A 277,326-nucleotide genomic window follows, 5' to 3' on the forward strand; every position below is an offset into this window, starting at 1 on the left:
CTTTCAGCAAAGGCGGATTTTTAGGTGATATTTCCATTTTTTAAATGTAGGCAATTAATTTTTATAAGTATTCAAAACGCTGCAGGCTAGTGACGTCAGGAGTAACAGCAGCCCGGCCACATCAGGTTCACGTTCTGGTCTCATCCAACCCCTTCGACTGACAGATGAAGAAACTGAGGCTGTGTGGGCCAGGCAGTGTGCCTGCGGTCAGAGACCCAGGTCGTGTGTGTTCCTCTCCACATCTTCCCGATGACACCGGTCACTTACGGATTCTAGGAGACAAGACTGAGAGAGCCCTGTCATGTGTTTGTTCAGAATTTTAATTTTTCCCCTAAGAAAAGTAAAGGAAATAGGTTTTCCTCCCATTGTGCTGGCAGTTGGTGTTCCTCCGAGCTTGGCTCCGCCAAGAGGAAAGCAGCCTCAGAGTTTTCCCATGGACGCCACGTCCTCGCCACCCATCCCGAGAACATGGCCGCTGGTCAGGGAAGGAGCGGGCGCAGCTCAGCCAGACCTGCCACCCACCCTCCTTGAGCAGCAGAACTGTCCTCTGGTGACGTCCCCCTGGGCCACGGCCACACCGGAACCTCTTCCTTTGCAGACTCACCTGGCCCCCCCTCCCCACCTCCCTGCAAATGAGCATCAGATGTGCCGCCTGACGCTTCCTGTAGCTCTTTCAGCATCTCGCTGTCTGTTTCCTCCTCCCACTGAAGAGTGGTACTTAGCCCTGTGGGTTGTGTGTTTCCAAGTTAAACCCCAGGGTCTGCTTCTCACCGCTGTCTGGAGCTCAGCTTCTGAATCCCCATCACTACCCCCAACATCTGTTTAGTGTCCACGATGACAAGAACACCCTCCATGCTCCCACAGATCAGCTGGCTAGAGCAAGACACTCACAGGCCGGTCCCGTGTGAACTCACCAGGGCTGCTCGTTCAGAGCTGACGCCTGCACCAGGTGGCCAACCAGACGTGCCCCAGCGGGGTAGGGGACAGGCAGGTACACCCTGGCAGGAGTAGGGACATCTTGGGGCAGTCGGGGGCATCGACATTGGCCTATGTGATGGCTAATTTTATGTGTCAGCTTGACTGGGCCACAGGACGCCCAGATAGCTGGTTAAACGTTATTTCTGGGTGTGTCTGGGAGGGTGTTTATGGAGAGGTCAGCGTTTGAAATGGTGGATTGAGGAAAGCCGAGGACCCTGCCCAGGTGAGTGGGCCTCAGTCAATCCGCTACAGCCTGAATTGAACCAAAAGGCAGCAGAAGGATGAACTTGTCCCCTGCCTGACCGCATGAGCTGGGACATTGGTCTCCTCCTGTCCTCACTGCTCCTGGCTTTCAGGCCTTCGGACTCAAAACAGAGTCGGCACCACCAGCTCTCAGGCCTTCACACTCCACCCGTCTTTTCCTGGGTCTCCAGCTTCCAGATGGCAGATTGTGGCACTTCTCGGCCTCCGTGATCACGTGAGCTAATATCTTATTATAAATCTCTTTCGGCACGTCTCCTCCTGGCTATTTCTCTGGAGAACCCTGACTGATACAGCCTGGGTTCAGAACCCTGTGAACCCCACGACTGCATACGAGAGGTGTGAGGATGTGCAGTTTCTAGGGGACACAGCCTCTGTCTTGCATCAGATTCTCAGAGAGATGTGTGACTCGAACAAGCTCAGGGCTCGCTGGCCAGCGGGCTGGGCCCTGCAGTGGGACTCAGGCCCTTGCTGGTTCTGCCATAAGAATTTGCACCATCCGATGCTCGTGTTTCCTCCTGAATAAGAAGAAAAGAGCAGCGGGCCCTTCTGGTACCCTGAGGTGTGGAGGAAAAGGACCTCGTTAAGTGGGAAGTGTTATTCAGGCCCCCAGCATTATAAATATTTCCCAGAAATTCCTTGATATCAGCCTTCTTAGTCTGGGTACAGGCTCCCAGGGGTTCGTGGCAACGGGCCAGGCGGTGCGCAAAGCCGTGTAGACATGATCCATCTTCCCGGAGCTCCTGTTGTCTGGGAAGACTCGGGCAGGAATGGAGGAGGGCTAAGTGATGACTTAACCACTGTGGGATTTGTATCAAAACATACACAAACCTAGCAGAGGCAGGTCACAGGGATGGCCACCAGGTTCTGCCGCAGCACTGCCCCCCAGATTGAGGGCAAACCATGGGCTTGGCCAGACCCTACAGCCATCCCACAGTGGGGATGAAACCCACAGGGAGAGGTCAGCGGCAAGATGCCTGCAGGCCCTGAGCCCCCGGCCCATGAGAGGTGTGCAGGACTGGATGGCTGCACGTGTTTGCCCTCCAGGAGCAGCGCCTGCCACCCCTCGGTTCTCCATACTCCACGGCACCAGGGGGGAGGGGCAGAGAAACCCCACAGAGAAACCCCACAGACGGGGCCACCATGGTTCCTGCCATCACCGGGGCTGTTTGCAACTGGGGTCAAACTCCTTGAAGCTGGAGCCCCGTCCACGGAGTTGCCTCACAGCCGGTTGTGGGGAGTTGAGCCATGGCAGCCCCCTCCCACAGCTATTTCCAGGCAACCCAGAAACACCAGAGTCACCCACTGCCCACCCTCTCTATCGCTGTTCCTCAGTGAGACAGGGGAAGGGAAAATCTGAAAAGTAATGATTTAAGATAGGAATAGCATAGTTTTCCCAGATTTGACCAAGATTATATTTCTTGCCATCAGGAGGAATGGAGGGTTTCAAATATAGGTTAAACTGATTTTCTGAAGAATACAATTAGAATTTTTACACCACTGAATTTAGTGGCCCGAAAATATGGTACCAGCTACACCAGTCAAAATGACTGTGTACATTGAAGTGTGGGCTTCCGGTTCTGGCAAAGAAGGAGTCAGCCCTTACATCTCACTGCCTCACAACAGTGGAGGCTCGGGCAGCTCAACGCGGACAGGGAACCTGAGCAGGAGAGAGTGGCAGTATATGGGATCTCTCTGTACTTTCCACTCAATTTTTCTGTGAACCTAAATCTACTCTAAAAAAGTGTATTAATTAAAAAGAAATCAGGTGCAAAGTAAATGAGGGAAAACATTTTAAAAACAAATAAAACATTTTTTAAAACAACACAGAGGCAGAAGACAGCTGGACAAGATCTTTAGAGAAGAGAGGAGAGAAAGGGGTCTATGTGGTTATATGCCTTCTATGTTTTCCTGGCAATTGTGAAATATGAACTCTCAGTAGACTGTGAAAGGTTAGGGTTAGTATATTATAACCGAGAAGCAACCACTTAAAAAATACGAAGAGATAGAGCCAAAAAGTCAATAGATAAGTTAAAATGGACTACAACAAAATATTGAAATATGAAAGCAGGAAAAAGGAACAGGGAGCCAAACCAGAGGGGACAGACAGAGCAAAGAGCAAAGTGTCGTATCAATGACATGTGAGTGGTCCAAACACACCTATCCAAGGTTCAAGATAACAGCACGCGCTTGTCAGAAAACCCCTCCACAGCGAGTCAGCGGGCATGCTCTCAAGAGAGGAAGAGGTTTAAGGCAGGTAGGTTCTGGAACAGGGACCAGAGCACCAGGAGATGAGCAGTGAGCAGCTTCAACCCTGAACTTCCATCAGGGGACCACGCATGACATCCGAGTCACCATCCCAGGACTAGGATCATGGGGGGCTCTCAGGACCCCGGAGGCCGGTGGAGGTGCTATTTAGAGGCCAGTGGGTCTGCTGTCCGCACTGTCTTGGGGGCTCCCCCATCACCCAGGTGGGTTACCCCTCACTCCCCTGCTGGGGGAGCAGCACCTCAGGGTCCCCCATCCCTCCACTGTGGGAGACAGAAGGGGGTTCCCACCCACAGAGCTAGAAATCACAAGTGGTCCAGTCTGCTCAGCCAGCCCCAGAGCTCCTGTGAGCACCCCTACTTTCCATTGTGAGTCACTTTGGGGTCCCCTGAGAACATTCCTTGTCTGGCCACTTGCTTGGGATAAAATCTTCCAGACTCCCTTCCGGCCATGGAAGGAAGAGGTTGCTGAGAGGCTGCTGTCCGTGGGAGGGGGTCCCCACCCATGGGCGGGTCGGTGCACACACGATGCCAGGCCTGGGCACTCTCCAGCCCTGAGGCTGCTACTCCAGGGCGTCTTCGTGAGCAGGGCTGGATGACCCGTGGTCACCTCCCTGGATAAAAATACTGCTCTGAAAGGGGACAGCATGAGGCCATGGAGCATGTGCTGCACGCCCCACCGGATCCCCAGAGAGACAACAGGAGGGGAAACGGCCTCCCAGGGACACGCAGCAGCTGAGGCTGGGGTGTGGCCAGCTCGGACAGCTGGGCCAGGGTGGACAAGCCCCGATCTCCATGTGTCTGGAGGCTGTGTCCCAGGAAGCCGGAAGGTGGGGCCCGGCTTCCCAAAAAAGAGGCCTGTGGCTTAGGAAGATGGAGCTATTTTTAAGCATCTGCCTTCCCAGGACAGCCACAGAGGCGAGGGCCTGAGGGCCCAGGGAGCACCCAGCTACCCCCCCCCCTCCGCCCCCCCAGGGAGCACAGTTCAGGTGAAGACAGGAGGAGCAAAGGCCGGGCAGCCCCCATCGGAGGAACAGAGAATAAAACAGAACACCCACCTTGGGCCGCAGTTTCCCACACTAAACGTGGGGCTGGTCTTGCTCTTTGGGTCCCTGTAAGGGGCGAGGGGAAGAGAAAGGCTGGAAGGCTCTTCTGTCAGGGTCCTGCGTGGGAGTGGGCGGTAGGCAGCTGGAAAGGGCCTGGGGATGTTGGGAGAGGCTGATGCTGGGGGTGGGAACGGTACAGCCTGGATTAAGGCCCTAGGGTCTCCGAGGGCCTCTTGGGCCCCCTCTCATCTCCCGTAACCCCCTCCCTCCGTTCCTTCCCATCCTCACTGCCTCTGCGACTCAGAGCGGCCTCGGTACCCCTGCATGCCCACCCGAGCCACCAGGGCCAGGGGACATGGGCTCAGCTTCCCTCCAGAGAAGGTGGGGGACAAGGCGGGGGTCTGGGTAAGGCTCTGTACCCCAGGGAGGGAAACGCTACCGAGGCCCTCCTGAGAGTAGCAGTCAAGGTGGCCTCCGGGTGGGGCGGGAGGGAGAGATGGGTAGAGATGATCTAACCAGGTGAGCCGGCTCGGGAAGGAGCCCACAGGGATGGGGTGGGTGTGTATTTGGGACGTGGTTGCGAGCTGGCAGCCCAGCTCGGGGAGGCCAGCTCTGTCCCAACCGTGCTCGTCCCAACAAGCCTGGACGCCTCCAGGAGCCTCCCCGTGCTCACAATAGAGCCAGGAGGTCCAGGGGGCGCCTCCCTGTGCCAACTGGAGTGGGATGAATGGTGGACCCTAAAAATATGTCCACGTCTTGACTCCCAGAACCTGTGAACGTGACCTTATTTGGAAAAAGGGTCTTTGCAGGTGCGGTCAAGTTAAGGCTCTCAGGATGAGATCATCCTAGTTCTCCCAGGGTGGGGCCTAAATCCAGGTGTGAAGGGAGGGGCCAGCATAGACCAGGGGAACTCCGGACCCGTTTCCAAGGCAGGTAGAAGGCCTCCTGCAAGTCACCCGGGGTCACGCGCGGCGTCAGCCAGGACAGCAGCTGGGAGGCCCGGGCTGCCGGGTGAGAGGAGCAGGGGCTGGGCCGGTGTCCTGGAGGCTCCGTCCGCAGGCCAACTGCGCTGGGAGCTGCGGTGGCCTGCGTGTCTGTCTGTCCCACCACTTTCTCTCCAGGGCCGCCCCACCCAGAGTCCCTTTCCTGCCAGGCCAGGGCTTTCCGCCCATTGCTCACGGCTTCCCCAGTGTTTGTCCGTGGAGCTCCCGCCCATCCCTGGTTGTTTTGACCCGCCTGCCTGGGGCTTTTCGTGTATCTTCACGCTGGTTATGTAGGGAGCACTTTCTGTAACCAGCAGGCTCCGTTGTCCCGGGGAGCTGGCGAAGGGGGTGCCTGTGTCCAGGCCTGGGGGCTGCACCAGCTGTCTCCGGGGCTGGCCCAGGTCCCCACCACTCGGACGGGTCAGCGCAGTGAGCGCCCAGTCTGCTCGCACCTCCAGACGCACCCCCTTTCCAGCTCTTCTTCCTCCCCCACCCACAATCCCAGGATCAGAGAGCAAGCAATGGTTTGGCCAAAAGGCAGGCCCACCTTCTGCACTGGACAACGATGCTTCGGGGGCCCAGAAAGAGAGACAGGGGAGAAGGGACCGCTGAGAGGCCAACCAGGGGACGGTGAAGCATGAGTGGGAGGCTTGCTCAGGTGGGTCTCCCAGAAGCAGATGGTGAGACAGGATTCTGGACAGTTTATGTGGGACGGGACCCCTGACACACCAGGAGGGGAGTCAGGGAGGGCAGGAGCCCGTACACCCCTGGGGAACAGGGCCCACCCACTGGGGCCTCAGGTGACTGTAGACATACCTCAGGGTTGCCTGGCCTGGAGGAGGGGCAGCTGGGCTGCTTCCCCTCCAACTGCCATCAGTCACTGCCAAGGGGCTCCCAGGGCACTAACCAGCCCACATGTCTGGCTCCTGTAGCCAGAGACAGCGTGTACCGGATGCTGAGTGCCCAGGGACCTGGGCAGGCTCCCAGCTCTGCCGACAATGGGTCACTTCTGCCCCAGGCCAGCAGGACAGAAGGAGGAGAAGGTGCTACCAGCCCAAGGCCCAGGGTCATGCTGCAGAAGCCCCAGCTACAGAAATTTGCAGCAGCAACTGGGAGGGTGTTGGAGGTGGGGATGCAACTGGAGGCTTCTTCCTGGCTCTGCCTCCAGGATCCCGTCAGAGCATGACGTCGGCCCAACCATGCGGTAAGGCAGCGGATGGAGCCCGGGACACGCAGCCCCGGTGTTGGGTCTTCCCCAAGAGCCAGCTTCAGATCGGGGCCGGGGGTTCAAGGGCCCAGCACCCCAGGTGCCTCTGAGAGGCTGAGAAGTGAGGTGTCAGACAGGAGGTTGTGGCCAAGGCCGGCCGCAGAGGAGCCTCCAGCAGCCTTGCAGAGCCAGGACCCCTGGACACATCTGGGGTGGTCGGGGTCGGGGGGCGGGGTCCCTTTGCCACGGCCAGGCTTCCCCACCGTCCCCCAGAAAAGCATCAGCCCCAGACACTCCCATTTCCTATTGACAGGGTCTGCGGGGCCAGGATGTCTACACTTGGGGGGCCCTGGCTGACCACCTCCATCCGGGGAGGCTGTGCTCTGACGTGCACCCTCAGCTGCGTCTGGGGCCGTGTGCCCTGTTTGTCCCCTGGCGGCTGCACCGGAAGCCAGGGCTTTCCACTTCCTGAAGCCTCCAGAGGCCGCCTCCTCTTTTATTCCCCAAATAGGAAGTCTTCTGCAACCCTCTGGCCAAATATGTGGGGATCTGGCTTCATTTCAACCAGGAAGTGTCATCACCTAAATGGACCGATGAGCTGATAGGAAGCTGGAGGAGAAAGCCATCCGCAGGCCTCGCCCCAGAGAACCGGCAGGAAAATGCCCACCAGCAGGGAGGACCCATCCTGGGCTCGGGGCCCCCAACGCTCCCCGGCACCCGCACCTCCTCCATCCCCTGTGTCACTTCTTGGGCCTCCCCTGGCCTCCTCACCATGCTTATGAGTCTACAAGGACAGAAAAGTCCCCGAACATCACAACAAGGGCCCCTCCCCAAAATGGTCCCGCTTAAAAACATCGTGGTTCAACCTAACATTCCCACAAAGGGGAATGGTTCTAAAAAGAAAAGCTTTGAGCGCATAGACGGTGGAGTTTTAATCATTCGAAACCTCGTATGTGGAATTCCCAGGCGTGCCTGACAACGTGGGATCTGATCGCCCCACGTGCTGTGGTTGAGTCTGGGAGCATATCCTTCACACCTGCGTCTTGAGGGATTGCGCGTGTCACGCCCCGAGGGGAGGGCAAAACCGCCTGTCCCTTAAGAAAAAGGCTGCCATCCTACACCCTGAACCACCAGCTCCCTTACCCAGGAATGTCTGGAGTGTCCCCACGGGGGGTCTGATGGGGGCAAGAAGGAGTCCCCGCCCTCAGAGGGAGCAGGCAGCCTTGTCCACACAGGACCACGCAGTCTATTGTGGTTGTATTGTCTATTATTATTACTGTTCTTGTTGTTATTATTATTATGACTACTATTTCTGCAGCCCCACCTCCTCCAGTCCTGCTGTTTAACCTGGAACCTACAAACCAGCAGGCACAAGGATTCCCAGGACATCGGCCACATTGCACCCTCTCCTCTCGGCATCTAAGGACATCCCTCGGCCCTTGGGAGGGCGGCAGTGGACACAGCCAGAGCTCTAGGGCCAGTGCGCCACAGAGCCACGTGGCTGCTCTGGAAGTGCGCGTGGGCTGGGTGTGCATCTGTGACACACGCGGGTCCTCCCACCGCCGGGCCACACCCCCGTGGTGTGCTCAACTGTGGGAACGTCCTTCTCCTCTGCCCGGCCCCCTCATCTCTGGAAGGACTGATGGATGCAAATGCTGCCTGTGCCACCAGCAGCCTCTGACAACAAGATGAACCCTCCCCCGACACACACACAGCCCCGCAGGGCCCAATACCCTGCACTGTTTCCAGGCAGCCTTGTCCTGCAGGTGGCAGGTGCGTCAGGGACCGGTCCCAAGCGTGGGGGCAAAGCAGACTGACAGCCCCCAGGGAGACAAGGCCCCCAGTCCCAGCGAGGGAGCAGCGAGGTGTGGATGGGGCCATGCAGGGCCTAGAGAGCTTGTGGGTCCTCTGTCCAGAGCCAGAGGGGCAGGGAAGGCCGTCTGGGCAGCGACATCCTTAAACCGGGCCCCGCCCAGGGCCAGCGGGTTGTAGACACTGCAGAGAATCTTCTGCAACCTTCCCTCTGGAGTCGGCATCTTTCACGAAGAAGGACGCCTTCATGAAGGGCAGGACTGGTCAGCGTCAGCCCCAGACCAGAGAAGGCAGAGGGCACTGGCGGAGGGGCCTGCTGGGACACAGCCCAGTGTCAGCACCGACGGGAGAGGCTCAGCTCTCGGCTCCCAGGGCTTCACGGAGGATGGGCAGCTAGGAGACTGGGGGGCGGGGGTCTGGATGGCGGGAATGGGCGATGCTGCCGAGGGCAGTGGGGCCAGGTGGGAGCATGACACCTTCGCAAGTGGCTCTGGAGTCCCTGAGCAGCTTCTCGTGGCCTGCAGGCTCCAGGCTGGGGATCTGTGCGCGCGGCTCCATGGCCCAGCACAGCCTGCGAGGCGGGTGGGCAGGTGCTGCCAGCCCCACTTCCCAGCTGGGACACTTGATTCTGGGGCTGCAAGCATTTGACCAAGACTGCGCCACAGAAAGGACTAAACCAGGGCCCCCTCTCGCCCGGGGGCTCCAGCACCAACAGCCTTCCCCTGTGGGGCCACCGCCTGCCTCTCGAGGAGTCAGGGTGAAAGGGGCCTGAACATGCTCGGCCGACTCTCCCGAGATGGTGCTGCAGGGGGCGGGCAGGGGCTGAGCGGGTGAGGGGAGAGGAGAGGCTGGCGCCACACAGATGGGCAGGGGCACACGCCGTGGTCCAGGGATAGTCCACAGGGAGCAAGTGAAGGTGGGCAGGGGGAGGAGGTGCACAAGAAGAAGGACAAACCCTCCGGGGTTTCGGGAGGTGACTATGGTGTCCTGGCGAGGGGTCAGAGAGGCTCCTGGATTGGGCGGGAGTGGGTTGTGGGTTGTGGGTTGAGTCCTCGGGACAGGGCAGGCCAGTGACGTTGAGCGGGGAGACAGCCCGTCCACTGCTCCAGGCCGTCATGGTCACCACTCACACCTGGTGATGCCTCTGCGGCCAGGCGGAGCCGAGCACGTGGGCTGTGACCCACGCCAGTTCTGATGTCACTCTCATTTCCCGAGCGAGGAATCCTACTGACCCGGGGTCGGTGGTCAGGGCCTTTCTCTCCAGCCAGAGGGACATCAGCCACAGGTTTAGCCCCCCAGGCCCGGAGCCCTGGCTGAGTCCAAGGCCCCCCCTGGGTTCTGAGTCACTCTCCACCTCTACCGAGCCCCACAGGTCCCTCCCTCGCCCTCGGCCACAAGGGAGGACAGGGGAGATGGCTCCTGGCCCGGGTCAGCCACCAGCCGTCTGTTGAGCTCTGGTGGCCCATCACCTGCAGAGCCCAGGGCCCTGAGCGGAGGATGAGGGCCAGAGGCAGACTGTGGGGGGCAGCCCACGCGTGAACATGCAGGGCCAGCAGTGTGACCTCAGACGTGGGTGAACGTCTCTGGGGTCAGGCCTGCCGCTGTCCCAGCCCAGATTAGGGGAGGGTGACACAGCCTCCACGGAGTGGAGAAGCCTAGCCTCGGGCTGGGGAGGCCCCGCTCAGGACACTCCGTGCTCGCTCTGCACCGCGGACAGGCCCCGGCCTGCGGAGGGAGCGCCCCTGCCCCAGGCCTGGGCCGCTGTGGCACTGCAGGATCCCGTGACAAGACCCCCGACCGGCCAGCTGCCAGCTCCACACCGAGGGAGCAGAGGTGGGGCTTCTGGAGGAATCCCACACATCACTCTGCTTCCCGGGCCCCCTCACCCTGCCCCCAGGGAACGCAGCCACACACCCGTCCTGGCCCGTACTGGCACGTCGGCACCACCCACCATCCGCACGCCAGGGACCCACAGCCTGGTGGATAGGCGAGTGCCAGTGTCACCCACGGGCACGCCCAGCCTTCCCGTCCCAGCCCAGTCACACCTCCCTGAAGCCACAGGATCTGCCAACCCGCCAGCCTCCTGAGTGTCCACGTGGGGTCCCAGCCTTGAGGTCGTTCCTCACAGCAGGCGTGACCCTGGACTGACCAAGCCTCGGGCTCCGCAGGCAGTGCTCAGGCAGCCTCCTGTCGAACATCTTCACAGCTCTGCCATACCTTCCCCAGAGTGCAGACACAGGACAAAGTGTTGACGGGCATCTGCGTCCTCGAGAGAGCCCAGTCAAGAGCAGAGGGAGGCTGAGGCCACGGCCCGAGGAGTGGGGCGGGAGGCAGGTGGGGGCACAGCTGCTCCACATCTCCTACATTGTCAACATCTTCATGTTGTGGCCTAGAAATTTCATTTTACCTTTTTTTGGTTTTTGGTGAGGAAGATTGGCCCTGAGCTAACATCCATTGCCAATCTTCGTCTTTTTGCTTGAGGAAGATTGTCCCTGAGAGGAAGATCTGCAGTCTTCCTCTATTTTGTGTGTGGGACACCACCACAGCATGGCTTGGTGGGCGGTGTGTAGGTCCACACCCGGGATCCAAACCTGCAAACTCTGGGCCACTGAAGCAGAGTGAGCAAACCTAACTACTACGCAACTGGGCTGGCCCCTCATTTTACCACCCAGCCCAGCCCTTTTCTAGGCAATGAGAAGTTTAATCGGCCGCCTCGCCTCACCCTGATTTCTCTACCCCACATCGTCGCTCACTTTTCTCCATCATCGGTTCTGAGGTCTCGCCTCTGTCACCCCCTGTAAGCCAGGAAACTTCTCATCACACCCCCCTCCCAGGCTCCTTGTGGGAGCGACAGACGCCTTCCAATATCGCGGCTGCCTTCTCCCGCCTCTGCTCCTGCTGGGCGCTGCTTCCGTCTGTCAGTCCACTGAGAATAACTCGCCTCTTCTGTCTGGCGGCTTCCAAGAGTTCCTCTTCATCCTTGATGTTCGCTAGCCGTGTCTAGAACCCAGGCCCTACTCTCAGCAGCCCAGTCCACGGTGGGAGCCCAGGACTCAGCTGATTCTGTCTCTCGGGCCCTCCGGTGATCCTGAGTGCTGTCTACACTCCTTAACTAGTCCCCTTCTGCCAAACCAGCAAGAAAGGATTCTCCTAGCTGCCTCTGAGAATCTTGACAAGTTCGTGTGCATTCCTCTATGCTCTGTGCTGGGACTGCATTTTCAATCCCAATGTCGTGTGCCTAAATTCTGGAAGCTTCTATGCCATCATCCCTTCACATCTTGCTTCTCTGCCCCTCTCTGCAGTCTCTTATTTTGGGGTTCCTCCACATCTGCTCCCGTGTGTGTGGGTGTGTGTACAATGTGTGTACACACTTAAACCTTTATCTCTTTTCTCTCTCTTCTGCATTCTGGGAAAATTTCTTAGTTCTGTCTTCCACTTCAGTAATCCTCTTTTCAGTGTGTACTCAATCGTAACCCCTCTTCTTAGTTTTTGAGTTTTCTGTCTTAGTGACTATATTTTCATTTCCAAGATCTGCCATTTTCACACCCAGCTGCTCTTGTTCTGTATCTGCCGATTTGATTTCATAATTTATTTGAATGGATGTAACTGCTTCATTTATTTCTTTGAGAGCATCACAGATTATTTTAGAGTTTTTATTAGACACATCCGTAAACTTAACTCCATCGGAAATGAATTTATGTCCTGAGTATGGATTTTGTTGGCTCTTTCGTGTTCTCTTTTTTTTTTTAAATTGAGGTGAAATCCATATAACAAAAATTAACCACTTAAACATGTACATTTAGGGGCTGGCCTGGTGGTATAGTGGTTAAGTTGGCACACTCTGCTTCGGCGGCCCGGGGTTTGCAGGTTTGGATCCCGGGCGTGGACCTACACACTGCTCATCAAGCCATGCTGTGACGGCATCCCACATGCAAAATAGAGGAAGATTGTCAACAGATGTTAGCTCAAGGCCAATCATCCTCACCAAAAAAAAGTTACATTTAAAACATACAGTGAAATTTAATACACTCTCAGAGTTGTGCAACCATGACTGTTTCTCCACATACCTCTTGTGTTTTTAGATTAGAGTTGGCAGACCTATTTTGAGTCGTTTGTTGTTTTGTTATTGGGGTTTCTGCTTTTGCTTTTTTCTGTCTCTCTCTCCCTGTCCAGAAGTTGTGCAGCTGCCTCTGCCAGCCCCGCTGTCCAGCCCCAGGGCTCGTTCAGGGCGCTGACCCACAGCAATGTGGGCACCGTCACGGGCCTGCTCCTGGGCCTGGCGCTTGTTTCTGCTCTGTCTCCTGCAGCTTCGTGCGAGGCTGGAGCCGCAGCAAGAGCCCAGCCCACCCCTTGCCTTTGTCTGTGGGCCTGGGTCCGGTAGCGGGGTTGCCTCAGAGATCCGAATGCAGACCCATGGAGCTTCCCCCAGAGCCCGTGGGCCTTGGCCCCAGCCCTGCTCACGGCCCTCTGAGATGACCCCCTTCCGGTCTGCAGAGACACTGACAGTGCTGCTGAGGCCCGGGCCGTCCACCATCACCCTGCGCTGGGCAGAGGGTGTGGGGCGTGGGCTCCCAGGCCATCTCGGCCCCAAGTCCACACCTTGTCTCACTTGGGGCCTGACTTCTTTTCTTTCCAGCTTTGGCATTTGGCAGTGGGGCTGTGCTGAAGGAGGAAGGGCCCTCAGAGTCTGTTTCGGAGCCTTCGACCAGCAGCGCAGCCTTTTGCAGACATCGGAGGCGGGACACACATGCAAACATCCTGGGGGAAGAGACTCGGTGGACAAGGGGTAAGGATGGCGGTGGTTGCTTACAAGCAGGTGTGCAGGGGGAGGGCCGGGAGAGAGGGTGGAATGGGGGGGGGAGGCAGGCGAGAGAAACTGAGCTGAAAGCAAGCACACTGAGCAAGGCCCACGGGCCCCAGGGAAAGAGCTGGGCAGTGAACCGCTGGGTCCCTACCACCTTCCTGGCCTCACTTCCATGCCAGGTGGCGGCCGTGCCCATGACCCTTGTCCCCTGGTTCAGGGATCGCTCCGTCCCTGACCGAGCCCAGGAGGCCCCACGGGGTCTCTGCGGGCACTTCTTGGGATGACTGATGGGACCCTCCGCAGACATCACTTCTCTCTGGCATCCTCACAGACCCACTCAAGCACTTTGGGGCATCCTGGGAAATAATTTGGACCAAGATATAGGAAATCAATTCTCTGAAAGCCAATTAACAAAATGACCTTGACTGACCAGTGTGCTGAAAATCAATTCTCTAAGAGATCCATTTACCCAAGACTTCAGACAAGCCTTTTAAACCTGGTCTGGGCAGTTGGCTGCAGCCCTCTGCCAGAAGGAGCAGGAGCAGGGGCTGAAAATTCCAGCCAAATACCATAGCCAGGGTCAAGGGCACATCCAGAAGAAAAGACAGCCAGTCAAGCTGGACCAGTGCATGCTGGCAAAAATGGCAGCCAGAAAGAGAAACTTCTGGGGACATTCTCAGTTATTCATCACTTGCCTCATACCCCAGCCCTCTGCCCACGGCCTCAGCCTCCCCTTATGCACTTGGCTGGGGTCTCTTGAGGCTCCACCTCCCTGCCTCGCACACACCTGCAGGGGTTCCTGCCCTCCGCCAACCGCCCTTCTGCCCATCCTCGGGGTGCCCAGCTCCACCGGCCCTTCTCTTGCTGAAACTAACGTCACAACAGGTGATGCAAACCCTGCCCCAGGTGAACTCCAAGTCCCCGCACCACCCCATCTTCCACCTTCTCTCTCTTCGCCCTGCTCCGGGCCATTCAGCCTGAAGACCCACCCCCACCTTGCAGAGTCGGCCTGCCCCAAGCCAGACCAGGAGGCTGTCGCAAATGTACACATTTCCAGGAGCTGGGAGACACCAAGGGAGTCACACAGCGATGCGCTCGGCAGACATGAGGTGCGAGAGCGTGGTGGGCAGGACCCGCTTGTCTCGCCAGCCTCCCGGGGATGCGACACCCTCGCTGGACCCCACAGGTCCGCTGGGAGCAGAAGCTAGCTCCTACGTGGATGAGCAGTGCCTGGCTCGCAGCAAGGGGTCCCTGCGTGGTCCTGTTAGAGTGGACACCAGCGTTCGGGACCTCACAGTCCAGCAGGAAACAGGTGGGGCACAAGGTGGGGGCCGGGAGCCTCTGGGAGGGGCCGCCCTGCAAGCCCTGCGCTCAGACATCGCGATCTGTCGCACTATGCACTCGGGCTCTGTGACCCCCGGGCACCTGCTGGTCTACACCCGGGGAGGGTCTCTTCCTTGTCAGGCAGCATCTGCCACTTCTCCATGCTTCTTCCGGGCAAGCTGGTCCTGCACACGGCCACCTCCCCTGTGAGGCCTTTTCCCCATTCAAGGGCCTCGTCTGTCCAGGAAGCGAGTGGATGGACCCACACCCCAAAATCTGGAGGCGTCACCATGTCCCCATCTTGGGGCTTTTGCAGGTAGAGAGGCCACGACTTGTCTCCTCACCGTGGGCCTGAGTGTGACTCAGGACCTCTCCGCGGAGGGCGCCCCAGCAGTGTCTCTCAAAACCAGGCCAGAGAGAGCCCTCGCCCGCCTGGAGCCGGCGCTCCTGGGACCCCGTGCCGAGGGGCTCCACCACGGCTCTTTACTGCCCCAACAGTGTCCTTTCAAACAGACAGCAAAGTTTCAACGGTTGCACAGTGAGTTCTCGAGGAGTGTATCCCTCACGGTTTCTGTACTTGCTGTCACACAGCTGTCCATCCGCCCTCCATCCATACATCTTACTCTTGACGCGTTTCACAGCAAATCATTGCAGCACATTTTGAGAGGAAAAAAAAACAATCTAAATGTCCGTCAGTGGGGGCGGCTGGTGAGCTTATGGGGACCAGGCAATGCTGTGCGCCGCTTGAAAGAACGAGGGATATGCCAAAGAGGGAGCAGTGAGCGAGTGAAGTCAGAACACGCACTATGTAGGCACACGTTCCAAATACATCTCCCACCCGTGCACAGGGGTGTTGGCACTTCCCAGGCCAGCCCTCGGCTCAGGGTTGGAATTCTCAGATAAATGTCCCAGCCTCCTGTTCTTCGTCCTCTGGAGGCCGATCCTGGGCAGGACCAGCCCAGACGCCCAGTGGGAACCCCACCTCGCCCTCCCTCTCATCCTCTCCTGGGGTCACCTCCTGGGGTCCCCTCCAAGTTATCCCCCTGCATCAAAGTCCCTGTCTCCAGCTCTGCTTCTGGGGGACCCCAAACTAAGACACGTCTCTTTTATATAAAATCGAGTGACAGGTGTGGAAATCCCCTCGGGGGGGGAGCACAGGAATCGGGGACAATGACGGCCTCGGGGTTGACCAGGGAGGAGATTCACTTCTCACTCTGCCTCCTGTTCCTTCTGCCCCTTTTGAATTCTGCCTCCTGGACGTATCTAATCTCCTCCAGAAATATAGTTTAATAACAGTCCTAGACTCAGGAGCAATGAAAACTCACGTCCACCTAGAGACCTGCACACAGATGTTCATAAATGTTCGCAGCTTGATTCCTAATGGACAGAAAGTAGAAACGACCCACCTGTCCGTCAACAGGTGAGAGGATGCACGAATTCCATACAACGGAATATCGCTCAACCAGAAAACGGAGCAAATGCTAATCCCCCACAACATGGGTGGATGTCAGGAACATTGTGCTGAGTGAAAGAAGCCAGACACAAACGACCATGAGTCATGTGGTTCCACTTACATGAAATTTCCAGAATAGGCAAATCCATAGAGACAGAAGGCAGATTCTCGGCTGCCAGGGGTTGGGGTGGTAACGGGGACTAACAGTAAAGAGCCACAAGGGATCTTTTTGAGGTGATGAGACTGTTCCAGAAGTGGGTGATGGTGATGGTTGCACGACTTGGTAAATTTACTAAAAACTACCAATTATACACTTAAAACAAGTAAGGTTTATGGTATATAAATTCTACCTCAATAAAGTTGTTTTTCAAATAAAAGTCAGTGATACACCAAAAGGAATTCAGATGGCAGGGCAGCCGGTGGGCGACCGCCGCTCGCTGGGGCAGCTGGCAGTCCTGGGCCCGCTCCCTCCTCGATGCTCAAAAGTCGCTGCCCAGCTTGTCCGCCCCCCGTGGTTTCCTAGGTTGCAGCCACACAGCCACAGCGCACGCCTTCCTCAATTTCCTTTCTGTAGCTCAAACAAGAAGAACTTAAACAAATAAACAACACAAAAGGCAGTGGGGCGAGAAGCCACACCCGGTGTTCCCGGCTGCTGTGGGAACATTCTGGGTCGGAGCCCCCAGGGTTCTTTGTTTGTGCAGGGAGGCGGCGAGACACTGGCACCTGTAGCTGGCATCTGCTTCCCAGGCATATCTGCGGGAGGAGCGGTCACCCGGTGGGCAGCATCCTGCACGCTCCTTAAGACGCCCATGGCCCCCAAGTGCCCTCTGCCTCTCTCCTGCCCACTTCCCAGGTGGTGGGAGCCCCCAGGACAAGTCTGTCCTCATCCTTTCCCCTTCTCAAGTCCTGGCCGCTGCCTCCCAGCCCACCGCCCCCTCACCCATCCCTCTCTCCAACAGAGAACAAGACAAGCGCCCATCTGGTGCACCCACCCAAGGGGCAGATGACCCTGAACACCCAGGAGGATGAATAAGGTGATGACCGGTCCCGAGAGTGCCACGTAGACATGGAAAGCAGGGACTCTAAACGGCATCCTTTCATCTTCTTAATGTTTACGTATCAAACTTAACATAAGAACACAGGGAACTTAGAAACGCAGTGTCTTGGCCGTTGAAGGCTTGATTAAAAGCTGCAGTCAATTCCCTCAAACCATAGAGCCTGCAGTTACTGCCGCAGCGTGAACGATTCCTCCGAACACTTTAAACGTCTTCCCTGGCAGACGAAACACACACAAGTGTAATTATCCCCCAAACTACGGCTACAGTTGCACTAAAACGGGTTCTAAACATCGGTGTCCATTTTTGTTTTCTATTTATTTCTATGCTTGTCTTTAAACCCTCCTACCTTATAGCTCTGACTGTTTGGAAGTCCTCCTGGAGTTTAGGTGACATTGGCTGGTACTTTCCTGGGGTTGCCAAAGTCCTACGTGACCCCAAAGGAGGAGACTGTACCTTCTCAGCCAATGGGATTAGGGGATGAATAACCCACCTGTTGACTAGTCCATCCGCCAAAAAACCCCAGGTTTCTGTCCCCGGCCAAGCCCCCCCGGTCTGCGGTCCATGATGCCCGTCCCCTACTCAGGAGTCTAAGGGGCGTCCCACACGTCGCAGGCCCAGCTGGCTCTTGACCTCTCCTTCTCCCTCTACGCCTGTGCCCCCCCGGCCTCCCCTCTTCACCTCGACCCTTTGCTTCGAGCCTGCATGCGTCCGAACACACACCTCCCCTGCTTCCACCCCAGCCCCCAAGCGGCCAAAGCTACCTCTTGTTTTTAACAAACTTTTAAATTTAGAACAATTTTCGATTTACGGGAAAACCGTGAAGACGCACAGAGAGTTCCCATCTTCCAGCCCCCAGTTTGCCCCGTTATTTACACTTTCATTACCGTGGGTCATTTGTAACGGCTAATGAGCCGATAGCGATACATTGATGGAAGTGGGGGTTTTAGCTCTTTCCTGCTTTCTGGCACCACCAATGCCCCAAGCTCTCCTTTATTTCCTGCCCTCGTCCACGGATCGGCTGTTTCTCCAGGCGTCTGGCTCCTTTCATTGGAGATGGTGTGAGAGGCCACGATCCAGTGCTGGCTGCGCTCAGGGAGACTGGGTGTCGTTGCGTCTAGACCCGCTCAGCTGATAGAGAAAATACGTGTGTGCATACGACCATGTATATACGCATATCTATAAACATATCTCTGTGTCACATCTGTATCTTTTTAAGTCAAACATGAGTTCATGCTCCTATCTCTGATCTCATCCATCACCACATGGTCCTTCTGGCCTCCTCCCCTGGCTCACCTGGAAGCTCTGAGTTATCTTTTGATGATGAAAGGCAGAGCAGGGCCTGCTCAGAACATTCCAGTGGTTTTGCCACACACCCAAAGCACAATGTCAGGGTGTTGTCTAATTGAACTCACTCTGGCCTGCGAGGGTATGAGCTCTGCAGAAGCACCTGGGGCTGCTGACTCAAAGCATCTTCTCTCCAGCCACCTTCCTTTATTGCTGAGCCGGGAGCACACTGCCTCAGGACCTTTGCATGAGACACTTCCTTGTCTGAGAGGCATTCCCCAGATTCCCATGGGGTTCACGTCCTAACTTGATCCAGGCGCATTCTGACATCTCTTCCTTGGGAAGGTTTCCGTCTTGCATCCCTTCACTCTGACGTCTCTTCCTTGGGGAGGTTCCTGTCCTGGGTCCCTTCACTCTGATGTCCCTTCCTTGGGGAGGTTCCTGTCCTGGGTCCCTTCAGCAGCTCACGGGCCCTGCACATTCCCCTCCTTCAGTTTCCTTTTCTGCCTCACTGCCCGGGTCATTGCTCGTTAACCTGTCTATTTACCTTCTAGTTAATTAATTAACTCTTCACCTTTGGAGGAAGCTGGGGAAGAATTCAGTATTCTAAAACTGAGAAATCAAGAGACAGAATCAACTATTTACCCTTGAATGGAATGTCTGGGGAGCCAGAGGTCCTGGTGGGCGAATGTAGACAGAAGGTGGCCAGCGGAGAACACCCAGGGTGCCCGCACGTGGGGACAGTCCAGCAGGGACGTGCAAGGTCGGCGCCCAGGGAGAGGCCAAGTGAGCTCTGTGAGCTGCTCTAGCAAATTATCGTACTGCAGGAGGGGGACGCAGGGACCTCTGATCTGTAGCCAAGTCGGGCAGAAGTGTGGGTGAGCGGGGCACCCGCGCCTTGTGGCTGGCGTCTGAAGCGGGGCAGTCTTGTGGGGCCGAGCCCTTTGCCTGCAGGCTCTGCGCTGACTCTGGGAGTCAGTGTCAGACCTGAACTGACTTGTAGGACACCCAACCATGTCTGCAGAGAAGTGGAGAAATGCTCCGTGTGGGAAAACCCCCATGTCTGGTGTCTGCGGCGTAGAGAGCTGAGTCCAGGAAGCACCTCACACTTGTGAGGAGGCCCCAGTCCCTGCCCACCCCCTGGGGTGGAGGCTTGAGGGGTTCCATGGGGACAAAACTGGCCCCAGGGAGCCACTTCACCTTGGCAGACGGAGCTTCTGGGCACGAAAAGCTCACATTTAGTCTCCCAGTGGTCCAGGCAATGAGGGTAGTTACCGGCCCCGCTGATGCTGACGCAGAAGGCTGGGACCCACCGGCAGCTCAGGGGACAGCCCACAGCCACACGTCCTGCCGGCCGCCAGCCACTTTGCACGCCCTCCACGCCCACCTCTGGTGACGGCTGCCTTCATGGTCCACGTGTGCTTCTCGGGGACCTCAGCGACGGGGTACCAAGGAGGGGGGAAGGTCAGGAATGTGGATTTGCTCCTGGTTCACAGCTTCTTGTGTTAAGCCCTGGGGTAACGTCAGCATTTCCGTCCTGGGCTCTCCCAGGCCCCCTGCCGGGACAGAGAGTGGGGCCCCCCGGAAAGGCTGATCTGGGCCCAGCAGCAGGGCAGGGCAGCCCCGGGATGGTCGGAGACCAGCATTCTCTCTGCAGGACGTGCAGACCCCCATCCTGAGCGGCCTTCCACAGCACTGACATTCTAGAACACTCCACAGCTGCCGCCCAGGTCTTCGGTTGGGATTCGGCTATGGAAATCCAGAAACATCTTTGACAACACCATTTATTGCTGCAACTCCAGCCCTCACCTGCCTCCTGGACTGGGGACCTGCCGGGAGTGGTGTCAGCCGGGGTAGCAGGGCCCTCCTCGCCGCCCCCCGCAGGAAGCCCTGCGCCAGCCAGTCCCACGCACGTGTGCACATGTGTGAGTGCACGCTCACCCCTCACATGTGTAAATGCTTACACCACACTGACATCCACACACAGGGACACATGTGTGAACACCATCACACACATATGCACACACTCGAACTCACACACACAACAGGTAGCCCCCCAGCTGTTACCCGCCATCCCCACCCCAGCGGGAGCCACGGGCCCTTGCACGCTGCCTATCAGGACAGTCCGGCCTGGGGTGGCCCCAGGCGCTGAGGCAGCTCCAGCCGCACTGGGGGTCCGGGGCTGTGGGGAGCGGGGCGGTAACAGCTGGGGACTCAGCGTGTCTCCCACCCCCGGATGACAGGTGCTTGGTGCTGACGTGGGGTTTGGGGTTTGAGAGCAGCTGCCCCGCCAGGCTGCCAACCCCGTGGGCAGGGCCGGCCAGAGCCCCTCCGTGCCTGGCCAGGGCTTCCAGGGGGGCGTTCTCACCCAGAGGGTCAGGGAGCCATGTGTGTGCGGGAAGATGGGGCCCCAGGGCCAGGCCGCGGGGACCCCCTCCTGCATGCTCCCTTTCCAAGGCCACCATCCCCTACATGACACTGACCTCCTGGGCCAATCAGAGGGTGACAGGGTGACCCCGACATGACACTGTTCTCCTGGGCCAGTCAGAGGGTGACGGGGGACCTGAGGGAGGCCAGGCGCCTCAGAAGTGCTCACAGAGAAGGGCCAGCACTCGGGTGCTGCCCTCGTTCTGACCCCAGCCCAAGCCCTGGCAGTGTCCTACTGGCTCCCCTGACAGGCGCCCCAACTCCACGAAGGTTGAATGTGGGTGAAGAAATACTGACACAGTAGTTTCCCCAATAGTCCCCACGGTGCTTCTGGTCCCCTTGTCCCTGCGCCCCAACCCTGCTGTCGCCCCCACCCAGGGCCTGAGGCTCCTCCTCCCATCCTGTGGGGCCGCGGCTGAGCAGTGGGCAGGTCTGTGTGTGGCCGCCGCCTGGCGCTGGCCTGGCGCCCCCACTGCTAGGAGCGTTGCCTGAGGGTCGTTCTAGGGCTGCAGGGGGATAGCAGGTAGGCCGTGAGGCGGGGGAAAGCTTCCTGGCTGTGCCCTGTCCACCCTACGCTGGCCTTTCTGACTTGGAATCACAGAATTTTCATTTAAAATATACCTTCAGGGGCCAGCCCAGTAGCATAGTGGTTAGGTTCACGTCCTCTGCTTCAGTGGCCCAGGTTCGTGGGTTCAGATCCCGGGCACAGACCTACACACGGCTCATCAAGCCATGTTGTGGCCACATCCCACATACAAAACAGAAGAAGACTGGCACAGATGTTAGCTTGGCAACAATCTTCCTCAAGCAAAAAGAGGAAGACTGTCAACAATGTTAGTTCAGGGCCAATCTTCCTCACGAAAAAGATAAAAATATATATGTATAACTTCAGCTGTACAGCACAAAACAGAGGCATACTGGGGCATTTCCAGCTAATCAGACTAACGGGTATCAGAGCGAAGCCCAGCTTATGTTCTCACCACCACTATGAAAGGGTGGGAAGCAGCCGTGGTCGAGGCAGGGGCTGCTGGTCCGCCAGGGCCCCGCTGTGGGCAGGCAGCACGGTCCCACCACCCCCGAAGATGCGGCCGTAGCTGGCAGTGCTCCCAGTGGAAGGAACTGTGGCCCTAGGCCGTTGCAGAGACTCGTCTGGGAAGAAAGCACCTGGAAGACGGGCAACGCAGGTGGACGCAGGGCCACTCCCACCTGCCTGGCTCAGGCGCTGCTCTGAGGAGCTTGGGGAACATCAGAGACCATCCTGCTCCAGCTGCCCAGGGACGAGGCCCTCGGCCTGAGCCGTTGACCAGACCTCTGGCGGGAGCATCTGGTCTCAGTCAGGAGGACTCACTGTGCACAGACAATGGAGGAAGACCGCGAGCTGCTCGGGCCTCCCGCCCAGGTCCCGTGAACTGAGCCATCCTTCAACATCAGGCAGCAGTAATGTTGCCAACAGAACTTTGATGGCCAAAAGGTCAAGTCCACACCAAACATCATGTTCATCAGTGAGAGACGAGCGCTTTGCCTCAAAGACCAGGAACCAGACGAGGATGCCCACCCTCCCCACTGCTATTCAGCGTAGTGCTGGACATCCCAGCCAGAGCAATCAGGCAAGAAAGAGAAACGGAAGACATTCGGGTCGGAAAAGCAGCAGCCAGATGACCCTGTTCACAGAGGATGCGATCTTACACGGAGGAGACCCGAATATTCCACACACACACACATACACACACGCCAAAAAAAAAAAGCAGCTGTTAGAAGTAACAAATGAATTCAACAATGTCGCAGGATACAAAATCAACACGCAGAAATCAGTTGTGTTTCTGTACACTAACAACGATCCATCTGGAAAGAAAATTAAGAACACAATTCCATGTACGATAGCATCAAAAATTAAATAAAACACTTAGGAATAAACTTAATCAATGAGGCAAAACCCTTGTGCATTGAAAACTACTGATGGTTAATTCTGTGTTCACTTGGCCAGGCCACAGAGCCCAGATATTTGATCAAATGTTATTCTGGAAGATTCCATGAATGAATGGATAAACAAAATGTAGTGTATACACATGTCTCAGTCAGTTCAGGCTGCTGTAGCAAAAATACCACAGACTGGGTGGTTCACAAACAACAGAAATTTACTTCTCACAGTTCTGGAGGCTGGAAGTCCAAGATCAAGATGCCAGCAGTTTCGGTGTCTGGCGAGAGTCCTCTTCCTGGGTCACAGATGACCTCTTCTTGCTGTGTCCCCACGTGGGGGAAGGGGCAAGGGAGCTCCCTGGGGTCCCTTTTACAAGGGCACTAATCCCACCATGGGGGCTCCACCCTCATGACCTAATCACCCCCAAATACTATCACACTGAGGGGTAGGATTTCAACATAGAATTTTGGGGGAGACACAAATATTCAGTCTATAGTAACATACAATGGAATATTATTCAGCCTTAAAAAGAAAGGAAACTCTGACCCCTGCTACAACATGGATGACCCTGGGGGACATTATGCTGAGTGAGATAAGCCAGTCACGAAAGGACAAACACTGTATGATCCCACTTGTATGAGGGCCCCAGAGGAGTCAGACTCACAGAGACAGGAAGTAGAACGGTGGCTGCCAGGGGCTGTAGGAGGGGATGGGGGGGTTAGTGTTTAATGGGGACAGAGGACGGAGTTTCAGTTTGGGAAGATGGAAAAATTCCGGAGATGGACAATGGTGACGGTCACAACAATGTGAATGGACTTCATGCCACTGAACTGTACACTCAGAAAAGGTTAAAACGATAAATTTTATGTTATGTGTGTGTATTTTACCGCAATAAAAACAAAGACACCAAAGGAGGAAAAAAGGCCAAGTGGCCTGAGGAGTCAGGGTCCATCCTGGAATCCAGGGCAGGCTGCAGGTGTGTGAAGACAACCCACCTGGCACCATCGTAAGAAAGTGCTGGGCACAGGGGACGGTCACAGCTCCGGGGTCTGGCCCGCAGGCCATCCTCCGTGTGGCTGGGAAGGCCCAGTCACGCCTCAGCAGTGTCCCCCTGCTGCTCGCCCCTGGCCTGGTGCCTGCCGTCAAATGGCTCGCTGGTGTGGAGAGGTGGCCTCGGCCACCTCAGCAGGGCCATCTCTGGTCGCGGAGATGCTGAGCCTGAGGGAGACACTTCCCAAGTCCCAGAGTTCTCCTTCAGCTGCTGGAACAGCCCCCAGCCTCAGATCAGCCCCTGGCAGTGTGAGAAGTGTGAAAAATCGCCTGGGACAGGGGCAGCCTGGAACAGGGGATAGAAAGGCAGCGTGGCCTTCCCAGGAGTCTCTGAGCAGCCCCAGCTCCCTCTCCTGACACCCTTGGCTCCTGGGGCTGGGACCAGAGGCCAGAAGAGAGCCAGCTGGGGCCCCAGTTCCAACGCCTCTGTGCTCCCAGGCTGGGCGGAGCACGGACCTCACAGGAGGGGATGACGCCCATCATCACTCAGACTCAGACTAGAATCCGAGAGCCATTACTGGCAGTCAGCTTTGAGGTTATTGGGTTCAGTGTTTTATGGGGTGGATTTACGTCTGCTGTCACAACAATGAACATCACCGTCAGCGTACACTGCGCCTTGAGATACTCGTTAACGAGAATACAACATATACATTATTTAAAGAAAAAACATAAATTGCTGGGGTGTGCCAACATTTTGTACTGATAGAGTACACGATCAAAAGAATTCAGTGGCTTCTGGGCTGGAAGACAAGGGCCTCTGAGAGGGGAGGGTGGGCCCCTGGATGACCCTCATATTTTTAGCTCCAGCCGGAGGAGTGGGCAGGACAGAAGGCCCTTCCTTGAAAAGGACCCAGAAAGGGACTTGGGACAAACGGCCAGCTGCCTGCCAAGAAGGGCAGGCGTGACTTCACAGGAGGCTGCCGTACACATAAGGCGCTCTGCGGGGCGGCCACGTGCTCGCCCCGTCCTCACAACGCCACAGAGGCTCCCAGGGCAGCTCTGGACACGGCCAGGCTCAGGGAGGGCGAGACGAGGCCGGTATTGTTGGAGAGGGTAGACAGATGCCACCAGCCAGGACTGACGCAGGGCGAGCCCGTGGAGACAGGTGGCCCAGCCTCCGCAGCAGACAGTGACCTGCCCGTTCCCGCCCACCGAACCACAGGAATGCGCTGGGGGCTGAGCACGCCAGCCGCCTTCCTTCCGGAGCCCGGGACGCCTCCTCTCCCCTCCCCGGTGGCCGGGGCTCTGCCTGTCTGGGGTCCAGGAGACCCCGCCCTCCCGGAGTCTGCGCCACCACAGGGCATTTGTCACCACCAGGGGAGGAGGCTTCCAAAGTGTGCCTCCCTGCCTTTCTGAGCTTGCGAGGCATTTGGCGTGATTTCACTCAAAATACGTTACTTTTCCCAAAACTGGCTCTGCTCGGGACCTCTCAGCCTGGGCCAGCTGCAGGGACGTCAGAGGGGGACGGGGATGCGTCTGAAATCGACTGTGGAAATCAGCTTTCTCACACCGACCCACAGCTCTGCCCCACTGTGCCAGCCACAGAGCTCTAGCCACTCCCTGCCAGCCCCCTGCCACCCTCACACACACACGCTGCATGCCATGTACCACACACACCACACTCACACACTCTGACCACCACGCACCGCACACACCACACACAACATGCACACACACACTGCAAGCCATGCACTGCACACACCATGCACCATACACACACACACACTGCAAGCCATGCACTGCACACACCATGCACCATACACACACACACACTGCAAGCCATGCACTGCACACACCATGCACCATACACACACACACATGCAAGCCATGCACTGCACACACCATGCACCATACACACACACACACATGCAAGCCATGCACTGCACACACCATGCACCATACACACACACACACTGCAAGCCATGCACTGCACACACCATGCACCATACACACACACACACACTGCAAGCCATGCACTGCACACACCATGCACCATACACACACACACACACACACTGCAAGCCATGCACTGCACACACCATGCACCATACACACACACACACATGCAAGCCATGCACTGCACACACCATGCACCATACACACACACACACTGCAAGCCATGCACTGCACACACCATGCACCATACACACACACACATGCAAGCCATGCACTGCACACACCATGTACCACACCCACCACACACGCACTCTCTGCACACCACACACACTACATACACATCACACACACACTCACACTCTGCATGCCATGTACCACACCCCACGCACCATACACACCACACACACACACTCTGAATGCCACATATACCACCCACCATACACACCACCCACCACACACACCACTCACCATACACATCACACACTCACACTCATACGCACTCACTGTGCCCCACGCAGGCCCTGCCCAGGACCCCACCCCAACCCCTGGTTTCACCAGTGGTGGCTGCACTGCAGGTAGCAGCCCCGAACCCTGAGTTTGGTGACGGGTGGGGTCGGGGGCAGTGCTTGTCCAATGACGTGACTCCTGCTGCAACAGGAAGGTGTCACTGCCTTCGCCCAACACCTTAGGGGTTTTGCTTGCTGCACTCCTGCAGCCAGGGTCCTGCCAGCCCTGTCACAGCCGGCGAGGCACAAAGGAGAGGCTGTGGCCCGGGGGGAGGACCCTTCCCCACGTCTCCTGCTGTCGGCAGTGGGGACCAGGACAGCCGGGGCGGGCTGCGTGGGGAGGAGCAGTGTGAACCCTGTGGAGCAGCAGGATGAGTGGAGTGGGTTGTGCGCTGGAGGGGGACAGGCTGGGAGCTCTCAGGCTGCTCCTGTGCCCCCACCCCAAGTATCTCACCTGGCCCCATGGCCTTGGACATCTGTATCCCGCAGCCCACAGTGCCCTGGTGCCCACAGCGGCCATGTGGCCCGCATCCCAGGGCACACAGAGCCAGGCTGGCCCGGCCCTGCCCAAGGAGGAAACAACAGTCTTCAAGGCTGCCCCAGAGTGTCAGCCGGAGCGTCCTTCCCCACTCCTCGACCAGGGGTACAACCTGGGCCAGCTCCTGGAGGGCCATGTGGCTGTACCTATAAAACTGAGAACACACACGCCCGACAGCCGGCCATTCCAGCTCCGGGTGGGACAACCACAGCGGCTCATCTGCAGTTTAAACGCCCGTCAACAGCGGACGAGTCCAGTAACTGGAAGCAATAGGATGTTGGCAGCAGGTGAAAAGGGTGAACTAGATCCTGATCCTGATATTGCAGGCGTCAGCATCGTGAACCCACCGTAGGCTGAGAAAGCAAGTGGTGAGTCAGGGTACGAAAGCAGGTGCCACGTGTGCATCCGTGCCACCGCGAACACACGTCCTGCTGTGAGCATGTGCCGGTGATCCAACATCCAACATCGCACAGCAGGCGGGAGAGAAGCTGAGGGACAGAGAGGAGAGCCTGGAGGCAAGCAGGAGGGATCTGGGTGCCATCTGCAGGTTTTTTTAAGAGAGAGTGAAGGAATGTTTAGTTTAAATAAAAGGACAAGCAGAGAAGAGGATGGTGAGCAAATGTGACAGAACGCAGACGGCTGTGCGTCCCTGGTGGTGAAAATACAGGGAATTGCTATTTCCTTCACTGTACACTTCCAACTTTTCAAACTTCTCAAAATAAATAAAAATAAGAAAAGATGAGAAGAAGGAGGAGCAGGTTGGGAGGAAAGAGCAGGTGCAGGGAGCCCAGGAGAGGGGAGGAGCTGTGGCACCAGGGGCAGGCCGCCCAGGGGCTGGGCAGGCGCTGTGTGTGCCTCAGAAGTGGGGGGACGTGGTGACCTGAGTGAGGATTTGGGTGAGATTCACAAAGGCCCCCAGAAGTTGGGAGGGGCTGAGCGCATCCAGACAGGGGCATGGGAGGACCACTGGGCACTCCAGGGCTGGAGGCAGGGCCTCCCTGGACCCAGGCATCTGGCCCACCCGTGAGTCACCCGCAGACACGCAGCTTTGCGGCCTGGGGCAGGCGGGCTCGGATGGCACCAGCATGCTGGGAAGCTGCTGGGACATGGTCCCCTGCACGTTCCATGTGAGATGTCCACGAATGTGGGAATGAAGTGCAGCAGACCAGAGGCCTCAGCAGGAAGCGAAGCCCTGCAGGAGGCCAGGTGGGCAGAAGGGTGAGGGGCTGGCCTGGGGTGTCTGCAGTCCCATGGGCCGAGCTCAGACCACCAGAGCAGATAATTGTACCAGGGGCTGGGCACCGTGCGGGAGCCCCAGAAGCACGTGCTCACTTCAGCTTTGCCTCTATCCTCTCCATGTACAAACGAGAAAAGCAGGACCCAGACGGCTCCAATGTGGACAAGCATGAATGCCCTTGCAGGGTGCTCCTGGGCCCCTGGAGTGGCCTGGGCACAGACACCATGGGCGCAGGAGGGCTCCATACAGGTGGCCAGGGCAGGACTCTCAGTGTCCCCACTGCCCCCACTCACGGGTGGGATCCGAGTCCCAGCCTCTCTCCACCGGGCGTCTGGCCCATTTTTCTGTTGGGTCCTAAACCCAGTTCTGGTGGGAGTTCAGAGGAGGGCTCAGCAGGGCAGCTGTCCTGCTGCCCAGAGGTCGAGCACCTCCACTCACTGTTCTGGAATGTTCTGAGTCCCATGGTGCTAGACCATCAGAGTTTTCCAGGGCAAACAAACCACCCACCCTGCTCGCTCGCGTTGCCCACCTTTCCCTTGGGTACTCCCAGGGCAAAGGAGGGACAAGCTGATTCCGGAACCTTCCAAGGGTGGGACCCTGGAACCAAGATCCTTTCAAAGAGCAGGAAAACCTTGAGGGTGGGGCTTTCCTTCTGGTTCCAAAGCCCCAATGGCCAGGCCAGGGGCCAGGATCCATTTGGATCTTCAAAGGGACAGGAGCTGCACGAGTGGTCAGCACCCGGCCTGTCTGCTTGTCATCTCCCAGCCCGTGGGATGAGAGTCGGATCTCTGCTCAAGGATGAACACAACCAGACAGCCACTCCTGACCCCAAAGCCTGTGGGGGACACATCGGAGGGGTCAGAACAACTCTGGGTGCTGACTGGTAGAGACCCTCAGACAGCCCCGGCCTGGGGCCAGTCCACCTAGATCCCCGTGCTGGGGCTCCAGACCCGCACACTGGCCCTCGGCAGATGGCAGACTGGCTTAAATCCCTCACTGGCAGAAGCTTCCAGACTTTTCCATGTGCCCTTAGCACCCCCAGAGCACCGTCTGCTGCATGCAGAGCTCCAATCCCATTTCACAGTCAGGCCTTCCCCTAAATGGCCATTTTGCAACAATCTGGCTAAACTTCAGGAGGGAGAAGCAGCCCCCATCGCGGCAGCTCCTACGCTGGGGGAGGCGGGCCTCATTAAGGACTTAGTGGATTACTGGATGCTTAGGGACTCACTGACTCCTTGCAGATGTTGGTTAGTGACCCATTAACGTTTCCCCATCTTTGGGAAATGGTTAGCCCTGTCTTCACTGGAGCGGTTTTCAATGAATGGCGCACTTCCTGAGGCAGAGGCAGCCAGACATGGTGAACCAGGGTCCTTGCAGACAGGCCATTCCGCCCAGCCTCGGCTGAGGGCAGGAAGTGGGGGTGGAGGAATGTGGGCGGGGGAAGGCCAGGGAAGGAGGGCATGGATCTGTTCTGTCTTGTGGACATCGCCTGGGTGGTGGGGAGCCTCCCCTGCACCCCAAAGACCTTCTGGGGCCTCTGAAGCCCCGCCTCCCGCCCTGCCAGGGTGAGCCTTCCAGCTCAGCAGTACGGTGCCTCCAAGGGGATGACAAGGAACTCCCGGGATGGAAATGGTCCTCACCGCTTTGGAAAATAAACTCACAGAAACCCAACAGCACCGGGGTGGAAGGAGCCCAGGCCCACGGCCCTGCCAGCCTGGAGACAAGAGGTGCCAGAGAAATAACCGCCCCACCCCCTCACACCCCAGCACATGTGCACACACAAAGGGCAGGCCTCAAAGGGCCCTGAAGGTGATGCTCAAGCTGGCTCACAGACCCCACCTTGAAGGACAGGAGTGGAGTCAGGGGGCCTCCCTCTAATGACTGGTGTAATTAATTAACATAAAATGAGGTCATACTGCAGTGGGGGGATCCTAAATCCAATACGACTGTGTCCTCATACAAAAGGGTCATTTGGACGCAGACACGCACCTGGGGAGAAGGCCATGTGGGGATGGAGGCAGAGATGGGGTGATGCTTCTACAAGCCAAGGAGCACCGACGATTGCCAGCAAACCACCGGGAGCTGGGAGAGAGGACGAACAGATTCTCCCTCACAGCACACAAGAGGACCCGGCCCTGCCCACACCTTGATCCAGGACTTCCAGCCTCCACACCATGAGACAATAAGCTTTTGTTGCTGAAGCTGCCCAGTCAGTGGTCCTTTGTCACAGCAGCTCTAGCAAACTCGTCAGGGGACAAGCACCCAGGCTCTCACCATGAAGTATGCCGTCAGCTGTGGGCGTTTCATAGATGCCTTTATCAGGTGGAAACCCTCATACCTGCAAACACCGTACAATAAAATGGTGCCTGGCAGTGTCCAGGGGTGTGGCTTGCTACCAGCGTTCATTCCAATAGACCCTGGGCCCGACCACCCTGCGGCTGCACTTCCAGATGCTGCTGGCCCAGCCCGCCTGTCAGACACACCGTGCAGGCACCGTTCTCCCGGCCTGGCCTGGCCATGTGGACGCCACAGTGCAAGCCCGCTTTGCCCCACACCCTCTGGCCTCTGCCTCCCTGGCTATGAGAGGCAGGGGAGGGGTTCTGGGTTGTAAGAACTTTGTGGCATGAACGCAGCTTACCTTCCTGGCATCTGGACGAGCAACCTGAGAACAGGCACTGGCGTGGTGTCCATTCCACCGGGCTAAGTGTAGACCAGAGAGCACAGACTCAGCAAGCAGCAAGCTCGTCATTCCACACACACTTGTTGAGGACCCACTGAGGGCTGGGCAGAGAACTGAGCCCCAGGCCTGCTTTCAGGGAGCTGCCACGCCAGGGAAGCAGACCTACAAGGAAAACAGTGACCGTGCTGCAGAGGCTGCAGGGGGCAGGGGAGTGAGCCTGGGAGAGGCAGGGACCCCAAGCTGCCAGCTGGCTCCAGGGTGGAGAGCATGCATTACCTGGTGCACAAGGTGTCCGAGGAACCTCTCATAGGACACACCTGCCTGCCCAGGTGACTCAGCAGCTGGCCTGGAGAGTGTCCCCTTGTGCCCTATGTGCCAGTGCCCAGGTGTGGCCCCCTCTGCTATGGGCCTGGTGGGACCTGGCTGAGGGGCACATGAGGGAGCCTTAGAACATGGAGGGGCTGCTTTTCCAAGGCCTCCTAAGACCTCGCCTCAGCTCTCCCCACCCAGCCCCCACCCACACAAACCTGAATAGGGGACATGAGACCCTGGGTGGTCCTGGCATGGGGACCATCCCTCCTGCCTTAGGGCCTCCTACAGGGATAAGTGCTACTGGCTTTGAAAGGAGCCCAAATCCAGGTGAGGACAGGAGCTGGGGCATCCTGAACCTAAGGAGGGGCTGCAGAGAGACACCCCCACCCCTGCCAGAAGCACAGGCTGCTCCCTAGGTGTTTCCACCAATGTGGCCTACAGGGGCACCCCCAAGCCCCTGGCTGGTGGAGCAGCTCCGGGGGCGTATCTTCTGTGTCTCCTCCGGGATCCAAATTGAGGTGGCACGTGGGGGCGCCTGCCAGCTGCCTGCCCAGCCAGGAAGAGCTTCCTGCCACGTTGAGAGCTAGTCTCCGGGAGATCACATTTCAGCCGGTGCAACCAGCCGGTAATGGAAATGCTGGCCCAGAAATGACCTTAAAAGGCCAAGGCCTGTCCAGTCTCCCTGTTCCCAGGAGGGTGGGAGGGGGCCCTGGGGGCTTCTCGGCGCCGGCCAGGGCTGCCCCAGGAGCAGTCGCTGTGTGTCACTGGCGACAGCCGCTCTTGTCCATTTATAACTCCCGCCCTTGATGGCAGAGAGTGGACTGCCCTGCCCCGTCCCTTGCATTCCTGGGGGCCGGGGATGGGGGAAGGTGGGTCTGCGTGTTACTGGACCGCTTTCCCAATTGCCGAGCCACCTTCACCTGCCACTGATCACACTCCCGGGTCACCAACACCAATCGTTTGCCTGGGGAGGCCACTGCCCTTCCCTGTTACTGACTGTCACTCAGAGATGCAGGCGGGGGCAAGCTCCAGGCTCATCTCAGTGAGCTCCAATCCTGCACTGTGCCAGGTCCCCTCCAGCCCTGTTGGCCTCTCTGCTGTGTCCCCAGACTCCTGCCTCCCGCCTTTGCGCTTGCTGTGCCACCTGTCCCGGCTGGCGCCTCCCTCTCGCTAGCTGTCCTAGCCCTCTTCAGTTTCACACAGTGCTGGCATCTTATGTAGCGACTCCTTCACTTGTTATCTCCATCCTCATCCCGTTCTGCCGAGTTCTGCCTGCCCCAGGTCCACCCCGGGCCTAGCAGTGAAAGGGCCAGAGAGGGGAAGGGAGAATGGCTGAGGCGGCGGGAGCTCCTCTGGAAACTGCGATTCCTGGCTTGTCCACAGAGGCACACTCCCAAGGGCAGGGTTGGACTGCTCCCATGTCAGCAGAGCTGGGCGGGGAAGGCCCTGTGGTCCTGGGGCTCCCTCACCTGCCTCCCTTCCCAGGTAACCTGCGCTGTGTCTTCAGCTCCCCACAACCTTTGCTCATGTCCAGTTCTCTCCTGTCCAGGCCTCCAACAGGTGGAAACCTGCAGCTGCCAGATACCCCTTGCTCTGCCCTAGGGTCCCCCAGTAACCAAAGGGCAGCATACACTGGGGGACAACACGTGCCACAGCAAGGACCAGGCTCAGGGTAAGTACCTTGAAGCCACACCCTATGCACAGCCCCACTTGGTCTCAATGCCCCCACCCAGCCCCACTGGAGACCCGGTAGCAACCAAGGCAGGAAGCCTTGGGGGTGCGGGACCTTTCCCCACCCACGGCATTGCTGCCCCTGGGGCCCGAGAGCCACAGACTCAGGATGCCCCTTGGCCTCATCTCACCAACGGCAACTGGCCTGGGGAGGGTCCGACGGGGAGAGGGGCCAGGCCGAGTCCCATTCTGACCCCACCCAGCTTTTCCTGAGGGGCCACTGATCTGTCATCAGAGGCGGCTGGAGACTGAATTCGATCCTTCCTTCGGAAATCAACAGATCAGCACACCATCGTGAGCTGGTGTTCTCAAAGAAGGCTGAAGCATCTCTCCGGGCGACAGACTCAGGCTGAAGGCGCATCGCCCACAGCTTTGGCATGGCCCCAGGCCCCAGCCGGAGCCCCCACCCTGGGACAGATCCAGGAAGCTCCATCCTGGCCTGGCCTGTGGACAGAAGCTGCCCAGGCTGTGGCTCCCAGGACGGTGGAGGCTGCGGGCTCCACTGGCCAGCTCTGCACCCCGCCTGGCCCTGCTCCCCTCTTCTGCTGCACAAGGCCACAGCCCAGGCGCCCCCAGGCTTGCTTCTAGCATCGGGTCTGGGCTCCCCAGGCAAGCACATTTCCTGAAGAAACTTCCTCGGGAAGCGCAGGGAGCTTCCCCCACTTCCTGTGTTTCCAGGGAGGGCAGCCAAGGAATGGGCCTTCAACAGCCTGGGCCTCGGGGCTGGCTCACAACTGACTGTGACCCTGGGTAAGCCCTGGCCCCGCCACGCCTCAGTTTCCCCAACCACACCCCAGGACAAGTCTCCCCTCCCCTTCTGGACACTGCAAAGGCCCCAAGACCAGCTCTGCCCAGCGTCCTTCCCTCGGTGCTGGAACCTTCCAGAGAGAACAGCCAAGAGCTTGCAGAACCTGTGTGGCCCATGACTCAGTGCTGGCTGCACGTCTGCACTCTCTTGTCACAGAAGTTGAAGCTGGTGCCGAGGCTCGACGGGGCCAAGGGGCACCTGAGAGAGCAGCCTTCGGGCGGGACTGGGGTGAGTGCTAACACTCCCACGCTGGCTGTGTGCCCTGGGGAGACCCCAGACCCTCCCTCGCCCAGGCTCCCCATCTGTAAGGGGGGTGCAGAGACAGCCTGCACACCCAGGGCTGTGAGGATGGAGGAGAATCCGTCTAAAGCCTCCCATCGCGCCTGGCACCGTGGGGACACTCAGGACACACAGGCATGGCTGCCTTGTCAAGGCCACTGGCCTGAGGGTAGGCTCGCACCAGAGCTGGGTGTCCACTGGCATCACGAAACCCCAGGGGCGGAGGGCAAAAGGCAGATGGAGGACTTGACAGCGCCCAGACCGCTCCTGGGTGAGAAGTGGAGGCCATGGCTACCAGCATTAAGCAGGGCTGTGTCCCTCGTGCCCCGTGACAGCAGGAAAGAGGGGAGTCGTGAAGGAGGACAGGGAGCATGTGGCAGGTGCGGTCTGCAGGCGGACTGTCCTCCCTTCCCCCCCCTTTCTCACCAAACAGGGGGCACAGATCCTGGCCTCGTGGCACACATTCGCCGACGTCCATGTAATGCACTCTTCTTCTGATTATGTCTTGATGGCGCAGTGAGCACCGCGGCCCTCCCGCATGTGGGGACTGGGGCAGCTCAGTGATGGCTCTCCTCTCCCACCCACCTGGCAGGGCCACCTCTCCCTGAATCGTGTTCTTCGTTCCTTCTTTCTTCTTACATGTCATATCACGTGTACATTATCTATGGAGCTTTGCTTGTTTCTGCGTTGTGTGGGAAAGGATCCCGGTGCGTTGTCTCCGGGCGTGTTCTTCTCCCTGGACCTGGCCTTCCTAAGCGGCCTCGGCACAGGGGCATGGCCTCGGCGCGGAGGCGTGGCTGCGGCTCCACCACGTTTGGAGGTGTGGATCGCTGCTCCCCGCAATCTGGATGAGAGAGGTCCACCGTCCCCCACTCTCAGGATTGTCGGCTTTCGCATACCTGCCCAGCTGGTGGACGTCCAATGATCTCCCAGCACCTGCATGAGGCTGACCATCCCCTCCCATGCTGACTGGACAAAGGACACTGAAGTGGCTGCTCGCCACCCGTGCCCATTTTTGCATGGGGCTGTGGCTCTTTCTCTCGCTGATTCAGAGTTCTCTATATTTTATGTACTGATCCTGTCAGTTGCAAGTGCTACGAAGCCTCTCCCCAGCGTGTGGCTGCCTTTTCCATTTCTTTAAGGTGGTTTTGATAAACAGATGTTCTGACTGATAAACTTCGAGAACGTGTCTGTCTTTTTCCCTGTGGTTAGAGCCCTTGCTCTTGTTTAGGAGTCCCCTGCTCCGGGTCTGACATACTCACTGAGATAGTCTCTACAACCCTTGAGAGCAGAGGGCAGCCCCCATTCTCCTCTGCTGCTGCCAGCGTTGGCACTTTTCCTTCATGGGAAGAACTTGCCTCTGGGGCAGAGTGCCATGAGGAGAGTCCCCGGCTCCCACTGCTGGCTTCAGGACAGACCACGAGCTCTGAGGGACTCTCCCCCATGGTGCCAACTAGACCTTGGAAAGGACACTTCTTTGGGGTGTCTCACAAGGGGAGAGGGGCCTCGAGGAGCAGCCCAAAACAAATCAAACAAATTTGAGCTAGGCCGCAAATGGCCAGGGTTCCCTTGGTGGCCCAAGTTGGACAGGAGTACCCAGGAGTAGGGGGCCAGTGTGCACCAAAGTCCAAGGGTCTGCAGGACAGAGGAAGTGATGGGCCAGGGGCAGAGCTGACCAGACTATGGTGCCCTCAAGGCCAGGCTAGCCAAGGTGGTCCCTAGTCATGTCGTCAGCAAGACACGTGTGTGGCCCATGAGGATGCAGGCCCTGGACTGGCCTCAGAGGTCAGAGCTGTCTGGAGGTAGAATGGCCTCACCCTGGCCTCACAGGCCAACAGAAGGCAAAGCCCCAAGGAGCAGGTGAATCGACCTCTGACCTTCGGGGGGGGGGGCGGGGCGGGGGGGGCGGGACCTGTGAGCCCAGCCCCAGGCACAACCAGAGGCAGCACAAAGCGCAGGTAACAAACCCAGGCTTGAGGACTCCCTCCCGCTCAGCAGTGACTCAGTGCAGCCGCCTCGGCTCGCAGACAGACGCGCATCACCACGAAAGCTAAAGCAGAAGGACCACAGGGCAGCCGGCACACAAAGTCACATACTCGAGATGACACCTGGGGTCACAGGGGAGGGTTTCTTAGAGGTGCTGCTACCAACAGCAGACTGTGGCTGGTCCCAACTGGACACACCCGGAACATGGATAGAAGGTGCCAGAAGCTGAGGACCAGCATGCAGACAGCCAGCTTCACCTGTGGTCTGGAGACCGTGACCATATGATGCTAGGACTGTGCCCATTCTCACCAATACTAGCTTGGTGGTGTTCAGGATTAGCGGGGTCCCTGGCCCCACAGAGAAGACCATCTGGGGGTGTCAACAGGCCACGAGGGACGTGTGGCCAGGGCACACCGGGCCCCTTCCCTGTCCCCAGTGCCCCCCATACATGCCATTTTTAGAGCACTCCTCTGTCACTGTGCTGTGACTTGGCGTCCACACTCTCTCTCCTCTGCTGGACTGTCACGGTCTCTGGACACATCTCTTCGTGTCTCCGAGCCTCAGTCTCCCGACCCGGGGAAGCTGGGCTGACAATAGCTGCAGCTCTAAGACATGTGAGGAAGACAAACAGGAGGACAGAAACAAAAACACGTGTGCTACAGGTCTGGCAGGGCCCGGCCCTGAGCTCCCACGAAATGTCAGTGATGTGGGCCCTGCTCTGCCCCAAATTTACACAGAGTCCCAGCCCCAGCACCTCAGAATGGGACTGTACGGAGACGGGGCCTTCACAGAGGTGGTTAAGTAAAATGAGGTCACTGGGGTGGGCCCGAACCCAATCTGTCAGTGTGCTTATGGGAAGAGATCAGGACACACACACAGAGGGACGGCCATGTGAGCACACGGGGAGCAGACGGTCTCTACATGCCAAGGAGCCAGCCCTCAGAGGAACCAGCCCTGAGACACCCGGATCTCCAGCATTGAGACAATAAGTGTCTGTTGTTTGAGCTGCCCCATCTGTGTTGTTTGAGCTGCCCCATTTGTCACAGCAGTCCAAGCTGACTGAGACACTGAGTGAGCTGGCTCCATGAACGCACACCCAGGTGGGCACATGCCTGCTTGTGGGGCTCCTCGTACCAACACAACAGGCTCTCCCTCAGCAGGCGTCCTGGTCCCATCACTTCAGTGAGGAGGGGTCTTCTGTGGAGGCCACAGCCTCTCTCTCCCCAGGTACCGTCTGCTTCTCAGCACAGCCACTTTGCTCCCAGCCACAATGTCACACTCACAGCCTGGGGCCGCTGGTCCCCTCTTGACAAGACAGCATGCTTCACTGTGAAAGGGGAGAGAGGGCAGCAGGGGCTTCCTGGGTGTGAGGCTGACTGAAGAGGACAGACTGAAACCCGGGCTCCGAGGCCAGCGCACAGCCACGGAGGTGGTTCACATTCACGCGTCCGGGTGACCCGCTAGAGAGCAGCTCAGGGCCTTTTCTTTGTCTTCAGCAAAGACCCTCCGTCTCCCTGAGGACAGCCTCTCTCAGAAGAGGGAGAGTGGAGGGTGCAGCAGCCAGTCTCGCTGGGAAGGAGCGAAGCCAAAGGCCGTCCTCAGACAGGGAGGAGACCTGGCCTCACCGTGCTCTCCGTCCAGAACATGCCCAGGTCCACAGGGTCCTGGAGCCAGGCCGAGCAAGGAGAATCCCACGGACCCCGCAGGGGGAATCCCACAGGTGAGAGCAGCACACACTACAGTGCCAGCTCATGCGTGCACACACTCATATGTGCATGTAAACACTGCACACTCACTGTTCCACAGGATTCACAGGAAGCTTTCGAAACATATGATGTCAAGCCCAAGTGACAGTGACTGGGGACTGATGGCTGCTCTCGGGGTGCTGTGACATTGGCAGGCGGCCCAACTCCTCAGAGTCAAGGGGAGGGGCTCTGCTTGTCCTCACTTGGGCTCAAGGACCCTCCCCAGCCCACAGCTGACCCCAAACTGAAGTGCTCGAGTTGATAAAGGGAAGAAGCGAGTCTGAGGAATCCATCCCACCATCCCAGGACCCCACAGACGGGGCAGCGCCAGGCCTTGAGCCACAAAGCTAATACAGCTGTTGAAGCTGTCCCCGCTCCCGTGATAACCATGTCTGCTTGTGCTCTTCCACATGGAGCTGCAGGGCCTGGCCCACGAGGGACCGTCCCCAGCTGCGCATGCTCGCCATGAGCCCCCTCCACCCTCGGGCTCGGGGTCTGTGCACAGTCACCTTTCATGAAGACCAGACATCATCCTCTCACTGCTGAGTTACCAAAACACGAAGTGTGTCCATGCCCAGGACAAAAGGGTAGACGGTTTCAAGGCCTGTGGTTCTGCAGTCTGGCCCTGGATGGACAGCACTGAAAACCTGGGGGCTCTGAGCTCCCCCACTCCTGTCGCTCGCTGCTCTGGCTTCCCAGCCACTCGTTCAGTGCTCAGATGCAGCGTTGAGCCCGAGAGCCAAGAGGCACCGTTAAGAAATGCAATTTAACCTGGGTTCTCCCGCCTGGTTGCTAATGATCACTTGGGACCATGCCATGATTTTCTCCGTTGAAGTTTCTCGCATTGCCGCACTGGGCGAGCAGATGCAGGCACAGATGTGGGAGGAGGAAGCAGCATCTTCTGGGTTTTCTACACTGAGTTATTGCTGTGGCAACTGTTCCCACTGACTCATTTCCTTTCCCCAGCCCCTCTGACAAGGGATAGTGGACTCACTGATTCCACATGCCAACCCACTCCCCAGGGCTAAAGTGCGGCCAGCGTTTGAACCGGCCACCCTGTCATGCTCCCTGAGCTTAGGAAATGTGGGTAGCTGCCGGGAACCCTGAAGGGTGCCGGGAAGCCTAGTCATGCCTTCTTTCTCTCCTTTCCCACCCCCACGCCCTCTCATGGGAGCAGTGCCCCGCAGAAGGGCCCTCCCTCCACCCCACCCGGCCTGCCACTGGCCTCACTGGGGTGGAGCTATAGAGCGCGGCTTTCCAAGTTCCAGGTGGGGCCCCAGCGCTGGCCATGTTGTCTGGCACTAACCTCTCGGGGGAAGTGTCCCATCTCCTTTCCTAGCAAAGCCGGGAACACCCCCTCGTCACCCTGACTACCGCCCATCTGTGTGCTCCAGAGGAGACCCCGGGGAGGAGAGTCCAGCTGGGGTTTGGACAGGAAACCCAGGCTAGGTAAGGAGGCTGGCGGCGACAGCAGTCCTTGAAGGAGACGGGAGGGGGACAGAGCCCCTACGTCCCACTTGACGGTGCACCTATACATGCATGCGCGCACACAGAGCGAAAGTGTGGCCTGCGCCAGCCCGTGGGACCAAGCGCCTGGAACAACTGTAAAGCTCCCACCGCGAGCTCCTCCTGTACGCCCGGCACAGAGACTTGGGGACGGCACGGCCTACCTGCGAGCAACTGTTATTTAAAAAGTCATCCTTCTCAAGCCTTCGTCCTTCGTGTCTTCTAGGAAACTCATTGTCATTGCTCATGGGGGGCAGGAGAGGGAGAGACAGCAGCTCTCTTCAAATAGCAGGAAATCTGCCCGTATGGAGGCAGGGAAACTGGTCTCTGCGGCTCCAGGAGACCCAGCCAGGATGGGCACGTGGCAGCTGGACAGAAGGCGATTTCCAGCTCCACGCAGAGGACTTCTTAGTAGTGGGAAGTCTCCAACCTCCCATTGGCCCGGACGTCCCTTCCACCAGCGAGCCTCAGACCCTCAGAGGTGACGTCACACGGAACCCTTCCAGCCTCACATGGTCCCCCCAGCACAGGAGCTTGTCACCTGTCCTGCCTCCCACAGGCTGCTCGCACAGCCACACACCCTCGCTCTAACCGTCCTGGCACACAGCGTCCTGGCCAGCGTGCGTGAGGCACCGAGCTCCTGGCCCCAGGTCAGCAGACCGGATCTGGTTCGTCCCCCATCACTCATGACTTTTGTACGAGCTTCTGCAAGTCCCTGCGCCATCTGAGCCTCAGTTTCCTTTTCTGCAAATTGAAGGTCTGGCCTGGATTAGCGATTCCAAGTCACACTCCACAGAGCAGAGGGCTGGGCTGGGCTGGGCCGGGCTGGGGGCCCTGGGGTTGGGCAGGCCAGGGCAACACTGGGCTAAGCCCAGGGAAACAGGCGTCTTACTGTGGGTTTCTCAGGCCCTTACGTGGCCCGCTGAGAATCTCTGAGAGACACAGGGCTTCTAGGCTCTCTGGGCTGGGCCCGGCCGGTCTGCATCACCAGCTGACACCTGGAGGAAGCTCTTGTTCACAGATCACAGTCTGGGTGGAGACGTGGCCGATGTAGGAGGCACCAAACACAACTTGCTCTGTAGTTCTGAGTTAAGCCCCATGCAGCATCCTGGACACCTCAGGAGGTATCTTTATGAGTGACCGGAGAACAAATCGAGGCCACAGGAACGAGGCAGGAAAAGCCACTTGAAAAGAAAAGCTTCAGTCTTCCACGGGCCTTTTTATCAGCCTCCTGCCACTGGCTGTCCATGGCGGATGCTGTGCTACCCTCTTCTAGAAGTTGCAGCGGGGTGGCTGCAAAACACAGGCACAGCAAATGCATGGGGCCCGGGTGAGGTCCCACAGCAGAGAGAGGAACTGGATAGGGAAGCTCACTCTGGGCAACTCGGACTGTCAGCAGCTTGGAATCTTCCTCCCTAAGCTCCCAACTCTGTCCCTGCGATGGCACAAGAAGAGACAGACCCAGACGGGGGAGACTAGAGAGCTGACAGGCAGTGTCCCTAGATGGCAGGAGCCCTGTGATTGAGTGACCTGCCCCACCGGCAGCATTCATTCCTTAGCATCCACTGCGTGTCGCCGTGTGCCGGGCACTGTTCTAGGTGCTGGGAGACAGAGGCAAGGAAGACAGGCATGGCCCCACTCTCACTAGGGAAAAGCGAAACTCCAGTACGCAAGGAGAGCCCTGTGGGTGGGTGCAGGAGGCTGCGGGGCTCAGGAGGGAGGGAGCTGGGACATGGGACACAACAGGTAGCATTTGCAAGCCCGATCCAAGTGCCACAGGAAGTCACTGAAGAAGTCTAAGGAGGGGAATGACACGATCTGATTCTGTTTGTAAAGGACCCAGCCGGCTGCCAGGCGGCCAATGCGCTGGGCATGGAGAGGGGACTCTGGTGAGACGGGAGAGACTGAAGGAGACTGAGAAGCCTGCTTTGCCCATGGCGGTGGGCACATTCCTGTGTCCACTGGGCCAGGCTGCAGCACCTGGTACTCAGCTAAACGCCACCCTCAACGGTCCGTGGGGGCAGCAGTTCTTCCCGGTGCGGCCCAGCTGCCCGGGTGTGGCACAGAAGCCCCGGAGCCATTTCATTCCCTAAGGTCCTGCTTTGCCAGGCGAGTGTGACAGTGGGCGAGCTGGCAAGAATTGGGGGTATCTGTAAGGGAGTGATGGTAACGCTGGCCGCAGAGAGGAGTTCTCTAAGAAAGAAAGTCGGGGGGGGCTGGCCCCGTGGCCGAGTGGTTGAGTTCGCGCGCTCCGCTGCAGACGGCCCAGTGTTTCGTTGGTTCGAATCCTGGGCGCGGACATGGCACTGCTCATCGGGCCACGCTGAGGCGGCGTCCCGCATGCCGCAACTAGAAGGACCCACAACGAGGAATATGAAACTATGTACCGGGGGGCTTTGGGGAGAGAAAGGAAAAATAAAATCTTTAAAAAAAAAAAAAAAAGAAAGAAAGAAAGTGGGGCAAGCTGGGGCAACTGCAGGGATGGTTGCCACCGATGGACAGGAGGTCTGGGTGGGGTACCAGCTGGCTGGGGTGGGGATTCTGGAGCCGCTGAGCTGGAGCGTGAGAAAGGGCAAGCAGCAGGCACCTGAGGGGAGCAACCCCTCATAGGGATGGCACAGCCAAGGGTCTGGGTGACCTGGACGGCAACCAGGACTAGCGCAGGCTGCCCAGAAACCAGCGCTGGATGGCTAAGGCCACAAAAAGAAAGTGGTGAGAAGGGGTGGGGCGCACTCAGAGAGGGCTCCCCAGAGATGGGCTCTATCAAGCCCCATCGTTACCTCCGTGTGGGGTCAGTTCACACGCACGTGCGTACACTCGTGCACACGCACCCACATACATGCACACATGCACATAAGTGCACACAGACACACATGCACACACCCCCACCCAGCACCAGATGCCTCCGCCAGAACCAGACTCCTGGGCGCGGGGCCCTCTGGCCTGTTCAGGGCTCAGCTCTCCACCATGCTCCCCTGAGTCACTCCAGTCTGTGCTGGGCCATGACCTCAACTCGGGACCCCCAGCAGCCTCCCTCAGCCGCCTCCAGCTCAGAGGCCCTTCCCTGGTCTGCAGGGCCGGGCAGGGCTGAACAAGGGAACATGAGGAGTAGGGGTCGGGGCGCAGGCCCTGAAAGGTTGCAATAACCCTCCCTCGCCAAGTCGGAATGGGTGTGTAATCCCAGATGTGAAACCAGATGCCAGGCCTAAGTAAATGTTTATGCAGACACACACTCAGCCCTCCAAACAGTTTCCCTAGAAGGGATCTAGCCTGCAGGAAAATTCTAGCAACCAGCTTTCTAGGAAGAGCAGGCCTTGGTGATGTTTGTCTCCGGGAGTGGGGGAGGGAGCCAATCTGCAGGAAGGGCAGAGCTCGTGGACAGGCTGGTCAAAGGCAGCTTGACGCTGGAACATCTCACGGCCAGGCGGCAGGCCTGCCCTTGGCGCCCACACTCAGACAGTGTCCCTCTCCTGCCAGAACACTGACCTTCACGCCCGCCCTCTCTGCCCACTGGCCCTAAAAGGCTTGAGGGCCCAACGCCTGTGTCCACCTCAGCCAGGCTCCCACACAGGGCCAGGGCCAAGCCTTGGGTCCCTAATCACCCAGCCTTATCAGCAGAAAAAATGTTGTGCCAAGGAGACTTTTATCAAGAGGGAATGCCTCCGTGGGCCTGCCCTTGTCGCCTCTGCCACGCTAACCCTGTCAGTATGCCGACCACAGAAGCAGTCAGAGGCTGCCATAGCAGGGCTGGGGAGCTGGTCCCGGGCAGCCTTTAATTTCTGCAGAGAGAACTCTGTGGAAGGTGACCTCCCTTTCTGGCCTGACCCCCCCAGAAACAACCCCATCCTTCTTTGCAGAGAGTCATCTCATGGCATGGTGACCCACTTCGGCCTGATAATTATCCCCCAAAGTAAGCCTCACGGGAGCAGTCGTCAGCCATCATTATAGACGTGTCTCAGACATTCTAAAAGGCAGGAGGGGAATCGGACCCCAGCAGAAGACCACATATGGAGCCCAGGCCACACACTGAGTCCCCTCGTCTCCTCGACTTCCCTCGGGACATCCTCCCTGCAGAACCTTCTGTCCGCGGGGTAAGCGGCCTCCACTTAAATTCAGCAACATTTACTGGACGTGGTCTCATTTGGTCCAGACACTGGGACCCAAAGGTGGCAGCCTGGTCAGGGAGACAAGATACATACACCACAAGGCCATGCCAGGCCTGCCGAGGCCACAGGGACACCCTGCGGCTCCTGCTTCCCCTCCAAGAAATATCCTGGGTCCACATCCTCTCCCTCTGCTCCGAATCCGCTCTTCCCACCTGACCCCATTCTCGGACTCCTTGGCAGAGCCCTGTGCGTCCCTCAGAGTCCAGCTCAAGTATCACCTCGTCTGTGCACCTTTCGAACCCCCAATCCCTTCTATCATGGCCAGGATCTACCGTCCAACTGCCCGATTCAAGCCCCGGCCCGCTCTGCCTAGAAATGTAACCCTGGAAAAAGCACTTCACCTCTCAAAACCTCAGTTTCCTCACCTGTCAAAGAATAGAACATCTGCCTGGGCGCTTCAGTGACGGACTTACGGGTCTGACCCTGACTTTCAGATCCGAGTCTGCAGGGTCTAGCCCAGGCCCAGAGCGGAGGCCTGATGTCGACTCATCGCATGCAATGACGCCCAGCATTTTGGGGAGCCCCACAGGGGAGGAGGGGATGCAGAGGCAGGCGGCCAAGACACTGGCTTACTCGTCTGTGTGCACGCCTCCGTGCCTCACTCACTCACACTGCGTCCTCTAAGTGTGAGTTACCACACCAAGCTTGGACAACACACACACATGCTTTAGCCTGCACTGGGCTCTTCTGTGTGGTCCTGCCCCTTTCTGTTACACATTCCGACAGCCGAGCGGTGTTCTAAGAATGAAAACCTGTCAAATCATGGAAGGGGGAGGGCCCATGGAAGTCAGTTACTGTGGGAATGCGCTCTCCTCTTCTGGGATAGGGCACCAACCCCGAACCCTACTCTCCCTGCTTTTCATGGGTTTGCTCCAGATGGGGTTTGGGGTCATCCACCAGTGTGGCAAGAGCTTGCTGGTTCTCGCCCTGAGAAGGCTAAGCTGCCCATTGTGAGCTGTGGGACGGTCGGCCCGGCCAGCCAGCAGCAGGTCTGGGACCACGAGAAATGCCTGATGCTTCATACGGTATCTTGTTCAGCCCCTGGAAGGAGGCCGAGCCCTCCTGGCACAGGAACAGAGGTTCCTTCTGTGACGAAGGCTGCCTCCCCGAACAGGGCAAAGTGGAGCCCAGACCAAGATGTTCCAGAAGGACTTGGAAAAGAGGAAGTGTGTGCTGAGTAGGGCAGGGGTGCAGATTACAGGGAAGAGAAGCCGTCCAGCTGTCTGAAGTGCCGATTGTGCAAGCCCCTCGGTGCCGCCGGCCTGTCGTCTTTGGGCCCGGGGATTCACGTCGGCGCAGAGGCGAGTCCTGGCACAGAGTCAGTGTGACTAATCGCGGGACAAACAGGAAGGCTTTTCACCTGCCCAGCACGGTCAGGGTTTCCTACGAGACGATAGCATCAAGAGCCCCAGAGAGTACAGGCAGTTTTGTTCCCTGCTTTGAGTCTCTCGTGCTGATGACGTCAACTGGCATAAGGCAGTGCCCCATCTGGATGGGCGGGGGTTGGGGGGGGCTGGTCAGCAGGCATCTGGCCTCTAAGACAGGGACCCCGCATCCAGAGCCTGGGCCTCCGGCTGAGGACCTGCTCTGTTCATTTCCCTCAAGACTCCTGCTCCTCTGACCTTAAGACAGGGCTTTTCTCCTGGTAACTTCCAGGAATGGGATTTTTTTCCAGCACAGCAGGGGAAACAAGATTAAGAAAGGGGCTTGAGGTCATAAGACAGCCGGGAGCAAAGCTGGCAGCAGAGGGGTTCTGCCTCAGGCCGGCCTTCAGCCCAGCATCCCAGTCACTTGGTTGCTGGTTTTTAAGGGGAAATGCAAACCTGACTGACTTAAGCTGGCCTCAGACGACCAAGGAGGTTCAGGTTTGTCTGGCAGGGCTCAGAGACAGCCTGTCCTCTGTCATGGCCTCCTTAGGCCTGACCAATTGTCTGAGCACAGGTATACTTGGTCTACAGCCAAAAACGGATAAACATTCCCAGAAATGTGGGATGTAAACATCTTCAGTGTCAACACTTCAACAGGGTGAACGCACCTCCTGGGCCCATCGGGAGTCCTGAGGCCACAGGCCTTTCTGCGAGCACACAACCCCAGTCCCCATCAAACACGTGGACACAGAGAGGAGGACACAGGAGGAGAAACGTCCACTCTCAACCCTAGTCCGTCCTCCCGGGCAGAGGGCCACATCTGATAGAAAACACTAACCCCGCGGTGACTGGTTCATCAGTCAAGACACGGACTGCAGGGCAGCCCCCTGCCAGGTGCTCGGTGCTTGGCATAAGGCAGTACCCCATCTGGACGGGCGGGGGTTGGGAGGGGTTGGTCAGCAGGCATCTGGGCCTCTAAGACAGTGGCTCTTAGCTATTGCCGAGTCATGGAGCACTTTGACAAGCCGATGAACATCTCCACACAAAACCGCATGTAAGCACATATGTGCTGTTTCCTGTACAATTTCTGGGAGTTTGTGGGGACCTCTCTTCCCCCACCATGAGTAACTGGTAAGGACCCCTTGCCGTGGATGTGAGAGTCACACTTGTTGAATTCATGTGGCCTGGTGCAGTGCCAGGCATGGGAAGCATTAAGTGTCATGATTTCCGTGAGACAGTAGGGCCTCCCACATTAACGTCAGCCCTGTAGCTGGACACAAAGCATTTGGTTTCTTGGTGGCAGACAGGGCCTGTGTCCAGTTTGCCCCAGCTCGGTCCTCACAGCCACTTTCTGCGGGTGAGGGGATGAGCCCAGAGACGTTCAGCTGCTGCCCTGTGTCGACGAAAATAATCCATAACCAATCTATAAATGAAAATTTGGGTGAGTTTATTCTGAGCTGTAATCTGAGGACCATGGCCCAGGGCCTTTCTTCCCGAACCCTCCCCCAGGCCCTGCCCCAGGGCAGAGGAGCAGAAGGCAGGTCCTCTCCAATCCCCGCTGTGCTGGAGCTGGCTTTCTGGCCTGGAGCAGGTGGAGAATGAGTCTGCTCCTGGCCTCATGGGTCTCAGCTCTACGGGACTGCAAATTTGAAAGGCTGAAAGGGAAACACGCAATTGCTGTAGGCAAAGGTGAGACAGGTCACAGTGAGCCCGTGAACGACCAGCCCCAAGGCAGGAGTTGATATTAATTATGTAAACTGACCTGCAGATACTGAGCAGAGGCTTTTAAAAATCAACGTTTGTGGGGTTGGCCCTGTGGCCAAGTGGTTAAGTTCACGCACCCCACTTTGGCGGCCCAGGGTTTCGCCAGTTTGGGTCCTGGGCGCTGACATGGCACTGCTCGTCAAGCCACGCTAAGGTGGCGTCCCACATGGCACAACCAGAAGGATCTATAACTAGAATATACAACTATGTACTCTGGAGCTTTGGGGAGAAGAAGAAGAAGAAGAAAAAAGGAAGACTGGCAACAGATGTGAGCACAGGTGCCAATCTTAAAAAAGAAAACATTTGTGATGCTGATGATTAAGCTAAACCTCTCCCTATCTTTCTGAATGTTAGCGTGTGAGCAGGCAGCCACGGGAGGCTGTCATGTATCAAGGCGTGCTGTCCGCACACCACCTGGAGGGCGGGCACAAGTCTGGCCCTGTCCTCCGCTTCCGTGCCCTCCCTCCATCTCCCACGGGCCTGCTGGTGCCACCCAGAGTGTGCAGGCCAAAGAAGGTGCCAGAGGGATTGAAACCGCTGGTCACCAGAGCTGTGACAGCCCAAGAGCAGGGCCAGACCCTGGTCTGGAGAACAAGTGACCAATTAGGCTGGACGCACCCCCAGGGAGGCAGAGGTGACATCACATTGTGATTAGGGGCTACTTAAGAGGGATGCGGCTTGAACGCAGCTCTGCGACTCAGGTGACAAATAAAAATGGCAAGTAATAGGACATATTGGAGTATATGAGGAAGCCATTTTGTGTAAACCTAATTCGGCCTGACCTTGTCTTTCCAAAAGGGCCTGACCGAGGTGGTTGAGCATGCATTGTATATCTGCTTTAGATATTCCCCATGGCAAGAACAAAGGCCCTTGAGATAAAGGTGCAACTTCCCTCCCCCTCCCAATGTTGGCATTCCCTTAAGGATTAAACATCTTTCCTTAGGCGAGGAACTGACTGCTGCGCTCACCTGTGACCACCCAGCTCAAGACAATAGACTTGCCTCCTTCTGCGCCCGCCAAGATAGCAGACCACTACCTGCTGTGTCCATCAAGCGCTGTGCCGACAGGGCAATCTTGTGACTATTGTGGGAGGGACATTTCAATCCTATGTGAAACGTCCTGTATGGGGGTATATAACCACTCTGTATACCTCACTTCCTTGGTGCCCTTTCTTCCTTCGGGAAGAAAGGCCCTGGGCCATGGTCCTCAGATTACAGCTCAGAATAAACTCACCCAAATTTTCATTTATAGATTGGTTATGGATTATTTTCGTCGACACAGGGCAGCAGCTGAACGTCTCTGGGCTCATCCCCTCACCCGCAGAAAGTGGCTGTGAGGACCGAGCTGGGGCAAACTGGACACAGGCCCTGTCTGCCACCAAGAAACCAAATGCTTTGTGTCCAGCTACAGGGCTGACGTTAATGTGGGAGGCCCTACTGTCTCACGGAAATCATGACACTTAATGCTTCCCATGCCTGGCACTGCACCAGGCCACATGAATTCAACAAGTGTGACTCTCACATCCACGGCAAGGGGTCCTTACCAGTTACTCATGGTGGGGGAAGAGAGGTCCCCACAAACTCCCAGAAATTGTACAGGAAACAGCACATATGTGCTTACATGCGGTTTTGTGTGGAGATGTTCATCGGCTTGTCAAAGTGCTCCATGACTCGGCAATAGCTAAGAGCCACTGTTCTAAGGGTCTGCAGTCAAGCAGACACAGGGACAACTGAAAGAGAGCTGATGGTGCAAGTGACTGACAGCAGGGCACAGACCACGTGGGGCTGGCAGTGAGCAGGCGCTCTCCTCCATCCTGGCAGGGCCGTGTCACCTCTGCATCACCCGGGCCCTGCGCGACAACACGTGCATGGCAGGTAAGCAGGCACTGGCTCCCACGAGAACAGGGACTTCGGACTTCAGTGTGACGAGTCCGAGGACTGCTTGCTGGGAGCCACAGAAGCTGGCCTGGGACGCCCAGAGAGAGCGAAGGCTTCACCCTGGGGAAGTGCATTTGGACACAAACTCCTTGGTCACCGGTTTTGGTATCTCAGACTCCTGCCACTTAAGTGGTGGGGGCTGGCAGAGGATCACTCAGCTAAAGACAGAGGGCATGGTCAGCTAACGATCTTAAAAACAGAATTGGTTTTTTTACATTTTAGAATGCAAATCAGATGTTGCTCCTGCCCATTGCTCTCCAACGATCTGCCATCGTGACACAGCAAGCCACAAAGTCTTCCTGTGGCCTGCACACTCCCTGCTGTCTTCAAATGTGCCCCAAACAGGTGCTTTGGGCCCTTTGCACCCACTCTTCCTGCTTCCTGAACTCTCTCCCAGAGATTCAAGAGTAAGAGTTTGCATAAAACCATTTATTCTGAAAAGTTGAGCTACATATATGCCTTCAATTAAAAAATGCAATAAACTATACGACCCGGAGTCATCTTTTCTGACAGTCATTTTGTGGTAGGTAAGTTCTAAGAACATTAAATACACATTCATAGTGGGAAAGCAGCAGCCGAGGGAGCTCCATTGGGAACAACTTAAAACCCTTACGGTAAAGGCTCTTCATGAAACAAACCAAATATTTTAAAAGTATGATGAGCATAAGCCAAATGACAATCACAAAATTCAACAAATGGTGCTGGGAAAACTGGATATCCACATGCAAAAAACATGAGGTTGGACTCTTACCACATACAAAAATTAACTCAAAATAGACCAAAGACCTAAACTGAAGAGATAAAACTATAAACTCTTAGTTCTGAGAAAACATGGGGGAAAATCTTCATGACCCCAAATTTGGCAATGATTTCTTGGATATGACATTAAAAGCACAGGCAACAAAAGAAAAAACAGATCAAGTTGGACTACATCAAAATTAAAAACTCTCGTACGTCAAAGAACACTATCAACAGAATGAAAAGACGACACACAGAACAGGAGCAAATATTTGCAAATCATATATCTGACAAGGGATTAATATCCAGAATGTATAAAGAACACCTGGAACTCAACAACAAAAAGCAAATAACCAGGGCTGGCCCGGTGGTGTGGTGGTTAAGTTTGCATGCTCCGCTTCGGCAGCTGGGGGTGTGCAGGTTCAAATTCTGGGCACGGACCTACACACCACTTACCAAGCCATGCTGTGGTGGTGTCCCACATACAAAATGGAGGAAGACTGGCACAAATGTTAGCTCAGGGGCAATTTTCTTCACCAAAAAAAAAGAAGAAGAAGAGCAAACAAGCCAGTGCAAAAATGGGCAAAGGACTTGAATAGACATTTCTCCAAAGAAGATACACAAATGGCCAATAAGTACATGAAAAAACGCTCAGGGGCCGGCCCAGTGGCACAGCGGTTAAGTGTGCACATTCCGCTTTGGCAGCCTGGGGTTCACCGGTTCGGATCCCGGTGCACACACGGCACTGCTTGGCAAGCCATGCTGTGGTGGGCGTCCCACACATAAAGTAGAGGAAGATGGGCACGGATGTTAGCTCAGGGTCAGTCTTCCTCAAAAGTACCCAAATAAATAAAAATAAAAATAAATTTTTAAAAAAATGCTCAATATCATTGTCATTAGGGTTTTGATTAGGGAATCAAAATCACAATAAGATACCACTCCACATCCATTAGGATGGCTATAATAAAAAAAAAGACAATAACAAGTGTTGGCAAGGATGTGGAGAAACTGGCATCCTCGTGCACTGCTACCAGTGGGAATGTAAAATGGTGCAGCTGTTGGAAAATAGGAGGAAGTTCCTCTAATAGTTAAACACAGAGTTACCATATGATACAGCAATTTCACGTTTACATATACACCCAAAAGACTTGAAAGCAGTGACTCAACCAGATACTTGTACATCAATATTCACTGCAGCATTATCCCTGATGGCCAAAAGCTGGAAACAACCCGTGTCCATCAACAGAGGAACCGATAAACAAAGTGTGGGTTCACAGATACAATGGAGTATCATACAGCCATATGAGGACTAAAGTTCTGACACCTGCAACAACGTGGATGAACCTTGAAGGCATTATGTTGAGTGAAATAAGCCAGACCCAAAAGCACAAATATTTTGATTCTACTTACGTGAGGTACGTGGAGTAGTCAAATTCAGAGACGGAAGTAGAACAGAGGATAGCAGCAACTAGGGGGAGGGCAGTGGGAATGAGGAGTTACTGTTTAATGGCTACGCATTTTCTGTTTGGTGCGATAAAACCTCCTGGAAATGGATAGTGGTGACGGTTACACAGCACTGTGAATGTACAATGCCTCTGAATTCTACACTTAAAAATGGTTGTAAATTTTACCACAATTTAAAAAAAACTTGAAGAATTACAAACAACAGACACTAAGAGTCTTCATTTTATAACACGACTAACACATTCAAAGGACTCCGTATTCCACATCTTACTCTACATTTGGAGACAAATTTAAATGCGCACACTCTCAGAGCAGAGAGACAGCCGTGGTCCTTAAGACGAGTCCCTGTGAAGATGGAGGCGTACCAGTTGTCTTTTGCCACCCCCACCTGAGCCTGGACTGAAAATGTACCCCAAGACCTTTGAACGGGCTCATTCGCTCCACCGTCTGAGCTGGCACACCCTCTCTAGAATGCTGAATCCTGGACTGTGTCCCACACTCTATCAGGGTCTATGCGCGAGATCATACACTGGTTAGAGAAGTCCTTAAAAGGCAGTCTAAACTTCTACATCACAGAAGGAAATAGAGCAAACTTCAACGTCAGGACTTCTCAGAAATCAGTAAGTCTACAAAACTATTTATCAACCTTTTCCATTCTTATTAATGTCATGGCAATGTAGCAAATGGCAGGTTTGGTAGAATCCGTGTAATGGGCACATTCACAACTTTTATTAAAACCCCTCCTTGCCCATGGTCTGACTTCCAGCCTTGGGCTGATTTTCTTCAAGTCTCAGACTTGTACGGCTATGCTTGGAACTCTAATTAAATTTAAAATCTTCTGGAATAAGTGAAAGCCAAGGGGCTATATAAACATCTGGGATGAGAAGAAGCCCTTACAGCATGAAGCTCATCCCAATTCACGCCATGAGCAACACAGGGCATCCAAAGCCGGCCACAAAGTTCTGCTTGACCTGCATCTTAACGAGGATCTGCTTCCTTGGGACTTCACAGAAAAGAGATGGGACCTGGCCTGGCAGGTTTCCTGCCTTTCCACATAAACTGACGGCACTACGGAGAGAAAGCGTTCCTTAACTTAATGAATGTAAGAGGAACTCTTTACAAATTAAATCTAAACAAATATGTACCATTTTACTGCTCGTGCTTCTCATTCTAAAATTCATAAGTGACCTCAAATGCTGCCAAGTACATGCTTTTACATATACTTTTTAAACTGAGTTTCCTTTGGATCTCTCAATGCAAAAAAATTAAAGAACCCATGTTTTCCTCTTGACCTTCATATGAAGAGGAGAAACATTAGAAAGACTGGTCACTCCTTAGAATTGGCCTTCAGCACTTTTCCTGTGATACACTTTCAAAACACGCATTGGTCATGTTTCTTCCTGAAGGAGTTTTCATAAGAACTCTTGTTATCCTTAGCATTTCAAAATTAGGAGAAAACAACTTATCCTTCTTAATCACATCCATCTACTAATTAGCTAAACTAGGCAACATTCACAGGCTTGGCCCAGTCTCATATCTCTCTACATATCACTGATCCCATCTTTGGCAGGAAAAACCCCTGCATTTCTAGAGGCAGCACAAACTAATTACAGTAGCTATTTCCCGTTACCTTATCAAACAAATAACCAAAAAGAAAACATCAGGCTAGAAAAAGTACAAAAACACATCCTCAATTTTATTAGCGAATAATCAGGACCTATGGAACCACACAGCACAGATGGACCAACTTCTGCCTCCCTGAATTTTAAAGTGCCTTTTACAACACTGCTCTGCTCTGGTAACTGGTGTTGCACAATGTGTTGGCTCATGAAATCCAAGCAACTGTGCATTCCCCTAAGCTCCTTCATTCGGCCTCAGCCATAAACTGCACATAAAAACCTACTTAACAGAAACATGAAGTCACTCGAAAATGTCAAACACAGCAGAAACAGTTCATAAGTCCCCTGGAAGGGCAGGCCTGCATTTGTTCCCGCTCTTACAGGACGCCCGGAGTCCAAGGACCCGCAGCATCTCACGGGGGGAAGCAGCATAGAAGAAAGGAGGGAACACGTTCCCTCACGTGACTTTAAGGAGTGACTGAGGCGGAACTCCCGCCCTCACACGTCGTGCTATCTGTGAGAAGTGAAGTGTCTCCTCCTTTGTTCTCTGCAGCAGGCTGGGTGAAGATGAGAAGGAGATATGTGGTGAGGGGACCCTGGACACACCGTGTACATCATGTAAGGAAGTTCAACCAAATGCATGCGCTCCAATCCAGGAGCATCTTTCCATGTTATCTGTGATACAAAATCTGAACTTCTGAGTTTACAGCCAAAGGACCCAGAAGAACGGAACGAGTTTTTCTACAAACCAAGCATATGCACTGTAATAGCCAACTTCCTAGTATCAAGTTTACGATATGTCTAAAACAATAGTTGTTGCACATCAATGACTCTTCTGACTTCCTTTATTCAAAAATAAAAGAGCCACAAAAATAAAGAACTAAAATGTCCAATGTCATCTGAAATAGCAGGTTCACCAAAAGGTTTAAAGGTACATCTGCATTTGGGGGCACTCATTATAATTACTAGAGAGAGAATGAATCACTTGTCAAAGAAGCGCGTCTCAGGAAAATGCTGACCAACAGAGGAGATGGTTATTTAATCTCCCATTCTTACGGGGGAAGTCTCCGGAGCAGCAGGAGCCGCTCTCAGAAGGTCCTCTTCCAGGTACAGCTGACACGGGCCTTTCTGGAAGGAAGGAGTCTCTCTCAGGCTCCCCTTTGGCAAGATTAACCAACCACCCAAAGTACGTTCACTTCCAGGACGAAGTGAGGGAGGTACATATCAATTCAGGCCCATCTCTAGGCAATCACATTTTGCCATCTATAACATATGGCACACGGTGACGGTTTCAGAATACACAGTGGGGACCTGGGGAAGGGGAAGGGACACGCCAAGTGCCCCTACACATCATGCTGCAGAGCACGGAGGTCTTCCAGGAGCTCCTGGGCCACAGTCTGCAGGTGGGGGTTGCGGCTCTTGGACATGGCCACGATGCGCTGCAGGGGCAGGGAGCTCCGGAACTCGGAGGCGGACTTCGAGAAGACTTCTGGTTCCAGAACCACAGACTGGACAAGTCGCAATACATGGAGACACACCTCTGCGTCTGGATCTGGGGGAAGAGGCAATGCTTCTGGTTAGAACAGCCTTCCACACGAATCCTGGGGCAGAATCTGGCCCTCGGGGGTGCTTGCCCTCTCTGAACGACAGGTTTGACAGTTTAGAACACTATGAGCTGACGCAGAAACAGCATCACTTCGCGATGTAAAAGCTGAGCTCATAAGAACAGCATGACAAAACTCAACTGTCAACTATTTAGTAACATCCTGTCTTCAAAACTTACTCATAATCATGTAATTTTAAAATGCTGAACTAAAATATGAGGGCTTTTCATGCTGTTTGTTCTAATTCTGTCCACTTATCAGATTGTTTTAAAAGGTATTACTTCATTTTCACTCCAAGTGCAGCAAACCCCTCAGAGCCTACATACAGATAGGGCCTCTATTCAGGGGAACTGAGTCCCACAAAGTCACAGGCTGCAATGTTCACAGGGTATTCCATTTTGTTCCATGCGAATGCTCCTTGCAGCTCCAGCACCTGGTAGCCCTGCCTATACTGTAGCAGCCACTAAAAACAGCTAGGCTGAAACGAGAGCCCAACACAGTTATGACCCTTAACCAGGATGGACCCAACTCCCCTTACCAGTTCTTCCTCCTGGGAGTCTTTAACATGCCATTAATTCACTTCTTAATTGCATATTGTCATTGGAACCAGACTCCAAATCAGTACCTCTTTCTTAGCACTACACTTAAAAAACCCTTTAGGAAGTAAGTGGATTGAAAGAGTGGACTGAACAAACCCTCCGTGGGAACCGCCGCCCAGAGCCTACCCGGGGGAGGCAGGGCCTTCCTGGGCCCAGACCATCAGCCTCTTCCTGCTTTAGGGGAGGGGAAGGAAACTGCCTCTAGCACAACACCTGCCAAAGACACAGGGCAGAGTGTGGCTGCCACAGGAGCGGGACAGCATCACTGGGAAGGCCCACCACCCAGACACAGGAGACAGGAGCTAAACCAAAACAACAGAGAACTCCCCTCTGTCCTCCACTAGCAGCCCAGCAAACGGCCAGAAGAGCAGTCCACAGCTGGGGGAGGAACACAGGACAGAAGGAGACTCCTCTGAGGCACAGAGCCAAAGGGAAAGCCAACAGTGGAGGGTGGAGCAGGACCTGAGGAAGACACTCTGGCAGCTCAGCCCCCACCCTCAGCACAAGGAAAGGGGAGAAATTCGAAGTCAGCGGTGCATGAAGGTAACCACAGCAACAACAAAACCCTAACCCAGCTCAGCCCCTGACACTAACAGCTCAGCAGAACAAGAGGTATGGCTGTTTCTAGGAGTAAACACTACCTACCTCGTTTTCGAGTACACAGGTTGGTCGACCATGGCCCAGGGGCCAAATGCAACCCATGCCCTGTTTCTGCACAGGCTATGAATTAAGAGCGGTTTTATATTTTAAAGGGCTGTTTAAAAAGAAAAAAATAGAAAAATAATATGCAACAGAAACCATGATGTGGCCCTCAAAGTCCAAAGTATTTACTATCTGGCCCATTACAGGGAAAGTTTGCTGACCTCTGCTCCACTGCCTCCAACACAATGTCCAACATTCAATCAGAAATTACAATGACACAGCAAGGAAAATGAAAGGCCCATAGTGAAGTGATCCAGCACAACCAGAAGGACTTACAGCTAGAATATTCAACCCTGTACTGGGGGGCTTTGGCAAGGGAGGAGAAGAAGAAGGGGGAAAAAAGAGACTGGAAACAGATGTTAGCTCAGGTGCCAATCTTCAAAAAAAAATCGAGGAACAAATCAATAAAATAAAAAGCTGACCCCTTTTAAAAAATCTATAAAGTTGATAAAACTCTAGCCAGATTAAACAAAGAGAATAGAGAGAGAGAAGACAGACACAAATTACGAATATCAAGAATGAAAGAGGAAACATCACTATAGATCCTACAGATATTAAAGGAATAATAAGACAATATTGCCAACAACTTTGTGCCCATAAATTTTACAAGTTGAATGGAATGGATCAAATTCCTTGGAAGACATAATCACAAAAATTCACTAAAAAAAAAATATATATATATACACATACATATATATATACATACAAATACATGACAAACATACATATATACAAACATGGCAAATCCTATCAAACATTTAAAGAAGAAATAATGGTAATTCTACACAAGTCTTCCAAAAACAGAAAAGGAGGGAATAAGTCTCAACTTTTTTTTATGAGTCCAGGATTACCCTAACACCAAACTAGGCAAGATATTAAAAGAAAAGGCCAATATCTCTTATAAATATAGACAGAAAAATCCTAAACAAATTGTTAGCAAGTTGAATCCAGTAATATACAGAAAGGATAATACTTCATAAACAACAGATATCTACTGTAGAACGCAGGGTTGGGTCAACATTTGTAAATCAATTAATGTTGCTTACCATGACAATGGACTAAAGAAGAAAAACTAAATGATCACCTTAATATATGCAGAAAAAGCCTTTGACAAAATTCAACACTCATTCATAATAAAAACTATCAGCAAACTGGAAAAAGGAACATCTTGAACTTGATAAAGGGCATCTACAAAAAACATGCAGCTAATGTTGTTCTTAATGGTACAAGACTGAATGCCTCTCCCCTAAGATCAGGTACAAGGCAAGGCTGTCCATTTTCACCACTCCTACTCAAAATCATACTGGAGATCCTAACCCAAGGCAAGAAAAAGAAATGGAAGGTTTATAGTTTGGAAAGGAAGAGATTAAACTGTTCCTATTTGCAGAAGATATGCTGTCTACAGAGAAAATCCCAAAGAATCTACAACAAAGCTACTAGAAGTAACTGAGTTGAGCAAGGTCACAGGATACAAGGTGAACATACAAAGATCAACTGTATCCTTATATTATTGATAAATTGGAAATGAAATTTTTCAAAGACTATCATTTATAATAGCACCAAAACCATGAAACATTTAGATATAAATCTTTACAAAATACGTGCAAGATTTCTAAGCTGAAAAGCCACAAAACACTGACATAAGAAATCAAAGACAACTTAAATGGAGAGACACAGTATGTTTATGGATGAGAGGACCCAATATTGTTAAGATGGCAAATCTCCCCAAATTTATCTATATATTCAATGCAATCTGAATCAAAATCCCAGTAGGATTTTTTGTAAAAATCAACAAGCTGATTCTCAAATTTATTTAAAAAAGCAAAGGAATTAGGACAGCCAAAATAATTTACAAAAAGAAAAACACTGGAGGACTCAGAGTACTAGATTTCAAGATTTACAGTTATCAAGACAACGTGGTAGTAGTGAAGGGACAGACACAGCAATAAATGAAACAGAATGAGAGAACCCAGAAACAGACCACAGCATGGTTAAGTCTCAAAAGAAGTATAAATGCAATTCAATCAAGGAAGAACAGCCTTTTCAACAAACAGTGCTAGAAAAATTGAACACCCACATGGAAAGCAAAGAACTTCAATCCATACAAAAATTACAGAAAAGTTGATAATAGATCTAAATGTAAAAAACAAAACTATAAAACTTCTAGAAGAAAACAAGCGAAAATCTTTGCAACCTTGAGTTAGGTAAAGATTTCTTAGGTATAAGGCCAAAAGCACAATCCACGTGAGAAAAAAATTGATAAACTATATCAAAATTAAAAGAATCTCCTCTTCAAAAGATACAGTTAGGAAATGAAAAGACAACCCACTGGACTGGGAGAAAATATTTGCAAAACACCTATCTGATTAAAAGAAACCCTGAATCCAGAATGTAAACAGATCTCTGAAAACTCAATAATAACAAAACAAACAACCCAATAAAAACAGGCAAAATATTTGAAAAGACACATCTTTTTGTGTGCTTTCTTGCCGTTTGTATATCTGCTTTGGTTAAGTGTTTTTCAAACAAAATATTATCCAATTTAATGAGAAACTTATTTCTGTGACCATAATTCTTCACATTATATTTTATGTTTCAAATGACTTCACACAATTCCTAATTGAGAACAGGTAATAATGACCTCTTCAAATTCTTCACAACCAAAATGATGCTATCTGTTCACATATGCAGGTGATAAACCATTGTACTAACTGTTTATCACTGTACAACCATCCAAAATGTATAAGAGTTGAAATTATATTTAAAGGATCCAACAGATCTTCCTTTTCATTTGCTGATAAAATTTTTGATAATACCAATGGACTTCAAATGTAATCAAGGTTTCCTGTCAGGCACTTCCCGATTGTGGTGAAAGTCTCAGGACACACGCTCACATGCACTCCTCCCTCCTACAGGCTCGCCAGCCACCTCGGAGCACCCACCTCTGTGGATTCTGGACCATAGCCCAGGCCACGTCAGCCATGTCTTAGGCTGTGCACAATGCTCCTTGGGCACCCAGGAACATGGATTTGTCCAGCAGCTCCATGAGCCTTGAGCTTACACACTTCAAAGAAGAGGGAAGAAGGCAAGGAAATCATACTCCTTGACCCCAAATTGGCCTCCAGTTACTGCCCAGTTTTTGCTTCCCTTCCCAGAGACTCTGCCTGAAGGATGTGGCTGTCGTTGCGGCCACTGCTTCACCTCACATAGCTTCCTTCAGCCTGACTCATGCTGCGATCACCTCCCCCTCCCTGAGACTGCTTCTCTCAAGGTCACCAATGACCTCCATGTTGTCACTGTTCCACTCTGATCTCAACTGACCTCTCTGGCCACAGCTGACCATGCCCTCCTCCTCGACATACTTTCTTTTCTTGGTTTCCCAAAGCAGTCCCCCTCCACCAGATCCTCTTCCTTATAACTGGCCTCTAGACGTTTGAGTCCTCCAGGGCTCCGTCCTGGGCTTCCCTCTGCACTTACTCTCCCTAGGTGACCCCTCACCCACTCCCATGGCTTCAAATTCCACATATCTGCTGATGACTCTCCAATCCACTTCCAACACACCCTAAATCCATAACTACCACCCAAGCTAAGCTATCTTGTCTCACCTAGACTACAGTAATCACCTTCTCAGTGGCTTTCTTATTTAGTACTTCCATTCTCTCCTCTTCCCATCCCTATCCATCTTCCACACAGCAGTCAGAATGAAACCTTGTAAATGGAAATCAGATTATGTCACCTCCCTGCTCTCCAGCAGATCCTCACTGCATCCAGGATGAAATCCCAGGTCCTTGACCAAGCCCCATCTGACCTCGCCCAGCCTGCGTCCCCAGGCTCATGGGACATCACTCGCCCCTCCTCACCATGAACCAGTAACATCGGCCTGCTCTGTTTCCCAAATATGCTTAGTCCTTTTGTCCTAGATGTCTACTCTGCCCAGAATGCTCTTCCTCTAATCACCAAACACTTTGATCCTTCCAAATCTCAGCTTAGCAGTCTTAACATGTAAAGAGCTTGGAAATTGTCAGTCCCATCCTTACAACAAGAAAAGGAGAACAAACTAAAAATCAAATATTTTCTTGGACCTATCATTGAACTGAGGTTTCAGGTAATGGCCACACTAAATTCTAGAGAAAGAGGTAAATCCAGAGAGTCACAGCCAAGATCAGCTTCCCTGGAACAGAAGTCACTAGAGCCATAAACTAATAGAACACATAAATGATCATTTTGACAAATTGTTGAAAGCTGGGCGTGGCCTACTATGAACGTAAGAAACTCCTGGGGGTTCAGTCTAGGGGGGCCCCACAGTTGAGTTTGACTTCCCAGAGCCCCATCAGGTTCTCACACAGCTCCGGCAGGGGATAGAAAGATCATGCAATACAGCCAGGGTGCTTCCAACAACAAAGGGAATTTCTCCAGGAGAAAAGACTTTACCAAAGCCTTATCCCACCCAAGGAGAAGGGTATTCTCCCACTTTGGCCCTTCTTCTGTTCCTGACTCACCTAAGGAGGGGAGAGGGCTAAGAAACACTTGTGAGGGTTAGAGCCCAGAGACACAGGCCACCACAAGACCGAGATTTAATCATAAGATGACAGAACACTTGCCCTCCTCTCACACACCTTAACTCATACTAACAGGGATCACCAGACATGGCACACACAGCAGGAACTATAAACACAGAGGATTACAGCTGGGAGACTGCAAGATGCAGGCTCCATCTAAGGTGGGTTGTCAGGGAAACTCAGAGGCAACAGGTGAGAAAGCGCAAGGACGACAGAGGAATATGAAGCCTCTGGAACCTATATTCAACACTGCCCAACCCCTGCCAGACTAACATAACACCTCACACTGACGCCTGTTTATCTCAGTTCCTGTTACCCAATAAATAATACCTAGCCTTCAACCAAAAATTACAACGCATGCTAAAAGGAAAGAAATGAAGTCTGAAGAGACCAATCAAGCATCAGAACTAGACTCAGATAAGACAGAGATGTTGGAATTATCAGACAGGGAATTTAACATACCTGTGGTCAGCATGCTAAGGGCTCTGCCTTAGCTCGGCTGCCGTAACAAATGCCACAGACCGCGGAGTTTGCACAACAGGCAGTTATTTTCTCATAGTGCTGGAGGCTGGAGGTTCAAGATCACGGGGTCAGCAGGGTTGGCTCCCCTGAGGCCTCTCTCCTCGCGTGCAGATGGCCTGCTCTCTGTGTTCACACATCCCTAGCATCTGTGTGTCCTAATCTCTTCTTGCAAGGACACCTGTCAGACTGGATTAGGATCCAACCTAACGGCCTCATTTTTACTTAATTATCTCATTAAAGGCCCCATTTCCAAATACAGTCACATTCGGAGACACTCAGGGTTAGGGCTTTAACATATGAATTTGCAACAATTCAGCCCATAACAGGCTCTAATGGAAGAAGTGTACAACATGCAAGAACAGAAGGGTAATGAAAACAGAGAGGTGGAAAGTCTACAAAATAATCAAATTTCAGCTTAAATATCATCTCCTCAGAGAGCTCGTCCCTTCCCACCCAGTGTAAAGTTACTACCCACTCACTCTGTCACCCATCACCCTATTTAAATTCTCTGCATACCATTTATTCTATGAAGTTATCTTCGCTCCTCCCCAACTAGACTCAAAGTGGTACCAAACCTTAATCTCAAGTTTGTGTGTCTGATAAGCAGTGAGCCCATCACTGAGACATCAGTGCTTGGAGAAGGAGAAAGGTTTATTCTAATGGCCAAGACAAGAAGGCAGGAGGATGGGTTTTCTGAAATCCGCCTTAACAGAGAAGAAAGCAGGGGCTTTTACAGAGCTAGGGGCTTGGCAGGAGGAGTTTGGAGAAACAAAGGAGTAATCTTCGTTTCTTTCACTCCAGATCAGCCCTTGGGCAATCTGACTTCTGGTGTCAACAGAAGCTGGGCACTGCTTATTTGGTGACGTTAACTTCCTTGAAGGTATTCTTTTTCTTCTGTAAAACAAGCTCACAAATCCTTGTGACCCTTGAGTCACCTCTCAGGTTAAACAAGAAAACAGCAAGTTGACAAGATTAATTTCTTTCCATCTATGTCTGTCTTGGGAACAAGGTCAAAAGGTAATCATGTTCTTATTGAGCATTTACAGTAATCCTCAGGTACTAGGCTTCAAAAGCTTCAGGAAAGCAATGACCTTGTCTGTCTTGCTCATCATTCCATCCCCAATACAATAAGTATTTGCTGAACGACTTAAAAGATTGTATTTTATGTGGCTAAGGTTGACGTAATACAAATTATAAGGACATTTCAGAACAAACAAAATAATTAGGCAAGCTGAAGAGACAGCTATGAAGCCCTCAAAAGAGGGTAAAATAAAACGAGCCACTGGAAGTCATAAATGAGACAAATGTAGTTAAGGATGCAGCCACCGGGAATAACTTCATGATGATGTCACCAGAAGGAAACACGGTCAGCTCAGTGACAGCATTTGAAGAGAATACAGACGAAGGGAAGGCAAATGGCTGATGCACCCAAACTGCACAAGCAGGAGATAACACAGAACTCGGGTCTGTTTGGGCCACAGATTAGCAAATTCTGAGTGATAACTATACAATTTCTCTTTTAAATTAATCATGGAAAAACTTATTATTTGAGACTGAAAAGATTCCAATAGATGGCTCAATTATGGGTTTGGAAATGGGTGTAGCAACTTGAATGAGAAAAGGCATTCACCTGCCCCAACACAGGGATGACACAGGTGTTACAATTATCTGGGGAGGGTTTTTCAGCAGTCATAAAAAAGGTTCTTCAATGAGCAACCATAACCTCCTGGAAACAAATGAAAAAACTTCAAGTCTCAGCAAAGAGAAGATACAAAGAAGAACAAAATGAAATGTTAGAACTGAAAAATATAGTAACTGAAATGAAAAACTTGGTGGAGAAGAATGGAGGGGCCAGAGCAAACAATCAGTGAACTGGACAATGGGACAAGAGAAATTACCCAATCTGAATGACAGAAAATAGACTGAAAAAGAAAATGAACAGAGCTTCTGGGTCCAGTGGAACTATAACAAAGATCTAACATTCATGTCATTGCAGTTCTGGAAAGAGACAGAAAGTTGGCAGGGCTGGAAAATACTCTAAGAAATAATGGCTGAAATTTTACGCTCTTTGGCAAGACAGAAACATACAGATCCAACAAGCTGAGCAAAAGCCAAGTGGGATAGACCTCAAGAAATCTACACCAAGACACATTACAGCCAAACTTCTGAAAACTAAATACAAAGAAAAAAATCTTAAAAGCAGCAAGAGAGAAATGACACCTCACTTATGGGAGAAAAATAATTCAACAATACTGGATTTCTCATCAGAAACCATGGAGGCCAGAAGGAAGTGGCACAACATTTTCCATGTGTTCAAAGAAAAGAACTGGCAACCCAGAATCCTACACCCAGGGAAAATGTCCTTCAGAAATGAAGGGGAGTTCAAAACATTGACAGATGAAGAAAAACTAAGAGAATCTGTTGCCAGCAGATCTACACTAAAAGAATGGCTAGACTACACAAAAACCTGCACAGAAATGTTCAAAGCAGCATTATTCAGTAACAGCCTATCGAGAGTTTAGCTCACCTACTCCATGGCATTGCTGCCTTGACATCCATTTTGTTTGGCCAAATGGTCTGCAGGGACCTTCAACTGACACTTGGCCCCTGACACAAGCACATGCCCTAAATAACAGCCACAGAGTCCAAAGCAAATATAAGTCCCTGAAGTGATTTCTCCAATAGCCCTTGTGATCAACAATCTCCCCTGCCTCCCAGAGCCTTTCCCTTATGTGCCCCTTAGATAAGACCCCCATGGGGCTTACCAAAACTGCAGTCTTTTGGTTTGAATTGACCAATTCAGCTGTAGCCTGGGAACCCCAAAGCACTTCACCAACAGACCCTCAAAAACGCATGTGCCCTGGGGCCTGTCTCTGTCTGCACTCTGCCTTGACCTCCCTGTGTGGTCCCTCAAGGCACGCTGTGTACTTCCTCCAGGACCTGTGAGTAATGAACTTCTCTTTTTCAATTCTTCTTGTGGGCTATTATTGAACTGCAGCTCTCCATCCGGCAACCTGTGCTTCAGTTAAGAAGTGTTAATTTGACAATTCATAACACAGCCCAAAAGTCCATCAAGTGACAAATGGATAAACAAAATGTGGTGCTTCTACATGATGGAATATTTATTTGGCAATGAGAAGGAATGAAGTAGTGACACATGCTACAACATGGATGATCCTTGAAAACACGCTAAATGAAAGAAGCCAGACACAAAAGCCTAAAATAAAAATTCCAATTTTATGAATTGCCCAGAATAGGTAAATCAGTAGAGACAGAAAGCAGATGAGCGGTTTCCAGGGGCTGAGTGGAAAGGAGAATGGGGACTGCTACGGGGTATGGGGGGTTCCTATTGGTAGTGATAAACATATTCTAAAATTAGATGGTGGTCATGGTTGCACAACTCTATGAATATACTAAAAACGACTGAATTATACACTGTAAATGGTTGAATCTCATGGTACGTGAATTACATCTCAAAGCTGTTTTCAGGAAAAGGAGATTAGTGGGAAAACTGGCAAAACTTGAATTAGGGCTGAAGATTAGGTAATAAAGGTGTACCAATGTTAATTTCCTGTTTCAAAAACTATTCTACGGTTATGTAGGATGTTAACATTAGGGGAAGCTTGGTGAGGGGTATTCCATACAATTTCCGTAACTTTTCTGCAAATCTAAAAGAAGAAACAGAAGAGAGAATAGCTAAAGGAAGTTCTCTAAACAGAAAGGAAATGATAAAAGAAAGAACCTTGGAACATCAAGAAGGAGGAAAGAATGAAAATAAGGGTACGTACACACTCCAATTCTTCTCTTGATTTCTCTAAATTATGTTTGTTGGTTGAAGTAAAAATTATTCTAGTGTCTCATATGGTTCCCAACGTATTTAGAGGGAATATTTAAGACAATTTTAGATGAAATGGGATTATATGAAGGAAGGTAAAGCTTCTATCCTTCACTTGAACTGTAAAAAAGTTGACACCAGTAGATAGGGATTAGTTACATTTAATGTAAAATTACGTAAATAAAAGTATGTTTCTTGGATGGTCTTGTCAAAATGAGGTTAAAATTTACTCAGGGTAAACTGCACAAATCTTCTATGTACAATTCAAAAGTTTTGACAAATGTATACACCCATAGAAAACATAATCCTAACAAGATACAGAACATTTCCGTCACCATGAAGCTCCCTCATGCCCCCTCCCTTCTAGTCAATTCTACTCATAAGCAACTGATGTCCTGATTTCTATCACTATAGATTAGTTTTGCATGTTTTTGAAAATCATACACATGGGACCAAACATTTTAAAAAAGCATTATTTCATTATTAAAGCCCAGGCAAATCAAAACAAATGAAATCATATTCTGCTTGGGTTTTTCCCACATTTTCATCAATTTAGTCCCCTCTTGACATTTTGGAGCCATTTTCTCCTCACCAAGTCCTACCAAGAGCTTGGATGGACGCAGAATCACTGCACATACAATGTTCCTCCCAGACAGTAGACAGATTTCTTGTGAATGTCCATAATATTTAAATCACTTGGGAGTGGGGAGGGGGAGTGTAGGGGAGGAGAAGCTGTGCTAACAGAGCCACTAACAGCTATAAACTGGGAACGCAGTTTTAACCAGGTAACCACAGAGCTTCCCTGAGTGACATCCTCCACAGCTCTGAGCTCTCAAGTCACAGGCATCGTCACAGACAAACGTCTCTAATAAGCACGCAGCTCACTCAGTCACACCCGTCAGCAGCAGCAGCAGCACTGGAACAGGGCCTGCAGCTAGGCTTAAATAACCACATTACCCCCACGCTGAACAGCTGAGAAATAAGTGGCTCCACAAGGTGTGCAACTCAACACACGTGTGCCCACACCAGGCCCAGGCACCAGCATGGAGGATTTACTGCTGGCCAAAGACGGATCATCATTAGCGGCAGGCAACGCTCTTCCCTGTTACTATCTGCATGGATTTGTGGAAAAATCCAGACTGAAAGGTTAGGATGTCACCATATTTCAATAGGATGATTAGGAATTTGTAAGTTGCATTTCTTTGAACACAAGGAGACCTGAAATGTTTTACCCTAAAGCTGGTGTGTGCTGGCCTAGGCTCCCTAGACAGAAGCCCCTGACACACACAACCCTCCTCTGACAGGAAGGAAGGTCCAAGGACTCCCCCCTTGCTCACCTCCTCTCCCCTCCCTATTCTCCATATACACACCCATCATCCCCATCCAGTTAGCTCTACGGGTTAAGGGACGCTGGGTCCCTAGATGGTGACAGGTGTTTCCATCTACCCACATCTACCTCAACTGGGGAGGGGAAGGAAGGACAGAACAAAACAGTACTCTGAGAACTAAGCTGTGGTAATTAAGGACCAGAGGACAAGGACATGGCACTGAGACATCCCTAACTCCACACCCTACGACAGCTGTTGTCACAGGCAATGACTCCCAATGCCACATCTCTCCAACACAGGCGCTCACAGTGACACAAAGAAAACACCAAACTCATATTTCCTGACAGCTACCTGGCTCCTTAAAGCACAGCTCAGACACACGCTCACACACATGCTGACACATGCTCACACTTAATTATCTGGTTAATTACCTTTGTTTAAAAAAATGCATATATTAAATGCATAAGCTAAAGCATGAGCTAAGACTTTATCTCCATGCCAGAGCACAGCAGCAGCATACAGAGGTGAGACAAGCAATTTGGAGTCACTCACCACTGCCATCCTAGAAAAGTTACTTAAAGGCTTGCTGGGCCTTCATTTTCTCATCTATAAACTGAAGATTTAAATCATCTACATTGTTACTGTAAAGACTAAATGAGGAGCCACGTGAAAGTGTCTATCAAAATGCTTGGTACACAGTTAGCACTCCATAAACAGCAATTTCCAAACTACACAGACAAAACTTCACCCTACTGTCCCCACCAGGAGCCCATTCTGGCCACATGGGCCCTTGGTGAACTTGTAGTGGTGAATCCCACCAGAAGGGAGGAAGGGGAGGGAAGACCTCACACCGCCCCCCCGCACTTCCATCGCCCTTGTGCATCCCCGTGGTCTCCTGAGGCCCGGGGGTAGAAGGGCTTAGAGCAGGATGCGAGAGCTCTGTGTCTGCTGGCTTGTCTTGCTGGCTCTCCTCTGCCACCCCCAGCAGGAAAGAGGGCGAAGCAGCTCTCACTTGGCCATGCTCCCGCAGTCCCGAGGGGCTGAGGAGAGGGGGCCTCTCCCAGCAGGGAACCAGGATCTGTCCAGCAGATTGCCGACTTCCTCCAAGAGGCACAGCCTTGTAATTGGGATCTTGGGGGGGGGGGGGGGGGTAGTTATGTTGGGTTAGCAGAGGATTTATCAGAATTTTTGAGGGTTTTTTAACTCAGAAAAAGGTGTTGAGAACTGTTACTCTCAAGGTAAACATGCAACTCTAGATGTGCTCGGTGTCTTCAGAGGAGTCAGCCAGTGTGTGGCAACAGACTGATAAAAGGATGGAGGATTGTTTTCGTCACATTTAGGTGCTAAACAGAATCGCAGGTTGAAAGGGCACAGTGAAGTGACTGTGATGTTGTCCAGGCGAAGGTTTGGGGATGGCAGTCTGCTACGAGACCTGCTGGGCCCATAGTCTGGGCCTCCGCCCTCCTTTACGGCCCCAGAATGATCTGGACAAGGAAAGGCTGCCTCGGGTCATGCTCACTCACAGAAACTGAGGTTTACGGAGTAAGAGGCTAGCACAGAACTTGACCTTGGGGCAGTCACTGCTGGTGACTGGGATGCTCTCGTCCCCATCAAGGGCACCTTCTTCCAAGTTTCTGTCTCCCTAGCAACCCAAACTACCCATCACAAAGTTGCCTCCAAAGCTCAGGAATCAGAGCAGAGGGAAGGATGTACGGAGTGTAGAGGGAGATAAGCCCAGATGCCTGGGGAGTCGCCCCGTCCCTCAGCATGGCACTCGGCTCCAGTGAGGGGCTCACGTCCTGGACAGTCCTCAGCACCCTCCCCAACGCTGTCTCTCTGTGACCTCATGCCACGGTCGAGCGGAGGGGGTCCCACCGGGGTGCCCACCACCACAGCCACACTGTCTGTGCCCTGTGAGGGCAGACACCGAGTCCCGTTCCCTGCTTGCTGCTCAGCAGAGACCCGGAGTCTGAGGCACATCCGTGTTCCATCAGGTGAAGGAAAGAACTTTGCTCTGGTCTCTGGAGGAGGCAACAAGGTCCACAACTCTCTACCTATCTGTTTTCAGTTAGGTCCCTAATTTGTACATTCTAAGTATCTGGGCTTTCCTCATTGCACTTTGAGAAGGCAGCGTTACTTACAAGTTCTTGGGAGAACCTGTGTCCCCTGGACCGCACATTGCACAGCCAGTTTACAGAGCACTTGCGTGTGCAGGAGCCCCAGGCCCGGTGCACGCAGGACTCACCCTCACAGCTGCGTGCCGAGTGGGCCTCGTTCACCCCGTCACAGTGGACAGTGGCGTTCAGAAAGTGGTTTTTCTGGAGTCACTGTGCTAGCAAGTGGAGGGAACCAGAATCAAACCCTGCTTTGCTCACCCACGCAGGGAAGTGGCAGGCGACTTTTGGGGGAACAAGTCATTCTTGTGTTCACTCATTGATTCATTCATTAACTACCTAAACATTAGTGAGCACCTACTAATTACAGGCACAGCTGGTGCCCAGAACTGAGGTGGGGAAGGCTGAGCCTTGACGTGTCCTCTCCGTTAGGCTACAGCAAGGGAAAGCAGAGCCTGTGATGGCTTCACAGCTGCTCCAGCAAAGGAGCTGAGCTGAGCCAGGGCGGCATTCAAGAGCCTGGGGAGAGAAAACAAGATCAAGAGGCTGAGGACTGAGTAAGGCCATTAGATCTCACGTCTACATGTCCCTGGGTTCCTGGGGAAAAGCAGAATCAGCGGAGCTGCGGGGAGAGGGGCTGTGTGCAGGGCGAGGGGTAGAAAGAGCAGAGGGAGCATCCCGGGAGTTGTGAACGGCGGAAGATGGGGGAGGAGTGAGCAAGCCTGAGGGAGGCAGCAATTAAGGAGAGGAGTTCTGGAAGGGTGTTGTAAGGCCAGGAGCCTTCACAGAGCATGGTGGGGCGCGAAGCCTGCTGCACAGAGACTTCGCAAGTCTTCCAGGGTCTGCAGTCGTATCTGGTGACGGCGTGAGGATCCCTGGTTAATTTGCAATGAAGAGAATGCTTATGCATCTTTACGTTTTGCATATATAGGGATAATCTATTATGCATGACTAATATAGTATACAACATCATGTAGTACATAAAGCGTTTCTAACTCTTAGAGAATGGTGAGACCAGTCATTTATTTGACTTTGTGACACCACCTTAGTCTTCAATACGCTGTATGGCACATGTTCTAACTTAAATTGACTTACCTAATTTCCAAATATTTGGAGATTTTCCAGATATCTTTCTAATTTTGATTTCTAATTTAATTAGATTTCTAGTATTGACTTCCAATTTAATTCCACTATGGTCAGGAAACATATCATGTATGATTCCAATCCTTTTAAATTTATTGAGACTTGTTTTACAGCCCAAAATGCGGTGCGTCTTGTCAATGCCCCAGGCGCTCCTGGAAAGAACGTGTATTCCACTGTTCTGGGTGGTGCCTTCTACAGACGCCGCTGCTCTCAAGTGGGCTGGCGATGTTCAGTCTTCTCCATCCTGACGGATTTTCTGTCTGCCTGTTCTATCTCCTATCGAGAGAGATGTCAAAATCTTGACCGTCATTGTGATTTGTTCATTTTTCCGTTCAGCTCTGTCAGTTTTCACTCCACGTGTTTTGAAGCTCTGTCACTAAGTGCATACACATTTGAGAATGTCACGCTCTCTTAATGAATTGACTCCTTTACCATTACAAAATGTCCTCACTCACCCCTGCCAATAATCCCTCCACTGAATTCTACTTTGCCTGATGTCAGGAGAGCCACTGCAGCTTTCCTTGAACTAGTTTTCGTGTATGTTTTTTATATACATATATATATGTATACATTTTATATATGTAATATTGATATATATATATAAAATATTTTAAAATACATTTCCATCCTTTAACCTACACGTCTTTTTTTTTTTTTTTTTTTTTGAGGAAGATTAGCCCTGAGCTAACTACTGCCAGTCCTCTTTTTGCTGAGGAAGACTGGCCCTGAGCTAACATCCATGCCTATCTTCCTCTACTTTATACATGGGACACCTGCCACAGCATGGCTTTTGCCAAGCAGTGCCATGTCCGCAGCCGGGGTCCAAACCGGTGAACCCCAGGCCGCTGAGAAGCAGAACATGCGAACTTAACTGCTGTGCCAGCAGGTCGGCCCCTAACCTACACATCTTTATATTTAATGTGGCTTTCTCGTAAACAGCATACAGTTAGGCCCTGTATTTTTCTTTCTTTTTTACGTTTCTTTATTTTTTTTGTGAGGGAGATTGGTCCTGAGCTAACATCTGTGACAATCTTCCTCTATTTTATTGGCATGCTGCTACTATATGGCTTGATGAGCAGTGCTAGATCTGTACTTGGGATCTGAAGCTGCAAACCCTGGACCACAGAAGCGGAGCACACGAACTTAACCACTATGCCACCAGGTAAGTCTTGTACTTTTATGTTGTTTTTTTTTTTTTTTGAGGAAGATTAGCCCTAAGCTAACGTCTGCTGCCAATCCTCCTCTTTTTGCTGAGGAAGACTGGCCCTGAGCTAACATCCGTGCCCATCTTCCTCTACTTTATATGTGGGATGCTTACCACAGCATGGTGTGCCAAGCGGTGCCATGTCCACGCCTGGGATCCGAACCGGCGAACCCCAGGCCGCCAAAGTGGAACGTGCGCACTTAACCGCTACGCGACTGGGCCAGCCCAAGTCTTGTACTTTTAATTTGACAATCTCTACCTTTTTTTTTTTCTGGTGAGGAAGATTGGCCTTGAGCTAACATCTGTTGCCAGTATTCCTCTTTTTGCCTGAGGAAGTCTGTCCCTGAGCTGACATCTGTGCCAGTCTTCCTCTATTTTGTGTGTGGGACGCCACCACAACATGGCTTGATGAGTGGTGTGTAGGTCCACGTCCGGGATCCAAACCTGTGAACCCCGGGCCATTTACAGATCATTTACATTTAATGTGATCATTAACTTACGTGGATTTAAATCTGTCCTCCTGCTATTTGTTTTCTACTTGTCTTATCTGTTCCTTGTTCTTTTTTCCCTTCAATGTCTGCTTTCTTTTGGATTAACTTAGCATTATTTTGTGATTCCATTTTATCTCCATTATTGGCTGTACCTCTTTGATTTTTAAATTTTTCTTTTAGTGTTACCCCAGGGTATAAAATACATACGTTTAACTTTCCACAGTCTACCTTCAAAACACATCACACTGCTTACATGCCGTGCGAGCAGCCTACACACACGCCATTTTCCCCTTCCATCCTTTGGCAATTGTTGTCGTACATATGTTGAATACCTCAAAATACATTTTTATTATTTTCACTTTAAACAGCTACCTTTTAAAGTCTTTGAAAAGATACGAAGAAAAATACCCACATATCTGACGTTGCTGGCGCTCCCCTTTCCTCCGTGTAGATCCCGAGACCCACCTGGTCTCATTTTCCTTCTGCCGGGAGAACACTTCCTGAGGGCAGGTGTGCTGACAGAGCGTTCCCTCGGCTTCGGGCTGTCTGACAGGTGTCCCGTCCTCATTATTTCTGGAAGGCCTTCCTGCTGGGTGCAGGGTTTTCTGTCACGACTTGCACGGTGCTGCCCTGGGGTCCTCGCCCGCGTGGTCTCTGACAAGGAGCCCGCTGCCCTTCTCACCTCTGTTCCTCTCTACCCAGCGTGCTTTCCCCTTGTTGCGTTTAGCAGTTTCTCTTTGCCGCTGGTTTTCTGCCATTTGATTATGAGGTGCTTTGGTGTAGTTTTCTCTCCTTGGATCTGTAGGTTTATAGTTTACCTCAAATTTGGACATTTTGGGCCATGATTTCTTCAAATTTTTTAGTGTCTTCCCCCTACTCTCCTTCTAAGACTCTACTGACAAGCTTGATGTTGTCCCACAGGTCCCACTGGTACTTTCGTGTTTTTCTTCCAATCTTTTTCCTCGTCGTGTGAGGGTGAAAGTCCAATAACGACAGTGACGACATGAGGAAATCTGGTAGCTTCGTGTTTCCCTTGGGGTCATGGCCATCCTCCTCCTCCAAAGGCACGTAGGAGCAGGCAGTGTGCGCCCACCGCCTCCTCTTCACAGTCCCACCTCTGCTCCTCCCCACACTGTGTTATCGCAGTACACAAAAACATATTTGATGGCACAAACTCTCATCTTTAAAATTTACTACCTATAAACTGAATTTTCCCCGGAAACTAAACCAGAAGGTAACTCTCGAAAAGATCTTTCGGAGAAGATGCCTAAATCCCATGGGGCCATAGGTGTGTGAGAATCCGCAAGGCAGAAGGAAGCGCAACAGCCAGCGAGCGTCCTCACGGCTTCAGTCACGGAGTATTACTGCGCCCAGCACGCATTTCCACGCGCCAGCTAACGTGCTCTGTAAAACTCTCGGAAACGGGTATACGTTCCAGTTTATCGAGGAGGAAACGGTGGCCCAGAAGCATGTGAATACCTTCCCTGAGAAGGCCAGTCAGTTAGGAAGTACCGTATTTGGTGCTTACATCCCAGCCCTCTGATTACAAACCCTGTGCCTGAGCTTGTGTGTTTTCTCCCGGGCTACGCCAAATTTATCAGTTAAACCTACACTGAATCTGAAATTTGAAAATTATGTGTTGTCTCCATGTAAGAGATGATGCACCATTCTGAGAATTCTGTCTTTGCCAGTGGTATTTCTTTTATGGCTACTGACACCTGCTTATTTCAATGGATTTTTTTTAATTTTTTTTTTTTTTGAGGAAGATTAGCCCTGAGCTGTTGCCAATCCTCCTCTCTTTGCTGAGGAAGACTGGCCCTGAACTAAGATCCGTGCCCCCTTCCTCCTCAGTGCACTCTGGCACGTGTTGAGCAGGACTAATCCGGTTGTGATTCAGGCTCTACATGTACATGAGAGCTGACCCATCTGCTACACGAGTGCATTTTACAGAAGAAGCAAATTCCCAGCTGGGCTAAGTAACACCTTTTCCACTTCTCTCTGTGTGCGATCTGTTGTCTAAAGTATCGTGTTGAAAAAGTCGACAAGTGATTTTGGAAAGAGGGAAGTGAGGAATCTGCTGCTAGAGTGTAATTCAGAAACAGATGAGCTGATGGAAGAAGCCAAGATGTGCACATCCATTATGAGGGAGTTTTAATTTGGAAAGGCTGAAGTTATACCATTTCTTTGAGTTATGGAAAGAAAAACTGAGAAATACGAAGTAGCCTACTACATAAAGTTTCACCAGTTCATCTCATCGTGATCTAAATGGTTGATGTGTTACATTCAGACCCTCAACATGCAGCCTGAAACCCCTCTCTAGGGAGCCCTTCCAGACATCCCGTCCCCAAGTCAGACCACTCCTGCTTCAGCGTCCCGTGGTGAGTGCTACAAACGGACTCACATTTGTACTTTCTGATCTGCTGCTTGTTAATGGCCTGGAACTTTTTTTTTTTTAACCTCTAACTAGGTAAGAGAGTAGAGACTAGAGACTGTATTTCTTTTGTCTCACAAATTACACTGCTGGGGCTCAGCAGCCCCTCTCGCAGAGCCTGCTGGTGAGAAGGGGCTTTCCCTGCGTCCGTGGCAGCAGAGGGCCTTACCCGTCCCCACGGTGTAGGGGCCTCACCCATCCCATGGTGGCTCATGCCACGGGCAGGGGTGCTGCAGCTTGGAGCACTGGGGCAGCTCATTTACGACAGGTGTTCACCGAGCTCCTGGCCCCCTCCTAGGAACTGGAGGCTCAGAAGTGAACGAGATGAATTCTTCCCTCATGGAGCTTATATGCAGGTGGAGACACTGACAACAAACAGACAGAATGGCCTATGTCACATAATACAAATAAAGATGGAATGGCGTGAAGGGTTGGAGAGACGAGGTGGGGCCACTCTTCAGGTATTTGAGTGGAGACCTGAGTGAAGCGAAGGACGAGCCACGCAGAGATCTGCAAGTGGAGCATCACAGGCCACAGAAAGCAGTGGAAGGCCCTCTGGCAGCCCTGGGCAATGAGCATGTGGAGCGACAAGGGCCGCAGTGCGTGTGTGGAGTGCAGCTGAGGATGTCGAAGTGTCAGGAGAGGAGGTCAGGGAGACACCGAGGCCTCAAGACGGCTGTGAGGACTCAGGACAGTACTCTGAGCAGGGGCAGGCCCTGGCCTGATGGACGGCTCACCACGCTCGTGCTGGCTGCTGAGGGCGGGCCGAGAGGACGGGAGGCAGCTGCAGCAGAGGTGAGAAGATGGCGGCAGCCTGACCAGAGGGGCAGCAGTGACGATGACCGAGGTGACCAGATTCAAGGTACATGCCGAAGGGAGAGGGATGTGAGAGAGGGAGGTCCAGGGTGATGCTGTTTGGGGGCTGAGCCGGGACAGTGGGGATGCCAGGGGAGGACTGGGGAAGGAGCAAGCAGAGGAATCAAGAGTTTGGCTGGGCACACGTTAGGCACGAGAGGCCTGTGCGACCTCCAGAGGGAGGCGCAAGTGCACAGCTAGACTGATGAGCTGAAGCTCCAGAGGAGGCTGGGGCTGGAGGCAGCACTGTGAATCACCCGCTGTGGAAAGCACTCCCAGCCCGCGGCAGCGACGCACCTTCCAGGGAGTGAGAGGGTCTGAAGACTGGGCCTTGGGGCGCTCCAGCCTTTTCAGCGAGGGGGCGGGGGAGCAAAGGCTTCTCTGAGGGAGCCCGAAGAGGGGAGCCTGCAGGCTGAGGAGGTGAGAGGACCAGCTGTGTGAGTGCTGGGAGGCCCAAGCTCAGCTGCCCAGTCCCCTCCCCGTCGTGAGCGGCTCACGCACAAAGCTCATCATAACCCGCCAGTCCAGTGTGGCGGGACTAATGTCAGCACTAGGCTCCTGATGAGGACACGGGGTCCGAATCTCAGGCAGCGACACTGGTATTTGGGTATGGCTCACAGACTGGCTCTGAAGGCAATTCCAGGAGGAGTTCCAAAAACGTCCTGACGAGTGAGGGTATTCTGAGTGAGGATGTAGCCCTCATGGCCGACTGCTTTGGTGGAAAGCAGGCTCTGGGTTGTGTGAGTTCTAGAACTCTCCTTACTCTGAAGTACCCTGGAGACCCTGGGCTCTTTCCATTTCCGACACTGGCCATTTGGCCGGGACTCTCCAGGAGGAAGAGCCAGCTCTCGGAGCAGAGGAGTGGACAGCTGCTGACCCCACCCTCTTCTGCCATATTGAACTGCTGACGAAGAGACCAGTTTTCTTCTCTTTGGTTTTGTTCTGTTTAGCAGATTTTGGTCTTGGTGGAGACGAGTTAACAAGCAAATTGTTCTAAGTGTTCTTGTAATGTAACAGGATTCTACAGTGAAACCTCTTGTGGTCACCCTGAGATTCATGTTTCATCGATCTCTCTTTCCATAGTTTACTCCAAGCAAGTCAAGGCACGCTTGCCCTCCTCTTTCCCAGGCGCGCAGGTCAAGATTACTACTGATTTCCCAGGCGTGGTGCCTTTCCGTGTTGGGTTTCATCTTTCATCAGCTTTTTAGAGAAGACAGGGCAAGGAGTTGGGCCCTCCAGAATTCATCCCAAGTGGCACCTGGCAGCACCAGAGCACTGGGCCAGAATTAAACACCATCCACGAAAGGATGTGCTCACCGTTTTCATATTATAGTGCTAAACTGACTCAAATTGCTGTTTTAATATGAGGGCTCCTATGGCAATAATAAACATTGTGAATCTGATCTGTCTTAATGCTTAAGGCTCAATAACTATCTCCTGGTTAGAGAATTAGATAATCCATTTTGGTTGATTTGTGGAAATGGATTTTGTTTTTATTGTTTATTTATTTATTTTGAGGAAGATCAGCCCTGAGCTAACATCTGCCACAAATCCTCCTCTTTTTGCTGAGGAAGACTGGCCCTGAGCTAACATCCATGCCCATCTTCTTCTACTTTATATGTGGGACGCCTGCCACAGCATGGCTTGACAAGTAGTGCATAGGTCCACACCCAGGATCCGAACCAGTGAACCCCGGACCGCTGAAGCAGAATATGCAAACTTAACTTCTGTGCCACCAGACTGGCCCCAACTGTTTTTATTTTAATGGAAGTTTTTTCCTTGATCCAATGAATTTTTCCTCCTTCATCACAGAGAAGTAATTGTAGACAAATTCTTTGTATTGTTTCTCTCAGGAGCCCTCTCAGGACGGCTGGTGGGTGTTGTAATAATCTGAGAGAAATACTCAGATGTCATTGTAGGGGCAAGAACAATTGCCACCTGAGGAAACAATGCAGAGAATGGCTAAAAAGAATCATAAAAGAACATAACAAAAATAAGATATGTTCTAAAATGCTCGCTTGTTACTTGGAACAAATAGTGTACAGGGCACAATTTGAATTTCTAATTCTTAGATTTTAATTGAGGACATCTGGTGGTTTTAGAGATATTTGTACACTAAGGTTTAATGTTCAAGGCACCTTTTTTTTTTTTTTTTGGTGAGGAAGATTAGCCCTGAGCTAACATCTGTGCCAATCTTCCTCTATTCTGTATGTGGGATGCTGCCACAGTATGGTTTGACGAGCAATATATGGGTCTGTGCCCAGGATCCAAACCCGTGAACCGTGGGCCGCCGAAGCAGAGTGCACAAACTTAACCACTATGCCACTGGGCTGGCTCCTAGGCACCTACTTCTTTAACCCTAAAGAAAAAACGACTTGCAGGCAACAAAGGAAAACCAAGTAACTATTCTTGGCTGAGTGAGAGCTGCAGTGACGTGCAGCTTATTTTGAAGGCATGTTTTGTGTTATTTCTTTTCGGAATCTGTCCGAGGTTGGACCCGAGTCTAACAGATAGTCAGCCTGGGCCCGCTCACCCAGGAGCAGAGCTCCTTGCTGCAGGACAGGAACAGTGGCTCTCCTGCCCGCCTGGGAAACCAGGTACACTCTGTACACAGTGGGACTCCTCAGGATGCAGGTGCCTCGCTGCAGATGCAGCAAGCTCTGCACGCCACACGGTGCTGTGTACTCAGGCACAGCATCTGCCAGCCTAGAAAGACGGCAGCATCCAGGAGTGTGCACAGCACTGGGTCTGGTCTGTGAGGGCTACTGCCCTGTATCCTGTGTTAAAGAACTTGAAATTTGCAGAGAAAGTGTATTAGTCAGGGTTCTCCAGAGAAACAGAACCAGTAGGATATTTATATCCATATAAATATGAGGAGATTTAGTATAGGAACTGGCTCACGTGGCTATGGAGGCTGAGAAGTCCCACGAGCTTCCGTCTGCAAGCTGGGCCCCCCAGGAAAGCGAGCAGTGTCACTCAGTTCAAGTCTGAAAGCCCGAGAATCAGGAGCTCCGATGCCCGAGGGCAGGAGAGATGGATGTCCCGCTCAGGTAGACAGAGTGAATTCAACCTGCCTCGGCCTTTTTGTTCTATCCAGGCCCCAACAGACTAGACGACGCCCACCACACTGGTGAGGGCAGTCTTCTTTACTCAGTCTATGGATTCAAATGCTGACCTCTTCCAGAGAAACGCTCACAAACACACCCAGAAATCAGGTTTTACCAGCTCTGGAATCTCTTAGCCCAGTCAAGGTGACACATAAAATTGCCCATCACAGAAGGCGGGACTTGAACTAGATTGAGACAGTACAAAGCACTCGACGTGATGACAACGATGACTAACACTGAGAGCTCGCTCTATGCTGGGCCTTATCCTGAGCACACTATGTGTACTGAATGCACACAATCCCGTCACCAGCCCTGTGAGGTCACTACTAACGCACCTGAGCCAGAGGGCAGGGCTCTCGATAGAGCAAGGGGTCCAAGGAGGAGAGACGTCACTATGGACTGGAGTGGAGGGGGCAGGCCGGGAGGAGTGACCCAGGTGCCAGGCTTTTGGGTCTGGGGGACAGCAAGAGTGAGGTTGGCCCAGAGGTGTGGGAAGGGCTCCTCTGGAATGGCTTTGGCAAATCGTGGTTTCTCTTTCTCTCACCCCCTCCCTGCCTTCTCTCCTTTCTTCCTCTTTCTGTTACCAAAATAAGGTTAATAAGTGCAACATACTTAGAGAAAAGTACCCAAAACATAAAAGTGAAGCTGAGAGAATTATCGCAGAGGAAGACTTGTTAACACACTCAAGTTGAGAAATGGGAAGTTGCCGTTACCTGGAAACCCTCTGCTCCCTCCTAACCACACCGTGCTTCCTCCTTCTTTCCATTTTCGAACATTATGCGAATGGAATCATGCTTTTCTGTCGGCTTTTCACTCCCATTTGGTTTGTGAGCTTCTCATGCTGTTGTCCGTCGCTGTGGACACGTCCATCGCTGCACTGCAGGGATCCTCAGCACTGCTGACCTTGGGGCAGGATAATTCTTTGTTGTGGGGCCGTCATGTGCACTGTAGGATACTGAGCAGCATCCCTGGCCTCCATCCACTAGATGCCAGTAGCACCTCCCAGTTGTGACAATCAAAAATGTCTCTAGACATTCAAAATGTTCCCTGGCGGGCAAAACGCCCCACCCCAAGTTGAGAATCACTGCTGTATAGTGTCCCGTTCTAAGAAGTTACCCATTTACTATCTGGATTGCACATCTGGATTGTTTCTGGGTTTTGGCTTTTACAAATAATGCTGCTCCACAAATTCTCATGCCTGTCTTTTGGTAAATGTCCGTATTTTCCTGTGAGTGTACCTTTTAGAAACACAATTTTGGATCTATGGAAGTGCATGTCTTTAGTGGCTTATGCTGGGCTGTTTTCCAAAGTGCTTGTACCAACAGCGTGGGAGCGTTCTGATTCTCCCCATTCTCACGAACACCTGCTGTTGCTGGCCTTCTTCGCCTCAGCCAGTCTGATGGGGAGGAGTGTTTCCTCACTGTGGCTGTAGTGTGCATTTCTCTGATGAGTCCTGAGGTTGGACACCTTTTCCTGTGTTTACTTGGCCTTCTGGACACTCTCTTTTGTCAGGTCCTATTCCAATCTCCCATCTGTTTTTCTGTTAAATTGTCCGTCATCTTACTAATTTTTACATTCTGGATACAGGATCACTGTTGGTTTTGTAAAAGTTACAGATATACTTTATCACTCCGTGTCTTGCTTTATTTCTCTTAATGGTGTCTTTTGATGAACCGGAAATATCACTGGAATGTAATCTGAGTGCTTTATGTCTCCTGTTCAGGAAATATTTGCCTATGTCAAGGTCATGAATACCTAACTCCTGTTATCTCTTAGACGCCTTCTCTTTTTGCCTTTCATTTCAGTCTTACAGTCTCCCTGATCTGGATGTATGGTGTGTGGAAGGGATCAAGTTTAATCTTTTTCCATTATGGATATCCACTGACCCAGCATCATTTATTGAAAGGATTGTCCTTTCCCCATGGCTCTTCAGAGCAGCCTTTGTCCCTTAACAGCACTCCACATGTGTTTCTGGGCCCTCCACTCCATTCCATTGGTCTGTTGTTTTGTAATACCACACTGTCTCTTGTCAAGAGTGATAGCTAGTACAGACATTTCCTCCTACCTTATTTTTCTTCAAGAACACCTTTGCTTTCATTGGCTCTTTTCCACATAAATTTTAGAATCTGCCTACCAAATTCCCCATTAGCTCATCAGCTCCAGCCGGAAAATTCCTAGAGGAAGACTTTGGTCCAGCTCCGATGACACACGCATCACCAAGATCATCACTGTGGCACGGCCGGGTCAGGGCAGAAGTCCTGCTCCAGGAGAAGAGGGCAGGAGCTTACCAAGCCGACCAGAACAACAGCCATACAGACACTAAGTCAAGGGCTACCTTTCCCAGCCCAGAGTCCAATCATGCCACCAAAGACTCACCTGGGAGGGCAAGCCCCTTCACTGAATGGTTAAAGTTCCACACTCCCCACTTCAGTGGCCCAGGTTCGTGGGTTTGGAGCCCAGGCACGGACCTACTCCCCTCATCAGCCACACTGTGGAGGCATCCCCCATGCAGGGTAGAGGAAGATTAGCACAGATGTTAGCCCAGGGCGAATCTTTCTCACCAAACAAAAAGATTAACCTGGGGACTCCATCCCAGGCTAGGCTGGGTAATCAACCTGAGACTGCAACTTGGGGAGTGTGCAGAACAGGAGGAATCTTCAGGAGATGCTGGGCCAGAGGTGGGGAGCCACTAACTGCTTGTAGGCTGGGACAAAAAGACCCAGAGGCTTGGGAAGACCCTGAGAGATCTAGTCAGGGCTCAGTTCATGAAGAACTGGAAAGCAAATCCAGAACTGAGGCAGGAGACCAGATGGAAAGCTGGATGAATGCTGCAGTCAGGGTAGCTGCGGCCTGAGGGAAAGCAGACACTCCCCTAGGGACACTAAGCTGCACAGGGCTGGGCTACGGTGGGGGGAACCAAGATGACAGCTGAGGGGCACTGGGAGAGGCAGGCTTTTGATAGCAAGAAGTTCAAAGAAATCTAAGATCTAGTTCCTACCAAAAAGAATGTACAGTCTAGTTGGAGATAACTGGCATTTATAAAACATGATAACAAGAAAACATTAAATTATATTGTCTCTAAGTAAAGTGGGAAACCAAATGAGAGAACTCAACATGGGCTAGAGCAGCAGGTACAGCCTGAGCCGAGCCTTCCAGACAGGCAGGAGTGGGAAAGAGAAACAGAACGAGGGAGTATGCAAAGCTGTTGGGGCACGAGAGGGCAAAGATCTGGGAAGCTGTGCAGAGCATCTGAGGAGAAGACCAGCAGAGGGCATGCCCCATTAATCCAGTGGGTCCTATACGCCTGGCCAGTGCAGGGCACCTGACACAATGACCTCCACAATCCCCACTGAACAGATGAGGAAAGAGAGCTTGAGGGAGGGTCAGAATCTTGCTGAAAGTCCTACGGTATTAACGAGCGGAATTGAGGTGTAACCCCAGGGCTGTCAGTGTGCAAACCCAAGCTCCCTCTCTGTGTTGGTTTCGGAGTGAGTAGAAGCATGGTGAGAGAGAAGGGGAGGGAAGCCTGAGGGTGGGTGCTGAGAGTCAGACAAGAGCACCTAGACTGAAACTTCTGGAGAGCTCAATGCTCTTAAGCAGAGGGACTGTGGGGCCAAAAGGGATACTTGGAGCATATGGGTAGACAGGAGTGAGAGCAGATAGTGGGGAGAGCATCAGCCAAAAAGCTGTTGGTAATCTAGGCACAAGGTGTCAAGGGAGGAAAGAGCCACACAAGAGTTTTCATTCTTTTTTTTTAATTGTGGTAAAAAAACACACATAAATTTACCCTCTTGACAATTTTTAAGTGTACAGTAAGTAGTACTAACTATACACGTTACTGTACAACAGATCTCCAGAACTTTTTCCATCTTTCATGACTGAAACTTTGTACCCATTGAACCAATGTCCGTTCCCTCTCCCCCGAGCTCCTGGCAACCACCATTCTACTTTGTTTCTCAGTTTGTTTACTTTAGATAGCTCATATAAGTGAATCACGCAGTATTTGTCTTTTTGTGACTGGCTTATTTCACTCAGCATAATGTCCTCAAGGTTCAACCGTGTTGTAGCATGTATCAGAATTTCCTTCTTTTCTAAGGCTAAAAAATATTCTATCGTATGCATGCACCATATTTTCTTTATCCATTCATCCATCAATGGACACTTAGGCTGCTTCCTTATCTTGGCTATGGTGAGTAATGCTGCAATGAACATGGGTATGCAAACATCTCTTCAAGATCCTGTTTTCAGTCCTTTTGGATCAATACCCAGAAGTGGGATAAGATCTTTCATTCTTACTAGAAGTCTTTCACACAACAGTTTCAAAAGAGTGTGCCTCTGAAATGCCAGCCCTATCCGTGTATCACACACAGCACATGGCAAGGTGGCCTGAACAGTATCTCCGGATTGGAGTCATGCTCTGGTGTCGTTTTCCTCCAGCTTTAAGAACTTCCTTTTGTATAAAGAAGGTCTGCTGGCAATAAAATCTCTCAGTCTGTATTTAGCCACGAATGTATTTTGCCTTCATTCTTGAAGAATAGCTTAGCTGGACACAGAATTCTTGGCAGAATTCTTTGTCTTTTCTTTCAGAATTTTAAAAACGTCATCCGTGGGGCCGGCCCCGTGGCCAAGTGGTTGAGTTCGCGCGCTCCGCTTCAGTGGCCCAGGGTTTCGCCGGTTCGGATTCTGGGCGCGGACATGGCACCGCTCATCGGGCCATGTTGGGGCGGCATCCCACATGCCACAACTGGACAGACCCACAACTAAAACTACACAACTATGTACCGGGGGGCTTTGGGGAAAAAAAGCAAAAATAAAAAAAATCTTTAAAAACGTCATCCGTCTGCTTTATGACCATTGTTTCTGAGGTGCAGTGAGCTCCTAGTCTTCTTGTGGTCCCCTTGCACATGCTCTTCTCTTGCTGATTTCGAGACGTTCTCTCTGTGTTAAGCTTTAACAGCTGGACTATGATGCGTCTCAATGGACACCTCTTCGTGTTTAGCCTACCTGGAGTGCACTATACTTCCGGGATGCATACACTGTTTGTCATCAAAGTTAGGAAGTTTGCAGACATTATTTCTTCAAATATATTTTCTGCTCCGTTCTCCCTCATATTTCCTTCAGGAACTCTTACTGTGCATATATGGGTCTGCCTGATGATGCCCCACAGGGCTCTGAGCTTTGGTTGTTTTTCTTCCTTCTTCCCTGTGTCTGTCCTGCAGAGCAGACGATCTCTTTTCTCTGGCTTCAAGTTTGCTCATTCTTGCTACCACCAGCTCAAACCTGCTGCTGAACCTGCCCAGTAAAATTCATCAATTTCTACTTTTTTCTTTATTTTCCTCCTTGTATTTTATTTGGGTTGTTTCAATTTCTTTTTTTAATTTCTTATGGTAGATGTTTAGTTCATTAATTTTCTGCTTTGATCTTTAATAAACTTTCTACTAAATACTGATTTAGATGTATTTCACCATTTTTGATATGTAATATTTTTATTATTCAGTACAAAATATCTGATTTCTTCTTTTATTCTCGGGTAAAGAAGATGTGGTGTATATATATATATATATATATATATACACAACGGAACACTACTCAGCCATAAAAAAAGCTAAAATCTTCCCATTTTTGATAACGTGGATGGACTCTGAAGGTATTATGCTAAGTGAAATAAGTCAGCCAGAGAAAGACAAATACCAAATGATTTCACTCATATGAGGAAGATAAAAAAAACAACAACAAATACAGATACAGAGAATAGATTCGTGGTTACCAGAGGGAAAGGGGGTGGGGGAGGGCAAAAGGGGTAAAGGGGCACATGTATATGGTGATGGATGGCAATTAGACTTTTGGTAGTGAACACGACGTAGTCTATACAGAAGTTGAAATATAATGATGTACATCTGAAATTTATTTTATAAACCAATGTTACTTCAATAAAAAAATTAATTAAAAAAATATTTCCCGCCTCACTCGTATTGTAGTCAAAGAAGATACTCCATATGATTCTGATCATCTGAAATTTGTTGAGACTTGCTTTATAACCCAGAAAATAGTCACTTTTGTAAATATTCCATGTGTGCTTGAAATAAATACACAGCTGGAGCGTTGTATGCATCCAATAGGGTAAACTGGTTAAGTGTGTTTTTCAAATCATTCTTACCTTTATTGAGACTTTGGTCTTTTTTTTTAAAAAAAATATATTTTTGAGGAAGATCAGCCCTGAGCTAACATCTGTTGCCAATCCTCCTCCTTTTGCTGAGGAAGACTGGCCCTGAGCTAACATCCGTGCCCATCTTTCTCTACTTTATACATGGGACGCCCACCACAGCATGGCTTTTGCCCAGCGGTGCCATGTCCGCACCCGGGATCCGAACTGGTGAACCCTGGGCTGCCTGAAGCAGAAGGTGCACACTTAACTGCTGTGCCACTGGGCCGGCCCCAAGAGACTTTGGTCTTTTCTTAATCTATGAAGTATTGAGCGAAGTGTGTTAAAATCTCCATGATCATGGGGGATTTGTGAATTTCTTCTTATGTTCTTTTCAGTTTTTATTTTATCTTTAGACTATATTAGGATGTGCATATATAAGTTCAGAAATTGTTATATCCTTCTGGTGAATTGATGAAAATCTGCCTGGTATGTTTTTCCTTTTACTCTCAATCTTTATGTATTCATAAGTTTTAGATAGCTCTCTTATAAACAACATATAATTGGACGATTGTTTTAAATCCAGACTGACATTACTATCTTTTAACTGAGTCATTTGGTCCATTTACAGTTATTATAATTGTACATATATGTGGACTTACTGCTTCCATCTTATCTTTGTTTTCTTTTTTCCTCTTTCTTGCCATCTTTATTTTTCACATTCCATTTTATCCTGTATTGACGTTATAAGTGTCTGTTTTATTTCTATTATCTCCATGTTACCCTAGAAATTTTAACCTGCATACTAACTATCAAAGTCTGAAATTAACCAGTATTTTTGCTCTCCCCCTGAACGTAACAGTGTAACTCTGCCTATCCTCCTCCCAGCACATGTGCTATTATTCTGCTCTTGATGTTCAAATTCTATCATTTTGGTTTTCTGTTTGTCTTATTTTATATAGTCACTATTTGTTTAGACTTATCCCTACATTTGCTCCTCTCTCTGATCATCATTCTGACTTGCATCTCATACTTTCCATCTGAGACCACGCTCCTCCTCAAGTGTAACCTTTAGAATCTCCTATTGGGAGGGTCTACTGGTGACAGACTCTTAGTTTTTGTTTGTCTAAAACATCTTTATTCCATCCTTGTTCTGAAACATATTTGTTAGGCGAGAAGGAGGCATACAAATTCAAGTTGACAGTTATTTTCTCTCAGCATTATGATACCGCCCTGTCGCTGCTAAGGGATCAACTATGAGTCTAAGCGTTCTTCCTTAGAAGGTAGACATCTTTTCTGTCCGTCTGCTTCTAAGGGCTTCTCCATCTGTAATATTCTGCAGTTTTCACTACAATTTGTCTAGGTGTAGACTAATTTTCATTTATCCTGCTTATAACTAGGTAGACTTCTCAAATTAAGCAAACAAGGTTGGCAAACTTCTCAGCTACTCTCTTCACAGCTTGCCTGTCCTGTTCCCTCTCCTCTCTCTCCAGAACTCTGACTAGCCATATGTTAAATTCTTAGTCTCTCCTCTGTATCTCTTACCTGCTCTTATTTTCCACCTCTGTCTCTCTGGGCTTCGTTCTGGATAATTTCTTCAGATCTGCCTATATCAATTTAATTATCTCTTCAACTATGTATAATCTACTATCAAGTTAATAAAATTACAATTGTAATCATTATATTTTCATTTCCAGAAATACTATTTGATCCTTTTTGAGATCTGCCTGGTCATTTCTACAATCTCTTACTCTTCACTCGTATATTAATCCCTTCTTTTATTTCTTTAAACACATTTATTTTATATTGATATAGTAATTCTTATATCTAAAATCTTCTGCAGGTTATGTTATTTATTTCACTAATGATGTTTCCCAGGCTTTTTGTGATTTTTAATATGCGAGCTCAAGTTCTTGGAACCTTATCTCTAAGAATTCCTTGAGGACTTGGCTGAAGTCAAAGAATCTTCCAGAAATGATCTGCATTGTTCTCTAAATGGGGACCACCCAGTAGTTTGAATTAAGGCTTCAAGCTGCACGAAACCCAGCCTACGGTAATTAATTCTCTGAGGAGATTTTTCCTCCACTACAGCCTATGGTCATCCTCAGAAGAGACTTTCCCCCACTACGCTCAGTGCCAAAGGTCAAAACAGGCAATCTTCCTGCAGTCCCCAGGGGTAGGAGGAGTATCGTCAGTTTACCCTTACCATGTTGGTAAATACCTTTGGGAGTTCCCTACTAGGCTACTCATTTAGGGTGGGACCTGGGCTTGCTTTCCTGTCCCCATACCCTGTGAGCTCAGGAAACTGAAGGTCATTTTGACAAATGCCCTCAAAGCAGGAGTTAGCTCCATTTCTGTCAACCTCTCTGGCGTCCCACTTTCACTTGGCTTTTGTGCCTGGGTATAATTACTTTTTTTCTAGCTCAGAGGAGCATTTTTAAAAATGTTTTTTACATCTCATGTGGCATTTTGACTCTTTTCAGTAAGGAGAGTTGGTCCAGGATCTATTCCATCATAGCCTTGGCTCCCAATTCATGGCCTTCAAGGATGGACTGTAGGGAGATGTGCAGGAGGCTACCGACGTTCCCGAAATGCAAACTGATGGAGGCTCAAAACCACATGGTAACGGTAGATGGTGGTCAGACTCTGCATGTATTTGAAAGCAGAGCCATCAGGACTTCCTAACAGACTGGATGTGGGTGTGAGAGGAAAAGGAGACAAGAATCACTCCAAGGTTTTTAGAGGCCTGAGAAATTGGAAAAATACAGTTGTCATCAACTGAGATTGGGAAGGCTGTAGGTAGAGTTTAATGTGGGGGAAGATTAGGAATTTAGTCTGAACACATTGAGCTTGAATGTCTATTAGGTGCCCATGTGGAGACGTCTGAATGTCTATTAGATATCCACATGGAGACGTCTGAATGTCTATTAGATATCCACATGGAGACGTCTGAATGTCTATTAGATATCCACATGGAGACGTCTGAATGTCCATTAGATATCCACTGGAGACGTCTGAATGTCTATTAGATATCCACGTGGAGACCTCTGAATTTCTATCAGATATCCACATGGAGACGTCTGAATGTCTATTAGATATCCACGTGGAGGGGCTGGCCCCAAGGCTGAGTGGTTAGGTTCACGCACTCCGCTTCAGCAGCCCAAGGTTTCACCAGTTTGCATCCTGGGTGCAGACATGGCACTGCCCATCAAGCCGTGCTGAGGTGGCGTCCCACATGCCACAACTAAAAAGACCCACAACTGAAAAAAAAATATACAACTATGCACCAGGGGACTTTGGGGAGAAAAAGGACAAATAAAATCTTTTAAAAAAAAAAAGATATCCACGTGGCGACATCTGAATGTCTATTAGATATCCATGTGGAGACATCTGAATATCTATTAGATAGCTATGTAGAGATGTCTGAGTGTTTATAAGCTATCTATGGGGAGATGTCTGTATGTCTATTAGATCCACGGGGAGATGTCAAATAGATAGCTGGACATATGACTCTGGAGTGCGGGAGAGAGGTCTAGGCTGAAGATAAAAATTTGGTAGAACTATCAATGTGTCATATTATGCAGGCAAACCAAATAAATGTAAAGTGGGAGGCAATTTCCAAATGCCTATTCAACATTGTACACATGGGTAGGAAAGCCAGCACTAAGTTAAAAGTTAAAAGAGTGATCATTATACTAGTTTGCATTAACAGTAATGTAACATGTGGTCATCATCCCAATACGCTCTGTCCTCATCAGCTATTTGCTACAGTTCTGTGCCAGTTCTGCCACTTAAGAGGAATGTGAAGAATTTGGAGAAAGCCTGGGGAAAAGCCAGATACAAGTTGAATAAAGAGAAGGAAAACGAAATCCAGCAAAGGTTAAAGGAAATAAGATTATTCAGTCAGGGATGATTAATAGCAACTGGTCCTGTACTCTGGATCAGAGAAGTCCGGAAACTTGAAAGCAACTTGCCAACTTTAGATCAAACAAAATAAAAGGAAATGAGCTTTCACTGTGGTATGAATTATATTAGAAATAAAAAGGGAAACTTAACACCTACTACATTAGGTGTTGGCCTGGGCACTATTGCATTTTAATACACATTAAGATCCTTGAGGCAGAAATCTCCATTTTGCAGATCAGAAAAGAGGGATCCTAAAAGGTTAGTTAAGTTCTCAAGTAGAAGAGCTGCAATTTCCATCTGGGTCTAATGAGTCCAAAGTCTATATTCTTTAAATATATTAAATTTCCTAATGGAAAAATTGATAAAAGTAGGAACCAATTATTGAGAGAAGTCATGCAATCTGTTTTTCCTAGATCTTTTAAAAATTAGAAGAGACTCTTTTTGTCTAGTGTATTTTCATAAAGCAGATCTACCTAAAAGCAAAGGGGTAGAACAAGCCAGTTTTCAAATTCTCTCCTAGTCCTAAGCAGCTGTGAAGGTCCAGAATTCTGAAACCATCACACCACACTACCAAGCACCAAGAAGTACATGTTATTTTTCAGGGAACTACTTTTGTTCCTATTTTTCTAATCTAGAATAAAATATGTACTCACCTTACTAAAAGACACATAAAATTCCATAACAAATTTTGATTTTTTAATTAATTTGTATGTGCGTGTGAGGAAGACTGGCTCTGAGCTACCACCTGTGCCAATCTTCCTCTATTTTACGTGGGAAGCCAGCACAGCATGGCTTGATGAGCGGGTGCTAGGTCCACCACCAGGATCTGAACCTGCGAACCTCGGGCTACTGAAGTAGAACATACGAACTTAACCACTACACCACCGGGCTGGCTCCCAAATTTTGATTTTTAAGTTAAAGTAACTCCATACATAACTCAGGGGTCAAATATCCTGGTCTTGATAGACCTTGTTTTTGTTTGACTGTGATAACAAATAACTCTACAGATATCAAGTAGGATGACCTTGGAGAAGATTTATTAGGGTTTGGCCTGTGATCGTTGTGTCAAAAGAACTTGTCTTTATGGACCAGAAAGCCTGATGCCCCAGTGGCAAAAAGTGGCATTCAGGCAACTTCACCACCACCCTTCACTGCATGCGACCCGACGTTTAAGCAGAAACCATCCGCCCTGGTCAAAGAGCACCATCTCCGCTGAGTGTCAGGAACAGACACTCCTGGTTGCCTGCTGCCTAGAGAGCTGCATAAAATGAAATGAAACTCAATGATTTTCACTCAGCCCTGGAAAATGTCTGGAGTACCAGAGCTAGAAAGGGGCATAGAGAACATTTAGCCTAATGCCTTCTTTTTATGAGAAGGTAAACAACCAGCAGAAGTGCCAAAGGATCACTGGCTGCAAGCTAGCTCACACAGAGAGGGGGGCATCTAGTTTCAGGCCCTCTATCTCAGAGGCAAGTGAAGGAGAGAAGTCACCCAGAACCAAGGCTTCCATCTCAGAGACACTTCTTGAGGAAGAACACCCCAGTAGAGTGGCTAAGAGACAGGAGCTGAAGCCCGGCTGTCAGGATTTCCACCTAGCGGCTGTATAACCTTGAACAAGTTACTTCACGTCTATGTGCCTCAGTTTCCGCGTCTATAAAACAGAAATTGTAATATTTACCTTATAAAGGTATTTAGAGAAATGAATCTGAGTATACAATAAAGCACCTAAAACAGTGACTGGCATTTAAAAAGCACTAGGTATTCTTATTTAATTATTCTCTCCCTCTCCCTACCCCCTGCTCCCTCCAACTGGCAGCATCTGCTTGCACACAGCCCATGACAACCAGCCTGGATAGTTACCTTACAGGTCAAGTCCACCTCTGATTCTATGGCTCCCTTAGTTCACATTTTCAGGGGAAAAAAAAATGGCTGTTTGGTCAAGTATCCAACCCTGGTGGATAAGATTATCACGCACTACAAACACAGCCTCCCCTCAGCCTGCCTTTAAAACTGTGGGAGGTCTGGGTTTTATCCTACTTGCAAGCTAACAAGTTAGCATGCTATAGTTTCATGGATGCTGGCAGAAGACATGAGACTTCTGAGCTTGAGACAAAAAACTTTACTACTCCACAGCAACAGCCATATCCAGAGCATCCGCTCTTGTGTCAGCTCAGCGAGACCCAATTCTACCAGGCCATGCACATGCCGCAGGCTGCATTACAGAAGAGGAATCCTAAGCTCAGGGAACCCAAGTCTTTCATAATGGGTAGTAAGCCTGCCTGACCTTTGCCCTAGAAGGAAGCATTACCCATACTGTATGGGTGTAAACAAACCCACCCTTTGCTCTGGAGAGGGACAGTATCTCTATCTCCCAAGGCCCTTCAGTATACAAGCATCCTTGAAAAGAGAGCCGGGAACAAAGGAGGTCAGCTCCTCTGCTCTTAAGACATAAACATGGGAGATCTATGTGCCCCAACGATATCCAAATAAATGGACATTTATACTGTGTTCATGGATTGGAAGATTCGATGCTGCTAAAATGTGAATTCTCCCCAAAACAAACTGTCAATTCAACATAATCCCAATAAAAATCCCAACAGGATTTTTTGGGTAAAAAGTGACAAGCTGATTCTCAAATTTATACGGAAATACAAACGACTTCGAAACACCCAAACAACTTTGAAAAATAAGAACAAAGTTGAAGGATTTACACTACCCAACTTTATGATACTGGCATAATGACACAAAATTGAATCCATGGAACAGAACAGAATCTAAAACTACACCCTCACATATATTGTCATTGGATTTTCAACAAAGGTGCCAAGGCATTTCAGTGGAGAAAGGAAAGTCTTCAAAACAAATGGCACCAGATCAACTAGGTAGCCTTATGCCAAAAAAAAGAACTTTGATTCATACTTCTCACTGTATACAAATATTAACTCAAAATGGATCATAGACCTAAATGTAAAATGCAAAATTATAAAACTATTAGGAGCAAATACATTAAAAAATCTTTGTGACCTTGAGTTAGGCAAAGATTTCTATACCAAAAGCATGATTCATAATCGAAAAAGAATGATAAATTTCATCAAAATTAAGAACTTCTGTACTTTAAGGATGCTCTTAAGAGAATGAAAAGATAACTAACGGACTAGGAGAAAATATTTGCAAACTTCATATCTGAGAAAGGATTTCTATGTAGAATATACAAAGAACTCTGAATACTCAATTGAAACAAGCCAACTTTTTAAAAATGAGCAAAAGATATGAACAGACACTTAATCAGAGAAGATATATGGATGGCAAATAAGCACATGAAAAGATGCCCAACATCATTAGTCATAAAACAAATGCAAATTAAGACCACAGTGAGGTAACACTACATCCTTACCAGAATGTCTAAAATTAAACAGAACGACCATACTGAGTACTGACGAGGACGCGCAGCAACTGGAACACTAACACACTGCTGGGGGGAGTGCAAAATGCTTACTCACTTCGGAAAACAGTTTGACAGTTTCATAAAAACTAACACACATCTAACACATGATGTAGACATTCTACTTCCAGGTATTTACCCAAGAGAAATGAAAGCATATGTCCATGCAAAGACACAGAAGAATGTTCATAGGAGCTTTATTTATCATAGCCAAACACATCTGAGACAACCCAAATGTCCATAAACAGCTGAATAAATAAAGCAATCATGGTATATCCATATAATACTATTTAGCAATAAAAAGAAATCAACTATTAACACACACAACACGAATGGATCTCAAAATAATTATGCTGAGTAAAAGGCAAAAAAGAACACAAAATATACGATTCCATTTATATAAACTTGCAGAAAACAAAAACCAATCTATAGTGCAGAAAGGAGAGGAGTGGTTGTCTGGAAAGAGAGTAATGGGAGGGAGGGGTCACCAAGGAGCACAAGGCATTTTTGGGAATGACAGGTATGTTCATTATCTTGACTATGGTGATGAATTTACAGGTGTAGATTTATGTCAAAACTTATCAATTGTTTGTCTTAAATGTGTGCAGTTTATCACATGTCAATTATACCTCAAAAAAACTGTTTAAAAAACAGCATTTACCACCAAGTAGAGCTGAAGCTCAAAAACAGAGATTGACCTGAATTATGAAAAAATAAGGAAAGTCCATTTTTTTGCACGCTTGAGTGAAATACACAACACTAAACACACAGTGTTATAAATTATGATGAACAGACTGGGACAAAATTTTAGGTTACATTGGTGGTAAGGGAGAAGAGGAACAGTAAAGACAGCCTTTTATTTCAAAGAAAATTTTAAAAGCACATATACATAATATATATATATATGTTCATATATATGTAACTTCAGAGCTGGGATCTCTCTCAGATTTCCTTTTCCCCACATTCCTTAACAATGGGACTTCTCCTTTACCTGATATTCAGACCCGCAGACAACACATATAGTACTGTATTGTTCTCAGAGAAGGCAATAGGTTACTGTCATTTACCAACTACTTTATCATTTTTCTTTATATCACAGAATCATAACTAAATTGAAAACAATACTTCAGAAACAGAACTAGAATAACTCAGCACACCATTGAGTTTTCCATAATTTGAAATCCTTTTTTTAAAGAAATAGTAACACCTTGAGACAACCAATCCTAATTTCTAATACTTTACAACTTCCTTCAGCCACAGAGGAGTAGGCACATAGCCATCCGAGAGATATATGTAAACCTCTCCTTACCACTCAAAAGCCACCACAGCAAAGGGATGAATCCTGGACTCTCACTGATGTACTTCAAGCCTTTCAAATTGATGCTCACATTGTACAAGGACATCAGCATTAACCTGAAATGTGAAAGAAAATGGTGTTGAAATGTTGGCTCCTCCACTCTATATTTCACCCTAAATACATCTCTTGGTTAACAGGACTTTAACAACTTAGAGGTTTCCTTGCATTTCAGGCATCCAATTCTACAATCTGTATGACAGGTATAGCAAGCAGAAGGTATGTGAAATAATAATTGTCTCTGAAGCTACAGGAAAATGGGAAACTTGAGCAACAGTGCCACACAATACCACCTTTAGGCTCACATAATCAAGAGACATGAATGTAGAGCTGGTACCACAGGAAACCTCAAAACTATATCTATTGAATCTTCTCTTTTATTACCAATCCTGCATTTATATACAGGTAACCCTCAATTCACAAGTATACTATACTCTAAACAAACATTTTCTTAAAGGAAAGGACCCTCAACCTGGTCTTCAAAGAATTCCCACAAATACAGTACTAACAAATGTGAGTTCATAATAAAGATCAGAAAATACACACAAAAAACACCCTTATAAGTAACAGCACAAAGAACCAATGAGAGCCGCATACTAGAAGTATCAGAGTCAGATACTAGACATATCAACTGCAGAGTAGAAAATGTGTATGTTTAATAGGTATAAATAATTCAATAAGAAATTAAAAACATGATCAAGGAGCTACCAAGTATTATAAATGACCAGGAACTCAAGAGAACCTAGGAGAGCTCACAAAAATGAAAACTATAATAATCAAACTGTAAAACTCAAGGGTAATTGACCCCTGGGAAAGGAGAAATACTAAATAGGAAATAGAGCTAAAGAAATTGTAGCAGAGAGAGCAAAGCCAGGAAGGAGGAAGCCCATAAAGGCGGGTGCCAGAACGGGGGGAGCACTAAGACGTGCACACGAAATGGCCCCGGCTGGGGCTGCCTCTGAACTATGTCACCACGAGGCAGACACTAAGGAGCCCAGTGGAGACAGAAGGAAAACCCAGGAACAGGCACAGTTTGTGGCTGCTGACCACCTCCGGGGAGCCAGGGTTTAGGAGTCAGGTAAAGCTAACCACCTGCTAGGACAAACATCAATTCTCTTCAGGAAAAGATAAGAGTCCAGAGTCCACAACACACCTTCTACAACGTCCAGTATACAATCGAATGTTTAACTCGCAGGGCTGGCTAGGCGGAGGAGAGTAGGGCAGTTGCTTTGGGCGCAAATTTAAGAGATGCCAAAAGACTCAGTAACCAAGATTTTTAAAATATATTATAATGCAAATTTTAAAAAGATCAAAACTACTGTAAAAGTTCCATAATAAGCAATATGTCAAAATATTAAATAAAGATGAGATCAGTAACAGTTCCATACCAAGACACATTAGAGCCCGAGGCAAAAGGAAAATCAGTAATAGCGACTCTCCATTAACAAGGGACTACGTAAATAAATTAAGGTGGGCCAGGCACACACGCATGCCATGGAAAATGTTTATTACAGCCCTCTCTTAAAACAGCTGGTTTCCTCACTAACCCTACTTTGTCAAAAGCAAGCTCCGTGGCTGATTCGTCTTTATCACCCACAGCCTGGTACAGTACCTGGGACACTAAGCACTCCGTTTAAATACGGAAAATGACTCAATCCCCAGTGACCGAGAGCCTCAGCAGGGCAAAGCAAGCAGGGACAGGTCTTTCTCTCCTCGTATTTTAGGGGCATCTTCAAGGTCAAGACAAGCTACGGAGTCCAAGAAGGCAACACTAGACGAGCGCCCTCGACAGCAGTGAGGCCCAGCTTTCCAGTTACGATCCTCAGCCCCCCATGGGCCAAAGATGAGCCGCAAGTGCAAATCCTCTCAAGGTTTCCTGAGATATCCAAATATCTATTCGCTAGTAACCTATTATGAGTTATTAAGGGCTATTCAAATGTCATATTCATGAGAAAAATTCAGCACCTTGACTAGAATTTTCAGCGGTCTCTGATCCAGTGTTCCAGGAAGAGAAAAGTTCCTACTTCACATTACCAGCACAGATAGCTGGAATTCCTTAAAATTAAATGTACTGTCTATGCTGCTCTCACGCACAACAGCAGGGCTGAGTCATTGCAAGAGAGATCATATGGCCTACAGAGCCTAAAATATTCTCTATCTGGCCCCTTACAGAAGAAGTTTGCTAACTCCTGCTCTAGAGCATGAAAATAAGATAAACCAATCTTCTCTAGATCTTAAAAGGCAAAGTTAACCTCTAGATGGTAACTGTAATACGTGTGCAAATATGCGGCAGAAGATACGTCCAGCTGAAATTCTTCATTGACTGCCACTTAACTTTAAGGTGTCAAAAACGACTCACAAATTGACAGATACCTTTAAAATTTCCTATTTGGTCAAAATCAGCCATCCTTGTGAAGCAAACATGGAACAAAGGTGATTGCAATGACCATGGTGCCACCTGAGACCTCAAATCATGGTCAGGCTACATCTCACAGAAGACCAGCGACTTCTCCAAGATCACTCAAGGACCTAGCAAACACCAAACTCAGAATGACTCTCCGTTTCTTATCCAAATGTTTTCTATTCCAACCAAAAGCAATTTGTAAATAATGTATGACGTTTCCAACTGTCAAGTCAAAGAAACTGCCCACTCGACTCACTGTTATAGGACTTCACAGGAGATACTAAAAGTAAATGTCATTTCTCAAACGACTGTAGTACCAGGAGTCAGACTTTTTCCTCCAATGACAAAAAAGCCAGCAAAGCTGGCTTCCAACCACAAACCTAGGCAGAAGATTCGTTACAGATGGACTAATGGGCTCCAGAAGAACAACTTCCCGGTCTCTGCAGTCTTGAGAACTTGAGATACATCTGACTCTGATAACAAAAGGACTGAAAGCAAGGCTAAAATAAAGGTAGTGGCGAACGTGGATGCCACAAAAGCAACAACGGGAACTCGCCTTCAATGAAAGGAAGCTCTCTTGGGCTGGCCCAGTGGCACAGCGGTTAAGTTCCCACGTTCCGTTCTTGGCTGCCCAGGGTTCACCGGTTTGGATCCCGGGTGCGGACATGGCACTGCTTGGCAAAAGCCATGCTGTGGAAAGCGTCCCGTGTGTAAAGTAGAGGAAGACAGGCACGGATGTTAGCTCAGGGCCAGTCTTCCTCAGCAAAAAAGAGAAGGATTGGCAGTAGTTAGCTCAGGGCTAATCTTTCTCAAAAAAAAAAAAAAAAAAGAAAGGCAGCTCTCTTCACCTGGGTCACCGGCCTGGACAGGCTCTCCCGGTGGGGAGCTGGGAAGCCCTCCTGACGGTCTGGTGCGCAGGGCTGACTCACTGCAAGTAAAGGTGACGCAACTGAACTGCCTTATCCTTCATCTAAAAGAAACGCCAACTGTCACCTACAAGTAACAGAGAACAAACACACCCAGCGCTTCCAAACAAACCAGCAATAAAGACAAACCAAAAGGCATGATTGTGATGGCCAGAAACAAAAACTACAAATCAGTCTTCCAAAACTGACTAAAATCTAAAGTAGCCAAACTAGCACCATCAAGTAATTCTCAGGAACAATGAGCAATAAAAGTCTTAGAAAAGTTTGCTTATGTTATTTGAGAGAGAAGCAACTGGCAGAGCAATACAATTAGACATTTCAGACCAAATGACAGACGGCAGCTTGCAGTTAGAGGCCTATCAATTTTTAAAGAGGAATGCAGTAATTAACTACTTAGCATGCTTGTTTTAGAGTCTGCAACCCCTCCCCAATCGAGTCAGAACCTAAAAATCTGTGGTCCATGCCATATGTAATCCTAATCAAATACCTATAGATTAATTGTTATCTACTACGTAACACTGAAGAGACACAAAAGAATATAAAGAACAACAGAACACACACCTCCCTGGTTAAGAAAGAAAACCTCACCACCACAGTCAAACCCCCGTGGAACTCTGAACGCGTACTTCAGGGCGGTGGGAACCACTGTCTACACCTGATGTGAGAATAGCCTTGCATGTCTGTATACTTGTACAACAGGGACAGAACCTGGCGATTTTGTTCTCCATGTTTGCAGCAGCAGCAGGAGGCCGTACGTAACCCCCACACCACGCTGAGGTGTCTGTTGATTTGCACAGTTCTAACGTCTTTGCACGATAGGTTCCCACACACTAACTGCCCTCCCTCTGTCTGTTCTCCAGCTGACGGCGGTTCAGGTAGCTTCCTGGGGCACACCGTTACAAACATGGCTGCCAGGACGTTTCTGCACAAGTATCCTGGTGTTTACAGGTAAAACTTCCTCCGGAGTATGTAGGCAGAAGAGGACTGCCTGTCCCAGGCATGCATGTGGTCAACCTCAACAGAGGCCGCCCAACAGCCTCCATCTCCCTCCCCACAGCAAGAGGACAGGTGTCAGCTCTCCCGGCCTCACCTCCTCTCCAAAGCTCAAACTGCCTGACTCTGGTTTTTTTCAACGAGATGGAATGGAAAGGTATCTCATTAGGGTTATAATCTGCATTACAATTGAGGTCGAGAATCTTATCCATATTTATGAAGCTTGTCAGTATCTTTTGGGAACTGCCTGATTATCTCTTTGGTTATATGTATATTGGGTTATTCGCCTTTTTCTTATTGAAAAAGCTGAATACAGATTTTTGAGATTTTTAAAAATATAGATAGAATGATCAAACTAGACAGGTTGAAATCCTAAAAATGCCTCTCAGACAACCTGAGGTTATATTATTCATGGCACCAAATACCAATTTATAACTCAGTACTAGACCAATTCAGTGAATGATAAATGTTTTGGCATTAAGAGCCCTACCGCGTGAAAAATAATATACATTCATTTCCAGACCCCAAATGATAATTAACATCCTAGAAATATGTTATAATGTCCTTAATGATAACTTTCCTACTACCTAGCATTACTAAAGTTTTGACTGGAAACAATTTAGAAACCCAATCATGTTTGAATATTTCCTTTCAATTGGCATTAAGCTGCTCCTTCTGTGAAGAAGTCATCAGGCCACCACTGCAGTGACACTTTGTATGACTTTTAACAACAAACAAGGTATGACCGTAACCCAGAAGGTGAGTATCTGCATCTCACTTGCTCGTTTAGCAGGACTTCCTGAGCATCTCCTGTGTGCCAGGCCCTGGGACACAGAGCTGAAGAGGCGGTATGTGCCCCCGGAAGTTCACCGTGAGAGGGAGAGACAAGCAGAGCAGATGCTGAGCAGGCTGCCTGTGCTCTGAGGTCCCTTCCAAGCTCAGTGCCCTGAGCTGAGTTCTAAAGTGCTGCCATTATTTTAAGACATTTTGTAGAAATGCTGCTAGAATCATCTTCACAAATACAGTCTGAGCTCTGACTATCCCGAAGAAGTTCTCTCTTCTTTGGAAGCTGGGATTCTGCGGAGAAGCCAGCCCACTGCTCCTGACGATGATGAATCATTGCTCACGGAGGCACAGAGCTGCACACACAGCCACAGTCACTCAGAGCCACATCTCTTCAGAAATGTCATAATGCCAGTTTGGTCGCAAAGTATGAACTGGATTTCCTGCAGAGCTCACAAATTGGTTCTGCCCAGAGGACCTGGGAAATTTCATGAGCAGGACTTCTGCTGACGACAACTGGAAGTCATCGAGTGGGGGGTAACCAACAGTAACCTCAAGGAGCGGGATAAAGTACATTCCAGACTCCAGAGGCATTTCTACACTCCCCCACCCCACGTGTCTGACAAGAAACAGCTCTGCTGAGCTGCTCTCCTCCCTCCTGGTCCTTCCTGACCATGCATGCCGCATACTCCCCGGCCCCTGCACAGTGAAACGTGCTTTGTCAGTAACCTGCGATTGGTACAGAGCAGACATATTCCCTTCACAGAGCCTGCAGCCCAACCCCAAACCTGGGAGAGCAGTATGCTGAGAGCCAAGCCATGGCTCAGGAATGTGGAAACCCCTCCCTGCCGCCCTCCAACGGCTCAGCCTGCCAGCAGACTCTTCTCTCTAGCTGAGGAGCCACCTCAAACTCTGGGCCTTCAGCCAACCCATTCAACGACATCTCCAGCAGTTCTGTCCCTAACACTGACCCTGAGAAGCAGCCAGAATAAGTTGTTAAAAGGCCGCCTGTGGCCTGTTCAATAAGGACCAATAAAATCATAACGAAGGATGGGCAACGAGAATAAGTTAATGCGAAAGTTAAGTACAAAAGAAATAGGGGTACTTAACAAGGCTAGAAGTCATCCTAAGCCCTAAAATCCACATCTCCAATGTGAAACAAAAGTTTTGTTTGTCCAGCTCTTACTGTCAAGGAGAATAGCAACAACAGCATCACCTGACAGGAGTGGGGAAAGACAAGACACAGCCAGGACAGTCTCAGGGTCCAGTGCACCAGGCTCAGTGCCAGCATGATGCTCAATGGCCTCTGCAATCCTAAGGTCAGGGTGCAATCCTAGACACAGCACAGACCCTGCCTGTGCCAGACGTGCATGTGCAAGCCTGGATAACCCATGGTTACAGGTGGAAGAAACCGGACTGATGCTGACAATGACAGATGAAGCTCTTGACACTTCACACCCCAACTGGTGAACGACTAATGCATGGAGGAGAGCTGGCCAAGATCCTCTGCCAGGGGCTTGCCACTGGCTTGCAGCATGGAATTCCCCAGCCCAGGCTGAGGGAGCCTGGTCTAGGGCTGGCCTGGGTGGCAAGCAGGCACTTGAGAGGCTGATGCAAATGTGAAAATTATCAACAGAGAACACAGTCCCGGTTGGTGTAGCAAGCAGGTGATCCTCTTGGAGGTATGGATGCCAAGGCTTAAGAGATCTACCACTACAGTAAACAGCAATCCACTCATCCTGCTGGAAGCACAAAGCACCTCGTGAGACCCCCAGGATCAGCTGGTATGTCTAGCCACCAGATGTTGGAAGTTTCTATATTTGAAGTTAAAAAAGTGTCTTCCCCAAAAAGGCAGATAAACTAGGGCTAGTGAGAAATTACAGTCTGAGAGGATATGATAATGAAAGAACTCACAGAGGCCAAGTTACAACAATGTCCCACTTGTTACCCCAGGAGAATGTGCCACCAAAGAGATGGCCCTGGTGCCCCATGGTAGAACTAAGTCTGTTATAAGGTCACTGACCCACAGGGCCCATGGGGACTCCAAAGGGAAGCAAAAGGAACAGGGCACCATGAGCCAGCCCTTCATTCTGGAAAAATGGAAACTTTTTTCCACATTCTGGAAAACACGTCACATCATGGTAAACCCAAAGTCACTCAAATTCTAGCAGAGCTGGCAAATGGACTGATGTGGACCCTAGGGCCCTGCTGAAGGTTGTCACAGCACAACTGGGAGAAAAAAGGCTGCCTAGGAGCCAGCAGAGTGGGAGAACTTGAAAATGCTAAAGCAAGAGATGACAACCAACTCAGCAAAATCCAAGAGGGCAGCTAATCAAAAGGACAGCTAATTGAAATCAGAGGTAGGAGGACTACTCACCCAAAAACCCCAAAAGCCAGATGTCCCTCTGACACATGAGAGAAGAGTGTGAGAGTGAGGGGCTATTAATAAGTGAGGCAGCTGAGATGAGTAAGCTCACAACCCACACCCTCAGTTCTCTCCATGGAGCAGGAAGTAGAGCCACCTGCAGAGGACTGAGTAACAGCAAAGCGGTCAGGTCACAAACAGCCTACAGTCCAACCTAGCCACTGTGGACAGCAAAGTGGGCACCGGTAAGGACACAGAGGAGGGTTCCCAGGGATGCTCACGTGCATGAAGTGGAAGAGAAATGGATTTTTTTAAATGGATTTAAAAAATGAGAACAAGGGGCGGGGCGGGACCAAGATGGCGGAGTGCGAGGTCTTCTTTGTCTCTCCCTCATTGAATCTACAACTAATTGGACATTCACCGATTAACAAAGGATATCCAGATAGCATCTCAAGACGCCTAAAAGTCTCGTGCTACTACACATCGGAACGCGGACAGACTTCCCCCCGGGAGGAGGTGGAAATAGGTGAAAACTCTCTGACCCCCGACCCCCGGACAGCCTAGTTCCTGAAGGAGGCTCTCTTCCAGCAGACTCCACCATAGCATCGCCAAGCACCTAGGGCAGGAGTGTGCACTCACCAGCGGAAAGACAGTGGAAACAGGTGACAACACCGCTACCCAAGCCCCCCGTGATCACACCTAAGCCCAAGGGCAAATCCCCAGGGCCCCACACCCACTGGCAGGGAAGGCCTCCGCTCACCATTAGCAGGGAGGCCACGCCCAGAATCCAGGAAAAAGGAAAGCTCCCGGTGGGCAGATCCCCCGGGGCGGCTCCAGGCCACAAGCTGCTGCTGGGCTCACGGTCTCCTGCACACGGGTCGGTACAGGGGGTGCCTGGACTTCCCATGGACATGCCTGGGGACTGGGTGGAGCTCCAACACCCGGCTCTGTGGCCCGGGGGGTTGCTCCAGGGTCCCACACCCCCCCAGCAGGGAGGGCCTCTGTTCACCATTGGCAGGGAGGCCCCACACAGCATTCGGAACACAAGGAAGCTCCCTAGAGCAGAATTCCCCACAAGGCAGCAGCTTACAAGCCACCGCAGGCCTATGGACTCTGGCCGTGTCCCAGACGAGGCAAGGGGCTCCCAGAGATCCCGTGAGAGTAAAGTGGGGCAGAGTAGAGCTCCGGTGAAACGACTATGTAGCCCAGGGGGGAACTCCAGGGTCCTACAGCAGCCTCAGTGAAAGCCTCTGCACAGCACTAGTGGAGAGGTCCCGACTGGCAATCGCAAGGCGGGAAGGCCCTGGGGCAAAAGCAGCACAGCTAAGTGAGCTAATGACAAACTGCAGAAGATACCCATAGCTCTGCTGGGACCTATAGTGGACAAGTGTGATCTGGTGGGCTCTGCTAGGGACAAATCAGAGATTATACGTGATCCTGCTCCTGGCTGATGGGAAAGCCCACAACACCACTGCAGACCACAAGGAGGGAGCGCGTCTAGGTGGGCTGCAGCAGTAGGCACCAGCAGCCTGAGGCCCCCTTGCGATAGCCCCCACAACCGACGAGGGACCCCACATGACCACTGTGACTACAAGGAGGGGTCCAGACCCAGTCAGTAACAGCTGACAGGGTTCCTGGTGGGGCAGTCTAAACAGCTGCCCCCTAACACACACCAGTCACAACAAGTGGAAGCAGTGACTAAACTCTATCTCTATGCAGAGTCACAAACCCACGCCATCAAGCAGTATGAAAAAATATATTAAATCTCCAGAACAGAAGGAAAATGATAAGCATCCAGAAAACAATCCCAAAGACAATGAAATCTACAACCTAAATGACGATGATTTCAAAACTGCCAATATTAAAAAATTCAACGACCTAAAAGAGAATTCAGATAGACAATTCAATGAGTTCAGGAGCTATGTCACAAAAGAGCTTGACACCATAAAGAAGAACCAATTAGAAATACTGGAGATGAAGAACACAATGGAGGAGATTAAGAAAAATCTGGACTCTCTGAACAGTATGGTCGATAATACGGAGGACAGAATTAGCAATTTGGAGGATAGGAATATAGAAATGATGCAGGCAGAGGAGGAGAGAGAATTAAGACTAAAAAGAAATGAAGAAACTCTCCAAGAATTATCTGACTCAATTAGGAGATGCAACATAAGGTATACCAGAGGGAGAAGAGAAGGTGAAGGGGGCAGAAGGCCTGTTCAAAGAAATAATAGCTGAGAACTTTCCAAACTTGGGAAGATAGATGGAACTTCATGTCACAGAAGCCAACAGATCTCCAAACTTTATTAATGCAAGAAGACCAACCCCAAGACATATAGTAGTGAAACTAGCAAAAGTCAACGACAAAGAGAAAATACTAAGGGAAGCCAGGCAGAATAAAATAACTTACAAAGGAAACCCCATAAGGTTATCAGCAGATTTCTCAGGAGAGACCTTACAGGCTAGAAGAGATTGGAATGAAATATTCAAAACTCTGAAGGATAAAAACTTGCAGCCAATAATACTCTACCCAGCAAAAATATCCTTCAAATATGATGGAGAAATAAAAACTTTCCCAGATAAACAAAAGTTAAGGGAGTTCATCACCACAAAACCTCCTCTTCAAGAATTGCTCAGGAAGAAACTCATTCCTGAAAAATCAAAAAAAGGAAAGGGGTTACAAAATCCAGAACAAAGGAGATAAGCAGAAGGACAATAACACAAAGTAACAGCTCTCCATCAGGACAAAATGCAAAAGAACTGGAAAGCAAGTGATAAAATTGCAACAGTAGGCCCCCACGTTTCAATAATCACACTAAACATGAATGGATTGAACTCTCCAATCAAAAGGCACAGAGTGGCAGGATGGATCAAACAACAAGATCCAACAATATGCTGCCTCCTGGAAACACACCTCAGCCCCAAAGACAATCACAGACTCAGAGTGAAGGGGTGGAAGACAATACTCCAAGCCAATAATGAACAAAAGAAAGCAGGTGTTGCCATACTTATATCAGACAAAGTAGACTTCAAAGCAAAACAGGTAACGAAAGACAAAGAGGGGCAGTATATAATGATAAAAGGGATGCTCCACCAAGATGACATAACAGTCATAAATACATACGCACCTAACACAGGAGCACCAAAATTCGTGAAGAAACTCTTAACAAAACTAAAAGGAGACATCAACAGCAATACAATAATAGTAGGGGACCTCAACACACCATTAACACCAATGGACAGATCATCCAGACAGAAAATCAACAAGGAAATTATAGAATTAAATGAAAAATTAGATCAGATGGACCTAACAGATATATATGGAACACTTCATCCAAAAACAGCAGGTTACACATTCTTCTCAAGCGCGCATGGAACATTCTCAAGGATAGACCATATCTTGGGAAACAAAGCAAGCATCAATAAGTTCAAGAGGGTTGAAATAATACCAAGCATCTTTTCTGATCACAATGCTATAAAACTAAAAATCAACTACAAGAATAAAGCTGGGAAAGGGGCAAAAATGTGGAGACTAAACAACATGCTACTGAACAAACAATGGATTATTGAAGAAATTAAAGAAGAAATCAAATATTATTGGGAGACAAATAAAAACACACTGTACCAAATTATTTGGGACGCAGCAAAGGCAGTCCTAAGAGGAAAATTCATTGCAATACAGGCTCACCTCAATAAGCAAGAAAAATCTTACATAAACAACCTCAAACAACACCTAATGGAATTAGAAAAAGAAGAACAAACAAAGCCCAAAGTCAGTAGAAGGAGGGAAATAATAAGAATTAGAGCAGAAATAAATGATATTGAAACAAAAAAGACAGTAGAAAGGATCAATGAAACAAAGAGTTGGTTCTTCGAAAAAATTAACAAAATCAACAAACCCTTAGCCAGACTCACTAAAAAAAAAAAGAAGTCTCAAATAAATAAAATTAGAAATGAGAGAGGAGAAATCAGAACAGACACCGAAGAAATACAAAGGATCATAAGAGAATACTATGAAAAACTATATGCCAACAAATTGAACAACCTAGAAGAAATGCATAAATTCCTAGACTCATACAACCTACCCAAACTGAATCAGGAAGAAATAGAGAATCTGAATAGACCAATCACAAGTAAAGAAATAGAAACAGTAATCAAAAACCTCCCCAAAAATAAGAGTCCAGGACCAGACGGCTTCTCTGGAGAATTCTACCAAACATTCAAAGAAGATTTAATACCTATCCTTCTCAAACTGTTCCAGAAAATAGAGGAAGATGGAGCACTCCCTAATACATTCTATGAAGCCAACATCACCCTGATCCCCAAACCTGACAAGGACAACACAAAGAAGGAAAACTACAGGCCAGTATCACTGATGAATATAGATGCAAAAATCCTCAACAAAATTTTGACAAACCGAATACAGCAATATATCAAAAAGATTATACACCATGATCAAGTGGGATTTATACCAGGGACACAGGGATGGTTCAACATCCACAAGTCAATCAACGTGATTCACTACATTAACAATATGAGAAACAAAAACCACATGATCATCTCAATAGATGCAGAGAAAGCATTCGACAAGATCCAACATCCATTTATGATAAAAACCCTCAATAAAATAGGTATAGAAGGAAAGTACCTCAACATAATAAAGGCCATATATGACAAACCCACAGCCAACATCATACTCAACGGACAAAAACTGAAACCCATCCCTCTCAGAACAAGAACAAGACAAGGGTGCCCACTTTCACCACTCCTATTCAACATAGTACTGAAGGTGTTGGCCAGAGCTGTTCAGCAGGAAAAAGAAATAAAAGGAATCCAGATAGGCAACAAAGAAGTAAAACTCGCTGTCTGCAGACAACATGATCTTATATATAGAAAACCCCAAAGAATCCATAGAAAAACTATTAGAAACAATCAACAACTACAGCAAAGTTGCAGGGTATAAAATCAACATACATAAATCAGTAGCATTTCTATACGCTAACAATGAACTAACAGAAAAAGATCTCAAGAACTCAATCCCATTCACGATCGCAACAAAAAGAATAAAATACCTTGGGATAAATTTAACCAAGGAAGTGAAAGATCTATACAACGAAAACTACAAGACCTTCTTGAAAGAAATCGACGACAACATAAAGAGATGGAAAGACATTCCATGCACATGGATTGGAAGAATAAACATAGTTAAAATGTCCATACTACCTAAAGCAATCTACAGATTCAACGCTATCCCAATCAGAATTCCAATGTCATTCTTTACAGAAATCGGACAAAGAATCCAAAAATTCATATGGGGCAGCAAAAGACCCCGAATTACTAAAGCAATCCTGAGAAAGAAGAACAAAGCTGGAGGCATCATAATCCCTGACTTCAAAACAGACTACAAAGCCACAGTAATCAAAACAGCATGGTACCGGTACAAAAACAGGTGCACAGATCAATGGAACAGAATTGAAAGACCAGAAATAAAACCACATATCTATGGACAGCTAATCTTTGACAAAGGAGCTGAGGGCCTACAATGGAGGAAAGAAAGTCTCTTCAACAAATGGTGCTGGGAAAACTGGACAGCCACATGTAAAAGAATGAAAATCAACCATTCTTTTTCACCATTTACTAAAATAAACTCAAAATGGATCAAAGACTGAAAGATTAGGCCTGAAACAATAAGTCTTCTAGAAGAGAATATCGGCAGCACACTCTTTGACATCAGCTTCAAAAGAATCTTTTCGGACACCATAACCCCCCACATGAGGGAAACAATAGAAAGAATAAACAAATGGGACTTCATCAGGCTAAAGAGCTTCTTCAAGGCAAGGGAAAACAAGATTGAAACAAAAAAACAGCCCACTAAGTGGGAAAAAATATTCACAAGTTATTTATCCGACAAAGGGTTAATCTCCATAATATACAAAGAACTCACACAACTCAACAATAAAAAATCAAATAACCCAATTACAAAATGGGCAGAGGACATGAACAGACATTTCTCCAAAGAAGATATGCAGATGGCCAATAGACACATGAAAAGGTGCTCATCATCACTAATCATCAGGGAAATGCAAATCAAAACTACACTAAGATATCACCTTACACCCGTTAGAATGGCAAAAATATCCAAAACCAAGAGTGACAAATGTTGGAGAGGTTGTGGAGAAAAGGGAACCCTCATACACTGTTGGTGGGAATGCAAACTGGTGCAACCACTATGGAAAACAGTATGGAGATTCCTCAAAAAGTCAAGAATAGAAATACCTTATGACCCAGCCATCCCACTACTGGGTATATATCCTAAGAACCTGAAATCAGCGATTTCAGAAGCTCCATGCACCCCTATCTTCATTGCAGCATTATTCACAATAGCCAAGTCATGGAACCAACCTAAGTGCCCAGCAACTGATGATTGGATAAAGAAGTTGTGGTATATTTATACAATGGAATACTACTCAGCCATAAAAAAGGAAAAAGTTGTCCCATTCACAACAACATGGATAGACCTTGACAGTATTATGTTGAGTGAAATAAGCCAGACAGAGAAAGACGAACTCTGTATGACTCCACTCATAGGTGGTAGTTAACATACGCACAAAGAGAACTGATTGGTGGTTGCCAGGGGAAAGGGGGGTGGGGGGAGGGCACTAGGGGTCAAGTGGTGTACCTACAACATGACTAATAATAATGTACAACTGTAATTTCACAAGGATGTTAACTTTTATAACCTTAATAAAAAAAAAATGAGAACAAGGGCTTCTAGTTTCCAGTTCACATATGAGGAGCGTGGAAGTCGCCACTCTCTCCCAACAAATAAAAATCACAACAGACTGAAAAACCAACAACTCTTCTTGGATTCATAAGAGAAAGCGGACACAGGGCCAACCACTGCCCCCAGGATTGGAGAGACAGACAGGTGAACACAGGGAGCCAGCTTCCCAGAGCAGAGACTCACGAGAGGAAACCACCGCAGGAACCAGCGGTGGGAGAAGAAAACCTGAACTGCAACTGAGGAATTAGCCAAGGCTCAGTGTAGACAATGCTGACAGTTAAAAACTCCAGGGGGACCCAGTCAAAGGGAGGTCCCTACAATACTGTGAGATTTACCTCTAGGAGCTCAAGCAGGTTTCCACAGCAAGGGGAGGGGAAGAGGAACCATTCTGAAATACACCAGAGTGCTTTGTTCTTCCTAACAAGGCTGGCCCTCAGGGAAGCTAGTCAACCAGAGCCTAACTGACTCAGGGAAGGGAAATACCCAACTCCAGTGAGCTCTAGCCTTCGGAAGGGAAATACCCAACTCCAGCCCACTCCAGCCAAGCTGTCCAGGATATGAAATGCAGTCCAGAGGCACAGGCTCACTACAAGACTGAGACGAAATCACAGGAAGAGTACAGTTAAGTGTCACCTAACAACACGGACACATTCTGAGAAATGTATTGTTAGGTGATTCTGTAGTTGTATGAACATCATACAGTGCACTTATGCAAACCTAGATGGTACAGCCTACAACACACCTACCTCTATGGTCCTAATGTTATCAGACCACTGTCATGTATACGTGGTACATCATTGACCAAAATGTTGTTCTAGGCCTATTTACAGCAGTTCCTTTTAGTACATCATGCTGGCTATCACGAAAAAATTACAAGGCATATCATACCAAAAGGCAAAAAACACATCTGAAGAGACAGACCAAGCATCAGACCCAGACATGGCAGGGTCACTGGAATTATCAGACCAGAAATTTAGAACAATTATGATTAATATACTAAGGGCTCTAATATATCAAGTAGATAGCATGAAAGAACAGATGGATAATGTAAACAGAGAGACAGAAATCCTAAGAAAGAACCAATAAAAAAAAAATGCTAGAGATAAAAAGCCCTGTAACAAAAATGAAGAAAAGTCTTTGACGGGCTTACCAGCAGACTAGACATGGCTGAGGAAAGAATCTCTGAACTAGAAGACATATTGATAGAAACCTCCAAAATTGAAAAGCAAAGAGAACAAAGACTGAAAAAACAGAACAGAATATCCAAGGACCGTGTGGCAACTACAAAGGGGGTAACATAAATGTAATGAGAATACCAGAAGGGAAAGAGAGAGAAAAGAACAGAAGAAATATTTGAAACAGTAATGACTGAGAATTCCCCAAACTAATGTCAGACACCAAACCACAGATCCAGGAAGCTCAGGGATCACCAAGTAGTGTAAATGCAAAAATAAACTACACCTGGGCATACCATTTTCAAACTGCAGAAAATCAAAGATAAAGAAAATATCCTGAAAGAAGCCAGAGAAAAAAACACCTCACTTACAGAGGAACAAAGATAAGAATTACATCCAACTTCTCAGAAAACATGCAAGCAAGAACAGAGTAGAGTAAAATATTTAAAATGTTGAGAGGTAAAAAACCCACCAACTTACAATTCTATACAATTCAATTCTTCTTACAATTCTGTAAGCAAAATTACTCTTGAAAAGTGAAGGAGAAATAAGACTTTCTCAGACAAGCAAAAATTAGAATTTGTTGCCAGCAGACCTGCCTTATAAGAAATGTTAAAAGAAGTTCTTTAGAGAGAAGGAACATACCACAGACCGGAAACTTGAATTACTTAAAGAAAGGAAGAACACTAAAGGAGGAATAAGTGAAGGAAAAATAAAAACTTTCATTTTTCTTATTCTTAGTTGATCTAATAGATAAAAGTTTGCTCAAAATAATAATGGCAGCAATATATTTGACTATGCATGCTTATGTAGACAGCTGTATGTGTGTGTGTATATGCTTGTGTATAAGTGAAATGAATGATAGCAATGATACAAGGAATGGCAGGAAGTAATTAGGATTATTCTTTATCATAAGATACTCACACTACCCAGGAAGTGATATGATATTATTTAAAAGCAGACTAGACTCTGAGTGTATATTGGAAACTACAGGCAACCACTAAAAAAAGTAAAAAGAGAAGCACAACCAACATGCTAAGAAAGGAAAGAAAATGAAATCACATAAAATGATCAGTTAAAATCACAAAATGCAGAAAAAGAATGGGAGACAAAAATAGGAATAAAAACCAAGGGCAACAAATAGAAAACAGTAATGAATATGGTAGACATTAACCCAACTATATCAATTATCACTTTGAATGTCAGTGGTCTAAATGCACCAACTAAAAGACCAATTTGTCAGAGTGGATCAAAAAACAAGACCCAAGTATGTATTGTGTACCAAATACCCACTTTAGGGGCTGGCCCTGTGGCTGAGTGGTTAAGTTCGCACGCTCTGCGTTTGCGGCCCAGGGTTTGCCGGTTCAGATCCTGGGTGTGGACCTACACACCACTCATCCAGCCATGTTGTGGTGGGGTCCCACACGGAAGAACTAGAATGACCTATAACTAGGTCATCTACAACTATGCACTGGGGCTTTGGGGAGAACAAAAAAAATAGGAAGATTGGCAACAGACGCTAGCTCAAGACCAATCTTTCTCACTGAAAACAAAGCATAAAAAGATACCCACTTTAAATACAAAGATAGATACAGATTAAAAGTAAAGGGTGGAGAAAGATACAGCATGCTAACACGAATGAAAAGGAAGCAGGAGTAGCTATATTAGTTTCAGACAGAGCACATTTCAAAACAAGGAAAGTATCAGGGATAAAGAAGGGTACTAGACAATGACAAAGGGGTCAATTCTCCAAGAAGATGTAATTCTTAACATGTATGTGCCTAACAACAGAGCGTCAAACTACGTGAGGCAAAAACTGATAAAACTGCAAGGAGAAACAGACGAATGCACTATTACAGACAGAGACTGTGACACCCTGTCTCAGAAACGGACAGATCCCGTAGACAGAAACTCAGCCAAGGACATAACGGAACTGAGCAACGACATCAATCAACTGGCTAGAACTGACAGCTATAGACTACTTCATGCAGCAACAGCAGAACACACACTCATCACAAGCTCACACGGAACACTCACCAAGACAGACCACATTCAGACAAGAACACACCTCAACAAATTTAAAAGAACACAAATCATACAATATCCACTCTTAGCCCATAACAGAATTAAACTAGAAATCAGTAACAAAAAGATAATGGAAAATCCAAAATAGTGCCAATTAAACAACATATAAATAAGATATGGATCAAATAAGAACTTTCAAGAGAAATTTTAAAATATTTTGAACTGAATGAAAATGAAAATACAACTTACCAAAATTTGTGGGATGCAGCAAAAGCAGTGCTTAGAAGGAAACTTATAGCCCTGGTTGCAGATATTAGAAAAGAAGACAGATCTAAAATCAATAATTTGTTTCCACCTCAGAAGACTAGAAAAAGAAAAGCAAGTTAAATCCAAAGTAAGCAGAAGAAAACAGGAAATCAATAGAGAAAAATCAATGAAACCAAAAGCTGATTCTTTGAAAAGATCAATAAAATCAACAAGCTTCCAGCCAGGCTAACTGAATAAAAAAGACAGAGGACACAAACTACTAATATCAGAAATTAAAGAAGGGACATCATTAAAGATCCCACGAAAATGGTAAGGATTACAGCCAAATACTACACAAATTTGATAACCTAGATGAAATGGACCAATTCCTTGAAGGATAATTTCTGCCAAAATGCACACAAGAAGGAACAGACAATCTGTACAGGCCTTTATCTATGAAAGAAATTGAATTAATAATTAAAAAAACCTTCCAAAACAGAAAGCATCAAGTTCAGATGAGTTTACTGGGAAATCCTACCAAACACTTAAGGAAGAAATTTTACCAATTCTCTACAATCTCTTTCAGAGGATGGAAGCAGAGCGAATACTTCCTAACTCATTCTATTACTCTGATACCAAAACCAGACAAAGACATACAAGAAAATAAAACTATAGACCAAACTCTCTCATGAACTTAGATGCAAAAATCCTCAACAAAATATTAGCAAATTGAATCCAAAAAAGTATAAATAGAATTATACACCATGACCAAGTGGGATTTATCCCAGGTATGCAAAGCTGATTCAAAATTCGAAAATGAATTAATGTAATCCATCACATGAAGAGACTATAAAAGAAAAATCACATAATCATATCAATAGCTGAAGGAAAAGGATTTGACAAAGTGCAACATCCGTTCATGATAAAAACTCTCAGTAAACTAGAAATAGAGGGGAACTTCCTCAACTTGAAAAAGACTATCTACGAAAAACCTAAACATCATATTTAATAGTGAGAACCTCAAAGTTTTCCCATTAAGACAGGAAAGCAAGGATGTCCCCTCTCACCACTCATTTTCAACATCATATTGGAAATCCTTGCCTAATGCAATAAGACAAGAAAAGGAAATAAAATGTATACAGATTGGAAAGGAAGACATAAAATTGTCTTTGTTCACAGATGACATAATCATCTACATAGAAAACCTAAAAGAATCAATAACAACAACAAAACCTCCTGGAACTAATAAAATTATAGCAAGGTTGCAGGATATAAGGTTAATATACAAAAGTCAATTGAAATCAAAAACACAATACCATTAGCATCCCCAAAAAATGAAACACTTAGGTATAAACCTAACAAAATATATACAATATCTGTATGAGGAAAACTACAAAACCCAAATGAACAAAATCAAAGAACTAAATAAGCGGAGAGCTATTCCATGTTCATGGGTAGGAAGACTCAGTATTGTCAAGATGTCAGTTCTTCCCAACTTGATCTATAGATTCAATGCAATCCTAATCAAAATCCCAGCAAGTTATTTTATGGATATTGACAAATTGATTCTAAAACTTACATGGAGAAGCAAAGAACCAGAAGTGCCAACACAATATTGAAGGAGAAGAACAAAGTTGGAGGACTGATGCTACCTGACTTCAAGACTTACTATGAAGCTACAGTAGTCAAGACAGTGTGGTACTTGGAAAAGAATTGACAAATACATCAGTGGAATCAAACAGAGAGCCCAGAAATAGACCCACATAAACACAATTAACTGACTTTTGACAAAGGAACAAAGACAATACAATGGAGCAAAGATGATCTCTTCAAAAAATGGTACAGGAACAACTGGACATTCATATGCAAAAAATTAATCTAGTCACAGGCTTTACATCCTTCACAAAAATTAACTCAAAATGGATCACAGACATAATGTATAATGCAAAACTGTAAAATTCCTAGCAGATAACACAGGAGAACACCTAAGTGACCTTGGATATCGTGATGACTTTTTAGATACAACACCAAAGACATGATCCATGAAAAAAATAATCGATAAGCTAGACTTCATTAAAATTAAAAATTCTGCTCTGTGAAGGACAATATCAAGACAATGAGAAGACAAGTCACAGACTAAGAGAAAATACTTGCAAATGAAATATCTAATAAAGGACTATTATCCAAAATACACAAAGAACTCTAAAACTCAACAATAACAACAACAACAAAAACAAGTAAAAAAGTGAGCCAAAAGACCTTAACAGGCACCTCACCAGAGAATATATACAGATGGGAAATAAGCAAATGAAAAGATGCTCCACATCATATGTCATCAGAGAAATGCAAACTAAAACAATGACATACCACTATACACCTTTTAGAATGACCCAAATTCTGAACACTGACAACACCAAAGGCTGACAAGGCTGTGGAGCAACAGGAACTCTCATCATCGCCGGTGGGAACGTAAAATGGTGCCGCCACTCTGGAAGACAGTTTGATAGTATCTTACAAAACTAAACATACTCTTTCCGTGTGATCCAGTAAATGTGCTCCTTGGTAACTTACCCAAAGGAGCTGAAACTTACGTCCACACAAAAACTTACACACAATGTTTAGAGCAACTTTATTCATAATTGCCCTAACCTGGAAGCAATTAAGATGTCAGTAAATGGAGAAATAAACTGTGGTATATAGACAATGGAATATTACTCGATGCTAAAAAGAGATGATCTATCAAGCCAGGAAAAGACAGGGAAGAACCTTAAATGCATATTACTAAGTGAAAGAAGCCAATCTGAGAAGGCTTCCAACTGTATGACATATTGGAAAAGGCAAAACTATGGAGACAATAAACATATCAGTGTTTGCCAGGGGTAGGGATGGGGAAGAGATGAATAGGTACAACACAAAGGATTTTTAGGGCAGTGAAAATACACTATGTGATATTATAATTATGAATATATGTCATAAGACATTTATCCAAACCCACAGAATATACGACACCAAGAGTGAACTCTAATATAAACTACGGACTTTGGGTGATTGTGATGTGTCAACGTAGGCTCATCCTTGGTAAAAAAGTGTACCATTCTGGTGAGTGATGTTGATAACAGGGAAGGCTATGTGTGTGTGGGAGCAGGGAGTATATGAGAAATCTCTGTATCTTCCTCTCAATTTTGCTGTTAAACTAAAACTGCTCTAAAAAAATTGTCTTTAAAAAAATTCCCCATCTCTGGTCTGAGGCACCCAAGCTGCTTAAAATGAGTAGCCTTTGATCGTGGAGGTGGCAAGAAAAGCAAAATCCCCAGGAAAGAAGCAAGTTACAGTCAAGGCATGGAGAGGCCAAAAAGAAAAGGAAGCTTACTTAGAATACAAGAAAGGTCCTGGTTCCAGAGGACTCAAGGTTGGGAGTGAGCAGTGAAGAAGAAAGTGGACCGATGTCATGCACATTAGAAGGCAGCCAAAGATCACATGATGGAGAAGACCCACTTCAGGCTGCTGCGTGCTGAGATCCCAAGTGGAGTCAGAGGCCAGCAGTCTGTACATGAGCTCTGCTCAGTGGTCAGATGAAGACTGCCAAGTAAGCTAGCAAATGTCTCTGAAGGCAATTCTCCCTATCTCCCACTGCAATGGACAAGAGCTCATGAGGATGCAAAGGCACAGAGCTCCACCTACTGGAACCAGAGAGGCTAAAAGTGACTCAGCCCTCACACACAGCCTCGCCTTCGAAACTGGAGTAGGAGGTTAGCTGGCCCCAGGAACAATGACCTTGTACAGACCACAGAAGCAAAAGAGACAATGGTTTAGTATCCAGAACACATAAAAAATGACAGCAAACCATTAAGAAAAACATAACCCAATAGAAATGAGCAACAGTCACGAACAGGTAATTCACAGAAAAAAACAAGTATTACAAACATGTGAAAAGAGTCTCAACTTCACTGGTAATCTAAATCTAAAAACAGACAGGCAGACAGACAGATATAGACAGAAAACATAAGTATTCTTTATAAGAATACAATAAACAATGAAGTGGTGATGAGGGCATGGGAGCATCCAGTGGTGAGCATGCTGACGTATCTCTGATGACACTGACGATGCAGAGCACTGACGTAGTACAGGTGGAGGAGTACACTTTGGTGACAATTTGGCACTATCCTATAATGCTGAAAATACGCATGTCCTACTTATCCAATACTCCACTTCTGAGAAAACTCACAGAGGAACTGGCACGCAGCTTAGCAAGGAGAGGTTTGCAGCACTATATCTGAGGAATAAAACCTGAAAAGAACCTATATGTCCACTAGTCAGTGAAAAGATAATCCAAATGTTACATCTTCTTTGATATAAGATACTTAAAAGGAATTAACTAGATCCATGGACAAGTTATAAAAATATACACAAAACTATATAAGTTATATCTTATATTATATGCATTTCTCATGTACATATATTTGCTAGCACAAAATACTAAAATTGACTGGAGAGTCTAGTCCAGATAAGATGGACTAAACACCCCACCCTCTTGCTTCCACAGAATGCAGCTATAAATGCTGAACAGAATACAAGGAGCAGCTGTGGGAGGCCCCAGAGAAGTAAACAGGAACAGGCAGACTGGGAAGAAAACCAGGAGTGTAAGAACCACCAAACCGGCAGTGAGTTTACCACGCAGCCCGCAGCCCGGAAGTGGCAGTGACCCACAGCGAGCGAGCACCAGGAGAAGACTTCTACTGCAGGCTCAGGCAGTAGGGGAGGAACCTCCTGGCAGTGACTATGCTAGCAGTGGGAGCCCCAGGTAACTCACTCTGTGCAAAAGAAATCCTCCTCACCACTGGAAGGAACTGTGGTTCTGTAAACTCCTGCTGTCTGGCCCTGGATGTGGGCAAAGTGGCAAAAACATAGGGCACAGCAGGGCACATAAAACCCTAGCATTCCAGGGGAAGGACTGAAAAAGGGAGCCCTGGGGAACTAAGAAGTACCAAGGACATTGTGGAGCGTTCAGAGCTCAAGAAAGTGACCCACAAGGTTGTTATAAACCCCGACCCTCACTCCAGGCTATGCACATGTGGATCTGATCATAAACAGCATATCCGAGACTCTGAGAACTAACCTCTCAACTACCATGAAGGTCTCAGGCTGGCCACAGGTGGCACACGTGAGGGGCAGACCCAATAGCACTGCAAAGGCTTTCTGAAAATAGAACTCACATTGAAACCACAACACAGAGGGGGCTGATCAGAACTTGCGACTAGAACCCAACCAGGTTGACTGCCTGCTAATACAAAAACATCAGCATTTCCTGCAGGATTTAAACAAGACCCAAGGTCTCAAAACAACATTCAAATGTCTACAGTACAATCCAAAATTACTCAGCATACAAAGAAGCAGGAAAAATCCCAACTCACATGGGAAAAGACAACCAAGAGACACCAAGGCCAAGATGACACAGATGCTGGAAGTGTATGACAAAGACTTTAAAGAAACTTCTATAAAAAACACTCCAGGAAGTAAAAGCAAATACTCGAAATGAATGGTGTGACAGGCAGAGTCCTAGAACAGCCCAAGATTTCCCACCCTCATCCCTGGGGTGCACCTATAATACGACATGCTGGTCATGTTCAGTTACATGGGAGAGAGACTCTGCAGATATAATTAAGGTTACTGATCAGTCTACTCAGTTAATCAAAAGGGAGTTTATCCATTTACGCCTAATCTAAACACATGAGCCCAACAAAAGCAGAGTTTCTCGGGCTGATAGCAGAGGAGGAAGTCCGAGAGGTTCCAAGTGTAAGCAGGGTCCAGCAAGCTGCTGTGGCGTGAAGATGGTGTGGGGTCATGGGATAAGGAACTCAGTCGGCCCTGGAAGGAGTGAGTGGCCCGCACCTGACAGCCATCAAAGAAACAGGCAGCTCAGTCCTACAAATGCAAGGCAGTGGGCTCTGCCAGCAACGAACACACCTGGAAGGAGATTCTCGCCAGGGCCGCCAGAAAACAGCGCAGCCTCAACAATGCCATGACTTGGCCCTCTGAGACGCTAGTCAGAGAACTCAGTTAAGCCCACTCAGACTTCTGACCTAAACGACACACTGTCAAGTATGTGTTGTTTTAGCCACTAAGTCTGCAGTAACTTGTTACACAACAAGAGAAAAGGAACACAGATTTTGGCACCTTGAAGTCGGGTTCTGCTGTAACAAATACCTATTTAAGTTCATTTTGAGGTAATTAATACAACCCTGAAGTGTCACACCAGCATTTGGGACTCACTGATCGCTCTAAGGTGAGAACATTCCTTTTGTTTATGCTATTTTTCTAAAATAGTATTGAATAGAGAGTGTGTCCCTTAATTCTCCAGGCAATTTGTTTCTTCTAGTTTTTAGAACTATTGCCAAATTAACTGTGTTTATTTGAAAAAGAGGCCCAATCAGCAAATTCTAACTGGTATGTAAATAAACATGAACTTTCGAATAGTATCCTCCGTACACTTTGAGTTTGGTACACTGTCCTGGCTTCAGGTCTCCCAGAAGCTGCAGCATGGTGTCCAAGAGCACTCGACTGGAGTTAACCAAGAATTCACGACCGCATGCTATGGCAGCAACATCTGCAACAGAAAGAGAAAACAAAGCATCAAAATCACTGTTACTTCAGAATCTAGAAAAGTTTGCCCAAGATGGAGTATTTATTGCTGTTTTTCTCCTAACAGATGAAATGAAAACACAGAATAACAAACAAGGCACTAAAAAGCAGTATTATCCACAGGGCTGACAGCCCAGAGAGAGTAACTGACAACCACAACAGTTACTAAGCCTGTGAGTAAGGTCCTCTGTGATTAGCGAATGCCTCGGTAGAGGAACAGAGCACTAGGATCTAAATACGTCAGCAGCCCGACTGCAGGACAGCGAGGGGACACCAGAGTCTGGAATACTGGATTAAACAGCTGTGAGCGGGCAGGGTCCAAACAGAAGATGGGGGCTGATTACTTTATCTGGGACAAAAGATGCTAAAATCCACTTTCAATCCTGGGAGTGAAATCCTAATGACTTTGAACTACGATACCAAACTGAAATCATGAGGTCAAAAGACAGTATGAAAACTGATTCTGAAAAACACTTTTTTTCTGAATTTTACATCCTACTATGGGTTGGCAGGTATCACCATGCCTGAGGCATCGCAAGACCAGCATGAAGGCCAGGTGGGATTACTCGATCCCACCAGCTCCCAGTGGACACCCTGCAGCTAACACGGGCCCTGTCAACACTCCCAGACACCTGTGAGGATACATCAATGATCCAAGTATATCCATGTACTTGTTGGTAAGATTTCTCTTTAGCTAGGTCTAACAATAAAGCATGATTCAAAGTGATTAAAATTCCTAACTTGAATGAGCTGACCGACAGCCTGGTGGTGCAGCAGTTAAGTTTGCACCTTCTGCTTCAGCGGCCTGGGGTTCACGGGTTTGGATCCCAGGGGCGGACCTACGCACTGCTTGTCAAGCCATGCTGTGGCAGGCATCCCAATATAAAGCAGAGGAAGATGGGCTCGGATGTTAGCTCAGTGTCACTCTTCCTCAGGAAAAAGAAAAAAAAAAGGATTGGCAGATGTTATCTCAGGGCTAATCTTCCTCAAAAAGAAAAAAAAAAAAGAGCAGGCCAAGGTGGAAAAGTAGAGCAGCAGCGTCCTTCTCCCTCTGACTTAACGGAAATGCTTCTAGTAATTCACAATTAAGTGTGACGCCTAATGGATGATTCTGGTAGGATCTTTTATGAGTTTAAGGAAGTTTTCTTCTATTTTTAGTTTGCTAATAATTATCAAGAATGGAGGATGACTTTTATCACTAACTTGTTCTGCCTTTGATTAACTGTAATCTAACGGCAGAACATAAAATTTCATCTATGCTACCAGATCAACTTTATGGAATCAGATCCTGGACATTCCTATTTATTTTTGTTTCTCTGTGCTGAGAAGGATCAAGAGAGGTACATTAAAGTCTCCTAAACCTAACAGATTTTTTCCCCCATTTTTGCTTGTCTTTCCAGCGATTTTTGCCCCATAAATTGGTGCTGTGTTACCTGGTACATAATTTCATGATAGTTATAACTTTACTGAGGACTGGACCTTCACTGACACAAACTTACTTTCTTTGTTCAATCAATTTAAACCTGATGACTATATTTTCTAGCATATGACACACTCTGGTTTTACTAAAGAAATGTCTAGTGGAAAGATGAAGCTTCAAGCATTTGGCATCACAAACTGATAGAAAGTCATTTTAAGGTAGTTTTTCAGGGGAAAACCTCCTTCATGTAACTAGAGTAGACCACATACTGGACCCTGCAGGAAAACATACATTCTAGCTAGGTTCTTTGGTAGCTAGTTTCCAGAGATGACTTCCCAATGAACCAAGCCTCCAGCATGCAGACCCTTGGGCTGGCCCTGGCCTATGACTCACATGTAACTAGCAGAGTGCAGCGGAACTGACACAGCGTGACTGTCAAGGCAAGGCAGGAAGGGGCCTGACAGCTTCCACGCTGGTCTCTCGCCACTTGCCCTAGGAGCCCTGAGTTGCTAGGCAAGAGGCTGCCATGATGCAGAGACCATAGAAAGAGCACACGGTGGAGAAGCCCTGGGACTACATGAGGAGAGAAAGAGAGAGGCACCCCACTAGCCCCCAGCAGTTTCATCCCCAGCAATCTGAATCACCCCCATTGAGGCCCCAGATGTTGCAGAACAGCAGCAAATCACCCCTGTGAAGCCCTGAGCAAACTGCAGATTCATCAGCAAAATAAATGGATGTTGTTGTTTAAAGATTTGACATTTTGGGGTGGTGTGTTACACAGCAACAGATAACAGGAACATCAGCGAAGAAAACATTAGAGCAAAAACTACATTGTATCATAGCAGGCAACAACACCAAACAAAACACAACAAATTTACTAGTAAATGAAGTCCCATATCATGTATCCAGCATTACAGTAGCAAATGCCAATCTTGCATTTCATTGAACATCACTATCTAAAGAGCAAACTACAAAGTAAGATAAATGTGAATAAATTCCTACACAGACAGCTCCAGTATTTGTCAGTCTGTCTGGGATGTGAGTCAACTCTAGGACTATAAAGCATTGCTGGTTTAATTTTTTGTTAAAATGTACTTATTTTTTCTAGGTTCATTTTTCTTTAAAATTATTTATATAGGTATTTCTAGAATTTATCATAGAAATTATATAACTTAAGAAATAAATGTGGTGTCAATTAAGTATGCTGATAAAAATATAAAGAGTTGAGCTGTATTATGTCTGACATTTTTGATTTAGGTTGTAATAATTTTGTCTTTTTCCAGCTTTAGAAATAACGATGGGGTACCAGCATAGTGATGGACATAGATCAATGGTAGAATTTAGAGTCCACAAATAAACCCTCACATTTATGATCAACTGATTTTCAAGAAGGGTATCAAGACAACTGAATGGAGAAAGGATAAAAGAATAATCTTTCCAGCAAAAGGTGCTGGGACAATAGGATAGTCACATACAAAGAAAGAAAGTTGGACCCCTACCTCACACCATATATAAAAATTAACTCAAAATGGATCAAAGACCCAAATGTTAAGAGGTACAATCATAAAACTCTTAGAAGAAAACATAGGAGTAAATCTTCATGACCTTGGATTAGACAACAGTTTCTTAGCTATGACATCAAAAACACAAGCCATTAAAGGAAAAAATATACTGGTTATCATCAAAATGTAAAACTTTTGCGCTTCAAAGGACACTATCAAGAAAGTGAAAAGACAACTCACAAAATAAGAGAAAATTTTTTACAAATCATATATCTGATAAGCGACTGGTATCTAGAATATACAAAGAACTCTTACAACTCAATAATAAAAAGACAAATAACTCAATTTAAAAATGGCAAAGGACTTGAATAGAAACTTCTCCAAAGAAGATATACAAATGCTCAAAAAGCACATGAAAAGATGCTCAACATCATTAGCCATCAGGGTTATGCAAATCAAAATGACAATGAGACACCACTTCACACCTACCAGGAAGGCTATTATCAAAAATATAATCAAGTGTTGGCGAGTATGTGGAGAAACTGCAACCCTCATGCCCTGCTGGTGGGAATGTAAAATGGTGCAGTCACTGTGGAAAATAGTCTTGACAGTTCCTCAAATGATTAAAGCCATACCATATGACCCAGCAATTCCACTCCTAGCTATATATTCAAGAGAAATGAAAGCTTATGTCTACACAAAAACTTGTACACAAATGTTTGTAGCGTCATTAGTCACAATAACCAACAAGCAGAAACAACCAAAATGTTCATCCATAGATTGATGAATGGAGAGGTATGGTATAGCCATTCAATGAAACAGTGTCAGCCATAAAAGGAATGAAGTACTGACACATGTTCTTATATGGAAAAATCTTGAAAACACCATGCTAAGTGAAAGAAGCCAGTCACAACAGACCATATATGGTATTATATGAATTGTCCAAAATAGGCAAATCTAGAGAGATAGAAAGTATTATCAGAGATTGCCTAGGGTTGGGGGGAATGGCCAGATTCAAAAGAAATCCATTTGGGGTGATGAGAATGTTTTAAAATTGATTGTGGAGATGGACGCACAGCTACATGAATATACTAAAACCACGGAATTATATACTTTAAATTGGCAAATTGCAATGGTATATTACTATATCTCAATAAAGCTGTTAAAGAGTAATTAATAATAACAACAACAGGGATACAGTTTTCACGTTCAATGGAGCCCTTAGTCTCTACTGCTCATCCTGAACTTGTTTTCTATAAACCTCTTATCTGCAGCACAAGCGCTGCACCATAATTTTTGAAAAAAACATAAGCAGGTTTCCTCTGATATTAATATTGTGACCCTGTTTCATCGTTTGGTTTTTGTTTCTTTGTATTTGCTGTGGTAGTTTCTTATCAAGTCAATTATTCAGCTGTCACAGGGAGGGGGGAGGGCCAAGGGCCGTGAGTGATCTCAGTCTTGGAACTCTGCCTCTGTACACTCTTTCTGGAAATCCCCCGCAGGGTTGGAGGGGATGCCCAGTCCTGCTGGGCGGTGGCTCCTAGAAGTCAGTTTCTCTCCTCCTTTGGGTGCTCCGGTTTCTGTGGCGAGAAGTCAGATTAGAGAGATCAGCCCTATAATCTGAGGGCTAGCTGAGAGAGATGAGCCTACCGTCCTTCTCTGTTCGCTGCTGTTAGTCTACAGCGTCAAAGTGACTCCTGGGAGATGTCCAATATCGCTTACAACCTGCTCATGCCTTTGCCTGCAAAACCTGTCTCTGCCAGATTAGGTAAATTTCCACTGTGGAGTGAGCACACCCCACTGTTAGGAAGCCCAGTCACAGAAAAATCAATGGCAAGGCATATGGTGACACAGTTTTACTTCCAGCCAATGCTATCACCTGTTGATCCACCATGAAGAAACCAGCTCCAAGCGGAAGTCTCCATCTTTCCTACGGCTCATCTACAAGCATAGTTCCTGTTTTTTCAATTTGGTCAGAATTTTTCCCTTAAGACTTTATTGCACTCTCAGGAAAGGAAGATTCTCAGCATCTTTCATTTCTCCCAACCTGTAACGGTTACTCCGGAATCATTATCAGAAAGATATTTTTTCCTTCTCTGGACACAACCCCTGCAAGTTTAACAGATAGAGATTTATTTTGCAAAAGAACCTGACAAATAAAAGGTACCACAGAAGGACGATTTTTAGGAGTCCCAGAAAATTCTCTGATATGCAAATGACAGCCAATCTGAACACTAATTTGGCCATATTATGTATGACTCAAGAAATAACCAAAGAATTAACTATGGTCCCAGAATCCCTATGGGGGAAAGATTCTACAGACAGAGTCAAATAACTGGAACAAAGCCAAAAGAGTCCAGATGATTCTTCTCCATCTTTACCTAAACTTCCTCAATACTCTCTAGAGCTGAGCCACAAAAGGCTGTAGGCCAACTGTGACCAGTTAAATAGAAAAAGGACTAGTAATTCCTTGTACAGTCCCTGCAATCACCTAATGTTGACTGTTTTAAAAAAGCCTAATGGTAGAGAATATGGATTTGTGTAAGATCTGTGAACAAGTAACAAAACAATTCTGTGTTGCTGTACTGACTACCCCAAATACTATCCTCTCATTGTCCCACCTGAAACCAAATTCTTTACAAGAACAGATTAACGCTTAGTCTCTTTAGTATCCCATTCTATAAAGTTGGCCAATTTACTTGCTTCACCTAGTAAAATCAACAATTCACCCAGAAAGTTACATATGGAATTCAGTGGAATTCCATCCTACTTCTCTTGGGTCTTAATGCCAGATGTCAAGGATACAGGAGCCATTGTGAGGTCCTTCTGATCCAATAGGTACATAATCTCCTCACGTTCCATTGATCTGGAAAACTCTGAAGCTGACTATGTTTTCTCCTTGCTGAGCTAGCTAAAAAGGGACATGAACTTCTAAAGAAACATTTCAATTCCACAAAACAACAGCTCATTATCTAGGCCAGACTCAGTCAACTGAAGGAAGGGAATTATCTAAGGAAGATTACAACATATCCAAAGTCACCCAAGACCAACCACTAAGAGACAATTAAGAGAACTTCTGTGATCAACTGCATATTGCAGATAACAGATACCAAATTTTTCTGAATTAGCAAGACTTCTGTAAGACTAGACTAAATCAAACATGTCAGAACTGTGCCCATGGAACACAGAAACCAAAACAGCCTTCAGTGACCTCAAAATATCTCTCAACAATTACCTCTAATATCCCAGATTATCATAAATCTTTCTAAATGCTAAACTGAAAATCAGCTCTCTACAAGCTAACCTTGCCTTTGATGAGGTCCAACAACAGTGATGGAGACCCAGACAGTCCCTGATGATCTCGCCTAGAGCTCAAAGAACGAACCACCTCCAACAACGACAAAGATACAGACACACACAGAGAAAGACGGACTGTTCTGAAGACACAGGAAAAAGCAGCCACCAGAATGGAAAGTGATACAGCTGCTATGAAAAACAGTCTGGCAGTTCCTCAAATAGTTAAACATCACATGACCCAGCAATTCCACTCCTAGGTATATGCCCAAGAGAACCGAAAACACATGTTCACATAGAAACTTGCACACAAATGTTCACAGCAACATTATCCGTAATAGCCAAAGAGTGGAAACCATCCAAATGCCTGGCCACTGACTCTTCACTCCAGACTCGGACTAGGTGACATGAGACCACCTATAGGTCAAGGTACAGAACTGGCACCTATTCTTCCACATGAAGAGCCACACCAGTCGAGGGCCAGGGCAGACCTTAATCATCATGCGGGGTCTAAGACTCTTTTCTCAAAAGATGAAACTGAGGGCCACAGACACAAGAAGACAGGGCTAGTTGGTGGTGGAAGCAGAGCTGGACACTGGGCCTCAATTCCCACCCTGTCTTCTTTCCCACACACCACACTGCTTCCCTGTGTTGGTGTGAGTATGTGGAAGAGGGGAACAGGAAACAGAATAATTGGGGGGCAAGAGAAGTGATTGTCACCAACACAAGAGTGTTCTGCCATCAACTTTGTGCAACTATTACATCCATGAAAGATAAGCTGCTCCAGTCCTGCCCATAAATTATCAATAATCAAAAAGTAATCTTGATTCTATAATCACTATCTAACATTGTTCGAATGAATAAACTCAGAATTAAGAGTCAAGGAGTACAATTATGACTTCCAAATAATCAAAAAGCAGAAAAAGTAGTTAGAAAAGTAAGTTCTCCACGTGCAAGCTAAGCAAGTTAATCTCCACAGGACTGTGATATAATCTGCCCTCTACGTTCTAGGTTTGTAGGACTGTGATGACACTCCGCCCTCTTCTCTACGTTCTAGATACGCAGGACCATGATGACAACCTGCCCTCCTCTCCACGTTCTAGATACACAGGATGGTGATGACAACCTGCCCTCCTCTCCACGTTCTAGATACGCAGGATGGTGATGACAACCTGCCCTCCTCTCCAAGTTCTAGATACTCAGGATGGTGATGACAACCTGCCCTCCTCTCCACATTCTAGATACGCAGGATGGTGATGACAACCTGCCCTCCTCTCTACGTTCTAAATTTTTCCTGTCATAGAAGTCACTGAAAACGATCACATCGGCCTGTTGAACAGCACCTGGGGTTACAATGTGCTGTCACCTACCGTAGTCCAGTAGAATATTCACAACAATGTGTAAGGTAATTAGAGCAGGTATTACTATTCCCCTTCTCAGGTAAGGAAAATAAAGTCCAGAGAATTACATTCTGGGGAGTGGACTAGCTGGGCCTAAAAAGTCCAGACCCTTTTACTATACTAATCTATTATTAAGAACAGTGACTATGGATGAGTAAGAAATTTAACAATTTCAGGGGCGGCCCTGTGGCCGAGTGGTTAAATTTACGCATTACGCTTTGGTGGTCCAGGGTTTCGTCGGTTCAGATCCTGGGTGCAGACATGGCACCACTCATCAAGCCATGCTGAGGCGGCATCCCACATGCCACAACTCGAAGGACTCACAACTAAAAATATGCAACTAGGTACCGGGGGTGAGGGGAGGTGCTTTGGGGAGAAAAAGGAAAAATTTAAAAATCTCAAAAAAAAAAAAAGAAATTTAACAATTTCAATGTTTAAACAAATCCTTGACTTCTAGTTTTTGCCTGAGATACAGTAAACTGAAAAGAGCTACACCTCCAGGGGCTGGTTGGGTTGCACAGAGTTCATGCACTCCACTTCAGCAGCCCAGGGTTCATGGGTTTGGACCCTGGGTGCAGACCTATGCATAGCTCATCAAGTCATGCTGTGGCAGTGTCCCACATACAAAATAGAGGAAGACTGGCACAGACATTATCTCAGGACCAATCTTCCTCACCAAAAAAAAAAAAAAGTGGGGGAGATAATTCACATAATCACAGCTTATCTTGAACACATCACAGAATTGAATGCAAAGATCAACCAACTAATAGGAAAAATAAGAAAAGGCAGATGTTCCAAGGCGAGATGTGAAGCAAGCACTTGCTCACCTGGAGCAGACACTGGATGCCACACAAGCTAGCATGAAAAACTCAGCTAAAAGTTTTAACAAACTGCCAGATCAGCAGTTGCCTGGGGCTGACGGTGGGCCGAGGGGTTGACTACAAAAGAAGGGGATGGTGAGGAAGTGACGTCAGCAACATGGCGGAGTGAGCTTTCCTGGCAATCCCTCCCCTCCACGACACAACAAAAAAGACATTCACACTCCAGCAGAGGACATCCAAACACAACACAAAAAACGTCTGAGAGACCCATGCAGCCACATGACAGAGGGCAGAGAGGCTGGAGTCCCCCTCGGAGGAGGTGGAATGGGGTAGGAGAAAACTTTGGTCCCTCCCCAAAAGACTGTGATCTGGGACCCCGGGCAGCCACCGAGAGGGAAGGAAGGTGGGAGGGGATGTTTGTTCACAGGAATGTCAAAGATCCCTGAGGGCCCTCGCAGCATAGAGGGAAGCCCTCTACCAGGGAGAAAGCTATCATGGGGGGTGACCTCAGCAAGCCAACACCCCAGGAGAGCAGATAGTGAGAGCAGAGCAAGAAAACCCTGAGAGCACACAAGAGAAAGCGTACCTCCACCCACCCTGCCCAGCACTGGCTCCAGTGCCTGGGATCCCAGCAGAATGCAGAGGACTCAGAATATTTGCTCTAGACCCCCACACAGTGGCAATAGGCGGTAACTGCAACCAAATACCATCACAATGCACAAAAACAGAGCCACCCCCTCTAGCAATATCAAAAATTATATTAAATCTCCAGACCAGAGAGAAAATGACAAGGATACAGAAATCAGTCCTGAGGACACAGAAATATGTAATCTAAATGACAGTGAATTCAAAACAGCTATCATCAGAAAACTCAATGAGTTAAAAGAGAATGTAGAGAAACAATTCAACAAGTTCAGGAGCTACTTCACAAAAGAGATTGAAACCATAAATAAAAATCAATCAGAAATACTGGAGATAAAAGACACAGTGGAAGAGATAAAACAGAATATGGATTCCCTGAACACTCAAGCGGACATCATAGAGGAGCATATCGGCATAATCGAAGACAGACATGTTGAAATACTCCAGACAGAGGAGGAAAGAGAACTAAGACTAAAAAGAAATGAAGAAAGTCTCCAAGAAATATCCAATTCAATTAGGAAACGCACCTTAAGAATTATAGGTATTCCAGAAAGAAAAGAGGAGAATGGAGCAGAAAGTCTGTTCACAGAAATAATAGTGGAGAACTTCCCAAACCTAGGGAAAGAGATGGAAATCGACATGGAAGAGGCTACCAGATCTCCTAAATATGTCGATGTAAAAAGACCTACTGCAAAGCATACAGTAGTGAAACTGGCAAAAGTAAATGACAAAGAAAAAGTACTAAGGGCAGCAAGGAAGAAGAAAATAACCTACAAAGGAACCCCTATCAGGCTTTCATGGGATTCCTCTGCAGAAACCAAGACTGGAATGACATACTAAAATCTTTGAAGGATAAAAACTTTCAGCCAAAAATACTCTATCCAGCAAAAATATCCTTCAGAAATGATGGAGAAATAAAAACTTTCTCAGATAAACAAAAGTTAAGGGAGTTTGTATCCACAAGACCCCCCTACAATAAATCCTCACGAAGGCCCCCATACCTGGAAAAAAAAATGGAGAAAGGGGTTAGAAAGCACGGAGTAAGGAGATAAATAAGTAGACAAAATCAGAAAATTGTAGCTATACATCAGAACATGTTAGCAAATACTGAAGTACAGCATCAAAGACAAAGGGAAGGAAAACACCACAAACAAAGATAATCTTGTCATTTTAACCACAAACTCAGAACACAAGATGGAATAAGATGTGAGAAAAACAACTTAGGAGGGGAAGAGAAAAGGAATCAGTTTAGACTAAGGAAATAAGAGGCCATCAGAAAACAGACTATCTTCTCTATGAGATTCTGAATATAAACCTCATGGTAACCACTAAACAAAAAAGGAGAACAGAGACACAAATAATAAATAAGGAGAAAACAAACACAACATAAAAAAACTACATAACTCAATGGGTAGACCAAACTACACAGAACGAAAAACAAAGGAAATGCAGTAGAACAAGGAAGAGAGTGATAAAATGGCAGCATTAAGCCCCTCACAAATTGATAATCACCCTAAATGTAAATGGATTGAATTCTCCAATAAAAAGACACAGAGTGGTGAGATGGATTAAAGAACAAGATCCAACAATATGCTGCCTCCAGGAAACACATCTCAGCTCCAAAGACAAACACAGCCTCAGAGTGAAAGGATGGAAGACCAAACTCCAAGCTAACGGCAAACAAAACAAAGCAGGTGTCACAATACTTAGACAAAGTGGACTTTAAGACAAGACACGTAAAGAGAGACAAAGAGGGGCAGTACACAGGATTAAAGGGACATGCCATCAGGAAGAAATAACACATACATATCTGTACACCCAACACAGGAGCCCCAAAGTACATAAAGCAACTATTAACAAACCTAAAATAAGATATTAATAATAACATAATAATAGTAGGGGACCTCAACACTCCACTCACATCAATGGATAGATCATCCAGACAGAAAGTCAACGAGGAAACAGTAGGATTAAGTGAAAAGCTTGACCAGTTGGACTTAATAGACATATATCGAACACTCCATCCAAAAACAGCAGAATACATATTCCTCTCAAGTGCACACGGAACATTCTCAAGGACAGATCATATGTTGCGAAACGAGGCAAGCCTCAATAAATTTAAGAATACTGAAATAATAACAAGCATCTTTTCCAATCACAATGCTATGAAGGCTAGAAATTAGTTAGAAGAAGAAAGCTGAGAAAGGGACAAAGGTGTGGAGACTAAACAACATGCTAGTGAACCACCAATGGATAATTGAAGAAATGAAAGGAGAAATCAAAAAATATCTGGAGACAAATTAAAATGAATACATACCATACCAACTCATATGGGATGCAGCAAAAGCCGTATTAAGAGGGAAATTCGGGGTCAGCCCTGTGGCCAAGAGGTTAAGTTCACGTGCTCCGCTTCAGTGGCCCAGGGTTTCGCCAGTTCGGATGCCAGGTGCAGATGTGGCACCACTCATCAGGCCACACCATAGGAGCGTCCCATATAGCACCACCAGAGGCACTCACAACTAAAATATACAACTATGTACTGGGGGCTTTGGGGAGAAGAAAAGAAAAAGAATAAGATTGGCAACAGTTGTTACCTCAAGTGCCAATCCTTAAAAAAAAAAAGAGGGGAATTCATTGCAATACAGGCTCACTTTAACAAACAAGAAAAATCCCAAATAAGCAATCTCAAACTATACCTGACTAAATTAGAAAAAGAAGAACAAAGCCCAAAGTCAACAGAAGGAGAGAAATAATAAAAATCAGAGCAGAAATAAATGCTATTGAAACAAAAAAAGGCAGTAGAAAGGATCAATGAAACAAAGAGCTGGTTCTCTGAGAAAATAAACAAAATTAACAAACCCGTAGCCACACTTACAAAGAAAAGAAGAGAGAAAAGCTCAGATAAATAAAATTAGAGGGTCCGGCCCCATGGCCGAGTGGTTAAGTTCACATGCTCAGCTGAGGTGGCACAAGGTTTCACTGGTTCGGATCCTGGGCACGGACATGGTACCGCTCGTCAGGCCATGCTGAGGCAGTGTCCCACATGCCACAACTAGAGGGACCTGCAACTAAGATATACAACTATGTACCAGGGGGATTTGGGGAGATAAAAAAAAAATTAGAAATGAAAGAGGAGAAACAACAATGGATACCAGAGAAAGACAACGGATTCTAAGAGAATACTATGAAACACTATATGTCAACAAAATGGACAATGTACAGGAAATGGATAAATTCTTAGACTCTTACAACCTCCCAAAGCTGAATCAAGAAGAGATAGACAATCTGAAAAAACCAATCACAAGTGAAGAGCCTGAAACAGTAATGAAAAGCATTCTAAAAAATAAAAGCCCAGAACCAGATGGCTTCCCTGGAGAATTCTACCAAACTTTCAGAGAGGATTTAATATCTATCCTTCTCAAGATACTCCAGAAACTTTGGGAAGATGGAACACTTCGTAACACATTCTATGAGGTCAACATCATTCTGATACCAAAGCCTGATGAGGATAACACAAAAAGGAAAACCACAGGCCGCTACCGCTGATGAACATAGATGGAAAAATCCTCAACAAAATACTGGCAACTTGAATTTGGCAATACATCAAAACAATCATATATCATGATCAAGTGGGATTTATACTAGGGACACAGGGATGGTTCAACATCCGCAAATCAATCAGTGATACACCACATCAACAAAATGAGGAATAAAAACCACATGATCATCTCAATAGATGCAGACAAAGCATTTGACAAGATCCAACAACGATTTATGAGAAAAACTCTTAACAAAATGGGGACAGAAGGAAGTTACCTCAACATAATAAAGGCCATATAGGACAAACCCACAGCCAACATCATACTCAATGGGCAAAAACTGAGCGCCATCCCCCTGAGAACAGGAACGAGACAAGGGTGCCCACTATCACCACTCTTATTCAACATAGTACTGGAAGTTTTGACCACAGCAATTAGGCAAGAGAAAGGAATAAAAGGAATCCAAATAGGGAGTGAAGAAGTGAAACTCACGCTGTTTGCAGATGACACAATCTTGTTTACAGAAAACCCTAAAGAATCCATCAGAAAACTATCAGAAATAATTAACAACTACAGTAAAGTTGCAGGGTACAAAATCAACTTACAAAAGTCAGTTGCATTTCTATACTCTAATAACGAACTTACAGAAAGAGAACTCAAGAATACAATTCCATTTGCAATCACAACAAAAAGAATAAAATATATAGGAATAAATTTAACCAAGGAGGTGAAGGACTTATACAATGAGAACTATAAGACCTTACTGAAAGAAACTGATGATGACAAAAAGAGATGGAAAGAGATTCCATGCACATGGATTGGAAGAATAAACATAAAATGTCCATACTACTCAAAGCAATCTACAGATTCAATGCAATCCCAATCAGAACCCCAACAACATTCTTCACAGAAATAGAACAAAGTATCCTAAAATTCATATGGAGCAACCAAAAACCCCAAATTGCTAAAGCAATCCTGAGAAAAAAGAACAAAGCTAGAGGCATCATAATCCCTGACTTCAAAACGTACTACAAATCCATAGTGATCAAAACAGCATGGCACTGGTACAAAAACAGGCACACAGATCAATGGAACAGAAGTGAAAGCCCAGAAATAAAACCGCACATCTATGGACAGCTAATCTTCGACAAAGGAGCTGAGAACATACAATGGAGAAAAGACAGTCTCTTCAATAAATGGTGTTGGGAAAACTGGACAGCCACCTGCAAAAGAATGAAAGTAGACCATTATCTCACATCATACACAAAAATAAACTCAAAATAGATCAAAGACCTGAAGATAAGTCCTGAAACCCTAAAACTCCTGGAAGATAATATAGGTAGAATACTCTTTGACATGGAAGTTAAAAGGATCTTTTCAAATACCATGTCTTCTCAGCTTTTCATTTCACAAGAGAAATAAAAGAAAAAATAAACAAGTGGGACTTCATTAGACTAAAGAGCTTCTGGAAGGCAAAAGAAACTAGGATCAAAACAAAGAGACAACCCATCAACTGGGAGAAAATATTTGCAAATCATATATCCGACAAGGAGTTAATCTCCATAATATATAAAGAACTCACACAACTCAACAACAAAAAAACAAACAGCTCGATCAAAACATGGGCAGAGGATGTGAGCAGACATTTTTCCAAACAAGATACACAGATGGCCAATAAACACATGAAAAGATGTTCAACATCACTAATCCTCAGGGAAATGCAAATCAAAACTACACTAAGATACCACCTTACATCTGTTAAAATGGCTATAATCACTCAGACTAAAAATAACAAATGTTGGAGAGGATGTGGAGAAAAGGGAACTCTCATACACTGCTGGTGGGAATGCAAACTGGTGCAGCCACTACAGAAAACAGCAGGGAGATTCCTCAAAAAACTAAAAATAGGACTACCATATGACCCAACTATCCCACTACTGGGTATCTACCCAAACAACTTGAAATCAACAATCCAAAGTAACATATGTAGCCCTACGTTCATTGCAGCACCATTCACAACAGCCAAGACATGGAAACAATCCAAGTGCCCGTCAACTGATGACTGGATAAAGAAGATGTGGTGGATATATACAATGGAATACTACTCAGCCACAAAAAAGACAAAATCATCCCATTTGCAACAATGTGGATGGACCTGGAGGGAATTATGCCAAGCGAAAAAGCCAGACTGAGAAAGACAAACACCAGATGATGTCACTCATATGTGGAATATGAACAAACACATGGACAAAGAAAACATTTTGGTGGTTACCAGGGGAAGGGGGTGGGGGATGGGCACAGGGGGTGAAGGGGAGCACTTACGCGGTGACAGTCAAGGAATAATGTACAAACAAAATTTCACAATGATGTAAACTATTATGAACTCAATAAAAAATTTAAAAAAAAAGAAAGAGGTGATGAGGACGATGGGGGGAGTCTTGGGGGAAGTAATGGAACTGTTCTTAATCCGAGTGGTTACATGACTATACGCATTTGTCAAAACTCATAGAACTGTAAAAAGGTGAGAAAAAAAACCGTAATGGGTGAGTTTACTGTATGTAAATTTAAAATAAGAATCCTTGTTTCAGAAGGCAGAAGATCTGTTTGACAGCTAGCCCAAGGTCTCTGCTATACTGCCTACTCCTCATAAAACAGAGTCTTGGTATGTGAGATGCATAAGCCCCGAGATGTCTGCAAAGCAGCACTTTAATAAAACACCACCATAGTATGTAATCTTTCCAGTAAAGTTCATCAGCGTGTAAGTGAAAAACGTAAGTGCCACTTTCCAAGTCTTGGTGAGAGTTCCTATGTGAGCTACTCCAAGCAGGGAAACACAAAGGTAAGCTGAGCCTGTATGCTGAGCAACAGGCCGGTTCACCCACTGGCCAACTGCCTCCCCGCTACACACCAGCCAGCAACTCAGGCAGTTCAAATTCACAACCCAGCAGAACGACAAATCACATATGTCACAGACCTTTGGGGTCACCTGCAAATAGCAGAAAATCTAATCATCAAATTTGCAGACTTCTGTTAAAAAAAAAAAGACCTTAAAACACTTGTAAACGGTAGAGCAAAGCAAGCCTCCTCTCGCTGCAGGCGCTATGATGGAAGCACATAATGCCGTGCTGGGGTTGATTAAAGCGCTGGCTAAATGAGGGCCGCTGTAGAGACCCTCTGAGTCTCAACACCTACCCCAGAAGTATCATCAACTTTTAAGGGATTATGAAGAAACTGTCTACACAGGATCTATTTCATTAGGATTGCAGTAGAGGAAGGATAATGCCATGATAAAATTTCCTTTCTCTTTAATAGCAGAGCCTTGCCCTAAGGGTGGCATAGGACACAGCAGAGATGAAAGAGCAATGTAAAAAATAAGCCATAGCGATATACTGAACTATTTCACTGACTTCAGAACAAAGAGACTTAACACTCACTAGTACAGACCACCCCCTACTACGCTAGGCTATCAGTTATCATTTAACCATTTGGCTTTATCCTCGACAGTAGTTTTGCCATAGAATTCTATCATAACTCTATCTATAATCTTTGGGAGAAATTTACTAAAGAGACAATTGAGGTTTTTGGAATTCTTTAACTGTTGTACCAAAACAACAGCAAGGGCTTAGCTTAAGCTCAACTTAGGGCCTTTACTCAAGCTAGACATTAGTAAAACGATGACGATTCCAAATAACAAGGAGCTAAACTTACAGTTGTGTTTTGACTTCTGTTGGGGTACAGAACTGAAGAGAACATGCACCTCACCCTGGTTCCTAAGATCAATCGTTCTTACGGATGGTTACCAGAGTCGCCTGCGGTGATGGTCCACAATACACCCCTGGTACCTATCCCTGCGCTACTGAGTCAGATTTCCAGGGTAAGAATCACACAAGATTTGAAAACGTTCCTGACAGATTTATGCACACACACCCCTGACTGGAGTCACCGCTCTAGAACACCCTTCCAAAAGTCACTACGTTTGAAAAGAATTACTCACTTGTTACGATTCCGGCCAGAGCAAAAACAAACTGGTTTTCGTCAGAATCAAGCTCCTTGACATCCCCGTCCAGTGACTTCACAAAACTCTCCATTGTTTGACCAGTGATGCTGAAAAACTTCAAAGCTTTATCCTGAAAGTTTGGAAAGGAAAATACCAGACTCTTTCACAGACACCAGCATGAAAATGTTTTAAAAGTGCACAACACAGAAGACACACTCTGGTTTTAACTACAGTAACAATATTTTCAAGTCTATTCTTTCTTTAAAAGATTCAATCGAAAAGATCAGAAAAAAGAAGTTTGAGGTATGCAGAAGACTGAAGACTGATGATGGAAAGAGTAAAATAAATAAATATATATATATATAGGAAACAGCTCAGATTTACACAATGATGGAAGTACTGGGATGAATTCATCCAAAAATATACTAGAAATATACTAGGAAAATATGTTCTCTGTTCTAGGCATGAAACCAGAGGTTTTCAAACCTTTGACAGAACTGCTTTTCAAATAAGATCTGAACTGAAATCTCAACATGTAGAAGAGATAAAGACAGTGAACAGGTTCATCTGGCAGTTTAAATCTTCATTATGTGGCAAACAGTACTTCCGAGTTTGCAGAACCTTTGAAGCCCTTCCTTGGGGGTGCTAGGATTCTAAGGAGTAATTTTAAAACCAATGCATTTACAAATGGCACAAGGGAACTTCGTGGGGTGATATAAATGTTCTAAGACTGGATTGTGGTGACGATTACACAACTCTGGAAATTAGCTAAAAACCACTAAATTGTACACTTGCAAAAGGATGGATTTTCTGGTATATAAATTATACCTCAATAAGTTCAATGAATTTTAAAATGTATTTAATCTCTCCACCTAAAGTCACACAGTTTTTATTTCTGTAAGTGATAAGTGATTTATTATTGGCCTCTCACAAAACATCCTCCTCTTGACTTCTACTCCCATTCACAACCACAGCATTCTCCCAGAGTCAACCCACCATCCTCCTCCTCAGCTCCTCTCGCTCTCAGCTGTTGAGTCTGCCCTGTCACGACACTTGCCTCAATCACCATGGCTCTCCTCCCTTCCCATCCCCCCTATCATATCAGGGGCCTGCTGAACTCACTCCAGCCTGAACCACTGGGATGGCCTTCCAATGAGTCTTCCTGTCTAGTCTCCATACCCACAACCCCACCTTCCACCTATCCTCTCTGTCAGGTTCATCTCTGCACAATTGTTCTCTTGTCCTATCACTCTTTTACTCAAAAATCCTTCAGGAATCCATCATCAACCTGACATTTAAGGTCATCCAAAATCACATTCCATCCTACCTTTTATGCCTTATTTCCCCGACTTTCCCACTTGACCCTTCACACTGTGTCAGCTGACCCACACGCTGTGCCTAAAACCAACCTGGGACTTCGCGCTCTCTGCCTTTGATTACACTGTTTCCCTCCTCTTGAGCCACCTTCCTCCTTTTCTGCCACTGCCACCCATACAAGTTAATCAAGGCTCATTTCAGATCTCTCTTCCTCAGTGAAATTCCATCATGTGCACGTGTGTGCACTATTAACGTACGTATGTTAAATAACATAACATTCAATAAATTAAATATTACATTACCCACGGAATTAACATAGGCAAAGCACTCTAAACTTTGTTAAATACATGTAAATGTCAAGTAATAAGACTGAAGTGGTATCATCTCCACAAACACCACACAGACTCCAGGAGAGAAGGGATCTTATTTCATTCACTTCACATACTCCCAGAGTACCGGGTTACAATGGACCCTACACAGTTGGTGTTCCAAAACCAGTGACGAATGAACAAAAGAAATGGACTTAGCCTGTAAGCACCCTCATAGCTGCGCTGGACTCTCTCAGTCACATAGCACTAATCAACAATACCCAGACAGCCCACTGGTCGTACTCACCCCTCCTAGAATGGCTTTGACGACCTCCTCGCTACTGGAGACACCCCACAAAAGAGTACAGGCTGCTGCTCCCATCTCCGTACAATACTCTGCCTGCTGCAGGAGCTGCTGCTTCGCTTCATTCAGCTGCTGTCGAAGAACCAGTTTCTCCTGAAATCAAAACAAAATAAAATCAGAAAAATGAATAGCATTCAACCTTGAAATATCTCTATTGTGTTTCCTCTTTCAAAGATATTTCTTAAAGAAATGCATGCAGAATTATAGAAAACAGTTGGTAAATGAAAACCAGTCCCTAGAAAGCCATAATCCATATTTTTTAAAAAACTTCAGAGGCAAAAATAACACTCTTAGAAAAGAACACACTACTGCATTAGAGTTTACAAATGCCACCAAAGACTTGAATTCGTCTTCTTTAAGTAAAATGAAAACATGAGGCATCTCAGGTCCCAAGTGGCTCTACCCAGGACCGGCACCAACTGGGACACCTGAACAGAGTACCAACCTGACAGTAGTCCACACAGAGCAACATCTCTAACAAAGGAGCTGCCCCCTCCACTGTAAAAACACCACATGACACAGCTAAGACCAGGTAGGAAAGATGGGAGCAGAGGCAGGAGAGCAGTATGAAGGCAGGGCCTCCCAGGCGTGCCCTGGCACAGCAAGCTAAGCGCCCGTGTCAGGAGAAGAGGAAGGCCAGGAAAGACTTCTCACCCGCCCCCCACCAGCGGCTTCTGAAGAAACGTAGCAGGCAAGTGTCAGCCAGGGCTCTTAACAAGTGAACTGTCCTCCCGATGTCCCCTCTGAGCACACAAGCACTCCTACAGGCACACCTTCAGGTGAGTCTTGGGTGATGTGCAGCTTCCTGCCCTCCCCAACCACCACCTCCAGTTTCACTATTCCTTACTACCTGACATTCCCTTAAAAGATGACAGCATTTCCTCACTTCATGAAACTCAAAAATATAAACACCAAGCTAAATGCATTTATACCAAAGTCTAATTGGCTCAACAGTCCACAAAGTTGAGTATATTAGACGTTTTAGGCTTTTCTTTTAGAGAGGTGAGTGCAGGACAATTAGAGTAGAGGGGCTTTTTGCCTAGAGGAAGAAAGGGAGCAGTGGGCCACAAGTCAAAGTCTGTTCACTTCATAACTTGGCCTAAGGTGGCCAGTCACATCTACCTGGGGATGACGCATTTGAGATTTAAAGCTTCATACATGTTCACATATATTCACACAATTTACGAGAAAAAATGGTCACTGAGCCTACGACACATGCTAACACTGCTTTATGTGACTTATAAACTCTGGGTTTTTAACATCTGACTTCATCATAACAATAGTCTAGATTCCTAGATTCGATCTTCAGGCGTCTGTAGCTGAACCCACTCAAGTTGGGGTGACATATGCAAAAGCTCTATCACAGCATGTCCTTTCAGAATTCCAGCTTTTCTCACAGTTGAAGCAGCCTGCATTCCAATTAGTCTGGTTACGTTGGTTCTTCTGCAAGATCACACAAGAACTGCTGAGAAGGACAGTGTTCACTAGGGTCACATTTGGTGGTTGTAAGCAGATATGCCCAACAAGGGCTGCACAGATAGTACAATAACACCAAGAGAAACTCAAAGAAAATAATTCCACTCAGAAAAACATCAAAATAAGAAAATACTTAAGAAAAAATTTAAGAAAGTAGTTCAAGACCTGTACAGTAAAAACTATAACACATTATGAGAAAAATTAAAAGAAGAGCTAAACAAATGGAAAGATATACCACGTTCACGGACTGGAAGACTCGATATTGGTAAGATGGTAATTCTCCCCAAACTGATATACAGATTGAACACAATCACTATCAAAATTTTAGCAGGCTTTTTTGTACAAATTCATAATCTGATTCTAAAGTTCACATGGAAATGCCAAAGAAATGTTTGAAAAAGAAATACAATGTGAGAGGACTGACATTACCTGATTTCAAAAACAGAGAGTTAGGTCAAGATGGCAGCATAGGTGGACTCTGAACTCACCTCCTCCAAGGGACACAAAAAATTTACAAGTACTCTTGGAACAATTACCCCTGAGAGAGAACTGAAAACTAGATAAAAAGAACCCCCCACAAGAAGGGACACTGTTGACAGAGGTGGAAAAGGCAGAAACTCCTTTCTGGGGAGAAAAAAAGCTACCTTCTAGCCCGCCAGGAGCAATCTTAAGGAACAAATCTTTCCCTGAAGGAAATACAACACTGGAAATAAAAACTTCACTAGAGGGACTCAAAAGCAGAGTAGATGATACAGAAGAATGGATCAGCGAGTTGGAAGAAAGACTAGAGGAAATCACCCAAGCTGAACAGACAGAAGAAAAAAGAATTAAAAAGAACGAGGACAGTCAAAGAGACTTCTGGGACAACATCGAGCGCACTAACACCCATATTATAGGTGTCCAAGAAGGAGAAGAGAAAGAGAAAGGGACAGAGAAATAAAGCTGAAAACTTTCCTAAGGAATGAAACAGACATCCAGGTATAGAAAACACAGAGAGCACCAAACAAGATAAACCCAAAGAGGCCTACACCAAAACACATCATAATTAAAATGTCAAGAATTAAAGATAAAGAGAGAATCCTAAAAGCCACAAGAGAAAGGCAACAAATGACATACAAAGGAAACCCCATAAGGCTACCAGCTGACTTCTCAGCAGAAACCTTACAGGCTAGAATGGAGCGGCATGATATATTTAAAGTGCTGAAAGGAAAAAACTTACAGCCAAGAATACTTTACCTAGCAAGGTTATCATTCAGGATGGAAAGAGAGATAAAGAGTTTCCCAGGCAAGCAAAAACTAAAGGAGTTTATCACCAAGAAACTAGCCTTACAAGAAATGCTAAAGGGAGTTATTTAAGTGGAAAAGAGAAGACCACAAATAGGAATAAGAAAACTATCAAAAAAAATACAATCACTGGTAAAGGTAAATATACAGTAAAGGTAGCAGATCAACCACCTATGAAGCTAATATGAAGGTCAAAAGACAAAAGTACTAAAATTACCTATTTCCATCATAAAAGGGTAACAGATACACACACACACAAAGAAGAGGTTAGAGGGGACGGCCCTATGCTGTAGTGGTTGAGTCCAGCGTGCTCCACTTCGGCAGCCCAGGTTTGCGGGTTCAGATCCCGGGTGCAGACCTACACCACCTGGCAAGCCATGCTGTGGCAGCATCCCACACACAAAACGGAGGAAGAGTGGCATAGATGTTAGCTCAGGGCTAATCTCCCTCAAGCAGAAAAAAAAAAGAGAGGAAGACTGGCAACAGATGTTAGCTTAAAACAAATCTTACTCACCAAAAAAAGAAAAAAAAGAGGTTAAATATGATATCAAAAACACAAAATGTAGGAGAAGCGGAGTAAAAGAGTAGAGCTTTTAGCAAGAGGTCAAACTAAAGAGACCAACTTAATACAGATCATGATATACGTAGGTTATTATATATGGACCTCACAGTAATCACAAACCAGAAACCTATAATAAATACACAAAAAATTAAGAGAAAGGAACCCAAACATAACACTAAAGAAAGCCATCAAACCACAAGGGAAGAGAGCAAGAGAAGAAGAAAGGAATAGGGGAAACTACTAAAACACCCAGAAAAAAAGTAACAAAATGGCAATAAGTACATACTTATCAACAGCTACTTTAAATGTCAATGGACTAAATGCTCCAATCAAAAGGCAGAGAGTGGTTAATTGGATAAAAAAACAAGACCCATATATATATGCTGCATACAAGAGACACACTTCAGACCTAAAGTCACTCACAAACTGAAAGTGAAAGATGGAAAAAGATATTCCATGCAAATGGCAAAGAAAAGAAAGCAGGGGTAGCAATACTTATATCAGACAAAATAGACTTTAAAACAAAAACTGTAACAAGAGACAAAGACGGGCACTACATAATGACAAAGGGAACCATCCAACAAGAGGCTACAACCCTTGTAATTATCTACGCACCCAACATAGGAACTCCTAAATATAAAAAGCAATTATTAACAGACAAAAAAAGGAGAAACAGAAACACAATAAGAGTAGGGGAGTTTTACACTCCACTTACACCAATAGATAGATCATCCAAACAGAAGATCAATAAGGAAACACTGGCCTTAAATGACACCGATGGACTTAGCTGATATATACAGAACGTTCCATCCAAAAACCGCAGAATACACATTCTTTTCAAATGCACACTGAACATTCTCCAGGATAGATCACATGTTAGGCCACAAAACAATAAATTTAAGAAGATCGAAATAATACGAAGCATCTTTTTGGACCACAATGATATGAAACTAGAGATCAACTACAGCAAGAAAATCAGAAGAGCCACAAATACGTGGAGATTAAACAAAATTCTACTGAACAACGACTGGGTCAACGAAAAAATCAAAGGAGAAATCAAAAAATACCTGGGACAAATAAAAATGAAAATATGACATGCCAAAATCTATGGGATACAGCAAAAGCAGTTCTAAGAGGGAAGTTTACAACAATACAGGCCTACCTCAACAAACAAGAAAAATCTCAAATAATCTAACAGTGCACCTAAAGGAACTGGGAAAAGAAGAACAAATAAAGCCCAAAATCAGTAGAAGGAAGGAAATAATAAAAATCAGAGCAGAAATAAATGAAATAGAGACTAAAAAAACAACAGAAAAAATCAATGAAACTAAGAAATAGTTCTTTAAAAAGATAAACAAAATTGACAAACCGTTAACCAGGCTCACTAAGAAAAAAAGAGAGAAGGCTCAAATAAATGAAATCAGAAAGGAAAGAGGAGAAATTACAGTGGACACTTCAGAAATACAAAAGATTATATGTTATATTGGAAATAATCTAAATGTCCATCAAGTGATGACCATCCAATGGAATATTATTCAACAATAAAAAGAACAAACAATTGACGTATGCTAATATTAATGAACTTCCAAAACACTACACCAGGCACAAAAGACTACATATTATATGATTCCACTTCTACAAAAGATTCAGAGAAGGCAAATCTATAGAGACAGAAAGGAGATGAGGGGTTGCCTGGGTCGGGCAGGAAAGCAAGGACTAACGACAAACTGATGTGATAGAAATATTCTAAAAATTGGGCAAAATCCAGCACTTACTCATGCTAAAAATTCTCAGCAAACTAGGAATAGGGGAAACTTCCTCAACTTGATAAAAACCATCTACAAAAAACCTACAGCTAAAATCATATTTATGTTTATAATAGGGGAGGCTATGCATGAGTGGGGGCAAGGAGTATAGGGGAAATCTCTGTACTTTCCACTCAATTTTTCTGTGAACCTAAAACTTCTCTTAAAAAAAAAGCCTATTTTTTAAAAATCATACTTAACGGTGGAGGACTCAGTGCTTTCCCCCAAGATGAGCAGCAAGGTAATAATGTCCACTCTCACCACTCTCCTTCGTCCATAATGCTGCAAGTTCCAGACAGTGCAATAAGGCAAGACAAAGAAATAAAAGGCATACCAAGCAGAAGGAAGAAACAGAACTGTCCCTATTTACAAATGATACAATTGTCTATATAAAAATATCTCAAGGAATCTACAAAAAAGTCCTAGAACTCATAAATGAGTTCAGCCAGGTCACAAGATACAAGATCAACACACAAAAAGCAATTGCATTTCTAAATATTAACAACAAAAAAGCAGAAACCAAAATTAAAAGTACACCACCATTTTCAATCGCTCCAAGGAAAATGAAATACTTGGGTAAAAATCTAACAAAACTTGTAAGATGGATACATTGAAAATTACAAACTGCTGATGAAAGAAATTAAAGATAGCCTAAATAAATGAAAAGACATACTTTGTTTATGGATTGAAAGACTCAACATAAGAAACATATTAATTCCCCCCAAACTGATCTGCAGATGTAACACAATTCCCATAAAAATCCAAGCAAGAATTTTTGTAGACATAGATGAGATTATAAAATTTATATGAAAAAGTAAAGGACCTGTTCAGACAGTTTTGAGGAAGAAGAACTAAATGGGAAGAAGCCCTTTACCCAGAGCCCAGGCTTCCCACACAGCCACAGGAGTAAGACAGAGAGCACCGGTGGGAGAACCATCAGCGGACCAGAGCACAGAGCCCAGAGAGACCGAGGCAAAGACGCCCAGCTGACTACTGACAAAGAGGCAAAAGCAAGCCAGGCAACAAAAGATCTTGTCAACAAATGGTGCTGCAGCAACTGGACAACCATAGGCCAAAAGAGAAAAAATCAACCTAAGTTCACACCTTATACGAACAATAACTCAAAATGGATCACGAACTTAAACATAAAATATAAAACTGTCAGGAAAAACAACAGAAGAAGCTATTAGGACCCAGGGCTAGGTGAAAAGTTCTTAGACATAACAGGAAAAGTACGATCCAGGAAAGGAGAAATCAACGAATTGGACTTCATCCCAATTTAAAACTTTTGCTCTTCCGAAAGGCCCTATGAAAAAGACGAAAAGACAAGCTACAGACTGGAAGAAAATATCTGTAAACCACATATCAAATAAAGGACTTTTATCTAGACTATATCAAGAACTCTTTAAAGTCAACAGTAAAAAAAAAAAATCCAATTAGAAAATGGGCAAAAGACACGAACAGCTATTTTACAGAAGAGGATATACTGACAGAAAATAAGAACACGCAAAGATGTTCAATACCATTACAGCCATTAGGGCAACGCAAATTAAAACCACAACACATTATCAAAATGGCTAAAATAAAAAATAGTAATAACACCAAATGCTAGTTGGGATGTGGAAGAAGTGAATCACTAACACATTGCTGGTGGAAATGTAAAATGGTGCAGCCACTCTGGAAAACAATTTGGCAATTTCTTACAAAACTGAACACGCACTTACCACACGACCCAGCAATTGCACTCTTAGGCACTTATCCCAGAGAAATGAAAACACACACTCCCACATACATTCCCACAAAAGCCTAGACACGGGTGTTCACGGGACCTTTACTCACAACAGCAAAAATCTGGAAACAAGCCAAATGTCTCTCAGTGGGAGACAGCCAAACAAACTGATGTTCCACATCATGGAACACCACGCAGCCACACAAAGGAACAACTACTGACACACACAACGACTTGCACGGATCTGAGTGAAAAAGCCAATATCAAAAGGTTATACGCTAAGTGTTAAAGCTCTTTTAGAATTTGTTTAGCAGGTTTTCCAGTCCTCACTGGAAGACCCTCCTCCTCCCCAAAAAATGCTATATTCTGAATTATTCCATTTTGGTGACATGCTTGAAATAAAATTATAGAGATTAATGTGTGGCAACTATGCACTAGCAGTTGCCAGGAGGTAGGCACAGGGACAGGGTGGGTGTGCCTGAAATGTGGTAGCAGGAGATCTCTGCAGTGAGGGACAGCTCTGTATCCGGAGCATGGTGGTGGTGACACGAATCTATACATGATAAACTGGCACAGACCTATGCACACACACAGATGGGTATATGTGAAACTCATTAAATACACACAAGTACAGGTGAAACTGGTGAAACCCGAGTGAGCTCTGTGGACTGCACCCGTGTCAATGCCCTGGCTCTTACCTGGTATCCTAGTTACACAGCATGCTACCACTGGGGGAAACTGGGTAAAGGGTATAGAGGACTTTCTGCAACTTCCTGTGAATCTATAATTATCTCAAAAACACTTTACCAAACAGCCGGCCCAGTGGTGTGGTGGTTGAGCATGCGTGCTCTGCTTCAGTGGCCCAGGGTCACAGGTTCGGATCCTGGGCACAGACCTACACACCACTCATCAAGCAATGCTGTGGTAGGCATCCCACATATAAAAAGTAGAGGAAGATGGGCACTTATGTTAGCTCAGGGCCAATCTTCCTCAGCAAAAAGAGGACTGGTGGTGGATGTTAGTGCAGGGCTAATCTTCCTCAAAAAAAAAATTTTTAACCAAAGGACAAACTGGATTGGGGCAATAGTTGTACAAGTGCACAAGTTTACTAAAAATTATCAAACTATACTTTTACAACACGTGAATTTTATGGTATACAAAACATACCTCAATAAAGCTGCTTTTAAAAAATAAACAATAGGGGCTGGCCTGGTGGCATAGTGGTTAAGTTTGTGTACTCCGCTTCAGCAGGCCAGAGTTCACAGGTTTGGATCCCAGGCATGGACCTACACACCACACATCAAGCCATGCTGTGGCGGCATCCCATATACCAAACATAGAGGAAGACTGGCACAGATGTTAGCTCAGCGACAATCTTCCTCAAGCAAAAGAGGAAGATTGGCAACAGATGTTAGCTCAGGGCCAGTCTTCCTCACCAAAAAAAATTAAAAATAAAATAAATAAAATAAAAAAGGGAAAACAATAATCAAACCCTGATGTATTTACTTATTTAAAGTGAATACTCATACATAACAGAGTATTTTGTTCAGAATATTCAGAGAATTCAAGTACAAAACTTTCAAGATTCCTTCAAAATCTTTCTGTAGTTCATTTCTGATTTTAACTGAACTATACTATCAGTTATTTTTCTTTAAAAAGTTTCCATAAATATACATTTGCAACAACTTCCCTTTTATTACCACAAAAGTAGCAAGTCTTTCCTAACAAATTAAAAAGATAGATAACAAAAAATCGGCAGTCCATATTTAAGTTAGTTTACTGACGATGAAAAGTACACGCCATAAGAAAACAAGAGAGAGAGAGGATGAAACCACAGTAAGCCACGGAAACGCCTGCTCCTCAAAGAGAACACGGGGGGAACTCTGCACCTTATCTATGCTAAGTTCACATGCGGGACCACCACGGCAGGTGCTACAAAAGCTCGGCTGGCAGATACTCTACGGAAAGCCTCAGCTAACTCACAGTAACAGCACCATCCTTCAAAGAGTAATTCAGACACCCTCCCACAGTTTCATCTACACACGGAAGTTGGGCTCTTTCCTCTCTCGAGTTCAGAGGCTGCTGCTGCCAGACTCCCCTGACCAGCCTCGTGGATCACAGCAAGGCCCCGCTGAACCCCTCCACGGATCCGAGTCCATCATCACTGAGGACTCTCTCAATCTGGGCCATGAACCAAGCTTTCCGCTCCAGCAGCCACTCTCCAGCAGGTGTGGGCTTGCTGCTCATCCAGCACATTTCTTTATGATTCTGAGTCCAGACTTTGTTTTCTGACCTTTTCTTACATACTGGATTCAGTAACTTCTGCCTTTTCCTCACAACTTTTATCCACCCTAAGTACTTACTGGCAAGACTCTGATTTAGGATCTAGTCTCTAGATTCTTTCCTGGTCCCTCAACTCTCAAATAAGCTTCCAGAGTCCAGCCTCATGATCTGTACAGACCTGGACAGAGACCATAGAAAACGTTACAGAAAAGGCAGCTGCCAGTTCTCTACAGCAAGATGACACAGGGCTTTGTTACAGCAAACTTGCAGGGCCTCCGATCTGTGTGAAATTAAGTAAGATACTTACCTAGAAATGGGAAATAGTTTAATCTAAAATATTTCCACATTTAAAAAAATAATAAAATAAAAAACCAAAATATTTTAACTAAGGTTAAAGGGTCAGGGCATTAACATGCTTGTAATCTGACACTGCTTTACCATGGCCATTTCATTGTCTATACCAGCACTTTTCCAGAATGACTTATTTTTAAGCATTACATCTAAAATCCCAGCAAAATATGCATTTTTCTTATGCTTAGCAATTAAAAAAGAACAAGAAATTTAAGATTCTGCCCAATTTGAGCTTCAACCTTAACAAGGATGTCTCAGCAATTTAAGGAAGTATTGAACCCATGGATTGTATTGTTAACATTTAGCAAATTCCTTCTTGCCCCTTGGTCAACTTCTTTCAGAACACGAAACCACATTCCCATCTTAGTTTATCAAGATCTAAATAGGACATGACAAAGCTAAAGTTTCAACTTTCAATATGTGACACTCGTACTCAGTTTTGAGACTGAAACTCTTTCCCTAACCTTTCCCACTTGCTCAATATTAAAGTCTACCCAAAATCCACCAGTTCTGGAAAACCACCATTGCAGTGACACTCGGATACCCTCACACGAGGAGGCAGCAGGAGCCAAGTTCAGCACACAGGCGTGGGGCCTGGACCAGCTCCCTCCCATCCCTGGTACCTGCTGACCCAGCTGCACTGGGAGAAGCGCCTGAGAGGCACGGACAGCTGCTGACCACCTGCCAGCACGCAGTGAACACCACACAGGAGCTGCCACCACTGGTACTCCTAGTGTATTACTATTGAAAATAAAAACGCTCCAAATATTTCTATTTAATATATCTATCTCTGATTATAAACCATTATGTGCATGAATTTTTTTAAGATTATTATATTCTTAATTTTAATGTTTTAGAATGGTCTTTTAAACATAAAAATTAACAGTAAATGACTATTAAAAGGTACCAAGTAAATAGCCTCCACATTAAGCGGTTATAAAATCAAATGTTCAACTATTTCAAACCCATTCAGAATACACACACTTAAAAATACAATCTCTCGAGGCCTAAGGGCTAGAAAGACTGTCATTAATGCCACTTTGTGGACACAACCACGATGCTGGCGCTTGAAGCAGCGGTCTGTGAGCACCACACCTTCTTGTCTCTCATGCTGTCAGCTTGCACCGTCTCCAGGCGAGCTTTGAAGTGCTCACAATCCATCCTCAGTTGCTCTATTTCTTGCTCTTTCCTTTCCAGGTCTAGAAGAAAAAGATGTAAAAACACTCAATATTTCAAATCACTAATGTCTCCTAAGCATCCATGTTGCCTAATCTTCTTAGGAAAACCCGTACCAATTTCTCAGGTAGGATCAATCACATAACCAGTCCTTGAATAACCAGTATTGTAAAAGTTCTGCTTTTTAAGTTTTTATCAGTTTTTAGCCCATAGCAGAAAGCACTTTTTTTTGTTGTTTTCTGTTTTATGCTTTTAAGACCTCATTTTACTGCCAGACATATACTCAAGGCTTTAAGAAAGCGTGTTATTTAAAGGACTGAAGGCAGCACTGAGAAGCCCGACTGTCTCCTGGCACAGACTTGTATCTGATCCATAAAAAGCAGAAGGCAGCTGAGTGAGTAGATGGTGCCAGCCGGGGCTGATTCACAAAGCTAGCCTCACCAACTGGCATACTGACTCAATGGGAACAGCCACAGTAGTAGTCAACGGAGGAGGGATCGAGACAAGAAAAGGCCACAGGGAAAGCTGGCAACCACGGAATACTTCCCCTCCACCATATTTGTTTAGATGATGATTCAAATAGCCAGGAAAAATCCCAAAAGACTTTCACATTAATAAATCTGAAGTCAAAAGTATCATCAACTTTAAATAAAAACTATGCTGCAGAAATACTGACATTCAAAAAGAAAAGAAATACATAATTTAAAATTTTAAGTGCCTTGACTTCAAGGGCTAAGAAACCATAAGCCAAAATATACCAAGATTTGAGGGGGGACGTGCTCAGAGCTAATGGTGCAACTTCTCCAATTAAAGTAGCAATACTTGAGGACAGTAATTCTCAAACTTTAGTGCACATCAGAATGCCCTGGAGACTTGCTCCAACACAGACTGCTGGGCCCCATCCTCAGGGATTCTGATTTGGTAGGCCTGAGGTGGGCCTGAGAATCTGCATTTCTAACAAGTTTCCAGGTGAGACTGCTGGTCTGGGGACAGAGTTTAAGAACAACTGCTTCAGGATAACAGCGCGGTCTCTCATCACTAACGAAATGAAATCCACACAACCAGCAACGGCAAAGGAGGGGACCCAGCCATAGGAATGTGACAGAGTGGAAAAACGGAGGGTGGGGGAAGGCAGCCCGTGGTGCCGTGAGAGGAGCAGATGCCTGGGAAGTGGGACAGCACTCCACCCTAGAGGAGAAAAGGCTCACAGACACTTCCTCCAAGGAGGTGCAGACAAGAGAAGGGGTTGGCTGTATAAGCTAGGGGCCTGAGAAGGCGAGGGGAAGCCCAAACAAGGAACCTGGGGGCAGGGGCTGCCAAGAACAACAGGGGCATCGCAAAAAGCTCCAGAGGAATAGAGGGAGTCTACACCTTCTGGAGACCCTTTGCCCTAGAAGGAAGATCAGAAGCTAAAGCTAAACATTCAGTCAGAGATTACGACACTGGCAGGCAAAGCTGGCAAAGCTGGCAAAGCTTCTTTTAAAACATGTTTCTTAGAAACTAGGGAACCAGGGGAAAGTCACGTGGGACTACTTCTTCTCCCGTAAGTCAGTTTTCTTTTCTGCCCTTCTACGATGTAGAACATGAAAGCCCAGGACATGACTTTCACTGAAATTATTTTGTCCCACTAATCCTGGCCACATGAGAAATCAAATACCAATCAAGTGCTACGCTTTGAAAACTACGTAATTGCCTTTGTACCAATATTAAATGAAAACATATACGTATTATTTATACATATTACTTATAATTATGTATGAAGTATGAACTGCATATGGTCACAGACAAAAAGAAAGAAAATATAAAAGGGAACTAAGATAATTTTTCCTTTTCAGTTAACTTTTAAATTTTTCTTCTATTATTAAACTGTATATTAGTCAAACACAGTAAAGAAGATAGGAAATTACATCTCTACAAGCCTTATTATGTGTACAAATATGTAGGCATTAATTTTGACCACCCAAAAGACTCTTTCATTATGATAACTTCATAATCTCTCTTGCTCTGTCATTCTCTATGATCCTCCTGTAAGTTAACATAACAAAGGGACAGAGTTAAAACACCCCACTCTACCATGGGCTACCCCAAAGACTTCCAGGTCAGCGTCAGGGATGCCACACCCACCCGCTCCAGGCTGTCCAGGAGGCGGCAGCACGCTCCGCTGTACCAGCCCACCGCCTTGTGGCCAGATAGGAGCGTTGCTGCCGCCTCCTACCAACACCCCCCCCTCATTTTCCACTGGGACTGCAGCATGCCTGCCACCCAGACCACCACGAGCACAGGGAGTTTCATGTTTTGTTTTCTGATGCATCCCAAATGCCTAGAACAGCACATGGCACGGAGTAAGCACTTGATAGTCGTCACATAAATGAATTTCACTTCTTTATACATTCCTTCTGCTAATCCTTGAACACAGAAAAACCCGGCCACTTTGATTATATGTCTGATTCTTTTATAATGAGACTATATTGCTTTTGTAATTTTGTTAAAAAGCAGGGACAGAAACAATATGGATGGTGAATGACATAGCATACATAGTGAAGACAGGGTCTTACCCAGCCTCAGCACTGGAATAGGGAAGGAGCTGCCAGCCTGGACTGGAGTTCAACCGCTAATCTTAGTATCGAAATGAAGGGAAAATCTCCATTTAACTGTTAACTGAATGAAAGGGTGGTCCAGACAGACTACCAATATACAGAAGCAATCTAAATCACCGGCCAGGTCAACCGCTACATAGCTTCTGAAATTTACAACTCTTCTTTGATAGTTTTAGTAACATGAGAGTGACTCTCTCTCTTAATGCTCAGTTCACGGGAAGAGTACAGAGAACTGTATAAAGGCAGGATATAGAGAGCTATAAATGAAAAGCTGGGTTTCTAAAACACTAACCAAAGAAATTTAAACTATACAAAAGGGATCAATTCCTCCTACCCTTTCTTTACCAACTGGTATGTTTATAACCAATTTAATAAATTACCATTTCTTTCATATCAACACGAAAATGTTTTTGATCAAAATAGCTAAGGAAAGAGTCTTAAATCCAAAATAAAGGCTTTCTAATGGCCGTTAACTTTTTCCTTATCACTCTCTAACAGATTTAGAGAATTTAGGATTACCTACTGATGGATTCCATCTTTCGTCTGAGCCGAGATTTGGAGGGTGCATTGGTTTCCCAAATCTGCTGTAACAAAGTAGCATAAGCTGGGTGGCTCAGAACAACAGAGCAGCTCTCCTCTCTCTGGAACCTGTAAAGGAAGGACCCTCCCCTGCCTCTGCCACCTTCTGGTGGCCCCAGACGTCACTGGGTTGACGGCAGCGTAATCCAACCTGCCTCCACCTTCACTTGGACTTCTCCCTGTGTTTCTTCACAGTATCTTCCCTCTGTGTGTATCTGTCTCTGCATCCAAATTTTTCCCTTATATAAGGACACCACTCATACCAGATTAGGGCCCACACTAAACATCTCATTTTAACTTAATCAGCCTAACATAATATAAATATAAGTTGAAAGAAATAAGAATATTCTAGGATTCATAAAATTTTTTTAAAACTTCAGTTAAAGAGCTGAAATGCATTTGCAATCCTACTGTCCAATCTAAGCCAGCCAAACAACACTTTAATTAGCTGTCAAATTTTTAAAACAAACCAAAGGGGTGAAAGAGGAGAGCTGGAACCAGAACACAGAAATATTTTTTTCCTGCACTGCCAAAAATCTGCTTCCAAAACCACTCTTTTTCTAACGTAAAGGGCACTGGAATACCCTTTTACAAGATGAAGAAACTGTGTGACTAACAGGAATTTGTCCTCCACTGGCACTGCCAATGACTTGGCAGGACCTTGTATTGCTACCTTTTCTCAGCCGCATGCTGGAGCTCCTCAGTCCACCTGTAAACGATGAGGAAAGGATCGGATCCTAACCTTTTACATCCCCACGCTACTTAGCACGGCCTGACGAATATCAGACACGTAATAAACACCTACCTGAGTGATTTACCAACTAAATTCACTGAAAGACTTGAAGACAAATACTATCAGAAAAAAACTAAGATCAATCTTGCTGAACTCAAGAATTCTGTTACAAGTATTTCCCAAACCAGAGTCAGGGAATTTTGCTTTTCATTTATTGGCATACAAATATAATGTTAACAATTGGGTGGTCAGGAGCGACATACTCGAATAATGGACGTCTCCACCCCCCACCCTGGCTACCATCCCACCTCCTCTGACCACAAGCCTACAAGACTTCTGACTTCTTGCCCAGTGCCCAGTGCTCTGCACAGTCTCCACGCACCCTTCAGATCCACTCTCCACCCACTGTGCGCCCCCGAGAGGGTGCGGTCAACGTCCACAGGAACTGGCCTCCTGTGCTTACGGCTTCCTGCTGGATAAACAGTGGCAGGCTCCACAGGAAAGGAGGACAGGTTGAGACAAGTTGGGACATCTGCTTCCCCTCTGCCTCATCGCTGCCAGCCTTCCAGTCAGCAGTGCCCCCTCCGGCTGAGGCCACGGTCCCATTGAGCAGCTCCCTCTCGCGAGTCTGGCAGCTCTCAGGAAGGCCATGTCGCCTCACTCCCCCAGCTCCCAGGGCTCTGCTGCCCTCATTTGTTCCCAAGCCCTGCCCACACCTGTGCTGCCATCTCTTCAGTACACTCCTTGTCTGCTGCTTTTGTTTCCTTCCAGGACGGGCACGTGATACACTCTGATCTTATCTCATTTGGGCCACAATAAACTTTTGGTCATATTAAATATCTCTTTTTGGTGCTCACTCTTTTGTCCCACTCTTCACAATTATCTCTCTAGTTGATATTTGTATGGGCCAGGAATAATAATTCTCTGAGGCAAAACAGAGGTCCCCCTTTCTTCTCATCAATATCAAACTCTTGGGAAATTAACCTCAACACCCCCCTACAAATACTTTAGAAATACTGCACTGCTAAGAACCCAAGAGTGTCTCAGGGATGCTTATGGTTCTGTAAACGTTTAAGTAGTATTTCCATTTTACAGTATGTTTTTTTAAACTTTTTATTTGGAAATAATTTCAAACTTAGAAAACATGGAATGAAGAAAAATAACACAAAGAACACCCTTTAGGCAGACGTATCTACTGTTAACATGTTACCACATTTGCTCATCGCATGTACCGTACGCAAACACACACACAATATATTCTTTGAGCACCCTTTAGGCAGACGTATCTACTGTTAACATGTTACCACATTTGCTCATCGCATGTACCATACGCAAACACACACACAATATATTCTTTGAACACCCTTTAGGCAGACGTATCTGCTGTTAACATGTTGCCACATTTGCTCATCGTATGTACCGTACGCAAACACACACACAATATATTCTTTGAGCCAGCTGGGTTAAGTTACATATATCATGGTCCTTTACTCCTAAATACTTCAGTGAATATTTCCCAAGAAGAGGGACAATGCCTTAGACACCCACTATGTACAACTGTCAACTGCAGAAAAATTAATATTACTACCTTTACCTAATCTACCACTGACATTCCAATTCTGTCATACGACCCAAAATTGTACTTTATAGCAACTTCTCCCTTCACAGTACAGCATCCAGTCTGGGGTCACGTATTGCATTTAGCTGTCAGGTATCTTTAGCCTTCTTTAATCTGGAACATCTCCATAGCCTGTCTTTTCTGCATGACATTACAATATATTCTTAACAATCTAAAAATCACAACAACATATATGGAAGGAATTCCATTTCCAACTCTGATGGTCACGTAGCAGATCAACCTTCCCACCAAGAATAACTAGAAAAGCGGAATTTAAAGAAACCACAGAAACTCATTTGAAGGTGTCTGAGCTATGGAGTCACACAGCCTTGAGGGCCAAGGCCGAGAGAAGGGAGTGCAGTGAGGTGAGCCCAGCTCTCTACCCAGCCTTCCCTGAGGCATCTGCATATTGAAAGGCAGCACAGCAAAGAGGCGGCAAAGCTAGGCAGAGTGCTCCACAGTCTCATCAAGCTGGGGAAATAAAAATCAAGTACAGAGCTATCAGATGGACTTAGGGCAGGCCGTGATCCTGGAAAAGATGGAAGCATAGAAAAATGAGCTGACATCAGAGCCATTTCTCCCTCCAGGCACTCAGCAATGCTTAACCAGCACCGTGAGGCTGCAGAGGCAAGCAGACAGTGAGTGAAGAAAGGCCAGGATGCCAAGCAGAGCTAGAATCAGTCTTATGGTGCTGGAGAGACCAAAATTGAAGGTCAGAGCCCACCAAAATGGAAAGACTGGGAAACAACTCCAGCTCTCAGGTGGACCCCCTTGAAGGACCAAAAACCTAATAGAGACAATGAACCACAAATAGGCCAGTTGGAACCAAGACTGAAACCAGCTGTGAATCAATCCCTGACCGGATGAAGGTAATCTCTGACTCTATTCTCACTGGCAGAAGCCAGAAGAAAAAAAAATTCCTTGCTAGAGAAAAATATCATCATCCACAGCCTACGCCAGTTTTCATTCAAAAAATGCGTTGATTGATAAAAAATTACCAGGACTACCAAGAGGAAAAACAGGTAATACAAACAGACCAATAGGTGACCCAGATATTGGATTTACCAGACTCAAGACTTTAAAATAACTGATTATGTTCCAGAAAATAGGCAACAAGAGAATTTCATCAGGGAGCTAGAATAAAAAACCGCCAAGCGGAAAATCAACACAAAAATGAATAAATACTAATATTAAACAAATAATTTAAAAATAAATAATAAAACTAATGAAGAACTCAGAATCAGATCCACACATATACAGCCACTTATGACAAAAACAACAGCGTAGTATGGAAGGGGAAGACTGTCTTTTCAATAAATGGTGCTGGGTCATTTGGCCACACATGGCTTAATGGCTATTTTTAAAATAGAAGAGAACAGCATGGCTTATACAACACCTTCATCATCACAGAAAGTTCTGCTGGACCACATTGACAGAGGCAAGGTGCTGTTGTACAGATCTTAAATTACACAAAATAACTTGTTTTTTACTGCTAATCAGTCGAATCTCTCTCCAGTATATCATGGCTGTGCTGGTTTGTATTCATTGCAGGTATTCAATGAACAAACAAGGCTGGTTCACAGTATTAACATTTTAACATATTTACTAAAGTTTTAAAAGGTTAAAACTAGTGTTTCAGACTTTTTTATTGAGGTCATTAGCAGTTTATAACATTGTGAAATTTGAGTTGTACATCATTATTAATCAGTGACCATATATATGTGCCTCTTTACCCCTTATGCCCACCCCGCAGCCCCCTTCCCCTCTGGTAACCACTAATCTGTTCTCTTTGTCCATGTGTTAGTTTATCTTCCACATACGAGTGAAATCATGTGGTGTTTGTCTTTCTCTGTCTGGCTTATTTCGTTTAACATAACACCCTCAAGGTCCATTCACATTGTTGCAAATGGGACAATTTTGTCTTTTTTTTTATGGCTGAGTTGTATTCCATTGTATATATACACCACATCGTCTTTATCCATTAATCAGTTGATAGGCACTTGGGTTGCTTCCATATCTTGGCTATTGTGAATAAAGCTGCAATGAACATAGGGGTGGGACAGCTGGGTCGTATGGTAGTCCTATTTTTAATTTTCTGGGAAATCTCCATACTGTTTTCCATAGTGGCTGCACCAGTTTGCATTCCCACCAACAGCGTATGAGGGTTCCCTTTTCTCCATATCCTCTCCAACATTTGTTATTTTTTGTCTTGGTTATTATAGTCATTCTAACAGGTGTAAGATAATATCTCATTGTAGTTTTAATTTGCATTTTGCTAATGATTAGCGATACTGAACATCTTTTCACGTGCCTATTGGCCACTGCATATCTTCTTCGGAAAAATGTCTGCTCATATACCTTCCTCATTTTTTGATCAGATTGTTTTTTTGTTGTTGAGTTGCATGAGTTCTTTATTTATCTTGTAAATTAACCCCTTGTCGGATATAAGCTTTGCAAATATTTTCTCTCAGCTGGTGGGATGTCTTTTCATTTTGTTCCTGGTTTCCTTTGCCTTGCAGAAGCTATTTAGTCTGATGTAGTCCCATTTGTTTATTTTTTCTTTCGTTTCCCTTGCCTGAGTAGACATGGTATTCAAAAAGATTTTTCTAAGACCTAAGTCAAAGAGTGTACTGCCTATATTTTCTTCTAGGACTTTTACAGTTTCATGTCTTACCTTTAAGTCTTTAATCCATTTTGAGTTCATTTTTGTGCATAGCATAAGATAATGGTCTACTTTAATTCTTTTGCATGTGGCTATCCAGTTTCCCCAACACCATTTATTGAAGAGACTTTCCTTTCTTCATTGTATGTTCTTGGCACCTTTGTCAAAGATCAGCTGTCTGTAGATGTGCAGTTTTATCTCTGGGCTTTCAATTCTGTTCCATTGAACTGCGTGTCTGTTTTTGTACCAGTACCATGCTGTTTTGGTCACTCTGGCTTTGTAGTATATCTTGAAGTCAAGGATTGTGATGCCTCCAGCTTTGTTCTTTTTTTCTCAGGATTGCTTTAGCTATTTGGGGTCTTTTGTTGCCCCATATGAATTTTAGGATACTTTGTTCTATTTCTGTGAAGAATGTCATTGGGATTCTGATTGGAATTGCATGGTATCTGTAGATTGCTGTAGGTAATATGAATATTTTAACTATGTTTATTCTTCCAATCCATGAGCATGGAATCTCTTTCCACCTCTTTGTCATCATCAATTTCTTTCAATAATGTCTCATAGTTTTCATTGTATAGGTCTTTCACCTCCTTGGTTAAATTTATTCCTGGATATTTTATTCTTTTTGTTGCGATTGTAAATGGGACTGTACTCGAGTCCTCTTTCTCCCTCCTCCCGCCTGACTGCATTCACTCCTACCTCCATGTTCCCCTTCATCACTGCTTAAGACAGGAGCAAAGGCAGCCCTGAGACTGCTCAAAGCCAAGAATCTTCCCGGACCACATGGCGAGGGGGAGGGGGCACAAATCCACACATCAAACAGCTCTCGCTGCCATCATGTGATCCTGAGATTGCCTCTATAGGACCCATTCTCAGAGCCATGGCTATGTGCTTCATCTGGGAGAGAGGCCCCTGGGAAGGCCCAAGGAGGGCCACCAGACCTAGTCCTCATAAAAAGAAAAAGGAAATTTTTGTTTTTCTCACATCGCCCAAGTAGCAAATATTCAAGAGCCAAAATGAGGTGAAAGATGTCTTAGGAGACCATCTTTTAAACCAGGCCTTAGGCCAGGGAAGCAGACATCCTCAAGGACCAGGTCAAGTGCAAAGTTCACAGTGAAGCCTCCTGTAACCACTGCAGTCCACTTTGACCTTTCCTTTTAACACTCAGTATCCTGTAGCACACGCTGCTTCATGAAATTCTGCTACAATTGAGAAAGAACAGCATGCAGAGACAGGAGGGTAGGCAGTCCCTCAGGACCAAATATTCAGCCAGGCTCTGAGGATATAAACAGGAGCCCTGCCCTCCCACCACCTTACACCGTAAGATGGGAATAAAACCATTCTGTCTGAAATAAAAGTACAGGACGCTCTGACAACATCTAACAGGAAGACAGATGGTATCTACGCAGTCATATAAGGAAGTGAGACTAAGTCCAACAATATAAAGCCTATCAAGCCATTGTATAGTTTTGTTTCGGTTTTTGGGTGGTAGTGGGTTTTAGCAGGGTTTTGTTTTCTAGTCTTTATCCTAAGAGCAAGGAGAAGCAAGCCACTAAAGACTTAAGAAGGGGAATGACATTCTGAATTGTTAAAAATTACTCAGGCTACAGTATACAGAATGGACTACAGAGTGGCAATGAGTGGATGCTGTCAGGAGGCAGAGATTCAGGCAAAATGACAGAGGCCGGGCCTCTGGTGGTGGCAGTGGCAATGACAGCAGGCTGATGAGTTCAGGATGCACCATGAGGGGAAATATACAGGACTTACCGGCAGACAGGTGGGCGGGGGGGGATAGTGAAGAGAGAGGTTGGCAACAAGGAGGATCCTAGGTCTCTAGTCTGAACGGTGGTGCCTGGGGCAGACTGAGGTAGGCAAAATTGGGGTGGGGTGGAGGGATGATTATCATGAATCAGTCATGACAAAGTATAAATCGGCTTGCTCTGAGAAAGTGAAAATCTGTCCTGCAATTTGGATAACAGGCTGGGATAACAGACACATGTAATGCCAGTTGCCAAGTTACCAGGAGAGAGTGTTTCTCCCAAGGACACACTGCAACTGCAAAGTGTCATAATGATCCCTTCTTTCAGGGAATGCTGATTTCTTATTCAGAGAAAGCTTATTCTGTAAAACCCCACACTATCAGAAATTTTGCTGTTTGGACTTATACCAGTAGAAAGGAAACATCCCACTCCTGCCTGCAGGATCCAAGTCACTGTGACACAGAGCAGCAGCCTTGATTCCCAGCTGGCTGCAGAGCTTCAAACGAGGGATTTCGAGATAGGATGTTCCACATCTATCTAAATTTTGTAGTTTTGAAGGAAACAGGACCTGGGTCCACTGCATGAGACCTGATGCTGATCCCTTCACACACAGCCCAACTTTGCCTGGAGCCCATCAAAACAGGCTTCACTTGCACTTCACCTCCAACGCATCCTGCCCCCAATCCTATGGCAACTCTGTCCTGTCCTTTGCTGGCAAAACACCCACAGTTCCTCCGGTGTGTGGTCTCCTCGTTGCAATGAGCCAGTAAATCTGATCTTGTTGTTCCTCTTGGTTGTATGTTGATAAGGCTAGGATAAACATTTAGAATTTGAAATGACTGTGAAACAGCGAGAAGAAATGCCAAGCAGGAGTTGGATGCAGTGCCCTGATCCCGGAGCGGGGGTCTGGGCTAGAGATAAATCTAGGAGCCGCTGGCATCAAGATGGCAACTGAAGCTATGTGTGTGCACAGACTGCCCACAGAGAGGCCATGGAGTGAGGAGAGAAGGGGGTCTTGGCTTGAGCCTCAAGCAGCACGGCTGGCTGAAAGGCTGCTGCACAGAAGGATGAATCGGTAAAGCTCATCAGGAAGAAGCGGCCAGAGAGACCAGTGGGAAGAGGGGACTCCATGGCCTGAGGAAGGCCAGGGACTGTGAGGCAAGACCTCCTAAAGTCTAACTTTGATCAGGTCACCATAGATTCATTCGGGGCCCTTACCTCTGTAAGCACTACAATTTGATTCTGGCAGAGGACTGACCTCCAAAGATCGACTCATGCTAACCCATTCACGAGATCCTGATGAACTTCTCAGAACGCCAGTTCATTAACCTGCAGTGAGAAACAGACCGCCAGCAAGCTGACTCTGCTGCTGGTCAGCAGCTTCCTTCCCTGAAGATAAATGCATGTGGGACACTAACGACTTGCAGGAGGCTGCTGGATGAGCGTGGGATCAGAACCAGGGAGGTTAGGAAGACGACAACCTGGACCTATGGTAGTAAGCGACATGGAGCATATCTAGCAGGGTCTCAACGGGAAACAAATCAACCCAGATGTCGAGACTTAACGGGAAGGACTAGTTACAGAGTGCGGAGCAGGGATAAGAGACCCAGCAAGGGATGGTGAGGCACCAGGGACTAGCAACAACCCTCCAGCTAAAGGAACGAAGGGAGAAAACAGTGTTACTGGAGCCCAGTGAGAGCTGGGACTGTGGAGGAGGCCCCCAAGTGGGAGTCACAGCTGTGGAGGGAGCAGGAGGAAACACCCCAATCTCCCTCTCCACCCACTGAGGCCTTCCATTGGTGAGCCTCACTGGCAGCCAGCAAGGAGGCACACAGTCTGCAGGAGCCCGCCTCCCAGAGCACACCAGAGGAGAGAGGATTCCAAAGAGAGAATAAACAGGACAGGGAGCCATGGTAACCACGCGCACTCTCCCTTCTAACCGTGTATAGCTGCCCCCTTGACCAGACACATTTGCACAAACCAGATGCACTGTTGAGTCCAGGTATCTTCTCGCCTGGGCTAGTGCCAGAGACCCGACCTGAGCCCTCTAGACGTGCCTTTTCTAGAGCTCATGCGGTGACGGCAAACAGTCAAACGCAGTGCAGTGAATCAGCCTTAACCATTGAAGGCCGATTTAATCGTAACTCAGCCTCAATTAGGCAACTACTGAATCCATCCCAGAATATCTCCAAGAACTTCAACAGGCTGCTAGACTGACATATGACTAACAGCTCAGCTCAAATCTCTAAATCCGAATGGACAAGAACCAGCAAGCCTGGACTTACACCAGTGCGAGGAACTGACCTGTCCATCAACCTGGAGACCAGTGAACACACATCTAACTACCTCTCCAGACACACCAAACTGCATGCAAGGTTGCCCCACGGCCAGATGCTTAACTTACACAAGGAAGGACTTCATTTTCCCTGTGGCTTTTTCATTATAACAGTACAGTTATATGTCGCTTGAGGACGGGGATTCGTGCTGAGAACGGCATTGTCAGGCGATTTCGTCATGGTGTGAACGTCAGAGTGCACTTACACAAACCTAGATGGTACAGCCTGCTACACAGCTATGCTCTTCGGCACTAACCTTATGGGAGCACCATCGTACGTGTGGTCTGTCGTTGACCGAAAGCTCGTTATTTAGTGCATGACTGTATAAAAGTCTTCTGCCAAGAAGACAGGTGGAGAGAAAGAGAAACTGGTAACAGACACTCCTAAAAGCTGGCAACTCTTCCTCCAACACAAACTTACACATGTCCCAGTTATTCAGTTGAGGGCCCCTCCCTTTCTCATGTCTTACCTGACTCTCCCCAAGGCAATTACAAGGACTATCACGGTATCTTAGAGTTTATTGACAATTCCTTTACAGTTATTCACATAAGGTAAATCTGCTGGAACAGATTGCTGTCACCATCAACGACTGCCAAAGACGAAGTAAGACTCACTTTTTTCCATAATCTTTAATTTCTGGAAGCTTTCCAGTACTTCCCCATTCAGGATCCTGGGTAAGAAGTCCCGGATTTGCATCACTTCAGTGGTCAGCCGTTCCAGATCCTTCTTTCGGACTTTCACGAATTCTTCTTTAGCTCCCACGTGCTAAAAGAACAAGATTTTAAGATGACATTTCCCTTCAGATCACCAGAACCAGCAGCCCTGACCAGCTTGCTTCCTTTTTTTTAAGGCCTCTTGTGTTCATAACGGTCTCAAAAGCACATCTTTACCCTAAAGAGTACAACTCTGCTATACACGTCACGTCCCGAGAGCCGAAGCCCCAGCCAGTTTCCTTTTCTAAGTGCATACGAGGGAGGCCTAATCCTGAAAGCCAAAGAGAACGCCAGCATCCCCTCCCGAGCGGTCCAGCGCCAAGCTAATCAGGAGGGAAGGACGTTTACCGGGTCCCCACTGGGCGCCCAGCCTTTGCTGGTCATCTCATTTCGTAGTGTCCAACACGACCCTCCAAGGTTGTCCAGGCCGGAAGCGGAGGCCTGGGGAGAATGGGTGGCTGTCTCAAGGGACGCCATTAGCGGGGGACCGAAGCAGGAGGGGAACACAGATCGGGCTCCAGGGTCTAAGCTACATCACTGCAGGGACGTCACTACGTGCAGTCAGGGGACACAGGTCCCCCGTGGAGCCGCATTCTCCCAGAGCCCACACCGAGCCCCGGCGCAGCGAGAGGGCCTTGAGGGCACGGCTGGGTCCGAGGCCGCCACCGCCAGCTCCGTGCCCAGCGCCCCATCGCGCCGCCCTCACCCCCGCCCAGGCCTAGCTGTCCGCCCACGAGGCCCAGGCCCTTCCCCAGCGTCCGCTGAAGCGCGGGGTAGCGCATGGCGGCAGCTCAGACGCACGGGCGGGCAGGGCCCCCTCACTGACCCAGCAGGCCTCCTCGACGTCCCCCGCCTCGCCCATGGCCGCCACTGCCTCAGCTCCGTGCGCCTGCGCGGCGACGCGCCCTCTGACCCCACACGCCAGAAAGCGCGGGAGCGCGTCCACGCCGAGGGCTTGAGAACAGAGAGCCGCGAGGCTCAAACTCCGTAGCGTTTGCGCGGCACGCTGGGCCCTGCGGACTCGGGGTGGGCTCGGCGAGAGCCGGCCTCTCTCTTCTGGCTCCGCTGGGGTTTTAAACCTGTTAACTGCAAAGCTAAAGGACAGCGAGACCCAGGTGTAAGTGTCAAGTGAGGTAAGTCGAATCGGCCTTTCCTGTTTGGCAACGGATGCTAGACTAAGGGGCGGTGCACTCAAAGGAACCGGCACCCGTCCAGCAGGCGGCCACTCTCCCCTGCTCGGCACTGAGCCTCATTAGCAAGGATCAACGCTTTCTCACCACAGCTCCTCGGGGTGTCTGCTCCCACAGGGAGCGTTAGTCCAGCCGGCTGGCTAGGTAACTGAGATGACCACCTGAACTTGGAGATGTCACCTGGTCCATTCACTTGCCCCAATACTCCCGCTGAGTTCGCGAAACATGGTGCAGCCTGTGGGTTCAAACGTACCCAGTTACCGCACAACTAAGGCCGTCTGTCTCTGAAACCGGCAGGAAGCTGACTCTGCCCTAGGCGCCGGAGTGCGTGCTCTCCAGGCCTGAGGGTGGACTCGCGAGCACATGCTGCAAATCCCTGCCCTGCACTGGGACCTGCCCTGCCGCTGGCCCTGTCCTAGAACTCGTCCTCGCCCCCTCTCTGCCCCAGGACCTGGACGCTGGAGGGGGCCGCCTCTCCCGGCCCCTCGATGGCGCTGCCCCCAATATCCCGCCAAAAACCCCACGCACGGCCCTTCTTCCCAGTCTCCACCCTGCGGAGGCGGCCCGAGGAGTCCAATGCAACTGAAAACCCGTGTATTTCGCAGGACAGCTGCCGATCGGATGGGGTTTTTGTGGAGTGGGCTTAAAAATTCGAGACCACTTAAAATTGGCCATCCGTCTCTTCCTGGCCAAGGCTCAACGCTGGCTAACCGCGCCGTCCACGGCCCCGAGCTTTGGCTGCCGAAAGACGGCAGAGACGCGAAGGCGCGACGCGAACGCCCGCGAGGAACTCCGCTGGCCGGCGCCTTCATGACGCCATCAGCCCGCGCGCCGCCGCCGCCTTCTGCGCAGTCGCGGCAGGGGCGGCACGGAGGCGGCGGCTCGGCGGCAGCTGGAGGTTGAGCCTCGGCGGCTGCGGCTGGGGATGCCCCAGCGCGCGCGATGGCCCCCGCCATGCAGCCGGCCGAGATCCAGTTCGCTCAGCGGCTGGCGTCCCACGAGAAGGGCATCCGGGACCGGGCGGTGAAGAAGCTGCGCCAGTACCTCAGCGTGAAGACGCAGAGGGAGACAGGTGGGCGCCCGGCGGTCAGCCGCGCCGCATGGCGGTCGGGCCGGGGGCCGGGGCCGGGGCCGGGGGGAGCCGCCGGCGGAGCAGGGAAGCCGTCGGGCACCGGCTCGCACTCCTGCCGTGGCCCCGGTTGTGTCCACACCGTGGGCATCGCTTCCTGCTGGGTCTAGCCCGGTCTTAGGGTTGAGGGGCTGCGGCCGCAGGGGTTAGGTACTCTGCTGGAAGTCACGGCGAGTCGGGAAGCCGAGAACAGACCCAGCCTGTCCGGCCCCGAGCCTGCACCTTGAATCGCTAGTCCCGCCTGATTTATTCTGGTGTGCTCTTCATTGATTCGCGCCTTCCTGTGACCCACACCTCTAGGTGCTCGGGCTCCAGCAGAGAAGACGGAATCCCTTCCCTCGAAGAATTTGTGCCAGTAAAGCTAGGGGGCATAGATGGCTAAAATTGAGCTCGTGTGAGGCAGCAAGAGGCATGGAAATCAGGGCGGGAGGGAGCTCCTCTACACAGGCGGAGCCTCTCTGGGTGATGTTCAACAGAGCTGAGCGGAGGCGGGAGGGAAGCGCGGAGCATGTCCTAGGGAATGGTTGGAGGACCAGTAAGTCGGGGAGAGTGGCGGTGTTATGCCATGGAGGTGGAAAAGTAGGCGGTGCCGGGTCACATGGAGCTTTGTAGTTTGGGTTTTTACTTTGGTGGGGTGCCGTTGAAGGATTTCATTTACCCGACCCAAAATATGTTCTGTAAACCCTTGGGTGAGCACATGAGGTATGAGCTGCACTATGGATAGAGGTTTTATGGTGCTCTTAGATAAAGTTTGATTTATTTACTGGTAATCCTAATATATTTAGAGTCTACTTGAAAGAATAGTTATTATCTGCCCTTGGTTTGTTTTATTTTGAAAAGAAGTCGCAAAAGACTACCCAGAAAAAAGAAAATACAGTTTTATGGGAAGTCTGCTAGAAAGAGGAATGAAGACCTAAATTCCTGGCTTCAATTCTGTTAGGGATCTCCGTGAGAGATTTAGCTTACTTTGCTGGTTTCAAGTATCCCATAGATGCTGAAGGTTCCTAAACCCAAATTTCTAACCCAAACCTTTGCTGCGTTCAGCTCAGATAGTCCCTGCTAACCTCGCATCTCCACCGGGATGTCCCACAGGCACCTCGGACTCAGAATGCCCAAAATAACTCGTTTTCTTCCCCCCAAGACCTGTTCTCGTCTGCTGCTGTTCTGCCATCTCTGCTCTCTTATGTTGGTTGCTAGGTCCCATCATCCACTCAGACTCTAGCTGGATGCACAGTATTGTCCTGGACTCCTCTCTTCCCTGTCCTCTCCCTCCACCCTGCATCCGGTATCCCGTGGTCCTACTGCTGAATGACTCTGCTCTAACCAAAGGCCCTCTTTATCTCATCTGGACTTCTGCTCTTGCTTACTTCCTAGCTGATCTCTGTAACTCCATTTGTCCCCGCCTTGAACGTGTCCTCCAACCAGCCAGGAGTCATCTTCCTAAAACACTACTTTGCTAGCATCCCATGTGTGCAGATCATGATCTGTCTTCCTTTCTCTTCCCAGCTCAGCCCCTACCTGACTGCTTCATGCTCCATCAGCAGCAAACCGTTCATGGTTCCTGACATACAGTACACCATTTCTCACCTCCCTGCTTTTGCTTCTCCTCTTCACTCCGAAAAGATTCCCACCCTTGATCTGCTCCCAGCATTCAGTTCAGTATCACCTCCTCCACAATGCCTTCCCTATCTCACCCCCACTCCTCTAGGATTCTGAGATATCCAGTATGTCTCTATTGTAGCACTTAGCTACATTGCTTCTTAATTATCTGTTAATGTGTCATTCTTCCCCCAAAACACTGTGAGCTTCCGTCTGTTTTCTTAGCTGAAAGCGGGAGCGCATCCAGGCATACGAGGGCCTGGCTATGCACAGGAACAGAAGAAAGACCAGATGCAATGCATATGGGGCTGAGACAGCCAGACAGAGCCTGTTGCTCAAACCCCTTTGCTGAGCAAGCCCGGGATCTGAAATGTTGAGGCGATGCAGGAGCATGAGGCCAGTGTGCTTATGCCAGTGCCCCAGAGTCCCGCCTGGTTAGCACACATCACACCTAGAGTTGCTTGTCTTATGCCTCACTGTGTCCACATTGCACAGAATATAGTGGGCTTTCGAAGAAAGATCTGTAAAGTGAATGTCATAGACGGTGATGGTGGGACACAGTAAACAAGGTCTCTGCCACAGCTGTGCTCTGTCAAAATAGAAACACAAGTTTGGAAATAACTTGGCCTGACATTTGAATCTCATTGAGTGAGAGGGTCAAATTTTTTGGCATCTTGTCTTAGGCGTAGTAAAGGGAATCTGAAATTTTACTCACCGATATGTATAGCTGTCCATCAGCAACATAGGTAGCTTTGTGATTTTAAGAACAAATTGGAGATCTTTGAAGTGCTTAAAGCCGCTCTGGTGCTTTAGCTACTCGTGGTGAGCCTCCACAGTCACAGAAGGGTCGCTGTGTGTGGTTTTACTTGTTAGGGCTCATTCGTCCCTATTTATTCATTCACTCGTGCATTTGGCGAACGTTTATGGAGCACCTACTATTTGCTATTATTACTCCATACTAGTAATACGTCAGTGAAAACCCAGACAAAAATCCCTCCCTGTTTGATCAGTTCTGCAACTTTAAACATCTGACATCTGCTAGAATCGGGATGTATCTTAACGTCAACCTTGTGGCAGTTTCATTTGCGTTCTTGCTGTCTTTTGGTGGCACGTGAAATAGTACATCTTACAGTTGGTGGCACCTTAGATTCGGTGGCAGTAATAGGGGAAATATGTGTTTTTTCTTGCCTGTAGGATTAAAGGTCTCTTGATCCGGTAGTGATAACTAAGAGCTGTGGATGTTTTGACGCTGGTGTAAGTTTGAGCATAACCCTTCACCCCCACATAAAATGGCTCCTGTACTCCTTTTGTGGTGAAAGTAGCCGTTGGATTTTCTTACCTCACAGCTTCTTGGTATTTACTGTATCCACGTCTCCCTTTCATGTTCACTCATTCATTCTGAAATAACTAAACCCGTACTGTTGTCAGAAACTTAGTTGCATTGAGTTTAAGAAACTAAACCCCAAGGGGAAAAGACAGATCAAGAAGCAATTGGGAACCAAAAGTGCTTCAGATATGTACTTCATCTTCAGAGTTCTGAAAGAAATGAAATAGTGAGAATTTCTCTGTTTTAAGTCCTTTGAAAATTGGTACCTTGTTTTAACCAGCTAAATTCCTGGGTGAAAACAAGTGATTTTTTATGTTATAAAAGGGAGAAGAGCTTCAGGAGCAGGTGGGTGAGGCAGTCGTCATAGCCGCCAGCTGAGGGGGAATGTGGCCATACAAGTGCCTCTCACGCAGGCTCCTAATTTCCACCCTAACCACAACCTTACCTGCATTGTAGGGGAGGAAACTGAGGCTCAAAGGGTAGCTGATGTTTTCTAACACTGCGCGGCTAGTGAGGAGCAGGCCGGGGCCTAACCAAGGCCTTGCTCCCGCTCTGCTTTGTTCCCTCACGTAGGATGAAGCAGTCAGAATGTCTTTTCACATCCAACTCCCTTTCCTGCCTGCTGTCCGGGATCTGCTGTCACCCTGTTACTTTGTCAAAACGTGATGTTTTCCGTTACAGAAGCCTGTGTAGCCCATCATATTGTCCCTCTGCCTGTCACAGGTATGGATTGCCCAGAGATGTTTGGGTATACCAAATTATCACCTAGGGTCAGTTTGGCATACTGGTGCACTTAGAAGAACCGTCTGGAGATAAATATACACCATGCTATTTTAAAGTGAAAAAGGCCAGAGTACAGACAATGTAGAACATACGATGCTATTTAGGTTACACACACAGAACTCCATGTAAGTGTGATGTAAATGCGTAGGAGAGATGCACGTCTGGCAGATGACAGTGCTCCGTCTGGGGAGGGGACTGGGACTCAGGAGGCAGTGAACAAGGCACTTTTGAATGTATAACTTTTGATGTATATGAATTTTTTGCAATAAAAATACATTTTTATTGGTTAGAATTCTTTTTCAGTTGCAGCTTGAGAGAACATCCAAGCCATACTAGTTTTAAGGGGAAAAACCAAAGCACAGCTTCATGCAGGAGCTGAACTGGTGACACCAGGACCCGGTTTTTCTCCATAGGAAACTCTGCTGCCCTGAGATTGGTTCCGTTCTCAGATGGGGTTAGGCTGTGGCAAGGTGGCTGAGCGCCGGTCCTGGCTGTGTCTTCTTCCCGGTGTACTGGGAGAGAGCCTGAGACTTTCCCAGAGCTTGAACAAGAGGATCTTTATCTGCAGTGAGGTTGTCTGTTCCTTCTTGTACTGGCCCTGTGGCCAAGGGAGTTCATGCTGATCTGGCCTGAGCCCAGCTTGCCACCTCTCCTTCGAGTGGGGTGAACCCAATCCGGACCACTGCCTCCCTCCACAGGCCCTGCCTTGTAGGTGGGACAGCCCTGGAGGGGATAGCATCATTACTAGGTGCTCAGCAAAAACAGGGAGTGCCCAGTGCCGAGCCTCATCAGGAACCAGTGTCGTTCACATCCCTTTTGCTTTTAAGTTCATTGTGTTTATGCTTTTCCAGTTTCCTTATGAAGAGTTTTCTAAATGACAAAAAGGGGAAAGGAAACAGCCCGTGATAACACTTTGGTAATCTCGTGCAGTTCTTTTTTCCTTCTTATTAAGAAATATTTAAAATATATAAAAAGTGTACTCGTTACTCTGCTTCAGCATTTATGTACCTGGCCAGTTTGTCCAATCTGCCTGCTTCCTCCTCCCCCTAAATTCTTAGGAAGTGAATCTCAGACATCTCATTTCATCTTCAGGTACCTCAGCATGTATCTCTAGAAGATAAGGACTCTTTAGCATAACCACAGTACCATTACCACAGCTTTTTAAAAAGAAATCCTTAGTATGAAATATCCAATCTGTTGACTTTTTCCTGTCATCCCATAAATGTTTTTAGTGACAAATCAGAATTCGAACAAGACTCATTCGTTGCGTCTGGTTGATACGTGCACTGAGACTTACATTCTAACTGTTCTTATCCATCTCTTTCTTTTCCTGCTAATTCATTTGTTGGAGGAACTGGGTCATTTAGGGTTTTGCTGACTGCATCCCATGGTTTCATTTGATGTGTTCGTCTGTCCCCTGTATTTCCTGCAAATGAGTATTAATAGTTAGATTTGACGTGTTATGGGTTAGCTTTTTGTTTTCGTAAGACTGTTGAGCAGGCAGTGCTGTGTTATTCCTGCTGTATCACATCTGGCATCTATTGAATAGTTGTCTATCTTTGCAAGTTAAGTTGGATCAGTGGGTTTGGGTGTTGTTGGTCTGATTTATCCATTTTAAAGTTCCTCAATATTTTTTCATCTAATCTTTTAGCAGCCATTGATGATCCTGACCGAGATCCACCAATTCATTAGGAATATATAGTCTTAACATGACTGAATGTAGGCACAAGTCACTGACAAAAAAAGTTACTACAATTATGACTGCAATTGGCTCAGCTCTGGTGGAATTTATTACTCACACCAGAGTTGCGTTCTCAATAAGAAGATCCCCGGGGGTGGTTTATTCATAACAAGAGGGGAGAAACCAGTTGGCACTTCGTTTGCCCAACCTCTAGAGGAAATGCACTTTCATAAACTAATTTTATTATAATTTCTGGTGTATGGGTTTTAAGTGAGAAACTATCACAAAGAATCAAAAGGCACCATCATAGTTGATGTGAGAAAGGTCTTTAGGAACTTAGAAATCAATACCTACACGGGTATAAAGCTCACTCTGAATCCACTAAATAACCTCAGTCCATCAAAAGGGATCTGTGTGTCACTTTCTGATGATCTTTTGGAGTATTGAGATCATCACATTGATTGTTTACATTCTCCCAGTTTATCTTCTTTGCAGCTCCTAAAGACTTTTCCTAGTGCCCCTAGTGAGATATTAATAAGGACCATTTGTAACCTGCATCAGGACTTGAGGATTCTGTTTGTTCTCCATAGGCTTAGAAACTCTCAAAGTGTACATTACCTGATTTTATGATTCCTTATGTCACTCAGCAATTATTCCAGGACACCTGGGGCCGGCCCAGGAGGTAGAAGGCTGTGCATGACTTGCAGCTTGATCATAGATGATACAGGAAGAGGTCAAGGGCTCAAATAATGAGGCAGAACAAGGCTAGCCAAGGTGATGCCACTTAAAATAAAACTAAAATTGCCCGGTAAATGAAAACATAACCAGAAGGGGCAGAGGGAGGGAGATCAGGATACAGCCCAGTGTGACCTTGCAGCAGGATCCTTGAAAGGGTCTTGTTGCCAAAATATCCCAATGCTCTGTCAGATTCCCCGGGGCCAGTTGTATGGGACTTGAGCAAATCCTACATCTTTTGTAGGATTTGACATTTTACTTTGCAAGACAAATGAAAGTGTTGGTGTGCAGGGTGAGATGCTAGTTTTAAGCAGAGAGGGGCACTTAGGAGGAGCTCATTTTACAAATGACCGCTTTGTTAGTTGATTTTTTGTTGTGATGATGTTTGCTTCCTTACATTACTCAGGTAATGAGGACACGCCACCACTACCACCTGCCCCATAACTGATAAAACTGCATAACTTATATGTGTTTCTTTTGTAATAACAAGGAAATATGTGCTTTAAATAAAAAAAGACATTTGGAAATAATGAAAATGTATGTGGTATTACTTTCACTGCTTATGTGGCAGTTCCAAACTTTAAGAAATGAAAGATGAGGACTAAGATTTCTGTGCTTTTTTTGTCGTCTAGGAGGTTTCAGTCAAGAAGAACTTCTAAAAATATGGAAAGGGCTCTTCTACTGCGTGTGGGTGCAGGACGAACCCCTTCTGCAGGTAACGTACAGTTCCCTTTGTCATACTGCTAGATTTGGGGCTCCAATCGATAAAAGAGACTGACTCGTTTTCTGCTGTGTCAGTCCCCTAATGTGCCTAAACAGATGAAAATCGTGGCTTTTTGGGATTCGCTTTCTCACCTCTTGTCCATATGGAAAGGGGTGCAGTGTCCAGGCATTGAGGTTAATTATCTTTGCAAATACACATAAATTAAGGATTGACTTCATAGGTTCCATGGTAGATTTTACGTTACTTATTTTAAAGTTTCTGTCTCATCTTCTTTTATTATTCGTAGTCAAAAATGTCATGGCGCTAGTCTAAGATCCTGTGAGCTACCTAAGCTCCAGGCCCACCTCTGCCATGGTTTAAGTGGGTGCCTGGGACTAGGCAGCCACCTTGCTTGGGTCAGGGTCTTCATAGGGTGATCAGCAGCTCCACATCAGATGCCCCGCCCTTAAAGTTGGTGGGGACTCCGCACAGATGTGCATGCTGCATCTGGACCTGTCTGCTGAGCATGCTGGGCCTCACCACCAAAAGTATTTAAGAAAATGATTCCACTGTTTAAAAAGCTTTGTTCTGATGTGTAAAAGCAGGTCTTGCCTTTGTAGAAGGAAGGGATAAGCCTTGAAACCCCGTTTGAAGCCCTCTGATGTATAAGATGTCATGGGTAGATTTTACTTGCCTGGGTTTGAATGTGCAACTTGGCCACTTCCCCCAAGCCGTGTGGTAACTTGCTTGATTTATTGCTTTTACTCCACTAACCATATTTTGAGTAGGATAGCAGAGCAAAATATTTTTAAATTACATTCAAAAGTAACAACCAACAGCTTTAGTGGGGGAAGAAAACAGATGAACAGGAACATCATTGTCAAGTCTGGGAGTTCCTCTAAAATGGGTAAGGAAAACTTGAGGCCCAGGCAAGTGTAGCAGTCCCCACGAGGATATTTCTTTCTTAGGGAGCTCGTAAACAGAATTCTTTTGTTGACACTCCCCAAGGCAGGTTTCTTCACAGACCCCAGCCACCAAATTCCCCCCACACTGAGCTTGCTGCACCTTAGTGGGGCATGCTGTTCAGGTGGCACTTTCACCCAGGACAGAGCCTGGAAGGGGCTGCCGACCCCTCTCCCCAGCGCCCGGCTGTTACAGCCTGTCTCAGCGAGCCGAGGCGAGGATGTTCTGATTCCACGCCCTGAACCTTGAGGAGTGAGGGTCCATGTCTAACCTCCAGCAATTTCTCCCTGCTGGCATCTGCGTTTCCATTATTTGGGGGATTAGACTAGAATCTCAACTTAAGTTATAATATATTTTTAAAGCCAGGAATTGACAGCTAATTTATTTCTTCTGTAGGTCATTTGAAGTGATAACCAGAGATTCTTTTGTAAACATGCATCTTAATTTAATTCTCAGAGGCATATAAAGTTGGCACAGTAGTCCACTGAAATTGGGAATTTCACATCGGATAAAATTCACATATTCATATACACACTTGTTAGTGGAAGTGACAGTGAAAACAAGAGATAGAGATCCCCCAGCAGACGGGCAGAGGTGCAGGCTGCAGTGCTGTCATCTCAGTGTTACCACCTAATAACCCCGATGTTTTTCCTAACCCCGCCTTTGCAGGAGGAGCTAGCGAACACTATTTCCCAACTCATCCATGTTGTTAACAACTCAGAGGCTCGTAAGTCCCAATGTTTTCATGCCTTTCAAAACTTCCTTGTTCGTCAGCATTGGTAACTTGCCTAGGAGATCTACTCAGTGTTGTTTCTTCTCCTGCCTTCAAAGTTTCAGTTCCAGTGGCCTAGTGGGCTAGTTTAATGTGGACCTGGGGCTACTGGTGTATAGATGTCAGGTGACAAGCTGTTCCTGTGGGGACTATGATAAACCTAGATACTGACTCTGTAAGAGGGTTAGAGAGGTGTCTTGTGGAATAGCACATTTGACATCTCAAAGATTTCGAAAAAATATTTGAAGAAATAACAATCCTCCAGAATCTCCAAATTCTGAGTTACTTTCACACTCTTAGAGGCTCTATATGCATATGCCGGTGTTTGCAGGAACCTCTGGATGCCTCCTCAAGACGAGCCATTTAGGGTTATCACTGGACATAGACTATACAGTAACCCCTCTTCACCGAAAAGAATAAGCAAAGGGAGAAATTTATTTCTGAGGCATTCAGGCTTTGATTACTTATGAAGAAAGAAAAAGCACAATGTTTGTTCTGCTTAGCACTCCTTAGAACAAAACCAACCTAATGGCACTAATTTCCATGGTCTCTGAATTTTAGCGGGGGCCCAGCTGACTTGTAATGAACAAAATTCTACACATGGAGTACAGTGTAGGTTTTCATATATCAAGAAAGAATTGTGCAAAAAGAAGTAAAGTAAAAAAAAAAATCAACAAACAAAAGTTATTTTTGGATGATAGTGTTAGTTTCGTGGCTCAGAAGAGAAAAATAAAATGTTTTGTTATAGCTCACCCAGCTGACACTAAACACAAACCAAAAAGCTGAGTTTCTACATGGATCGCACAAGTGTTATGAAAATGATGGCTTTGGGTTGATTATTAGGTATAGATGGTTGGAAAGGGCCGGTAGACATGGCTCAGAAAATCCTTTGATTTTAATAGAAACATGGCTTTGCAGTGGAAAAAGAAAAATGCTCCAGAGAGCATTCTAGTTGAAAACTAAGGTATTACCAGCCTTCCTGTTAACATCATATGCTTTTACTTAAATGTAAAATGTTGAGCATATTTGATTATTGGCCAGATTTTCTACCTGCCCAAGAATTGTTGAGAAAAGTCCGTGATAAGCAATCCTAGTCTGTTTCTCTTCTTTGCGTTCTTGCTGTATGTTAACCCAAACCCAAGCGTTCAAAGGCTTTTCTTCCCTGCAGAGCATCTCTTCATGCAGACGTTCTGGCAAACCGTGAATCGAGAGTGGAAGGGGATAGACAGGCTGCGCCTGGACAAGTACTACCTGGTAAGATCAGACTGCCTTCGTCCCAGCTTTTTTCAGAAGCTCCTGTGAAGTACAAAGAATGTTCAGCACCTTAAAAAACAATGGGAAGCACAGCGGGTTCCAGGCTTGGCATGAGGCAGCGTGAGCGTCAGACAGCGTTTGAACAGGGACGTGAAGGCGTCTCTGTTTTGTCTCTTTCAGCTGTTGGGGATGAGTTTAGGGGTCCTTAGTTACTATGTTTTGATGGAGAAGTTTAACAGTTGCAAATATGTTTTCACTCTTGGGATCCAGGCCACACCAGTTTCCTTGGTCTCCTCATTCTGCTAAGCTGATCAAGATTTCTTACTTTCCCTTTTGTAACAAACGTTGTCTGTCTTTAGCTGATCCGTCTGGTCCTGAGGCAGTCCTTTGAAGTTCTGAAGCGAACTGGCTGGGAAGAAAGGTTGGTAACTATTTGGATTAGCATTTGGTGGCCTTAAAACTTTTAAAGTAATTGTGTTTTTCAAGCCTTTCAGTTAATCAGCAACTGTGAATTGCATGAGCTCTGCCTTTCTCTGTGTTGAGTGCTGTGAGAGGCAGAGCACCCTTACACATGAAGACCTTAAATCCAGGAGAGTTTGTGAGGGCTGAGTCCACGTGACAGTGGGCATTTTGTACTGATTTCAGTGATTGCTTTTTCTCATAATAAAACTTCTTCAGCCTTGCGTTACTTGTTATACAGTCTAGCATGAGACTGGATGTTATTGTTTTCTCTTGGAAAAGAGAGAAATGTCAGCATGCTGTAGTTAATAGAAACCTGTGTATTGTTTTCTTTAGCCGAATCAAGCTCTTTCTCGATGTCTTGATGAAGGAAATCCTGCATCCTGAGAGTCAGTCTCCTAATGGAGTGAAATTCCACTTCATTAATATTTATCTGGATGAACTGTCCAAAGTGGGAGGGAAGGAGGTAAGCATCAGTCACACATCCTGTCAGCTGTGTAATGAAACCACAGCTCACCCGGATGGGGCTTTAGCTCTTCCTCAGATGTTCTGTGGGCTGCGAGTGAGATGCTCTTGGTTGGCACTTGTTGTTAGCAGCGACAATAGCAGCATGAGTTGGTTCCACCTATCTTTTTTCAGTCCTTCCCCATCTAGGAATGTGTCCTAAGCACCTAATGGGACATGTGGACAGAGATTCTGCCCTGAAGATGTACATGGCAGTCTTACTTGAAACAGAATTGAAAGCAATCTACACAGTCCAATAAAGAGTTCAATAACATGGGGAAATGCTTGTCGTATTGGGATTTTAAAGGCAGTAGAGAAAGCTGTGCAAGTAGTATGACTTTGTAAAGAGCATGTTCTTGTATGAATGGACAGAAGGCTGGAAATGAAATGTACATTCTTCAGTATGCAGGTGATTATCTGACTGTGGGGTTATGAGTAATTTTTACTTTTTCCTTCGCAAATGTTCTGCAGTGAACGTGAGTTTTTTTAATTATAAGATAGTCTCCATATAGAACTTCTCTGTAAAGGAGGGGCTGTGTATGCGCAGAAGGGAGAACAGTGCTGGTTGGATTGGGCACTTTCTCTTGTCTCTGTGCCAAGATGCCAAGTGGCTGCAGGATAGCCGTGACCTTGAGCCTGGCTCCCAGCGTCGGGGTATTTCATGCAGAGTGCATTTGGGGCATTGTGACACAAGTGTTACTCAGTCTGACTCAACCTGTGTCAAAAATGCAAACGGTTCCTTTTTTCAAGGACACGTCAGAAAGGAGAAAAGGTTCTTCTTTTTCCTCATTTTTTTTTTCCTGTTTTATTTCTAAATTACAGCTTTTGGCAGATCAGAATCTTAAGTTTATTGATCCATTCTGCAAAATTGCTGCCAAGACTAAGGAGTAAGTGATTCACATATTTGTTTCTACTGCTTCACTTGGCACTTAATTATCGGGGGTGGGGGATTGTTGTGAAGCATGACACAGGATGCCTAGGGTGGTTGTCTAAAGCTAAGGACAGCCAGACTCTTAATTCCTATCAGCAAGACATTGGAAGCTTTGAGTAGTAATTCGGCTATTCCTGCTTTGTGATTTGACCCCAGGCATTTCAGGAATCACACCGAGAGTTCTGTCTACTGTTGGTGCCCCGGCTTCTGTCACGTAGCTCTGAGCTGGCTCCTGACAGCCACATTGCTTTGACGGGAGTGTAGTTAGGGATACAAATGCTTGCTGACCAGGCGATGGGTCACACCAGGCGCTGGGCGGGCTGAAATTGAATGTGCACTGGTTCTCTACTCCTCGTCCCTCTACACGCCTTTGAACGACGAAGTCCAGACCATTCATTTTAATCACGCTCTCTCTGCTGTGCTTCCACCCTCAGCCAGACATTGGTACAGACTATAGCTAGGGGTGTTTTTGAAGTCATTGTAGATCAGTCTCCTTTTGTACCTGAAGAGACAGTGGAGGAACAGAAAACCGAAGTGGGTGATGGTGACTTCTCTGAAGACGACATGCCTGAAAACGAGATGACATGGAGGAAAACCATCAGTAAAAAGAAGACAGGTAAGAGAATTTCCTTTTTTTTTTTAGATAAAATCATGATCTAACAAACACTTTTAGTACATTTGTTGGAATCTCACTGACTACAACCTAGAGTTCCGTGAAGATGGCTCTGCCTTGGACCCCCGAGAAGGGGAGCAGAGCTGCATTACAGTACCGTGCCTGGCCAGCAGTCCTCTGGGCCGGATCCGAGGCCTAGTGACCCTGCAGCTTACACGCACTTCTGTCACTCCCAGGAAGGGGCACTTTCTCCGAGGGTTTTATCATTGTTGTTGCTTTGGGTTTTGTTTGTTTTTGTTTTTTTGATGTGTTAAATATCCTAATGTAGACTCAGATCTGTAAGAGGGTCCTCAACGGGGGACATCCTTTACCGTACATTATGAATGCACACTTGTTTCTGTAGCTCTCCTTTCTGATCTCCGAGTCCTTTCGGGGTTCTTTTTCTTTGGGTGTTTAAATACCCACTGTGGACTCACATCGTTCTTGCTGCCCCCCTTTTATACCTGTGCAGTTGTGTGCAGCGTGTGCATTTAAAGCTGCAGGCCCATCAGAGCTCTGTCAGTGGTTTACAGCATCTCGGGGCACAGCATTAGGTAACTGCTCAGGGTATACCCACGCTTTTAAAATGTTTTGTAGCCGTTAAAAAGCAAAGTTTTCCAAAACTAATGACCAGAGGAAATTTAATTTAAAAATTTTTTTAACGCAGAACACGAAACTGTGGAGGAGTCTGATTTGTTTTAAACATTTCTATGTCCCCTTAAAATCTAGAAGGATATACACCAAAACGTTAATAGTCCTAGGTGGCAGAATTATGGGTGATTACTGTTTTCTTTGTACTTCTGTCTGTTTTTCTAAATTTTCTACAATGATCATATATTATTTTTTAATCAGAAAAAAGCAAAAGTTTTTAAAAAGAAAAGGAGAAATATTCTGATTTTAAATTCGATGCAGGCAACAGAGGTAGCTGAAGGGCCTGGATCGCATGTTGTGTAGCTGCGGGAACTGTCTCTGGACCCTCCTGCCCACATTTCTGTGCACACTGGAGATGCTCTCGCTCTTCATGAGCGCTTCCGAAACTTCTCTCCTAGTTTACGTGTCCAGTGCTCATTACAAGCACCTGCACAGTGTGGGACCCTGCACTGTCTGCTCTGGGCTGTAACCTGAGCCCATCCCACTAACGAGCTTACAGGATTCCAGAAACGGTACAAGTTTGAAAAGTTAGGAGATTTCATTAGTACTTTTTATCTGCTGCTTCATGGGCTTTAATGCTCTGAATTATTTTTTAAATGCTCTCGGTTGCATGAGTATTCACTCGTGCCTCCTGAGGCGGCCCCAGGAAAAGTTAGTGTACTACCATATCTGTGTCGATTTCCACCACGGCCCGACTCCTCTGAAACGAGGGCTGGACTGCTGAGCCCGCTCTCCTCGCACCTGCCCGAGCACCCAACCCGAGCCCGCGCCCGCCGCCAGCACAGCCTGCCCAGGAAGGCCCTGTGTGCCAGAGAGTGCTGGAGGCAGCCGAGGTTGTGTCTGTGATGTAGTTAAAATGCAAAGTGTGATTTCTCCCAGACTTTTCATGTCCAGGGGCTGAAAAAACATCTTCGGCAAATTATAAATATACTTGCAGAGTTTTTCTCTGTACAGAAATTTTCTTTTTTGACTAAGAGACCCCTAATTAGATGGTGGCTCCCCTGGAATAGTCCTGGCTGCACGTCTGAAGGGTGTCGTCTTTGGGTGTGTTTTCATAGCCCTGGGCAGATGTCACTCCAGAAAAGGTGGCGTTGGTGATGAAGGTGAAAGAGATGGTTGCCGAAGCTCGGAGAACACTGGGCCGCTTCTCCAGGTCAGTACACTGTTGCTTTTTATGGAATATGGATTTACTGTGGAGTGGTCAGGCTCATTGGGAATTAGGGTCAGAGCTAATTAAACACCAAGGCCTAATGTGTAAAGTCCTCTTTAATCCTTTCAGTCACTAATGTCACCTTCCTCATAATGAGCTTATTGGAGACAAAGTTAAATGTGAAGGAATTTTGAAAGATGTCAGTGTTCATTTTGGGTTGAATTGCTGAGATCTGCTCTATCCCATACAACAAAGCCAGCTCAATGGTAATTCCCAAGTAAAAAAAGTTTACTATGTTACCAAGTGCAAATTGGACATCTGGATTAAATTTACAAAGAAACACACCCAGGTCAATTGTATGTGGTATATGTTACCACTTTTTTTGGTGGCGGGCGGGGTGGGGTGGGGGGGCGGCGCGCAGTTGAGGAACATTGGCCCTGAGCTAACATCCGTTGCCAATCCTTTTTTTTGCTTGAGGAAGATTAGCCCTGAGCTAACATCTGTGCCAGTCTTCCTCTGCTTTTTGTGTGGGATGCCTCTACAGCATGGCTGACGAGTGGAGTAGGTCCACACCGGGATCCGAACCGGCGAACCAGGGCTGCTGAAGCGGAGCGCATGGAACTTTGACCACTCGGCCATGGGGCAGCCCCATCACCACAATTTTTTTTAAAGGAAGAATTATACTCAACTTCTCCCATGGAAAAAGAGAGCTAATTTTTCAAAGATCTTGCTTAAGCGTTTGGTTGCTGCGCCTCAGCACGTGTTGTTGGGACCGTCCGTCACTGAGTGCTCCCAGAGCCGTGTGCTGGGAGTCTGTTCTAGGAGATGGGACTTCCAGGTCGGGTGGTGGTATTTGGCTGTGGGTTAATGTTGTGTTTCTTCTCACACAGTTTGACTATAAGGCTGTTGCTGACCGACTCCTGGAAATAACCAGCAGGAAAAACATCCCTCCCTTCAACAGGAAGCGTCTCTCCAGACTAATCAAAAAGTAAGCGGCTCGGGAGAGGGCTTCACTTGACTTTCATCGTTCCCGCTCAGTCCAGCCCCTCTTTATCTCATGGTGTGGACGAGCTGTCACCGTGCTTACCTTGTGTCTTCTTTTTTTGTCCTTCCGTGTTTGTATTCATAGCAATGCAGTATACACATGCAAACCTAAAGGTTTCACAAGGACAGTGCCCGCCTGCCCCTTGGGTTCCATTCTTCAAGTGCAGCCATTCCCTTCACTTCCAGCTCTTCCCTAGTGACGTAAAAGAAGTCTCTGGGTGACGTCTAAAATTGAGAGAGCAAGAAATCTTAGCGTAAATAAACTGCTCCGGCGTTATCTGCAACGCACTGTTGAGATAGATGCGTTTATCTACCCTCCCTCACTCCCAGCCTGGTTATGCCAGAAGTGTGGTCGCCATCAATGCTGCAGAGCCGGTGGCCGCCTGTGATTGATGACAAGTGACAGCTGAGTTTGACCACAGTCTGTGAGCAGGCTCTGTTGTGAGGACTTTACATAAGTCATTTCATGCTGAGAAAAGCCCTGTAAGACGGCTGCTGTAATATCCCCGTTTACAGGTGGGCTGACTAGGGCCTGGGGTAACCCACCTACCTGAGGCCTCAGCTGCTGGGGGGCGGAGCCAACTCTCAACCCCTGCCACTCCCCCGGTGCTGCGCCCTGAGCCCACATGCCTCCCGCAGCACACAGCCCCCCTGCGTCCTTGTTCTCACGCTCCGGAGCCGTGGAGAGCAGAACACTGCTTGGCATTTCCCCCTTTGGTAAACGAAGAGGACTGAACAGAAGCAGAGCTCCAAGCTGCTTCAGCCTGAGAGACTAAGAAAGAAGAAAATGTTGATTTCTTCGGTTTTGTTTGGATGTGCCAAGACAGAATCTTGAGATCACCATGTCCTTGACGTTGCTGATGGTTGAGGGCAGTTTCGTCCTTCATTGTTGGCCTTTGCATCCCACCCCCTCTTCAGCCTCCCCTTCTAGAGGAAAAAGAAAGGAACTAACAAATTGTCACTTACGTTTAAGTTTAGTGCCTGTGTTCACAGAAGACAGAAGGAAGGGCTTTCTTTATGAACGTTTGTTGTTTTCTTTTTCAGATTTCGAGGTCTCTCTGAAGGTGAGGAAAGTGAGAGGATTAGAATTGATTATGATCTGACATGAACGTGGACCCCACCGAGGGCATTTCTGCCAACTATTGAAAACCAGGATTGAACGATGTTGATTGAAAACGTCAAAAATAGTAGCCTTCACCTGTGAAAGGTCGTCAGTTAACACCGCTCACTGCTCAGCTGAGCAGAAGCCCATGAAAGCCCCACAGCATAGGACCTTTTCCAGCGCCCCACTTCCCCAGCCCAGCGACCTCAGCCGAGCCCAACGGGAGGCTCTCCCTGTCAGCGCCAGGCAGAGGGTAGACCCCGGGGTGGGGGGTATTGTTGTTTTAGCAAGGTGAATTTCTGCTCATCTGGATCGTTTATGGAGACGGAAGTTTGATCTCTCAGGGTCCCTTTTCTTTGCTCTTAACGGTCAGTTGTCCTCTGGGGAAAAGCTGCTGTGTCAGCTGGGTTACATTTGAGCAAGTCGATGTTTCTGCCGCCCCTGCCCCTCGTACACCTGGAGTGCTCCGAATGGGGAAGGCACCACAGACCCAGCTGGTGTGGAAGACAGCCTGGCCGAGCCCTGGGGCTGAGCTGTAGGGCGCCACCCAGGGCTTGTAATCTTTTCCCTCGCCGTGGTCAAGAAAGACAAAGGTTTTTCAAGTCCGTAATTCCTGTGTCGGTAGCTTTGGGGTTTGGGTTGGGGTAGTCGTGAGCATCAGTGATGACAGAGATAGGGTTAAGTCTGCCCGGGGCTGGGGAGCCATGGCTCTTAATTCCCCTGGGGCCCGAGTTGTAAGGGTCTCAGAAAGCTGAAGAGTTGTGGCTTCTCTGTCCACCAGGCAGTGTACCTCAACTCAGTTTTGCTGAGGATGTTTCTGCTGATGAGGATGACCAAACCCTCAGTCAAGGAAGGCATAAGAAAAAAGGAAGTAAACTTTTAGAGACAAGCAGCATGGAGAGAGAGAAAGGTGAGCCACAAGCTTGCAGTTAGTGGGGGTGAAAAGGGCACACGGCCTTCGGGGAGCAGCGGGCATATTGCAGTCATGGGAGGCTTTGAGCCATAAGCCATCACAGAGCAAAAGCTTTAGCTTACAGTGGCTGAAAAGCAAGGCTTCTTTCTGAGAGTTTTCTCGTTTTTCTGTGGAAGCACGTTCCAGCCTCCCTAAAGTGAAAGCGATGATTTACTCCCAGCGGCATCTCTGGGGGAAGTGGGGGCGGACGTGGAGGATGCTGGAGCGAGCATTTGTTCTGTTCCGACCCTGCATCTCTGGTTTTTACCATTTGGCCTGAAAAATTAATAGAAATCTGAATATTATTTTCGTTCCACTTATATGAAAATAAGCATTCAGAAGGTTTCTAATCAAAGTTGGGAAAGGGAAGAAATGGGACTAAATGAGAAAACTAGTGGAGTTCCCGTGCATCAAGGAGGACCGAGGCCTTTCTGGTGCTAAAATGTGGGGAAGTTCTGTCTGCCCCTCACGCTGCCCTTGACTCCCCAGCGAGACCTTGCTGTCGCCTTGTCGTGGGGGTGTTGTTTATCTGTCTCTCTGTCTCTCTAGGAAACAGGTTCTTTCTTGCTGAGGAGGAAAAGAGTAAAAGCTGCGTTCAGAAGAGAAAAAGGAAAAAGAAGAAGAGGCGCCACCTCCAGCCTGCAAGCGCAGGGCCGGAGGGCGAGGCCGCGGCCCCAGAGCAGAATGGGGGCAGTGGGCCAGAGGCAGGGCCGGGAGGAGCCCAGGAGGCCAGTGTGGCTGTGCCGTGGGCAGCAGCCCTGCCCAGCCCCCTGGGGCAGAGCAGCGTGGAGCACCCGCTAATGCACAGCAGGAGGAAACGGCCGAGGAAGAGGAGCGCAGGGCTCCAGAGGGAGAGCACAGAAGTGGCAGCGTCGCCTCTGGAGGATGTGTCTCAGGGTGGCCCCTGCAGTGCCCGTGCTCAGAGACCTGCCCCACAAGCCTCCCCAGCCGGCGGAGCCCCCGTCCTGAAGAAGCGGAAGCTCGGAGCGCTCCCAGTCAATGGCCGTGGCCCGCCCACGCTGGCCTGGCCCCCGCCCCAGAAGGAGGGCCCTCTGGCGAACCCAGCAGACGGAGGGGCTTGCCCAGCCACCCTGCCCCAGGGCGGGAGACTGAAGAAGAAGAAGGGGGAGCCTGGCACCCTTAACCTCTATGACCCGTCCAGTCAGAAAACAGCCATCTTGAAAAAGAGGAAGAAAATGAAAGAGATGTCCAACTTGGTGGAACACAGTGGAGTGCTGGAATCCGAAGTCAAGCTCATCCGGGCTCTGGTAAGGCAGCTGAACCCAAGCAGGGGTGGCTGAGGCTTCCCTGCAGGAGCGTCAGGACTCCCTGCCTCTTTGGGCCCCTGTTTATGGGGGCATGGGCACAGGTCAGACCTCTGGACTAAGGAGCAGTCATGGTTTCTAACACCCTTTCCAATGAGTAAATAGACAGATGACCCATCTCAGTGGCCGAGACAGTCGTCATTGACGACCTCCGCCTCCTCCTTCCCCCACCATCCCCGCCACCATCCACACTCCCACCCTCCCCGGCGCCTGCATCAAGCTGGGAGACTTGTCCCCATGGAAGGCAGGCACCGCTGCCCTGCAGTATAAACAGGCAGGTGTGTGTCTCCATCAAATGCTGGCCTCATTCTTATCCTTCAACTCATGTCCAATCTTAGGCCCCTTGGGCAAAAGAGGAAGCCCAAAAGTTTGGCTTCAGCTCCTCGACAGCAGAGCTGGGTGGTTGTGACATACCTTTCGGCCTACGTGCTCCCTGGCCCTCTCGGAGCGCGTGCGCTGACCTCGTCGAGCACTTGTGTTTGCGCGTACTGCTTTGCAGCGGTCAGGACGCTGAGGCCTTTGTTAGGGGAACTCATGGAGACTTGGTCAAATGCTGGTTCCAGGCCTGTCCAATGGTCAGTAAAAGGTCTCAGGTCGGCCAGCAGAGCACTCAGCTGGAGTTGGGGAAGTCTGCTCCAGTCCCAGACCTCCTCCGACCACCTGGCTGTCCTGTAAAACCTGCCCTCAGCTCTCCGGCCGCCGGCCTCACTCGCTGCTCATGTGCTGCTCGCTCCTCACTAGGAGTGTCAGAGAAAGCTCCTCCTTCCTGTCTCATGTCTCGGGCTGCTGGCAACCCCTCTTAGAAGGGATGAAAACAGTTGATAAATCAGTCACGGGCAAAGGAGGCCTTCCTCCCGAAGGGGCTCAACGTGCCCCCTACATCTCTGCTAGTGCGGGGAGGCACAGAGAGAGGGCTCCCGGCTCTGCCCCTCACTTGTGGCACCATGGGTCCTGCTAAGGGACACCGAGAACTTGCCAAAACCACCAGTGTGACATCGGCTGCACGGGGTTTCCCAGGCCCTTGGGGTCCAGAACTAGAGCAGGGTCTTTGCTGTGGGTGGCCGTCAGTTGTGAAACACCCAGTGAGTGTTCTCAGCCTGCCTGCGATGGACCACAGAGCCTAACCAGGTCATCACGCTCCCTCTTTCATACCAGTCTTTCGATGGACAGTGATGTCTTTTGTCAGAAATGAGAAAATGAATTAGTATTTAACAGATGGTGTTTGAAAGGCAGAAATCTTCAGAACATAGGGCCTAAGTTTGAAGACAAAATAAAAAGGCTTCTTGCGGCTGGAGAGAGAGGAAATCTGCCCTGCTGGCGTGGTGCCACGATGGAGAGGTAGTAGTTTGTGCATGAAGTCTGCGCTCTGCTGAGTAAACAAGGTGTTTGCAAGCCTGGGACAGGAAACAGGGTGCAGGCTGTCTGAGCTGGTGGATGGGCTCATCTGAGACACACTGCATCATGTGGGCCCCCCCCTCGGTTTTGTCTGCACTCCCGTCCTAATTTCATTTCCTGTGTGCGTGGGTGTGACCTCTCCCTCTTGTCTCGCCCCTCGCTTATGTAGGGCTCCCGTGGGGCTTTCGGCCCTTCGAAGAAGAAGAAGATGAGGAGAGAGAATGACTTTGTGAAGTTTGACGCCCCCTTCCTACCAAAGCCCCTGTTCTTCAGAAAAGCTAAGAGCAGCACTGCCACCTCCTCTCCGAACCCTGCCGTGCAGGTACACGCGCTCCAGCCACACTTGGCCCTTGCCTCTGCTGCCCGTCCCCACAGTGGCACAGCCCGGTCCCCCGTGAAGGGCACAGAAAGGGACTTTCCATGCTGGGCCTTGGGCCTTGCTCTGCTCTCCTGGCCCCAGCTGCACTCTCTGCAGGCTGCTTGGCCTCTGCTGCTGTCCACGGTGAGCAGGTTCCTGTGAAGGAGCCCAGGTCTACTGTTTAGGCTGCGCTGGGTTCCACGGGCCTGGTCGGCTCTGGGCTGTGGTCTCAGCCCTGTAGCATGTGCTTGTTTCTGGGCGGTCAGGGACTGGCTGAGGGACCATCAGGGTCAGGGGGCCAACGCCACGAGATCGGTCGGGGGGAATCTCAGGTGCCGCTGATGATGCCCATTCTGTATCAGCAGGGTCAGGGGTGCCGCGTCTTAGAACCTGTGGGATTTGGTGAGATCTAGAGGAAAGGGTAGTGAAAGGGGGAAGGAAGGAAGCCCTGAAGAGCCCTGGATTTGTAAGTCACTTGGAGGAGGCGGGCAGGGGCCCTGCCAAGGACACGGGTGTCAGGGTGGTCGTGGTGAGGGTGGGGGTGGGGCAGTCACTGTTTCTGCGAGGCCGGGCGGGGGCGGGGGCTCGTGAAGGAAGTGGTCGGCTCTGCCAAGTGCCCCTGGCAGGTGGAGCAAGGTCCGGGCTGGGCAGCTGTGCAGGCGAGTCTGGGTTTGCCTGCAAGAGGTAGACGTCTTGGTGGAGCTGCGTGGGGCAGAGGCCTGCTGCGGTGGCCGGCGTGCTGGGCGGGCCCTGCTGGGGAGACTCACGCGCAGGTGGACATTTTGAGAAGAACTCAGTGCAATTTAAATAGCTTTGAACCAGCAGAATCACCACCATCTGCGTTCATATTTGTACATAAGATATTTTAGGTGGATTTGCCAAAGGACTCAGGGCTTACAGAAGCCAAGTTCCTCTCGCAGAGTGTTTATGGTATTAAAGCAAAAATGGTGTAAGGCAGAATTATGAGATTCACACAGAAATGTGGGGTTCTAGGAAGGAATTTGAGAAAGTGCTTTATAATGCAAAATGGGTCCACTTGTAGGAGTTTTCAAATAGGAAACAACTTGGTTAATTTTGATAAATTGTTAGAATATCCAATTTGGAGTCCTAGTGCACGGGAATTTGGGAAACCCATCGCCCGTTGAAGTTAGATTCCATTACAGGTGTAGTCTAGTCAATTTCATGTACAAGTTCAAGCTCTGGGACACAGTGAGTGGGAGTTGCTCATAGTTTTTCAGCGGTAAGCTTTGTCCTGTTACTTAGGATGTTTCAAACGTCGTAATCCCCCTCTGCTTTCATCCCCGGCACCCGCAAGCACGTGGCCAGCAATGAGCCGGGTTAGTGCAGAGCAGTGCTGGCGCTGTGCACTGCCTGCCATGAACATGCTTCCCAGAGGCCCTGGGCCTGACCCAGGCCACCAGGGGGACACAGCGGCCCTGTGGCCTCTGCGCTGCAGGCTGCCCCATGGGCCAGTGGGCGCCTGTGGGTCCTCAGGGACGCTGCAGTCAGACAGACTGAGCGCCTCCGCGGCTGTCATTTTACTCCTGTGCTTCTGTCGTCCTTCTGCAGCTGTACAAAACACCGTCCAGCTCCAAGAAGGTCACCTTCGGCCTGAACAGAAACATGACTGCAGGTGAGTGTGGGCTTTGCTTTCCTTCCACAAAGGCCACATTGGGGTCCACTCTTCGGGGGAAGGAGGGTCTTGACCCATTCCTGAGTCAGAAGTCAGCCACTGGGGCCAGCCCCGTGGCCGAGTGGTTAAGTTCCCAGGTTCTGCTTCAGGCAGCCCAGGTTTGCAGGTTTGGATCCTAGGCGCAAACCTACACACTGCTCATCAAGCCATGCTATGGCAGCCTCCACATAGAAAAACTAGAAGGACTTACTAGGATATACAACTATGTCCTGGGGCTTTGAGAAGAAAAAAAAATGGAGGAAGATTGGCAACAGATGTTAGCTCAGGGCCAATCTTCCTCACCAAAAAAAAGAAGCACACCTTAGGAAAAAAAAGAAGTCAGCCCCGGCTGACAGTTGATAGGGCGGTGGGCAGGGGGTCTTTCTGGGGCCCCCTGAAAGGAGGCTGCCTGGCAGGAGATGGTGAAGCCATCCTCCCAGGCCTGCTGTCCTAGAATACTTTAAGCCAACTCGGCCTGAAATCTCATGGTCTGTAGGCTGCAGTTGCCTGTACTAAAATTTGGAACCACCCTGCCCAAGAGGAGAGGGAGAAAGAGGGATGTTCTTGTCTTACTGCTTTTCATATTGGTGCGATCCATTTGTTTTGCTTTTTTCCAAGGAAACCAAACTTTTATTTAAAAGTATATGAGTTGAAGACCTGCCTCTTTTCAGGGACCACAAGTCAGTGTGTTTGTGCACGCGCATGTGCATGGAGAGAGGAGAGCCCATCTGAAGGGCCTGAGGAGCCACGCAGCTCCCTCCCGAGGCCTTGTCTTTAGAGCTGCAGAGGGAGGGAGGAGCAAACCCGCCGGCAGGAAAAGCTCCTCCTTTCTCTCTTTATATCTACCTCAGATTCGTCCCAGACCCAAACTCGGGGTTCACTAATTCTTCATGTTCCGTAAACACGCCCCAGCTCCCAGAGTTCCCCCTTTTGGGAGCTGCCTCCCTGGTGCGCCCTCGGATTCTGCCCAGGTCCTCAGGGCGCTTCCTTTTAAGAGTACATTGGTGCGGTGAAGGAGCTGCACCAGGGCCTTCCACGGCCTCCGAGAGCCCTCAGGGCCCACTGAGCCGCAGGGCGTGAGCTGTGACAGCACCAAGGCGGGACACCATCTGGGCAGGTTGGCAGGACAGAAGAATCATACCTGTTAATGTGTCCTTGCTTTCATCTGGGCAGAATTCAAGAAGACGGACAAGAGCATCCTGGTCAGTCCCACAGGCCCCTCCCGAGTGGCCTTCAACCCTGAGCAGAGACCCCTCCATGGGGTGCTGAAGACCCCCACGAGCTCACCTGCCAGCACCCCCCTGGGGACCAAGAAACCACTGAGCGCCACACCAAAGAGAAGGCCGACAGCTATGGACTTCTTCTAGGGTCGTGACAGAGTCCTTTTAAAGACTGCTTTTTACAGAATATTCTATAAATTATAACTTTATGAAGGTGGGGCCTTTTTTATTGTTTTATAAATTCCCATAAATTGTATATACGAGATTTTGAGTGTGAGTTGTGATACTGCTGCTTCTCTGTCCTTCCACCAGGGGCTGTGAGCATCTTGGTTGAAGCTTTTGCTCTAAGCGGTGTTTGTGCCTGAGCTCACCACATTCCACATTTCGGGGTAGCTTCAGTGATCCCCACGAGGGGCCTGAGAGCTGTGTGAACTGAGAGCACGCTGCCCATCACTCTCAGTAGTGGGTGCTGGCGGCCCAGTCAGAGCTGGGAGGGGGCTCCTCGCCAGCCACCCGGTACACAAAGCTTGGGTGCTCGCTGCTGTGTTTGCCATGCTAGGCTGGTTTTCTGGCTGTTTTTAGTCTAAGGGTCATCTTTTTCTTTTAAAAAGCATGTACGACTTCATTTCCATGTTCTGTGGGTGTTTGGTGTTTGTGATACAGAAGATTGTTGTAACCAAATCAGCAATACGGTAGTTTTTGTATGCGTACTCAGCTGGGGGTGAACCTGCAAATGGGGGCAGGGAGAGGGCCTCTGCCCTGGGGGTGTCTCTCCTGCCTTTGTCTTGTTTCCTTCCCCGTTTTCCTACCTCTCAGGCCAGCCCAAAGTGTCCTCAGTGGGGAGAGCCAGCGCCCTCCTTGGCTTGCCCCTGGGGCTCCAGCCCCAGGGGCCGAGCACACTCCTCCCAGGTCATTGGCCTCTGGATGCTCTTTACATATGGATGTTTGAGCCAGCGACCTAAATGGCTGGCGTCTCCAAAAGCAGCTTTCCCAACTTCAGTTAAACTCACTTCTTTAGAAGTGTGGCAGCAGTGTTTGGAAACCTGAGTTCCTGCTGGAAGGCAGAATTAGCAGCCCTTAATATTGTTCGTGCATATTTATTTGTTCATAGCTACCTTTTATCTGAAATATTACAGCTTGCACATACAGATTTTTATACAGTTCTAATTTTAGTTAATTACAAAAAGCGGGGGTGGAAGGCGCCCAGGCTTTAGTTGGAGAAACAGAAGTGCGACTTAGAGCAGTGCTCACTTGATGACCTTGTTTCGGGAAGCTGCATCTGTCCCTTGAGCCTGAGTGATGGAGAGGATGCAGATGCAGAAATCCAGCCACACGGTCACAGGCGAGCCGCTGGGCCGCTGGCTCTTTCCGGAGCGTCCACAAGAACAGATCGCAGACCTAAAGGAGCTGCGTGACCTGGGGGACCCATAGTTTTGGCTCACGGGTGCTCGGTGCGTCCCCAGCCTGCACTGCCCCAGGGACCTCGGGGCTCCTGAGCGTGAAAGCTGCTTCCCCGTTTGCTCCAGTTTCTCCCCAAAGCCCCGGCCAGCCCCTGCGCTGCTCCCAGCGGAGGAGCCCGGCATCCCCGTGGTCCCGGCCTCGGCTGGGAGGACAGGGAGGCCCCTGGGCTGCAGCGCTGCGTCGACCTGACTGGTTTCCACCCACCTGATGGGGGCCTCATCTGCCGAGGCTGTGACTGGCCAGTCTGGGGTGTCAGTGGGCTGACTCGCGACGAAGACCCTGGGGAGAAGGGAGTGCGAGCTTTGTTCTGTCTGCTCTGCAAGGAAGTTCTGTCAGGATTAGGCCTTGAAGAGAAATCGTTAACATCGTGCTGTTGAGCAGTCGTCGCGAGAAGTCTCACTCGCATGCAGGGCAGCTCTGTGGTGGTGCTCGCATGGTTTCAGCGTGTGCGCCTGACACAGTGCTGACAGTCACTCCAAAACCAAAACCGAGGGCCTGAAAAGATTAGAGTACGCGAGTATTTTTAACTTTTTGTTAAAAAAAAAAAAATTTCATTATCCTTGGTCAAATTATTTTTCTAACAATTTTTATTTCAGCTTTAAAGATGGGTCGTATAGCCAACCGGGCCGTGTAATCCAGCAATGTTAAGATGTCTTAGCACAGCATTCAAGGGCAGAATGGCACATTTGTTCTCCCAGTGGGTGCAGGAACGTTTCCTCTTAGCATTTCTATGTCCCCTGTCCTTTCTGAGGCATGGTGGACTGTCCTTTAAATGCACCTCCTGTGACATCATGCCTGTGGCCTCGGGTCCAGGGGATAGTGTGTCTTGGATTCAATATGTCCTGACTTACCCCATTTTGTGGGTAAGTTCAATAGGTTTACTGTGACTTATTTTTAAAATTTCTCATGACATATATACACAACAAGAATATGTCACATAAAGAAAATGTATTTAGAATACCTGTTTTCTATTGGATGCATGTTATTTTCCTAGGTAAAATTGCCAAGGGGACTTGGAAGTCCAAAAAAGGAAAAATAATTTCAATTAATGCTGGTGATGTTATAGTATTTTGTAAAATGATCATCTTCCCACCTGGTCTGGTCAATTTTGTACAATTTGGTACTGCCGTTTACAAACGTATTATTCTTTCTAACTTTTACTGAGCTGAAAGCACAGAGAAGAATATAAAGAAAATCTGGAAGCAGTTGTTAGTGTTGGAAAGAATATAAAAATTGAATCCACCTTTTGATGTGTGTGTGTTCTCTGAATTTGCCTGAGTGCTGGCAAGGACTTTGTTTACAGTCACTCTATTCGTGTCTGCAGGGGTCGTCAGTCCTCGTCAAAGCTGAGGCCAATAAAAATCTGTCTTTGCCCTCAGATTCGTGTTGGTATTGACTGTCGGTGTGCGTAAAAATATGCCTGTCTGAGAAATTGAACGTAGCAGGGGTTGGAAGATGTGGGCGTCGGTCGTGAGTGTTCGAAAACAAGACTCTTGGGGCCCCTCTCCTGTGGTGCGCCCACTACCTAGAGCCAGCCAGGAGCTGCTCACAAGTCTTCTCTTATGGGGGAAGCTGGCCTGAGACTGTTCGCAAAGATGCTCGCTGCCAGGCCTGCAGCATCTGCTCCCTGGGCCTCGGCCTGTGAAGATGAGTGGAAAGGTGCCTGCGTCCTGGCGGAGACTCCCCAGCTCCAGCCCAGAGAAATGACTGCCCCCGGTGTCGAGGGCACCGTCAGGCCGGGCAGACGGCCCGTTCTCCTGCTGGGCGTCAGCATGGGCTTGATTGTGGGGCGCGTGGAACACTGACTGTGCTCTGGACCTTAATATGCACGTATTCCCCAGTTTCTTCACAGTTGTGGTTCGGAGTCCAGACGAGTTCACAGAGGATCACTTAACCCATAAATAACAGCTAAAATCCCAGGCAGGCCCCCACTGTTCCTGTTCTGACCTCACCCCAGGTCTCGACAGGAGGACACGTGGCGTCTCAGTGTGTAGATGACCTTCGTTCGTCGTCCCCACTAGCCGTGGGCACTTAGGTTTCAGTCTCTGGCTGTTAGGACTGGCCCAGATGTCACGGAGGCCGCCCTTCTACACCTCACTGAAGTTAGAACGCTCCCCGAGGGGAGTGCGTGTCCCCAGAGGGGCATGTTCCATGGACGCCCAGGCTTGAGTGTCTTCCTCTGCCCTGTTCTTGCTCTCTATTCCGTCACCCCAAATGTGGGGCCCAGGGCCTCATCCCGGACCCCCTAGATACTGCAGGCGGCGGGGAGCAAATGTGTTGCCGAAGGTTTGGGGGTTAAGGGAGGGGTTCTGTCACTCACCCACCACAAACCTAGAATCACGCCTGAAACACGTCCTTTTTTGGAGTGATCCATCAGCTGGAGATTCCTCCCCATTTCTGGGCCTGCAGCTCTGAGCCTTGGGCCACCAGCCTGCTCCCATGCTCCCGCCTCCACGGGCGTCACTGTCCCACATCCTCCTCTCGCTGTACACAGCTATTCAGCTCCTTCTAGCCCCCATTGCACTCAGCTCTATCCTCACGTGGTGCCCCATAGAAAGTGCTGCATGTGACAGGAGCCACCTCTTTAGAAGACAGGTTGCAAAATGGCTATTTTCCCCCCAGGTACTCAGCATATCCCCTACACCATTCATTCATCGGCAAGTGCTTGCTGAGGGCCCGCTGCGGGCCAGGTCCCGTCCTCTAGCACGTCCTGCAGAGACAACAGATAGCCCAGTGCCTGGTGGAGCTGACCGAGTTGGAGGAGACAGGACAAGCTGTGCGATGTCAGCTGGGGACCAGAGCTCCGAGAGGGAGAAGACCAAGCAGAGAAGGTGCGTCGGGGCCCAGGGTTCTCGTGAGTGCTAACCCCCTGCCCACAGGCCTAGCCAATGCCGTACAGAGTGGTACACTTTACAGATGTGTCATCCTTTCAAGTTTCCACTGAACTTAAAGCACAGAGAAGTATAAAGACGATCTGGAAGCAGTTGCTAATTTTTATGTTTTTTCCGTAATTTACCTGACCATGCTGGCAAGAACTGTTTACAAGAAGGTACTATTTGAAGAGACCAAAAGAGGTTGAAAAGTGAGCCATGTGGATATCTGGAGAAAGTATTACAAGCAGAAGGAAAAGCACATACAAAGGCCCTGAGGCAGGTACATGTTTCGTGAATTCAAAGAACAGGAAGGAGTGTGGCAGTGTGAGGAGGAGCTCAGGGAAACCTCTCCCCAGGAGAGACTTCTGATGTGCTGGTCAAAATTAACAAAGACAGCCATTCAGGGTCTCCAGAAATTGATCAAGGGACTTAGAACAAATTGAGAAGCACTTAATAAAATGCACAGGAGAACGGGGAGGCTGGGTTGGCCGAGCGAGGGGCTGCCCTGTGCGCCCAGGGCTCTGGCTCGCAGAGGACAGCTTCAGTGTGCTCAGCAGCTGGTGGCAGTTCCCCGTGCCCCCGTCTCCCTGCAGTGGAAGGGCTCTTCCGCCAAGACTCCACAGCCCAAGTAAAGCTCACCTTCATGCTTCCACAGCTCCGGAGGGGGCACTGGGAGGCGCCGGAGCCTGGGCACGGGCTGGGGCAGGTGTGGTGGGGGGCGCACCTTCCAAAACTTGGACAGAGCCGCAGAAGCCGGGTCTGCAGCCCCTGGAGGCATAGGAGCTTCTCCCAAGGGAGCCTTCTCTTCTGCCGGGCTCTGCGCATCACGGGTGTCCCTGGGTCTAGTCTCCCCGCTGCCCGGAAGGTATGCTGAGTCCCTGCTCACAGACAAGGAAAGGAGGCTGAGAGGAGTCAGGCCCTTGCCCAGACCACCCAGCTGGGATGTGCGAGCGGGGCCCTGATGCCAGCTCTGCCAGTCTGCAGAGCCCACATTCAGACCTGTGCCTCACCTCGCCAAGCTCTGGCGCCACAGGGCTGGGACCTCGCTCCTTGCGGTGCAGACCCTGGCCAGCAGCAGGGCACCACCCGGAGCTGGTGAAGAAGGCAGAGGCTCAGGCCCCCAGGCCCACTGCATGGGTGCCTGCAGTCCACCAGCCCGCGCAGGTGGGAGGAACACTGTCCACAGATCCACAGCGTTTAGCACAGGGCCCTGGACACAGAAGGGCCCTCAGCAAATACTTGGTGAACTGAATCAAATCCAGCCAGCTGAAAAACCAGCAAAGCAGAGGGCTTCCCCCGGCTCTTGTCCTCAAGGTCCAACCTAGAGACGCTCCGCCCAGACCCCTGGGCTCAGCCTCCCCTCCAGCCTTGAGAGCGGAACAAACAGACCCGTCATCTAGAGCGAGCTGATGACCTCCGCCATGCACCTGGTTTGGAGACCCTTTCTGCCCAACCCTCTCGAAGGAGATTATGGGCGACACAACATGTATCCCCTCGCACTCCAGCCTGCCTTGCCAAAGGGATCCCCTCTGGAACCAGACATTCCCCTAGTCACACCGGCCCGGCCCACTTAGATCCCCGACGTCCCCTCACACGAGTTCAGCTTTAAGTTTCCCCCAAACGCCTTTGTTTTTTAAAGATTGGCACCTGAGCGAACATCTGTAGCCAATCTTCTTTTTTTCTTCTTCTTCTCCCCAAAGCCCCCAGTATATAGTTGTATATTCTAGCTGTAGGTCCCTCCAGCTGTGCTATGTGGGATCCTGCACCCAGGAGCCGAACCCGCGAAACCCCAGGCCGCCAAAGCAGAGTGCGAACTCAACCACTCGGCCACGGGCCGACCCCCTAAACACATTTTTCTAACCAGGAAATAACCAGGATCACACATTGCATTTGCTTGTTGTGTCTTAGAGTTTCTCTTATTCTAGAACATTGCCCCTTATTTTTGCCCTGGACATTGCATCTTTGAAGCAGAGTATGTCTAACCCTGACCCTGCAGCCCCCCCGGTGGGCTGGGATCGCCCTGGGGATGGTCCGGCAGGGGGCGTAGTCTTTCCACTTTGTCTCGGGACTGCAGTGTGGGAGGCCCTGGCCATCTGACACCCCTGGCCCTGCTGAGCCAGCTGATGCCTCAGAGCCCTGGGCTGGTTGCCATGACACCTGCAACCTTGGCTTTCCTGCTTTCTCAGGAAGCTGACAGAGGAGGGGCTTTATCTTCAACTCCAGGACAATTTCCCCTGGCCTAGCGTCAGGACTGGACCCCCTAGAATGCAGGCTGGACTCCCCGCCACCTGGGCCCAGGGCAGCCCCGGCCCAGCACACAAGGCAAGCCCGGTCTGTGTCTCCTGGGAAATAACCCAAGGAGGTGGGTTCTCAGCTGTCCAGGCGCTGAGCCCACACTGTGGGGACACGGGCAACCCTGGCAGGGCATTCTCTCCCCAACAGGGTGTGCCTCTCCTTCAAACGTGCCCCTAAGCTGTGCATCCACCCAGGACCTCAGCCGTCCATACCTTCTGGGGTCAGCACATCAGGCAGCGGACACGTGGCTGGATTGCGCGGCGAGTGGTCGGAACCCTGGGATAAACTTGATTATTTTAGCAGCACCCCAACCAGGTATCTCTTTTCTGTAAGTGAAACAGGAGCCAAGTCAAAGTTTTGTGTTAAAACAGAGCACCAAATGCAGAAAAGTGACTGGACGTGGATCAGTGTCCTGGGCCTGTAAAGCCACAAACAGGTCTGGGCACTGTGGTCTGAACCTTCCACGGTGATGCTGCTGGGGTGTTCAGGAAGCTGGGAGAAGGTCCAGTTCTCACCGTGAGCCGCGGGCTGTGTGCCACCTTCCCTCCTTCCCACCTTCCCTCCTTCCCTCCTTCTCTCACTCCTTGCCTCCTCCCTCCCTCCTTCCCTCCTTCCCTCCCGCCCTCCTTCCTTCCTTCCCTCCTTCCCTCCTTCCTGCCCTCCAAGAGGAGCTGGGAGCCAGTGGCAGGCCTGGTCCTCACTCCACTTTGAAGGCCCCACCTCTGGGTCCCCTCTCTGCAGCAACAGGCCTGAGGCAGCTCTACGTGGGGCCCGAGGGCAAGTGACCACTGAGGGCATCCAGTGGGGGCCCCTTCAAGATCCAGGCTCTCGGGGGTTATCACACAGAGACACCCTCTGACCTTTCTCTGGGAACATCCCCAGAAGAGGGGTGTCTCCTGGGGCTGTGGGAGACCACTGCCCTGTGGGTGGCCGGCTCCCGAGGACCGGCCTGGCCTGGGGGCCAACGAGGGCAGGGGCCGGAGGAGGGGTGAGACTCTAGTTTCTTCCAGAGCTGCCCCAGGGAAAGCCAGCCGTACCCGCCTCGCTGATCCTTTTCCCTTTGGGAAGCAGGTCATGCTGAGTCCCTGCGTTCAGCCAGTAGCAGCAAGTGCAGCGAGCGCCGCGGCTGTGTCTGGGCCGTGATTCCGCCTCCACGCGCGTGTGTCAGGGGCTCAGAACACGCCTTTTGTTCCCGGGACTCACGGCCTCTCTGAACCCGGTCTAAAAACAGCTGCAATTCTTCCAGGCATTTGTCACTGCCTGGTGACTAAGGCTCTGGTCCGTCAATCTTCAAATCCTGCAATTATTTCTCCACCTAGGTTTTTAAGAATAAAAGTCGAAAATATACTCCACTGGCAGCTCCAGATTTGAGTCCTGTTTCAGACGCATCTTCTACTGAGCACCATTGATGGGCACCACAGCTCACGACGTCCTGGCAAATAATTCACACTGACCGTAGCGACTCTTCAAAAAGGCAGCAGGTTCTGAAACTCATACCTTCCCCCAATAATTGACTTCCTGTTAGTGAAAGGAGACATTGCTTTTTCCTCCCCACAGGTAATTCTGGCCATGCTATTTATTTTTAACTCAGTTGAGGTGGGAACTTTATCTTAAATGATGGACATATGGTTACGTGCTGAAATCTGCTGACAAAAACGTACGAAGGATGGAGTGTGGCATCCGGTTGGGATTCAGGGTGTTCATGTGAGGATTTTTTTAAGACGTTGGGCGAAGTCCCCCTTCCTTGCCTTCCGAACCACTGGCCCCTCCAGTGCAATGGCAGCCTCCCCTGTGCCGTTGTAACCACACGTCCCACCTGTTCCCCAAACATGCCGTGCTCGTGACCCACTTTGTGCGGATCTTTTGTCTGGAAGGCCCCTCCCACCCTTCCTGGCCAGCTCTTAATCCCCAGAACCACATGCGAGGCCCTCAGTGAGTTTGTGGAACACGCCCTGGATGCAGCGGGCACCTCCTAGCTCAGCGTGGACCCGGCCCCTGCCCTTGGACTTCGTGAACCGCGTGGGTGTAGGCGCATCGGCGCTGACCTCCGTGTGCCCAGTGCGTCTGTGACGTTACATGGCTGTACATGCCATTCAATGCCCCGTGCTGTGAACCTCAGGGTATGCATTGCATCGTGTCCCCAAAATGAGGCTGCAGCCCTAACCCCTGGTGCCTGTGGGTGTGACTTTATTGGGAAAGAGGATCTTTGCAGATAATCATGTTAAGACGAGATTCATTAGGTGGGGCCCTAATTCAATACGACTAGTCCTTATAAAAAGGGGGTATTTGGACACAGACAATGCACGCGGGGAAAATGCCATGTGAAGATGAAGGCAGAGATTGGAGAGGTGCGTCTACAAGACAAGGGCCGCCAAAGATTGCCGGCAAACCACCAGAAACCGGGAGAGGCCTGTGACAGGTTCTCCCTTGGAGCCTCAGGAGGAACCAGGCCGGCGCCTTGATCTTGGGTGTCCGGCCTCCAGAACTGAGAGACGATACATCTCTGTGGTTGAAGCCCCCTCAGCTTATGGTACCTTGTCATGGCAGCCCTAGAAAACTAATACACCCCACCTTTACAAAGGAAGAAACTGAAGCAGAGAAGGGTCTTATAAGTCAGTCAGTGATGGGGCCGGTTTTGAACCAAGGCCTTGGGCATAACGGTCAGTCCACACTCCCTCTTAACCGAAGATTTGCTGAAATGTCTCAAAACAGATTGGACTGCCTCTGAGATGCAGTCGAATTCGGGGGGTGAGCTTCTCAGGAGCCCCAGTCTGTGTCTGATGGGGGGGATGTTATTACCGAATAAAATATTTCCTCCCGTCAGACCCAGGCCCCCTTTATAACAAGAACGGAACACCTCCTTCCTGAAATGAAATGGATGCCACTGCTACATTCACATTCTAAAACATCAGTGTGGTGCCCTGATTGTAATACAAAGGAGAAGTGCTTTCCTAGGGAGATGAACTGGTTGGGCATGTGGGTGCCCGGCCGAGGGGCTGTGCCTGGGCCGACATGCCGAGTCGCTGCAATGAGCAGTTGCAAAAGCCAGCGAGGCAGACGCAGAACAGACGCTCAGACCCCGCGGCGCTACGCTGGAAAAATGACCTTAAGAGATGGTGAACAGCCGTGGGTAAAGGTCAGAACAAAACAAACTGTCATCTTCTGTCAATTTGCACCGCATTTGCACTCCTGGAAAATTGTGTTAAAACGGTGCAACCATTTGTCCTTGTATTAGTCAGCTTGGGCCACTGTAACAAAATACTACAGACGGGGCGACTTCAACCACAGACGCTTATCTCTCACAGTTCTGGATGCTGGAAGTCCGAAATCCGGGTGCCAGCACAGCTGGGTTCTTGCTGAGGGCTCTCTTCTGGTGTATGGGGGACCACCTTCTCACTGTGTCCTCCGGGGGTGGAGGGAGAGAGAGCCGCTCTGCTGTCTCCTCTTATAAGGACGCTAATCCCACTGGACCAGGGCCCCACCCTTATGACCTCATTTAACCTTATATACTTCCTTGGTCCAAACACGGCACACTGGGGCTTAGGGCTTCAACACATGGATTTGGGGGGGCACAATTCAGTCCATAGCAGTGTTTCAATATACAATACACGTAGGTTCTAGGGGAGGATCACTGTTAACAGGGTTTTGCCCACTTGAAAGCATGCCGGGAGAGTTGGTTTTGTGTGGGGCCATCCTGTACTTTGCTGGGCGGGAAGCCTGTCTCACCCCAAACACAAGCCTCTAGCATGTCCTAACCCTTGGCCAATCCAAAGGGGGCACAGACCCAAAGCACCCTGGGCTGGGGTCACCCAGCCGAGCACCACTGTGTCCAGGAAGTCACTGCAGACCCTTGTGTTGGGATGGCGTGCGGCAGAGAGGGTTTCAGCGTGTTTTCTAGGGTGTACCTGGGGATAGCTTTCTCTGTGTTTGTCCCGCCTGGGGGTCAGGGCATTGCTTCACTGGCTGCATGGATGTCTTTGGGAGATTCCCAGCTACTGTCTCTTCAAATATTGTTTCAGTCCGTCCTCTCTCTCCTCTCCATCTCAGACTCTAACTACACCTAGGCCAGGCCTTCTGACTGTGTGCCATGTGTCCTTTAAGCTCTTTCTCTGATTTTTAAAAATTCTATTTTCTGAGTGTGCTTTGGTTTGAGATTTGCTTGTAGTCTGTCTTCCAGTTCATTCATCGTGTCTGTGTCCCAGCTCCTGTCAAGTCCTTCATTGAATCTTTGGTTTCAGATGCTGTCTTTTTCTACATGGTTCTCATACACAGCTGGTGGGTGTTTCCTTGGCACAAATTTATACAAGTGCGGTTTGGCAATCTGCACCCGAACTCTCAGACAAGTGCGTGCCATTTAACCCAAAAATTGCACTGCAAGAAATTTGACATTAGGAGCTAATTATGAGTGCGTGTAAAGACTGCGTGCGAGTATGTGCTCCCAGAGCTGCTCACCTGGGTCGGTGAGACATAGGAGGAACCACAGTTGCCCCCGGGAGCTCCTCGAAGGCCCTCGGTGGAGTGCAGCCACAGCATTTCCTCTAATGTTGGAACACAGCCCTGTCACTCTGGTCGAGCACAGAGGAAATGTCTGACGTGGGTTTAGAGGCCAGATTGTTCAAAAAATATGTCTTTAAACCTTAAAGACTGGCTCAGCTTGACAGCGCTCCTGCTGTGACAAGCACAGAAAGTGAGACAAGCTGAGTGGAGGAGCCAGTCAGCCCGCTTCCCACAGGGACCCTCAGCCACACCCACTGACTAGTTTCGTTCCTGGTTTTTTCTTTTTGGTGGAGCACTTGTAGTTGGATTCATGCAGGTTAAATGAGACTCTCTGCAGTGAAAAAGTAGTAACAACCCAAATATCCATTAACCGAGACCAGGATTTGCCTAAGAAAAAACATAAATATCCAAAGGTTGGAGTAAAATGCAGTCATGAAAAATGTCGATGGAGAGTAATTTTTATTGACATGGAAAGATGCACACCATCATATGTTAACGGAAATGGCAGGATCTCAAATAGCATGAGCAATAGGATTCCTTTGCTCTTAAATGAAAATAAAAACTCTAGATTTACATCGAAAGGTTAGCAACGGGTCATAGATTTACCATGATTTTATTGATAAACATGTTTTTTTTTTTAATCCATAGATCTTATGTTTTTCAGAGCAATTTCAAGTTGAGCAGATGGTACAGAGAGTTCCCATAAATGCCTCCGCCATACACAGTTTCCCCTGTTACTGACATCTCAAGAGTGTAGTACATTTGTTGCAATTAACGAACCAGCATCATTTCATTATTATTAACTAAAGTCCATAGTTTACATGAGGATTTGCTCTGGATGTTGTACATCCTACGGATTTTGACAAATGTGTAATGATGTGTATCCACCATCACAGTCTCTTATAGAGGAGTTTCATAGCCCTGAACATCCTCTGTGCCCCACCTGTTCATGCCACCCTCCCCTCTTACCCTGGGAACCACTGATTTTTTTTCAACTATCTCTGTAGTTTTACCCTTTCTGGAATGTTGGATAGTTAGAATCGCACAGTGCGTAGCCTTTTCAGATTGGCTTTTTTCACTTAGCAATATGCATTTAAGTTTCCTCCATGTCTTTTCGTGTTTTGATGGCTCATTTATTTAATTGCTGAATAATATTCCATCGTGTGGATGGACCCCAGTTTGTTTATCTGCTCATCTATTGAAGGACATCTTTGTTGCTGCCATTTTTGGCAAGTATCAATAAAGCTGCTATAAACATCCATATGCAGGTTTTTGCGTGGACGTAAGTTTTCAACTCGTTGGGGGAATACCAAGGAAAGTGATTACTGGATCCTATGGTAAGAGCATGTTTAGTTTTGTAAGAAACGCCAAGCTGTCTTCTGAAGTGGCTGTATCGTTTTGCATTCCCACCAGCAGTGAATGAGAGTTCCTGTTGCTCTGCGTCCTCGCCAGCATTTGGTGTTGTCAGTGTTTGGGATGGTGGCCATTCTAATAGGTGTGTAGTGGTATCTCATTGTTGTTTTCATTCGCATTTTTCTGCTGACATTTAATGTTGAGAACTTTTCACATGCTGATTTGTTATCTGTATATCTTCCTTGGTGAGTCATCTGTTCAGATCTTTTGCCCATTTTTTAATTGGGCTGTTTGTTTTCTTATCATTGAGTTTTAAAAATCTATGTGTATTTTGGACACTGTTCTTTATCAGTGTTTTATAAGATTTAAAGATTTTCTTTGACTGTGGGACACAACACAGTGACATTCAGATAGATAAAGACAGAACCCTTCCTTACTTAGAGGTCCAAATGAGACAAGGCTGCCAGGCAGGGCCACACAGAGGTTGACCTGGGGACATCTGTATGACTAGGAAAGACTCAATGAGCTTGAAGATATGTCAATAGAAAACTCCCAACTGAAATGCAAAGAGAAAAAAGAGTGAAAAAAAATTGAACAGAGGAACTATGGGACAAATACAAAAGGTATGGCACACACGTGATGGGAAGACCAGAAGGAGAAGGAACAGAAGACTATTTGAAGTAATAAGAGCTGAGGGGCCGGCCCGGTAGCACAGCGGTTAAGTGTGCATGTTCTGCTTTGGCGGCCCAGGGTTTGGGGTTCAGATCCTGGGTGCGGACATGGTACCGCTTGGCAAGCCATGTTGTGGTACGCATCCCACATATAAAGTAGAGGAAGATGGGCATGCATGTTAACTCAGGGCCAGTCTTCCTCAGCAAAAAGAGGAGGATTGGCCGCGGATGTCAGCTCAGGGCTAATCTTCCTCAAAAAAAACAACAACAACAACAAAATTAAGAGCTGAGAATTCTCCAAAATTAATGACAGACACCAAACTACAGATCCAGGGAGCTGAGAAAACACCAAGCATGAGAAATACAAAACAATGTACACACAGGCATATCATATTCAAACTGCAGAAACTCAAAGACAAAGAGAAAATCTTGAAAGAAGAGAGGGGATAAACCCACCTCCTCTCTAGGAACAAGGGTAAGAATTACATCTGATGTCCTCAGAAACCATGCGAGCAGGAAGGGAGTAGAGTGAAATGCTGAATGTGTTAAAAGAAAAAGCACAGCCAACTAGAATTCTGTATCCAGTGAAATTTTCCTTCAAAAGTGAAGGAGTTGGGGGGCTGGCCCCGTGGCCGAGTGGTTAAGTCTGTGCACTCCGCTGTAGGCGGCCCAGTGTTTCGTTGGTTCGAATCCTGGGCACCGACATGGCACTGCTCATCAAACCACGCTGAGGCAGCGTCCCACATGCTACAACTAGAAGGACCCACAACGAAGAATATACAACTATGTATTGGGGGGCTTTGGGGAGAAAAAGGAAAAAATAAAATCTTTTAAAAAAAAAAAAAAGTCAAGGAGTTGGGGGCTGGCCCTGTGGCCAAGTGGTTAAGTTCGCACGCTCTGCTTTGGTGGCCCAGGGTTCCACTGGTTCAGATCCTAGGCAAGGACATGACACCGCTCGTCAGGCCATGCCAGGGCAGCGTCCCACATGCCACAACTAGGAGAACCCACAACTAAAATACATACAACTATCTACTGGGGGAATTTGGGAAGAAAAAGCAGAAAAAAAAAAGATTGGCAACAGTTGTTAGCTCAGGTGCTAATCTTTAAAAAAAAAAGTGAAGGAGTTGGACAGCTAATCTTCTGACAAAGGAGCAAAGAACACACAATGGAGAAAGGAAAGTCTCTTCAATAAATGGTGTTGGGAAAACTGGACAACCACATGCAAAAGAATGAAAGTAGACCATTATCTTTCTCCATACACAAAAGTAGACTCAAAATGGACCAAAGACTTGAAGGTAAGACCTGAAACCATAAGACTTCTAGAAGAAGATATAGTCAATACACTGTTTGACGTCAGTTTCGAAAGGCTCTTTTTGAATATCACGTCTCCTCAGATGAGAGAAACAAAAGAAAAAATAAACAGGTGGGACTTCATCATACTAAAGAGCTTCTGGAAGGCAAAGGAAACCAGGATCAAAACCAAAAGACAACCAACTAACTGAGAGAAAATATTTGCAAATCACATATCTGACAAGGGGTTAATCTCCAAAATATGTGAAGAACTCACACAACTGAACTACAAAAAAACAAACAACCCGATCAAAAAATGGGCAGAGGATATGAACAGACATTTTTCCAAAGAAGATATACAGATGGCCAATAAACACATGAAAAGATGTTCAACATCACTAATCCTCAGGGAAATATAAATCAAAACTACACTTAGATACCACCTTACGCCTGTTAAAATGGCTATGGTCACCAAGACAAAAAATAACAAATGTGGGAGAGGATGTAGAGAAAAAGGAACCCTCATACACTGCTGGTGGGAATGCAAACTGGTGCAGCCACTATGGAAAACAGTAGGGAGATTCCTCAAAAAACTAAAAATAGAAGTACCATATGACCCAGCTATCCAGCCGCTGGATATCTATCCAAACAACTTGAAATCAACAATCAAAATTAACATACGCACCCCTATGTTCACTGCAGCACTATTCACAATAGCCAACATGTGGAAGCAGCCCAAGTGCCCATCAACTGATGAATAGACAAAGAAGATGTGGTGGATATATACAATGGAATACTACTCAGCCATAAAAAAGACAAAATCGTGCCATTTCACGACAGCATGGATGGACCTCGAGGGTATTATGTTAAGCAAAATAAGCCAGACAGAGAAAGACAAACACCGTATGATTTCACTCATGTGTGGAAGATAAACAAACTTACGGACAAAGAGAACAGTTTAGTGGTTACCAGGGGGAAGCGGGGTGGATGTGGGCACAAGGTGTAAACGGGCACGTTTATATGGTGTCTGATAAATAATAATGTACAACTGAAATTTCACAATGTTATAAACTATTATGACCTCAAAAAAAAAAGTGAAGGAGAAATACAGACTTTCTCTGACAAACAAGGCCTTTGCGGCCAGTAGACCTGCCTTGCAAGAAATGTTGAAGACGTTCCCTGGGCTGTGCCCCTTAGAAGCGGTTCTTAGTCTTTTTTTCTCCCCTCTCCTGAGACGGGAAGGCAGAGGGGCTGTACTCCCACGGGTCACACAGGCTCTGCTAAAGTCCCCTCCAGGGGGCTCGCTGGGGAGGCTGCTCAGGGTGTATTTCAAAACGGTTGCTTTTCCCTTCCTCCTGCCCCAAGCGCGGGAGGGTTTTCTCTGGTTTCTACAGCTAGATCCTGGCAGGGCTCCCGGAGGTAAAACCACCAAGTGCGCCCCTCGCCCCCCACCAAAAGTTTTTAACTCTCCAGTTAGTCCACATTCTGCCTCCAGCAATTCCTCAATTATAAGGATAGGGGAACGGTGTAACCGTTCTTATGGTTACTGGTTCTGGAAGCTTCCGCCCGAGGTAAGCAGATCTCGGCGGTGACTCCATATTCCCACATCTCCAGATTAGGGGGTGGCGGTCTGTCACATGACCTCAATTCTCTGATCTGACAGATCTAAGAAAAGTCCCTGATTTTCAGTTTGTTCATCTTTTTTCTTGTTGTGAGGATGAGAGTGACAACTCCCAAGGTCTATGCATATCAGAGCCGAAACCAGAAATCTCAACTTGTGTTATTTTGTAGGAAAAAAAAGAGAGAAAGAATATGTAGTTTTAAAAGAATCAGGGCCGGCCCTGTGGCCCAGTGGTTAAGTTTGTACACTCCGTTGGCAGCCCGGGGTTTCGCTGGTCGGGATCCCGGGCGCGGACATGGCACTGCTCATCAGACCATGCTGAGGCGGCGTCCCACATAGCACAGCCAGAGGGACCTGCAGCTAGAATATGCAACTAAGTCCTAGGGGGTTTGGGGGAGAAGAAGAGAAAAAAAAGAAGATTGGCAACAGTTGTTAGCTCAGGTGCTAATCTTAAAAAAAAAATCACCTCCCCTGTGCATCTCTTTTTAAGTCTGGATTTTTCCTTAAAGAATTTGGTTTTCTCTTTTCTTTATTTTTTTTACTCTGCAATTTTTTATAATTTTAAAAACAGCTTTGTTGAAATACAATTCACATACCATTTAGTTCACATTTAAAACATACATTTCAATAGTTTTTAGTATATTCACAGAATTGTGTATCCGTAACAATAATCTAATTTTAGAACATTTTCGGCACAGCCTCCCCCGACAAATCATGTCGGTATCAGCCGTCACTCCCGTTCTCTCCCCAAACCCCAGCCACTGGCCACCACTCATCTGCTTTCTGTCTCTATGGATTTGCCTATTTTGGACATTTCACATTAACGGAATCCTACAGTAGGTGACCTTTGGTGGCTGGCTCTGCCTCCTGCCTGTCCTCAGCAGGCTCTGAAGCCCAGGTCCTCGTGGGCTGAGTGCCGTCTGGGCCTGATCCTCACAAAGGCGAGGAGACACCCACGCTCCCTCCCCCTGCTGCCACCGAGCTCCTGGCTGGCCCAGCAGAGTCCAAAAGGGCCTGGGAGTCCTGGTCACGGATGTGTCAGCCACAGAGGGGCCTCTCAGTGCTTCTCATTTGCGTTTAATCACATCTACTGTCAAGGAGGGCGCCCACCAGTGAGGATGCCCTGCCCAGGATGCCATCCTTTCCTCCCATCCCACAAGTTCCCTGTGTCCAGTGTCCCACAGGGCCAGACAGCGGGAGAAGGCAGCACATGTTGGAAGAAGAAAGCAAAAGGGCAGGTGGAGGGGCAGACTGGAGCGTTCGAGAAAGGAGGGAATCACTGGGAGGAGGACCAGGATGAAATGAGGGGAAAGCAGGCTCTGGGTATGGGCTTTGATGGGCACAGCGCCAGTGACAGCATCCTGGGTCCCTCCCACCTCCTCCATCCACATCCCAGGGAAGCAGAAGGGGCAGGCACCAGCTTTTCCCCGGTGGGATTTCACAGCTAAGGAGGCCCCTCTGGGCACTGGCTGCCCAAGAGGAGCAGACACGACTTTGCACGGGTCTGAGCACCAGCCCACCCCCACCGCTGGGGACCTCCAGGGACAGTGTGCTCAGACACTCTGGTTTGGGTGAGGTGCCCAGGCCCCTCCCCAGGCAGGAAGGGTCTGCCTTTCCGCCCCCAGTATACTCCCAGCCCACAGGCTCCTCTGATTCTGCCAGCACAGCGCTCCACCAGCAGCTGGAATGAACCAGAACACCAGCCACACCTCGAGTTCTGTGTTTTGTTCTAACTGAATGTTATGTTTTACCACCCTCAGCCAGTCACTTGTGTTTATTTTGCTTAAATCTGAAATGTAAGCTCCTGGAGTGGAAGGGATTTGCTTTCATTACATTTGATGTTGCATCAAGCTTGCTTGCCTTTTTTTTATTGCAGTAAAGTATACAAAATGTAAATTTACCGTTTTAGCCATTTTTAGGTACAGTTCAGCGGTATTAAATACATTCATAATGTTGTGCAACCATCACCAGAACCCTTTTCATCTTGTAAAACTGAAACTCTGTTCCCATTAAACACCTACTCCCCATCCCCTCCCCCTGCCCCCAGCAGCCTCCAGTCCACTTTCTGTCTCTATGATTTTGACTAGTCTAAGTACCTCACATAAGTGGAATCATACAGTATTTGTCCTTTTGTGACTGGCTTATTTCACTTAGCACAATGTCCTCAAGTTTCCTCTACGTTGTAGGGTGCCAGGATTTACTTCCTTTCAAGGCTGAATAATATTCCGTTGTATGTATACACCACATTTTTCTTACCCATTCATGCCTTGATGGATATTTAGGTTGTTTCCACCATTTGGCTATTGTGAATAATGCTGTTATGGAACGTGGGTGTACAAATATCTGTTTGAGTCCCTGGTTTCAGTTCTTTTGGGTGTATACCCAGGAGTGGAATTGCTGGATCATACAGTAATTCTATGTTTAATTTTTTGAGAAATTGCCTTTTTTAAACCAGTTGATTAATTTGTCCACCCATACACCCACCCATCTGTCCATCCACTGGTCCATCCATCCATCTATTCATCCACGCCTTCCTCCCTCTACCCATCCATGTCTTCCCTCTATCCATCCCTCCGTCCAACATTTATTAACTGACTGCCACCAGGTAGCACAGTATAGATGTTGCGGTGTAGGACTGGTCCTGGCCCTAACGGAGTTGCTGTCTGGTTGGAAAAGCTGGTTTTATCATGCTCGCACTTGTCGTGTGCTTTATGGGAACCATCTCATGAGATTCCCGCAAGAACTGGGTGAAGGACGCTGTTATTACCCCTGTTTTCCAGATGCGGCGCTGGTGAGCTGACGGCGCACCTTGGGCATGCGCAGTCCTTAGTAAGGACCACAGGTGCCGAGGGGGTGTGAGCCCGCGGCTCTTATCGCCACAGACGCTGCGTGATCAGGTCCAGGTCAGCCCTTGGCTGAGGAGGACTGGCCTGTTTGGCGTGATCTCAGAAGCAAACAGAAGACCTCTAAAAATCCAACTGCTATAATTAGATTAACCCTTTATATTTGCATAACGTCTATAAAACGCTAGGGACAGGTTACACAAGTTCATATCTAAAAGTGTCTCCTGTGCTTTTTATTGCCAATTTCCAGGGATTCTGTAAAAATACAGATACCTAGTCCTGATGAGGCTGTGGTGAAATTACCACCGGCTGCTGACAGGAGCGTGGGTTAGACACTTCCCTGGAGCGTAACGTATTGGGCGACATATGTGAAGAATCTAGAGCTATACGCTACTCTTTTCACTGATCTTTTACTCTTTTACCTCGAGGAATTTGTACTAAGCAAGTAAGCAGCAATGCACACAAAGATTTGCTTACAAGTAAGTCCAATGAATTATTTATAATGGTGAAAAACTGTAGACAAACTGTCCAAATACTAGAGGATTAGCTAAAGAAATTCTTATACCTTCACATGCTGGGAACGATGCAGCCATGAAAGACCGCTGAGAAATATTGGAGGACAGATGGAAAGTATAAAAATATAATATTATGTCCATACGCAATATATTACAATCCAAATTTTCAAAAACAATCTAACATGGGTATGTTTTTGAGCACTTACCACGTATCATGTAAAAGCAGACAGATGTGCGTAGAAAGAAGACCACACAGAAAGAGGAGGCACGGCCAGTAAAGGCTGCGTAGGATCAGAGGGTGGCGCTCAAGGTTATTTCTTCGATGGGATCTATGAGCAGAGACAGCGCCCCCCCCCCCCCCCCACCCCGTGCGCTTAAGTGGAAACTGATTGCACATTTCTACGACCTCTAGGGAGAAAACTCTTCAGATGGCTTGGAGCTGTTTCAGGCGGAGCCTGCAGAGCAGGGAGAGCTGGGGACGTTGTCACAGGGGCCAGCTCGCTGACCCGAGACTGCAAGGTGAGCTTTAACCAGACAAGAGTGCTGGAGGATTCAAGTCAAACTACTACACCCAGACAGGTCAGGAAAGAATCCAGAGAGCTCTCCAGTGTTCCTGAAGACACTGGCCCAAACAGCTTTAAAGGTTCAAGACATCTTGGCTATTCCCAAGAGGAAAGCAAAAAAGATAATCCACTCATAAACATACAAACAAACCTGTAATCCAGGCTTTGGGTTCAGTTGTTGCCTCTAAATAAAGACATTCTGGAACTGAGAAACATCCAAAACCCTATCCCCAAAAGGATGGAGCCACTTCTGAAGAATGGAAGGATTTCAAGCTAGATTCTTCACCCCATAAAAATGGTGGCTTGGCATCCATCAGTTATGGGAGAAAGTGGAATTTTCCATCAGCTTCTGTTCCACCGGGCCCAGCAGAATCCAGGATAAATAATGAAAAGGAAGCTTTACTGAGCACTCGCTCGTGCCAGGCCCGGTTCCCCATCTCCAGGTGGGGCGGTCTGCTGGACCCCCTCAACATCACTTCGGCGTAGATATTATTATCACTTCTCCATTTGAGGAAATGGGGAAACTGAGTCCAAGAGTTGACGGAACTTGTCACAAGCTGACAGGGCCATCGGAGGATCTGGAATCCAACCTGGGCAGTGTGGCTCCAGGGTCCAGAGCTCACCCAGTGTATTAAATGCATTTTCCTATTTTCTGTATTCTTGATACTCTGGCAACTGGACCCTTCCCAAGGTTTGCCACTTCTTGGAGAGAACAAACGTGACTTTCACGAGTAAAATAACAATCCGGAGCCCCCATTCCAAATCGTTCTTTTATCAGCTCTTACACTGTGGGGGGCACTACCCCTCAGCCGTAATCACCACAGGGCCAGGGACCAGGCAACCAGAGACGGACCCTGCCCTGGAGCCTGCCAAGATTATTCAGACTAGTCAGTATTCATCCTGCTTACCTGCGTAGCCTTGCCTTTCTCGTGGGAACCACAATAAAGGCTCTTGCCCATGCTTTCCCCTCACCCCCTCTGCTTCCTGACCCGCCTGGTTCTTCCCCACCCGGCCCTGCGTGGCATGGCAAGCCCGCATCTCTTGGGAGCTGTGCGTGACATGCTATCTTTTCAATGGCAGTTGTCCCTGATCTGTTGACCTCACTATACCTGGATAATAACAAAACCTATGTTTTGAAACGCTCGGCTACCACCTCTCAGCCAAATAAAACGAAACCCACCCAGCACAGCAGGGAGCGGCCTTCTGGAATGTGTTCTAGTCTATGAGGAGGTGTGGTCTGAAAATAGTGGCAGGGCATCAAAGAAATGCACGGTCCGTAAGGCAAAAGGATGTTTTTAGTGACTGCCTTAGTCCTCTCTGGCTACCGTGACAAAATCCCACAGACTGGGCGGTTTAAATAACAAACGTTTATTTTCTCACAGTTCCGGAAGCTGGAAGTCCAAGATCAAGGCGCCACGGCTTCACTTCCGTGAGAGCCCTCTTCCGGGCTGGTAGACGGCTGGCTTCTGGCTCTGTGCTCACGGGGCCTTTCCTCAGTGTTTGCACACAGAAAGAGTGAGCTCGCTGATGTTTCTTGTGCTACAGACACCCATCCTGGCAGATCAGGGCTCCCCCTCATGACCTCATTTAACCTTAACCACCTCCCAAAGGCCCCCCCCCCCCAAATACCACCAGTTAGAAGGGTAGGACTTCAACATGTGGATTTGGGGGAGGCAAGCATTCAGTCCACAACCGTGTTTAAGTCACTGAGCCCCGTGTCCTTTGTTGCCAAGGTCAGAGACAGCACTCTGGCCAGGAGAAACCTGGGACAGCGATTGCTTTTTCTGACCCTAAAATCAGTATTCACGGTCTGCTAGTGGGACAGAACATTTGAAACTGGGAGGGGCTCAGAAAATCTGGGACACACGATGTCGTGAGCTGAGCCCAGCCAGTTTGTCCTGTCACGGTTGTCAGGTTCTTTGGGGTCAATGCCAGTCCCTCGGATCATTAGGGGCAAGCTTGATACCTACCAGGTGGTGCAAGAGGGTGAAGCCAGGACTCTGACACGTGTGCAGCATGTCAGCCAGCAGACCCCAAAATGGCCTGGCATGCCGTCGTTTTAGGCATTTGGACAGGCGGTGTATTAGTCAGGTGGGACAGAGTGCCACAGATGGGGCGGCTTAACCCACAAAAACTTATTCTCAGTTCTGGAGGCAGAAGCCCCAAAGCAAGGTGTGGGCAGGGCTGGTTCCTTCTGAGGGCCTCTGACCTGGGCTTGTAGATGGCAGTCTTCCTCCTGGATCTCCTCACAGCATCTTCCCCTGGGGATGAGGACACCAGTTTGCATGAGGGCCCATCCTAAAGACCTCACTTTCGATTGATTACATCTGCAAAGGCCCTATCTCCAAATAAGGTCACATTCTGAGCTACTGGGGCTTAAGAGTCCAACATATGGATTTTGGGGAACAATTCAACCTATAAGAGGCAGCTTATACACAAGGTTCACCCTGAGTCGAAGGTGACACTGCTCGGAGAGTAGGATCAGCCAGCCTTTTCTCAGGTCAGGTCGAGGCACCCCCCTGAAGTGGGGGGACACAGGCCTAAGTGAGGTTCCGGACCCAGGGTGCTGCTCTGAGGGTGTTAGGCTGCTGGGCTCCCCAGGTTGGTGGGGCGCAGATGCCTCTCCACACTTCTGACCAACCACAGATCCTGCCTACCCCTCATTTCATTAGAGAAAAATTACTCCTAACACCCCTCACGCAGGAGCCTCTGGAGCTCGGCAGCTGTTGTCCTAACTCTCTCTGGGTGTGGTCTCCCGGTGAGGGCATTTCAAACGCCGCCAGGGTGTAGAAGAAAAGGTATTTACACACATTTACACACAATACTCACACAATTACACACAATACATCACTGTGTCCAAATGGAAAGCTTTTTCAAAAAAATTACTGAGCGCTGACACAAGGTCACCAAAATCATGGTCATTTTCCAAGGCCCAGTGTCCTTGTGGACACACCACACCACCTCCAGCAACTCAGAGAGCGGTCACTCACGTGCAGTCATGGAAGATGAGCTCAGAGCACAGAGAATTCTCTTAGTTACCTCTCTTCTTTCTTGGTGAATGACTTTCTGGAATGGCCCCCGCCCACCACCAGACCCCACCCACTTGCCTGTGCAGCCATAATCTCCCCCAGGGATCCGTCAGTTGGCCACCTCATCCTAACCAGCTGAGGGCACCCCCTCAGGGCATGCACCGCACATTAGGAACAGTGCCCTCTCCCAGGAAAGGCTGTCCACAGGCCTGCGGGGACATGCAAGTGGGTGGGAGGGTTCCTGAGGGGCTCTGCCCCCCACCTGGACACAGAGGTGAAGCTGCCCACCCATGACCTGGCTGGCTAGGCCTGGGAGTGTCTTTTCCATAGACTGGCAGTTTCTGGAAGGTCTTCACTGCCTGAGTCATTAAGGAAAGAGGTTTGTCCGTGGTCTGGTAACTAGTGGCAACTGACAGTGTTCACAAAAACACCAAATTAACTCAGCTGCCTAAACAGTGCCTCTCAAGCTTGAGTGGTCCCAGAAGCCCCTGGAGAGCTGACAGAGCACCCTGGGGGCCAGCCTCCAGCAGGCGGACAGGGCTGGGCCTTGGCTAGCTGACCAGGGTGACTAGAGACCCAGGTGACTCTCAGGTGACCAGTTCGGGAACCATGGGCTCTGGGAATGAGGAACCTAGACCTTTCAAAAGCCGAAGGAAAAGTGAATTCACCAAAACATCATTCCCCGGGCCCTCTGTCGAGGAGCAGGGTCCCCGAGCCCCTTTCCCTCTTGGTGCCTGGGAATCCCCAGGCTGAAGCTGTGAGGGGTGGGATGGAGAGTGGGGGAGGTTTGCCCAGGGAGAGGGAGGGACAGGAGGTGACAGATCAGGTGGGGAGGGGTGAGGTCAGCTGCTGACAGGGAAGGATTCAGCAGGCCATCCTAGAGCCACGGGCGGGTGACCTCACAGAGCAGGAAGGAGAAAAGGGCAGTGAGGGCAGTGGCCAGAGCTGCCGGCCCTGCGGATTCCCGCCTCTCACCCAGCAGCGTGTGCCACTCAGCCTGCAACTTCTGGTTTCTCTTGCTCAGTTTCCTCATCTGTAAAAATGGGATGAAACCGGGCCGTGTAGAATGCTGGTGAAGATTAAGTGTGTTAATGCAGGAAAGGAGCTCAGCACATAGTAAGCACTCAATAAATGTTAGCTGTGATTACCTAACAACTAATTATTATTCATTAGGACATTCCTCCTCTTTAAAATCTGGATGGCTGAGGACCTGCCTTCCCTCCTCCTTATCCTGTCACCTGCTGGGTCACTGCCTCGACCTTCTCACCAGGCTTAGAGGAGGTTAAACACGCTGCCTTGGGTCACCAGAAGAGACCCAAATCACCATGTCTGGAGGTCTGAGACCCGGGCGGTAGCAAGGGGAAGCCGCAGGGGGCGCCTCAGAGGTTGGGGGTGTGGGGTGGGAGGGAAAGGCGGGGTGTGGGGCTGGGGGTTGTGACTTCGGGGCATTGGGTTCCTCCTCGCAGGCCCCAGGCCAGGTGGTGGGGTGGTCACGGGCCATGTGGCCCAGCCCGGGGCACCTGAGAAGGGAGGGCTGGCCACGTGGCTGGGGTTGGGGGGCTGGGGTCTCCAAAGGTTTCATGGTGCCCGGGAGATGTCCGCCCCCCAGACATCTGCGGGGTAGGGCAAGTCCCCTCGTGGCCCGCGATCGTCAGCTCCGCGTCCCCTCGGTGGGCGCGCCAGGGCGGGCAGAGCGAGCCTGGGTCCTTGGTCCTGCGGGGCGGGCCCGGGGCTCCCGCGTCCCTGCGCCTGTCCGCGCAGTGGCCGGAGGGGTGAGTTTGGATCGGATGGCGGGATCCGGGCCCTGTAGGGCGTTCGGCGGCCCTGACGCCCCTGGAGGGGAGACCTGGCACTGCGGGCGGCGCGGCCGGTGGGGAGGCGGTCCCGGTCATTTCCCCGCGCTGCGCCTCCGCAGTCTCCAAGTTCTGCGCCCTCTCCCGCGCGTTTCCTCCATGACTGTCCCGGTCGGACGGGGTCACGGTCCGCCTGCGCCCGGGAATATGGGGCCCGGACGTCAGAAAGGAGGCGCAGGGCCAGGGCGCGCGGACCTCTGTAGAATGAATGAATGGATCAATGACTCAATGAATGAATGAACGACGCAACAGTGCCCTTAGCGGGAAAAATTAAAAGTGCAAACCCGGCTTTTGGAGGGTGGCTACCCCCACCCACGTGCTGGGAGCGCAGAGTGACGTGGTCGCCGCGGCCCAGGGGAGCGCGGTTTCGATTTTCTCCGTCCCCGGGGAGGAGCGGGGTGGGCGGGCCTGCTCGATGGCCCGCCCCCGGCCCGCCCCCCGCGCAGCGCGGGACCCGCGGGTTCCCAGCAGCGCTGAGGTCAGAGGGAGGCGGCCTGGCGTCCGAGCCGAGCGCCTGCGCCGAGCGGGGCCGAGCGGGGCGGCCGGAGCGGAGCGGAGCGCAGCGGAGGGCAGCGCGAGCGGAGCCGGAGCCCCCGCCAGCGGCGGAGACGCTGACGCCCGCCCGGCCCCGCGCCGCCGCGGCAGGCCCGGCATGGAGGAGGAGTGCCGGGTGCTCTCCATCCAGAGCCACGTCGTCCGCGGCTACGTGGGCAACCGGGCGGCCACGTTCCCGCTGCAGGTACGCTCCACCCCGGCCCGGCCCGGCCGGCCTTACGTAACCCGGCTGGTGTCCCCGCGCCCGGCAGTGCGGGCCCGCTGCGGGGTAGCCGCAGCCGGGCCGAGTGACCTTGGCCGGGCCACCGAGGCAGCCGCAGGTCCTAGTCTGGAGTGCGGGGTGCCCGATGCGGGCTCCGGAGGCGAGTGCTTTGCGCGGGCGGGGGGCACACTCGGTGGGCCCCTGAGGGTGGGAGGGAATGGGGGGCGGGAGCGATTAGTTAGGCTGGAGCCCCCGCGCACGAGCTGTGCGCACTCGCCAGCCTCCGCCCCTTCCCTCCGGCCCGGCCAGCTGCGGGCGGGGGCTCCCTGGAGGCGAGAAAATGCTTCGCAGCGGCCGGGGCGTCACGCGAGCGGTGGTCCCCGGAGCGGAGGAGGAGAGAGGATAGGCAGGTGCCTGCAGTGCTCACCTGCCGGGCGCCCCGGATTCTGTCCCTGCCCCCTGTGGGAGGGAGGAGTAAGCTCATGGATAGTGAAGCCCCCGGGCGAGCGGCTGACCTTCCGGGAGGTGGTCCCCCGGGACGGGGATGGGGCAGACGAGGCCTGCCTGCAGATGTTAGCTCTGAAGAAGAAAATCCCAGAAACCAGTTCAGTCCCATGCAGGGTTTGACTTTAGAAGCCACCTTCTAAATGTGTTAGGCTTTCCTTACTGGCCATCCCCACAAGCTCCCCTCGCTCCGCCTCTGCCTCGTGTGTCTGTCCTGGTTGGGCACTCACCCCATCTCATTGTGGCTCACTGACCGGCGCCCAGTCCTTCCTGTTGCAGCCCCAGGGTTATGGCTGCGTGGCCCTTGAAGGCACAGGAGGAGGCCTGGGTGTGGCGGGGTGTCGTGCTGGGCCAGAGGCAACGCTGGGGTGACCAGCACTTCCTTGCCTTGTTGGCCTGTCTGCACAAGGTGATGACTCTCCTGTACCGTTCACCTTTGGCTGGTGTTTCGGGGCCTGACCCCGGGCTAGGAACAGGTCTCGGCAGGTCCCATGTCCCCTGCTGTGCATGCTTAGTCCTTTGCTGGGCCCTGCAGGACATAAAAGGCCATGGGTCACTGCCACCTGCGGAGTGCAGGCTGGCTGGAAGGACTGTAGGACGGGTTGGAACTGCCTCCCAGTAGAGTTTGAGGGCTGACCTGAGGCTGCGATGCCCGGCGCCACGGGGGAAATAGTGGAGCAAAGACTTGCAGGTGGAGAGGTAGCAGGGTTCAGTCCAAAGCAGGGCGGCCGCCACTCATCGGCGAGCACCATTGAGAAGTGTGCGGTGCTTAGTGCACAGTCCTGTCCTTGCCCCTCTCACTCCAGCCAGTGGGGAGCTGACTCCCCAGAGTGGTCAGGGTGCTAGCCTGGGATTGTCCCCCAGCCCCCGCTCTTGGCCGCTGCTCTGGATGGACTGCCCGCCCCTAGCCCCTCGGGGAGGGGAGACTTGGCAGTTAGGTGGGTTGTGCAGGCAGGGCCACTGGGGGGACCTGTGCTTGCGGGGGAAGGTGTAGGGCAGCCTGGAAGGATGGGACCAGGCTGGGCTCTGAGAACAGCTTCAGCTCCCTGCCCAGCGACAGGAGCATCCCAGCACGGCATTCGCCAGGGTGCCGTGGGACTCGCCCCCAGCAGAGGCGCACGGGCCCCTGCTGGCTTCTCCATGCCCTCTGCCCTGTCCTCCTCCCCATCCACCTGTTGCCGTGCCCTTTTCCTTTTCCACGGGGCAAACTGTCCCTTGCTCAGCTCTTCCCGGGTCCTGCAGTGGTGTCCCTTGTTCCTGAATTTCCAGGCACACGCTCTTAACTTCCACACCTACTCCGGGGGAGGGGACTCCTCCAGATTGCCACCTGGGGAAGTAAGTGCCTCTTAAGGACCAAGCTGTTATTCTTACCTGGGGTCTCCCCAGTGCCCAGCATCCTTCCCTGTGGGCTTGATGGCCACAGGCTGGGGGGGTGGAGAAGTGTGTTATCTCCTCCCTCCTGTCATCCCTGGGGCAGGAGTGACCCCTCTGTCTCTGATTTAATCGCCCTGCATTTTGCTCCCCTCGACGTTTCTGAGGCCCAGGAGGAACATGGCGGGCGGGTGTCACGGAAGGCAGGGCCTCTTCACTGGGGTCGTGACCTTGAAGAGGCCACCTGCTGCCTGGAGCCCTGTGGTGCTCAGTCGCCTCCTCTGTGGAATGGATGTGAGACCTGCCTCACAGGCTGTTTTAGGACCGGGGGAGATGGGGAGTGAGCAGTCTCTTGGAGGTGCCGGCTGCTGCATGAGGTGGGCCGGGGGTGCCTTGCTCACCTCCCAGCATGCAGAAGGACCAGGCAGGAAAGAGCGCTGGGTGGCACCCACATGTGCCTGGGGTGCCTCGTAGAGGCCGGGACCGCTGTCAGGAGTGGGTGTGGGTTGGGTCTTGGCTTCCTTCCCTGCGTCCTTTGCCCTAATGACCTCCCCCTCCTCTTAATTACAGTAATAAGATGTGGTCTTGAGGGATGGGGAGAGCAGAAGAGAGGGGGAGGTGCAGGGCTGATGGTGCTGAGACCATGCTCCCCCGCAGCTGGGCCTCAAACAGGCCTCTGCTGGTGTCCTCGGGTGGCCCTGACAAAGCGCCACGAAGCAGGCAGCTCAACAATAGAAGGTCATTGTCTCGCAGTCTGGAGGCTGGAAGTCCACAATCCAGGGGTCAGCAGGGCTGGTTCCTCCCGAGGCCTCTCTCCTTGTAGACGGCGTCCCTGTCCCTCTGTGTGTGTCTGTGTCCTGATCTCTTCCTCTTATTAGATGACCAGTCAGATTGGGTTACAGCCCACCCTAGTGACCTCATTTTACCTTTTACCTTAATCCCCTCTTTAAAGACCGTTTCTCCAAATACTGCCACATTCCAAGGCTCCAGGGATTGGGGCTTCAACAGAGGAATTTGGAGGGGACACAGTTCAGCCCATCACAAGAGCAGTTTCCAGACGCTTCTTAGTCCAGGGGACACTTTCTGCCCTTAACCCCTGAGCGCTTCCTTGGCCCAGGTCTGGGTTCCTTGTCAGTCTGCACCTGCTTCCTTTGGCCCAGGCTGCTCGGCTCTTGTGGGATCAGTCTGTTAGCGCTGCAGGATGCTCCACAGGGTCCCACGTGGGCATTTTGCTCCCCCACCCCCACGTCTAAGCCCCACTGCAGTGGGGAGGAGCTGGGAGATGGGTGGGGGTGGCCTGCTGACCGGCTTGCAGCAACCTCACCAAGTGCGGCATGGGCTGGGGTGGGCAGAGCCTGGAAATGGCCTTGGAGTCCCGCACTTGCCAATTGCAGCCGGGTTTCCATGCCTGGACACCCAGAGCCGTGCTTAGGGGATTATATTCTGAGTTTTGATGGTCACCCTATAGCTCGAGACTCCAAAGGTACGCCTGTTCACACAGCTGAGTGTGGGAAGAGAACTTAGAAATGGCGGGAGGAGGTTGGCTCTGTCTGGGCCCCCCAGATCTGCCCTCCTGCTACTCAGAGACTGGAAAATGCATGTGAGGGGTGCCAGAGAGGCCACCTGTGGGGACTGACCCCGCGGCCCCTCATCTGGGAGTTCTGGCTCAGAGGCCTGGCCCTGCCTTCTGAGCCTTTTTCAGCCTCCTCGGCAGAGTGAGAGCAGTCCCCTTGGCAGTCAGGAGTGCGGGCTCCCAGGGTGCTGCCTGGACGGAGCTCTGCCCACGGTGCCAGCACAGCTGCTTCGCGGTGAGCGTGACACTGATTTGTGCCGGCTGGACGCCTGCGGCTCTGGGCTTCAGGGCCGTGGTTCCCAAACTGCTTTTGGCCAGGTCCCCAAAGCACACCGCTCGCTCACGGTGTCAGGCCGGCAGCCTGGGGCAGCCGCCTTCCCCGGGAAGAGAAGAATGCTGTACAGCAGAGGAAAGAGCAGAACCTTGACCTTGTTTCTGGATTTCTTTCCGGGCTCGAGTCTAAAGTACCTTTTAGTGGCTGAGGGGAACGTGTTATTGTGACCAGCAACAGAGGAGATAGAGCATGGGGCAGAATGATCCGGTGTTTGCAGAGCGCAGGGAGCGTGAGGGCAGACCCGTGACCCCATCCCCTCCTCACCGCCCCCTGCATGGAGAGGGGGCTGCCAGTCAAGGGCAGACAGGCCGTGTGACATGTTGGGGACAGCCGTCTCCGCGGGGCTGAGGGCTGTTTCCAGCAGAAGTTCCTGTGAGAGATGAGAGGACGCTGGAGGAGGATTGAGCAGAATTGTAGGCTGACCGGTAACTGGTAGAAGGGACAGGGACCCCCCAGGCTGATCTAGATGACAGCAGTCACATGACACGTGTTCCCTCTTTTCTAATTCCAATTTCCTATGAAAGTGGCTAACGTCTTGCAAAACAAGCCACCACGAGGATCTTAATGACTGTGACCCTTGTCCCTGCCCGGCACTAACCACTCTCCCAAGGGTGGTCTGGGCAGGTGGGGCCCTGCCTTGGAATATTCCAGAGCTTCCCCACTCCTGCTGTTCTGAGCACCCTGCCTCCCCAGTGAGGGCAGATCGCCTGGCTGCCGAGTTAACCTCACTGCCGGCAGAGTGGGCTGGCGGTGCAGCTGTGAGGCGGCCGTCTGGCCGCGGGGAGCATGCATCACCACCCAAGGCTGAGGGACCGGAGCATGGCTTCAGGCCCCCTGGCACATGTAGCCACCCTCGAGGAGGGACACTTTGCCCAGGAGGGCAGCCCGAGGTCTGCACTGGGGCAGAGGACGGGAGCCCGCGTTGACATCCTCTGGCTGCCGTGGCGCGTAGAACTGGAGAGGTTGATCACCTCCTTGCGTCCTGGCCATCACTGCTCTTTGTGTCTGCACGACTCCGGGACGTTTGACAGTGCTCTCCCGGGTGCAGTCTGCGCTGACGGTTGCCGTGTTTCCCCCGTGCGTTGGCAGGGCTCGGAAGCTGGAGCCAGTTCCGAGCCATCCCGCCAGCCTGGGACTCAGGCCGTGTGTGTGGACTCCTCCCTTGGCGGGAGACTGGCTTCTCCCTGTGTGCCGTGCGCCTGTCCACACTTCTCCTCCAACAGCAGGTGGGGGGCCTTGCCACATGCCAGACACTGATTAGGGGTGACAGGCAGCGTATCCGATGCTAAGACCTCTCCAGAAATGCCACCGGTTTTGGCTGGCTGGGAGTCTCTGTGGCCCCTCTCAGCTATGAGAGCCCTGGCTGCTCGGCGTCAGCTGTGCTTGCGTGGTCTCGTGTGGCAGGTCTTCCTCAGCAGCCGGAGGGGGGGGCGGCACGTACTCGGGGGAGCGGGAGCTTGCTCTGTCGCGGGCCCTCTCGGCCGAGACTCCCAGCCCTTTCTGAAGTGGGAGTGGGTTTGGTGGTAGAGCCCAAAGCTGGGGCTTTGGCCACTGCCAGCCTTCATTCAGAGGCGCTTGGGAGGGACTCACAGAATGGGGGTCTGGGCTTCCTCCCATGGGCAGTGGCAAGCCCTTGAAGGTTGGGGTTTAGCGGGATACACCAGGGGTCGGGGGAAGGGGCAAGGAGAATGGTGGCGGGGAGGCCATTCAGACTCACAGGAATGGGAGTGAGGATCCTGAGCCAGGCCTGCAGGCTATCCTTGCAGAGATGGGGCACGGAGACGCTTCCCCGGGCCCCTGACTGGGGTGGGGTGGGGAAGCTGGAGGCGGAGGGCAGGCACCACCAGGGTCAGCCAGGGCGGTGCTGGGAGGGGGAGCCGCTCGCCCGGGGCAGCAGGGGTTGGTGGAGGGGGGGTCCGTCCCTGCCTCTCAAGGCCTCCTTCTCGCATCCTCCCTAGTCTGGATTAGTCAGTTCTTCCTCTTTTTTCTTAAAACAAGTCTTGTCTGGATGTTTTTGCCGTGTGCTGGTGAATGTTAAAAAACTGTCTCGGGGTGGGGGAGGGCCAGTTCCTGTGGTGTGAGTACATCCACCCGGCTGACGGTAAAGTGCTGGCTGGGGTTGGAAGAGATGCCTCATGGCCTCCATTGGGTAGAATCCTGCCATGCCAATCCAACGGACGCAGAAGGCTCAGGAGCCTGGCTAATGGTGAAATACAGCGGACTAATTAGGGGGTGGTGGGGCTCGGCTATTTCTTATGTTTGCTTAAGATGTAATTTATATGTGTGGTTTCATGACTCAGTTCTTAGTAATGGCTGTGTGTAAAACTCACTTGCAAATTGCATTGCTCACCATGTGGCCTGCATCCTCAAAGCCTGCGACGGTGTATTGGTCCTCCTCTCATTCGCATCGCTCCAATGTCCTCTTCTGCCCATCAGCTGGAGACGACTCTGCGTCTAAAGGGTTCGTGTTGTTGGACCAGACTCGCTTAGCTAATCTCTGGTTTGCCACAGGACAGAATCACGGGAGAGACTGTCAGATTTAGAGGTTCCGCCCACACTCCCGTGGCGTTGTGCAAGGGTGAGCCGGGGCCACCGGGGCCATTCTTAGAATTCTGAGAATTTGCAGGAGCCCACAGGCCATTGAGCTCCAAGGTTTACTGTAAAACTGTGTGGTTCTCACCTGTGAGAATACTTAGACCAGCAGTGCTCTCCCACAAATTGGCCCGTATGGGGTGGTCTTGACAGGCAGGAGGGTCCACGGGGCACCCTGGTCTGTTGCCACATGATGTGATTCGCGTGATGGCTGCCGAGGTTACAGGAACTTGATCTGCCCGCACACCGGGCAGGCAACCGTTGGGGAGAACCCGGCTGCTCACGGTGTGTGGGGGGCCAGGACACAGTGCTGACCCCTGGCCGAGGATCAGTCTGTGTCCGGGTCCCCTGTGGGTGGGGGAAGATGAGGTGTGTCAGGCAGGGCCAGTCCAGAAACAGAAACCAGAGTGATTATTTTCACAGAGAATTTAATAGAGACAGCTGTTAAGGCAGATATTGGAAGAACAGAAAAGGGAAAAAAAGGGAACATGAAAATTTAGTGGAGGAGGCACCTGCCGGCAGCTGATACCACGGGATCAGAGAGAAGAGATTGTGGTCGTTAGGAGCTCTGGGAGGAGGGGATCCGTGGGCGGGGGGGAGGGTGGTGATGAGGCATTCTGCCAGCGATGGGAAATCCAAGAAGTGGATTTAGCTGCTGCTAGAGGAAGCCCATCACTGTGCAGGAGCAGAGCGCTGGGATAAAGCCACCTGGAAGGGGCAGGACCCTTCTCTTCTCCCAGTGTCTCTCTCCCTCCCTGTTGCAAATGCCGTTGGGAGCCACTGGCTGAGCAGGGATGTGATTTCCAGGGTCACAGCCCCAGCATCACAGGGCGCGTTTGAGCTGCAGACTAGATTTAAACCACAGGACTCTCCTTCCTCTGGGGTCTGAGGGCTCCGTGGTGGAGCTCGGCCCCTCTGCGTGGTCTTTCTCTGAGTCTCACTCAGCCCCGCACCTGCCGTTTGAGAGGTGCACTCACACTAGCATGGGACACTGACTAGTAAGCTGATGTCGCTGCTGGTATTTGAAATGGAGATGCCAGCCTGGCGGCTTAGCTCTCTCTGTCTTTTAAAAGCGGAAAATAGCGACTTCCAATTTGCCAGCTCCAAAGGATTAATTATCTGCACATCCAGAAGCAGTGGAGCAGGATATTTTGGCAGGATTTTCAGGATTTGTGTCATCATTGCTTCCAATCTGTTTCCTCAGAATTGATTAGAATTGTAAAGCATTTGAAATACTGCAGGCTATATCCGTGTATAGGAGGCCGTGAAATCTGGCAAGTCAATTTGCAAAGTGCCCATCTTAACTGCTTAGTTAAAAAGACTGTTGACTTTTGTTTTATTATTTTAAGTCCTGATAATACCGGCCTAAAATTTTTAAGAAGACTTGTTAAATACGAGTCATAAATGTATAGCTTAGCGATTTCACAAAGTGAGCGCTCCATGTCCCCGCCACCCACGTGAAGAAGAGACTGCGCAGCACCCAGAAGCCAGCTCCCGGTCGCGCCCCCGCCTCCCTGCTCTCCTCGTTGCCCACGCCAGAGCTTTGCCTGTTTTTGAACCTGGCGAGGAGGCTTGAAGGTTGGTTGGTGGTGTCAGATGAAGGGGAAAAGAGGGTGGGGAGTTGACACAGAGGAGAAGGCAGGGACGGCCAGGGCAAGATGGCGGAGGGGTGGGCCCTGGGACCAGCTTCTCCCCTTGGTTCTGACTCCCTGTCTGTCTGCCTCTCTCTCATATACACACAAACTGAGTTTGTTGAAACCTCTCACCCACCGTCTGCCCCCTCCCTGGCTTGTCTCTGTGGACCAGAATTATAAAAAGGTCCTTTGTCCTCCTTTTCCTGGAGTTTGGGGGAGGGCGAGGGTCTCAAGGGCAGCGGCCACGTTAACTGGAAGTCCTGGCTGTTGATCGTTGAGCCCCTCAGCGCCCCTTGGCCTCTTTCTCCTCAGTCCCTGGCCAGTCCGTTCTCCGTCATCATCAGTTGAGCTCTAGCCGTGACCCCGATCCCCACACTCCGGGCGGGGCCGAGGTCTGTGGTGGCCCTTGGTGGCCTCAGCTGTGGAAGTGGACGTCCCAGGGGCCCCCAGCTGAGACCCGGCTGGCCGGGAGGGAATGGAGGGGAGACTGGGCACCCCCTGTGGGGGGCTGGGGCCTAGAGCAGGGGACGAGGATGGCAGACACAGACATGGGAAATACGTGTGGTGTGTGTATCAAATCAGCGACTACTCAGTAAGCCCTGCTCTGTCCCCACGTGTCCCAAAGAACAGGTCCTGCCCTCCTGGAGCCCTGACCGTCACAGAGGGCAGCGGCGACTCACCCGCAGCACGGATGCAGTGGGGCCTGGAAGGCCATGGCCGAGAGGCTGGGGCCTTGGAAGCGGAGTGGGGGTGATGGAGCTGGGAGAGTTGGGGAGAAGGTGGAGGACCCTTCCGGGCAGCCTGGTGCAGGCAGGCGGCAGGGTGGGCCCCGTGTGTGCCCCAGGGAGCTGCCGGGATGGAGCGGCCAGCAAGGGGTGTGCTTCCCTCAGGAAGGGTGTTGGGAGGTGGGGGGTAGCTCTGAGAGGCCCTGCTGGTGGCCTGGGTGGCATGGAGCAGACAGAGATGGGGAGGCAGAGGTCCCGGGACTCGGTGAGCTGCGTCCCGGATTTCCAGGCATGGTTGGTCCTGTTCACGCTGATCCTGGCGGATGACGTGGTTTTCGTGGTCTGGCCTTGTGGGGGGACAGCACTCCCAGTTTAGTCCCACGTCCCAGCTGTGGGCAAAGCCAGAGCCTCCGAAAGGAAAGATGATGACCTTGTCCCGGTGGTGGGGGCCGGCAGGACAGCTCAGCTGTCAACACACATGGAGCCCAATTTAAACACCTGTCTGTCATGACGTGGTTTCATGTGGCTTCAAAGTCGGGGCCGGCTGAGAGCTTGTTTGCACTCGAGTGTCCAAAGGGCAAATGGTGGATGGGTCCATATATGAGTCCCCAACCTCCCCTGGTGACATCGTTCATGTAGGGTGGGGGATGCGAAAGGAGGGCCTGAGTGATGTCCCTCCTGCGCTGATGGCCCCGAGGCCACTCCCTTTGCTCTCGGGGGTGGCTGCCTGGTGCCCGCAGGTCTGGAGGACCTGGCCGGGCCCTGGTACACGGCTCACGCTGGATTGATTTGCTCCTGGGTGTTTGGGCCTCGCGTCCTGGTGGGTGATGGCTCGTGGCTTCATCCCCAAGCACAGGGCCCTGCACCTGAGGCCTTTGTGCGGCACTGGGTTGTGGTCCTCCGGCAGCTGAGATGGCTGGCTCTGCAGAGCGATGCAGTGGACGCTCTGAGAGGCAGGGAGGGAACCACGCAGCAGGGCCATCGTCCTGGGTCCGCCTGCGACAATGTCAGCGGGGGCCAGCCTGGAAGAGGCAGGTGGAAGATGCCTGTGGGGCCTGGCAGGGACCCAGGGTAAGGGTGGCACATGGAGGCCAAGAGATGGGCTGAGAAGTGTCCTGATGTCTGCCCCCTCTGACAGCCATTGGGTGCGGGGGCCCCCACAGAGAGTGTGCCTTGTCCCCCCGAGGGATCTGCAGTGTCCTCTATGTCATAGCGTCTGAGAGAATCAATACTGAATGAACGTGGACAATCAGAAGAGTAAAGATAAGCACCAGGAAGGCTCTCTCTGGTTCTCTCCCTCTCACCACGAACACCTGTCAGCATTGGCTTCTGGGCCATTTCTTCCCTGTCATTAAAGGAAGAGCTCCCACCTTCCATAAACTCAGCTCTTCGCTCAGTGATGGCTTTAGCTTTTCTCCGTCGCCTGCTCTGTATGCTCTGTATGCACCCAGGCTGGGTGCCTTCTTTTTCCCCAGCTGACATGTGATGACAGAGGGGCTGCCAGCCAGGCTCCTGGGGAGGGAGCAGTCAGTTGTGTCCCCGAGTGGGGGAGCCCTTGGCCTTCCCTCCTCGTCTGAGTGGGGGCTTGAAACCTCATACCGCCCTTCAGCACCCTGACCGATGGACGGCTCGTGGGTTTCTTTGAGCACTTTCGTTTGGTGGGATTCCAGAGGGATTGAAAGTGCTTCTCCATTGAGTTCCAGCAGGAGGGCTGTGGCCTCTGAGTTTCCGCCCTTTGGGCTGTTGCTCCCCAACATATTTCTTAAATAAAGGAGTGAACAAGTTCATCAGCAGACATGTACAGCACCAAGAGTACAAATACCTGGCCCAACTCGGGGAGACCCTCCTGTTCCCCACGTCGGAGACCCTCCAGCCTGTGCTGGGGACCTGCACTCGCCCGGCCTCAGTCCACTCCCCTCCTCCAGCCTGGCCCCAGGCCGTCGGTCATCGGGCACCTGCTGTGGGGCAGCGGGCCGCCCGGCTCTCTCAGACCTGGTCCTTCTCTGTGTGTCTTGCAGGTTTTGGGGTTTGAGATCGACGCGGTGAACTCTGTCCAGTTCTCAAACCACACAGGTAAGGTGTTGACCTCAGCGTCATCATAGAGCTGAGTGTGGGCATGAGAAACGGCCCTGTAGACATCTGGGGTCCCACCCCTTATGTGACAGGTGGGGAAATGGAACCAGAGGGCTGCCCAGCATGGGAGGGCGGGGGCCGTGGTCTGGCCTGCTGCCTCTGAATCTCCGCTTGGCTGCTTTGGAGCTGGGTGACCTGGGGCCTGTGGCATAACCTCTCGGTGCCTCAATTTCCTCCTCCGTAAAACAAGGACAGTGATCCCAGTTCCTACTCTAGGGCTGTGCTGTCCTCTGAGTGATGTGCCAGCTCATGCCCCCCGCTGTCTACTGGGGTGACACCGCGGGCCGTGGGGAGGGCCCCACATGTTCATGCTGCTGGTGCACAAGTGGGTGGATCCTGATTTCTCTATTAAAACCAGTGCCTGGGGCAGCTTGTGTGGGTGTCTCAGTGCACGAGGACCCGAGGATTTCTGTGCACGGACTCCTTGAAGCAGAGTTGCTGGCTCAAGGGTATGTGAAGGTCACTGCCCTCGGAAAGCCCTCGAGTTGTCAGGCGAGCTCCTGAGCTCGGGCTGCGCTGGCCCGTGATCCCCACACCGTGCGGAGCGGGAGAACAAAGCCTCTCGGTTCTTGGAGACGTCGCCACGTCGCCTCTTCTGAAATTACCTGAACCCAGGAGGAACCCCGGGAGCACAGAACGTCCCAGAAACAGCCTGGCGTTGGTGCCAACAGGATACGAGGGCAGGTGCTTCAGGGTCAGCCCGCACGGGGAAGATTTTCCGTAATTCTCTTGGGTGCGATTCTTCTTGGAAGGGAGGGGGTGTTGCAATCGAGAGGGAGCAATTGCATGCCGGGTCCTGGTGAAAAGGCTGTGGTCCTTTCCTGCCTTTGCTTCTGCCGAATGTCCAGGGTGCTCGGAAATGTGGAGAAGTCCCAAAAAGTTTAAGTCAAAACAAACAAATGAAAAGTCGAACTCAATCCAGCGAACTTCCCTGAATCCTTTGTGTTTTATTGGCTGTTTTAACCACCCTCTTGCCCTCTTGTTTTTTTTTTTTTTAAGTAAATAAGCCAAACTGGCTTGGACATTAAACAATGGAGTTAAATTTATTGCTGAATGTTATGTTGTGCCACGATCAGCATTTGTTCAGCTAAGCAAAGACCTGGCCTAGAAACTCCTGCGCCCTTTGCGCCAGATTCCGGGTGAGGACGGGAGCTTCTGGGGGCTTCACTAGTGATTGGCTGTCTCCTGGGCTCCCGTGGAACCTTCTCAGTTGGTGGTGGACAGGCCGTCCTGAGGGCTCCCAGACAGAAGGGGGCCTCTGGTCTGCCCCTGGAGGGATGGATGGATGAAGACAGACTCCCTCCCGCATGCTTGGGAGCCCACGCAGGTATGGGGCTGGTTAGAGCCAGGAGGAGGACGGGGGCTTCCCTTCCAGGGGGGCCCACCCCTGTGGTCCTGGGAGTCCCCCGGGATAGGGAAGAGCCCGCTGCCCCCACCCCAGCCGCCCCCAGATGCTGTTCAGGGCCTGCCTGGCCAGGGGACCCCTCAGGCAGCTCCCATCTGTGGGCGGCTCTGAGCACCTTGTGTTGGGCCCACGGCGCTGTCTGTGCAGCCTAACTGGGGCCTCCAGGGCAGGCCTCCCCGGGGCCACCCTGTGGCTCAGGTGCCACCACCCCAACCGGGAGTAGCTAGGTGAGGCCTCACTGTGCCCCTGAGCCCAGGTACCCCTTTCTGCTGTTCCCCTCCCCCCTGCCCACACTCTGCTGCTCAGAACTGAGGCTGGTGTTTCTTTTATCCCAGCGCCCATGGCAGTGTGGCACGTGGTACCTGGGGAGCTGGTGGTGAGGACACATAACTCAGCCGCTCCCATGCAGCCCCACGGCCGCCATTCCCGGGAAGTAGAGCCAAATCGCTCCCTGTGTGTATAGGACGCCCATGGTGACCTGTCTGTTCTGTCCTGGGCTTTGGACCCAAGAGTACTTGCTATTTTTACCTTTTTTTTTTTTAAGAACAGAGGCGCTTTATTATTTTTTTTACTGCACTCACCTCCAGCAAGCATCTGTTAAGGCCTGTCTATACGGGGAGAAAGATTTACTGCATGAGCCGTGTGTGAATCACCCGGTTAGAGAGGCTGTCCCCATTCATGAGCACCCTTGTCCAGCACTGTGCTTCTCGAGCTGTCTGGCAAAGGCCTCGCTGTTGTGTTAGTTCCACCATGGGTCCTACTGTGTGCTCGGTGCTCAGCTCAGGCTATGCATGACCGGCCTTGAGGGTTCAACCACAATCTGTCTATACCCTGCTCCACAAGCCTCCCCATAGATCCCACACTGGGACGCCTGAGCCATGTAGAGGCTCTGACCACTTCAGCCTGCTTCTGCTTGTCTCCTGGGGTCGGGGTCGCCCGGTATAGCAGCTCTGGTCCCAAGTACGCAGTCCTGCCAGCCGACATCCGCCCACTCTTCCAGGTCAGAAATCCCTTTTTTCTTTTTAAACAACATCTTTACTCAGATATTTACATGCCGTGGAATTAATTCTCCCACTTGAGTGTGCAATTCACTGGTTTTTAGTGTAGTCACAGAGTTGTGCGACCATCACCAGTATATTTCCAGAACACTTTCATTGCCCCAGCAGAAACCATACCAAAGTAACTCTACCTGTTAGCGGTCCCTCCTCATTCCTCCTCCTCCCAGGTGCTGGCAACCACCAATCCACTTTCTGTCTGTGGCTTGCCCGTTCTGGACATTTCACATAAATTGGAATCATACAATAGATATGTGGCCTTTAGTGACTGGCTTCTTTCATGCAGCCTAATGTTATCAGAGTTCATCCATTTTTAGCATGAGTCAGTATTTCATGCCTTTTTAAGGCTGAATCGTATTCCACTGCCTGTATCTACCACATTTTGTTTATCCATTCATTCAGTGATGGACATTTGGGGTTATGAATCATGCCTACTATGAATCATGCTACTGTTCCACAAGTGTTTTTGTGGACGTGTTTTCAGTTTTCTCCTGTTTTCACCGAGGTATAGAATTGCTGGATCAGATAGTAACTCTGTGTGTAGTTGTTTGAAGAACGGCCAGGCTGTTTTCCAAAGTGGCCGCATTATTTTACATTCCCACCAGCGACGTCCGAGGCCTCCAGTTTCTCCCCGTCCTCCCCAACACCTGTTATTATTTGTCTTTTTTATACTAGCCATCATAGTGGGCATGAAGTGGGATGTCATTGTGATTAGAGTCAGAAATCACTCTTAAGATTGAGGCCAGAGAGCCTGCTTCCTGGGGGAGCAGGTACTCCAGAGCCAGGCTGGCAAGCTTTCCCTGTAAAGAGCCAGATGCTAAATGACTGAGGCTTTGCCACTCTTGTGCTGTTGGAGCACGAAGCAGCCAGAGAACAGTGAGTAAAGAAGTGGGTGTGGCCGTGTTCCAGTAGAGTTTAAACTTTATTTATGGACACCAGAAATGGAATTTCATATCATTTTCACAAATCATAAAGTATTCTTGTTTCCCAACCATTTGAAGATGTCATAACTGGTTCTTAGCTTGGAGGCTGTACAAAAACCCGTGGCTGGCCAGATTTGGCCCAGGGGCCATGGTCTGCTGCCTCTTGATCTCAATCAGGGTTTCTGGAATTTGTGTGTGTCTGAGAATCGCCTGGGGCCTTGTGAAAACTGAGTGCGGGGCTCCAGGGAGTCTGGCTCGCGGGCCTGGGCAGGGCCTGAGAATCTGCATTCCGGATGCTGCAGTGCTGCGATCTGCGTCCGAGACCCCCGTGGATGGGGAGGGTCTAGGCTGATCATGAGAGGTGGCTGGGTTGGGGTAGGCAGGCTTTGGGGGCTGAGGGAGGCTGAGGGAACGTTTGCAGGGGGCAGGGATAGCCCTGGTGTTCCTAGGGTGGATCCCCACTGTGCCAGGGGTCCCCAGGACCACCCCCAGTTTCGGTGATGGGCTGGGAGGACTCATGGCTATGCTGTCTGACGGCAAAAGGCCTAACCGAGCTAACTCAGCGCAGGGAATGGAAGCATGAGGGGAGGTCGGGGACACCAGGTGCACGCTTCCAGAGCCCCTCCCACGGAGTCACGAAGGACGGACTTAACTCCCCAGCAAGGAGCCGTGACAACACATGTGACATGTCGTCTACCGGGGAGCTCGTCAGAGATCAGCGCCTGGGATTTTTATGGGGGCTGGTCCTGTGGGCAGCTTCTGCCTGGCATGCACCGAATTCTCGCCTCTCAGGCAAAGCAGGTGGCGGCACAAAGCACATTGTTCTTGCAAACAGTGAGCCTCTCTTCTCAGTTCTGCGAATGGGGGAATGCAAGTTACAAGACGCCAGTGGGGGCCGGCCTTGCAGCTGGCCTTTCTGGGGACAGCCGTCTCAGGATGGCTCTCTGCTCAGCTTTCCCCAGCCCGCATTCTTACAGGCCCTCTTTCAACAGGCAAGGCCCCCACCCCAATTCATTTTCTGCCCTCTGGGACGTGGAGAGGCTCCCCCAGGGCCCGCCTTCCAGGGCAGCGCCAGGCTTTGAAGCAGCGCCTGCCCACCCAGTGTGCTCAAGTTGCTCCTTCCGCACAGGTGTCCTCGAGCTGCCTGTTAGCCAGGATCCCTGCCCCGGGGACAGCTGGAAGAAACTGGTGGCACTGGAGGTCAGTGGGCAGGGCAGGCCCAGCTGGCTTGGCGCTTACAGTTTTTAGTGTGACCAGCTGCCAGGCCAAGTGGTGAAATCCTGGGAGGAGAGGTAGCTGGTGTGGACACCAGGAGCCTGATGGCTGGGGACAGGCTGGGGACAGTGAGGGGCCTTCCCAGCAGGCTGGGGCGGGACAGGCCTGCTGGGCCCGCTCTGGCTGCCTGAGGAGCTGTGTCCCTTGGGGTCACTCGCTCGACCTCTGCAGAGTTTGTTTTTTCATCCATAACCTGATGGGTTGGAGAGAGGGTCCAAGTGCCCCTCCCCTGTTTCAGAAGGGTCTGGAAGGCTCTGGACCTGTCCTGAGCCGTGGAGAAGGAGCAACTGGGCAGGAGGGCTCAAAGGTGTGGACCAAGCCCCCTTGTCTCTTTGGGAAGCCGGCCTCACCGAGGGGCTGCGTGCTCTGCGTGATTCCCTGCATTTGAGACCTGGAGGTCTGTGTGACTCACCTTTGTCACTGCGTGTTACGGGCCGAATTGTGTCCCCCCAAATTTGTGTGTTGAGGTCCTAACCCAGCACCTCAGAATGTGACTGTATTGTGAGATGGTGATTAAGGTAAAATGAGGTCACGAGGGTGGCCCTCGTCCCACCTGACTGGTGTCTTTATGAGAAGAAGAGATCAGAACACAGATACACAGAGGACACGTGAGGACACAGGGGAGGAGATGCCATCTACACACCCCAGGAGAGAGGCCTCCGAGGAACTAGCCCTACCCACACTTTGATCTTGGACTTTGGCCTCCAGAATTGCTGTTGGAGCCGCCCGGTCTGGGGGACTTTGTCACCGCCGCCCTAGGACACAAATATACTATGTGTGCAGTCGCCTTAAGTCCCACCCTGTCTGGTAGGATGTTTGGAAAACCGAGGGGCAGGAAGGACCATTTTCCCCCACCCTTGGGCTGCGAGCTTTCTGTGGCAGCCCAGGTCTTTGTGGAGCAAACGCCTGTCCGGGACACGGCCAGCTCCTAATGGACACCTGAGCTGGAGCAGCAAGAAGCTGGTCTTGGCCCGTGGTGGACACCCCTGCCCCTCCTGCCCCTGAGGTTACCCGGCTAACAGGGGTCAGTCAGTTTCTCGGTCTGATGGGTACGCCGCTGTCTTCTGATGGAACATACAGGGTGGGCATTTGCCCCTGGCTGACGTCCCAGAGGCCACAGCAGTCCCTGGAGAATTGCTTTGACAGGTGTTCTTGGGCGTTTGTTCCAGACTTGCTTCTTCACCATGGCTCCGCCTCGGGTGGGAGCCAGCCCTCATGCCCACAGGCCACCCGGTGGAGGGAGCCATCGCTCCTTCTCCTCTGGGCCTGCACTGCCTGGCCTGTGGGGCTTCGCCTGAATGAAGCCTGTAGCCGGGTGAGGACATGGGCCTGTCCACCGGGGTCCACCGCCTGGTGGTCCAGATGGACTTGGCTATCGTGGGAATCCACCCTCCTGAGGTTTTGACTTTCGTGCTTAGAAACGCATCCATCAGAGAGATCCCTCAGGGCCTAAGGGATGCCAGGAACGCGTTTTCATGGGTGAAATGCGGGGTGTCCATGGTGCAGCCCCACCCCGCATGTATGGGCTAGCCATTGACCTTCCACCCTGCCCCTACCTGAGCCTGTGTGGGCAAGGGTCCCGCATGGCAGGAAGGTCCCCCCGCAGACCACCCCCATGTCTGTCTGCCTGGAGGGAATGCTTCACCTGGGTACATTTCGGGGCTGAGAGCAGGTCGAGCGCCTGGGCCTGTTTCTAATTCACATGTGGCTCCTGGTTGCGATTTGGTCCAAGACTTGCTCTGTTGCAACTCAGCCTTGTCGGGGAGGGGTGCGGGCAAGGACAGGACAAGCCCTCACCTGCCAGGTGCCCAGGTGACAGTGATGGAACAACTTGTCCTGGATGGGGAAACATGTATGGTAGAGGCTGGCAAAGCAAGTGACTGTGACATGGGGGGGAGGTCACCCCCAGGAGCCCTGCTACAGATAGGGAGAAGTTACACAGCTCTGTGGGTCTGGCGTGTCCCTCCCCGCGTCCCATCTCTCAACATGACACAGGTTCCACAGGCGTCCTTAGCTGGCCTGGAGAGCTGACCGCCCTCATTGCACTGGGTGAATTCCAGAGGGAACTGCTATGGGAGGGTGGGACCCTGATGTCAGTAACAACAACCCCAGACAGTGTCAGAGCCAGAGGACCTTCCAGGGGGTTCTTTGAGGCTGATGGCCCAGGAGGGCCCACCGAGGCACCATGCCTGGGTGACCTTACTGAGTCCTTGCAGCAACCCCTGGGGAAAGGACCATCCGCTGGCGTCATCGGGGGTGACTGGCCGATTGTGTGGGCCTCAGCAGGCCATCAGGTGAGCTGTGTCTCACCTGTGTCCCCATGTGTCAGGGCCCTGAGAGTCCGGCTCTCTCCACAGGCTACACACACTGGAAGGGTCAGGTGCTGAACTCGGATGAACTCCATGAGCTGTACGAAGGTCTGAAGCTGAACAACGTGAACAAATATGATTATGTGCTCACAGGTGAGGCCCGGAGGGAGCTGAGCGCTGGTGCTGGTGGGGCTCACTCCAGCCGGGACTGGGCTGGGGAAGGCCCGGAGCACCCCCACTCCCGTGCTTCTCCTTGGTCCCTGCCTCCTTCAAGGGGGCGTGGCGTGTGCCACCAAGAACCCGGTGGAACTCTAGTAACTGCCATGACCCCATAGCATGACCTTGGGATCCTGGCCAGGCTGTTCTTGCTTGGATGATGACTGTCCTGGCCAAGCCAAGTCACCACACTGGGGTTCTGGAGCCCACGGCAGGGGACAGGTGGGATTTGGGGAAGGTGTCGGGGGGTGAAAACACCCAGGCGAGCGATACGCTGCCACCTGGTGTGTTGGTTTTGTTTACAAACCCTCATGGTAAAAAAGAAGTACCCGTTTGTATTTACATACGTAGTTAAAAGTGAATATGCTTATTCTTGCAAGTGAAAGGACAGAAGGAGGAGAACATTCCTTGTACACCTGTCACTGTGGCCTCTTCCTTTCCTTTAAAACTTGACGTTTCTTTTGGGAAATGCCTGGTGTCCCCTTGCTTACCCCGGTTGTTGGGGACACTTCATTTTAACTGTGGCCCCAGGATCTGAGAACAGCCCGCCGTTCTCCAGGGAGGAACACTTTCTATGGCGGTTATTTCCCTTTTGCTGCGGTCAGCTGGCGTGAGCCTTCTGTTTTGTGAGGGTGGCCTGGATTTCCCTCCCAAAGGTTACACGAGGGACAAGTCCTTCCTGGCCATGGTGGTGGACATCGTGCGGGAGCTGAAGCAGCAGAACCCCAGGCTCGTGTACGGTAGGCGCTGCGCTCACCCCGCGTGCCCTCAGGGCCGCCACCTTCTCCAGTGGGGTCGGCCTGGGCCCCTGTGAATGGCAGCTCAGCCCCCTTCCTTCTGGGCGCCCCGTTCACGTGCCGCCTCTCCCAGCCCGTGAGTGTGAATCTGCTGGGCCTCCACAGATGTGAGTCTTGAGAACGTGGGTTAGAAACGTCTTCACAGTGAACCTGGCGTCTGTGTGAGAGAAGCAGGTCAGGAGCATGCTGTAGTCAGTGTCGGCATGTGGAGGCTGGGCTGCCAGGCCCTGCAGTGAGGTGCACGACCACCACTGACCCTAGGGACGGTGGGGATGGATGCCCCGGGTGGGGCAGGACAACAAAATGCTCAGTGCCAGGTGACAGGATAAATGAGAATGGGAGGCCACACTTTTTCCCAGCTTTTAGTTGCATACGTGAGATTTAACAACAGAAGTCAGCATCGAGGGCTGTTTTCTCGTCCGCTGCAGCTTTTGCTGATAAGATGCCCTTTGTGTCTCTCCAGTGTGTGATCCGGTGATGGGTGACAAGTGGAACGGCGAGGGCTCCATGGTTAGTAATTTCATGCATATATCAGGGGGGTGAGTGGACCCGTTGCTGTTAATCGAAACACGGGACACCGGTTCTCTAAATGCCTGGCTGGGAGACTGCACTCGGGGTGAAGACATAACCCTGGGTAGGAGGAGAAGCGGGTTGGCGGAAGAGGTTTTCCGTAAAGGGCGAGAGAGTAGGTGTTTTTGGGCTGTGGTCCCTGTTGTAGCCAAAAGCAGCCACAAACAGTTTGCAGATGAGCGGACATGGCTGTTTTCTAGTAAAATTTCGTGTACGGACTGTCTGCAATTTGAATTCCCTGTAATTTCTCTGTGTCACAAAATGTTACTCATCTTTTGACTTGTTTCTCCCAACCCTGTAAAAATATGAAAATCGGGGCCTGGCCCTGTGGCTGAGTGGTTAAGTTTACACACTCTGCTTCAGTGGCCCAGGGTTCGCTGGTTCAGATCCTGGGTGCGGACGTGGCACCGCTCATCAGGCCATGCTGAGGCAGCATCCCACATAGAAGAACTAGAATGACCTACAACTAGGATATACAGCTATGTTCTGGGGCTTTGGGGAGAAAAAAAAGAAAGAGGAAGATTGGCAACAGATGTGAGCTCAGGGCCAATCTTCCTCACCAAAAAGCGTACTTTAAAAGACAGAAAGTGAAAATCACTCTCAGCCTGCAAGCCGTACACAGGCAGTGGACACAGCTCACCGACCTGCCGTGGGACAGAGTGGGTGACGTCGTAAAGTGGAGAAGGTAGAAAGTCACGCCAGGGCCTCCGTAGAAGCCTAAGATGTTAGGGATGGAAGGAGGCGCCCTGGCCCTCCCTCAGGCCCCTGGGAGCCGTTGGGTCCCCACACGCTGCCCCTGTGGTGTGAATGTCTCTTCTGCACAGTCACGGTCCCCGAGCCTGGACTCGAACGTTCCTGGGTTTCATTTCCTCCTCCTCTGGGTGCATCAGCCTGTGCTCCTGTCTCCTCTCTTCCTCAGTACGTTCCAGAGGACCTCCTTCCAGTTTACAAAGAAAAGGTTGTGCCGGTTGCAGACATTATAACCCCCAACCAGTTTGAGGCTGAGTAAGTAATTAGAAACGGCTGATGCTTTCAGACCTCCCCAAGGGGAGAGCTACAGGGGTGTGTGGGGAGCGTCCCCATGTCTGCCCTGGGCTTGCTCGTTCAGGCCACTGCGGGGCTCCTCCGAAGGTCCTGCCTTGAGGGGAGCAGAAATCTTGCACAGAGATTGGGGGCAGGCCATCCCGGAGTCGGGCAGATACCTGCTGCCTGAGTGCCAGGCCTGATGTGGCTGCTGTCTTTCGCTCTTGTCACACGTAAACATAGCCACAATCTGGAACTTCACCACACCCCTGTGATGTGTGAGACTCCCCTTTGAAAACTAAATGTTACTCTTGACTGGTCCCCAGACACGTCACAGTGCCACCTGGTGGGTGATGGCCAGCAGGTGCTGAGTTAGTCCCCTGTGGGGATGGAGGGACATGTCCAGGGCCACCACAGCTTTGGGAACGTCACAGGCAGAACCCAGAGAAGTGACATCTCACCTGCCTGCCTGTCTTCCAGATTGCTGAGCGGCAGAAAGATCCACAGCCAGGAAGAGGCGTTAGCGGTAAGGAGAGCTGCCGGGGCCTGGTGTGGGACGGGAGGCACTGCTCATGGCGGGGAGGGGGCGGCCACATGCTCTCGGGGATGGGAGATGGGCACTCCAAGTGGCCAGCATCCTGGGTCCAGTCAGCCAGCCAGCAGGGCCAGGGGACGCGATGTCAATCTGTTTGGCCCACTTGGTTGGCCACCCGCCGCTCAATGCTGTCGGGGTCTGCTCTGCTCGTGCAGCAGTCGCCGTGTGAGCGTCTTGGGGCAGCCGTAACAAAGTGCCACAGACCCTGGCAGAAACAGCAGAAGTGTGCTCTCGTGGGTCTGGCAGCCAGGAGTCCCAAATCAGGGGGCTGGCAGGGCCGTGCCCTGTCTGAATCCTGCGGGAAAGAATCTGCTCCTGGCGTCTCCCACAGCTTCCAGTGGTTGCTGGTGATCTTGGTGTTCCTGGGCTAGTAGACGCCTCTCTGTCTTCGCTGCCATTCTCCCCGTGTGTGTCTGTGTCCTGATCGCCTCTTCTGATTGGGACACCAGTCGTCCCTGTTTAGGGCCCACCCAAAAGACCTCATCTTAACTTGATCAGATCTGCACAGACCCTGTTTTCAAATAAGGAAGTAGGAACCTTATAAGGAAGTAGGAAGTTCTGAGGGACTGGGGCCTGGGCCTCATGGTTTCCTTTTAGGGGACACAGTTCAGCCCATAATAGTCACAGCGTTTACTGAGCGTTCACTCTGTGCCAGCGCCGTGCGTCTGGCTTGCCGGGTCCTGCAGCACACCCACGCCATGTGTAACTTCTGCGTCCCAGCTTGTCCCCTGGTCTCGTTGGTCCCCGCCTTCCTGCTCAGAGAGAAGCAGCAGTTGCACCTGGTGCCCGTGACCCGTGCGTCTGTGGGAGGGGCCCCTCCACAGGCTGTGGGGTTGGCCCAGCCTGCATGTGGGGAAGGCCCACTGCAGGGCGAGGTTCTGCCGCCTGGCGGACGGTCAGAGAAGCAGACACGCACTGAGCAGGCGCCAGGCACATGCTAGTACCGTCCACTTGTTTCTCCCTGGTGTCGACCAAAAATCGTCTATAGCTGTCAGGGTCCACCAGGGACCAGGAAGAGGGGTGGGTGCGTGTGTCCATGCCCATGTGGGGGGAGTCTGTATGTATGCATGTGTATACATGTGGTGTGTGTGTGCACGTGTGAGAGTGTGCAGCATGCATGTGTGTGTGTGTGCATGTGTAGGAAGAGATTGATTGCAAGGAAGTGGCTGGCCCCTGGTGGGGGCTGGCAGGGCACGTCCGGGACCTGCAGGGCCGGTCGTCAGGAGGGGTGGGCTGGCAGTGTGCTGCAGGAGCTGCAGCCCAGGGCGAGCTTTCTTCTGACTTTCCCTCCAGGACTCCTGACAGTCGGCCTCCTGTCTGCCTGTAGCTTTAGATGGTTTGCCACCCTCTGGGCTGCTTGCCCAAGCAACAAACCTGGGTCCGGCGTGCTGCCAGCGGCCAGCACCAGCTTCATGCCATCTGTGGCTGGGCCTCGTCAGAAGCATGAGCTCTCTTCCCTGTCCAGGAAATACCCTCCAAGGAGCTACGTTCCTGGGTCAGAGCTGGAGGCGGCCAGTTGTGGCCACACCCGGGCCCATGGGGCTGCAGTGCCTCTGTTTCCCTGATGTGCAGAGGGGACGCTGGCGCAGGGGGACGGGGTGGGAGGGTGCCCTCCTCCCGCTCTGAGGCCTTTCTCTGACCTGGCACAACGTGTGGTGCCCAGAGCAAGTGGGTGCTGGGTGGGTGCCCCCCCCCCCCGTGTGTGTTTACGTGTGTGAGTGCATGTGCCTGCGTGCATGGCGGGGGACACGTCGCCCACAGCCTGCACTGGGCTCTGGAGCAAAGGGCACCCACCACCTGCCTGTGTGATCACAAGCATTTCTCTGAGGCGGTTGCACAAGGAAGACGTATCAGTTCCTCATTGCTCTGTGGCCCTGGCTACGAGGGGAGGGCAGCGGCTGCCATGCCATGACTCAGGGCCCAGCCTCTCCCCGGCCTGGAGAATGTGACTTGGAGTCCACTCTGGCCCCAGGGCACCAGAAACTCTGAGTGTGCGCGCACAATTCAGGGTCCGCACAGGAGCCTTTCAGGTTCTCAGAGTGACCCCACGAGAGGGGGGGAGTCCCGAGCAGCTCAGTGGGCGCTGGCCCCACGGGGGACAGCGGAGACGGCCTCCCACCTGTGACAAGGCCCTCCCTGTCCCCTGCCCCAGCCTCTCCATACCAGGCCTGCCGCCGTGGCTCAGCCGGTACTTTCCTGAGCCTTGGTTTAGCCTGGTGGGTATTTTGTCACATGACATTGTGCCCTCGGAGGGCAGGGAGCTCCAGACCCTGGGGTGTTACAGATGTTTGTTGACTGAATGAATGAGCAAGTGAGTGGCTCCCAGAATGGACAGTTGTTGCTTGGTGGTGTGTGTGGTTTTGCCACCCTGGAGCTGGGATGAGGAAGGACAGCGGCCTGGGTGTGGTTGCTGTCTTCCTGTGGAATGTGAGTACAGGGAGGGTGCGGCATGGGGGCCAGCAGGCACGCACCCTTGGACCTGAAGCTGCAGGGAATGGGGACGGCCGCTCTGAGCTAGCAAAACTGCCCCACGGTGGGCACGAACTGGTGAGGGCAGGCTGGGACCGGGCTGCGGTGCCCCATGTTCTCGGCTTCTGCCATCTGCATCCCGTTAAGCCAGACCACGCAAGAGCACATCGGAGGCACAAGTTCCCGTCGTGCCTGGCTGTTTGGGCTCATGGGCCTGGGGCAACGGCTGCCAGAGCCCCGTGTGGGTGCCTGGGCCTCAGCTGATGCACTGCCTGTGCTCCGGCAGGTGATGGACGTGCTGCACTCGATGGGCCCCGACACGGTGGTCATCACCAGCTCCGACCTGCCCTCCCCGAGGGGCAACGACTACCTGATTGCACTGGGGAGCCAGAGGATGCGTGAGTCCTGCGCTGGCCCTTGCCACGGCACTGGGCTCCCTTCTGCCTTTCCGCCCGCCCCATGTCCCTGAGTTTTCTGAGAAGCTTTTGGGTTCCATAGGAGGAAAATCATGCCATACTCAGCAGGTAGTCAGTTTCCTGAACTCCCGTCACCTCAAGAAAGATCAGACTGAAAACAGAATCAAAGAAAGGTTTTTGTGACACGGGGTGCGATGGAGCACAGGGTGCTGACCGGCTCCCCTGTGGTCACCGAGCAGCTCTCAATGCCCACCACCACGCGGGCAGCTCAGGGTCCACATCTCGTCTTACGGGCTCGGGGAGCACATGGAATGGGCCGGCTCCCGGGTGACCAGGCGTCCGCATGCCTCCCCTCCCACGGAGCTGGGTCCTCACTGGGAGGGCGTTCCGTGCCCCACTGTGTTGGTGGTTCACTCATGGAAGTGCCACCTGAGTTAGTGTTCTGCGCACAGCATTAAAATGACACGGAAGGCGGGGCTCACACCTAGGCAGCCCGTACGCGGCCTGCTGGCCGATCCCTCTGTGTCTGTGTGAAAGAACACTCACACACTCACATGCACTCGCCCTCAAGCACACGCACCGCACTCCGTTAAGTTCACACGGTCCCCACAGCTCTAGGTGCCCTTGCTACTCCCCCGGGGCTGTGGTCTCCATCCTCGTCATATCATGTGTGCTGGCCTCTTGTTGAGCTGCACACTGTCCCCCCAGGCCTGCCTGACTGTGTGGTCCTCCGGGGCTCCAGTCTTCCACTTCCCCCCTTGGGACAGGGGCAGCTGCTGGGGGGGCGTTAGGGGCACCAGGAGGCACTGAGCCCTGGGCGGGCAGCGCTAGCTTCCCTGTGGCCTGCAGGGCAGGAGGAGGGCAGGCCAGTTGTGCCCCCGTGGGGCTGGCCCTCTGCTGCCGAGGGGCTCGGGTCCCAGCCAGCCTTGCTCTTCTCCCCCAGGGAGCCCCGATGGCTCCGTGGTGACGGAGCGCATCCGCATGGAGATGCGCAGGGTGGACGCGGTCTTCGTGGGCACCGGGGACCTCTTTGCCGCCATGCTCCTGGCGTGGACGCACAAGCACCCCAATAATCTCAAGGTCAGCAGGATGCACCCCTCCCTCCCCCATGCGCCTCTGCAGGGAGCTGCTTCCCATGGGCCCCAGACGGGGAGGGAAGATGAGGCTCACCGTGAGCCGGGGGCGGGGAGGGTGGTGGGGCCGGGCTCCAGAGTCCCCGTCTAGGTGAGCCCCAGCCCCACTCCCCACCGTCTCTCTCGTTTGTGAGCAGGGGCGGTCAGGGTGCTTGTGGGGGTCTAGACAGGACGTGTTTAAAGCATCCCGGAGTCGTCCCGGTCCTGCCCGTGGGGAAGTCCTGACCCAGAGGGCACCTGAGGGCTCTGGCTACGACTGAGAGGTGGTGTTCAGCCTCAGTAGCTAGGAGCATCCTCCAGGAGAGCAGCACCGTGCAAGTTTGTCCTGAGATTAACTCCTGCGGTGACCTTAGACTGGCGGCTCGCAGCCCCTTGGGGCACAAGGGGCGGGCTCTGGAGTCGGACTTGCTTGGATAAGACCTGTTTCCAGGCGTTGTCCCCACGCCGGTGCCCCCTGATTTGTGTGCAAATGCCCACAAATGCATCTGTGTAGAGACAGCCATTTTGCTCAGGCAGTGCTGGGAGCACGGTCCGCTGCTAGACGGATTTGGTGAATCGGGGTGTGGGGTGCAGGCTCTTTTCTCTGCGCTCCACGGTGACCCCAGGAGTCACGGCGCATTCTTTGACCTCCTTCTGTGCTTTGAGCAGAAGAGCTGTGTTGTGATATCTTATCCGATTGCTCTGATGCCCGGCGGTGACGACCAGCACATGTCCTGCCTCAACATTGCCGAAACCAAAGAATTAGAAAGCCAGTGCGCACGGGGCCGTACCAGCCCTGGGGCCCTTTGCATGCCCCGCTCTGCACACCTCAGTGGTTCGGGTGGGTGGCGCCTGCCACCGCCTGAGAATGCGGGGCGGGGGGGGGGGGTGTGCAGTTGGGAGGGGAGGGGTCGGAGAGAGGAACTGGCCTCTGTGTCCACTTGAGGAGGGAAGAACTTGGAGGTGGGGAATCTGGGAGTGGATTCCCCTGAAGCTTTTGCCGGGCACCTGGAGGGGCCCCATTTCCCCTGGGACAGATGCTCGCCCCCCTCCGTGTTTGTGAAATGCAGGCCTGGGGCTGCACCCCTTCCTCTCCCCTACGAGGGAGGCTCAGGGGCGAGTGCTGTGACACGAAGCTGACAGGTACCCGTCTCCTCGCCAGTTCCGCCCCCTCCTGCCTCCCTCCTGGGCCCAGGGTGAGGCAGACCTGCCGTGTTTAATTAGCAGCCACGGGAGCTCCGTCTGGTCCAGGCAGCCACATCTTGACCAGCTGGTGCCTGGAGGAGGCCTCGCTGCTGGGCTGCCTAAGGCCAAGTCTGGGTTCAGCGCGGCCCCGGCTCCCCGAGTTGGTGGCGGAGGGGGCAGGCATTCCACTTGCATCCTCAGCACCAGTTAAAGCCTGAGTCTTTGACTTTGAGACACCGGCAGGTGATGACTTTGGCCAGGTTTGGGGCAGGAGCTCTTTCCTGTGTAGCTTCTTTATGACCAGTTCATTCCAGGAACAGTTATTAAGAACCTACGACATACCAGGCAATCCTGACAGGTCGCGAGACACAGGCCCGCCCCAGAGTTGTTTGTGGTCGAGAGGGAGGCGGTTAGTTTAGTAGGCAGGCACCTGCTCAGCGCTGGGATCTTTGCGGTGGGCTGTCCCGTGGTGGTTTGGGGAGCATGTGATGGTGGTCAGGGCCCTGGTGACTCAGAGGACAGGGCCGGTGCTTGTGTCGGTGGGAAATCCCAGTGGGGCGGCAGAGGGAGCAGAGAGTCGAGTAGGGGGGGATCTAGTGCTTCTCTCCTCCCTGCAGGTGGCCTGTGAGAAGACCGTGTCAGCCATGCATCACGTTCTGCAGCGGACCATCAAATGTGCAAAAGGTACCGCGTAGCCTTCCCGCAGGCGGGCTCGTTGGCCGGCGCTGTGTCTGGGACCCTCAGTCAGAGAGGTGGGAGAGGGAGACACCCACTGGACTCTGGTGTGACCACTTTGTCCCACTGTGAATGGGGTCCCTGCCTTCCGCCGGCTCCCTGGCCTTGGCCTTCAGGCCTGGGGTCATTGGGCAGCAGCTCGGAGCCCCCTTCTGAGAGAGGAACTCCTGAGTAATCCAGACGGCGGGGGAGCTCGGACGAAGGCAGTAGGAGGAGAGAAACTAAGCGTCGCCTCTCCCGGCCCCGCCCGCTCCGTTAACGCTCTGTTCGTTCTGCAGCCCAGGCTGGGAAAGGACTGAAGCCCAACCCGGCCCAGCTGGAGCTGAGGATGGTCCAGAGCAAAAAGGATATCGAGAACCCGGAGATCGTCGTCCAGGCCACGGTGCTGTGAGGCCGCGTGCACCACCTCCCGACGCACAGCGTGTTGGTGTCTCCATTTTCATTCCTGTGAAAAGTGTAACGTCTGCCTTAGAGCTGTGACCGAAACTTGAGATTTTTTTTCTTTCATGAGTGTCCAGCATCCACTGGTCTTAATTGTGAAAACGTGCCAGTTGTGCTTTTTAAAAATAACAAAGCGATCACAGAAATTTCTAATTTGGAAACAGCTCCCCTCCCCCCGAAGGCTCCTGGGCCTCCCTGGAAAACCAGCTCCGTGTTGACCGTCTCAGGGGTGTCCTCCTCGGCTGGCTCGGGGGTCTGTGGGATCCCCGTCCCGCGTGGGCTGGGCCTGGGGAAGCCCCCGTGTCTGTGCGTCTCTGAGACCGTGCCCGGTTTTAACTGTCCACATCAGAAGAATTATGCCAAATATCTTTATTGCTGTTTTGCCCTTCCTTCTTTGTTCCTGCATCAGAATGTTTTTATTTCTGACTTTGCCGCCTGTTAGATCCCTGGGGATTTCAGATGTTCCGCTTTCGTTCTGCCGTATGGACAGGTTAATGCCAGCGGGCTCAGACACACACAGACCCTGCACTGTCACTTTGGTGGGGACCTTTCCAGGACCCCGAAAACTCAAGTGGGTCCGTAAATCTCACGTGTATCAGCGGGACCACCTTGTAACTCACTGGGGGACGTGGCAGAGATAAAGAAAAGTCTGGTGCTGGGGGGTGATGACTGTGTCCGGATCCTTGTGAAAACTTGCCTAGTTTATGGTACAACAAGTTAAGCCCTGTGTTTGCCACCTGCTGCTGGTGACAAATGCATTGTGCCATGGTGTTAGTGTACAGACAGATACAGAGGGCTCCTGCCCCCCACTGTCGGCATATTTCACCCCACCGGCCAGTTACCTCGTACCCCCCCCTTCTGCGTTCTGTGCCGGCCAGAGGCCAGGAAGCGAGAGGCTTGCAGAAGCCGGCTCTCGTCCCTCCCCAAACCTGAGAGGGGAGGGGGCAGAGCTTCAGAGGAGCAGCTCTCGGTGCCTCGAGCGAAGGCCACACCTAGGCCGTGACTCTAGTCCACTTGTCCACTGCCGGGTGCCCCTCCTGAAGACTCAGCGTATCTTGATCTCAGCAGCCCTCCGCCTTGGTCTGGGGGTGCAGAGGTTTGCATCTCCCGGGAACCTACAGCCTGGAGAGAAGTGGGGAGATGGCAGAATGTGGGGGGCCTGGATGTGGGCCACTGGGAAAGCATACTCCAAGGACAGCCCTTGTCCCCCCATCCACAGCGCTGTCCCCCTAGGCAGGCCCTCTCCTGGAGCCCGCACCTTCTTTTGTGGCAGTTCCAGTGTCTTCCAGAGGGCCTCTCAGCTCTCCACTAGAATTGTCCTCACTTAGTTGAGAAAGCCCTAAGGGGAAGAGACGCCGGTCTCCGCCGACTTGCTGTGCGACTCCGCTCTTCTTTCTTCTCCGCTCTGCTCACGTTCTGAATGTCTTAACTCTCAGGCATCAGCGTGCCCCGGCGGCCCGCGCACAGGGTCAGTGGGTCTCGGCTCGCCGTGGCGGCCAGCGGGTCAGGGCATGTGTGTCCCTGTCGTGTCTCCTGGTTCCGAGGACCAGGCTCCTCTGTGCCTCGGGGCGCAGCCCACTGGGCCTGGAGAAGGAGGAAGGCTGTGGCTGGCGGCCTGGAGGGGGGCAGCCTCCCCAACACGGTGAGCAGGGGCAGCCACAGTCACTCAGGGCCCTGGGCCTCTGTGGCGCCTTCTACAGAAGATCCTGTCACTGCCGAGTAGAGCTGGGGAGACGGCCACATCGCCAGCCAGTGGGAAAAGCTGCTTTTCTTTTCTTTTTTACTATCAAAAGCAAGTGTAAGACTAGAGAAAGAACCTGAATGTATCCCTCTTCAGCGCAATGGTGCAAAGCCGCCCTGCAAACCCGGTCCTGGTCGTGGGGCTTATTCTGCGTGTACAGTGCACTTGAAGGAGGCGCACCCTGCACACACAATTTGCTCCTGGGTCCTTTAGGTCTTATTCTGGAGGCTTAGTCCCCGACACGAGCTCTCATTCATTCCCTTCCTTTATTAGACATAGAGTGATGAGACTGTTCCCCCTGTTGAGCTTTCTGTAAAATCATGGATTCTGGCGTGCCCCAGACCTTCTCCTGTCTCCTTTGGCTGTAAGGCCCGGACCACAAGGAGAACTTGAGGCTTGAGCCCTCCGTACCGAGCAGGAAGCACTGGGGGCTCCCGAGAGCCTTTGCAGGGTGGAGGCTCACGTAGAAATAACAGCTTCCATGGGAAACTGTATCCAAAGCGTACCTTTCCTCGTGCTGTTGCCAACCTTGTGCTGTCTTAGGTCCTTTCTGCATGGACATCTTCCGTCTGTGACAGCAGAGGCTCTGGATGGTCTGTGTGTGGAGTTTCCCATCCAGAAGTTACCCAGGGTCCATTGGCTTGGCTCTTGATACAGGTTGGGTCCAAATTAGAATTCATCTTTGTTCTTCCTTTCCCATGGTTCAGTAACATGCAAAGTAATATTTGTTTCGAGATGAGAGATGTCTTGGCCTTGAATCGCCTGCTGATGATCAGACTATAGATTTTTAGTACTTTCCAGTTTTTCAAACCTTCTCCTGTAGACCTTAAAGTCGAGTTATGAGATATGAATCCTTTTCTTTTAACCAGTCTTGAATCGTTGCCTCGCCTGCTGAGGCCGTCCTGTTCGTCTGTGTTCTTTCGCAATACATGTCAGTGATGGTCGAAAGGAAGCCTTGTTTGTTGTTTGTTCTTAAACGTGTTGCAACTGATTTGCAGCACGTTGGTTCGTGCCCCAGTGGACCGAGCCCGACTTGGCGTGACTGTGCTGAGTCAGTGGAGGGTGTGTTCAATGTCAACAGCGTGCAGCCTACACCGTGACACCTGAGTCCTGGTGTAACAGTCACCTCCCCACTGTCGTCATCCACGGCAAGAAAAGAAACGCTGTGCATTGGAGCCTCAGGCCCCTGTGGAGTTAAAGCACAGGGTGAGTCCTCTGATTCCAGAGGAGCCAGGCGGGTGGGGCCTGGGATGACTGGCTACCCTGAGTCCACCCTGACCCACAATCCATCTCATGGCTTGAACCTCATTTCGCTCCTCACCTGAAATGTACGAAAGAGGAGGTGAGAGTGTTCTGGCCACTGGACCTCCATGGCACGCACACCCTCTCCTTGTCCTCCTGCCCTTTGATGGGACCAGCTGCCTGGGGTGTCCGGGACCATCTCGATGTGCATCTGAGGCGCCCCGTGACCACATAACTGCATTCTGGTGCCAGAACAGCTAGGAATCCGTGTCTTCCTCCTCTGCCGCCCGCTTGTCCCTCGGGCCTTCATCACGTGCGTCTCCCGTGGGCTTGGGTCCACTCAGCCCCTGCCTGGGCCGAAGGAAGGGAGTGGCGTTTGTGAGCGAGCAGAATGGCTTCTGTGCAGACGGGGATGCTGTGAGGGTAGTCTTGGCTTTCTGAGTCTGGGTGGGAGCCACATGGCCCCCCACACTCAGTGCTGCCTGTCAGAGGGGCACGGCTGCTGAGCCCACCTGTTTTCGTTCCAGGCCACCTCCCATGCCAGGCTGCAGGGGGCTTCCCTTCTCATCACTTCTTGTGGCTCTTTGCATTAAGACTTCCCTGGAGAGCTGTCTCCTGTGTCCTTGGAGAGGGCACTCAGAAGGACCCCATCCCTGGGGAGGGCAACTCTGGGAGGCCAGGTCCACTACCCTAAGCCTGGGAAGACTTGAACGTGGGCCCAGTTGGTCTGGATGGACGTCATTCCTCCAGGAGACCCCTCCTACTCTCTCCATTTCTGCCCTCGGGCACTGTTCAGGCAGGTCTCTCAAAGTACAGTGATCGAGCACCCACACACACGGCCTCGCTGTGTGCAGAGCTGGCGTGCACATCTCTGTGCTGTGGTCGCTTTGTGACAGGTGACAGGTGCAGAATCAGGTGGCTGGAGGGTCTTCTGCAGCCTCTGCCAGTAGGGGGACAGTGAGGGCAAAGAAGGAAGGGCAGTGGTGGGCAGGAGGCCCTGGCCCCCACCCTGGTGGGTTGCAAACATCAGCTGCCTTTCTAGGAGGCCCTTCTTCAGTGTATTAGTTTTCTCTTCCTGGTGATGGAGCCAGGCTTTTCGGTCTGTATCGTGCTGCACAGGGAGTGGGGGCCCTGCACATGTCCTGCCTCCCGGTAGAGTTCCAGAGGCTCGTCCTGACATCACCGCTGGCTGGAAGGCTCCACTGGACGCGTGGCCACGCAGCCAGGCCTCACAGTTCCTAACGTCGTGGGCTTTTCGTCGTGCGTGCATCTTCCTATGGGCTTCTGCAGTTTATTCTCAGTGTGAAATGGTTTCTGTTCTCAAAGTGCGGAGACACTAATTAAAAACAGTGTCTTACACACCACATTCCTGCCTTTCGTTAGTGATCTGTGCTCCCAAACAACAGTGTGGTCATTTGTTTAGGACAGAATTTAATGAGAAACTCTAGATCTGACTTCGAGAATATTTTAAAACTTTACAGTAATGGAAATTTCTTCCTAGAATTTTCTTTTTAAATTCTGGCAGAATAAACAGGTATAAACAGAATAAGCAGCTTTCCCAGTGTCTGAGCCAAGCAGAGCCCTGTGCTCAGAGCCAGAGGCTCTGGGCCATCTCTGACTCCCGGCTGTGGATGAGGCTGGGGGACCCCCAAGCCCCAGGGTGAACAAAGTCCCCCACCTATGGCCTCCCCTCAGCACCTGGCCCTACGCCAGTAGGGGGCCAGTTCTGATCTTCTGCAGCGGGAAGCCCATTGTGGTAGGAGATGCCTACATGAGGCTGTGGGCCACTCTCCCTGGCCTGGGGCATCGCTGTCCTGAGGGTTGGCTCTGAAGCCAGAGAGCAAGGGCTAGCCCTTCGTCCGGCAGAATTGGGCAGACTGGAACAGACAGGAGACAGTACCACCCTGAGCCCTTGTGCTCAGGAAGCCCCCAGAGCGGCCTTGGCCCTGACGGGGAAACTGGTCCTAATGAGTCGAGGGCCCAGCCTGCTCACCCACCGGCTCTGCAGAGCCAGCCGCCCTCCCGCATACTGTTCTGAGCGTGGGGCTGGGTTAGCTGGTGGGAAGCCACTAGACTGAGCTGGCACAAGGAGGGTGAGTGCTGGGGGATGGAAGCGAGGACCTGCCCCCTGGGAGCAGCCTTCTGGTGTGTCCCGAGGAGTGAGGGGGGTGGAAGCCAGCCTGCAGCAGGCCCCCAGCCCTGGCGCATCCCCGCCAATGCCTGGAACCACGGTCTTGACAGTGGGAGGTATGGGTCTAATGTTGGGGAAGTGGAAGTGAATTCTTCATTTCCCCCACCCAGAGACAAGAAGTATGTGGGTGGTGTTTTGAATGCTTTTCACTGTATGGCTACATATGTTCTAACTTAGAATTTTACTTGGGATTTCGGCGAAGGATGGCAGACCTGGACTGACGGGACCAAATGCTGGGGCAGAGCCCAGCCCATGTGGACCTGCTCCTTCCTGGAAGGGAGCTCAGATCTGGGCAGCTTCCCAGGGTGTAACATAGTCTCAGAACAAAGCGCCTCACCCCTTGGTCCCAGCTGCAAGGGAGGGACTGTCTCTGTGGGTCTGGACGGTGGTCTCCCAGGCCTGCGTCCTGTGCGCGTGTGGGTGCGTTTATAACAAAACTCCCTGTCAGCGTATAGAGGCCATGTCTGTCTGTGCTGGTCCTGTTGACTTCTGATTATCCACAAATAAATATTTTCATGCGATAGTGTGGACATGTGATGCTTTCTTTTCCCCCTGGGAACTCCCTTTGTTAATGATCCTGTCCTGGGGTGCTGGCCCATACGTTCATGCAGGGGGCTCTAGGCCCTCAGACTTCCTGCAGGGTTTGCCCAGAAATCAGAGGGGAGGGGCCTCCCTCTCCTGGCCCCCCTTGCCAATTCTGAGGACCAGCTTCGGCCATTGATCAAGTGTCACTGCTCCTCCTGGGTCCAATTCCTTCACCCCAGGAGGTGACAACGCTGGTCCGTCTAGCCCAGCAGGTACCACACTCGCCCTGTGGCTCACCCACACCTTGTAACTAAGTCCTCAGGTCATCTCCAGGCCACCCAGGCTCCTTGATCCACTGGAAAGACAAAGAAGGGTGGGAATGGACATGAAATGCAAAAAGGTGCTGTCCTTGTTAAGGGGACCTGGGTGCCCTCTCTCAGACCACACACGCACGTGCCCGTCCAGCCGTCAGTCCCACTGCACATTGGTTTGTACCCCTGTAATACTGGTGTGAGTATTTTGGTCATTTGCCTCCCCCACTTGACCAGAAGCATGGTGTCCGCAGTGCCTGGCACCTGGTAGGTAGCTGACACATGACCGAATGACGGGACGAGGATGGAACCCCTCATCTAATTCAGGGCTCTCTGGTAGTGACGTGTTCCCAGCTCACCTCTGTAGGCCCCGAGTCTGCGCCTCCCTCGCCTGCGACTCCTGATCTGGCCCCGGGCTTTGCACCGACGCCCCACCCAGCGGGACCCACAGCTGCCCCGAGGTCAGGCAGCACACCTCAAAGGCCCAGGGCTGCCCACCCCTGTGGGTGAACTTTGACCAGTTAGAAGAGAAGGGAGGGAGCAAGCGAGACTGTGGTCCCCATGGCCCCTCCAGAGATGCCCCCACGTGACCCAGCAGCCCAGCGGGACTCCTGGCCAGCTGGGTCAGCACCTTTTCTCCCTCCCCTGCCTCACTCCCCTCCTCTGGCCTCACCCCACAACCCTGGGATGGCACCTGCCCCAAATAACACTGGAGCTTGAAGCTCGGGCCGCTCCTTTCCAGGAACCCAGACTGTGAGAGCCCTAAGCCAACGTGGTCCCAAGGGTGGGCCAGGACGTGAGGCCTGTCTTCTCCCCACCAGGGGAAGGCTGCACCTGCGTCCTCTCGATGGTTGAGATTCGAGGGCCTGCGTGATCCTCCTGCTGAACATTTGGCTCAGAGCCTCTGAGAGGGAAAGGTGACCGGGTCAGGACGTGCCCCACCCCACCCTGGTCCCCATCACAGGAGGTGTCGGGTAGAATAACAGTGCCCCTCAATAAAATTGAGGAGGAAGGATTTAAAATTTCCCTGAATTAGGGTGAAACTGTGCCTTGTACCCACAAGGTTAACATGGGAAACAAAATGCCAGTTTCTGAGCTTGCGTTGCAGAACAGCAGGAGGATGGCTGATGAGAGAGCAGCTTGCTGAGAGCCCCCACCTGACTAAGCATCTTGCAAGAGCAGTGAGAAGCTACAATGACCGATTGTAAACCTTAGACATCAAAGACTAAAAACCCACCGCGTGCAACACATAGAACAGACAGTCACACCTGCACAGAGGACCCTTACAACTTCAGCCCCAAGGCCACATGCTCCCCCTCCCCTACCTAACACCCCAAGTAAAAACCCTTGCTTGTGGCTTTACAGGGAGCTTGAGCTTTCACCGTTAGCTGGCCGTTCTCCTTGCTCAGTGCTTTGCAATAAAATTCCTACTTTCTTCCACTACAGCTGGTGTCAGAGATTGGCTTGCTGCATGACGGGGTGAGCAAGCTCACTTCAGGTCCAGTATCACCAGGATGTCCATGCCCAGTTCCCAGAAGCTGTGAATGTTACCTTACAGGGCAAAGGGGACTTTCAGATGGGAATAGGATGGGGACCCTGGGATGGCAGATGTCCTGGGTCATCTGGGTGGGCCCAGTGTCATTGCAGCGTCCTTACACGAGGGAGGCAGGAGGGTCAGTGTCGGAGAGATTGAGGGGCTACACTGCTGGCTTTGGAGATGGAGGGGGCCATGAGCTGAGGAATGTGGGTGCCTCTAGAATCTGGAACAGGTGGGGAACAGACTCCCAGGAGATTCCAGGAGGAACCAGCCCTGCCTACCCATTTTTAGCCTCTAAGAGCGGACATTGTGTGGTTTTAAGTCACTAAATTTGTGGAACTGCGTTTGAGCAGCCACAGGAAACTCATCCACCAGGACTGGGCCTTGCTGGGCAGCTAAGCAGCCTGGGGAGGGTCAAAGTGGGCTTGACAGGTGGACTTGGAGGTGCTTTAGACACGAAGCAGAGCAGGAGGGGAGTGACCTTGCATCTTGGAGGAGTACAGCTACTTTACTACTGAAGGAGGACTTCTCCGCCCACTGGCAACAGCCCAGCCAATGAGAAACCCCACAGCCCAGCCAATGAGAAGCACCACTGCCCAGCCAATGAGAAACCCCACAGCCCAGCCAATGAGAAACCCCACAGCCCAGCCAATGAGAAACCCCACAGCCCAGCCAATGAGAAACCCCACCGCCCAGCCAATGAGAAGCACCACCGCCCAGCCAATGAGAAACGCCACAGCTCAGCCAATGAGAAACTCTGTAGCTCAGCTGATGAGAAACGCTGCAGTTCAGCCAATGAGAAATGCCACAGCTCAGCCAATGAGAAGCCATTGCTGCCCTGAATTGCTACTTTCCCTCAATGGCCTTTCCTTTAGAACAGCCCCTGCCTCTCCCCCTTTCTCTATAAGAGCAGCCCCTCCCTTGGTCTCTGGATTTGTCTATGGTTCACCATAGCATGCACGTCTCAAATTGCAGCTCTTTGGGCTATTCCCTAATAAACTCATTTTGAGGGTAAAATAACTAGTGAATTTGCTTTTAGGTTGACACTAGACTACATGTTAGATTATCGTGCAGGATAATTTTTATTTTCTTAGATGTGACAATATTTATGTAGAATGGGGCTAGTGGACTTTTTTTGTAAAGGGCCATGTGTCACGGGATCCCAAGACTACCTTCAGTTTCGTTGATTTCCTAGGAGGACTCACAGCTGTGATATGTTATGAATACAAAGGATGCAAAGCAAAATCAGCACAGGGAAAAGAGTGAAGTCCAAGGAAAGTGGGGGAAGGTTCCAGAATCCTCTCCCAATGAAGTTACACAGGACCCACTTAATTCCCCAGAAAGGAGCTGTGACAACATGTGCAAGATGACGTCTACCCATGAGCTGGTCAGAGATCAGCCCCAGAGTTTTTACTGGGGGCTGGTCACGTGGGCACCAAAATTCCAGATTCCTAAAGGAAAACCAGTGTCAGCACAAGCCGTGTTATTTGTACAAAGGGTTTACGCCTGGTGCGGCACGCTTATCACAGTTGGGGTGATGGGAACCCCCTCAAAATCCAAGTTCCCAGACACCAGCCAAGGGCCAACCTTGTGTGTGAGCAGGAATTTCTCAGGAGAGCAGTCAGGGCTTGTGTTAACTCTCTTCTGCACAGGGAACACAGGGAATATTTTCTGCTTTGTGGGCCAAACAATTGCTATCGTAACACAAAAGCAGCTATGGGCAATATATAAACAAATGGGTATAGCTGTGTTCCAATGAAACTTTATTTTCAAAGACAGATGGTGAGCCAGATTCAGCCCACGGACTATGGTTTGCCAATAACTGATGGAGAAGAATGTCCTCACTTTTAGGAAATAAGTGAAGTATATGGTGGGGGCGAGGCGTCATGATGTCAATAAATAGATAAATAATCACCACACAGGTAGCACATCAGTAAAATAGCGAAATGTTAACATTGACTGAATCCGGTGGCAGGAATACAGGCATTTCATTGCCCTATTATCCAACTCTTTCTATATTGGAAAATGTTCCTAACAAAAAGTTGGGAAATAGTTTAGAAACTGGTTTTACAATTAGATTAGTTCTTTCACTGATTATTTAAGTACCATCTAGATGCCAGGCTCCACTCTAGGCAACACTGATGCCGTGAACAAGACAAGGTCCCACCTCTTGGAGCTCACATTTCAGTGATGCTGCTGAGCTATAAATTAACAGATCCACACATACAGGGAGGCCGGCGCTCCGTGCATTGGAAAAACTGAGAGCAGGGAAAGGAGACAACCAGGACTAAAGAAAAGAGCAATTTTCACAGAAATGTAATGAATTTCTGAGGCAAAACTTCAACAAAATAACTCAATAAAATGCACCAACACAGACTTGAAAAATATACTTTGCAGTATCTACAGTTGTTAGGTGCTGACACTAGTGGAAGATTGGTAGCATATTGAGTGTAATTGAAATATACATGTGCTTTGTTCTAAATGCAAAATCATCCCTCTTTAGGAAACTTTGCAAAGTCTGCTGTGCGTTGCAGGCAAGAACCATCAACGGATATGAAAATTAGTGGCAAAGTATGATGAGAAACATGATATTTCCATACTTTCGGAAGTACTTATTCATTACAATGGGAAAACTTCACAATGGAGAAACCTGGCAGACACCACTTTACTCAAGGTTGAGATCATCATCACCAGTGATGAGACACGTGGGCATCATGTGCCCCGATATGATGCACTGAAAGGACAAGCATCGCTTAGCGGGTATTCCAGCCCCAAATGCATAGCCTCAATCTGATCACCAGGAAACATGAGACAAACCCAAACTGGGGGTCACTCCTCAAAATAGGTGACTGATGCTCTTTAAGAGGGTCAGGGTCAGGAAAGCCTGAGAAACTGTCCCAGATGGAGCTGCCTGACGAGACATGAGCGGGGACCGCGATGTGGGGGGAGCCTGGACCAGAAAGGGGCCTTTACTGGGACAACAGTGAGACACAGGCAGTTCCGTAGAGGAGCTCGTTGGATTGCACCTCAAAGCTCATTTCCTGTCTTGATAACGATGCTACGCCTGAGCTTGTGGACGAGGTTAACATTAGGGAAACTCGATGAAGAGTTTACAGAATCTCTACACTATTTTTGCAACCGAAAATTATTTCAATGTAAAAAGTTTTAAAAATGAGAAAAGCAAAATAAGAAATTCTGATGGGAATTTGGGGAATGAAGGTATTTTCCAACTTTACACACATCGCCCCCTGTAACGCTCACCCCACAAGGGCAGGGGTTGGTCTGTCTTGTTCGCCCTGCCCCCAGGACAGCGCCTAGGTGGTGACAGCGTGCACAAGAGCTGTGAAGAGCTTACTAGGTACAAACCAGCAAGAGAAAGGCGCTCATTCACTCCACAAATGATAAAGACCAGCATCTCTCATGTACATACAGGATCATGTGGGGCCTCTTCTCATCCTGAGGCGGTCCTGTTTCTGTTTTGTTTTCTAGAATGTAGAAAAGTCCGTGTTCACAGATCCTGTGTGTTTTCCTAAGTCTTGGTCTTTCAACTCCAGGCTCAATGTGATGAAACAGGTGGGCCCAAGGGTGTGTGTGTGTGGCATCCGTGAAGCCTCATGCTGCATCCTGCTAGGAAGCGTGTGAGACGTGCAGAGGAGGGACCAGCTTCCTCGGGCCCCACACACTGTGTGGCTTAGAACAGCAGACAGGGTCGTCCCACAGGTCTCGGGGCCAGCAGTCTGAAGTCAAGGTGGCAACGGGGCCCTGCTCCCTCCGAAGGCTCCAGGGGAGGAGCCTTCCTGCCTCTCCCAGCTTCCGGGGCCCCTGGCCCTCCTTGGCTTCTGGCAGCATCACTCCAGGCTCTGCCTCCATCTTCACACGGCCTCCTCCCCTGTGTAGCTCTGTCCTCACATGCGGTTCTTCATGCCTCTCTGTGCCCTCTGTTTTCTACAAGGACACCAGGCACTGCACTGAGGGCCCACCCTAATCACTAGGAACCTCATCTTAACTAATGGCTTCTGCAAAGACCCTATTTCCTAATTAAGGTCACACTCTGAGGTTCCAGGGTGACACAACTATGGGGGACAATACTGAACACACTACAGAGGCGTAAAGAAGACAAATAAGTAACAGTCACTGCATCCCCTCAGTATCTACTGTGTGCCTGGGACTCACACACCTTTGTAAACCACCAACAACCCTGCCAGGGAGGGACGGTCTTCACCCTTCTGCAGGTGAGCGAAGAGGCTTCAGGCTACACTCTCACCCAGAGCCTGTAGGGACAAGGGGAGGATGCGCCCAGGCCGGCCCTGGAGCCTGGTGCGGAGTGGGAGCACCTGCCTCCCAGCCAGGACCGCCCCCCAGGGCTCCACGGGTGCAGGTGGCAGCATGGGGCCGGGCTCAAACAGGCTGCACCTGGGGCGGCTGTGCTGCAGCCATCCTGAAATCCCTGATGCTTTCTGATCAAGGGGCCCACAGACCCACTGGGCACTGGGCCCAGCAAATGAGGCAGCCCGCACCGGTTCTGGTCATTGTCAGGCCTCTTCCTCTGCCCCCACCCCGTCCCTGTGCCCCCTGCCCTCTGCTCCCAGAGCCGCTCTTCAGACTCCATCTCACTCACTTCCGTGCTGTGTGCTTCTCCCCCCATATTTACTCCCTCAGTCTTCTATTAAAGAAAATTAGGGAAGTAAGAAAAGGGAGAAAAGGGAACCAGTCGGTTTCAGGGCCCAAAGGAACAACTTCCGAAATATCTATTCTTCATTTTCTGTGCATAGGAGTTTCATGAATTATATATTAATATAATGCTATCTTTTATTAATTACACTAATCACACCATGTTGACAATTTCTTTTTTAAGATTTTTTTTCCTTTTTCTTCCCAAAGCCCCCTGGTACATAGCTGTGTACTTTTAGTTGTGGGTCCTTCTAGTTGTGGCATGTGGGACGCCCCCTCAGCGTGGCCTGATGAGCGGTGCCATGTCCGCGCCCAGGATCCGAACTGGCCAAACCCTGGGCCGTTGAAGTGGAGCACGCAAATTTAACCACTCAGCCAGGGGCCAGCCCCTACGTTGACAATTTTGAAGCTGTTTTTCTATAACGTACCTAGCATTTTCCATGATATCATTAACTTCTCAAGAGTATGCAGTATTCCAACGTAAAACCACTGTTGTTTCTAAAAAAGTCCTTCACGTAAGTTTTGGAAAGATACGGAGCATCTCAGAGAAGAAAGGCATTAGATACCTACATCCCCCCACGAGGGCCACTGTTCCATCCCAGCGCATGTCCGTCCATCCCGCGGCGCCTGTACCCGCCGAGCTCCGGGAATCGCATTTCCAGGGACCAGACCCTGGAAGTCGGCATTGGAACAAGCACTCGGGGGCACCCCTTGGGGTTCCTGAGGACACACTGTCCTATGCCGCTTATTCCCAGCTGCATGCTGCCCTTGTGTGGACGGGCTGGGCACTGAGGTGCCTTCTAACTGCTGGTATGCAGTTTTTTATACATAAATCTTCTGTCCGTACATTAATTTTCCTTATGATAACTTCCTGGTATGAACTGTTTTAATTGTGAAGTTTTATTTTTGGCTTACAAAACTGTGTAAAGACTGAGATATTTATTGAGTGCCTCCTATGTGACAGAGAATAGGCCTAATGCCACCTATCTGTCTGCTGGGGACCCTGAGAAAGACACAGGTCCCCAGGAGACACTGGAGAACAGCTGGACAGCCCAGGAAAGGTGCAACAGGTGCACCCAGAGTGTCCACTGCCCCATGTGGGTCCCAGGCTCTCCCTTCTGACTCTTCCGATGCTTCTGAACTCAGGAAACCCTTTGCCCCATTGTTTATAGCGACGGCCTTTAACAGTGTACATCTGGTCCCTCCCTTGTCTCGTCCCGATTTCTGTGCCTCCTCCCTCTTTCCAGACGGGGCTCAGGCTGCCTCTGCTCACACTCCTTGGCTTCTAGGGGACATGGCTTGGAGGCACACCCACTGTCCCCTCTGTTGTCGGCTCCATTCCTGGCAGACAGGCCTGTGCTGGCTCCCAGGGCAGAGGCGGTGCAGTGCTTGCCCACGGGGGTCCCACTTTCAGTTACTGCTACTATTATCACCCTGGCTATTGGAGATGATTGGTCAATTTGCTACATGCTTAGTTGTTTAAATGTTTCATCTTTTTTTTTTTTTCCAAAAGGTTTCTCAGGTTAGTGTTTAATTAGTAACAAACTCTGACGAGGACATCATTGGTTGATGAGACACAAGCAGCGGATTAGCACCAGGATCCGGTGAGTGACTCACCTGCCTGAGAGCAAGAACAGGAGAGCAACACAGCGGCTCGTCCCACTGGGAAGAAAGGATCCCGAGACACTGAGAAAAGACAGAACCCCTGATTTCTACTTGCCCTGGGAAAATCAGAGATCACACCAGTGAGATTGCAAAATTGCTGGAATTTCACATTTGATCCTCTGAATACAGACTTCGAATTGAAGTGATTCAAGGCCCCTGAGGCGACCCCAGGACTCTGGGTGGGGAGACTGGATACGTTCCCCAGCTCCGGGAAAATCAAGAGCTGTGGCATCACGGAATGAGAGAGAAATGTCAGGTTTTCCAGGGCCTTTGGATAGAAAAAGCAATGCTAATTGCAGGTAAGACTTATGTGAGTAAACTAATTATAGACAGTAGTAATGACTCTGTCCGCTCACCCTGGGGCTCACACACTGTCCCAAACAACTTACACTTTTAACACATTTAGTGCTTAAAAAAAGCACTGAGATTTGTTATGAGTATTATTCGCCCAGAGAGGTTCAGCAGTGACTCCTACGCCACACAGCACGTACAAGGAAGAGCTGGATCCCCACTCAAGCATTTGGCCCCCAGAGCTCACCCTCCATGGCAGCCTGAAAACATCTGTCTGGACGCAGACCTGCAGCCATAAAGCAACGCCGATGCCACGAGCGGCGTGAGAGGCTGACTCCACATGCGGACAATGGTCAGACCATGTACAGCTGACAAGAGAGCTCTGACCCTCAACCCCCGTAACAACCATCCAGAAGCCAAACCACAGGCTGCAGCCAGGGGCCCAGAAGGTCAGCGCCTGGCCATGACAGACAGCTCCCTCATTTTTGCCTCTCCCACCTCTGACTCAGGACAACCAGAGAAAGCCACATATGTCCCTGAAGCTGGTCACACAGGACGCCCCAGTTGTAGAGAGCTCCCCCCCCTCAAGCCTGCCCAGGCCACAGCCTCCCACAGGGCACAGCCGAGCCCTCCTCTCCCACGGTAAGCTGTGCCCTCCCCTGCCTGTCTGAGTCTCTGCCAACCTAAGGGATGGGGTCACCCCTGCTCCCGCCGCTCTGAATAAACGGCCTCTGTGGGGTCTCATCTGGGTGGGACACGTTACTCCCACAGGTGTCCCATATCTGTAAAATGTGAGCGCCCGCAGACCCTGGTGCAGCAGGGAGAGACGCTCACACACCAGGAGGCATCTCAAGAAGGGTCAAAACCTTCGGCAGGACAGCGGGGGCCCCATGGAGCTGCAGGACGAGAGAGGCAGCAGTACCACCTTCCCCTCCCTCCTGAGCATCATTTTCTGAGGCTGGGTTTTCTACAGAGAGGAGTTTTCCATTTTTACGGGATCTGATCTGTCATTCATTCATTCACTCAACTATGAATGAATTATGGGACTGTCTCCTTCCCCACCCTGCAGGGCTCAGCCGCACCTGACCGCCACCCTGCCCTGAAGTTACACACCGGGCTGCGTCCTGGCAGGTGCCAGAAAGGCACACCTCCCCACACACTTGCTCTCGGCCACTCCCACTGGGGCTGAGCAATGTATGCTCCGCGCAGCGAGGCCCGGCCTGCTCCTGCAGAGTCAGCACCTGGGGGTGGGAGAGGGCCAGCGTCCACTGAGGTGCAGCCCTGGGCAGTGGTGAGCGCTGGATCTTTCTCAAAGGCCAGTCCTGTCCAGAAAACTCCCGGCACAGGCCCCACCCTGCCCCACGTAGGACACCAACCCTTCCCTGCCCAGGTGGCTGCGTCTATTCTAAATCCTAAAACAAATCCCGCCAGAAACAAGTCCTTTACTCACGTCCTTGATCTCACCGCCACCCCTACCCGAGCCTCAGGCTCACCCCCACCGCTGGACCCCTTTGCGCCCTTCTGGCCACCCACGTCAGCCCTTTACTGTGTACCCTGGCCACAAGCTTCTGATGTCCCCAACAGCCCACACCACAGGCCGGCACAGTGGGGCGTTGGCCCAGGCCTTGCAGCTGAGGAGCAAGGTGGGCAGGGCCTGACTCTGGGCTCCGGGACGCCCTGGTAGCCCCCTGACCCTCTCCCCAGCTCCTCCAGGTCCGGGCTGGGCTGGGCGCGGCTTCTCTGGACCCTGCCCCTGGCATTTCTCGGGTCCAGCTCCCCACTCCTCCCACTCATCTTCGGGCCCTAAAAGTCTCGGCCATTTCAGAACCCACCGCTGTCCATGGCACGCACGGGACAATGCTTCAGGCTGTGGGGACATGGAGACCAGGGCAGGACAGGGGGGTCTGGGGGGACTGGACCATCCGCATTCTGCGACCTGCACGCAAGGACCATGTACCCTCCGCATCCTCCGCAAGGCCCGGCCCGCCGCCACCCACATCCCCAGTCCCCCACCACCAGTTCCGGGGACCCCTCGACCGCGCCCACCCCGTGCAGCTCATAGTCACCCCCCACCTCCACCGCCCCCGCCCCGCCCCGCCACGCAGGGTCACGCCCCCACCCGCACCCTCTTGACTCCAGAGTCCCGGGGAGGACGACACCAAACCCCGGGCGGGGGGACCCCGCAGCGCAAGATCCTCGGTCCCGAGACGGTGCCCACAGAGGGGGCGGGAGCACTCGGGCTGCGGCCGTGCGCGTGCCCCGCGCCCATCTCGACGGGTCTGCGATCCCGCGCCAAGCCCGACCCAGACGGAAACCCCCTCCGCGGCGGGCGCCGTGGTCCCGCCCGCGCGTCACGTGATGCCGCGCCTGCTCCGGGTGGGAGGGGCCCTGGTCATCATTTATTGCCGCTCTCGCGGTCCACGGTCACTGGCCGCTCTCCGTGTCCACACTCGCTCTCCGTTCCCACCCCCGCCCACCGCCAGGATGATGTGCGGCGCGCCCTCCGCCACTCAGCCCGCCACGGCCGAGACCCAGGCCATAGCCGACCAGGTAGGCCGGGCCGCGGCGGGGCTGCCGAGCGGGGATGGGGTCGGAGTTCTGCCCGGGTCCTGGGGACCCGCCGCCCAGGACGCTGAGATGGCGGCTGGAGTGCAGGCGAGCGCTGGGTTCGGGGCCCGCGCCCAGGCTGGGTCACGGGAGAGCGCCCTCCTGCCCTGGGATGCGCACGGCGGGGCGCGGAGGGGCAGGGCCCTGCTGTGAACACCCTCGGGTAGATGGGAAAAATCGTGTAGAGAGAGAGCTGAGGATGCCGCAGGTGGGGTCGGTGAATCCGGGAAAGTGAGTACAGGGTCCTCACTGTGCTGTTGTTGCAACGCTGTGTGCCCAAGTGTGAAATCGTCTCCAGGTAAAAGGATTTGAAAACGGAATGCAAAGGGAGCGAACCGGCTGGGGGCATAGGCAGAGCCTGGTCCGACCCTGGGCGGCTGGCTGACCCCTCCCTCGGTTTCCTCATCGGTAGCCTGGGCGTGGGGAAGGCACCTGCAGGGGAGGTTCTGGTGAGGGTGGGTGAGGGGGCTGCCCCACCCATCCTCACGTGTCAGCAAGGTGAGACTTTACCAGCAAGACAAGGTGCAGGCCAGGAAGGCTGGAGGTCTGAGTCTGGAGAGGAAAGTAAGACAGACTTGTTCCCCTGTGACCTTCTCCCCTGCTGCTGCCCCTGGAAGCCTGGGCTGGTCAGCCCAGGGTCCTGCTCCGGGCTTGACCACATGATGGCGGGAAGGGGGTGAGTCAGTCCCATGAGACCTTTGAAAATGAGGACTTTGCAGGAACTCTGTGTGTGAGCCTCCCCTGGGCATGGTTCCTGCTCTTCCCCCCCAGCTGCTCCACAGCCCCGCCCTTCCCAACATTTCCTGGTTTTCCAGGCCCCAGAAATTCCCCACTGTCCCATGGATATTGCATGTGAGTGAGCTCATTAAGCAGAGAGAGTTGCCATCTCAAAGGGCCCCGTACCTTGGTGTTGATCACTTAAGGGTGACGTGTAAGTGGCAGTGTCACTGCTGCTGGGAGAGACTGTGGGGCAGCTGTGAGGGAGCTGGACAGTGGCTTCAGAGTCGGGCATTCTGTACCCGCCTCCTGGAGAAGTGCCCGCCAGCCATGTCCTTGTGCCTTCCCTGGCTGTCTGCCCCACCCTGGACCCCTGAGGGCCAGGAACAGGCAGCTTCTAACTTTCCTGGGGCCCTCTGTGCTCCCTTGGTACAGCCCAGCCCATCTTACTCCCGGTCAACAAGGGAGTCAGTGAACTGTCATCCCGCAGGCAGTGGCCTGGGCTGGCATTCCAGGCCACCGTCTCCCCTGTTCCACCACTTCCATTTGGCTTTTGTCCCCTGTCCTTGCAGACAGCTGGGGCTTTCCTGCCTCCACTCCTGGAACCGGCAAAGAGACAGGCCATTCCTTCCCAGCCCCCGGGCAGGTCTGTGGGTGTCACTCGCCCTGCCTGGGCTTGTAGACCGTCTGCGGGGTCAGTTCCCTGCAGACCCAGCAGGCACTCTGCATGGACAAGTACAGGTAAGTGCCCAGGCACAGGTGGGTGCTGCCCCAGGGAGATGCACACACCACAGTGAGAACCTTCCAGCCGCGTGGACAGAGCAGGGGAGCTCCTGGACGGTGGCCACCTTCTCCCCGCCTGACGGCCCTCCTGGCCCTCACTGCCCACACTCCAGTCTTCTCTCCATCCTTACCCCCAGCAAGGGCCCTCCCTGAGGCCGCTGGAAGATCATGCAGCCGGGACTCAGTGCATGTAAGGAGGGAGAGCCCCCTTGTCTGCCAGCAACGGGCATCTTTCTGCAGCTGGTTTAACTAAATCCTGGAACCCTCTGGCACCCATCTGGTCCCTCCAGCACAGAGTCAGCGTACACCAGTGCCCCCCTGTTCGTCTAGATAGCAGGCAGAACCCTTTCAAATCAGGTGAGATTTTAAATGAAAAAACAGACAGACTTGGTCTCTCCTTCCCCCATAAAGATGCTCTGCTCCTAAAGGGCCAAGACCCTGGAAAACAGCATTGAACCAAAAGTACAGTGACTGACACCAAAGATCAGGCACAACCTCTGCCCAAGGGCCTGCATCCCAAAGAAACCCCTCCCAGTGCAGCGAAGCCCTTCCACCTGCACGCACAGGTCTGCAGCCTTATCTGCTGGAGGGGAAGAGAGGACCGCCGGAGCGGGCAGAGGGGAGAGTGCAGGGAATTAAGGCACGTCCGTAAGATGGAAGACTACGTTTAGTTTAAATTTTACCATTTCCTAGTTTTCAACTTTAAAACAGTAATTTGAAAATTATAAACATCCCTGAACCGTTGGCATGTCAGGTAGAAAGAACAGGGCATAAAGTTGTACATGGCATTGTGAGGATGAAAATAGAAAGATCTCCCAGGCCTAGAAAAGGGAGGGCAAGGAGGCGCAGCGGTGGTGTCGCTGAACCTGGGGAGAAGTGAGGCGTCGCTTCCTGAACGTCGGCGTCGGGGCTGAGTATACCGCGTCCCCTCCGTGATAGAGACACGTCGCGTCACAGAACGTCTGTGCAGGGCGGCGTCGGAATGCGGTTTGTAAGACAAACGTCAGACACGAGGTCTTGTGTGAGTTGCTGTGGCAGGAGCAGCGGCATCTCGATTTTTCCATTCTCTCCCCTTCCCCAGGTGAGGTCACAGCTGGAGGAGAAGGAAAATAAGAAGTTCCCTATTTTTAAGGCTGTGGAGTTCCGGAGCCAGGTGGTCGCAGGGACAAACCACTTCATCAAGGTGGGGTGTCTGCCCCGTGGGGGGTTCTGGCCTGATGGGTGCTCGTGCAGAAGTGGGTGGCATGGGCTCATAGGTGCCATCTCAGGAGTGCTTAAAGGGGGATCCTGGCCAGCCCCTGCTTCAGGGGTTTGTGGCCTCTAAAACGAATGTGTCTACGTGTATGTGTGCCTGTGTGTGCACACGCCAGCCTCCTTGGAGAGAGGACCGAGCCTCTTGGGGAAGTGATGGCTCTGATGGAGTGAGTGTGGGGTGCAAGGGTGTCGCTGGGGTAACCAGGGCGTCTGGTGCACTTGAAGGAAGGAGAGGGGAATGTCATCAGCCCCGTCACTGATGACCTGAAGGGACATGGCTCCCCCACATCCAGGCCTTTCTCACACAGTCCGGTCCACAGGGGAGCTGGGGTCAGAGGCTGAACCTGCCCCCTCACTCCACTCTCTCCTTCCAGGTTCAGGTTGGCGATGACGACTTCGTGCACATTCGAGTGTTTAAAAGCCTCCCACACGAAAACAAGCCCCCGGCCTTGTCCAGCTATCAGACCAACAAAGCCAGGCACGACGAGCTGTCGTATTTCTAGCTCCTGAGCTTGAACAGAGCCCGTGTTCCATGTGGGTCTCCGTCCTCTGAGGACGTGTGTCTGGGATCATAAATGAGTGTTGTCTCTACGCTGTGCCACATGAGTTGAGCGGGTACTATGTGCCCTCTGTCTGTATTTCTAAATTTCATTGTGTTGATTTTTGTCCTTTCAATCAATAATCTTAACCACATTACTTTCAAAGAGTGCTTATTGTTCTCAATTCTATATATTTTAATGTTTACAAGTTTCCTGTTTTGGGTTTTTTTTCTTCATCTAAAAGCATAATCACAGTATAGAGGAGTCCAGAGGTGAGGGTGACATCTGTAAAAGGGCTTTCAGAGGCAGGTGACAGCTGTCCGGTTGGAGCCCCTCCTGGGCCGTGTGCTGACCTGAGCTGGCCGAGACCCTTCCACCTGAGGAGCCGAGCCCAGGGGTCTGCCCAGGGTCACAGCAAGTGGGCGGTAGACCCAGGATTCCAGGAGCCTGTGTTCTAACCGTGGCTCCACATGCTGTCCCCTTGCCTCTGTGTCGTGTCTCCAGGCCTCGGTTTCCCCCATAAAATGAAAGAATCTGAGTAGCTGTGATTCTGGAGCATCAGTTTCAGATGCACTCAGACAGTCACACACTTTACACCCGGTAGAGATGCCCAGATGCGTGTGGGAGAGGCAGGGACATCCCGGGTCACTAGGTGCTCGTGCAGAGTGGCTGGAGCTGCCCAGAGCGCCGTCAGCCTGGAGGCCCTCTGGGCTTGTCTGCTGAGCGGCGTGGCTCCGAACCCCAGCATCCGGCAAGAGCACGTCCGTTTAGTACCACTTCTGTCCCCAGCAGGACGCTGCCTGTTACTGAGTGCAATGAAAAAGTGTGCCCCATATGTTCTAAGAGTACAGCCTATTCAGTGAAATGTCTCTGGTTCTGCATCACAGCAGAAAGTGCATTCCTGAGGGCAAAGTCGGTCTGACGTTCCTGAACTCTGCTTTCCCTCTGCTGGTGGCGACTGGTATCTGTGCCAGGTCCGCAGCTGAAGGACCGGGCTCTCCAGGCCGTGACGGCGTGAAGAGCAGAAGGGTCGGAGCAGACCGTGAGCAGAGCTTTGAGAGCGGCGATAAGAGGACTCTGAAGACTGGGCTGTGGGCATCCTGTTCTGTTTCTGGGAGCGATGAGAATAAAAACTGCCTAACATCCTCTTAGTCTTGCACACACAGTCGGGCACTTCTGCATTGAAATGAAGACGCAATATATTTTCCACCTGGGGCCTTCCGGTGAAAGGCAGGTGGGGTGGTGCCATCTGGGATGCTGAGAGGGACCCACGGCCCATGCCTGCAGGAGGGGAGCAGGAATCAGCAGGGACAGCAGCCAGGGAGACCCCCCATGGAGGCAGGTCTCACCACCAGGTAAGAGTGGCAGCCTCATGGGCTGGGCTGTGTTCCTGGGGTGAAGACAGACGTTAGAGACTAGAGAGGTGAGGGCTGCACAGCGTTGTGGGGGGACTGAATGCCACCGCACTGTGCACTTCAGTGGTTCAATGTGTGTGGTGGGCGTTTCACCTGCATACAAACACCCCGCGTCAGATGGTGAACCAGAGCCCGGTTGTGGGCACTTGGCAGTGCTGTTGGGGGACAGACCCTGTGCTGGGGCTCTTCCGTTTGCCACCCTGGCCCAGCCTCTGGGCTCCGCCCTGCCCTGGGCCCTGACCTGTGTGGATGCCCTCCCCCTGTGGCTCTGAGCCCCTCGCTGCCGGGACCACCTCGGGGGCTCCTGCTGGTGCCCTCCCTTCTACAGGACATTTCTGGCCTTTCTGGCAACTCGCTGGCCAGGTAGCCCTTTTAGCCAGGCTCCTAAATGCTCCCCTTATGGCCACCCTGGGGCTCTGCACCACCCCGTGCGATTCCACAGGCTTGTGAGTGGCCCCTTTATAAGGGCTCCTCAGATCACCCCTGTCAAAGTGCCATCTGTCTCCCGGGGACCTGGGTTGATGTAAATGCCCAGAAGACACTGACATAGGCCGCCCACCACGAGAGTCACAGACCCTAATTCTCAAGCTCTCCAGGCAGAGAGAAGACCTCTGGGTGGGCAGGCTCCTGTCCCTGGCCCACCCCGTCCTTTCTCAGCCGCCCTCACCAGAGTCTCTTACCCTCACCTGGAATTCTCAGGGAAGTCATTTTCCCAAAGCCTGAGGGGTCTGCAAGCCCTGCACACCTGCTGGCTGAACAGGCCCGCTGTGCTGTGCTGTACTGTGTGATGCCCAGGTTCTCTCCATACCAGGCGCTGACCCACATGGACGCCTTCATCCTCTGGCCCGGCCCCTTGCTGCGGGGACCACCTCAGGGCTGCTGTGGCTGCTCTCTCTTCCACAGGGCTTTTCTCCCGGTTCTGGGAACTCGCCAGAGGGCCGCTGGGGGTGGTCAGATGAAGGGCCCAGGTCCTTACCAGCTGGGGAGGAGCTCACCTGCCACACTCCACTCTCTAGTTGCCCTCAGACACGGTGCCTCCAGAACTCAGGGTCCGCTGGTCCAGATGAGGTCAGATGCATGTTAGACCAGATAGGGGCACACGGCACTGATGTGGCCTGGAGACCACGGCGGATGTGGGTGAGCCGTCTCATTATGAGGTGGAGTAATCGAGCTGCCTGGAGGCGGCCTCACTTCACCTTTCTATCCTCAGAGAAGAGGGACGCGGCTCCAGCATGCAAGGGCCAGAAGAAGACTCTAGCATTCCAGAGGAAAGGGGGAATTTCTCTAGAACCTGGGTGTGGGGCAGGCTTGTCACCTCTGACTCAGAATCCAGTTACGATAGAGGAGCCATGGACGCACCTATACACCAAGGGGGAAGAAGAACTTTTGCATGGCAAAGACCACCACCAAGTCAAAGGAAAATGACAAACTTGGAGAACATATCGCAGCTTATAGAGGAAGGGTTAACGCTGCTCATGCATAAAGAACTCTGAAGAGAGGGGAGAAAAGGAGGAGAATTCCTATAGGAGATGGGAAAGACCTCAACAGACAATGCACAAAAACTCTTCAAACGTCCACTGAACTCTCAGTGAGAGAAGCACGAGGTCAGCCGCGCTGAGCTCCTCTTCTTTCCAGTTCCGCTGGAACCCCCGGGAGCTCACTGACCACCCTGTGGCCGGACTGGGGGGACGCGGCCTCAGAGGGAGAGGGCGCTCCCTTTCCCGCCCCCCTTGCCAATTCCGAGGACCAGCTTCGGGCATTGATCAAGTGTCACTGCTCCTCCTGGGTCCAATTCCTTCACCCCGGGAGGTGACAGTGCTGGTCCTTCTAGCCCGGCAGGTACCACACTCGCCCTGTGGCTCACCCACACCTTGTAACTAAGTCCTCAGGTCATCTCCTGGCCACCCAGGCTCCTTGCTCTGCCAGAAAGGCCAGGGGAAGGGTGGGGGCGGAGGTGGGCTCTCTTCGCGTCTGAAGCACCTCCGAGTCCACCTGTCAAGCTCACTGGGGCCCTCCCCGTGCTGCCTAGCTCCCCAGCGAGGCCCTCCTGGCCCCGAGGCCCAGTCCTGGTGGATGAATTTCCTGTGGCTGCTCTAACACAGTCCCACAGTGTAGTGACTTAAAGCCACATGAATGTCCCCTTGTGCCGTTCTAGGGGCCAGAAGGCTAAAAATGGGTGGGCAGGGCTGGTTCCTCCTGGAGGCTCCTGGGAGTCTGTTCCCCGCCTGTTCCAGCTTCTAGAGGCACCTACATTCCTTGGCTCGTGGCCCCCTCCATCTCCAAAGCCAGCAGTGTAGCCCCTCACTCTCCAACAGACCCTCCCGCCTGCCTCATGTAAGGATGCTGTGATGACACTGGGCCCACCCAGATGACCCAGGACATCTGCCATCCAGGGTCCTCATCCTAAACACATCTGAAAGTCCCTTTTGCTCTGTAAGGTAACATTCACAGGTTCCGGGCACTGAGCACAGGCATCCTGGGGGACTGTTACTCTACCCGACACATCCTGTGATGGGGACCAGGGAGGGGTGGGGCACGTCCTGACCTGGTCACCTTTCCCTCTCAGAGGCTCTGAGCCAAGTGTCCAGCAGGAGGATCACGCAGGCCCTCGAACCTCAACCATTGAGAGGACGCATGTGCAGGCTTCCCCAGGGGGCGGGAAGACAGGCCTCATGTCCAGGCCCACCCTTGAGACCACGTTGGCTTAGGGCTCTCACAGTCTGAGTTCCTGGAAAGGAGCGGGCCGAGCTTCAAGCTCCAGTGTTATTCGGGAGGTGCCATCCCAGGGTTGTGGGGTGAGGCCAGAGGAGGGGAGTGAGGCAGGGGAGGGAGAGAAGGTGCTGACCCAGCTGGCCAGGAGTCCCGCTGGGCTGCTGGGTCACGTGGGGGCATCTCTGGAGGGGCCATGGGGACCACAGTCTCGCTTGCTCCCTCCCTTCTCTTCTAACTGGTCAAAGTTCACCCACAGGGGTGGGCAGCCCTGGGCCTTTGAGGTGTGCTGCCTGACCTCGGGGCAGCTGTGGGTCCCGCTGGGTGGGGCGTCGGTGCAAAGCCCGGGGCCAGATCAGGAGTCGCAGGCGAGGGAGGCGCAGACTCGGGGCCTACAGAGGTGAGCTGGGAACACGTCACTACCAGAGAGCCCTGAATTAGATGAGGGGTTCCATCCTCGTCCCGTCATTCGGTCATGTGTCAGCTACCTACCAGGTGCCAGGCACTGCGGACACCATGCTTCTGGTCAAGTGGGGGAGGCAAATGACCAAAATACTCACACCAGTATTACAGGGGTACAAACCAATGTGCAGTGGGACTGACGGCTGGACGGGCACGTGCGTGTGTGGTCTGAGAGAGGGCACCCAGGTCCCCTTAAGAAGGGCGCCACCTTTTTGCATTTCACATCTGCTCCCCCACTTTCTCTCTGCCTTTCTGGCAGAGCAAGGTCCTGGTGTGGTCTGGAGATGACCTGAGGACTTAGTTACAAGGTGTGGGTGAGCCACAGGGCGAGTGTGGTACCTGCCGGGCTAGAAGGACCAGCACTGTCACCTCCCGGGGTGAAGGAATTGGACCCAGGAGGAGCAGTGACACTTGATCAATGCCCGAAGCTGGTACTCAGAATTGGCAAGGGGGGCGGGAAAGGGAGCGCCCTCTCCCTCTGAGGCCGCGTCCCCCCAGTCCGGCCACAGGGTGGTCAGTGAGCTCCCGGGGGTTCCAGCGGAACTGGAAAGAAGAGGAGCTCAGCGTGGCTGACCTCGCGCTTCTCTCACTGAGAGTTCAGTGGACGTTTGAAGAGTCTTTGTGCATCGTCTGTTGAGGTCTTTCCCATCTCCTATAGGAATTCTCCTCCTGTTCTCCCCTCTCTTCAGAGTTCTTTATGCATGAGCAGCGTTAACCCTTCCTCTATAAGTTGCGGTATGTTCTCCAAGTTTGTCATTTTTCTTTGACTTGGTGGTGGTCTTTGCCATGCAAAAGTTCTTCTTCCCCCTTGGTGTATAGGTGCGTCCATGGCTCCTCTATCGTAACTGGATTCTGAGTCAGAGATGACAAGCCTGCCCCACAGCCAGGTTCTAGAGGAATTCCCCCTTTCCTCTGGAATGCTAGAGTCTTCTTCTGGCCCTTGCATGCTGGAGCCGCATCCCTCTTCTCTGAGGATAGAAAGGTGAAGTGAGGCCGCCTCCAGACAGCTCGATTACTCCACCTCATAACGAGACGGCTCACCCACGTCCGCCGTGGTCTCCAGGCCACATCAGTGTGCCCCTATCTGGTCTAACACGCATCTGATCTCATCTGGACCAGCGGACCCTGAGTTCTGGAGGCACCGTGTCTGAGGGCAACTAGAGAGTGGAGTGTGGCAGGTGAGCTCCTCTCCAGCTGGTAAGGACCCGGGCCCTTCATCTGACCACCCCCAGCGGCCCTCTGGCGAGTTCCCAGAACCGGGAGAAAAGCCCTGTGGAAGAGAGAGCAGCCACAGCAACCCTGAGGTGGTCCCCGCAGCAAGGGGCCGGGCCAGAGGATGAAGGCGTCCATGTGGGTCAGCGCCTGGTATGGAGAGAACCTGGGCATCACACAGTACAGCACAGCACAGCGGGCCTGTTCAGCCAGCAGGTGTGCAGGGCTTGCAGACCCCTCAGGCTTTGGGAAAATGACTTCCCTGAGAATTCCAGGTGAGGGTAAGAGACTCTGGTGAGGGCGGCTGAGAAAGGACGGGGTGGGCCAGGGACAGGAGCCTGCCCACCCAGAGGTCTTCTCTCTGCCTGGAGAGCTTGAGAATTAGGGTCTGTGACTCTCGTGGTGGGCGGCCTATGTCAGTGTCTTCTGGGCATTTACATCAACCCAGGTCCCCGGGAGACAGATGGCACTTTGACAGGGGTGATCTGAGGAGCCCTTATAAAGGGGCCACTCACAAGCCTGTGGAATCATACGGGGTGGTGCAGAGCCCCAGGGTGGCCATAAGGGGAGCATTTAGGAGCCTGGCTCAAAGGGCTACCTGGCGGGGAAGTTGCCAGAAAGGCCAGAAACGTCCTGTAGAAGGGAGGGCACCAGCAGGAGCCCCCGAGGTGGTCCCGGCAGCGAGGGGCTCAGAGCCACAGGGGGAGGGCATCCACACAGGTCAGGGCCCAGGGCAGGGCGGAGCCCAGAGGCTGGGCCAGGGTGGCAAATGGAAGAGCCCCAGCACAGGGTCTGTCCCCCAACAGCACTGCCAAGTGCCCACAACCGGGCTCTGGTTCACCATCTGACGCGGGGTGTTTGTATGCAGGTGAAACGCCCACCACACACATTGAACCACTGAAGTGCACAGTGCGGTGGCATTCAGTCCCCCCACAACGCTGTGCAGCCCTCACCTCTCTAGTCTCTAACGTCTGTCTTCACCCCAGGAACACAGCCCAGCCCATGAGGCTGCCACTCTTACCTGGTGGTGAGACCTGCCTCCATGGGGGGTCTCCCTGGCTGCTGTCCCTGCTGATTCCTGCTCCCCTCCTGCAGGCATGGGCCGTGGGTCCCTCTCAGCATCCCAGATGGCACCACCCCACCTGCCTTTCACCGGAAGGCCCCAGGTGGAAAACATATTGCGTCTTCATTTCAATGCAGAAGTGCCCGACTGTGTGTGCAAGACTAAGAGGATGTTAGGCAGTTTTTATTCTCATCGCTCCCAGAAACAGAACAGGATGCCCACAGCCCAGTCTTCAGAGTCCTCTTATCGCCGCTCTCAAAGCTCTGCTCACGGTCTGCTCCGACCCTTCTGCTCTTCACACCCTCATGGCCTGGAGAGCCCGGTCCTTCAGCTGCGGACCTGGCACAGATACCAGTCGCCACCAGCAGAGGGAAAGCAGAGTTCAGGAACGTCAGACCGACTTTGCCCTCAGGAATGCACTTTCTGCTGTGATGCAGAACCAGAGACATTTCACTGAATAGGCTGTACTCTTAGAACATATGGGGCACACTTTTTCATTGCACTCAGTAACAGGCAGCGTCCTGCTGGGGACAGAAGTGGTACTAAACGGACGTGCTCTTGCCGGATGCTGGGGTTCGGAGCCACGCCGCTCAGCAGACAAGCCCAGAGGGCCTCCAGGCTGACGGCGCTCTGGGCAGCTCCAGCCACTCTGCACGAGCACCTAGTGACCCCGGATGTCCCTGCCTCTCCCACACGCATCTGGGCATCTCTACCGGGTGTAAAGTGTGTGACTGTCTGAGTGCATCTGAAACTGATGCTCCAGAATCACAGCTACTCAGATTCTTTCATTTTATGGGGGAAACCGAGGCCTGGAGACACGACACAGAGGCAAGGGGACAGCATGTGGAGCCACGGTTAGAACACAGGCTCCTGGAATCCTGGGTCTACCGCCCACTTGCTGTGACCCTGGGCAGACCCCTGGGCTCGGCTCCTCAGGTGGAAGGGTCTCGGCCAGCTCAGGTCAGCACACGGCCCAGGAGGGGCTCCAACCGGACAGCTGTCACCTGCCTCTGAAAGCCCTTTTACAGATGTCACCCTCACCTCTGGACTCCTCTATACTGTGATTATGCTTTTAATGAAGAAAAGAACCAAAAACAGGAAACTTGTAAACTTTAAAATATATATAATTAAGGAAAATAAGCCCTCTTTCAAGGGAATTTAGTTAAGGTCATTGATTGGTAGGAGAAAAATCAACACAGTGAAAGTTAGATGCACAGACACAGAAAGGCACGTAGCACCCCCTCCACCCCGTGTGGCACAGCGTAGAGACGACACTCATTTATGATCCCAGACACACGTCCTCAGAGGACGGAGACCCACATGGAACACGGGCTCTGTTCAAGCTCAGGAGCTAGAAATACGACAGCTCGTCGTGCCTGGCTTTGTTGGTCTGATAGCTGGACAAGGCCGGGGGCTTGTTTTCGTGTGGGAGGCTTTTAAACACTCGAATGTGCACGAAGTCGTCATCGCCAACCTGAACCTGGAAGGAGAGAGTGGAGTGAGGGGGCAGGTTCAGCCTCTGACCCCCTCTTGGACGCGACAGTCTGCGAAAAGCCTGGATGTGGGGGAGCCATGTCCCTTCAGGTCATCAGTGACGGGGCTGATGACATTCCCCTCTCCTTCCTTCAAGTGCACCAGACGCCCTGGTTACCCCAGCGACACCCTTGCACCCCACACTCACTCCATCAGAGCCATCACTTCCCCAAGAGGCTCGGTCCTCTCTCCAAGGAGGCTGGCGTGTGCACACACAGGCACACACACACGTAGACACATTCGTTTTAGAGGCCACAAACCCCTGAAGCAGGGGCTGGCCAGGATCCCCCTTTAAGCACTCCTGAGATGGCACCTATGAGCCCATGCCACCCACTTCTGCACGAGCACCCATCAGGCCAGACCCCCCACGGGGCAGACACCCCACCTTGATGAAGTGGTTTGTCCCTGCGACCACCTGGCTCCGGAACTCCACAGCCTTAAAAATAGGGAACTTCTTATTTTCCTTCTCCTCCAGCTGTGACCTCACCTGGGGAAGGGGAGAGAATGGAAAAATCGAGATGCCGCTGCTCCTGCCACAGCAACTCACACAAGACCTCGTGTCTGACGTTTGTCTTACAAACCGCATTCCGACGCCGCCCTGCACAGACGTTCTGTGACGCGACGTGTCTCTATCACGGAGGGGACGCGGTATACTCAGCCCCGACGCCGACGTTCAGGAAGCGACGCCTCACTTCTCCCCAGGTTCAGCGACACCACCGCTGCGCCTCCTTGCCCTCCCTTTTCTAGGCCTGGGAGATCTTTCTATTTTCATCCTCACAATGCCATGTACAACTTTATGCCCTGTTCTTTCTACCTGACATGCCAACGGTTCAGGGATGTTTATAATTTTCAAATTACTGTTTTAAAGTTGAAAACTAGGAAATGGTAAAATTTAAACTAAACATAGTCTTCCATCTTACGGACGTGCCTTAATTCCCTGCACTCTCCCCTCTGCCCGCTCCGGCGGTCCTCTCTTCCCCTCCAGCAGATAAGGCTGCAGACCTGTGCGTGCAGGTGGAAGGGCTTCGCTGCACTGGGAGGGGTTTCTTTGGGATGCAGGCCCTTGGGCAGAGGCTGCGCCTGATCTTTGGTGTCAGTCACTGTACTTTTGGTTCAGTGCTGTTTTCCAGGGTCTTGGCCTTTCAGGAACAGAGCATCTTTATGGGGGAAGGAGAGACCTGTTTTTTCATTTAAAATCTCACCTGATTTGAAAGGGTTCTGCCTGCTATCTAGACAAACAGGGGGGCACTGGTGTACGCTGACTCTGTGCTGGAGGGACCAGATGGGTGCCAGAGGGTTCCAGGATTTAGTTAAACCAGCTGCAGAAAGACGCCTGTTGCTGGCAGACAAGGGGGCTCTCCCTCCTTACATGCACTGAGTCCCGGCTGCATGATCTTCCAGCGGCCTCAGGGAGGGCCCTTGCTGGGGGTAAGGATGGAGAGAAGACTGGAGTGTGGGCAGTGAGGGCCAGGAGGGCCGTCAGGCGGGGAGAAGGTGGCCACCGTCCAGGAGCTCCCCTGCTCTGTCCACGCGGCTGGAAGGTTCTCACTGTGGTGTGTGCATCTCCCTGGGGCAGCACCCACCTGTGCCTGGGCACTTACCTGTACTTGTCCATGCAGAGTGCCTGCTGGGTCTGCAGGGAACTGACCCCGCAGACGGTCTACAAGCCCAGGCAGGGCGAGTGACACCCACAGACCTGCCCGGGGGCTGGGAAGGAATGGCCTGTCTCTTTTCCCGCTCCAGGCGTGGAGGCAGGAAAGCCACAGCTGTGTGCAAGGACAGCTGAGAAAACCCAAATGGAGGTGGTGGAACAGGAGAGGCGGAGGCCTGGAATGCCAGCCCAGGGCACTGCCTGCGGGACAACAGTTCACTGACTCCCTTGTTGACCGGGAGAAAGACCGGCTGGGTTGTACCAAGGGAGCACAGAGGGCCCCAGGAAAGTTAGAAGCTGCCTGTTCCTGGCCCTCAGGGGTCCAGGGTGGGGCAGACAGCCAGGGAAGGCACAAGGACATGGCTGGTGGGCACTTCTCCAGGAGGTGGGTACAGAATGCACGACTCTGACGTCTTCTGACCTGGGTCAGCCTCTCCCTCTGTCTCCTGACCTGCAGCCCAGAGCCCTCCAGGATGCTACCCTGCACCTCTCCCCTTAGAGCCGCCCAGCCAGCGCCCGGCTCCCCCACAGCTGCCCCACAGTCTCTCCCAGCAGCAGTGATACTGCCACTTACATGTCACCCTTAAGTGATCAACACCAAGTTACGGGGCCCTTTGAGACGGCAACTCTCTCTGCTGAATGTGCTCACCCACATGCAACCTCCATGGGACAGTGGGGAATTTCTGGGGCCTGGAAAACCAGGAAATGTTGGGAAGGGCGGGGCTGTGGAGCAGCTGGGGGGGAAGAGCAGGAACCATGCCCAGGGGAGGCCCACACACAGAATCCCTGCAAAGTCCTCATTTTCAAAGGTCTCATGGGACTGACTCACCCCCTTCCCGCCATCATGTGGTCAAGCCCGGAGCAGGACCCTGGGCTGACCAGCCCAGGCTTCCAGGGGCAGCAGCAGGGGAGAAGGTCACAGGGGAACAAGTCTGTCTTACTTTCCTCTCCAGACTCAGACCTCCAGCCTTCCTGGCCTGCACCTTGTCTTGCTGGTAAAGTCTCACCTTGCTGACACGTGAGGATGGGTGGGGCAGCCCCCTCACCCACCCTCACCAGAACCTCCCCTGCAGGTGCCTTCCCCACGCCCAGGCTACCGATGAGGAAACCGAGGGAGGGGTCAGCCAGCCGCCCAGGGTCGGACCAGGCTCTGCCTATGCCCCCAGCCGGTTCGCTCCCTTTGCATTCCGTTTTCAAATCCTTTTACCTGGAGACGATTTCACACTTGGGCACACAGCGTTGCAACAACAGCACAGTGAGGACCCTGTACTCACTTTCCCGGATTCACCGACCCCACCTGCGGCATCCTCAGCTCTCTCTCTACACGATTTTTCCCATCTACCCGAGGGTGTTCACAGCAGGGCCCTGCCCCTCCGCGCCCCGCCGTGCGCATCCCAGGGCAGGAGGGCGCTCTCCCGTGACCCAGCCTGGGCGCGGGCCCCGAACCCAGCGCTCGCCTGCACTCCAGCCGCCATCTCAGCGTCCTGGGCGGCGGGTCCCCAGGACCCGGGCAGAACTCCGACCCCATCCCCGCTCGGCAGCCCCGCCGCGGCCCGGCCTACCTGGTCGGCTATGGCCTGGGTCTCGGCCGTGGCGGGCTGAGTGGCGGAGGGCGCGCCGCACATCATCCTGGCGGTGGGCGGGGGTGGGAACGGAGAGCGAGTGTGGACACGGAGAGCGGCCAGTGACCGTGGACCGCGAGAGCGGCAATAAATGATGACCAGGGCCCCTCCCACCCGGAGCAGGCGCGGCATCACGTGACGCGCGGGCGGGACCACGGCGCCCGCCGCGGAGGGGGTTTCCGTCTGGGTCGGGCTTGGCGCGGGATCGCAGACCCGTCGAGATGGGCGCGGGGCACGCGCACGGCCGCAGCCCGAGTGCTCCCGCCCCCTCTGTGGGCACCGTCTCGGGACCGAGGATCTTGCGCTGCGGGGTCCCCCCGCCCGGGGTTTGGTGTCGTCCTCCCCGGGACTCTGGAGTCAAGAGGGTGCGGGTGGGGGCGTGACCCTGCGTGGCGGGGCGGGGCGGGGGCGGGGGCGGGGGCGGTGGAGGTGGGGGGTGACTATGAGCTGCACGGGGTGGGCGCGGTCGAGGGGTCCCCGGAACTGGTGGTGGGGGACTGGGGATGTGGGTGGCGGCGGGCCGGGCCTTGCGGAGGATGCGGAGGGTACATGGTCCTTGCGTGCAGGTCGCAGAATGCGGATGGTCCAGTCCCCCCAGACCCCCCTGTCCTGCCCTGGTCTCCATGTCCCCACAGCCTGAAGCATTGTCCCGTGCGTGCCATGGACAGCGGTGGGTTCTGAAATGGCCGAGACTTTTAGGGCCCGAAGATGAGTGGGAGGAGTGGGGAGCTGGACCCGAGAAATGCCAGGGGCAGGGTCCAGAGAAGCCGCGCCCAGCCCAGCCCGGACCTGGAGGAGCTGGGGAGAGGGTCAGGGGGCTACCAGGGCGTCCCGGAGCCCAGAGTCAGGCCCTGCCCACCTTGCTCCTCAGCTGCAAGGCCTGGGCCAACGCCCCACTGTGCCGGCCTGTGGTGTGGGCTGTTGGGGACATCAGAAGCTTGTGGCCAGGGTACACAGTAAAGGGCTGACGTGGGTGGCCAGAAGGGCGCAAAGGGGTCCAGCGGTGGGGGTGAGCCTGAGGCTCGGGTAGGGGTGGCGGTGAGATCAAGGACGTGAGTAAAGGACTTGTTTCTGGCGGGATTTGTTTTAGGATTTAGAATAGACGCAGCCACCTGGGCAGGGAAGGGTTGGTGTCCTACGTGGGGCAGGGTGGGGCCTGTGCCGGGAGTTTTCTGGACAGGACTGGCCTTTGAGAAAGATCCAGCGCTCACCACTGCCCAGGGCTGCACCTCAGTGGACGCTGGCCCTCTCCCACCCCCAGGTGCTGACTCTGCAGGAGCAGGCCGGGCCTCGCTGCGCGGAGCATACATTGCTCAGCCCCAGTGGGAGTGGCCGAGAGCAAGTGTGTGGGGAGGTGTGCCTTTCTGGCACCTGCCAGGACGCAGCCCGGTGTGTAACTTCAGGGCAGGGTGGCGGTCAGGTGCGGCTGAGCCCTGCAGGGTGGGGAAGGAGACAGTCCCATAATTCATTCATAGTTGAGTGAATGAATGAATGACAGATCAGATCCCGTAAAAATGGAAAACTCCTCTCTGTAGAAAACCCAGCCTCAGAAAATGATGCTCAGGAGGGAGGGGAAGGTGGTACTGCTGCCTCTCTCGTCCTGCAGCTCCATGGGGCCCCCGCTGTCCTGCCGAAGGTTTTGACCCTTCTTGAGATGCCTCCTGGTGTGTGAGCGTCTCTCCCTGCTGCACCAGGGTCTGCGGGCGCTCACATTTTACAGATATGGGACACCTGTGGGAGTAACGTGTCCCACCCAGATGAGACCCCACAGAGGCCGTTTATTCAGAGCGGCGGGAGCAGGGGTGACCCCATCCCTTAGGTTGGCAGAGACTCAGACAGGCAGGGGAGGGCACAGCTTACCGTGGGAGAGGAGGGCTCGGCTGTGCCCTGTGGGAGGCTGTGGCCTGGGCAGGCTTGAGGGGGGGGAGCTCTCTACAACTGGGGCGTCCTGTGTGACCAGCTTCAGGGACATATGTGGCTTTCTCTGGTTGTCCTGAGTCAGAGGTGGGAGAGGCAAAAATGAGGGAGCTGTCTGTCATGGCCAGGCGCTGACCTTCTGGGCCCCTGGCTGCAGCCTGTGGTTTGGCTTCTGGATGGTTGTTACGGGGGTTGAGGGTCAGAGCTCTCTTGTCAGCTGTACATGGTCTGACCATTGTCCGCATGTGGAGTCAGCCTCTCACGCCGCTCGTGGCATCGGCGTTGCTTTATGGCTGCAGGTCTGCGTCCAGACAGATGTTTTCAGGCTGCCATGGAGGGTGAGCTCTGGGGGCCAAATGCTTGAGTGGGGATCCAGCTCTTCCTTGTACGTGCTGTGTGGCGTAGGAGTCACTGCTGAACCTCTCTGGGCGAATAATACTCATAACAAATCTCAGTGCTTTTTTTAAGCACTAAATGTGTTAAAAGTGTAAGTTGTTTGGGACAGTGTGTGAGCCCCAGGGTGAGCGGACAGAGTCATTACTACTGTCTATAATTAGTTTACTCACATAAGTCTTACCTGCAATTAGCATTGCTTTTTCTATCCAAAGGCCCTGGAAAACCTGACATTTCTCTCTCATTCCGTGATGCCACAGCTCTTGATTTTCCCGGAGCTGGGGAACGTATCCAGTCTCCCCACCCAGAGTCCTGGGGTCGCCTCAGGGGCCTTGAATCACTTCAATTCGAAGTCTGTATTCAGAGGATCAAATGTGAAATTCCAGCAATTTTGCAATCTCACTGGTGTGATCTCTGATTTTCCCAGGGTGAGTAGAAGTCAGGGGTTCTGTCTTTTCTCAGTGTCTCGGGATCCCTTCTTCCCAGTGGGATGAGCCGCTGTGTTGCTCTCCTGTTCTTGCTCTCAGGCAGGTGAGTCACTCACCGGATCCCGGTGCTAATCCGCTGCTTGTGTCTCATCAAGCAATGATGTCCTCATCAGAGTTTGTTGCTAACTAAATACTAGCTGGAGAAAGCTTTTGGAAAAAAAGAAAAAAATATATGAAACATTTAAACAATTAAGCATGTATCAGATTGACCAATCATCTCCAATAGGTAGGCCATAATAGTGGCAGTAACTGAAAGTGGGTCCCCCCGTGGGCAAGCACTGCACTGCCTCTGCCCTGGGAGCCAGCACAGGCCTGGCTGCCAGGAATGGAGCCGACAACAGAGGGGACAGTGGGTGTGCCTCTGAGCCTTGGCCCCTAGAAGCCAAGGAGTGTGAGCAGAGGCAGCCTGAGCCCCGTCTGGAAAGAGGGAGGAGGCACAGAAATCGGGACGAGACAAGGGAGGGACCAGATGTACAATCTTAAAGGCCATTACTGTAAAGTAATGGGGTAAAGGGTTTCCTGAGCTCAGAAGCATCGGAAGCATCAGAAGGGAGAGCCTGGGGCCAGCCAGGTGGTGCAGCGGTTAAGTTCACACGTTCCGATTCTCAGCGGCCCGGGGTTCACAGGTTCGGATCCTGGGTGCAGATCTGGCACCGCTTAGCAAATGCCATGCTGTGGTAGTCATCCCACGTATAAAATAGAGAAAGATGGGCTTGGATGTTAGCTCAGGGCCAGTCTTCCTCAGCAAAAAAAGGGAGATTGGCAGTAGTTAGCTCAGGGCTAATCTTCCTTCAAAAAAAGAAGGGAGAGGGGCTGGCCCCGTGGCCGAGTGGTTAAGTTCGCGCGCTCCGCTGCAGGCGGCCCAGTGCTTCGTTAGTTCGAATCCTGGGCGCAGACATGGCACTGCTCATCAGACCACGCTGAGGCAGTGTCCCACATGACACAACTAGAAGAACCCACAACGAAAAATACACAACTATGTACCGGGGGGCTTTGGGGAGAAAAAGGAAAAAATAAAATCTTTAAAAAAAAAAAAAAAGAAGAAGGGAGAGCCTGGGACCCACATGGGGCAGTGGACACTCTGGGTGCACCTGTTGCACCTGTCCTGGGCCATCCACCTGTTCTCTCAGTGTCTCCTGGGGACCCGTGTCCTTGTCGGGGTCCCCAGCAGACAGACAGGTGGCATTTTGGCCTGTAACATAGGAGGCACTCAATAAATATTTCACTCCTTACACACTGATCTGAAACACAAATAAAACTTCACAGTTAAAGAAGTCACTGCCAGTAAATTATCATAAGGAAAATTAATGGACGGACAGAAGATTTGTGTATAGAAAACTGCATTCCAGCAGTGAGAAGCCATCTCAGTGCCCAGCCCGTCCACACAAGGGCAGCATGCAGCTGGGAATAAGCGGCATAGGACAGTGTGTCCTCAGGAACCCCAAGGGGTGCCCCCGAGTGCTTGTTCCAATGCCGACTTCCGGGGCCTGGTCCCTGGAGATGCAATTCCCGGGGCACAGTGGGTCCAGGCACCGCGGGATGGACGGACATGCGCTGGGATGGAACGGTGGCCCTCGTGGGGGGATGTAGGTATCTAATGCCTTTCTTCTCTGAGATTCTCTGTATCTTTCCAAAAGTTTTATTTAAAGGACTTTTTGTTTTAGAAAAAACAGTGGTTTTATGTTGGAATACTGCATATTCTTGAGAAGTTAATGATGTTATGCAAAATGCTAGGTAGGTTATTGAAAAGCAGCTTCAAAATTGTCCACATTATGTGGTTAATATAATTAATAAATGATAGCAATAAATTAATATATAATTCATGAAACTCCTATGCACAGAAAATGAAGAAGAGATATTTCGGAAGTTGTTCCTTTGGGCCCTGAGACTGACTGGTTCCCTTTTCTCCCTTTTCTTATTTCCCTAATTTTCTTTAATAAAAGACTGAGGGAGTAAATATGGGGGGAGAAGCACACAGCACGGAAGTGAGTGAGATGGAGTCTGAAGAGCGGCTCTGGGAGCAGAGGGCAGGGGGCACGGGGACGGGGTGGGGGCAGAGGAAGAGGCCTGACAATGACCAGAACCGGTGCGGGCTGCCTCATTTGCTGGGCCCAGTGCCCAGTGGGTCTGTGGGCCCCTTGATCAGAAAGCATCAGGGATTTCTGGATGGCTGCAGCACAGCCGCCCCAGGTGCAGCCTGTTTGAGCCCGGCCCCATGCTGCCACCTGCACCCGTGGAGCCCTGGGGGGCGGTCCTGGCTGGGAGGCAGGTGCTCCCACTCCGCACCAGGCTCCAGGGCCGGCCTGGGCGCATCCTCCCCTTGTCCCTACAGGCTCTGGGTGAGAGTGTAGCCTGAAGCCTCTTCACTCACCGGCAGAAGGGTGAAGACCGTCCCTCCCTGGCAGGGTTGTTGGCGGTTTACAAAGGGGTGTGTGAGTCCCAGGCACACAGTAGGCACTCAGGGGATGCAGTGACTGTTACTTATTTGTCTTCTTTACGCCTCTGTAGTGTGTTCAGTATTGTCCCCCAAAGTTATGTCGCCCTGGAACCTCAGAGTGTGACCTTAATTAGGAAATAGGGTCTTTGCAGAAGTCATTAGTTAAGATGAGGTTCCTAGTGATTAGGGTGGGCCCTCAGTGCAGTGCCTGGTGTCCTTGTAGAAAACAGAGGGCACAGAGAGGCAGGAAGAACCGCATGTGAGGACAGAGCTACACAGGGGAGGAGGCCGTGTGAAGATGGAGGCAGAGCCTGGAGCGATGCTGCCAGAAGCCAAGGAGGGCCAGGGGCCCCGGAAGCTGGGAGAGGCAGGAAGGCTCCTCCCCTGGAGCCTTCGGAGGGAGCAGGGCCCGGTTGCCACCTTGACTTCAGACTGCTGGCCCCGAGACCTGTGGGACGACCCTGTCTGCTGTTCTAAGCCACACAGTGTGTGGGGCCCGAGGAAGCTGGTCCCTCCTCTGCACATGTCACATGCTTCCTGCGTCAGACACAGCACGATGCTTCATGGATGCCACACACATTGGGCCCACCTGTTTCATCACGTTGAACCTGGAGTTGAAAGACCAAGACTTAGGAAAACACACAGGATCTGTGAACACGGACTTTTCTACATTCTAGAAAACAAAACAGAAACAGGACCGCCTCAAGATGAGAAGAGGCCCCACATGATCCTGTAGGTACATGAGAGATGCTGGTCTTTATCATTTGTGGAGTGAATGAGCGCCTTTCTCTTGCTGGTTTGTACCTAGTGAGCTCTTCACAGCTCTTGTGCACGCTGTCACCACCTAGGCGCTGTCCTGGGGGCAGGGCGAACAAGACAGACCAACCCCTGCCCTCGTGGGGTGAGCATTACAGGGGGCGATGTGTATAAACTTGGAAAATACCTTCATTCCCCAAATTCCCATCAGAATTTCTTATTTTGCTTTTCTAATTTTTAAAACTTTTTACTTTGAAATAATTTTTGGTTGCAAAAATAGTGTAGAGATTCTGTAAACTCTTCATCGAGTTTCCCTAATGTTAACCTCATCCACAAGCTCAGGCGTAGCGTCGTTATCAAGACAGGAAATGAGCTTTGAGGTGCAATCCAACGAGCTCCTCTACGGAACTGCCTGTGTCTCACTGTTGTCCCAGTAAAGGCCCCTTTCTGGTCCAGGCTCCCCCCACATCGCGGTCCCTGCTCATGTCTCCTTAGGCAGTGGCGTCTGCCAGGTTGCTCCCTTGTGAAGTTTTCCTACTGTAACGAATATGTACCTTTGAGAGTCTAAAAATATCATGTTTCTCATCATACTTTTGCCATTCATTTTCGTATCCATTGGTTGTTCTTGGCTTCAACGCACAGCAGACTTTGAAAAGGTTACTAAAGAGGGATAACTTTGCATTTAGAATAAAGCACGTTTATATTTCAATTATGTTGAACAATCTTTCATTAGTGTCGGCATCTACCAGCTGTAGATACTGTCAAGTATATTTCTGAAGGCTATGTTGGTGCATTTCATTGAGTTATTTTGTTGAAGTTTTGTGTCAAGAATTCACTACATGTCTGTGAAAATTGCTCTTTTCTTTGGCCTTGTTGTCTCCTTTCCCTCCTCTCAGCTTTTCCACAGCACGGAGCGCCGGCCTCCCTGTAGTGCGTGGATCTGTTATTTTATAGTTCAGCATTGTCACTGAAATGTGAGCTCCAAGAGGTGGGACCTTGTCTTGTTCACAGCATCAGTGTTGCCTAGAGTGGAGCCTGGCATATAAATGGTATTTAAATAGTCAGTGAAAGAACTAATCTAATTCTAAAACCAGTTTCTAAACTATTTCCCAACTTTTTGTTATGAAATTTTCAAACATAGAAAATGTTGGAAGAACAGGGCAATGAAATGCCTGTATTCCTGACACCAGATTCAATCATTGTTAACATTTTGCCATATTTGCTTATGTACTATGTGTGTGTGTGTGATTATCAGTTTATTTTCATCATGACACTTCACCCCCACCATGCACTGCACAGTTATTTCCTAAAGTGAGGACACTCTTCTCCATCACGTATTGGCAAACTGTAGTCCTTGGGCTGAATCTGGCTTACCACCTGTTTTTGAAAATAAGGTTTTACTGGAACACAGCTGTACCCATTCATTTACATATTGTCCGTAGCTGCTTTTGTGTTACAATAGCAGTTGTTTGGCCCACAAAGCAGAAAATATTCCCTGTCTTCCCTGTGCAGAAGAGAGTTAACACAAACCCCGACTGCTCTCCTGAGAAAGTCCTGCTCACGAGGCTGGTCGTTGGCTGGTGTCTGGGAACATGGATTTGGGGAGGGTTCCCATCACCCTCACTGTGATAGGAGTGCCTCACTGGGTGTACACCCTTTGTACAAACTATATGGCTTGTGCTAACACTGGCTTTCCCTCTGGGAATCTGGAATTTTGGTGCCCATGTGACCAGCCCCAATAAAAACCTTTGCTGTCCATCTCTGACAAGCTCCCTGGTAGATGGCATCTCGAATGCCTTGTCACAGCTCCTTGCTGGAGAATTAAGTGAGTCCTGTGTAACTTCATCGGGAGAGGATTCTGGAAGTTTCCTCCTGGTTTCCCTGGACTTCCCTCTTTTCCCTGTGCTGATTTTGCTCTGTGTCCTTTGTATTCACAATACATCATAGCCATCAGTCCTCCTAGGAAATCAGCACACCTGGGGGTGGTCGTGGGCTTCCCCAACACATGGCCCTTTACAAAAAAAGTCTATTGAGCACATTTTACATAAAATCATTGTTTCACCTAATAAACAATTATCCTGTACTGTAACCTAACATATAGTCTAGTGTCAGCTTAAAAACAAATTCATATGTAAGTTTACCCTCAAAATGAGTTTATTCGGAAATAGCACAAAGATTTGCAACTTGGGACGCACCTGCTGCAGGGAACCATAGGCAAACCCAGAGAACAAAGAAGGGGAGCTGCTTTTATAGAGAAGAGGGAGGGGCTGTTCTAAAGGGAAGTCCATTGAGGGTGAGGAGCAGCTCGCCAGGGCTGCAGCGTTTCTCATTGGCTGAGGTGCGGTGTTCTGCTTGGCTGGGCTGTTGTTTGGTTGGGAGAGAAATCTTCCTTCAGTGTAAACTAGTTATACTTCTTGTCCGAGATGAACTCGCCTGTCTCTTCCTGTTTGGTGTACCTGACCGTGTGTGATGAGGGTGAGAGCTCCCGCTACAGGTCTTCCCGACTCCAGTTTACTTAGGGTTTCTTTTATTAATTTCCACACTATATGCAAGCTTTCCCAGTTGTCCCCATAAGGACTTTTATAGCTTTCTCTTTGATCCAGGATCCAATCAATATTTGTATATTGCATTCCTCCTCTTTTATGTAGTCATTCCTTCATTCACGACGTTAACTCTGTGAAGAGTTCAGGACAGTTGTCATGCGGACTGTCCCAGGTCTGGGGTTGTGGCTGTTTCCTCGTGCACGTGGACGGCCATCCTTACGTCCTGACAGCGGCGGTACAGCTCCAAAGGCTGGACCAGGGTTGGGTAGAGGTGATGCTGCCGCGCAGGTGGGGGCGCCTGCCGGAAGCGGTATGCCTTACGGGGCGGGGACTGGTACTCATGCAATACTCCGGCCCTGACCACCTTTCTCTGGCCCTTGGGACGATTTCT

General features: G+C 50.2%; 5 protein-coding genes, 4 long non-coding RNA genes and 1 other non-coding gene across 22 annotated transcripts in view; 5 read left to right on the forward strand and 5 right to left on the reverse strand.

Moving 5' to 3' along the window:
- LOC123278344 (uncharacterized) overlaps positions 1–5,306 on the reverse strand; it is a 6,100-nt gene extending 794 nt beyond the window's left edge. The window contains exons 1-3 of the long non-coding RNA XR_006515691.2: positions 4,992–5,306; positions 4,565–4,618; positions 1–285 (exon numbers count right to left, since the gene is read on the reverse strand). The exon at positions 1–285 is cut by the window's left edge and continues 794 nt beyond it. This is a non-coding gene — a long non-coding RNA (uncharacterized lncRNA). The remainder of the gene's footprint in view (positions 286–4,564; positions 4,619–4,991) is intronic.
- A 498-nt stretch (positions 5,307–5,804) lies between these two features.
- Positions 5,805–8,021, forward strand: LOC123278271 (uncharacterized). 2 transcript variants are annotated; one of them, XR_011495431.1, is made up of 3 exons: positions 5,805–6,193; positions 6,554–6,739; positions 7,254–8,021. It is a non-coding gene; the product is annotated as an uncharacterized lncRNA (long non-coding RNA). The 2 variants fall into 2 exon arrangements; XR_011495430.1 differs by having other exon boundaries at positions 5,820–6,193; positions 7,056–7,658.
- A 44,180-nt stretch (positions 8,022–52,201) lies between these two features.
- HSF2BP (heat shock transcription factor 2 binding protein) lies at positions 52,202–160,098 on the reverse strand. 9 transcript variants are annotated; one of them, XM_070488963.1, is made up of 10 exons: positions 159,815–160,098; positions 158,923–159,190; positions 158,445–158,537; positions 157,998–158,148; positions 145,018–145,121; positions 134,376–134,525; positions 132,441–132,573; positions 115,676–115,793; positions 91,444–91,547; positions 52,209–53,702 (listed from the first exon to the last, which is right to left on the reverse strand). In XM_070488963.1, the coding sequence occupies exons 1-10, from the start codon at positions 160,096–160,098 to the stop codon at positions 53,494–53,496; spliced, it is 1,614 nt and encodes a 537-aa protein (XP_070345064.1). In that variant the 3' UTR covers positions 52,209–53,493. The 9 variants fall into 9 exon arrangements, with proteins under 9 accessions (XP_070345065.1, XP_044606697.1, XP_044606700.1 ...); XM_070488966.1 differs by having other exon boundaries at positions 159,945–160,082; XM_070488965.1 differs by having other exon boundaries at positions 159,837–159,968.
- On the forward strand, positions 141,569–141,630 carry LOC123278397 (U7 small nuclear RNA). The gene has a single exon (XR_006515759.1). It is a non-coding gene; the product is annotated as a U7 small nuclear RNA (small nuclear RNA).
- A 33-nt stretch (positions 160,099–160,131) lies between the features above and the next one.
- Positions 160,132–186,486, forward strand: RRP1B (ribosomal RNA processing 1B). 3 transcript variants are annotated; one of them, XM_070488961.1, is made up of 16 exons: positions 160,132–160,358; positions 167,173–167,255; positions 168,876–168,933; positions 170,147–170,232; positions 170,592–170,653; positions 171,028–171,157; positions 172,018–172,082; positions 172,561–172,742; positions 174,488–174,582; positions 175,470–175,567; positions 176,668–176,687; positions 177,507–177,635; positions 178,227–178,945; positions 180,567–180,899; positions 182,325–182,388; positions 183,601–186,486. In XM_070488961.1, exons 1-16 carry the CDS (start codon positions 160,229–160,231, stop codon positions 183,792–183,794), a joined length of 2,448 nt encoding a protein of 815 aa, XP_070345062.1. In that variant the 5' UTR covers positions 160,132–160,228; the 3' UTR covers positions 183,795–186,486. The 3 variants fall into 3 exon arrangements, with proteins under 3 accessions (XP_070345062.1, XP_014687503.2, XP_070345063.1); XM_014832017.3 differs by having other exon boundaries at positions 160,133–160,358; positions 180,567–180,719; XM_070488962.1 differs by lacking the exon at positions 168,876–168,933 and having other exon boundaries at positions 160,226–160,358.
- LOC139040999 (uncharacterized) lies at positions 174,682–179,955 on the reverse strand. Its single transcript, XR_011495433.1, has 3 exons — positions 179,417–179,955; positions 176,590–176,681; positions 174,682–175,848 (listed from the first exon to the last, which is right to left on the reverse strand). It is a non-coding gene; the product is annotated as an uncharacterized lncRNA (long non-coding RNA).
- A 1,598-nt stretch (positions 186,487–188,084) lies between the features above and the next one.
- LOC139041000 (uncharacterized) lies at positions 188,085–191,437 on the reverse strand. Its single transcript, XR_011495434.1, has 3 exons — positions 191,314–191,437; positions 190,489–190,602; positions 188,085–188,859 (listed from the first exon to the last, which is right to left on the reverse strand). It is a non-coding gene; the product is annotated as an uncharacterized lncRNA (long non-coding RNA).
- A 17,522-nt stretch (positions 191,438–208,959) lies between these two features.
- Positions 208,960–241,940, forward strand: PDXK (pyridoxal kinase). 2 transcript variants are annotated; one of them, XM_014832015.3, is made up of 11 exons: positions 208,960–209,250; positions 220,020–220,074; positions 227,150–227,254; positions 227,974–228,057; positions 228,578–228,624; positions 229,604–229,689; positions 230,188–230,233; positions 233,058–233,169; positions 234,131–234,267; positions 236,102–236,168; positions 236,498–241,940. In XM_014832015.3, the coding sequence occupies exons 1-11, from the start codon at positions 209,164–209,166 to the stop codon at positions 236,608–236,610; spliced, it is 939 nt and encodes a 312-aa protein (XP_014687501.1). In that variant the 5' UTR covers positions 208,960–209,163; the 3' UTR covers positions 236,611–241,940. The 2 variants fall into 2 exon arrangements, with proteins under 2 accessions (XP_014687501.1, XP_070345069.1); XM_070488968.1 differs by lacking the exons at positions 208,960–209,250; positions 220,020–220,074 and adding an exon at positions 221,350–221,461 and having other exon boundaries at positions 236,498–237,049.
- Positions 241,941–252,976: 11,036 nt separating this feature from the next.
- LOC123278291 (cystatin-B) lies at positions 252,977–256,944 on the forward strand. The gene is made up of 3 exons (XM_044750996.2): positions 252,977–253,384; positions 256,023–256,124; positions 256,570–256,944. Exons 1-3 carry the CDS (start codon positions 253,193–253,195, stop codon positions 256,696–256,698), a joined length of 423 nt encoding a protein of 140 aa, XP_044606931.1. The 5' UTR covers positions 252,977–253,192; the 3' UTR covers positions 256,699–256,944.
- Positions 256,945–264,698: 7,754 nt separating this feature from the next.
- LOC106825312 (cystatin-B) lies at positions 264,699–268,765 on the reverse strand. Its single transcript, XM_014832016.2, has 3 exons — positions 268,342–268,765; positions 265,514–265,615; positions 264,699–265,075 (listed from the first exon to the last, which is right to left on the reverse strand). The coding sequence occupies exons 1-3, from the start codon at positions 268,531–268,533 to the stop codon at positions 264,947–264,949; spliced, it is 423 nt and encodes a 140-aa protein (XP_014687502.2). The 5' UTR covers positions 268,534–268,765; the 3' UTR covers positions 264,699–264,946.
- Between the last annotated feature and the right edge of the window lie 8,561 nt (positions 268,766–277,326).

The sequence above is a fragment of the Equus asinus genome, chromosome 18, assembly GCF_041296235.1.
Source record: "Equus asinus isolate D_3611 breed Donkey chromosome 18, EquAss-T2T_v2, whole genome shotgun sequence".
Lineage (NCBI taxonomy): Eukaryota > Metazoa > Chordata > Mammalia > Perissodactyla > Equidae > Equus > Equus asinus.

Bases quoted from the DNA above. Each gene is read 5' to 3' on its own strand.
- HSF2BP (XM_070488963.1), bottom strand. From the start codon at position 160,098: ATGAAGGCGCCGGCCAGCGGAGTTCCTCGCGGGCGTTCGCGTCGCGCC. The intron at 145,122-157,997 runs GTGAGTCTTACT...TTTTTCTTCTAG, and splicing joins ATTAAAGATTATGGAAAAAA to ACCTGGAAAGGAAAGAGCAA. The intron at 115,794-132,440 runs GTGAGTAATTCT...TTTCTGTTGCAG, and splicing joins TCTGGCCGGAATCGTAACAA to ATGTTGCTGCCATAGCATGC.
- LOC123278291 (XM_044750996.2), top strand. From the start codon at position 253,193: ATGCCGCGCCTGCTCCGGGTGGGAGGGGCCCTGGTCATCATTTATTGC. The intron at 253,385-256,022 runs GTAGGCCGGGCC...CCCCTTCCCCAG, and splicing joins CCCAGGCCATAGCCGACCAG to GTGAGGTCACAGCTGGAGGA. The intron at 256,125-256,569 runs GTGGGGTGTCTG...CTCTCCTTCCAG, and splicing joins GGACAAACCACTTCATCAAG to GTTCAGGTTGGCGATGACGA.
- RRP1B (XM_070488961.1), top strand. From the start codon at position 160,229: ATGGCCCCCGCCATGCAGCCGGCCGAGATCCAGTTCGCTCAGCGGCTG. The intron at 160,359-167,172 runs GTGGGCGCCCGG...TTTGTCGTCTAG, and splicing joins GAAGACGCAGAGGGAGACAG to GAGGTTTCAGTCAAGAAGAA. The intron at 178,946-180,566 runs GTAAGGCAGCTG...TCGCTTATGTAG, and splicing joins TCAAGCTCATCCGGGCTCTG to GGCTCCCGTGGGGCTTTCGG.
- LOC106825312 (XM_014832016.2), bottom strand. From the start codon at position 268,533: ATGCCGCGCCTGCTCCGGGTGGGAGGGGCCCTGGTCATCATTTATTGC. The intron at 265,616-268,341 runs GTAGGCCGGGCC...CCCCTTCCCCAG, and splicing joins CCCAGGCCATAGCCGACCAG to GTGAGGTCACAGCTGGAGGA. The intron at 265,076-265,513 runs GTGGGGTGTCTG...CTCTCCTTCCAG, and splicing joins GGACAAACCACTTCATCAAG to GTTCAGGTTGGCGATGACGA.
- PDXK (XM_014832015.3), top strand. From the start codon at position 209,164: ATGGAGGAGGAGTGCCGGGTGCTCTCCATCCAGAGCCACGTCGTCCGC. The intron at 228,625-229,603 runs GTTAGTAATTTC...TCTCTTCCTCAG, and splicing joins GGAACGGCGAGGGCTCCATG to TACGTTCCAGAGGACCTCCT. The intron at 233,170-234,130 runs GTGAGTCCTGCG...CTTCTCCCCCAG, and splicing joins ACTGGGGAGCCAGAGGATGC to GGAGCCCCGATGGCTCCGTG.